A 288358-nucleotide genomic window follows, 5' to 3' on the forward strand; every position below is an offset into this window, starting at 1 on the left:
CATGAAAAATAGGCTTTATAGAACACTAATGATTTCATACAAAGCACACATCCACAACCCCCAGATGACTCACTCATTAGTTTTCTCATTGCTCTGGCCGCCACTGGAGGGGACGGGCACATGAGCTGGTGTGGCGTACCACTGGAATCCTTCATCTGTAGGACACACCAGCTGTGTTCCGAGGATCCTGTCACACACAAATGCCCCAAATAGGTTTAATAACCAGAGACAGGGCTGCATGATAAAAGTTAAACTTTTAAAATCACAATTATTTTCCTCGAAAATTCACCAATCTACTTCTGTTTTTGCTGAAATAGAGCCTGTTTTTCTCTAGCACGCAAAATCATTTTTTCTTTCATCAACCATTTGTAAGTTGAAGAAGTCTTGTTTTATGTCTTAACCACCTGAAAAACTGCCATTAAGACAAGATTTATATCTTCCTCGTAGCCGGGTTAGAACTATTTGTTCAATTCACAGGTAATTTTCACATGCATGAATGATTGTGAAGAGATTATTTCATGCCTGATCCTGATTTCAAGGTTAGAATTGCAACTCGAATTCTGGAAATGTTGGGATGTTTTTTAAATTTGAATAAAATGAAAACTAAAGAAATTTCAAATCACATGAGCCAATATTTTATTCACAATAGAACATAGATGACATAACAAATGTTTAAACTGATTTCACAGATTGGAGAGCCTTTGCCCATCTTTACTTCTAAGAGACTCTGCCTCTCTAAGACATCCCTTTTATAGCTAATCATGTAACAGACCTGTTACATGATTAGTTGCTAGATGTTCTCCCAGCTGAATCTTTTCAAAATTTCTTGCTTTTTCAGCCCTTTGTTGCCCCCGTGCCAAATTTTTTGAGACCCGTAGCAGGCAGGAAATGAGCTCATTTAGTGGATAAAAGTGTAAAATTTCTCAGTTTAAACATTTGTTATGTTATCTATGTTGTATTGTGAATAAAATGTTGGCTCATGTGATTTGAAAATCTTTTAGTTTTCATTTAATTCAAATTTAAAAAACGTCCCAACATTTCCGGAATTCGGGTTGTATAGCCCATTGACAGAAGAAAATGCAAACATGACCCAAATGTTTTCTGTGACATCTGTGGGTGTTTCACTACATTCATACTAAAGATTTTGTGGAAAAAAAGCTTGAAAAACACTTGTGTTTATACAAAGTTCTTTGACATTTATTGGAGTATTTGAACATATTTTTCCACTCATTTGCAGATTGTAAGTTTAATGAAACTTTTGACATTTTAATGTTTTTGTTATTTTAATAAATATATTTAACTGATGCATATATAATTTTAATTAGTAATTAAAATTCTTAATTCTTATCCTGTGAAAAAACTATCCAAATATTTGTATTGATATTTTTGAACTCAGCACCTTCAAATGGCAGTTAATATTTAGCCTTTTTATGCAAGTCAGAAGATTTTTTTTTAAGATGCAGGACTTTAATATCGATGCGATTATTAAATCATGAATGTTCTCACTTGAGAAATTTCTTTTAACACTTCATCAGAATTATTGCATTTTCCCTTAAATTATGTTAGCTTATACACAAGGCTTTTTTCACCTCATCTAATTTCTTGATTTATCATATAAAATAAGACATTATCTAAATTAATTTCTCATTCAATAAAAATGTTATCTTGTAAAAGCTTAAGAAGCTTATCTCTAATACAAATTCCAAAAATTCCAAATTATGTTAACATTTTTCTAATAAAACAACAAAAGACTTTGTATTGTCGCACAAAGTGCATTTTTCAGCAACCATTCTCCAACAATAAACCTGAGATTGAAGTTTGGATTTATTACAGTCTGTCAATGAGAAGGTTTCCTTGAAGATTTAGCACAAACAGCACCATGAAGGACTGTATAGCACTTTCAGTATTGCAATGGGAGATTGGAAATGTCAAATGAAAATATATTTTCAGGGTAAATAATTAGCGGGCAAATATTGCAGATGATTATATACAATTAAATGAGACGTGCAGAAATCATGATCGTGGTTAAAACAAGATTAATTCTGCAGACCTAACCAGAGACTACGAAGGCGTCACTGATGTTCACAGATCTGAGTGTGTGCGAGTGCGTACCGTAGATGAGGGAATCGCGAAGCCCACTCTTGACACTCTTCCTGCAGGCCTTTGAGCTGTGTTTCACACTTCCTCTCATACAACAGTTCTTCAATCTCTTCAAACATCTGCTGGACCTGCCTGGAGGCAGCTTTATCAAATTCCTACAGGGTAAAGAAAGAAAGAAAGACGGAAAAACAAAGGAATTTGAACTTGTCAGCAGCCCATTTTGAACACGCTGTGTAAAGTTAATAAGAAGAACGCATCTTGTGTTAACAGCCCCTTAGAATTCAAGTCATCACTCACATCATAGCCCCACGAGAAGACAGAGCTGCGTTCTGTAGAGATGCCAGTTCCTGTGTAACTATGGATACCAGACCAAGACTGAGCTGTGTCATCTGTGGTGAGTGTCTGACATCCTGATCTGACGGATGATGCAGAGGACTCCTCAGACCTAGAAAGAGAGAGAGTGTGAGTGTGATTATGTGATTATTCAAACGTCAGATTGGAAAGAGTGAATATTATGCGACAATTCACATGATATACTCAGCGATGAAAGCCTGTCCCTTTAATAGATACCTGTACAGACACACATTGTACCTGTCACTCACCTGCTGTATGAGGACATGTCCTCCTGTAGATCATGCAGGAGTCTGGAAGGATGCACAGAACCATCATCTGCCTCCTCTGGAAGAGGATGCTGGTCCAGACAGCTGCGGGACAAACCACGACTACCAAAACCAGCAGGGAGAGAAAGAGAGATACTGATCGATCAATCAATCAATCAATCAATCAATAGATCTGTCCTTCTATCCATCTAAGGTTTTCTATCTATCTATAGATCAATCCAAAGATCTTTCAATATGAGTATTTATCTATCTACCAAATAACTGGATTGATAACCTGACTATCTATCTATCTATCTATCTATCTATCTGTGTGCCTGTCTAAGGAGGATCAATACAAAGATCTTTCTATTTGATTATTTATCTATCTACCAAATAACTGGATTGATAACCTATCTATCTATCTATCTATCTATCTTTACACCAATCCATAGTAACCTAGTGAGCTGCCTACATACGAAACAAAGACAACAAAAATGCAGTCTATGTAGGGAGCTTGAGATCGTGTCTGTGTGATTTATACGTACATTTCTAGGCTGTGAGATACAGGCCGGCGGCTGTATCGGGAAATCATCCTCCTGAAGCGGTTACAGGCGCATCTCCTCCGTCAAGCCTGTGATCCGACTCCGAGCCTCCTGTGTCCGGACCGGGCCGCTGCACCACCGCTGCCCTCTCATGCTTCACAAACAGTCGGACCCACCAGGAACCACACAGACTGGATCACAGCTATGCTGTGAGGAAAAAGGTGTAGCATCCAGCACTGAGCTGGGCCGAACCTGATCTATCGAACCTTGTGTGGAGGAGTAAAGAGTCCGCGAACATATAACGAAAATCCGATTATTTCACCATATCGTCGACTGATTTATTAGGAAATGTTTAATGGCGAGAAAAGCAGTTGTATTCTTTATCCATCCATGATTATCTACTGAACAACAATAACAAGACTGTCATGGAGACCAAGGTGCTCGCGCCCACTGATTTGTGGGAAGTGAAGTTTTGAACGTGGTTTGCCATCATGACGTGTACACTGCTCTCTAGTGCATGGGAGTGTTATATTATATTATTATATCACATTATTTTGAATAATTATAGGAGTACACATGGGGGTAATTATTTGTGCTTAACAGGTCAGTATATATATATACATAAAATTCTAATAATTAAATGCACTATATTGTCTACACTTCAAAACGAAAGCAATAGCATCATAAAAGTATCAAAATTTGCCAGTACAGTTCAGCCATTATTTAGGGTGAATCCCAATTCTCTCTTACCCCTTCCCCTTAGTTTTGCACGTTCACGTGAGAGTAAGGGCTATCCCAATTCTCGTTTTGATCGAGGGGTATTGTAAGTGCTTGCAAACAAAATGCTTGGTTTTAAGGGGTATCTACCACTTCCCCTTAGCCCTACCCCTCGATCAAAACGAGAATTGGGATAGCCCTTACTCTCACGTGAACATGCAAAACTAAGGGGAAGGGGTAAGAGAGAATTGGGATTCACCCTTAGTAATATTACTAAGTAATATTTATTAATACAAATTAATGTTATAATCTGTGGCATGTTCATGAGAGAAAAAACAATGTCTGATTTATGAATGAATTATATAGTAAATCTGATTTATTGAAAATATCTAATCGAAAGAGTGCCCAGTTTATTCACCCAGATTTTTTTTGGTGTTGTTACTTTTGACAGACAAATTTGTTTGGAATTGACTTGGAATTTAATTTACCATATTAAAATAGAATTTACAGTTAAGGCTACATTATGAATCAAAAAAGAAGAAGAGTCAAATGTGATGATTAGAAGTTTATAAACACAGCACATATCACATACAGATGCACAATGCAAAAAATATCAAATCAAACACAAAGTCCTAGGTTTTCATCATTTTCCTCTCTCCAAACTCTGAGATCCATCAGTCTTTGATGTTCTGGTTAGCTGGGCCAGGTCTTGGTGATTTTCAGGTGGTTTAGCTGGTCTGCAATGTACTTGTGTTCAGGAAACTTGACTTGCCGTGTAGCTTTGATTTGTTGCCACATCCACTCCCGTCTCTGTGCTGCATGGCCTTGCTCCTGTTCCTGCGTCATGAATGGCCGGCTGATCCAGTATTCATTTTCTGCTTCCTGTTCCAGGCGTTTAATCACATTGCGTTTTATCTGCCAGGTGACTACCCGCGGTCGACGGTACTTCCCGATCCACTGCTTTCCTGGGATTCCCTTCCGCAAAAGCACCAAAGTCAAGAACATCCTTCTGTCAGTGACGGGTTACAAAAGTAAATCTGAAATAAATCACAATGCAGTTCAGCTACAAATGTCACATCAGAAAACTCAAAGAAGAATAGTACAAATTATGAGAAAATATGAGAAAATAATAAATTATTGATAAAAAAAAATTCTTGATTAAAACAAATCAAACAAGATGACAAGATGACATACTCATGTAAACAATACAAGACTGTACAATAAATGTACATTGTTTGGGGCTATTCAGCCTTGAATAAAGAGTTCATTATTATCACGTATCACGTAAGTATCTGATATAGATTTATTTCTGAACTCTCTTAAGTTTAAAAAAACCCATCTGACCTTGACTTGAAATGGCACTGAAATCAAATCAACAACATTTTAAATGGAAACAAGCAAAGTCAAATAATTATATATTGTATAAAGCGATATGTCCACCTTAATATCTAAACACTTCAAATACGCTTTTTAACACATTTTAATGTCTCCTACATCACATCATATACTTGCATGCAGGCTGTAACGTTACGCGAGTAATATACAATACCGTTCGTACAACAACGACGAAAATCAAATTTACTCAGAAATGTAAAAGCATGGCGATAAAAATCAGTCAATTTCATACAACAATAATGATTAAAACGTTTAATAACTTACACAATCTTCTGTCCAGATCCCCGGCCAGCATGCCGCAAACACTGTGCTGCTGAATGTCAGAAGTGCGATTACTGCAGCGCCACCTACAGCTCTGGAGGCTGCAGTACAGCGCGCTCTGCTGACTGATGAACTACAAAAATCTGGAAGGGCAACTTCATTCAATCAGGATTACCAGAGGAACATAGCTGTAGCTATAAAACCCGACAGAGACTTCGCATTATTCTGCTTATTATGCGACTTGTTACCAAATAAATAAGAGACATGGAATACTGATTTGAGTTAATTATTTTATTACAGGATAAAGAAAAACTGCAGAGAGTAGAGCACTGAACTCACTCCCTGATTTTCTGATTTCCTCATCCAGTCCTGATCAATTTGATAAATGTATTTATTTAGCCAGCCTATGTTTTTCTTTTTTAATGTATGCTGCTTAGATTTATTGCGGGTCTGTTCAACTGGATAATGCCAGCAAACAATGATAATGTTTGTTATTTGAAGAAGTTTAATGGTTTAATGAAGCATGTTCAAAAAACTTGCCAGTGTTTTTTTTTTTTTTTTTTTGCAAAAATGTCAACGTAAAAATTATCCAACGTATTACTAAGTATGGAAATGAAGTATTTATTTAAGTTTTTTTCTTTCAATTGGTTTATTGGTATATTAAATAAAAAAAAAAAAAAAATTTTAAATAGGCAAAAAAATAGACAAAATAATAGTCACGTGACAGGAATCTGACCAATGAGAGTTCAGTACAATGGCCCGGAAGCGTAATCCGGTTCATGTTTTTATGCTCCTCTCCAGGTCTTTGATGTTTCTGTGCTGCGGCTCCGGTCGTGTTTTGGTCAGGACTCAGGAGGAGGCAGAAAGATGACAGCCAGAAAGTCCGGGTCGCGATTAGAGACTGAAATAGAGCGCTGTCGGTCAGAGGGACAATGGGACAAGATACCAGAACTCGTGCGGCAGCTGTCTGCGAAACTCATCTCAAACGGTGTGTGTGATTTCTGTCTTCTGTACTCATGGCTAACGCGTTAGCTCGGACAGTGTGTGTGAGTCTCAGGCCTGGTGGCAAAATTCGTATCACATTCATTCCTGTACGTTTAACTACATATTTTCAAATCATTGAGAGAATGTTTTCTTTTCAGGGTGTCTAAAATGTGATATTAATGCCTTTTTGGTGTTACTCTGCTTGTCTGCCCAGTACACTTCCTGATTGCCCATACAGTTGTGTCCATTCATATTCATAGTTTCTATAATTCATATTTGTATTAAGTCTAGTAATTTATTGGGAGTATTTATTTGACTTATTGTCAATGTCAAAATATAGGATTCACTTGAATGGTGCATATTTAAACATTTTCAAATTAAATCACACCGATAAAGAAAACTACAAAGTAATTAATAAAAGAAAATATATAATAAAAGATTTATAATCTTAGAAAAGAACTGTACACATATTACTAGATATCAGTTAAAGTCAGAGGAAATTTCAAAAAGGTTTTGAATGCTTTATTAATGACAGATTTCAAAATAATTTCTTAAAAAAGTTTATTTGCAGTGGTTATAAGTAAAAATGAAATTAAACAATTGTTTATAATAATTAAAAATATACAACAATAACAAAGTTATACTTAAAAGTCTCTTAATAATAATATTAATTAATACTATTATAATTATTAATTAGTAAATATGTATTTAGTCAGTATTATTTTTATTTTCCGAATTTTTTAAAATATTTTAAGTGAAATGATTCCACAAAAAGAATATTTTACATCAATATCATTCGAGAACATCTGGAAGATGATGTATTTGACTGGGTAAAGTTTATGAATTACAAAAGCCTGTCCTAAAGGTTGGTTTAATGTCTATAATGAACACAGTTGTGGATTAAATTGCTTGTTTCCATCTTTGCATTTTGCCCTGTTCATTAAAAGCTACATATTAATAAAAGCATTATTTTTTGCCTCTTATGAGATGATGAAAGATTTAAGATGTGCATGTAAGGCAGCAGATTAAACCACACGTGGTTGTTCTCAAAGCTGTGCGTGTGTTAAGACCTGTAAGAATGTGTTCAGGTGCAACACTAGATTTTATCTGGGCTTTATGTAATGCTGTTTTCACAGTCAGCACTTCTCTCTTGCACTGCAAATGTGTTTGTGCGTTGACTTTACAGTTCAGATATGCAGGTGGCGACTCTCCATGATTACTTTTTCAGTCAGAAGAGAAAGATGAAAGGGATACTAGTTCACCCAGTAATAAAAATTTTGCCATCATTTGCAGTGGTACATTTAGGAATGTGTGTGTGCATGAGCTGACTGTCATTATGATGAAATTATCCTAGTGTATGATTTGCTTTCCATCTATGTGTGCGCTTATTTGAGTAATTTTAAGTGCCCAGTTCAACCTCTGCTTCTCCTGTAGATGATCTCGGGGAGCTTCTGCTGGGGGAGGCCAAACTCCAGCAGTACCTCAAGGAAAACCCTATCAAGCAGGGAGCCAGTCCCCGCGGGCCCCGGCCACGCCTCCAGGAGGTACGGAAACACTTGACGGCTGCACTTGATCGGGGAAACTTAAAGGTAAGCCTAAACTGTCAGGATCATCACTTCTGTTTGCTGCATCAGTGCTACAAAGAACCATTTAAAAAATATTTATTGAAATAAAAGAAATGTTTAACTGAAATAAAATCAAATATAAAATATATTTAAATTAGTTGCCAAAGCAACATTTCTCATTTTCATTTAGTTTAGCATTATGTACTAAAACAACTGAAACTAAATAAAATGAATGAAAACTATATATACACATATAAAAAAAATTATTATAAATTGACACAAAAATAATAAAACTGTAAGTAATAAATAATAATGTAACAACTAATAAAATAGTATGATAACTAAAAGTATAATAAAATAATAACTAGTAAAAACTAGTGCTGTCAAACGATTTATCGCATCCAAAATAAATATTTTTGTTTACATAATATGTGTGTGTACTGTGTACATTTATTATGTATATATAAATATACACATATACAGTATATATTTAGAAAATATTTACATGTATTTATTTATATTCATAGAATTTGTTATATATAAATATATTTAATATATAAACATAATATATTTATCTTAAATATATACATGCATTTGTGTGTGTGTATTTATATATACATAATAAATATACACACACACACAAAATATAGTAGTATTTTAATGATACTAAAATGTATCTGATCCATCATAAATAATATATACTTTATATTTAAAAATGCTTTGTAAATTATTAAGGGTTAGTGTAAAGGAATTCTAAGGGGTGATTTACACAGTATGCATTTTTGAGCAAAAGATGCATGTCAGTGGAATGGGGAAAAAAATGCAAAGTGTAGAGATGCTTTTTTTAAAAAGTTGAACTTATTTTAAGAACACTGTGTCAGAGATGCTGCAAAAGACGTGAACGTAAGCACAACTGTCAAACACGTCAGTCTACTGCATGTTTACTACAATGGAAAAGCAGTGCAAAAGAATGGCCCCTAAGTCTGGAATAATATCTTAACATCAAGATTTAAATGTAATAATTTATCAGACTTTTATTTAAAGATTTTTAAATGAGACAAACCAAAAGCAATTTATCATATCCAACAATATTAGCAATACCGCATTACTATGTTTTGGGAGTCAGCGACAACCAGATTAGTAGTGGAATAAAAAGTTTATGATTATGGATAATTCAGTGCTAGGTGAATCTAAAATTGACTTTAAACCAAACATGGTTGGAGCCTTTCCAGTGTCATTGGTGTTTATCTGTATTTTAGCAATGTGTTTAAATTATTAGAGTTTTGTGTCTGAAAATGTGAGGTGATTGTGGTGCTATATTTGATTTACTACAGTATACTATAGTGTGATGGTGTGTGTCTTGTCTTTCTCTCCCAGCCTGAATATATGCAGGAGGCCAGTCTGATCATGGCTAAGCTGTGTTATGTGGAGGGTGATTACAGGGAAGCACTGAATCAGTACAGTCGTGTGAATCTGGATGAGATGCAGCTGGTAGGGGCTCCAGTGTACAGACTGTCCATGATCGCTGAGGCCTACGCCACCAAAGGTAAATAATCAGTGTAGTAGCTCAGAAATTAGAGCTGCTGCTCTGTCACATAGCAGAAATGCTGTCTTTGTGAAAGCATAAACCCCAGCCTGCTGTTGCAGTTACACTGTTTATGTATGCGCTGTGAAACTGTGTAACTTGCTTTGGTAAGGAAGTTTTGCCTAACTAGAACTGAAACATCATGTTTCTGCAATCGGGTACAAATTTGTGTCCTTATTGACTGCAAAATGCTGCGCAAAGCAACAAAATCACAGCAGGAGGATATTTAATATTCAATATATTATACAGCAATGTTAAGTGTTTTTTTTTTAACCACTGGGATTTTACTTTTCATGCAGTATAAATTCTATATATTACATTACTGTCAACGTTTTAAAGAAATTAATACTCCTACTTAGCAATGATGCATTCAATTGATGAGAAGTGACAGTAAGAACATTTTAAATGTTAAAATAAATCTAGCTTTTGTTAACTTTCCATTCATCAAAGAATACTGAAAAAAATGTATCAATGTTTCCAAAAATATTAACAGTGTCTCGTAACAGTTTTCTAGAATACTACTAATAACATGTGACACTGAAGCTGGAGTAATCGCTGCTGAAAATTCAGCCTTGTCATAACAGGAATAAATTACATTTAGAAATATATTAAAAATAGAATTTATTGAAAAAAATACAGTATCATTATTTTATTTATTTATTTATTGTGTGTGTGTTTGATCATGTACTGTAAATGAGGCCTAGTTCAGTATAAGAGACTTCTTTCAAAAACATTTAAAAAATCTTACCAACCCCAAATGTCTATGGGTGGTGTATATTTAATTATATTAACAGTTATGTAATTGCAAAATATATTGTTTAATTTAAAATGTAAAAAAGAGGCTATTTTTATTTTATTTCAATTTATTTAATTTTAATGCCATTTTTAGTTTCGTATTTTTTTAAGCTCACCCTGTCAGAGCAGTGCAGAGATACTTCACGGATCCCTGCAGTTCATATTTTGTCCTTTGGGTGGCAGCATTGCTTTTTAGTACTGTATGTGATGCTCTGCAGAGAAAAGTGTTTGCTACTAAATCCTCTGCACTGAACACACACACACTTTTAATTCCGAGCACAGTGAATGTGTTTGCCAGGACCGCAGCATGAGGTCTTTGATCAGAGTTCTGACAGATCGGCAGTACTGTGGGGCTCTGGGGAAAAACTGCAGGGTGGCACAGAGCCTGTCTCATCCAATCGCCTCATAGCATCTCTGTGACTGACAACTGCTTTTACAGGGGGGCATCTTCCTCCCTCGGCCCCAATCATCCATCACGCTCCAGCTACCACACACAAACACACGTGTGTGTCATCTCACTGCCGCTTCCTGCCTCATCTCCTGTGTATATCAAACCCTCGTCCTAAATTATAAAAATCTCCCTCTTGCTGCCGTGAGCTGCTTGTCACTGCCTGTCCTGAGGCTTCAGATTTACTGCAGCCGTTATGCAGGTCATTAAAGAGCCCGGTCACGGTAATGGGGCTTGTCTTAGATCTGGCTAGTATAACGGGCTTTTAAACCTGTAAGTCGAGGGACATGCGTGTGTTTAGAGGAACGCAGCAGTCGAGAGGAACTAATTTCTGATGAGTATGTTATCTGTATCCAAACAGAAGTGAATGTGCCTTTTTCAGACCTTCTAGATTAAGTTTAGGCCTCCAGTGTAGCAGGTCTATATAAGGTAAAGGGATTTACAGCGTGTACACACTCTCTCTCTCTCTCTCTCTCTCTCTCATTCAGTTTTTTTACCCCCTTATTCTCTTAGGGCTTTGGTGTGGAACAAGAAGACCGTAGAAAATCCCTATGCCTTCCTTTGTCGCAGAATTGAACTTTTTAAAGCTAGAGTGTGTCATTTCTGAGCCCATATGACCGTGGAGCTCAACTGTTTTAAGTCCAAGGCTTATTTTGTAACAATGTTTATAGTTTCAAAACTTATTTTAATCTTTGGCCACTTCTGGTTTCTTTAAGGTTTCCTGAAGTTTTTTTTTTTTTTTTTACTCATCATTTCTACGTTATAAAATATTTTAGAGCCTTGCATAACGAGTAACATGTATATTCATTGTAAAATGCCCATGGCATTTTAAGGTTTTATTAATTCACATGACTTTTCCTGGACTATAAATCACACTTTTAAAATTAGGCTGCCTCACATATCCAGGTTTTTCAAGTCAGTTCACAAGAAAAAACAGTTGTTGGGGGGGTTAAATTAATAGATGAAAACAAATTGATTGTTAGTTGTTTTAAATCATTTTAATATCTGTTTTGTCTTATTTTAAGTTATTTTAAGGTGTCATGTGGCCCCTTGGAAGTTTGCTGAATCTCCCCTGATTGAGAACCACTGCTGTTGCAGCACCAGATTATATAAAATAATGGTCTGAACTCTTATTCTTCTGACAAACTAGTCAGTTTATCACTAAACAACCGCCACCAGCTGACAGTATTGGATTTGAAAGTACTTTAAAAACCTTATGGAGTTGCTTGTACATTTCTTCCCTTTGTTGACAATATTGCTATTAAATTAGGAAGGTGGGCAGGAAATATTTTACATTTTAATATTTTAAATGTTATTTTAGGTTTATTTAGATTTAGTTACTAAATTTATTAACTTGGTTTTAGGGGTGTGCGATATTGACAAAAAATAATATCTCAATTCTTTCGGGGATTTTTATCGATAACGGTAATTAGACAATATTTTGATGTTTTATTAACAAAGTTCGGGAGGAGCACGTTCAGATAATTAACCTAATTAACACGAGAGGAGAACAAGCAGTAATCAACCCAGTTAACAAGATAAGAGGTGTGTGTGTGTATATATATATATATATATATATATATATATATATACACAGCAGACTTACCTCTGTTCATTGGCGGTTTTCTAAAAGTGTCCATTATCGTTTGAGTCAAATTCTTACATTTAATCAGTGAATTAGAATAATAAGACTTTTGGGCTGTTACCAAGCAAATGAAACCAGTATCAACAAAATTCATCTTTGCAATGCAGAGAAAACATAGAAGCTGCATCTGAAGTGGCATTTAGATGCATTTACAATTACAAATGCATAAATCATGCTTTGATATATTAAACACAAAACGTTAAATACCGATATTTTAAATTATTTAAATAATAAAAGATACTTTGAATGTGAAATTAAAATCGCCAGCAGGTGGCAGCAAGTCACTGTTAATAAGTGAGTCATAGCGATTGAACCGAATCATTCAAACGGTTGATTCATTCAGGAACGAAAACGCCCTCATGTTGCTCAGAGACGCAAAACAGTGCCGTGGCTGTGTTTGGAGTGATTTTTGTTGTCGAAATAAAGCAAAAACAGGAAATACAGTGTCTCTTAATTAACATCTTGTTTATTGAACTGTTGTAAAAAATCAATATCACATTTGTAATCATGGTCATTTTTGGAGCGATATCTTTCGTTATTCTTCGTGTGAAATTGATTAACTAGGTTATATGAAGTGGTACAAAATAGCCTATATAAATTTTCTGCCCCCATGTCTTTAATATTGTGTTCATTTCAAATGTAGTGAAAGAACACACTCTACGCACGCGCACTAGTCTAGTCTAGACCACTCTGTAGGTGTTTTGAATGGTTTTTGCAAAATACTCGATAATGTCAAATCGCACATCGTTTAAACAACAATTTTGATATTATCGCAGACGATATATATCGCACACCCCTACTTAGCTTACATTACAGCCATTGCTATATACTACTACGGGGTGGGTTTGGGGCATTAATTTTTAGAGCATTTAACGTTAATTTAACAAAAATTGACGAATCATTTAGTGCAAGATAAATCATAAATTTTGGTTGGTATTCTCACAGAAGAGAAAAACTGTACATTTTAAATGTGTATATCTGCTGAAAATAATTTTGTCAATATTTAATAGTACATACACCACTGTTCAAAACTTTGGGGTTTGTAATAGTATAAAGTAAAGCAAATGTTGTGAAATTATTGATATATTTTTATTTTATTTTATTCCCGTGGAGGTAAGCTGAATTTTCAGCTGTCATTACTGCAGTGGTCAGTGTTACATGAACATTCATAAATAATATGCTGATTTAGTGCTGAAGAAACATTTCTTATTACTACCGATGGGTGAGCTGCTTAATATTTTTGTGGAAACCATGATTTTTACAGGATTCATTTGAAATGATTTGACAGAATTTCTTTTGTAACTATGTTAAAGTCTTTGCTATTAATTTAATGCATCCTTGCTGAAATAGAAGTCTTACTGACCCCATAGCTTTAAACAATAGTGTAGGTGACTTAAAACCGTTCACTAATATTTTATGCCAATCAGTCCACTCTCGTTCTCCTCCTGTCTTACTGAGACTTCACAGGGCACTTTTAATCAGGGCCTCGTCATTACCTTCTTGCTTGTGATGGATTATTCGGCTCCGTTTTCATTTCGGAATCATTTTGTGACTCTGTAACAGACTGTTTTCTTCATCCTGAGATATCTGCTTATAAGCCATTATCTATTATTGAAGCAGTTTGAAAAGTAGTTAGGAGGGCTACAGTTTCTGTTTCCTGTCACATTGCCATTCTGTCATGAAAACTTTATCTGCATGGAGAACCCAATACTAACGGTAGCCAAACAAACAACTCTCATCATGTTTACCAGCCACCTGAGCACTGAGTCTGGCCTGTTTTCCTAATGCTATGAGGGATTTAAGATGTGACTTAGGACGCTGAAGCCAGTAGACAGAGATTGGCCACAGATTGTGTGACATCTCTTAAGGAACCGTGCTTGTATCTTCACCGCATTACTTGGCTCTCAGCTGACCCAGACGAGGCAAGGAGATACGGCAGTGGAACAGACATCAGCTCGTGCTAAAACATTTAAAGCTTTTCTGGTTTGTCTGAGGTCTTTGATTTTCTCACACATGTATATTTCAGTGTCTCACTTCCTCTGTCCAGCCAGAACAAAGGAAACAAACTCGAATTATATGAACGAAGCGTATCGTGTTCAGTTTGACCCTTTAAGAATAAACATAATATCCTCAAAGTAAGGATCAAACCACAACAGTGTATTTCATTAGTGAATTGAATTAGAACTGACAGAAGAGCTGTGTGCTGAATACTGTAGCTCAGTAGAAATTAATGAAACTATGATTTTAAAAGAAATATGTTTTGATTGATGGCAGAATTTTGGCTTTGGTATGACAGCAGCCATGTGGTACCTACATATCAATACTAAATTGATTCCTCAAGCAACAAATAAACAGCCTTGGGTGACTTGTGAAATGTAAGTGCTGTCAGTCGATTCAGCAATTCAAATGTCAGTTTTTTTTTTTTTTTTTTTTTTTTTATTAATGTCAATTTCTTTTCTAGTTAACACAAGGTTCTGTAGTTCATTTGGACAACGTGCATATAAATGAAATATAATTTGTAATTTTATAGAATTGTTGATTTCATTTTTAAAAAATTTTTCAAACTTCTTTTAATGCTTTTTTATGTTTTTTTCATGTTCACATGATTAGAATACTGCAAAGATGCTTGATGTTATATATTTACATTTGTTTTATTTGAATAAAAAATATATATTATAATTGGGCTTAAATCCAATTGAGATGCTGTGGCATGACCTTAAACAGTCCTTTCATGCTTGAAAACAATTCTGCAAAGAACAGTGGGCCAAAATTCCTCCACAGCGATGTGAAAGACTCATTGCCAGTTATCGCAAACGCTTGATTGCAGTTGTTGCTGCTGCTAAGGGTGGCACAACCAGTTATTAGATTTAGGGGGCAATTACTTTTTTATATAGGGCCAGGCAGGTTTGGACAGCTTTTTTCCCTTAATAAATGAAATCATTATTTCAAAGCATTTCGTATTTACTCGGGTTATCTTTGTGTAATATTAAAATTTGTAAAATTATATATATATATCTGTATGTGTGTGTGTGTGTGTGTGTGTGTGTGTGTGTGTATGAAGAGTTCAGATGCGAAAGCCTCTAAGTGCCATTTGAAATTTTCAGTAGATTCTTTTCATTGCCATTAAAGTGAAACTGAACTGAACATAAACATATGAGCCTGAGAAAAATGCTAAATTTTAGAAGAAAATTTCAAATGGCACTTAGAGACTTTTGCTTTCTTTACTCTTTTTATATATATATATATATATATATATATATATATATATATATACACTTTTTTGTTTTTGTTTTACAATTTACAGTTATGTCTTGGATTATTATATTCTATATCACAGTAATGCCCTGATGGTACTTCTTCACAATGATTCTTTTATTGTACTGCTATTCCACATCTCTAAAAGGCAACAAGTCAGGTCGTTTTTCACACTTCAGATTATCTTGATTAAAATGATCTTTCTGAATGTGGCAGAGCACTAGGACAACTTTGTGTGCCTTTCTAGCTCTTGGCATGTGTAAGTCATCTCTTCTCTCTTCTGTTTGTTCATAGGCCTCTGTCTGGAGAAAGTGCCCTTGGCATCTCCATCATTGTCCAATCGTAATGCAGACACAGACCAGGAGATAATCACTTGTTATGAGAAGTCTGGAGACATCGCTCTTCTCTATCTTCAGGAGGTAGAAAAGGTATTTCCAAATGTTCATTCACTACAGTTGTTTTCCTCCCCCATTTTCACATTTTTAGTCACATTCTCATAGACATTAAAATATACATTGATTTTGTAGCAGCAAGACATATTTGCACAGTACTGCTGCAGAGAGTCAGCCATCCGTGAGACTAATTTCTTCCTGTCCCACCCGTGAACTTTAAATCACAATTAAAGCTTTTTACAGGTCAAAGTTAATTTTCTTGCAGAGTAAGATGAGTCTCTGTTTCTTTTAGATGGTTCTCACACCACTAATTCTCTTTGTTGGAATAGTAGTGCCCAGATTCATTCCCCTGCACAATGTTCAGTATTTACTGCTTGTGATTTAGCGTTGGTGGAGAAGGGAGGGAGCATAGAGAGAGACGGAGAGAGAGAGCGAGCGAGAGAGAATGAATGATGGCAAGAGAGGAGAACGGCAGAGCTTGTGTTCTGCTGCAGTGTTGACGCTGCATTTTTTATGTGAAGCCGAAGTTTTACGTTTGACCTTCATGCTAGAATTCTTGTACCCTCCTAACCGCCGTCCTCTCTAAAGTGTTCCCCGGGTAAATATAGTAAACAGTCTGACTCTGGGTTTCTTTTGAAGACATTTGGTCTGTATTTGCTGAATAACTAACAGGAAGTGTCCAGGAAAGAGTTTGAGCTAGTTTCAGTTATGATTGACAGTAATATTTGATGACTTGTGTCCTCTCTTCAGGCTCTTAGTGCTGGCATTCAGAACCGCAGTCCAAAGCCCGGTCCAGTCACACAGGAACAGGAACTTGGCTACTTCCTGGAGACAGGACTTCAGAGGGCTCATGTTATTCATTTCAAAAATGGGTGAGTATTTGTGTGTTTATATTCTCAGGAACTAGGGCTGGGCGATATAGCTGAAAAATATATATTTCTATATTTGTCTTGACAATATTTGCTGTATGTTTAAAAAAATATTTTTTTTTTTACAACAGCCAATGTTGCAAATTAGATTTAAATTGATTAATGCAAGAAATTCGGCATATAATAACCATTTCTGCTGGAAAGTCAGCTTTGCTATAACATGAATAAATTACGTTTTAAAACAGTTATTTTAAATGGTAATTAACTTTCACAATGGTCAAGTTTCCATCCAGTTTTTGCTCTGTTTTGTTATTGACAAAGAGAATTTGCGAAATTTGCTGTCTACAGCCTATTTCCATCCAACTGGCCTTTTACCGATAAAATGGTGTGCGTGATGACGTCATCCCTAAAAAAAAAAAAAAAAGAATTGTCGCATAAGTTTTGGTGTGTCGCAAAAAAAAATTGCCCTTGAGCTGTTTCCTTACATAATTTCTCCTATTGCGTAAATTATAGGCTATAGGCTAGTAGCCTGTTCTTCATCCATTTGAAACAAAACAGCCTATTATTAAATTGTACAGGCCTACATAAAATTATTTTTATTAACAAGTGTCATGAGTTTTTTTTTTTTTTGTACTTTGTTATAGACTATTAGATAGATAGGCTACTTAATCAAGCAATAATCATAAACAGGTGCAGTTGTATTATTATTATTTTTCTGATTAAACTTTATAGGAAATAGGAATGTTCATTTTGGTTGTTTTATTTCTCCTAACCGACGGTCGTTAAGCCATACCGTTAACTGACAGGATTATGTTAAATTATAATTAAATTAAATTTAAATTGATAGGTGGCTGTGACCCATTAAAAATACCTAAATTTGTTTTCCCTAAATTTTAATCCATTCACATGCACATGCAGCGCTTCTGCGAACAAAGAAAAACATAAGCTATTTTATCTAAAAGAAATAGGTCCATATGCAAAATATATTTTTCTAAATAATTAATGAATTAACAAAACGAAAGGAAAAAAAAAACTGTTCAACAATTAGCTGCCTATATGCAGAATTTTGGTTAATTTTTGCGATGCGCTCTTGAGAAAGCAGCATCCTGTTTGTTTCCTTTATTTCACAAAAGCACGTTTTGTTTTTATTGTGAATGTACACAAATAAAATAAATATTTTGAACAGTTTTTAATAATGTCTTACTCTTATATGGCCACAAATGAAGGAGTAGGCTATTGTAAGTTGTTTCCACTTTTATAAGGAGAAAAACTAAAAAAAATCATCAAGTGATCGTGCCGATGTTGTGCCGAATTCTGCACCCTGCCAGATTATGCACCCTCTAGTATTGGTAGGTTTAGGAGTAGGTGTGGGGGAGGGGTTAGGATTAGGGGTGGGGTTAGGATTAGGCAATAAAGTAGTGACTTCAACGAGGGGGTGCATAATCTGGCAGGGGTGCAGAATTCGGCACAACACCGGTGCCTCACGCACGCAGTTAAGTATACTCGACAACGCAGCCTGTTCATTGTCATAATAAAATACAGTCAGCCAAACATATTGAAAAATCATGCTATTTTATTTCCCCTCCCCTTTCAATTTAATGGTAGAAAGAACTCAGAACAAAACAAGAATAAAAATATAAGAATCTAACAAGTCAAAACGAATTAATTTAAACTTTTGTACTTCGTGTTCCAATATCCATGTAAAAAAAAATGCGCTTGGCATAATATCACTGGGGTATGTATGGTGGTCAAGATGAAAGGCACAGACTACAGGCTATTTAAACTGAACAGTGCACTGTAAAAAAAAAAATAATGTAAACATACTAAAGGGACATCAAATTAAGATTGAGATGTTTGAGAGGTAACTCGTCTTTTTCTTACCAAGTATAAAATAATTTCAGATGCAACTGAATAATATGAATATGATTTAATGCGCTTTTGAACTGGGAAACAGTGCTTTAACGTGATGAACACGGACGCTGCCTATAGGCTAATTCTGTCATGTGACACCACATTTATTTGCGTTAAAGCCCCTTTTCTCGACAGAAAGTGTTTCCAAACAAATTTTTTCAACATTTGAAGTACCGATATGGAATTTATGCACTAAAGTTAAACGGAAAAAGATTGTGTCGACACGTGAAATTTTATCGATAATTGGCATTTTCATCGGCTATATCATAAATATTTTAAAGCGCTAAATAGTTTTTCGCAAAAAAATTCCTTGGATGGAAACCTGGTTAATGTTTCTGGTTTTACTGTATTTTTGATAAAAGAAATGAATCCATGAGCATAAGAGACTTCTTTCAAAAATATGAAAAAAAATTATTTTGGAATACTGATTCCAAAAAAAAAAACACCCACTTTAACAAGGTTTTGCAAAACTAGATTAGTGACACACTCTAACTTTCTATTTGACAAAATTAAATAGTCAAAAAAATTCAAAATGTGTAGCTTTATATCACCAGCAAAATCATCTCAAATATGTTGCATATATAATTTTCAATATACCGTTCAGCCCTATCCGTAACACTCAATTATGATTGACAGCCCAAACAGGCTTCCTTTAGAAACACCTGAGACAACGGTGTCCATTCATTTATCATTCCCTCTGTTCGTACATCTATTGTTTTCTCTCATCACTCCTCTTTCCCTCAGACACGTGCTTCAGTGAGTGGTCTAGGAAACTGCTGAGCTTTCTGTCTGCCCACTAATTCTCCGTCTGTCTTTGTGCCTTTATTTTTTTCCAAATGCTTAATTGATCCTCTGTAGTTCTCAGTCTGTGCGTTTCATGTTATTTATGTGTGTTCTGATGCCACACTCTCCCCCTGCACCGTGGCCTCTGCAACACGGAGCTGTGTGTTTGACGACTACTCGTACGTATCTCTACACTCTCTTCATGTAGAGTAGTGCCATGCTTTTACTGTAGCAGCTTCACGCAGAAGCCAAGACATAGCTAGCCGCCTATGTAAGAAGCCTTTAAAGCACCGTGGGCACACTCTCAACATGAAGGCTGCATTCAATTTTATATAAGGTACTTCTTTCCAAAAAATGTAAAAATCTTACTGAAACCAAACTTTTGCTTTTGTCAACTGTATTCAATGCAGCTTAAGGTACACATTTGATCAGTTTATGCATTTTCCAGGAATCTCGTAGGCAGACAAATCTCCAGTCAGCTGAAATTTGACTTTGTTTACTCTGACAGACCTGCTGATTGTAGAGAGATAGAGTAATCATACTGTTGTAGTAGGGAAAGGGAAGACATAGGAAGGTTGAAGAATTAAGAGACAAGTTGTCCATCTTATGTCCCATTCATTTACTCATCTCTATGTTGTTGTCATCTTTTTTTTTTGCGATTTGCAGTACTTGCGTGAAACGTGTGGTGGCCTTGCACATGCCAGTATGAGACCCTCCATCATTGTTTATTTGTGCATTGAGTGTGTGGTTGGGGAGGGATCTTCCATACGGATGCAGGTGGAGCATCTGTCAGTGCTTGAAATGCATCTGTGTGAAATATGACCGTTGCAGTGGTGCATTGTGGGTAATGTATCTGTTAGGCTCATGAAAGCAATGTCTTTAAACCTCACACAACATGCATTTCCTACAGGATAACAAATGGTCAGTCCTCAGCCTGAACTATGTAGAGTCATTTTAAAGGTATTAAAATTGCAGCTGAAATTCTCTTTCATATGGCTGATAGTAAAAGTCAATACAAATAAAAAAAAGTGAATTTAGGCATCACAACATTATAATACACTGTATGAAACAGATATTAATTTTGAGATTTGGATTGTTATTAAATTATTAGTGTTTTAAAGTAACTTTAAGTGAGTGTTTGATAACAATGAAGAAAATAGAGGAAACTGTGTTTGATGAAAGCAGTTCCACACTTTAACTTTACGTTTAAGGGCACACAGTTGTGAAGAGTGAAACTGTGATTTTAGTAAAATGGACTAATGTGATTGTTCCATGTGGATCCATGTGATCGTTTCAACTGATGGTTGAATTGACGGTTTTATTTTTTAGCTCTGTTTCTCTCTGTCATGATCGCTGTCATCCCTGTTTCGACACTTCTGTCTCTCTCAACACAACTACTGTACTGCTTCTCCCTGCATTCACGTGCATCTCTCAACGCTTCACACCTCCACAGCCCGAAGCTATGTTCTCTGGTCTTTTACGCACGTGTCCATTCATGGTGTGTGTGTGTGTGTGTGTGTGTGTGTGTGTGTTTTGTGTGCTGTCAGTTTGTAAAAAGGCTGTGGGATTATCGCAGTCTGAGAATAATGACCACAGACGCTGACAGGTGCTAACACATTCACAGGTGCAGCGTTCATATAGGTGCTAATTGTGACTTGCACTGTATCCAGAACTCCTGTAATCAATGTCCCCTACAGGCCCTGATAACTTCCTGTCCACTGATAAGTAACTGCTTTAGTTTGACTGCTTGATGCTAGAGCTAATTAAATCATGGCAGAGGTCTGACCAGTCCTGAGGGTGTGTGCATGTGTTTTCCATGTGTTTGTGTAAGAAAGTTTGTACGGAGTTGATGAGAAATTTGTTGATGTCAGCCATCAGGCTTTTTTCTGCTCTCTGGAGGTGATTAATGGATCTCTTTACTCTCCCTTTCCCGGTGCTGCAGTAACCTGACCCGTGGTGTCGGCCGCTTCCGAGAGATTCTCCGAGCTGTTGAGACCAGAACCACTCAGAACCTGCGTATGGTGCGTTGTGTGTGTTTATGGCTTTGTGTTGTCTCTGTCTAGAACAGTGGTTCTCAACCTTTTTGACTCCAAGGTCCCCTTATCCAAGACAAAATTCAAAATCCCTCCATGAAGATTTCTGCAGATTTACTTCTGCTATAATGACAAAGCTTCTTTTTTTTTAATATTATTATTAATGGTTTTTCCACTTGTTTGTGATTTGTAGGAGAAGGTTTTTAACATTCATTTTTAACTCACAAATATAGCAATTCTCTGCAGTTTATACTATTTTAAAATATTTTAGAGCTTGACAGGTATTCAGTATATATATATATGTGTGTGTGTTTTATAATTTTATATATATATATATATATATATATATATATATATATATATATATATATATATATAAATTCCTTGTATATCTAAGTTTTCCATGACTATAATCCTGGTTCTTAAACAAAAAAGACAAAGATTTAAGAAATTTTTACATAAATTTTAATCTTAATTTTTAGAGGTTTTTTTTTTTTTTTTTTTTTTTTTTTTCATTTAAAGGATTTTATGTATTGGGCAGTTTGTGCCCCTGGTTGAGAACCACAGGTCTAGAACATGGAGGTATACGGTCTGTTTGTGTATGTGTGTGTGTGTGTGTGTGTGTTTAGACTATCGCCAGGCAGCTTGCAGAGATCCTGCTCAGGGGCATGTGTGAACAGAGTTACTGGAACCCACTAGAAGACCCCCCTCACCACTCCCCCCTGGATGACCCACTCAGACACACCCCTCACACTAAGGACTACGCCCTCAGCCGCCGCCCACGCATCTACTCAGGGGAAAAGTAGCACATCTAATTCAAAATAATAATAAATGCTGTAAAAGTATATATATAAAAGGCACAGTTGTTTCATGTATATTGTTCAAAAATTGTTCATTTATTTTTATGATGTAGTATGAAAATTAAAAAAAGAGGGAAAACTTAATTGATCAGAATCCTGGAAGTTTGTTTCATGTCTCTGTATTCGTCATGGATGGAAAAATTCCTGATGGCCTTTCTCTCTTTTTTTTTTTTTAGTTTGTTTTGTCCACAGGAAAACACAGAGGAGGCCTTACTCCTGTTGTTAATCAGCGAGTCCATGGTGAGTAGCAGTAAAGATTCGGTGACCCTCTGAACTGCTGTGGTTTAACCATCAAAACAGGAGAACGTGTAAATGAAGTCAGCATGGTCTGACGCTGCAGGGTTTTTGGCATGAAAGGCCGATCATAATGGTACTGAAAGCAGAGCTAGAGAATCAGAGATGCCTTTAGCTTGAACTCAGCAGAAAGTCTCAATAGATCTCTTGCTCATGTGGCTTTTTACTGTAGTTTTCTTTAAACTTGACATTCAACATCTCTAGGAGTGAGTATGTTCAATCATAATGGGTTTATACTTATGCACAGTGTGATTAAACAGTGTTTTATTTCATAGAAATAGGTTTTTCCTCTGCAAAGTGATCTAAAATGAAGCTGTCTAATGTTAGTTGTGTCTGTTATTGATAGCCCTAGCATACTACACTGTTCGATTTTTGTTTGAAAATGAATAATTTTATGGATCAAGGACACATTAAATTAATCAAAAGTGCCAGTAAAGATATTTATAATGTTACAAAAGATTTATATTTTAAATAAATGCTGTTTGAACTTTCTAAACCTCAAAGAATCCTGTAAAAAAAAAAAATTATAACTCTTTCCAAAAAAATTATGACAAAAATAACTCTCTTCAACTTTGATAATAATAAGAGATTTTTTCTTGAGCAACAAATCAGTATATTAGAATGATTTCTGAAGGATCACGTGAGACTGAGGACAAAATTCAGCTTTTCCATCACATGAATAAATTACTTTTTAAATTGTATTAAAATAGAAAACCGTTATTTTAATTATATTATAAATATGTTTCACAATTTAGCTTTTTTTTTTTTTTTACTTTGTTTTTGATCAAATAAGGAGATTTATTTCAAAAATATTTTTAAAAAATCCAATACTTTTGAACAGTAGTGTAGTAGTGTAATCTTGTCTGTTTTGGGGAATGTGTGTATTAATATCTGTATTTATGATAGGCTAACAGAGATGCCGTGTTGAGTCGAATCCCAGAACACAATAACGACCGAATCATCAGCCTCCAGAGCGCCTCGCTGGTGTACGACCTGCTGACCATTGCGCTCGGCCGACGCGGACAGTATGAGATGCTCTCAGAGGTGAGGTCTTGCCCACACTCATGGGAACATTCAGAAATACCCCCTGTTGTAACAAGACCAGACCTGCACTCTAGACTGCACTCCCTCTGTGTGAATGTCTTTGTCTGGAGGTTAAATAGTGTGCATGCGAGTTTGTGGACATACTGCTTCAATTATTTATAATATACAATTTCATGTTATTATATTATGTAGATTTTTTGTATTCAGCACTAACCCAGATTCAATATTAGAGCTCAAGTCTGCATGTCACAAATTTGTCCAAATTAAATTAAAAAATTTGTCCATTATTAATAACTTTCTACTTAACGTTTTATTTTTTCCATGGACGAGCCTCAGTGTTTGTTTTCAGAAGCCTGGCCTATTTAGGACAGAACAGGCAGGCAAAGAAAAAAGCATTTTTAGTGTGTGTGTGTTGGTTTGTAGTGTGATGTTTTCATTAGTGTACCTGGGCAGATTTTTCTCTTCCGTCTCCATCTGTTGATCATGCTGTTGTTGCTAATGTTGGACTCCGCATAACTTTTGCTGTGTCTTTTATATTCAAGGATTTTATGGTTGTGCAATCACAGGGCCCCAGGAGCCTGTCATATTTATTGTGTGTGCCCTCTGCAGGATCGTGTGTGTGTTTGTGTAGCTGTTTGTTATATAGATCTAATTGTTCAATGAATTGCTCTCTGCTAAGCTGCTAGTGTGATTAACTGTAAAGCCTCAGAGACACACTGAATGCCTGTGGCACTCTGGGTAATCTTAAGCAGGAGACATGGCCTGGCTCTGTGTTTGACCTTTGTGTGTGTGTCTGTTGGGGGTCATAATTAATGTTCTCAATTCTTATCTGAGGTTATCTTAATGTCTCCTCTCCACAGTGTCTCGAAAGAGCCATGAAGTTTGCCTTTGAGGAGTTTCATCTCTGGTTCCAGCTCGCTCTTTCCCTAATGGCTGCTGGGAAGGTTAGTGTTCCATTTTCTGCATTCAGTGTACCTCAGAGTTCCCATAGTAATAGAAAACCTAGAAATATCAGGCAATTTTAAAGTTGTGATTTTAGTGAAATGAAAATTAATAATGTTAAAGTCTTTTTATATAATTTATTTTATATACATTTAAAATAAAATCTCTTATGTTTAATACTCACTTATATTCTCTTATTTATATATTGGGGTCTATAAAATGTTTGAAGATTTTGAAAAAGGTTTCTTATGCTTACGAGGCTACATTTGCTTGATCAAAAATACAGTAAAAACGAATATTGCAAAATATTATTACAATTAAAAATAACTGGTTTGTACTTTTAATGTATTTTAAGAAATGTAATTTATTCCTGTGACGAAAGGAATGTGTGCATAAAATAAAGTGTGTGTGTGTGTGTGTGTGTGTGTGTGTATATACATACACACACACACACACACACACACACACAGTGGTGTGAAAAAGTGTTGGCCCCTTCCTGATTTTTAATTTTTTTGCATGTTTGTCACACTTTAATGTTTCAGATCATCAAACAAATTTCAATATTAATCAAAGATAACACAAGTAAACACAACATGCAGTTTTTAAATGAAGTTTTTTTATTATGAAGGGAAAACAAAATCCAAACCCACATGGCCCTGTGTGAAAAAGTGCTTGCCCCCTCCTATTAAATCATGAAAGAACTGTGATTAACCACATTATTTTAGAAAGCTGAGTTAAATTTCACTAGCCAAACCCAGGCCTGATTACTGCCAGACCTGTTGAATCAAGAAATCACTTAAATAGAACCTGTCTGACAAAGTGAAGCATGTTTAAAGAGCAACACGTCATTCCGCGATCTTAAGAAATTCATAAACAGATGAGAAACAAAATAGTTTACATGTATCAGTCTGGAAAGGGTTATAAAGCCATTTCTAAGGCTTTGGGACTCCAGCAAACCATGGTCAGACCCATTATCCACAAATGGAGAAAACCTGGAACAGCGGTGAACCTTCCCAGGAGTGGCCGGCCTACCAAAATTACTCCAAGAGCACGAAGACGACTCATCCAGGAGCTCATAAAAGAACCCAGAACAACATCTAAAGAACTGCAGGCCTCACTTACCTCAATTAATGTCAGTGTTCATGATTCAACAATAAGAAAGAGACTGGGCAAAAACAGCATCCATGGGAGAGTTCCAAGGCAAAAGCCATTGCTGACCAAAAAGAACACAAAGGCTCGTCTCATATTTGCCAAAAAATATCTTGATTATCCCCAAGACTTTTGGGCAAATATTCTGTGGACTGATGCGACAAAAGTTGAACTTTTTGGAAGGTGTGTGTCCCGTTACATCTGGCGTAAAACCAACACAGCATTTCATAAAAAGAACATAATACCAACAGTCAAACATGGTGGTGGTAGTGTGATGGTCTGAGGCTGCTTTGCAGCTTCAGAACCTGGATGACTTGCCATAATTGATGGAACCATGAATTCTGCACTCTATCAGAAAATCCTGAAGGAGAATGTCCGGCCATCAGTTTGTGACCTCAAGCTCAAGCGCACTTGGGTTCTGCAGCAGGACAATGATTCCAAACACAGCAGCAAGTCCACCTCTGAATGTCTCAAGAAAAACAAAATTAAGGTTTTGGAGTGGCCAAATCAAAGTCTGGACTTAAATCCAATTGAAATGCTGTGGCATGACCTTAAACAGTCCATTCATGCTCAAACCCTCCAATGTGGCTGAATTAAAACAATTCTGCAAAGAAGAGTGGGCCAAAATTCCTCTACAGTGATGTGAAAGACTCATTGTCAGTTATCGCAAACGCTTGATTGCAGTTGTTGCTGCAAAGGGTGGCACAAACAGTTATTCGGTTTAGGGGGCAAGCACTTTTTCACACAGGGCCATGTGGGTTTGGATTTTGTTTTCGCTTCATAATAAGAAAAACTGCATGTTGTGCTTACTTGTGTTATCTTTGATTAATATTTAAATTTGTTTGATGATCTGAAACATTAAAGTGTGACAAACATGCAAAAAAAAAAAAAAAAAAAATCAGGAAGGGGCCAACACTTTTCACACCAAAAAAATATACATCTAAAGTGTATATGTGTGTGTGTGTGTGTATATATATTAATAAAAATAATAATAATATTATATATATATATATATATATATATATATATATATATATATATATATATATATATATATATATATATATATAATATTATTATTATTTTTATTAATCTACTAGTAATACTCTGGTAGTAATGACTCTTATTGTTTGTGTGTGTAGTCAGCTCGAGCAGTGAAGGTATTGAAGGAGTGTATAAGACTAAAGCCAGATGATCCCACCATACCTCTGCTGGCCGTCAAACTGTGTATTGGAAACCTGCACTGGGTAATAAAAGAGGAATCATGGGAAATATGCACAGGCTCAACCAGAGAGCTGACCCTGACCTGTTTACAACTCTGTAAATCCATTACTGATAGACTGTCCACGAACAGTGAGATGGTGATTACATGGGTGTGTATTTGTGTGTTTTAGCTGGAAGAAGGCGAGCGCTTTGCTAAAATAGTGATTGATATGGGTGAGAAGGCGGCTGAATTCAGGGCCAAAGGCTATCTAGCTATCGGTCTCGTCTACAGCCTGAGAGCCACAGATGGTAAGCATACCTTCAGTAGAACGCACCATTTCAATACCCATAATCTTTACTGTATCTTCTGTAACACACTCTACAGTATACCTTCTCTATAATAATACTTTATACCCTGTTTTTGTCTTCTATAATACACTCTGTACCTCTCTATAACAGTCTACAGTGGGCAAAATAATTATTTGATCCCCTGCTGATTTTGTAAGTTTGCCCACTTAAAAAAAGAAGGGTTTATCAGTTTTATGGTAGGTTTATTTTAACTGATAGATACAGAATATCAAACAACAAAAGCAGCATACAAATGTTAAAAAAAGGTTTACATTTTATTAATAAGTATTTGATCCCCTACCAACCAGCAGGAATTTTGGCTCCCACAGATTGGTTATGTGCACATTTGGAACACAGATTAGTCCTGCCACTTTAAGAAGATACTCCTAATTTCAGCTGTGTGTATAAAAGACTCCTGTCCATAGAATCTGTATCTTCCATTCCAACCTCTCCACTACCATGGCAAAGACCAAAGAGCTGTCAAAGGACATCAGGGACAAGATTGTAGACCTGCACAAGGCTGGAATGGGCTACAAGAAGCAAGAAGCTTGGTGAGAAGGAGACAACTGTTGGTGCGATTATTCGGAAATGGAAGAAATACAAAACAACCATCAATCGGCCTTGGTCTGGAGCTCCGTGCAAGATCTTGCCTCATGGGGTAAGGATGATCATGAGAAAGGTGAGAGATCAGCCCCAAACTACATGGGAGGAGCTTGTAAATGATCTCAAGGCAGTTGGGACAACAATCACCAAGCAAAACATTGGTAACCCACTACGCCGCAATGGATTGAAATCCTGCAGCACCCGCAAGTCCCTCTGCTCAAGAAGTCACATGTACAGGCCCGTCTGAAGTTTGCCAATGAACTTCTGATTCAGAGAAGGCTTGGGAGAATGTGCTGTGGTCAGATGAGACCAAAATTGAGCTCTTTGGCATCAACTCGACTCGCCGTATTTGGAGTAAGAGAAATGCTGACTATCACCCCAAGAACACCATCCCTACAGTCAAGCACGGTGGTGGAAACATTATGCTTTGGGGCTGTTTTCTGCTAAGGGTACAGGACGACTTTACCACATCGAGGGGCAAATGGACAGGGCCATGTACTGTAAAATCTTGGACGAGAAGCCAGAATACTGAAGATGGGTCATGGATGGGTCTTCCAGCATGACAGCGACCCGAAACACACAGCCAAGGCAACAAAGGAGTAGCTCAGGCAGAAGCACATTAAGGTCCTGGAGTGGCCTAGCCAGTCTCCAGACCTTAATCCCTTAGAAAATCTGTGGAGGGAGCTGAAACTTCGAGTTTCCAAGAAACAGCTAAGAAACCTTAATGATTTAGAGAGAATCTGTAAAAAGAGGTGGACCAAAATCCCTTCTGAGATGTGTGCAAACCTAGTGACCAGCTACAAGAAACGTCTGACCTCTGTGCTTGCCAACAAGGGTTTCTGCACCAAGTACTAAATCATATTTTGCTTTGTGATCAAATACTTATTTGACTTACTAAAATGTAAATCTTTTTTTAACATTTGATGCTGCTTTTTTTCTGGATTTTTTGTTTGATATTCTGTCTCTATCAGTTAAAATAAACCTATTTATTTTTTAAGTGGGCAAACTTACAAAATCAGCAGGGGATCAAATAATTATTTTCCCCACTGTATATTGTCTTCATAATTCCTTTATAGTGCTGTATACCCTTTCTCTACCCTCTAACACACTCTGTACCCTCCCAATATTCTTTTATCTTATTTTTTTCCCCCATACCTTATATAATGCACTTAATGAACAACTCCATATTCCCTATATCATATAGTATACCCTTTTTTGTCCTCTCTAACACACTCTATACCCTTTCTGTAATCCATTTATATTTTATACACTGTCTATTCTGGATCACTCACTCTGTACCTCTCTGTATATCTATATTATTTCTTTACCCTTAAAATTTGCTCAGTACCTCTGTATATTTGTTATAATTGTGTAAAATACTCTTTACCCATCTTCTGTCCTTTATAACAAAATATACTATTTCTTTAATCCAAGAATATAATTTTCCATGTTTTGTCCACCCTCTATAACACACCATATACTTTTCAGAGATATGCTTTTAATCTTTTATAATGCTTTATTTGTTCCTCCATATTTTATGATGGTGGATAAACATTATTTCAGTTTTTTTTAATTAACGGGGGAGAATTTTATTAAGTTTTCATAGATTTTTACAAATATAATTTTAATCATCCTATGGCCCACGTGGAAGATTTTCCCCTGCCCCCTTGTGAGGAACCACACTGTTCTGTATCGTTTCTGTAATTTATTTGTCCTTTTCCCTTCCTCTGCTCTTATATAACACACTGCAATGCAATGCCTTTGTAATGCTTTATATGCTTTCTCTGCATTCTATAACATGCTCTATAACTCTTTTCTTATATTACACACTCTGTTCCACTCTGTAATGACAATTATATAATTTAATGATTATTCTTTAATGCTCTATACATTGTCTTCCCTCTGTTACACACTCTATAATCCTGTGATGCCCTTTCTCTAACATTAAGGTATCTGAAATCTTGCTATATTGTGTCCATACCATCTTCTCACATCTGTCGTCTGTCTTTACAGCATCTCTTCGAGGAATGCAAGAAGAGTATCAGAAAAAAGCACTGAGCGCTTTCCAGAGGTGATTTTCTGACTGTCCTAAATTTCTCTCTCACTCACATACTGTGCACACTGATGAAACACACTGTTTCTCTCTCTCTCAGGGCACAGAGTCTGTCCCCCACTGATCACCTAGCTGTTTTCTACCTGGCGCTGCAGCTGGCTGTATCTCGACAGGTAGGAGAATCAACATCTGCTGCTTACGCACACTCTCTCAGATGATGGTCTTCTCCCAGGTTGCTCTTAGGTGATGCCTATAAGCATTTGCGTGTGGCTAATTTCATCTGCTTCAAGCCACATCTAGGGTGGGCAATATGGCCAGAAATGTCATCACAATATTTTTTCTGTATCAGTTGATATTGATATTTATCACAATCTTTATTTTATACTATTTATGAGGAAGGATATGCACTCCTCATGTTTCTTAGACCTCAACAATGAATGTAATCAAAGCTTCTTGTAATCAAAGATTCTTCTTGTTTACTACTAAATTCCACATTTATACCACTTTTTCATTTAGGACCCCCATTTTAATTTTCCCTAAATTTTTTTCTTTTTTTTCCGGAGTTCTGTTTTATAATTTCATGCGAATGTATAATTAAATGAATTCTAATAAAACTTAAACAATTTATTTACTTTTAAAATGTAATCAAATTAAAATATAACAATCAAATACAAATATAACAATTAATTTAAAGCAAACAGAACGGAATTTGTATATTGTAAGAATTAAAACCTGGATGAAAAAAATATCTTGGTTGTATGATATTAATTAATTAATAGTATGCTTTAATAAACTTATTATCAATAAATATTTGTTCAATAAATATCGATATTGATTTATCACCCAACCCTAGCCACATCTCACTCTTCTTACTAAAGTATGGGAACTTTATTTTGTCTTTATCTCCCTCTCAGTCTGTCTCTCTCCCCAGATGTCAGTCTGTTATTTTTCCTTCTCATTTCTTTCTCGGTCCGTTTGAACAATCATCTAATAAAAGCGTCTTGTGTGTGTGTGTGTGTGTGTGTCAGATTCCAGAGGCTCTCGGTTATGTACGACAGGCGTTACAGCTGCAGGGCGATGATGTTCATTCGCTGCACCTGCTGGCCCTGCTGCTGTCAGCTCAAAAACACTACCACGATGCTCTCAACATCATCGAGATGGCCCTCAGCGAATACCCAGAGAACTTCATGTGAGTCTAACACACAGTCACTGTCACACTTTATCTAACCTCTCGAGCATGTAGTTAGATGTAGCTTTGTTTTTTGACTACACTAAGTTGATATAGTCGTCAGCAGCCAATCAGAGAATGACAAGGAGCCTATTCTTGGATCAGACAACCAGTCAGATGATTCCATGTTCTTTTGCACAGCATTCACACACACATGCACACACACACACAAACAGTGGCAGGCAGTGTTTAGACATTTAGAGGCATGCCACAGTGCCCACTCTAATGAGAATGTTTGTGTTTGCTGTAGCAGCTGGGATAGATGGGTACATATCTGCTGCTGGCATCTTCAATTAGACGAGTTAGAAGTATTTGTGTGTGTGTGTTGGATGTTTGAAGCACTGGGCAGTCCCCACGCAAATTCCCTTCTCATTTGATTTGATCAGAGTCCCCTCCATCTCTGTATTTGTGTGTGTTGTCGCCTTCTGGCTGTGTGCTTCAGCCACTTACATAATAGAAAAAAAACAACAGCTTTCTTTTTCCTCCAATCCTATGGCCCTCTTTTTCACCCTGATTTTCCCCGCAGGGTTTTGTGTGTTTGTCCAGTTTGTGTGCGTGTTTCCATGCATTTTGCTTCATTGCCTTGAAAGGAAATGCACCAGAACATCCAGCCCTCCTTATTCCACACACAGACACACGCGACAGGATTAATTCAGTGGTTGTGTGGGCGTCCTAGCGTTGTAGCGTACAAATACAGCAGAGATGAAAGCGCAGCTGATGAGAATGTGCCATCAGCACTCTGAATTGGCTGAGCTCGGATCAGTGTAGCCTTCAGAGACCACAGCGCGTGTTTAAAGCTCTGACCGATCTCAGTTCAGCTCGAGTCGAGCAACTGCAACGACAGCGAGCTGTTGGCAGTCTCTATATATGGTATCTGCTTCACACGCACACACACACACACCGGCTGGATCTCTTCACATGCTGCCATATCTGATTATAGAAATGCCCATCTGCACTCTCGATGGTGGGACTTTCACTCAGCATGAGCAGATCTGCTGTCTGTAGAAATGTGTGTGAAATACAGGTGTTAATAAGGGATTCTGTGTGCACTCATTAACAACACTGAACAAGATACAATACACAACAAAACATCCATCCACACATGCAAAATATACAAAATCACTCAATATAACACAAAACATAATTTGTATGATTGTACATATATTAGTTAATATTTGATATTTAATTGTGCATTTTACCTATATTTCCATTTAAATTACATTTTGATTCTGTGCTCATTTCAAGTTGAGCTTCTTGAAAGTAGTGTGTTATGCTCACCAAGGCTGCATTTATTTGATAAAAAATACAGTAAAAACAGTAATGTTGTGAAATATAATTGCAGTTTATGATCAATTATTTTTGTTTATAAATATTATTTATTCCTGTAATGACAAAACAGACGATTTTCAGCAGCCAATACTCCGGTCTTCACTGTCACATGATCCTTCAGAAATCTTTCTAAAAGGTTATGTGTTTCTTCTCAAGAAAATAGTGATATATTTTTTTTAGGAGTTTTTTGATGAATAGAAAGTTCTAAATGACAGTACATATTTGAAATAGAAGTCTTATAACATTATAATTGTCTTTACTGTCACTTTTGATCAATTTAATTATGGGGCAGTCGTGGCCTAATGGATAGAGAGTCGGACTTGTAACCTGAAGGTAGTGTTCACGGTAGGGCTGTCGCGGTTAAGGAGTCTCAAAAGAAGAAGACAAACTCACTCAAAGAAGACTGTCTTTGAGTGAGTCTTTAAACCGTTCATTCATCTACACGTTCAAAAGCGCTGATTCATTCAGAGATTTGTAATGAAACACGCTGTTTAAATCATTTTAACTTTGAGCGCCACTTTTAAAGGCTCCGCTGACCAGCAGAGCATCGATGCTAAGACAGATTTCGCTTTCCTTGGACATGACAACCTGTTTTCACAAATATACATGACTCGGCCTGAAGGACAGACGCAGGTAATCACATGCGATCAGTCGATCTCTCTCTCATTCGCTGTCTGTTTAGGCTTGTTAAGTGCAAATTTACTGAGCCTCTGTGCAAATCAGCATGATACACATTGTTATCATTACTAATATTCAGTACACATGCACGAAGTGTAAAACGACAAGGGCGTAACCTTACGAAAACGAAAACACTGAAATATCGCGGTTGTTGCATTCCTCTGCGATTATGCTCGTCAATAGCGCGACAGCCCTTGTTCACGGTTTGTGTGTGTGTGTGTGTGTGTGTGTTTGTTTGTTCACTTCTTGCTGTGTGCACTTGGATGGGTTAAATGCAGAGTACAAATTCCGAGTATGGGTCACCATACTTGGCCACTCTTTCCTTTTCCTTTTTTTTTTTTTTTCCCTTTCCTTTAATGCATCCTTGCTGAATAAAAGTATTTCTTTTAAAAAAAAGTCTTCCTGACCCCAAAGGTAAGGTAGCATTTGATGCTTATAGCATTTAAATGATTGATTTTAATTGTAATATTTCATTTTCGGCTATTTATGGGTTAATGGTCATTACATGAAAAGAATTATTGGCTTATCAGTATTGACCAGAATTTATTATATTTCTCAACACACATGCACCATATACAACACAACACTCAATATAACGCAAATACATAACACAATATACAATACATTCAATATAGACCAGGGTTGTCCAAAGGTTTTTTTAAAGGAATCTATTGATCTGCTCTGTTGATGTTTATTTGAAGTTATTCCAGCTGAAAGGGCTGAATCGTTTTGACTTTGGTTTAAAGTTTTGCTTGCAGAAGAGACTTAGACTTATTCATCTCTATCGGTGTTCAATAATCGCTCCTCTCTGTTTATTAAACAGTTCATTAGACATTCTGATGAATGGAAAGTGATTCTAAACACTTTTTTTGTCTCTAGTCTATTATTCACAAAGGTGAAGTTGGAGACGTTGTGTCGAGGTCCAGAGGAGGCGTTACTCTCCTGTAAACGTATGCTGCAGATTTGGAAGTCCTGTTACAACCTCACCAACCCCAGGTATATACATACACACGCACTCCAGCTGTTGACACATAAATGCTAGAAGCTCAAGTGTCGGCACTCACCATCACACATAAGACAGCACAGCATGTCTCTCTGACTGCGAGGAGCTCACCACACCTTCATTAAAAATAAATAAAAGCACGGCTCCTACCACTGCTGCATACTATGATTCAGTCCTGCTTTCTTTCGCTCGCTCTCTCGTTCTAATGGCTGAAATACCAGTCCCCTGCTGTCAGAATACTCCAGCTCTTCCTGTCAAACTGTCCTGAACTCGGTACCTGGTGACAATCCACCAGAGACCAATTAGTGCCTGGACACTGTAACCATACTCTGCCACTGCCACATATTCGGAGTCCCTCCCTCCAAACCCAGGGTAGCGCCGCTGCGTCAGGATCACTGGAGCTCGTCCTCCCTAAACCCCACCGCAAAGTCATCCTCGAACACTTAACAGTTGCCACTCTGTCAGAGGTTTTGGGGCACCCTCCAGAGACAGTATGAGGACACTGAGACAGAACACATCTGGAAATATAAATGTGAAAAAATCATGCAGTCACATTAGAGAAATTTATTTCAGTAATGTAGCGATATTTGAAGCACAGTTCACACAGAGGTCGCTTTCAAACTAAGCAGCCTTCTGTTGGCCAACACGGTGAATTTGTGTTGAACCGTTGCAAAATCTGCATTGAGAAATCTTGTGCCTTCATGCATGCTCACTGATCGTGTGGATTTCTTTTGAAATTACTGGATTTCTCAGAAATTTGCTGAACAGCAGAAAATGTGGCCACACCTTAATGCTCGGTATGTTTCAATTCAGCTTTTAATTTACTCAAAAATGTCATTGCATCAGCCCTTTTTGTATGATTTGAACTGATTCTTATTTCATTTAAATGACATTGGAACGTAAATAGATAAAAACTGTATTCCTACATAGAAGATATTAGGGATGCACAATGTATCAGTACCATATTGATTATCAGAGGATATTTGGGTTTTATTTTATAATTAATGTATTAATTTGTATTAATATTAGATATTTAATTGTGCATCCTCTTTCATATTTTGTCATTTAGATTATCTTTGCTATCATCTAACGCTGAAGTTAATCTGTAAAAACACAAATAATATATGTAACCCGTACTATAACCTTTTCTGTTCTTTGTTCTGTTTATTTTTTTCGTCGTCTTTGAATCTTGTTAAATTGTAAATGTAAATTTAAAAAACAAAAATGTGATGCTTCAATTTACTTGTAGCATTTAAAATATTTGATTTTGTTTTTTATTTTTATTTTTAATTTATTTGGACTAAATAGTACAGCCATTTATCGGTTCTCAGCAATAACATGAAAATAATTATTGGCTTATCTGTAATGAACAGAATTCCAGTTGTTTCCAAGGTGGCCACTGAGTGAAGTGACTTGTATTAAAGCAACTTTGGTTCCCCTCTTTTGTCAACTCTTTTGAAGAGATTATTAACAGAGTTAAGCCAAATACAGTTTTTAGCGAAAATAAATTCTAAAAATCTGATATAATTTAGTCATAAATTTTCTCGCCATGAAAATAGCCACAGAAGCTGGTGTGGCAACAAACATCAACTTTTCGGTCTCCATAGAAGTGTTTTATTTTTGTTTGTTTGTTTGTTTTTTCACAACATGCATGCAACCACCTAGAAATGTCCTGATAACCCCCCGTAACACCCTAGCATCCGGGCACCAAGTCTCCTCACATTTTCTTCTAAATTTCTCTCTTGCATACTTGCAGTTATTTCTATGCTCCTTTTCAGATGAATAGTGTTGCAGAAGCATTGTGGTTGTGTGTGCAATAGCAGTGTGCTATGAGATGCTGAGTGAAATTTCTGAGGGTTTCATCATTCTGTGTGTATTGATGCGCAAGTATCACGTCGCCTGTCTGAGTGCTTGACTCGTTCTCTAATTTTAACGTCTTAATTGCCTCTTGCTTCTGGTCTTCTCTCTGTGTGTGTAGTGATTCTGGGAGGGGGAGCAGTCTGTTAGACAGAGCTGTTGCTGACCGTCGCCAGCTGAACGCCATGACACTACCTGACTTCAGTGATCCAGAGACAGGTGAGCGCACGCGCACACACACACACACACAAATTAATCTCCACATATCTATATCTGTGTAGTTATGGCGGTAACCGCTTTTTTGCCCTACTCTTTTTGTTGAGTTTGCATCACAGTGACAATGGACATCAGCTTTGCTGTCAATTTATCTGTATTTCCTGCATATGTATCTCTCTCTTTCTCTCTCAAACACAGGTTTGATTTGGAGTGAATGGCCTAATGAGATGATGGGTTAATGAACTTTATAATATACTTTTATTTGTTGTATTTCTAATGCTGTAATTCTTGTAAAAGGGTCATATCATGAAAATGTTCTCTTTTTTTAAGTTCTAGGAATAGATACTTTATTTATACTTTAGAGCTGTTCTTTTGCAGTCCAAAAAGACCATTAGTTGAAACTAAGCTGCAAAAGCTTGGGTTTCTGACGCCAAAACCCTATTCAGTGTTAAGCAACTGCCAAATCGTGGTAAGGTGATTAGATGGGAATAGGCTGGATGCTATTCCTCAACGTAAGAAAAAATGTAATTCCTAAAAGAACAATGGGCTTTTATTCAGAGTGAAAAACTGCTTTCTCATTTCAGTTTCAGCTAAATTTACAAGAATTTTCCCAGTATCTTGTGCAGCGAATAGAGTAATTAGCTAAGATGAGTGCAGGTGTTGATTTGCTGTGTTTGCACAGCAGTGATGGCGGAGGGTTTCTGTGCTGTGCATGCAGACAGTAAACATGTCATCTTGCCTCTGTGATTCAGCAGTTACCCATTTTCTTTACAACCTTATCTTTCTGTTCCAGCTGTGGTTATTTTTTATTTATTCTTTTGTTTTTTACTTTTTCCATTATTCCTATGGCTATCAATCTGTTACAATTTTTATTTACTTTGTAATTGAATTGAATTTAAATTTATAAAAATTACATACAGGTCAGGAGTTAAAAATTCATTATTTTTAACATTTTTCATGTTAAATTAACACTTCCCTGTGACATCCCTAATTATTATGTGTTTTTTATTATGTATTCACTGGGATTGATTTTATTTTTATTTTTTTTATTTTTTTATATCACATCCTTTTCACTCTAATTTTTTTTTCCTAGCCTCTCATGCCTCTTCCTCCTTCTCGGGGTCAGAACCTGTATCTCCTCTTTTTCCTCTTTCATCCTTCTATTCTTCACCTCCACCCAAGGCCGAATCCACCCAGAGGCGCAGCAGCCATGCTTTCTGTGACCACGCCCCCCACCGACGCTTCTCCTCCGCCAGTAATTCACTGTGCACCTTGTGTGTGTTTTTCAGCCAATAGCCTGGCATGAGTCTCCTCTCACTAGCCAATCCCCTGCCTCTAACCTCAGTGCTCTGCCTGCATAACCCCACCTACCAGCCCAGTTCATTTGGGGGTTGGTTAAGTGTGTTTGGTGACTTGTTTGCTGCTGCAGTTTGGATTGGTACTGAAGCTGTGTTTGGGTTTTGGAGGGCTCTTTTTGCAGACTTCCGTCTCAGGACCGTCTGGCACTAATGGGTTTGTAATGTGGTGAATTTAACCTGCTCAAGAAGCAATTTTCAGGCCACATTTACTTTTTTTTTTTTTTTCCTTGTTTGTAGTACAGTGAAGATAAAAATCTTAAATGCAGAAATTCTGTGAATAAGCGATTTAAGTATTTTTGTTTCAAGTGTAGAGGAGTTCGACCTACTTTTTTTTTTGTATGTCCAGTCATGGCTTGTATCAGCTGTAAAAGGACATTAATTGTAAGACTGTGAATGCTGCTGGCAGGATGATGTGATAGTGTGGGTTCAGAGATCCAGTGGCCCGTGAGACTGACGCTAAGCTCTTAATCTCCACTGAGAGGCTCCTGGGGAAACGAAAGACAGAGAAGCAGTGACACTTGCTATCAGCTGTTTAAGACCTGGGATCATATCCACACTCGTATCTTCAGAGAGAGAGAGAGAGAGTTCATCAGTAGATATCCTGTGTTACTGAAACTCACTCATACTGCAGTTTTGTCACCTTTCGCTTCATCTAAGGTACTTTCTCCCTCTGGCCCTGTTTACACATTGAACAAACATCTGTCTCGGGTGATTCGGTTGGGTGAGACAGATTGTCTAGTATTTATGTGCATTTCCTGTGGCCATTTGTGATTCGATTTTGATGGGAGAGCCTCTGGTTTTGTGACGTATACACTACCGTTCAGTGGGTGTGGTAATTATTTTATTCAGCAAGGATGCATTAAATTGATCAAAAGGCAATAAATGATTTATTGGCAATAAAGACATTTATAATGTTACAAAAGATTTGTATCTCAGATATTGTCAACTTTCTATTCATCAAAAAAAAATCATCCTGAAAAAAAAAAAAGTATCAACCATTTTAAGATTGATAATAAGAAGAAATGTTTCTTGAGCACCAAATCATCAAATTAGAAAGATTTCTGAAGTTCATGTGACACTGAAGACTGGAGTAATGGCTGCTTAAAATTTGTCTTTGCCATCACAGGAATAAATTACATTTTAAAATATATTAAAATAGAAAACTGTTTTTAAATTGTAATAGTTTTTCACAATATTGATGTTTTTACTGTATTGATTTGCAGTTTTGATCCAGTAATGATGCAGAAAATGCGGACGGAATCGAGTAAGCCTGTCATAAAAATGGAATTTACTGTATATCGCAGAATGTTACAGAATTTGGCAAATTTTGGATTAATAAACCAAATGTAGGTCTACATTTATATCAAAATGTGATATGAACTAGTGTCTGTGAATATTAAGCTGCAAAAATACTATTTAAATATGAATACTGTATGTTTTGTGTGAATGAATGGCGCAGACGCGCAGTTTCATTTACTACACACATACTGAAGCACACGTGACGCTCAGTGTTTTCAGCATCTGCAGCCTCAATATATGAACACATGAAAATAATCTCTAGAGGCTACTATGAGAGTCACTTCATGAGCATTTTACGTTTTCTTTTGAGAAAAACTATTGTCACATCATGTACAAACAGAAAATTAAAGGTTTCCACAGCAGCCTGTCAAAATATAAGTTCGGTTTAACTTCAAGAAACAGTGACAGAAATATTACTTAATGTAATGATAACACTACTAATAATAAAATTATTATTAAAACCTTATTTTATTTAAGAAATATTTACCAGAAAAATTATTTATTAGAATTTATTTACCAAAGGAATATTTTTACCTAGGCATAAAATGTATTAAATACAAAGTATTTATGAAAAAATAAGTAAATAAAATATATTTTTTAATGAAATCAATTAATTAGAGATGCTTTTGATTATTCAAATTTAATGAAACCATTAAAATAGAATCCAGAAAATTAATCGAAAACAGAATTTGGTAAAAAATAAAACTGAATTTGAGAAGGAAAAAAAACATATTTCATAGGGCCCCAAAATGTAATTTTTGTTAAATTATGTAAGTTTCATGATTTTAATTAATTAGACATGCTTATTAATATTGGTTTTATTTAATCATTAAAACAGAGTCTAGAAAAATTAAAAACTTAATATGGAAAAAATAAAACAGATTTCATAGGGCCCTATATAAGGCGTCTTTCAAAAACTTATAACCTCATAATTAGCCCCAACTTTTTGAACACTAACTGACATAGTAAGTGATGTCCACTAAAGTCTGTCAAACTGGAAAAATAGACAGTGGAGTCAGACATAACTGCCAACAATTGGCTATTTCATAGTCAAAGTTATTCAGCAAAGTTTAAATGTTGTAGCCCAGCAGATGACTGGTCAGGTGAGTAGGCGGTTCTTCCCTGTTGTCTGACACACATCAGGATGCATTAATGCTTCCACTGCAAACGGGATCACAAAACTTTCAGTTTTGGACTCCATTTGAATCTTAATTTATCACTGTACTGTCCACATACGATCAGACCACCCGAGATGGATATTAACACCAGGTGTAAACAGCGTCTGTCTTCCTCTCTGTCTGTCTTCTGTAATGCTATGCCTGTGATTCACAGTTTCTGCTGTTACTCTTCTCACTGTGTAGTGTTTGTGCATCCAGACCATTGCATTTACACACTTACAGCCCCAAACACAGTGTCACACACCTGTGCACCTGCCAGTCTGTGTCCGCAGAGCGTGAGAATCACAGATACAGGGTTTACAGGGCCTAAGGAGGACTCCTGACACTTTGGTTTGTGGTATTACAGAAAGTCAGACAGAGTCAGTTTCTTTTTTTTTCTTTTTTTTTTATATATTTCTGTTTTTGTAAACTTTCTGTTGTTGTGGTTGTTGTTGTTGTTGTTGTTGTTATTTTAGTTCCAATTTTTTATAAGTAATTTCCCCCTTTTTGTTGTTCTTTTTGGTTTCCAAGGCAACCTTCCAGATGCTTTCTTTCATGGTTTTGACTCATTTATTGGGGTTTGTAAGTAGCTCTTGCTGTCACTGCTCTGCCTCTATACACACACACACACACACACCTGCTTCATTGCCTCGCTGGCCTTCTCCCCTTGGCAGAGTGCACCTACAACCTGTCTGTTAAGACACTCCGACACACTCCAGCATAATGTGTTCAATGAACTCGTTGCCTCTCACCTTTTGTTTTGCCCTCTTATTGTGTGTCCTCTCCTGGCATTTTGTGTCCCAGGCCTCTTTGTGCTGGAGAGAGACGTAAATGCACTCATTTGGCCTTGGTTCTTAATAATTAAAGAGACAGTATTGTTCCTCCAGGCCTTTCAAACAGGGTTTAATTCATACTGCTGCTTAAAGCCAAATATTTATGGGTACTTTTAGCTGTGTTTGGATTTTGACGACTTATTAGTTTTAATGATACAATTAATTATTATTATTAATAGTATGGCAAGTTTGTTTGTTTGTTTTTTCATTTAAAAAAAGTTTGGGGTCAGTAAGATTTTTGTGGAAGCTGTGACACATTGTTTTCAGGATTCTTTGATGAACATGAAGTCTTAATAAATGTGTTCACTGTCACTTTTTGATTAATTTAATGCATCCTTTCTGAACAAAACAATTTCTTCATAAAAAAAAATCTTACTGACCCCAAACTTATGAACAGTAGTGTGTATGTAAATATACATGCTACCTGTTTCTTGTTACCACAAAAACCTTATAAAAGTGTTCTGTGATTTAAAAATTAATCTAAATCATTTGGTGCCTCAGGAGAGCAATGACCTTGTCTAAAATGTGCTCTAATTTTTTAACCATTAATCCAAAATTAGTCTTAAGCTCTTTTAATTCCATTTGACAGTCCACAGTTTAATCCCAGTTTAAGATTATTGTTTCATTTTATTTGAAACCTGAGTGAAATCAGGCACATTTAGATGGACTTTTACTGATCCTGTAATTATTTTAAAAGTTTTTATTTAAATATTGATTATTTGTCATTAGGGTCACTTGATATAAATTGGGTGTGTGGTATCTGATGGAATAGCACCCAGGTCTCTGGACCGTAGATCACAAGCTCTAATTTCCTTTAGTGTCTCACATTTAGCAGCTGTTTCTAAAGTCCAGGCTCTGTTAACAGAGCGATGAAACGTTTAAGAGGACGGGATCGCTGGTGTCATGATCGTGCTGAGAGGTTCTCATTTACGGCCAATTGCAATGGACACAGTATCTGGAAACGGTCACAGCTTGTAAAAATTCAATGGAAAATGGAAAGTAACTGGGAAATTATGTCCCCTGTATTTAACAGAAATAAATTAATAATGTTAAATGATTCTGAACTTAATTATGAACTCAAATGTGCCTGTTTGCAGAAAAAAACTGACATGTGCTGTTATCGCAAGCTTCTAGGAATGCCTAAAAGGGGAGTTGCATTACAAACAACAGACTTTCTTTATATTTACAGCAGGTTCTGGTCAAGAAAGTACTGTCTCTTTAAAAACATATTGCTTTTTATGTGTGTGTGTGTGTGTGTGATTGCGTGTGATGATGCTTTCCCACTCCTAGCATGGAGCTCCATGGTCACGCTCTTTCTCCAGGCTGGTCTGATGCATCATGGGAGTTTTTTTTTAGTTTGCGTGTGCACACGCATGTGCTTAAGAGATTTGAAGCTGTTGACACTTTAGAAAGTTCTTGTCATCAACCTTAACCCTAGTCAGGGCAGCTCTTTGACCCCTCAGTGGCCTGATGGCTTCCCCTACTTCAGTAGTTTGTATAAAATAAAATAAAAATTAAATAGAGAATAGGGCTGGACAATTAGTCGAAAAGTAATTCGAAACCGAAATTCACAACAAGACCAAACCCAGCCCAGTCACATTTTTTTCCCAGAGTTTCCCCCCTTCTTTTTTTTACATTTAAACTGAAATGTGACTGTTTTCATGAGACGTTTTCATTTCAAGAGATGTGTGCTTTGATTTCAATTGTTCGAAATATTCAATAAATAACCATAAATCGTTTGTTTTCACATCACAAAGAAATGCACTCTTTCATTGGAAAAAATATCCCACCTTTAATAGTTAATATTTACAGTACAAACCTTGTCATTGAACTAGAGGGCAAATAAATAAAACAATCGTTCATTAATCATAATTGAGGTAAAATGCTCAATTAATCGAGATTTTGATTTTGGGTCATATCGTCCAGCCCTAATAGAGACTTACGGATAGTTCACACTTAAATGAATAATTTAGGATCTTTTGCTCATGTTGTTCCAATCTGTATGACATTCTTTTTGTGTAAAACACAAATTGAGAAGTTGAGCACCATGTCCAAGCTGCTCTTCCACACAGGGAAAATGCAGACAGATGTTGCCAAGTTCCAATATTACAAAACCGCACCATAAAAGTCATTTGTTTGACTTTTGAGCTTAAATCCAAGTTTTCTAAAGTCATATAATACAACAAAATACAATAAAAACATATTGTGAAATACTAATATAATTTAATACATTTTAGTCCAAAAGAACACTATTTATTTGAAATAAAAATCTTTTGTATTATGTTTATTTACTCTCACTTTTGATCAGTATGATGCATCATTGCTGAATAAGTGTGTTAATTTCTTTCAAAAAGCATAATTCTTACTGACCCCAAACTTTTAAACGGTGGTATATTAATGCATGCGGCAACATGTTGTCTCAGGAAGTGAGATTAAAATGAGAACTGAAGTCATAAAGGTTCGAAAAAACATGAGAATAAGAAACATGACCAAATTTTCATTTTTGGATGAACTGTCCACATTTAAATGGAGATTATTGTTATGTTGGTAAAACCTAGAACAGCCATAAAAACTGTTTACTTGTGTATTAAATGTTCTGTTTCACGGTTTAACGTTGTTCATTCTTGTGGCCTCCATGAGTGTTTCCTTTTAAATGCTTGGTATAGGACATTCATGAAGAGATCCCCTGGAAGCCTTTTAAACTCAGTACAGATAAGGGTCAGATTCTCAGTGTTTGGTCCTGTGATCCATGGCTTTGTTCACTGTCACCATAGAAACGCTAAACATAGGAGCAGCAGCTATGGATACTCAACAGGCTCATTGCTAAAGAGAAAGAAACTGAGATGTACAGCGATCGATTTCAGTCCGAATGTGTTTTATGTCCCGCTGGTCTGGTCGATAAAGTCCAGCCTATGACTCATAGAGGCTCTTGAGGATCCTAATATGTTCCTCTGAACCCCGACAGAGACTTTAATGACCACACTGATGCCCCGACCACAGCTCTGCCGGGCAGCCGCGCGTCCAGACAAATAGGGACTCTGTGATCGCTGAACTGCAGGGGGTAATTTCATTTCAGTTCACCCAGCTCAGGAAACTGATGTGGTGTCTTCAGTTCATTCTCTGCAGTTCATCTCCTGAGTCTAGCAAACTGAAAACGAACTGAGGCCAAATCTGGAATTTATTGGTATAACTGGTAACGGAATAGCCTGAAGGTTCGGTCATTTCCATTTACAAACCCAAATTATTTCCACTACAGGACGTCAAAATTCAGAATTGTCATTACAGGAGTAAATTACATTTTAAAGTATATTCAAATGGATAACTCTTATTTTAAATGGTAATAAAACTTTACAGTATTACTGTTTTTACTGTATTTTTGACTTTTAAAAAATCTTACCGACCCCAGACATTTGAATGGTAGTGTAGTTTCTTCTGTGGAACACAAAAGGAGAGATTTTGAAGATTGTACAAATCACCTTTTGCATGCAGTTACAAAGAATGGAGGTTAAAGCACTGAAGCTTCAAAAAGGATGCAAAAATCTATAAAACAATATCATAAAAGTGGTCCATATGACTTATGGACTATGTTCAGATTGCTTATAATGCCTACGTGTGAAGAACAGACCTAAATAATTGTTATTCACTGAAAATTATGAATATTCACTTTGTGAATGAAATGTTCTTTCAAGTCTGATCTTTTTAGTGAATTACTTGAAAAGATTTGTGAATTTAAAATGATTGTAAATGAGAACCAGAATGTAATTTTGGGTGAACTATCCATTTAATTGAACGCACTCTTATTCAAGCTGAGCAGACAGGAAAACACAGCCTCATTTGTGTTGATCAGTTGCTCTGATATGAAATGTGATCTACATGTTGCAGCCAGCACTTTTAAAATGCAAGATTTGGTAAATTTGTGTAAAGTAGCAGCAAATGTGCAGAGCTTCATTTATTCACTATTAATAATCTTATGCTGTTTGTGTTTAAGTGGTGTGTGTGTGTGTGTGTGTGTGTGTGTGTGTGTGTGTGTGTGTGTGTGTGTGTGTGTGTGTGTGTGTAAGTGCCCTTGTTAAAGTTTTGTCCACATTTTGGAAATTCTAAGACTTGACTGCAGATTGTTGAATCTTGTCATGGTGTTTCTTTACCCTTGCATTTCCTAAAATTCCCTCACTTTAAATTGTCTAGAGATTAGAAATGACTAGTGTTTTTTTTTCTTTAAATTTGTACGTTACAATAGAAAAACTGTAACACTCTTATGTGTTAAATATATAAGAACGAGTGTTTAATAATATTTAGAATTTTTGTAGTTTTAGCATTTTTTTTTATTTATTTTATTTTATTTTTTCAGTTTTCATTTTTCAGTATTTTTTTTATATATTTTTTTAGATTTATTTTTGCCATTTTTGCCTTTTATGATAGGAAAGATCAAAGCTGACAGGAAGCCAAGTGGGAGAGAGAGAGGGGGGCGAGATTGGGAAAGGTCCTCAAGACATAATTCAAACTCGGGACGCCCGCAGCGCAAGGGCGCTGTATGTTGGTGCACTGCCCACAAAACTATCGACGCTGCCTTTTTTGTAATTTTGTTATGCTTGATATTTTTTTATTAGTTTTGATTTTTTAGCTTTAAATTATTTTTATTTCAGTTTCTGTTTTAGTCATTTTAGTATGTTAAGGCAACAGTTAATTCTTTAAAAAATTTTATCAAATATTTATACAGGGATTAGCTGGGATCAACTGCTATTTGGCCTTCATATGTATATGAACAAAATTCTAGATCAAAGTTTTCACTGCTAATATCTGCAGTGTTGTGGATATATGTAGAGAAGCTCCTATGTACGTGTCGTTGCCGACTGTCTATGTTTCCACCACAGGTTCTGTCCACGCTACGTCCATAGCAGCGTCACGGGTGGAGCAGGCGCTCTCTGAGGTGGCCTCTTCCCTTCAGAGCAGTGCTCCGAAACAGGGACCCCTCCACCCTTGGATGACCCTTGCCCAGATCTGGCTGCATGCAGGTACAAACCTCACCCACAGCCCTAATTTGCATCCATTTAACATGAGTCAAGCCCACATTCTGTTGTTACATTTTTGGGGTCTGGGTTTAATAAATGGCATATTCTGCGATCTTGCAATAAAATATAACTTCAGTTCTAAACAAACTGTAATAGAACACCATGTTTAAATATGGACAGCTTACTTCTCACTGCTTTGTAAACCCAGGTTGTTATTAATAGCTTCCTTTGTCTAAGCAAATACATTAGGAAAACCATATCCAGCAGGATCATATTTCCCATCTGGAGGCTTTTGCTCAGTCTACAGTCAGCATTTACGAATAGACAAGCAATTGTGGTTACTTGTGAATGTGGCTGAATTAAATGCAGTGAAGTTTAGGAAAGTTCTGCTAGCAGCTCCAAGGTCATGGGTCTGATTTCCAGGCAAAATAAGTACTGATAAGAACAGCATCAATGCACAGTAATTAGGGGTGTGTGAGCGTTTTTCTGCTGGTACCATGGTTGGTTTAGGCCTCTCGTGGATAGCTGACTCCACAAGTTTTCAAATGCAGTGTTGGTTAGATCATAGCAGTGACAGAAATTATCTTTTTCATCAAGAGATTTCCAGGGGTATTTTCTACCTTTTATAAGGGCAATTTTTTTAATTGTATGCGTCTTTTATGTCAAATTAATTTCAAAGACTAAGGTTAATTAGAATAATAAGACGTAGGGCTGTTAGTAATCAAATGAAACCAGAATCAACAAAAGTCATCTGTGCTCTGCCAGTGTGACACAGAAGCTGCATCTTGTATTTATACTGTTTAATGCAGTTCAGAGGTGGCCTGAATGCATTTACACTGCAGTTACAATTACTGTGTTAAAATACAATTTTGAATATTTAAATATTAAAAGTTTTTGAAAAATTATACTTTAAATATAAAACTTGAACTGTCTTAATGAATAAGGCACTGAATCATTCACTCAAACGATTTGTTCAAAACGGCTAATTTGTTCAGTAACAGTAACTGTGTTACTATTGTTAGCTAAAACTATTAAAAATATAGCAGGTCTCTTTATGAATTGATCATTGAATCATTTATTCAAACAGTTAGTTTAGAAATGCAGATTAGTTCAATAACAAATGTTATTGTTAACTAATACTAACACTTTTAAAAATTGTTTTTGTCAATTAAAATAAATACCTGAAATATGTAAATATTAGATGGAAAACTTTGAAATGTTAGAAATGATTGAAATTAGAAATAAACTAAAATAAAAGTGAACTGAATTAACTGTAATAAAAGTTAAAGTTGAAGTACTAAATTACTAAACCTAAAATAAAAAAGTTAACTAAAATTAAAAATTAACTAAAAAAATCGAAAACTAAAATTTAAATAATCTGAGAATATGAAAAAAAAAATCAAAATATTAATAAACACTATAATGGTATATAAATGATGATAAAACTGCACTGAAACTAAAATTAGCAAAGCATTTGCCAAAAATCCTTTCATTTGTTGTCTCAGGCCCGTTTACACTAGTGCGTTTTCGTTTTAAAACGGCGTTTTAGGATGAAAACGATCCCCGTTTACACTGGCGTTTCTGCTGCGTTTGAGAAACGATCTCCGTTTACACTACACAACCGAAAACGCATGCCACGTGACCATTCATACAGGTACAACCATAGATTTGTATAGGTAGATCCCTATTATTTAGATGGCGGACACGCCTGCGTGCTTGGAGCGGTCGAATGGGGTATCTACCCATACATATCTATGGGTACAACAACGAGCATGATATTATTGTTTACCCGGTCATCAAGGATACGCAGAGCGAATGTGGGCAGCCACGTCATCGTTTTCAAAAGTCTCTGTTTTGGTCCGTTTACACTGAAACGCTACCCCAAAGTTTTTAAACTAAAACGAGGTCTGCTGCGTTTTCAAAAGTCTCCATTTTTGACCTCGAAAACGCCGGAGTAGTGTAAACGATAGGCGTAACCGTAGCAAAAGTTATGTGTTTTAAAACGAAAACGCACTAGTGTAAACGGGGCCACAGAAAAAGACAATCAACTCGGTTACTAAGACTAATTATTCTTTAACCAGCTTGACTGTCACTGAGCCAAGTGAGGGAAGCTTAGCAGGACTTGGCAGGGTGAGAAAGGTGTCAAGAGTAAACATGCTTAGTAGTCACTTTCCCTGGATTTTGTTGGCTGAAGAGGGAGGACACCCCTCCAACGTTAATCTTCCATCAGTCTCTCCGTCTCCTCACTGTTTGTGAGCTATGAAACGGTTTGAATGCTGGTGAGATGTAGCTGACAGCCTGTCTGAGAATCACATTTTCTGTGTGACTCCAGATAAGAAATAAACCCCAGCAATGCTTCTTCCACTGTTTTCTCTTTATCGCTTATTTTCTCTCTCTCTGTCTTTCCACAGCGGAGGTGTATATTGGAATGGGAAAGGCGGCGGAGGCAACAGCGTGTACGCAGGAAGCAGCCAACCTGTTCCCCATGTCCCATAACGTGTTGTTTATGAAGGGTCAGGTGGCGGAGCTGCGGGGGAACGTGGATGAGGCCAAGCGCTGGTACGAGGAGGCGCTGTCCATCAGCCCCACCCACGTCAAGACCATGCAGAGACTGGTGAGCACATGCTGTTTATCCGCTAACTGAAACCCTTTTGCAGTTTTACACTTTCATGTTTATTGCTCCCCGCAATGCAGTTGATTTCAGCTTTTACTCTTCTTGTGGGAACGTTTGGTTGTGTGTTTGTGTGATCGTCACGCTGAGCTGGAGGAGAGAGATCTCATCCCATGTCAGTATTTAGCAGACAATGAGTCCAGGATGTGGAAACTTGTCAGAGGAAGCGTGTGTGTGTGTGTGTGTGTGCTGCTGTCTCCAGCTGTGTGTGTCTTAATAGTAAGCAGAAATGTCATGTCTTATAAAGGAACTCCCCTGTAGCAGGAGGAAGTATTGCCCGTCTCTGTCAAATCTCTCCCTCTCTGACCTTCTGTGTGTGTGTGTGTGTGTGTGTGTGTGTGTGTGTCTGTTTATGTGTCTGACACTGTTCTAACAGCAGGACAGTGGACTGCATCTGAACTCTCAGAGCTATTCACACTACATTAATCCTTTGGTTGATGTCGGCTCGTTTTTGATCTGTGTAGTATAAAGAGCATGTTAGAAATACCACGTTGTGCATTCAGACCAGATTTTATGACATTGTCAAAACAAACGCAACAGATAACTGTATTCTTATAGAATTGTTTTATGGAAATACAGAGGTCTGTGATCATTTTGACACATATTTGACAAACCGAATATGAAGAACATTACGTATTTGCAGCACAGAAACTGTGTAAAAAATATCAGAATTTATCATTAAAGTAAAATATTAAATAAAATGTTTTAATTAAATTAAGTTAAATTAAAAATACATTAAGCATTTGAATAATACAATAAAAACAACAATATAGTGATTTTATTCAAATTTATTTAATAATGATAGTAATTTATTCCTGTGATAGCAAAACTGAATTTTCAGCAGTCAATACCCATTACACTAGTCTTCAGTGTTACATGATCCTTCAGGGATCATTCTAATAATATATAAAATAAGCAGTTATTAGAAATATATATATAATATATAAAAAATACATAAAATATTTTTCACAAACTGCTTTTTCAACCAATTTCCATTTTCAAAAACCACTGGTTATATAAACTATAATTAATAATATAATATTATATTATTATTATTGTAATATATAAATAATATAACTAATTATAGTACATTTGTATCAAAATCAACAGACCAAACACTTTTTTTTTGTTTAGTTTTTTTCAGTTTTTCTATACAAATTGTTACCAAACACTGATCTATATAAATGACTCTATCATATTATATATCTATTATTTAGTTGTCTATTATAGATCAGTGTTTACTGATAAATATTTTGATCATTCTTTTACAACTATGCAATATAATTATACCATTTCTTAAAGGGCCATGTTGTACCCTAATTAATGAACTTAAAATGATTTTTAATTTGAGTCCGATTTGAAGCTAAAAGATGTGCAATTTTTTTTTTTTTTAATCAGTAGGAAGATTAAAATGAATCTAGAACTCTGTCTTATTTTTCCTGGCGTCTGTATTTTATTTCTCTTTTGATTTGTCTCTCTCTGTCTGTTTTTTTTGCAGGGTCTGATATTGCATCAGCTGCAAAGGTACAGTCTTGCGGAGAAGATCTTGCGTGACGCGGTGCAGGTGAACAGCACGGCCCATGACGTGTGGAACAGTCTGGGAGAAGTGCTGCAAGCGCAGGGCAACGACGCCGCCGCGACCGAATGCTTCCTTACTGCCCTGGAGCTGGAGGCCAGCTGTCCCATCTTACCTTTCACCATCATTCCCCGCGCCCTCTGAGACACTCCGAGTGTTCACCACTGACAAAACCTCTGTCCGAGAGTCATGCATGAACCACAGCCCTTAAACACACACACCGAAACTCGTCTTCTGTCCTGGAATGCCTTTCCCACACCCTCCGACCTTTTTATCAGTTCTCAGACGTGGATCTGCCAAACTCTAATCGACACGGTTATCAGTGTGAACTTTTCCACACTGCTTCACTCTCATTGTTTTTCCCTTCCTATTCCTTCCTTCTTTTTGTGCTAGAATTCCCACCAGCTTCTGTACAGTAGTGGTGCTGCTCACCCTAAAACCCCGCCCCCTCCTGCACTCCCATTGGTCAGTTTCATACCACAGTACAAGTGGACCAATGAGAAACCTTTTCAAGCTGCTGTCACAGGGTGATTGACGCAGCGGTTTCATCAAACCACGGTGCTTCCCGAAACATGTCCCAAAAACATACAATCTTGAGATTCTAGTAGCTGTGTGTCATACGAACCAGTAATAACTCTCATGCAGAGACGGTCAAAAGTGTGTATATGTGTGCCGTGTGTGTTTTTGAGTTAAATGGACGGTCAGAGTGCGTGTGTCCTTTACATGTGCTGCTATCCAGGATATCCCTTCCTATGTGGCGCGTGTTTATTTTGAATGGAATACTTGTTACACAAACACACGTAATAAAGGTTGTGTTTCCATGCTGTTGTTCCTGAGGGCAGGTGCGTCACCCGTGTTACGACTCCTAGAGAAACATTACATCCCCCTCTGATCAAACACTGTATTGTTTATATTCTGTATGTACAAAAGAATCGCCTAGAGCAAATAGAACGGATGCCAAAAGAACAACTACTCTAAAAGCAAATATTTTATCTTGGTTCTCATTAAAAGAGAAGATAATCTAGTTTTGGACATTTTGTTTTGTTCGTTGGTTTATTTTCAGAGGTCAAGATTTATATTGTTGATTTATCAGAGACGTGTTATATTAGATGTTTATTTATCTGTGTCCCAGTGGCCGTGTGTTGGAAGGGTGAAGACATATATGTATTCCATGTGTGTGTGTGTGTGTGTGGTGTGTGAACATGAGGGACTGTTACAGATAGACATGTTCAAATCTCAGATACGCAAACTATATTCATAACGGTCACAGTGATTTCATTTATGTACGAGAAAGAGGAAGATTGTGTGTATTTGAAGTCTTAGCAGTGTCAATCACAGGGCCAAACACAACTGGAAATGCTGTTTTATGATGTCAATAAATGATCGATTGTGAAAAATCTGTTTTTGTTTGTTATTCCTTATTTTGTCGTGTTTCAAGTCATTTTTGAGGACAGCTAATATTGCTAATGGATCTAATATAGCTGTATATAGTATAGTAATATAGCTAATTTAGAATTTTTTATAGTTACGACGTCACTATTTCTTAGTTTAGGTGGGTGAAAATGAGCTTCGATACAAACCTCAGTCTGTTCTCAAGGGGGCGATACAGATCATTTCATGTCTGTAACAAGGTAACAAGTTTTAAAAATATCAACTCTTAACTTTTTTTTTTTTTTCAGGCAAAAAACTTTAAAGCCAAACAAGTCTGTTTGTCAAAGTAACAAATTTGTTTGGCCAAGTGAACCCGATGCGAAATCTGTTGGGAAATCTCACACCTTAACTCTAGCGCTGTCATAACTTACTTTATCTTAACTTAAAAATCACCCAACAAAAATACCATTTGTCCTAATTTTCCTATAGCATTACTTGTGGCAGTTTTTGGAGAATGTATAGTGCAAACTTCTGTGCATTATGAATTGCACTTTAAAACAATTCATTTCAAACCACGATGAATGAAATCAAGCTAAATTATGAGTTATAGTATGTTTTGGCCAAACTTTTTCCCATTTAATTTCTTTTCCTGTCACTCGCGCATGTTTCCTTACATGCCCTGCTCACCTCAGCTCATGTATGTTAGATGAGCCCAGTTTCCCTGACTCGTGGTATGGTTGAATACCTTTAAAAAGCTCTCAAGCTTACAAGCAGAGAAAAATAAGAAAGGACGAAGGCAGCCGCCTCTGAAAAGCAAATGAATGACATGACCTAATAAAAAGGAGTCAGGGAGAAAAAAGGATGTGAGGTGGGAAATGTAGAAGGTGAATTATTTAATGCACTTACAGGCCTGCCTTAAACTAATGAGCGCTTGCTGCTTGCTGCTTTACGGGACAGGCTGCACTCCCTGGAGGATTCTGGGATGTACAAAAAGCTGCAGCAAGAGTTTGGTCGTTATTAAAGAGGTGCATTTTAGTGTCTGGCAGAGTGTTTACGCCTCTTGAGACCTCTTCTTCGACTCATTTCTGCTGTAAAGAGCCGAAGATCGTAAACAGCCCAGTACAGCCACACGCTGGGTCTTTGATCTGGGTCAGGAACATGTTGAACCCTAATGAGCCCTCAGTGACGGCATTATTCCTCTGGCTTCTGTAAACACTACAGGCTAGTATCTCTGAGGGGATTCCTTTGATCATCTTTGCTTGTAGAGCATCAGCGAGGTCTAAAAGATGGCTGGGAGGTGATAGCTGGATTTCACTGACCATTGTACAATGCGGTACCTGATTGTACATCAGACCCCCAAACAAGACACTGGATTCGTAATGCTTACTAAGGCAACCGTCTCTATTATTAGTGCACATACTTGTGGTTAGGGGTTTATTCACACCCCTAACCCTAAATATTAAACTTCAGTGTATGACTCATCTCTAACAACCACTTAGCAAAATACCCTAACCAACGTAATGCCCTGAAACCACCCACAACACCCTAACAAACACGTAGCAACATCCTAGCAATTATTCAAAATACACTAACACTTGGCAACACCCTAGCAACCACACACAAGACCCTAACAAACACATAGCATAACCCTAGCAATCATTCAAAATACCATAACACTTATCAACACTATGGCATCCACCAATGACATCCTATCTAACACTTAGCAACACCCTAGCAATCATTTAAAATACACTAACACTTAGCAACCACACACAAGACCCTAACAAACACTTAGCAATGCCTAAGTAACCAGACAGAACACCTTAGCAAATACCCCCCCCCCCCCCAATCATTCAAAATCCACAATGCTTAGCAACACTCTAGCAACCACCCACAATACCTTAACTCTTGGCAACACCCTAGCAACCACCCAAAACATCATAGCCACACAGAACATCCTATCAAACACTTAGCAATTTCCTACCAAGTATTAAAATACCCTCATGCTTAACAACACCTTGGCAACCACCTACAATACCCTAACAAACACTTAGCAACATCCTAGCAATCATTCAAAACACCCTAACACTCAGAAACACCTTAGCAATACCCAAATAAATACTTAGCATAGCCCTAGAAATCATTCAAAATATCATAACACTTAGCAACACCCCAGCAACCACACATAATACCCAAAAAAACACTTAGCATAGCCTTAGAAATCATTCAAAATACCTTAACACTTAGCAACACCCTAGCAACCACTCAAAATACCATAGTCAACATTTAGGAATGACTTAGGAACCACACAGAACATCCTATCAAACACTTAGCAATGCCCTACAAATTATTCACAATACCTGAACACTTAGCAAGACCCTGTCAACTACCCAAAACATCCTGACAAACACTTATCAAACACTTTAGTTAAAATCCTCTCAGAAGACATTAGCAGCTGCATAGCAACACCCTGGTGACCACCCAGAACATTCTAGCACTGATGAGGCAAGTTTTGCACGGGCAAGAATCAGTCACGTTTGTGATGTAAATGTCAGTAATGTCATTGATTTAACAGCATGTAAAAAGCAATGGAAATGTTCAGTGAAAGCGATCATAAAATATGATCATAAATAAATGTATGTAATATGGAATAAGCTTTCTCTGTTGTGGTCTCTCTCTCTGGACATTGGCTCATGTTTCATTGGTATTATGACTCTGATCCTGTCATTGATTGGCAGCCTAGCTCAATTCTCACATCAGAGAGCAGCGAATCAATACGAGAGACTCCAGGGAGTTTGATTTTGTAGGGTGAGCTCAGATTCTCACACAGCCATGGGAAAGTTTGTCTGATGTCCTGTCAAAACCTATACAGAACCATTAGAGACATTAAAGGATAGTTCATCAAAAAAAAAAAAAAAAAATTCTGCCATGTTTCAAACCCCACTGAATTAACACCACCTCATTTTATTGTAAATTCTTCTGATACATTGAGTTATTTCTCCAGAAAATCTGCTATAGTGATTGCCCATGGATCCATATGCCCTTTCCTCACATGCCCATCCACATGTTCTCTGGCGATTATCCCAGTGAGGGGTGTTGACATTGCTCAAGGATATTTGCTGTCATTTGTCCAGACAGCATTAGCTGAGAATATAATGCACCCATGGTTTACGCTGGCTTTGGGACATGTAGAGAAAGCATGTCTTAATGAAAGTTTGTGAGCCAGTGAAACAAGGTAAGGTGACTCCTCTAGCCGTGACCCCTACATAGAGTGTTGATAGCAATGTGTCATCTATCACCAGCAGATTAGTGAGCATGTGAGAGAGAGAGACATAGAAATGTTGTTCATTGTTTTGGAGCGTGACAGTCTTGGTGTCAGTGTCACACACTGGACATTCTCAGGGGTCATGATGACCCTTCACTTCACCCTTCATGGGATCTGCAGTCTATACTGTCTCGCATTACCGTTTGGATCAGTATTGTGCCCTTTATCCAACTTATAGATGACACCAAAGAGAAAATCAGCAGGGTTGAGTCTGGTCAGTTACCTGGATGGGAGACCTCCTGGGAAAACTAGGTTGCTGCTGGAAGAGGTGCACTGTAAAAAATCCAATTAACAACATGTTGGAAGGGCAAATATATTTAAGTTGAACTAATTTTATTGCTTGGGCTTAGTTGAGAAGACATATTATATTAAGTCTGCACAAATATATTTAAAAAAACATTAAATGAATGGTTATTTTCAAATCCAGTCAGCATTCAGAATGCCAATGTTTGACTGAACTGATAAAAACAACTCTAGCCAACACTGAGATCATTCTGCACGTGCACGCGCCTGAGTGACTTCGCGGGAGAAACAGCGCCGCCATATTTTTTTTTTACAGTCTATGGCAGTCGCGTAGCTAAGTTTGTAATTTTCCAAATGGGTGTAATTTATTAAATGATACTAATAAACGTCTTATTTCACTGTAACTTTATTTATTAACAATATTAAACGCTTGTTTTCATGGTCAATTACAGGTCGTTTCTTAGGTGCAAAATGATGATTCGTCCGTTTATGTTAGTCCCACCCACAATGTTATGTTTACGACCTAAGGATATAGTAAAATGCGGGCGTTTGTGAAGTTAAATTTGAAATTAGCCGAGTTAAGCAAACATAAATCAGATCAATTAAAAGTAAAAAAAAAAAAAAAAAGTAAAAGTATTAGCAATAAATCCGGACCGTCTACAAATGAAACCCGACAGACCACCTGAGGGTGCTGGATTTATCGATCAGAAACTTCTGAACCAAGTGTGTTTGAAGCATCATATTAGCATAACATTACAGTGTTTGATCCGCTAAACAGATGCGTCCTTTGTGGAAAGAAACACAGAAACATTGTGCTAGATCCTATTCAAACTGAATAATTTGCACATTATCTGCGCACATTTCTGCGGTCCTCGATGTGTGAACTGACAGAGACGTTTGATTATGAAATCATCAACGAAGCCCAGTTGTTTCACACTGAGGTAATGCTTTTTAATAAACTTCATTTAGTTAACGTTGGTTAATGCATTAACTAACATTAGCAATACATTTGTTACCGTGTTTATTCATCTTTGTTAACCAGCTCAGGCAAATGTTAACAGATACAACTTTTAATTTTAATAATGTCCTATTAGTAAATTTTGAAATGAACATTAACATAACTTACTAATGTTAATGCATGCTTTAAGTACGTGTAATTAACCTTGGTGCTGTATTTTTTGTTGGCAATTTGACATGCAGTTTTCATATGCTGCACACCTGGCCCACCCACTTAAACATTTCTGGCTACGCTAGTGGTCTATGGTAAGTTACAGTAAATAAATGTTATTTTTTTAGACTAAATTTAACGAGAAAATCATGCAACATATTCTATTTTTTTTTTTTTTTTGAGTGGACATTTAGAAAGTGTTTTATGAGTTGTAACGTTATATCCGAAGAAAAGTGGGTATAAGACAGTGTATGTCAAATTCAGGCGTCAGGTACTTAACGTTAAGTCAAGGGTTTCACTGAATAAATATTTGTACTTAACCTTAGACTTATCAAAACGTATATTTAAAAGGTGTAAATGTTTTATTTAAAACGTATATATTTATACACAAACTTACAACATATATAAAAACATCGAATACGCGTTGTATGATATGTCTGAGGGAAATTTAAGTGAAGAGAATGTGGTCTATCACCTTGTTTAATCCATAAAACACTTAATGTCAAAAGCTATGTTACTATAATGAATTTTAGCACATTTTGGCGTGTTGTATGATATTTTTTGTTTCCGTGACGTGAAAAGATATGAAGAGATCGCGCGGTCTTTCTCTCTTTTATAAGCCATTATGTTCAACCGAAATCTATTAAACGTGTAACGTAACTTAATGTAAACCACAGTAATGTGCTTATTTGAAGTTAACATGGGCGTGTTGAATGGGTAAACGTTTGCAAGTGTCCCGTGAAGTAAAAAGACGACATTAAACGTGACTAACAACAAGGTGAAATGTCGCTCTTTTCAAGCGAGGCAGATTAACGTTACACGGCGTTTCTGGTCTCGTGCAGGCGCTTCGGAAGAGAAATTCGTCGTTCCGAACGAAAATTAACAACTGAATCGTTTCACAAGGCCGTTCAAAGCCTCTCAGTCAGTTCCCTAGGTAGTGAAGCATTAGATGGTGTACACGAGTCACTGGGAAAGACGTGATCAGTAGTGATGGGTCGTTCTTGAACGATTCGTTCTTTTGAACGAATCTTTAATGTGACTCGGGAAGAACGAATCGTCTCAGGGAATGATTCGTTCAGTCGCGCATGTATGAAGGTAGATTTGGTGCAAAACAACTGAGCGTCTGTGACAGCGGAATTTGTAGTTGTAGAGAATAGTCACACATGTGTATCAGTAAATTTGAGGCCACAGACAAAAGTTGCAAACTTGTAGATTTTTTTCTCTCTCCCACAAACACAACACTACAGTTACACCTTCTCGAATCCTTCATTGCAGATACACAAATCCTATTCTACGAATCACAAATCAAGAAACTCGTACGCTCACATGTTTTGCTACTATTGCTGCAGTGAATATGGTGCAAAACACACTCACACACCTGCATCAAAAATGTGAAGTCATGACTAATTTTGTACATCCGCAATTAGTATTTGAATCCTTGCAATGTGATTTGCACACTTGTAGAATGTTTTCTTACATATATATATATTTTATTGGATGCTTTTTCTAGCACAAACACAAGTACATAAAGATAACGGCTTGAATCTGCTGCTACGAGTCTCAGATGCTGTTTTTCACTTGCAAATTACAAGTTTCTGTGTGACAAATGGTGCAAAAGTGATTTGTGCATCTGTAGAGGCAGCGGTGGCCAATCTGCAGAGATCAGAGAATTTCGGCCAATCAGAAGAGCTTTGAGCGCCTATCAGCGAGAAAAAAAAAAAAAACTTTCGCGAGCTTGAGCATCTTCCGGAGCGGAGAGTTACACAATAAAGGTGTGTTTCTTTCTTGCTTTTTCTGAAATCACTCACCGTTATTGTCACGAATCTGGTCTGCACTCCCGTTCATTCACCACTAGAGGTCACCCGCTCACCACATGGACTGCATTTCCCATCAGCCATCTCACCAATCACATGCACACAGCTGTCACCAATCACTCATTTCACTAATCACACGCACACCTGATCACACAGCATCACTGATCACACACACTATTTCAACCCTGGACATTCTCTCCCTCGTTGCCGAGTATTGTACGCATTATTGCTGCCCTACAGAGCCCTATTAGTTTTCCTAGCCTTGCCTTGCCTAGCCTTTGTCGGATTGTGTTTTCCCCTGCCTGGACTATCGCTCACGTTTTTGATTACCTCTCTTGTCTAGCCCTCTTGATACTGTTCGCTGTCGCCTGACCCACGCCTGTTTCAGTTTACTCTTTGCATTGCCTTTATATACCTGTTTGCCATTGTTTGACCCTGCCTGTTTGACCACGTCTCTGTTGCCAATAAAGTCTGCAAAGGGATCCGCACGCCTCTCGTCTCGTCAGCCCTGTAACAGTTATACTGTACAGTATATTTGTTTATAGTTTAAATATTAAATGAGTTTAGCTCCAACCCTGATAAAACTCACTTACCTGTAGCCTTCTAGAGAAGTGTCGCGCCCCGCAGTTCGAAGAATGAAACAAAGACTTGGAGTTTTGATTCTAGAAAAATTAGATTTTATTCGGCCGATATAAAACCGAAGCTCTCTCTTCAGAAAAGCTTCTCGACTGTTCTTTGTCTCTGGTTTATATACAAGCCATTTAAGGCGGATTCTAAGGTTAAGTCATATGCATACATTTCACTTGTGTATGTAACTCTATCTGTCCCAGAGGAGAAGAGACCCTCTAGAATTTGTTATGGGGGAGAAAGCCCCCTCCTCATTTCTTCCAGATGTGCTTTGCCACGTACGCACTTTGACACAAAGGCCTTCAGAATATATTGGAAGATTCAACAGATACCTTATAAGCAAAATTCACCTTGATTATGTCTAAATAATTCTGATTAATATCCATAAAAATCTTCTACACTAGTAGTCCTAATCAGTGTTGGGCAGTAACTAGTTGCTAGTAACTTAGTTACTGTAATAATATTACTTTTTGCAGTAACTAGTAGTGTAACTAATTACTAATAAGATGTCAGTAATAATATTACAGGTACCATCCATAAAACAGCTTAGTTACTTAGCTAAACTAAATTAAATTAGGGTTAAAGCTAAACACTGCAGGACAGTGGCCCACGTACCAAGTTTGCCCATCCCTGCTTCAACTCACAAAGAGGCTTCATAAAAGATAAACCCGTTAATTAAATAGATTATTATGAGAGTGTCATATACAAGAAAATGCACCTTTATTGGTATTTGCTGCTGTCCGCTCCGGAAGATGCTCGCAGCTTTTATTATTTTATTATTACCCCCTGCTCTTTCGGGTGCCAACGGATATGCACCTAAACTACACTGTAAAGAGTTTGCTGTAAATTTTACAGTAGCTGGATGTATCATTACTGTATTCTCATTTAAAATATTATTCCTGTATTGTCAATATTAGTACTGTTCAGTTTATTTAAATGCTTTACCTGTATAAAACAATGTAATTGCAGTACAACACTATATACCATATTATTTTACAACCCCAATCCCATAAAGATCACAATAACTCATTAGCATTTGTCTTTATAATATTCTTTTTAATTGTTGAACATGTTCTTTTTAAAAATACAAATGACAAATCTTCATCTCTAGCATGCACTAGCTGAAAAAGGACATCACCACAGTCCCCATGGGGTAGCATGGCAAAACAGACTTCACAGAAATAAAAATACAGTAAAAATTTGTTTGTGTTGTTGTGTTAAATTTCAGTAATTTTGGCAAAGTTGACAAGCTCTCTGATGAGAAACACCATGAGGGGATTCAGGCTGATGCTTTGTCTTTGCACCCTCTTTCCAGAACTCCATCTGGTCTGTGACTCTGAATGGTATGCCACCAGGGTTGATTCTCGGAATGAACCTGCAAGCACAAGAAAAAACAATATTTCAAACAAGTGTTTACAGAATTTGCCCTAACTGCCAGATTTTATGCTGTATGCACTTCGAGATTAATAAAAACAATATATACTCTCTGAATGCACCTACAAGGAAGGTGCATAATTAGTTGATAATCCATCACAAATCATTAAATTTATAATCCATTCCTTATACTGCATTCCTGTAGATCAAACAGTAGATCAAAGTCAAGTCAAGTCATCATTATGTTATATAGCGCTTTTTACAATGTAGATGCTGGAGAAGAGTCAGATTGTACAGATTGCTCATCTGGTTCCTGAGGTCTTGTCCCGATGGCCGTCTAGGGGACAGGGTCTTCACTGGGGATCAGTCTCTGGGGTTCATCTAGGTGTCCTGGTCTCCGCTGACGTTCAGGGCTGTAGAGGTCATCTCTAGGTGCTGATCCACCATCTGATCTGGATACAGTCTGGATCTGGTGGCTACGGTGATCTCGGAATAAGAAAGAAACCGACTAATATTAGCGTAGATGCCATTCTTCTTACGATGTAACAAGTACCTCGGGTGTTATGGGAAGTGTTTCCGGTTCTGGTTGACCTAATTAATGCAGCCTAACAATCCTTTAACAGATTTGAATATTAAAAGCGTATTAGTGTCTTATGTATACGCCAGGTTAAAGAGATGTGTCTTTAATCTAGATTTAAACTGAGTGTGTCTGCCTCCCGAACAGTGATAGGTAGATTGTTCCAGAGTTTGGGCGCTAAATAGGAAAAGGATGATTTTGATATTCTAGGTATTATCAAGTTTTGAGAACGCAGTGGACGTGAAGTACTATAGTGTGATAAGAGCCCGCTCAAGTACTGAGGCGTTAAACCATTCAGGGCCTTATAAGTAATTAGCAAGATTTTAAAATCTATACGATGTTTAATAGGGAGCCAGTGCAGTGTTGACAGAACCAGGCTAATGTGGTCATACTGTCACGGGTCAGGGTGCCTTCCAGGCTCCTCTTGCTGTCTGTGTTGTCCTGTCATGTTCGGCAGCTCGTGGTCTGGGCAATCAGCGCTGATGGTGCAGCGGGAGTGCTCGGATCACGAGCTGACTCTTCCCCACCTGTCGCTTATTCCCCCCCGCTTATTAAACGTGCAGAACAACCACCCAATAAAGCATTACAATAATCTAACCTCGAGGTCATGAACGCATGAATTAACGACATAACCACAAACTAGAAAATAATAATAATAAAAAAGCAGTAATTGAAAATACTGTTTGGGTAACTTAACTCAATAATATGTGTACATAATGCAGCACAATTTGCTTTGGATTAAAGCATCTGGCAATGTAAATATAATGTAAAATCAAATGTATTTTGGGTTACCTAATTTCAATAAAAGCTGGCCATATTGTGATTCTAAGTTAAGTTAAGTCGTGACGTATTGTCAATTATGGTGACCCATACTCAAAATGGTGCTCTGCATTTAACCCATCCAAGTGCACACACACAGCACACACACACCGAAATGGGCAGTGGGCAGCCTTACTCCAGTGCCCAGGGAGCAATTAGGGGTTCGGTGCCTTGCTCAAGGGCACCTTAGTCATGGTATCAAAGGTGGAGAGAGTGCTGTTCATTCACAATCTTTCAATTCCTGCAGGTGCTGGAATCGAACCAGCAACCTTCAGGTTACGAGCCCAACTCCCTAACCATTAGGCCACGATTACCCCATAGTAGCATCCCATGTAACAGAGTCACAATCCTGTTAGTGTTATTTTAGTTTATGGTCAGAAAAAAAAGGGGAAAAAACTACCATACAATAACAGAACTTACAGGTTATAATAAAATAAACAACATTCATAATATTTCTTAGCCAAACTTCCCATATATTGCTAGTCCGTTCCTATACAACCCGTTCTGTGTGTTAGTGAGCAGCAGCCAGTGTCTAATTCAGCTAATATAGTAGTTGATGGCAGTTTACTCACCTGTTGTTACCACCTCTATGATTCAATCACAGGAAAACACTCCAATACACCTCCGTTGCAAGTGACATACCAATAGATTAAAACCTGAAAATAAAATACAAAAGATGTACATAACAGCGATGTGTCTTAGCTCATTTTTCTTTACTATTTTCACGTTAGCTCGCTGTTATGTAACATCTGACATAACCTGCGATAAAAAGGCAGTGTAGAGTTATTATGCTTCCCTGATTAAAAATTTACTTGGAATTTAACTAACTTACCAGCTGATGTAATCACTGTTGCGATGATGGCTCCGAAATACACCCTCGACGTTGCAGACGATAAGATCCACAAACTTGAACATAAAAAAACGAAGAACTATAAAGAATAACAAAAACCTGATACAGTGTAGCTCTTCTGATTCGTCGAAATTCTCTGATCTCTGCAGATTGGCCGCCGCTGCCTCTACAGATGCACAAATCACTTTTGCACCATTTGTCACACAGATATGTGGTGCAAAAGGGAGAGTGCGCGAAACTTGTAATTTGCAAGTGAAAAACAGCATCTGAGACTCGTAGCAGCAGATTCAAGCCGTTATCTTTATGTACTTGTGTTTGTGCTAGAAAAAGCATCCAAGAAAATATATATATATATGTAAGAAAACATTCTACAAGTGTGCAAATCACATTGCAAGGATTCAAATACTAATTCGCGGATGTACAAAATTCATCCGCGACTTCACATTTTTGATGCAGGTGTGTGAGTGTGTTTTGCACCATATTCACTGCAGCAATAGTAGCAAAACATGTGAGCGTACGAGTTTCTTGATTTGTGATTCGTAGAATAGGATTTGTGTATCTGCAATGAAGGATTCGAGAAGGTGTAACTGTAGTGTTGTGTTTGTGGGAGAGAGAAAAAAATCTACAAGTTTGCAACTTTTGTCTGTGGCCTCAAATTTACTGATACACATGTGTGACTATTCTCTACAACTACAAATTCCGCTGTCACAGACGCTCAGTTGTTTTGCACCAAATCTACCTTCATACCGCATGCGCAACATCCTATAGGGTCTGCACTGAATTAGTTCATCTCTCGAGTCTTCGGGTTTGAGTCGTTCATTCACGTTACAGCCTCATAAGCTAAACCTATGCAGTCTGAGGGAAAAAAGACTTAATAATAATAATAATAACCAACTCTTTAGTTTATTACATTTGTTACCACATTCAGTGTTATGGAAAAGAACCATCATGACAGAAATTCACACATTTGTAAACTGTAATAAATAAAAAGCTACAATTTGAGACCAGAAACACATCACGTAACTGTAAGAGTAAATAATAATAATAATAAAAACTGTGCACCTGTTTGTAAGGAAGGTTGTAAATGAATTCATGTATCTGTCCAATGCTGTCATGTCACGTGACAAAAGAACTAAAGACTCGAAAGACTCGAGATGAACTAATCAATTCTCTTTCCGGCTCTGACTGCATAGGTTTAGCTTATGAGACTGTCACGTGATGAACGAACGACTCAAACCCGAAGACTTGTCAGATAAGAGGTGAGGTGACCTATTCGTAGACTAAAGACCCAGGTAAACAATGAATTAATCTTTTCTGTTTCTTATACATTATAGTTTTGTATTGTTTGTAGTGTGATCAACGTTTGCATACATAGTAGATGTGTTAGGGAAGTAGCACGTAACATTTGAATTATATTTTGCTAAAATGAACGAAATGACTCGAAAAAAGATTCGTTCATTTTGCTGAACGAGACTCAAAGGTCAGAGTCAGTAAAATGATCCGAACTTCCCATCACTAGTGATCAGTAAACACTGGGACAACTGATCAATCAATTTGTAAAACGTCACCATTTATCAACAATAGGCAGGACCGTTATATTTTGATATTATTTTATGCTATTTGAGGTAACTTAGCCCTATAATATGAAATGTACATGTTCTATTACAAATCCAGTCAACATCAATGGTCCCTGTTGTGCAATGGATTGTGGAATGAATTTGTGCCAAAAAAAAAAAAAAAAAGGTTGCAACTTCTGTTTAATCAAATATTTAATTAACTGATATTGATACATTGTAAATTATTTAAAAGCCATCATTTCATTTTTTTTAACTTAAAATGTACTTTTCTTTCTCCATCAGGGTGTGGCCAAAGGTTTAAGTGGTGCTTTGTTATTGTTGCAAGATTACAGATGCAACCCAGTCAGTTCTTCCAAGGCACCAAACACTAGCTCTTGACCAGACCGCTCCACTGCAACTACATACTGTGTGTACCGTCAAAACTAGGAGTTTATTGTTTTCATTCCAGGTAATATGTGTAAATGTTTAGAGTTTTTACTACAATTATAATGTGCTTTACTGTTCTCAGTGGCATCTACGCTAATATTAGTCTGTTTCATTCTTATTCCAAGGTGAATGTAGCCACCCAGATCCAGTACGTATCCAGATCAGATGGTGGATCAACACCTAGAGATGACCTCTACAGCCCTGAATGTCAGCGGAGACCATGTCAGCTAGATGAGCCCCAGAGACTGATCCCCTCCAAAGACCTTGTTGGCCATCGGGACAAGACCACGAGAACCAGATAAGTCCTCTGCTCAGTCTGACCTGTGTTGCAGCCTAGAATTAAACTACGCCATGCTGGTTTCGTCTGGCCAGAGGAGAACTGCCCCCCCTCGGCTGAGCCTGGTTTCTCCCAAGGTTTTCTACTCGATCTCTGTCACCGATGGAGTTTTGGGTCCTTGCCGCTGTCACCTTTGGCTTGCTTATTTGGGGACACTTGGCTGATTGCACAGACATTATTAGAAGAGAACTAAACTGGATGATGTTGACACTGAATCACCAATGAACTGACTTTAACTGGAAAAATGACTTGTTAATGTCCTCTTGCATTATTGACAAACTATTTTCCTCTTTGACTCTGTAAAGCTGCTTTGACACAAATCAGTATTGTATAAAGCGCTATGTAAATAAAGGTGACTTGATTTGATTTTATATACTGTAACACCTGGTTCATTATATTATTTATTTATTTCTTTTTTACTTCTGCCTCATTTTAAAGATATAATTGCAAACAGTAATAATATTTGTAAAAGTTTGTTTGCTAACATTTAGTTTAGCTTGTTTAGTTTTTTCTTAGTTCTTAGTTCACACAAAGTTTAAACTGAATTTTGCAGTTGTATTACAGATGTAATGTGTGTCAACTGGAGCTTTAAAGGGATAGTTCACCCAAAAATGAAAATTTGCTGTTAATTTACTGACCCTTAGGCCAGTACATCTTAAGATGTAGGTGACTTTTTTTTTCTTTCATTCCTGTATGTTTAGTTTGTATGAAAAATTGTATAAATGGAGATTGTTATTAAATAAAGGCTATTATGTGTTGTAAAGTGTGTGTTTTTAGTGATTGATAAACACCAGTTAATCATTTTTAATATTATTTTTAAAACTATAAAAATATATGTTTATGTGGTGCCCCAGCAATTTCTTATGATGCCCAAATAATAAATCTTAGTTGAGGTAACATATAAAACTAGTTCACTAAAAGTTGAGCCAACTAAAAAATAGCAATTCAGATACCACATTGAAGTCAGAAATTGACCGAACGTAAAATGTCTGTGGAACTTTTTACTAAATAATAACTAATTGAAACCACTTGAAATGTTTTACAGTGTGTTAGTGAGGCCAGCAGGGGGCTGCTCACCATGTGGTCTGTGTGGGTCCTAACGCCTCAGTGACGGGGACACATTCTGTAAAAGGCACCGTCCTTCGGATGAGACTTTAAACCAAGGTCCTGACTCTCTGTGGTCATTAAAAATCCCAGGACGCTCTTCGAAAAAGAGTAGGGGTGTAACCCTGGCATCCTGGCCAAATTTGCCCATTGGCCTCTGACCATCATGGCCTCCTAATTATCCCCATACACTGATTGGCTTCATCACTCTTTCTCCTCTCCACCAATTAGCTGGTGTATGGTGGGCGTTGCATCATCCAGGTGGCTGCTGCACATTGGTGGTGGTTGAGGAGATTCCCCCCTTCTATGTAAAGCGATTTGAGTACCCAGAAAAGTGCTATATAAATGTAACGAATTATTATTACCGTGTTATTATATATATATATATATATATATATATATACACACACACATGCACACACATACACACAGAACAGTTTTATTTATATTAAATTATTCATTTTTATTAATATTTAATGATTAATCTTCGGCACTTTATTGCTGCTTTTGCATATAATTAAAAAATAATCATTTTAAGTTTTGATTTACATAATTTAAAACTGCATTATATATATATATATATATATTGACCCATACAATTATATATACCTATATAATAATTAAAAATGACCAAACAAACTGCATATGTATATACATAAACACATTATATTCAATTACTATTTTACTATTTTATGTAAATGTAATTCTAAGTACATATTGTATACATAGCCATCACATTACGTAATATAAATATTTCATATTTAATTAATCACATGCTTCAATGAGTTAACTTTTCCTCTAAGGAATATTTGTAAATGCTAACAAACAAAATAATGAATGCATCTGTTGTCCTCTAAAAGTTCTTCTACCCTCTAAGAATTGTGTAACTTCTCTAATTAATACGAATCAACAAACACAAGACACACACACGCACACTAATTCTTACAGCTGTTCCGCTCTGAAGCTACTCAAGACTGCTGACACAAGGTGGTACAAATTATGCATTTCCCACAGGGGTGTCCAGTCAGTAGCAAACTGTTACAGCAGATGACTGTCCTATCAGCACCTCCCTCCTACACACAACACAAACATACACATATCAAAACCCTCACAATCTCCTCATCCATCCATCCATCCATCCCTCAGATGGAAGCGTGGGAGGAGAAGGAACAGATGGAGACTGGAAAAAGAGACGGACATAGCAGGAACACCCAGTGAGAGAGAGAGGAAGAGGGGATTACGGGAAGGACTCACTGTACTCTGTTAAAAAAAAAAGAAAATTCAATTCAAGTTAATTAACTTTATTTATAGCACGCATAACAGTGGCGATTGTCTCCAAGCAGCTTTACAAAGTGGCAGAACTAAAGGCCCAAGTGAGCAACCAAGCAAAGAAATGCACTTAGACTGACACGAGAATACATCCTGGCAAGGGCCGCTTGAGCTGAAAATGGAGAGAATAGATCAAAGAGACACTCTGCTGTAGTCCTGAAGGATAGACTCCAGGGAAAACTGGTCATCTGACCGATCTTTGCTAGAGTTTTCACTGAATTTCAGGGAGGTGAGAGCAGCAGAGAGGTGAATAATCAATAAACTTTCTAATTAGCAAAATAAATTTGAAAATACGAGGGAGTATTGGGATTGGTTAGCTGAGTAAATAAATGCACAAAATAGTGTGTGGCTATAGAAAATGAATCATATTAAGCTTTGTAGTAAAAAAAATCTGACAAATGTGATTTAAGTGGTGTTATTTAAGGTATAAAATAAACATCTCTGTCATGTTATATAATAATCATTTTGTGTGACACTGAATTTGTCAGTATTTATTTGTGACCGTGGACCACAAAATCAGTCATAAGGGTAAATGTTTTGAAAATGAGATGTATACATCTTCTGAATAAATAAGCTTTCCATTGATGTATGGTTTGTTAGGATCAGACAATATTTGGCCGGGATACAACTATTTGAAAACCTGGCATCTGAGGGTGCAAAAAAATCAAAATATTGAGAAAATCGCCTTTAAAGTTGTCCAAATGAAGTTCTTAGCAATGCATATTACTAATCAAAAATGAAGTTTTGATATATTTACATTATTATCTTTATATATTTACAGTATTATCAGTTTTATCTTTACTTAATAACCTAATGATTGGCATAAAAGACAAATCGATAATTTTGACCCATACAATGAATTGTTGGCTATTGCTACAAATATACCCATGCGACTTATGACTGGTTTTGTGGCCCAGGGTCACATTTATTTATTTATTTATTTATTTGCCCAAGACCACTTTTATTTGCACACAGTTGTGCAATCTTAATATTTGTCAGATTAAATTAAATTAAATATACATTGATAGAAAATGCGGATGGGGACTCCATAAATTATGTCAAACGCCAAAAAAACCTGGCACGATCAAACACAGTGCGAATGACGATTTTCAGTTTTACTAATTAGTAAATATTTGGCTTATATGGCTTCAGAAGCTTAAAACTGTAGTACACAAATAATTTTAAATAGTTCTGTGGTATTTTTATGGTATTTTTTTGTCATTTCTGGAGCTCGACAGCAGTCGCGCCCATTCCCTTTTCACTCAGTACACCATGATGGTGAGTAAATATTGACAGAACGTTAGTTTTTGTGTGAATTATGAAAACGATCTCTTCAAAGGCTGAATAAGGATTGGAGCAATAGGTCAATCATGGCATAGCCTATGTCTCACCCCACCCAAGTTATTTTGAGATCTTAAAACAATGCTGTTCAATGTGACCTGTTCTAAATGTGGATACGTTTTTCAATATCAATCAACAACACAGCCTTTACTCTCCATATGTGTGTGTATGTGAGTGTGTGTGAAGCGTGAACTGCAAACTCCCCTTTGAGCTTCTTGATAGAGTGTGTTTACGTGGATGTTTTCGGTTTCTCGTGTTACTGTAATGCAAGCCTGTTATCTTTCAGTGGCCAGTGTGTTGCTGCCCCGCAGCGTGTATGTGTGTGTGCTGTGAAATATTAATGCAGCGTTTCACTTCAGCTTCATTTAACCCCACAGAGCAGCCTGTCAATCAGTAAGCCCCGCCTCTTCTGTAGAATGACCTCACTCTGTTCCACTGCAGCAGGGACTCCCTCACAAACACAGACAGTTCAAATGCTGATTGCTGCATTCTTAAACAGTCCACTCGTTATGCACTCATATCTCATTGCCCCTGCTGTGCATTTTTCTTCCGACCATATGGGCTTCCCCACCTCTCTCTCACACACACACAGCTTTGAGTCTTTCCCAGACCACTCTGGAGTTGTGCCAAACTGCGCACTGACTGATCATTCAACTCCAGTGATGCTCCGTGGAAATTCGACCGATGAGAGACAGTTAAAGAAAAGCAAACGTAGCGGACACAGAAAAAATAAATGATCATAAATTATGGGTTTGGGAGATTGTTGAAAACATGAGCGACATGGATGGATTTTCATAAAGGTTTAAAATAAAGAGATAAGCCCAAAAATGAAAATCTACTCAACCTCAGACCATCCAAGCTGTGGATGAGTTTGTTTTATTACATTACTTACTCGCCGATGGATGGATCCTTTCTGGCAAAAAAGAGTCTTCTCTAAATAATATTGCTTTCTCCGTTAAAATTAAAATTATGGATTTGTTTCTTACAAACACAGCTTTTCACTTCACAATATGTTAATTGATGGACTGGAGTTGTATGAATTACTTGTGGACTATTGTGTTGGTTTTATCATTCTGACGGCACCCATTCACTGCAGAGGATCCATTGGTGAGCAAGTGATGTAATGCAAAATATTTCCAAATACGTTCCAATGAAGAAGTAAACTCATCTACATCTTGGATGGTCTGAGGGTGAGTTTTTTCAAAGCAAATTTTCAAAGTCTGACAAGGTGATTAAGGACTCTTACGTGAAGCAGAGGCATCTTGCATCAAATGGTTTATTTTGATAATGACCAGCTGACATTGTCCCACTTATTACATTGTGAATAAACAAAATAGATAAATAAATTGACAGGATATATAGATTTTGAGTTAAAATCATTTTATTGCATGAGAAGAAAAAAAACCTGAGGAGATCATAAACCACGTTTTGTAGAAAATCAGTTGCTTGGAATAGTTTTATGGTATTTTACACAAATATATGTTTGCGCAGTATGATAATTGACCAGTCGGAATAAATTTTTTCATCTGTTTTCTAAATATATATCTTAATCATCTAATTTTGAAATATTTTATCCATGCATGTGCTTTATTTTTTTACAAAGATGTTCTGTACACCTCTTTTTTTAAATATTTCCTTTAAAGTTGGCATGAAATTGAAAATTCATCTGTTTTCTTAATGCATATTGATGATATTATTGTGAAGAATTCATCCATGCATATGTTTTATTTGTAAAAAAAAAAAAAGCTCACCTCTTAAATTTAACGTCATAACTTTTGGTGAAATGACAGACGCCTCTCTGGTGATACTGTATGTAAGTCAGATCTGCCTCCATCCAATCAACAACTAATGAATTGAACTAACTCTCTGCCTATCTTGTTATATAAATTAACACCCTGCGGTACCTCCATGTACCCCTGGTTGAGATCCCTTTCTTTTCATCTGAGCAGGTCAGGGTGTTAACAGATGACAAAAGCTCCTAATACACTACATGCCTTGTTGCAATAGGAGCTGTTCTATACAAGCGCATGACACACAGTCTGGTATCTCTCAAGCCCATCCCTCTGCCCAGCTGGAGGGCCGCAGGAACGCTGCATGTGCTTTTAATGTTGTAGAGGAGGTGCCGAACCCTGGGTCAGGTATAAATTAAAAATACTCTGCCGGATGATTTGCCAGCTCAGGGGTCGGGAGGAAGCCATTGGGATAAGATGACCTTATTGGCATTGTGTGAATACAGAGTAAATGAGTGAATGACAGGCCTTTACAGTGTCGTCCATGTGTGTGCTTTGAAGCAGCACACTAGATAGAGGCCGTATATTCAGCACTGCTGAGGAGGAGGGGCCTGGATCCTAAGAGGTAAAAAGCATTTGACGGAATCTGTTCGACCAAGCATGAGTAACCTTGTGTTTGGAATAGAATATGCCACACGACTAGACCCCTGGAGCAGTAAAGCTGCAGTGTGTCATTTCAGCATTACTGCGGATTTTGAATCTATAACTTCTCAGATCTACATAGATCTGCATTATATGTCCTAATTAAGTATATATGTGTGTCTCACTGTCTGTGCTCAGTTGAGGTCACAGCAGGCCACTGAAGCTCACTGATTCTGCAGGCAACTGCATTCGAGGATAGGGAATCAATGGGATGTGTTGGAGTATTACCTTTCATCCGTTTCCACAAACAAGTTCTTTATAAATGTTTTGCACTTCCATGAATGTCTATACATGGATTCTGTGTCCAGTATTAACATTTTTATATGCATAAAACACTTGTTACACTATTATCAGCTCACTATATCCTACAATGTAAAGGACTTAAAGGGGTCATATGATGCGCAATTTCAAGTTTTCCTTTCTCTTTGGAGTGTTACAAGCTGTTTGTGCAAAGATAAGATCTCTGAAGTTGCAAAGACTAAAGTCTCAAAACCAAAGAGATATTCTTTATAAAAGTTAAGACTTGACCATGCCCCCCTAAAACGGCTCATTAAAACACGCCCCCACATGTCTACGTCACGGTGTGGGGAGATTTGCAAAACACCTCCCAAACGCATACGCAAAAAAAGAGCCATGTCCTGGAGACGCTGTGTTTTGTCGTGAAAGCAAAACTACTTTGTTTGGGCTTCCAAAAGAGGACACAACTAGAAATCAGTGGTTAAGTTGTATTTACAACACTGTTCCAGAACAGTTCAACCCAAAGATTCGAGTGTGTGCAGCATATTTTATGGAGGACTATTTCCTGAACCTGGGAGTAGCCTGCCAGCTGTGCTCAAAGACTGTTTCTATAAAGTGGGGCAATTCCATCTTTGCAAGGACAGTCTGGTGCTTCTGACTCACAGCCTGTAAGTATGTTTTCATATTTAAAGAATTTGCCACTGACTATTCAAACGCGAGTTTTGAGCTGTGTAGAGTAGTGCTTGTTGTTTGTCATTTCTCCAATCACAAATGCAGACATGGTAATGAAAGACAGTATAAGTCATTATAGCCAGTAATTATGTCCCCACTGGATGCAACAAATGTTTTGTATATAATGGGTTTTATTGTTTTTGAGTTGTCGCGCCGGGACATGGCATAACGGTAAGGGGCGTAACATTTCCGTCTCACGCTTGAGGTATTCGGCCAATCACAACGCACTGGATAGCTGGCCAATCAGAGCATGCCTCGCTTCTCAGAATGTTGAGCTTTGTAAAAATCGGCGCGTTTCAGAAAGGAGGAGCATAGAGTAGCAACAATAATGTACAGTATGTGGAAAATAATGTGTTTTTTTTAACCTTAAACCGCATAAACACATTGCATTACACCAAATACACAAAATAATGTTCTTTTTAGCAATGTCATGTGACCCCTTTAATTTGACATCCCATTTTGTAATGGATGAACAAAGAAGTAATCAGCTACAATTTTTAAAATATCTTTTTTAACTTATGTGATTGAACTGCCAATGTTTGACTTTGAATTGAGAAAAATGGTTAGATTAAACAAACAAAACAAAAAAAGCTAAAAACCACTACTGAACAAGCTTATCTTATGATTTGTTTATATCAGCATAACAATTGAATTTTAAATATATTCTTAAGTTTTAAATATTTTTCAATCAATTTTTTTAACTAAAGATTTGATTGAACTGCTTGACTTTCACAGAAAAAAGTTTGGTTAGATTAAAAATGCAAATTAAGCAAGCTTATCTTTTAAGTATTTCTAATTTTAAAATAAATCTTACAAATTAACAATAACAATTGGAGTGCACGTTTAAAAAAAAAATTAACATTTCGTTAGTGACCTAGAAATAGTGTAGAATATTAAATATTTAAGAATATTAATATTCAAGATATTCTGAAGTGTTAAATATGAAATATTTTTAAATACACTTTTTTAAAAATGGAAACCAACATATTTCTATGGTTTATTAAAAAAATCCCAGATTTGCAATGTGGTCTCAGGCTTTATGAACACATATGTGAGTTACATCTATGTGGTGCCATTCAGCCATGATAAACATGCTATATTTATGTGAGACATTTTGTCTGTTCTATCTCTGAGATTCTTCCCATAAAGCCTGAGAGGACAGAGAGAGTGTGACCAACCAGTGCCTGCAACCAAACCATGAAAAGACATTCTGCCATATCTCAAAGGCACCGAACGACCAGAATATTCTACACATTCAACCAAACATTTTCTGAAGCCTTCAGCCATTCTCTGATTATTCTTCTTGGATGAAGTAATGCATTTAATACACAGACACACACACGCGCTTGGCCACGTGCAGCTCATCAGTCAGAAGGGCAGAGAGACGTGGGCTGTTAGCACTCTCTCTCTCCTCCCACACGCCTGTCACTGTATCCTGTTTCTCACTGCTGAGCACATAGTAGACGCACAATCATCTCCACACCCCCCGAGCACACTGTCACTGAGCTCAAGCTTTAAATAGCTGTAAATTAAGAGCGAGTCTGAAAATTGAGTGCAAAAGTCTCACGTTAAATCGGATGGTAAAGCTTCAACTGGAGAAATGCAAATGAATAATTCCAGTAAAAAAGGAACATACTAGAGATAAACTCTGCCTGACTACAGGAGGTGGGTCTAATCAGCTGTAGATTTTCACACACACACACACACACACACACGCTCTCCATCTCTCCAGAGTCTCTTCTCCAGCTCCCACATGATTTTTGATATCCCCCTCATCCACCAGAGCCATAGATCCAGGTTGCCAGGCAACCCCTAAAATCCCCAAAGACAGACGCGCTCAAGTCTGCGCTCGGATAGATCAGCGCTCATGCAACATGACACATATATACCGAGACTTACAGAAAGAGAGCGGTTGCCATGGTGATTTCTGTAGGTTGGCTGCAAAAGCATCCCTAAATGTTTGTTTCAGTAGAGGATGACAAAAAGGACAAACAAGGTTGAGAGCTTCGAGTTCATGTTCTTTTATTGGAAAAAAAATCAAAAGACGAGCATGTACAACTTGGAATGAACATAAACAGAACTGAAGGTGGGCAGTCGAAACAAACCCCTGGCGGCCAAAGCCCTCGTTTGCACTCTCCAGAGAAAATCGACATGCTCACGGTCAGAGCCCAGAGAAGAACTAAAGATAAAAACATTTATGGTTACAGTCACCATTGCCCTCACCCGAAAAACGCTTCCACGTAAGGTGAAAGGTCACGCCCTGAAACTCCCAAGCCACTCCCTCCCGCTAAACGCCCCTACTATCGGGCACAATGCACAAAGAAACAAAACTCTGAATATCCTGACATGCCAAACATAGTTTAAAATCTCTTAACTGCTCATTTTTCTTAAAAATATCTCTTTATTTAGTTATTGAAGCAAACTGCAAAGGTCCCATTCATTCGTCCTCTATGCAGATTCCGAAATCCCGATCCCACCGCCCCCCAAACCATTTTCAAACCTCTTTTAGATTCACCCCCAGAACTCTCCGACAGACATCGCTGAGGTTTCCGCCCCGATAGCGGCTCTGAACTCAAGCTGCATGCATGTAGAACAGAAACAGGAAGTAGAAGACGATTGGCCAGCCCAAACATCGCCACTAGCAAATGGAACCAGTTAAGCAGTTCACCAGATGCTTTTACTTTAGTTTCTGAAGGTTTGATATCAGGATTAATTGATTGATCTTTTTGTAGATGTCTAAGCAGTTCTTTGGGAACAGGACCACTAACCAGTACATGCAGGTCATTTATGTTTATGTCTTTTTTGTTTGTTTTATTTTTTTTTTTAGATATTTTTTCTATATATGGACATTTTCCTTTTTTAACATTCAGTTTTTTTCTATACAGAAACAGTATGAATAAATGAATATTTTTGCGTAAGAGGTAAGTAAAACATTTGACTGATTTTTTTTGTCTTCTAAAGAGGTCAGGAGAGAACAGAAGAGCTTCACTTTGCCGTCATCATTTGTACAAATTCTGTGGACAGAAAGAGAGATGGACACATCAGACATGACGGTCAAGATCACAACAAAGCACAAAACCTACTAGTTTCCAGACTGCTCCTTTAAATTAATCTCCATTTTTGTATGTACACGCAAATAACCTTGCATTATCCAAATCCAAACTACATTATTGTAATTGAAGTGGCAATTTATAAAAGTAATGTTTAATCTGCATAAAACGGTGACCCTTTCTGGGAAATCTCAGCACACAGCTGCATCGTACCTTCGTAATTGACCTGACCGTCGCCGTCGATGTCAGCTTCTCTGATCATTTCGTCCACCTCTTCATCCGTTAGCTTCTCACCCAGGTTTGTCATGACGTGGCGAAGCTCTGCTGCGCTGATGTAGCCGTTCCCATCCTGCCACAGACAGACAGACAGACAGGATCAATAAGTCAGCTGTGTCATGCTGTTAAAATATTAAACTGCTAAATCCAAAGTAGGTGACTTTGAAAACAGCGATGACGTATTGTGGAAGCGTAATGCAGATAAAAGGGGCGGCAGCAGAGTTCAATGATGATTTTTCCTAAACATTTGACAATCAAATGTCCCAGAAAACCTGCAGGGAGAGATGTCTGACTGTGGAAATGATTGTGCCATCAATCCCTTCAAACCAGCTGCAGCTTTACGTGGAACAAGGGCTTGTTATTTAGTTTTCCAAGGGTTGGTTTGTTTTTTCCTGCCTCCTCACTCTTTCCATGGAAGCAAAAAAAAAAAAAAAAAAGAAAAATCATCTTCCCACAATGCTCTCTTTTCAGCACTGACCTTGTCAAACACTCTGAAAGCCTCGCGGATCTCCTCCTCACTGTCGGTGTCTTTCATTTTCCGGGCCATCATTGTCAGAAACTCGGGAAAGTCAATGGTTCCATTACCTGAAAGAAATGGAGAAAGAATAAACAGATCTTGCCCAGGATGTTCGGACAACTCTGATAAACTATCCAGGACATAGAATGCAGGACAAAAGCAGGGCAGTCAATACGACATAATGAGGAGTAATGAGGTCTAATAACACATATTTAGTGTGTCTGAGCGTCATCTAATTGAACTGAATTAGTCCTAGTTGAGAGAGTCACAGCAAACACGCTCCAGGATGCACTGTAAACACTGTACAGGAAAGGTCACAGGAATGAACGTCATGTTTATTTTCTTATATTGAATTAGGGACACATAACATATCAATAATAGAGTTTTTGAATTACTGGATATGGGATGTAATTGTTTAGTTTTTAAAAAAGCTAGTAATATAATAAAAGTTAAATGTAATCTTTAGGAATCTCAAAATGAATCTGCATTTTTCATGCTGTAAATGTTTGAAATTTACTCATAGCATTTAAAATGATTCATTTTAGCTTTTAAACTTTCATATTTAATTCATTAAGACAAAACAGTGCAGAATTTAATAGCAGCCATTTTTTCCATATCTAATTTGATTCCAAACAAGGAATGTTGACAGTTCTGGCTTTTTCAGGCTATTTCTCATTCCCTTGAGGTTTAACCAAGCTGAGGTGGGATATTTCCATTACACGGGACAAATATGATGTCCTCCTGTGTGCATGCGTGTGTGAAAATGATCACTACAGCCATTCCCACAAGGCTCACACTGCGTGTGTAATCTGACAATGTGGGTGTAGACACATGCTTGCGTATGTGTGTGTGTGTTTTCTTCACGTCGCATGTTCTTCTCGCTGGAGCTCTTCACAATCACTCTCTCGATTCCATCGCCACCACTGCCAAAGTGGATTATGTTAAGGATTCCATGGGGTCTTTATTACCTGCTGTTATTCAACGGGCTTTACTGCTGTCTGACCTACAAAAATGACTCCATACCACACCACACAATCCCATCTGTAAATAATCAGTATATTAGAAACCCAGCGCGCTCTGCATGACCCAACAACATGTTAAAATGACACTAACGTTAAAGGACACTCTGTAAAGACACCAATGCATACTGGAACACTAATTACATCAGCTCTGTAATAGGAGAAGCAATACAGGCGTATTACATTTTGGTGTTATCTGAAAGCTTGCTTGTTTGCGCACAAGCTAATTACAAAACAAGATAACTGTTTAATCACAGAGAACAACAGGACGGTGTCCCTAGCATAATGACAATAGTCAAAAATAAAAAGAACATAATATTTAATAAAAAAAAAAGGAGAATGTCAGTTATGTCTTAAGGGATATACAAGCAGGTATGGAAAAAAATGTCATTGGTCATTTGAATCACAGTGTTTACTGCCTACACTACACTGAAACAAATACTAAGTCCTAACCCTAACCTTAAAGTTAGTATAGTGTAGGTAGCATATCACGATATTACATTACATTACTGTTTGTCGCATTTCTGAAGTCTGAACTGAATCCAACTCACCATCAGCATCCACCTCGTTGATCATGTCCTGCAGTTCAGCCTCCGTGGGGTTCTGCCCAAGTGAGCGCATCACTGTGCCCAGCTCTTTGGTTGTGATGGTACCGTCACCATCCTTATCAAACAAGGAGAAAGCCTCCTTAAACTCTGTGAGGAAACAGATGAAAAATAGCATTAGAACCTCACATATATAAAACTTAATTTTCCCGAATCATCTGGCTGAATGAAGGGCAGGTGTACTGATTGTTAGTAGTTAATATGTGACATTCATCCTTGACAATGAAGTTAATTCAGGGCATGTTTACACCACAAACACACCCAGATTGGCTTACCAGCAATTTGCTCCTCGGTGAGTTGGTCAGCCTGGAAATGGAGATGGAAAAAAAGTGATGAGTAAATGAGTGTCATAAACATATATAACTCATAGTTTTATTGTGCAAAGCACTTTACAAACTGAGCAAACCATAATAGCACAGATGTCCTGTCAGGAAGAAAACAATAACCACAAAATCAAGATCAAACCACTGCACACCGAGAGTCTAAAACGTACAAAATATGAACAGAAGAGCTTAACCATGAAATTAATATACAAAATAAACTAAATGCTCTTCATAAAGCTTTCTTAAAAAGCAAAAACGTCTACTTTATCTTCCCCATTCATCACTTCCACTCAAAGAAAACTCAAGAAGCCTGATTAACCAATCAATGCCAGCAAACAAGACAAAATAGCACTTTGACCTCCAATTCATAAACTAATGGTGAAGGAACATCCCTTTAAAGGCCACAACGAAAACAGCTAAATGTATTCAAAGTTCTTGATAACGCAACCTTTATCCCATCAAAGTGAATGTCAGTCAGATCAGCCACCAGCCTCTTCGCCTTGGGTTCATTGTCCCAGCATTCAGTCTTCTTTACATCTTGCCTGTCCATTTTAACTGGTGCTTTCCTGGGTTTGACCTCAGCGGTGGGGCTTTTCAATGAGGTCAGGCCATCCACCGCTCCTCGGACAATCACCAGACCTTCTGCCAGGCACTCGGCCCGCTTGGTGTTTTGCACGCCTTGCCGCCTGACATCCCCGAGCTCAGTCCGGCAGTGCTGCAGACAGTTTTTCAAATCCTGGACATCTCGCACCACGCTGTCAATGCGGCTGTTGGTGGAGTCCACCAGCATCTGCAGGAAGGACTTGTAGTTTCTCTCCTGTAGCTCGATCAGCTCTTTATAAAAGAACTGCTGCTGGTCGAGGAGATCGTAGACCATGGATAATGACACAGAGTCCTCCTCAGGGTAGATGACAGGTCTCTTTGGAGGCATTCTGGGGTCTTTGTGAATAGACGTTACCTGAAGCATGTAGAGGCGAGTCTGGCTGATCAGGCTGATGAACAACGGACCCCGAGAGAGCTCACCTGACCCTTGAGGCCAGTGTTACTGTACCAACCTCCCAGGCCGCATTGGGTATCGCTCAGCAAGATATTAGGCCGATTTTTGAGAAGCTTAACGTCAGCAGCTCACTACGGTTACAAAGCCGAGGGTCAGGGATCGTTTCCATTATTTGAAATTAGTCAAATGGGCGTCCCATCAGGTCACTCAAGCAAAGTAGGATGTATTCGGAGGTAGATCGGCAGGTACACAGAATGACAGCTAAATCAAAGGAAGGTATTACGGTCTGTCTGTCTAAATCAAATGACCCATCATTTTACCTGCTCCTGTGGTCAACTCAGTTTACAGCCAGCCGTGGGTTTGCGTTTATATCTCGTCTCTGCTAATTGTGTAAACACCTCTCTCCTTCTGCGAACACAATGGCAGGTATTAACTTTCCCTGCACGGATGCATTATCTCACCTGTCTCACTGTTCTTGCGATCAAGTAGATTTTTTTCTGCCTATCCCTCCCTAGGGGTCCTGTTAGCCTGAGGTTAAAGATCCGGGCCGCTAGCATAAAGATTGTGAGTTCAAATCCAGGTAGGGACAAAATATGACCTGGAGAGTTACAACGGTCCCTTCCTGCCCAATTATGACTATGCTGTTGTGTAAGGCATCTCGGCACATGTTGTTCCAATTAGCATGCTGTCCATAACTCCCTTGAAATGTAACCTAAATATGAAGATATGTCCCTTTACCCTTATTCAAGTCCCTGGTTATTAAAGCCGGAAGTAGCTACAGATCACATCTTCCATATTGTCACGTACATCAGAGTAAAACATATTATTGAAAAGAAAGTATACAAGTGTGGAGATTTGGTTCAATTCCTCAATGGCTGATTGGAAGGAGGCAGACCTGAATGTGAACTTGCGGTCAAGTATAAGAAAGGGGAAGGGTGTATGAAGACGAAATGTCCCGCATATGTCACCGGAGGAGTCTGTTGTTTCACTGAAAGACTTATGACATTCTGATTAAAAAAAAATTAGGTAAAAAGAAAAAAATGCATTCATGCATGAATCGTTCATAGTAAGATCAATAACATGCATGTAGAACATAGATACGGTGAAATTCCATTTTATGATGACATCAACATTAAACTTTGTTGTCTAAAGTGTTTACATGATATACAAGAGTGATGACGCATCTATCCACTATTGCACCAGCAGTATCCCATATGTGCCCGCAGAGCTCTGCAAAAAAAAAAAAGCTCTGGTAGCTTACTTCCCAAAATTAATTACTCTTAAGAGGTAATTCCTTTAAAAGTCAGCATGAAAGGGAAAAATGGAATTGTCTTTTCTTCTTTATTGTGACATATATCTGACTGAAATTATTCTTGAATGAGAAAAAAAATGTAGGGCAGAACTTCATTTTGTCCATTCGGAATTTATTTGTCATTTGCTAATTGCTGAAATAGCTTCATGTAGTCACAGGTTGCTGGAGGGGAGGGATTAAAACTCACCTGGTTGGACACGTTAATGTTTCTGATTAAAGTTTACTTTTTGAAATAATATGCATATATAATAATGTGCGTGTCTAAATCATTTGCAATAACCAATGCAAGATTTCATAAGAAATTAGAATTGTCAATTTGGGTTTTATGGTGACTTTAATAATTACTGAATAGTTGCTGGTCTGAATCACTTTGAAACACTACCCTGTATAATTTACAGCATTGTTAGAGAGAGAATGGACATTATATTTGAAATCAGAATCAAAATGAATCAGAAATGGAATCATGTTGAAGCAAATCTAATAAAAGTGAATCAAAAACCTGTAACAATATCCAAATGTCTGTTCATTTCATAAACATTTCAGTTTCTTTCCCCCAAAAAAATCAATGTGGAAAATGCACCGTCCGCAGATTCCCCACGGACCCCGTCCATAAAGGATAATTTCTTCTCTCCAGCTGATGGGGGAGAACAGGATCCTGCACCTCTACTGGAAGCCTTCCAGGCTATTTGCCATCCAGCGAAGCTTCAAACATCGCGCACCACTGCCAGGAATTTGGCCTGGATCTGAAAACGCTGCGCAATGTTGCCTGGAATCTGGCCTTGATTTAGGACTCACCAAGCGGCATGAGCAGCTGAGAGAAGGCTGGCCTGGCGCTCGGACGCCCAGTGTACGATAATGAGTGTGGCATTGCCACTTTCACACCATGTTAACAGGGAGTCCCCAAGGCCCTTAACCATCATGCTGACAGATGCAAACACTCTACTGAGTCTAGTTCCAGTAACTGTCTCTCTTCACAAAATGAACACCAATATACCCACAACTTAGCACCTAAGACAGGAAGATGGCTGAATATAAACTCATGACCACAACTGTGAAAGCAGCTTCCTTGTTATTAATCAAACCAACTGTGCACCTTGAAGACAGCAAGCCCTGAAATAGCCATTGGTTGATGGCTAATCTGGCCAATTTAGCTACCAGGTTACCCAATAAATTCTCTCTTATATATGTGTGTAGTTACTGTTGTAGCAGTTTACCATGACTGTCATTTCAGAGAAGTTTCCAGAGTTTGTTCCAGAGACTGTTTCTAGACCGTACTACTTGATGGGTGAAAAAAAAACAGTTATTTTCCTCACTGAATCCGATGGCACAACTACCTGTAGAGCTGGATCATGGCCAGGAAGATCCTGAAGACACAACTCGAGGGAGGAAATAGACACCTCACACAGCAACTAGCCATTCATAGTTGATCACGGAACTGAGACAATTCTCACCAAACAGCACAGGCTTAAATAACATCCATAAAAAAAAATGATGAGCCTTCTGGCATTGTGCTGTGGAAAAGCTGAAGCAGAAGCGTTTGTATGGACTCATTGAGTCGGCATTGACTTTGTTGAACTCACTCAGGACATTCTTTCCATGCTTCACGAACAATGTTTGCTTTCTTGAGCTAAAATGCACCATTTAAACAAAGGTTTGTTTATTTTCTCATTGGGTGTCCAGCTGTATGATTTATGAACTCTTTCGTTCTCTTACGAGGGGAAGCATTCAAGCCTGGAGCCCAGATAACAAACAGACCTGTTACTTTCACAAGTCAGTAGAGCCCAAAATGAATCAAATATGTTTGTAACCTAAACCAATAAATAAAGCCAATTTATGGTCCTAATCCTGCTTACTTTTGACAGATTTGACAATTACGCAAATTATCATTTTAAAAAGCCTAATAAAAGAGCAGTGAAGATAAATAACATGGTGGTCATAAATACATGTAATAACGTTTTTTTCTTCAAAAATTAAACAATGGTCAACCACAGCCAACACAACCCACATGACAGCTGCTTAAACATCTCAGTCTGAACATTTCAATATTTCAATCAAATATTGAACTTCTGTCATCTTTCTTTTGTGATTCACAAAAGGGGACTGACAGCCCCAGTCACCGTTCACTTTCATTGCATCTTTTTACATACAATTAAAGTAAATGGTGACTGAGGCTGTCACTCTGTCTAACATCTCAATTGGTTCTTCAGGTAAAAAAAAAAAAAAGTCCTACAGGTTTGTAACGACGCAGGGGTGAATAAATGATGACAGAATTTACATTTTTCTGGGTGAATTCTTTATTTAAGGTCTTTCTTTACTCTTTATTCAGACTGGCCTGATTTTCTACAGTTGCTGTCAGTGATGTCTATAGCAAAATCATTCGCTAAAGCAACGCAAATATTGTCTCAAACATATCAATTACAAAGGCAAGCACAATGTTTTCTTATTAAACAGAACGTGAGCACTGATCATCTGTCTGCTGCTATCCAACACATCACACCATAATAAAACGCGTATGTCACATTTCCTGCCGCACTATGACATCAATAATACTGCAACACGTTCAAAATGATAATCAGACGCAACCATCGTTTGCGAAGTGCAATGAAATGCAGAACCGAGCCTACTGTATATGAAATAAAATTTGCTGTTGCACGAGCGCAAATGCAGAAGAAGCAGGCAGGTGGTTACTCATGTCTATATATGAACCGCAATGCTTTCAATACATAACAATACATAACACATGTTCATGAATGAGTAGTGCACGATAAAAGCTTATACGTACCATGTCTGAGGGTGGAGAGTGGACTAGGTTAGTTAATCTACGCTAGACTGCAGCGATGCTCCGCTCTCAGTTAAAGCTCCACCGTGCGACTGTCGCTCGCAGAGTGTTGAAGGTGATCCGGTACTATATACTATGGTGTATTCCTCCGCCGTACGGACTCCTATCACTCACTTCCGCATAGAGCAGTCAGATGCCCTGCCCACCTACTTATCATAACCACCTCAGTCCCGAGAAGGAAAAGTGTTTATCAATGAAAAGTATAGGCTAATAAAGAAATATTATTTACAATATGTAGAATGGAATATGCATATGTAACATGTACAAGTATATATAATATGTACTCTGACATTTTCTGGTAGGTTTATATAGTTTTTTCATCACTGTTGCAACAAACACAGCATATTTACAGTATACTGCATGTAAATGTTTTATATGTAAACTAACAGGTTCAATGTTATTTATTAATAGTAATATTATTTATTAATAATGCAAGTTTAGTTCCCTAATTAGTATTTTCTTATTAAATAATTTCAATATATGAGTAAGCAGTGCAGATTACAATGTGTATTTAATATGTAACTTTTCCTGGATCAATTCACACACTGTTATTGTTAGCCCTATTGTACTAATTATATTAATATGTAGTATATACGTAATACTGTGATAAAAAAAAAAATGCATATAAATCACTAAAATTCATGTGTCCGTCATGTGTAATTTTCACTTTATTTTTGTAAGAAAAACATACAAACGTGTTTTACAGATAAAAACATGGGATAATTTAAAAAACATACTTTTACTTCTTCCCACAAATTACCAATTAATATATTCTGCAAAAAGTTGTAGAAACACAGTTGGCCTGACTAAAATCTAAAGTAAATTCATCCAATATACATTTAGGGGCAAATACTGTTGTGCATGTGACAATGCAATGAAAATATGTACAGAAAGAAGAGTATTATAATTAAAACATTTAAAATTCGCATTCAAGTCATTCGTCAAAAATCCAATCCATTGGTCTCTTAATTAACCAAATAATGAAAGCTCACTAACAAATAAATAAAACATGAAAATAATTATGTTTTAATATAATATTATAAATTAAGTTTATTTCTGTTCTTTATCACACCAATTTGAGAGAACATGTTTTGAATACATTTTAGGAATATAAAATACAAATTTAAAAGTCAGTTATTAATTAAAAAATAACAGAATCGATATATAAAAATTAAGGACAAATCGACATCCAGTATAATAATTTTTAGGGTCGCAGTACTAAAAATAGTCTAAGAACACTTTACATCTTGAGGGACTACTTCTCTAAAAGGCACTAGTTTCTTTCGTCGGAATATTACTTATTGCATCAAGTCCTCTGTCTTTGTTGACGCTAGAGAGATTTCGGCTCAGCATGTCACAGCTTTTATGATTGGCCAGCTGAGACCTGCAATCCGCTCGTGATTGTAACAGCGTCTCTGATTGGTTACGTTAGACCTGCAATGCGTCAAGCCATTGCGCTCAGTGTGTCCCGGATCACGCAGCACTGGAACCGGCGGGCCAACAAGCCCTTCGGTTAGACAGGACAGGACAGGGCTGATTAAATTTCTCTCCTGGGATCAGATCTCATATTATAGACTCACCGTGAGACTCCTTCACATCCAGAAAGTTAAGGTTAAAATGAGTTTTCTAGAAAGTAATGGTAAGCACAAAGTGCTGCGCTCTTTGTCTAACATAAAGCCAACTGGACACACTCGCAGATTTCAAAATAAATAACACTTCAAACAGTGTGAAATGAAGGTTGCGGCATCGGAAATAAATAAATACTGTATATCGGTGTTATGATAATAATAAAAGATTTTCACTTACTATGACAAATCCTTTGTTAAATATGTGCAGTATACTTTTGCAAAACTATTACAATAATATATTAACTTTTGAGCTTCTTTGTTCTCAATCTACTATAACGTTACAATAAAACTTCTTAAAATGTCTTAATCGCCATGGAAAATATTTCCCCCCGCTATTCCTAAAATCCTTTAAATAAATCGGCTGAACAGTTTTGAAAAGTTTAACGATTCCTTCACGCAGTGGACTGAACCAGTTCGAGCGATTATCGAATCAAATTGATTCACCTGAGAACCGATGAATGAGTTCATGATCCCAGTTTTTAGATTTGGATGATTTAATGGGGTGAAATGCAAGTTTATCATAATAGCAGGAAAATGACAAATTAAACGAACTGGGAAATATATGACTTGGCCTGTGTGATATTTTATCAACACGCATAAGAAATAGAGTTGGTTTAAAGATGCTAAAACTTTTTTGAGGTAAGTTAACTTTAGTTCAACTTTAGTACTGTTTGCAAATTGTTTTATTATAAATTATAATTAGGTTCTAAATGACTCTTTTTGTGAGCCCACATCTATGTTGTAATTATGTCATAGCATAAATGAATTGCTGAATCATTTTTGGAACTGGTTCTTTAAAACAGACCGTTCAAAAGATCCGATTCGCGGAAACGAGTCTTTTCATCACTGCATGCTTTCCTTCCAGGTCGCAGGCGGATGACGTAACCGGCGCGCGTCTGTTTTGATCTGTGTGAACTGAAGAAACATGGCTCTTTTCCCGTCCTTCTGTGGACTGTCAGCCAATAACAGCTCTACTGGGGATACAGGTAAACTCTTTCTAATCTGCGCTCAGAGCTTCATACAGGATCAGGTCAGGTGCACTTAATATTGCATTAACGAAAGATAAACTGTTAAGAAAGCTTAACAGTTGTGTTGATTATTACTGTGAACGCTGCACGATTTACTGTAACTGAGCGCAGGTACATTACACGTTGATTAGCAGTAATAATATGTGCGTAACAGGCTTTATATTTAAGTTTAATTTTAGCGTCAGTTTTAATTTTATGGTAATTTTCGCTCATCTGTAGTATTATGCTTATTTATCAGTGATTTGTGATGAATCTTTTGGAAAGTACTGCATTGAACTAAATCCTTTCTGAAGCATCTCTGCTCCTCAGTTCTCTTAAAATATAAAGACAGTGCCTCATGGATTATTATAAAATGTAAGTAATTCAAAGTACAAAAACATTGTTAATCTTGTTAGGAACTTTTTCCTGTTTTTATTGTAGCAGTGTTATAATGCACTAGATTTTGTCCATATGCAAATATTTGTGACCAGTTACACTGCAAAGTTTAATACTAGGGTTTGTTCAAAGTGAGCAGTAGTTGGAGTGATGATTATACCCACCACTAACTAGCACATATTCTGCAATCACAAATGATCTTGTATGCCAAATACTGAACCTTTATGGATTTGGCTGCAGTTCAACGCACTGTAATCAGTCAGCCGTTCTGTTTGAGTGGATCCCATCTTTGAGCACTTAATAAGCTAGATGAAGACACACATCCCAACTAATCAATATCAAATTATTGGAAAAGGACCGTTTTCACATTGAGTACAGTAGAAAAGAACAAACTGCTCTTTCATGCAGATAACCTCTGCTGCCGTGGGGTATTTGTGCAGAATATCGGCCAGGTCAGCAATGCATCTGGCTCCTTCCCAGGCTGTCCACAGAATAATAGATAGCATCACGCTTCTGTCCTTCTCACTGCTTAAGGGAATCAGCCCTCTTTAACGTACAGTTTTTTTGCGTGCGAATCACATTAGATGCGCTCTTCTGAGGTTTTGCTTCATTTGTCGTGACTGACTGATTTATTCACTTCTTAAGAGGCCAGCAGAGCTAATTTGGTTTGACTGAATGTTTCTTCTCTCAGCTCCAGCAGATCTGGAATGGCTGAGTAATCAGAGCTTCAGCACAGAAGATGCTTTGAAGACTCACCAGCGGGCCACAGAGAGAGTGCAAGCAGAGGCAGAAGAACCAGCAGGCACAAGGTCATCTGATCCTTAAAGCGCAGTGCAGTTAATCACTGAATAAATTAACTTTATCACCTGTGTGATTGAAGAACAAAAGGGGATCTTCTTATTTGATTCCAAGCTTAATCTGGTGAAAAATAAATAAATAAATAAAATATGCATGAAAAAAAACAAGGCTGAAGCTGAGCTAGATGTTTCATTGGCTTCCAACATTAAAGTGTATTAAGGAAAATGAAAACGTCATATACAATTAAATCGTAAATTATTTTTCTTTTCTTTTTTTTTTTTTTGTTGCCTTTTATAGACCAGGCTTGAAATGCAGTACCCAGTTTTGCAAATATTTACACGTATACATAATTAAACACATTAAATTATTAACTTGACTGAAAAAAAGGTGTACTTCTGCAGTGTGTCTGTTTATCAGAGGACATAGTGAACTTCCTTTTCTTTGTCTATGCAGAGAGCAGAAGCATAAAGAGAGAGAAGATAGCCATGGCAGATCGAAGAAGAGAAAGAAAGAAAAGAAGAAAAAGCACAAGAAGAAGAAGAACAGAGACAACTCGGAGAGCAGTGGATCTGAATCAGACACAGTTTACCCCAGCGACCTGTTAAAAAAGGAGAACGCTGACAGGTTTGTTCATAGAAAAATCCCGCAGTACATTGATCCACAGTCAGTCTCTGATCTTTGTACCCACTTACATCTATATCAGGCTTAAAAGGCTTCACACATTTAATCTCTTAAAGGGACAGTTCACCCAAAAGTGAAAATCCTGTCATTATATACTCATCCTCATGCTGTTTCAAACTGTATGACTCCCTTTCTTCCACTAAACATTAAAGTAGAAATGTAGCAAAAAGATAATGCAGATATTTCCTTTTGGGGGAATCCGAAAGATTTGCAAGTGCCTTACAAAGATTGTTCTTTGGATTCTTTTAGAACATTTAAATGCACAAAACGTCAACCATAATTCTGCACTGTCTATTTAAGACACTTTTAACCCTGGATTTTTGGATGATGGTGTGTGTTGTTTTTAATGTCCTTGTCTTTCATCTTCTTGGCTACAGAGAGGAAGCTCAAGTTCGGGTGAGCGAGACCTTTATGTGGCTGGATGACCTCCAGACCCCCACTGACTCCCCCTTCTGTATTGACAGAAGAGCTGACCGTGCCAACTGGGAATACAAATCCCTCTATAGGGGAGACATAGCCAGGTAACTTTACTCACTATCTCTGTGTGTGTGTCTGTCTCACACACAGATGCTCTCCTCTTTCATTCTTTCTGTTTGGCTCTCTGAAGGTCAGCCAGTCTCAGCAGCAGCAGGTGCCAGACGCTCCATAATGCAGGGGAGTACTGTGACCGTGTGCGTACGAGAGAGCTGCAGTGTGTATTGTGCTCATGTGTCTCTTTCAACTGCTTTTATAACCCCAGCTTCTGTTTGCAGAAATCCACATGAAATTTTCTGCATTCCAACTCCAGAAGCACTTTTAGTCCTCCCTTTGAGACACACACACACACACTCTTTTTACTTCAAAATTAATGCAGTTAATTTAATGATTAACATGCAGACTCCATTTAAACTTTTTTTCTCAGAAAAAAGTGTGACATTTGCAAAAAGGGATGTGTGGGACTAGTCAACTAAATAATACTGCTGCTGCTAGTTGAGAATGGAAATACTTGTTTATGCTATTTAATTCCATTAATTTTGGCACATTTATGATTATGATTTGCTTTATATTCTTAAAAAAGCCATGTTTAAATTAATGTAATGTTCATGTTGCGTTTTAAAAATAATACATTGTTTTACTGTATCTGTCCACTTAGAAGATGAGCAAGGTGAGGGAGTATTTTTACCTACCTACACAAACCTTTTTAGTTTTATTTTATGTCAAACTGGTATATAACAGTTAAGCTTGCTTATAGGTAGGGCTGTGTAATTAATCGTATTCGATTATCATGCGCATCTCGTCAGTAAAGCCGGTTTCGTGATTAGCAGTAAATCGCCATCACCTGCTTTCAGATGGAGCGGCAGTTAATACACAGAGCTGTAGTTTGCTGACAAGCTAGGCAATATGCGGTTTAGCGTAGCTTGTCAGTGAACACTTCTGTATGAATACCCTAATGAATAGAATACCCTTAAATAATATGTGACCCTGGACCACAAAACCAGTCTTAAGTGTCCATCAGAGGAAAGCTGAATAAATGAGCTTTCCATTGATGTATGGTTTGTTAGGATCGGACAATATTTGGCCGAGATACAACTATTTGAAAATCTGGGATCTGAGTGTGCAAAAAAATCAAAATATTGAGAAATTGCCTTTAAAGTTGTCCAAATGAAGTTCTTAGTAAAGCATATTACTAATCAAAAATGAAGTTTTGATATATTTACGGTAAGAAATTTACTAAATATCTTCATGGAACATGATCTTTACTTAATATCCTAATGATTTTTGGCATAAAAGAAAAAACGATAATTTTGACCCATGCAATGTATTTTTGGCTATTGCTACAAATACACCCCAGCGACGTAAAACTGGTTTTGTGGTCCAGGGTCACATATATAGTTGCCAGTACACATCAAGCTTTTCTTGCGATTATGTGTACAGATACATTTCATACATGAGAAGTGTGTTCAAAAACAGATGTGCAAAGCTCCTGCTATGAATAAACAGAACCTTGATGTGTTAACTAACTTTTATTTGAGGGATTCTGTTTGTAATAGGCTACTGAGTTTTTTTTGTTTGTTTTTTTTTAGTTTTTTTTTTGGTCACTGCCTATTGAGTGAGTTAATTTTAATAAATATGTCTATATTGGCTAACTTTATTAAGTGTATGCTTACAATGATTAGAATGCAAGGCAAGCACATTGCATGCATATATAATATGACCTATTTTTCAGCGACATTCCTTAGAATTTGACTGTTTCATTCATAGATTCAGTGAGTGATTTCAAATGGATTGCTTATACAGACTGTTTTTTTTTTTTGTGTGTGTGTGTGTGCCTTCTCTGGGATTTAATTAAGATTACAGTGTGAGTACATGTAGTATGTTTACATGCATATCTTGCACCAATTATGCTTAATAACTTGACAACGTGTAATTTATTTATGTAAATACCTTTAATGGCATTTTTCTAATGGTTTGATTAAAACCATGTCAGGGAATAAGATTTTACCTGTTCCCCCAGTTTTGCTTTATATGGAAACACCTTTACCAGTAATTTGTTAATGTGCACATGTCTGTTTATGTTTTAATAGTTATCAGTTTAAACACACTCACTTTTAAAATGTTTGCCTTTTAAAATCTTTGTGATATTGCATACTGCAGAGGTGTCCAAACCTGAGAGTTTAGTTCCAACCCTAATTAAACACCTAAACCAAAGTAATCAAGGTCTTCAGACTCATTAGAAACTTCCAGGCAAGTGTGTAGGACCTGGTTAGAGCAACTTGGCAGGATACAGCCCTCCAGAAGCAGGATTGGACAACACTGGCATACTGGATAGTTATTAGTCTTCTCTGTCTTGCATCTATTCAAACTTCTATAGCCACATTTTTACTGAAAATGTGTTGTCAATTTATGTGTTTATTTTCATGCTCAGCCGTAAAAAAAAAATCCAAGATGCGTACTGAGAGCCATGACAATGGCAGAGCGGTTCTAATAGCTCATTTCATTTATGCAAAACCAAAGCCTTAAGCGTCTTTTGCTGCCTTGCAAGCACTGATGTCTCCTTCTGGAAATGTAAATCTACTTTATTTTGATGTCAGCATGCAGCTGTAGTTAAAGTTCTGTGCCTGTGCTTTCCATAAGCGTCGTTCTGGGTCTTATTTACTCCAATGTTCTGGCACTGCAGGCTATAGTGAAGGGTTTATTAGCTGCTCAGAGGCAACAAATCTCACACCTGGCTGTTCTCCAGCTCCTATCAGCTTTAATCTGGTGTCAGAGCTGCCATCTGTAACTTAAGAGACCACAATCAATACTTACATTCTCTCTCACTGTCCCTCTCCCTGACATCCCCCTCTCACACAGATGCCCCATACACACTCCTCTAAAGCTGATCGGTATCATGTGTGAAGAGTGTGTACAGAATGAGTGCACAGAGATGCATCACAGCACTCTTTTCTTGAGAAGGTCAAGTGCTGCTCCAAAGAGGATACAAATCCCTCGTCTTCGATCTCTTTCCTTCACTTTCTCCAGTCATCTCATCCTCACTCAGACACCTGCCAACTTCTGTTTTTACTTTGTCCTTCATCTGTCAGTTTGCCCAGATGGAATCTAAAAAGTTTCTTCATATTTTCTGCACTGTTTTTGAGGAAAAAGTTCAGTGGTTCTTCACCAGTTAAGCATTTGTTTTGCTTTTCAGGTATAAGAGGAAGGGAGGCTCATGCCTGGGGTTAGACATCAGGATGCAGGCTGTGAACTGGAACGATGGTGGCCCAGAGAAGAAGCGAGTGGACAAGAAACACGAACGCTATTTCTGTCCCTCCACCCGTCGGCTGCTCCGGTCAGATGGTCTGCCTGCTTTACCCGTACTCTCTGAGGGCATTGCCGTCAGCTCTGATACTTACATCAAGCTCTCAGCCTGCACTGAAGAGCAGGGCTCTTCCACCCAGGCACCCGTATCGTGGGTAAATCCGCTGGGCATCTATGACTGTGGAACCTCTCTTTGGCTGGAGGGCAAGGGTCAACCAGAGGTCAAGAGAGATCAGCAGGACGTTGAGGCTCAAGGGAGCAGCAGCACCCTTCTGAGTGCACGGGTGGAGGAGTTTAACAGGAAGCTACGGGAGAATCCTACGGACACCCAGCTGTGGCTGGACTTTGTACACTTCCAGGTAAGCCTCCAGATAGGAAAGGTGCCTGTTTCGTTGTTTCCTTGCCTAACTTAAATTTCTCTCTCTCTTTGTCTCTGATCAGGATGAACTGGCCTTTGGTTCTAGTTCATTCTCAGTTGCCACTGACACTGACAATGATGGTGAGATGAAGAAGATGTCTCTTCGTGCCGTGCTGGAGAAGAAGCTGTCCATTGTGGACAGGGCAGTGGAAAGTAACCCTGCCAACGTGGACCTGAAACTGGAGAAACTCCATCTGTGCAAAGAACTATGGGAGCCTGCCACCCTGCAGAAAGAGTGGAAGAAACTAGTGTTCATCCATCCAAACAGCGCGCCTTTATGGAGGAAGTATCTTCTCTTCACACAGAGTCATTTCAGCACGTTCTCTGTGTCAAAAGTCAACAGCATGTTCGGAAAGTGTTTAAGCACGCTCAGTGCAGTCCAAGATGGCAGTATGGTGTCTCACCCTCCGCTTCCAGGCACTCAGGAAGACCTCTTAGGTATAGCGATATTTTATACTTGTAAAATGTAAATACTTACCAAATTTGCTGTGTGTTGAGCAACTTTTAGACTTTCCAGATAGATTTTCCATCATGTTCCTGTTAATGTCTCTGAGTGTCCTCAGGTCATTTTTGCATTGTCATAGTTTTGCGTTTCACTAGTTTAGATGTGAATTTGCAGCCGTGGGTATTTTTCTTCTCTCCCTCCCCTCATGTTGCTGTGATAGCAGTTGGTGGAAACTGTAAACCTGTTTTGATTACACGCATAAATATTTGTGGAGTTAAGCACCTCATGTACAATTTGTGCAATGTTTCGGGCTGTCCAACCTTTGTGTGTGTGTGTGTGTGCGGCAGGGATCGACTGGCAGGCAACAGTAAAAGGTGATGATGTGGTGTTTTTAAGTAGATTGGCATGTTGTTTGTCAGCTAGTTTAGAGGGTGTATTGTGTGGGTCTGTTTAGAGAGAGTCAGAACACAAACATCACTGTCCTGGGCTTCCCCGTACTGGGATTTGCCGAAATGAACAGGCGTTAAAATCTCTGTGACGTGTGTGTGTGGATGAATGATCAGATTTTGAGCCAGGCCCCTTGCTGTTCTGTGCTCTCTATCACTGGCTTCTCAATTAGCCTGATTAAACAATTACCTCGAAAGATCTGGTCAGTGTGCACCGTGTATCTGGATCAGCACTCCCTGGGCCCAAATTTGCTAAAATTTACACACAAACATACAATTATTTTTACACAGATTGGACCAGACTGATTATGAGGTGATGGGTCAATGTTGAATGCACGTCTGAGGTTCTGAAATGAGTTGAAAGGAATATAGTTAATGTAGAAAATAAAATCTGTTCATTTACTGACCCTCGTGTTGTTCTAAACCTTTTTTATGTTTCTTGGGTCAAAAGTCATACAGGTATGGAACAACATGTGGGTGAGTAAAGGATCGTTTTTGAGGAAAATGTTCCTTGAACAGCTCTGTGACTCTGTGCTGCTCTCTTGTGCTCAGAGGTGGCACTGCAGTATTACCTATATCTATGTCTGTATTGGTAAAACTTTTATTTCAATCATATTTATTCTCATTTCACAAATATCTGTGATCATAAATGTAATAAAGTGTTCTCTCTTGTCTGGCAGATATCTTTCTACAGCAGTGCCATTTCCTGCGGCAGGCGGGTCACACCGAGAAAGCTACGTGTCTCTTCCAAGCCCTTCTGGACTTCACTTTCTTCAAGCCAGACAGTGTGAAAGACCTTCCCACTAGACAACAGGTACAGTACACACACAAACGCATCAAAACCCTTTTGTAAAAGTTATGTCCTTTAATTATTTCTCTTTGCAGCAACACCACATAACTTCAGATGAACATCTTTTCCATTCGGTTTCACTCTGACTCATTGTTTTTGAATGTGTCTAATGTCAGTACCGCAATGTGTCCAACTCGGGTCCTAACCTGCCTAATTATATTGTGCTTCTTTAAGGCAGAATAATCCAACTAATTATTCAACTAATTATAAACATGGAATGTGTAGTAAAAAAATGTTACATTTTAGAAAGTGTATAGAACTGAGAGATAACAATGTACAGCAAGATGTGTTTGCGTGTTCACGTGAAACGTGGTTGCTCTGCCCTCTTTGTTTTGGTCACAGGATTTGCTGAAGAGGCATATTCACATGCACTGTTGGTTTTTAAAACAAACTTTTTCTTCAACAGCAGAAATATCTGTCCTGTCAACAGCCGCATACACGTTCTGCTGAGCAAGACCTAAAGAGTCCTAGAGAGTCAAAACGCTCCCTGTCCTAAATGCTTTCAACATGAACTTGATATGATTGGAAACTGTTGGTTATTATTAAAAACATGATTCGCATTTCAGTCTGTGATAGACTGCTCATATTATACCCACCCCACATTCTTACTCACGGTAAATAACTGCGAACCTGCGTTTCTTTTGCATTTCATACCCTTGAAATTTAGGGGACATCAATCAGTGAAATGGCCTGGTGGGTAGTGCACATCACTGCTGAATTAATCATCAAGTCAGCATGTGATTGGCTGACCACTCCTGGTGTCTTTCTGTGATTGGTTGAACAGGTTTTCAGTGCTGGTTGGGTTTGATGCTGCAGTATGAGGTAGTTTTGGCGCTTGGTGTTGAGTGATAACTGCAAAATAAATGACCAGCTTCAACGTTCAGCTGAGTACACACTTTACAGCACTTTTATGTGAATGGGAGTGTTGCTGCTAGTGATTCTACAAATGCATCTTTTATTGAAAACCTGGAAATACCAGTTTTTTAAAATCCAAGACTGGAAAAGTTCTGGAAAATGATAAAATCACAAAAAGGCATGAAAGTTTAAATATTTCATGAAGACAGGGTAGAAATTCTATTAAAACATTTATTATCCAGTGATCATGAATGAATGGACTAATTATGAAAATCCATTGGTCAAAACGTGAGAGAACTGTGTATTATTTGCCGTACTTGTGTTTTTAGGCTATTTATTATCTTTGTATTTCTTTGTTTGTTTGTCCAGGTGGATTTTTTTGAGCCATTTTGGGACAGTGGAGAGCCCAGGATTGGGGAACGGGGAGCTCGGGGATGGAAGGCTTGGATGCTTCAGCAGGAGAGAGGAGGATGGGTGATTCCACCTGAGCCAGGTGTTCAAATCAAACATACATGCACAAAGATGTAGATCTTTGCCAATTCAATGTAGTATAGCTAGTGGTATTGTGATGTTTGGTATTTCTGATTATTGTACATGGACATGAGTAATAGGGAGTACTTGTGACAAAGAGTTGACCAACACAGTTTTTGATGCTCAATTCCAAAACATCAAAGCTTTCAATCACCCCCAAATCAAAGTCTTTTGTTATCGATTGTGAGAGCTAACATTACAGTAAACTCTGTGGCCTGCAGATGAGGATGACGAAGAAGAGCAGGACGACTCCGAGATCAAAGACAAGACCTGGCCTAAGTGGAAGATCTGGTTAGATGTAGAGGCATCACGAGAGGCAAACCACTGGTTGCCATGGAGACCAGATAAAACCAAGGGCCAATCAGAAGAGGACTGTGAGGACCCCGACAGGCAGGTGCGATGTTTGTTGACAACCTGATGAGTAAGCCCAAATGAAATATGCAGATGATTTGGCATTTTTGTTCAAAATGGATTTAAACTAATTTATAGTTTAATGCATAGTCAAATTAACTAAAATATTTGTAAGATGTTATCAATGTTGCATTTATGCTTAAATCGCTTTTTTGTCTCCATGCAGGTCTTGTTTGATGATATTGGCCCATCTATGATTCGTGTGGACAGAGTAGATCTCCAGCTGCAGTTGATCCTGTCATTCCTGCAGTTCCTAGGTCTGCCTGGACCTTCAGGAAGGTTCTCTACAACCTCTTCCTCAAACATTCTATTGGATGATCTCGCCTTCCTTGAAGAGGGCCCAGACCCGGAGCGACCACTGACCTCTCATGACCTCCCATTGGCTGGGACCTGTGCAGTGGGTCACATGACATTTCTGAGTGACTGCAGGAGACAGGCAGGGTTGTGTAAAGCAGGGGAGGAGTTTCTCCAGAACGTTTTACAGCAAACTCTCCCACTCGTGTCTGTACAGGATCAAGCTACCATTACCCTCTGCTGGCTGCAGTATGAGAAACTAAAGGTTTGAGCAAAACTATAAATCGAACTGAACAGGTCATATTTTGCCAGGCAGTTATTGAAAATAAGAACTTATTCTTAATTAACTTGCCTGGTTAAATAATGGTTAAATAAATAAATAAAGGTTAAATATTTCATGCAAAAAAAAAAAAAAAAGCAATAAATTGTGGCATTATTTTCATAATAATAATTTAAAAAATGTCATTACTATTAGTCATATACTCCAATTATAATATTAAATACAAAATAAATTATATAATATTATATAAATTTATATAATTGTATAATATAATATTTAATATTACTATATATTATATTTGTGTATGTTACATTGTAATTATAATCTTATGATTCATATGAATTATATAAATATAAATTCTAATTTTACAGCCATGAGATTTGTTTGAAGTTATTGTCAGAGCCACTATTTTTTATTTACTTCTTTACTTTCATGTTTGTGTTAGTCTACAACCTTCTTCATTGCTTTTCTATTGTAGGTGCTGAGATGTCTACGCAGTGGAAATAAAAGGCGACTGAAGTCTCAGGGGAAGCGTAGTAAACGGCTAGCAAAACGACTGCTAAAAGAGCCAGATAACAGGGGCAGCCTGGCACTTTGGAGAGAGTATGCCCATCTGGAGTGGCTTCTGGGTAATCTGGAGGAGGCACGCAAAGTATTTGACACTGCCTTGGGCATGGGCGTGACTAGAGGCCTTAATGATCCTGTTCTCTGTAACCTCTGCTTTCTCTATGCCCAGTTAGAGGTAGAGCAGGCCTTAAACAGTGGGACAGTCCCTACTTCCAAAGCTGTCTACATTCTTACTAAATTAGCCGAGGGTGCTGCCTACACACCTTTCGCTGGTCAGATCAACCCAGTGGCCATATTAAAGGCCAGAAAGACCTATGAGCAGGCCCTCTTGAGCTTTTTACCTGAGCAGAGCACAGGCAGCAATGCTGCAGCTTCAAAGAAATTCCACAGGATGTCCAGCCTGGTAGGATGTTTTGGGCTTTTTCAGTACCTCACAGTGGGGATAGATGCAGCTGATGCTGTGTACAGTCAGGCCATCCAAAAACTGATTTCCAGCAACTTGAATTTAGAAGTAACACATGGATCTCTGAGGAGACCCAAGGCCTTTTCAGACTGGGAGTCTGTTGCTGTCCAGCATGTAGCACTGCTGCGCCACCACGCCAGCACCAGTGTGTTTCCTCTCTCTCGGCTAAGATTGGCACTTACAGATGCCCTCTCCTTACTGCCCTTCAGCGCCTCATTATGGCAACTCTACCTTCAAACAGAGAACCGATATCACAGCGCTGGCCGTGCCCGCAGGTTTTTCCACAGTGTGGCAAAGAAAACTAACAGTGTTGTGCCGTATCTTTTCGCCGTTACTGCAGAGCAACGACTGAGACAGATGCTGGACTCTGTTCAGAGGTGAGGAAAAAAAAGAGTTCTTGTAAGCTTTACTGGACTTTTGTTTGTTTCATTTTTTTCTTTATTCTTTTTCTTAATTCTTTTTCTCTCTCGATTGACCCTTCGCAAAGAGCTTGACTGATAGGCGCTCTGACCAATCATAACGCCAAATCCGCCATTTTGCCCAACAAAAAAATTCAGACTGGAGAGTAGATTAACTTTGGTGGACTTAAACTTGAAAATTGTGTGTATTGACATCTTTGCACGGTTGAAATAAATAGTTCTGATGTTCATTCATGTTTATTTCGTGTTTCAAGTGAATATGAAAAGACGATTGGTTCACGTGCCGCTTGAAGGTTATTTCTGGTATGAAAGGCCTCAGCTTTCAAATTTTGACTTTTTAAAAAAAATAATTCAAACAATAAATACCATTTTGTGGCTTTTTAATGTGTCATGACAGATCAGTGTATTGCCTCAGACAATGTGTATTGCGAGTACAGCATGGCTTGTCGGACATAGCAACAGTAACTAAGGAGGGTGGGTTTCTGCGAAGGCTCAATTTTGTTTCGTTTCCTTTTTGTTTGTTTTCTTGTCATTTCATTTTGTCACCTTTCGTTTCATTTGCTTTGTGAACAAAACACTTCTGGCAAAGCTCAGTCTAACACTTTGTAGCTAATGTGTCAAAGCACATTTCAAAATGTGACAAAAGTGTGCTGCATTCTCAGCGTTCCAGCAAAGGTCACTATAGCAGCAGTGAGTAATAACACTAATCTGATTTAGTAACTGATGTCATCTTTGTCCAGGTCTCATCTTCCTGGAGAAGCCCTGCCCACCATACCAAATAATGGTCTTAGCAACCGTATCCGCTGTCTGTTTGAAAATGCTACAGCAACAGAACATGGGGCCCACTGTCCTCTGCTCTGGAGAATGTATCTGAACTTCATGGTAAAGTTGTAAATGCATGACAGTTGAGAGATGTTCAGAAATAGCTACAGGTATGGGGGTATGAGCTGCTTCCTTGTGTGTTTTCTACAGGTATGTGATGGGAATGCAGAGAGGGGCAGTGGAATCTTCTACAAGGCCCTACAGGCAGTGCCCTGGGTAAAGGTAAGATAAGCTATACTTACACAAGGTACTGAGAAGCATGTTACTGTGAACATGTCTGCACACTTAACACTTTACTTTCAGACTCTTAATGTGAGTTACAGTTTGTACATGTGTGTGTATTTGCAGGGCTTGTACATGGACGCAGTGCAGCTGTTCCCTGAACGTGTGCAAGAGTTTTTAGATCTTATGACTGAGAAGGAGTTGCGTCTCAGAGTGCCCATGGAGGAGGTGGAAATCTTGCTGGAGGACTAACCATCAAAACCCTTCCCATAACAACAGCAAAAAAAAAAAAGAAAAGAAAAAGGTTTTATTTATTTTTATTTTGGAAATAAATGATATATTGAGTATTAAGATGTGTCTCTTTTTTTAATATAATGTTTGTGAGAATTCATCATAGTTTCATGTTTCAGTTAGTTGAGTGACTTTTCATTATGAATGAGTTTAAAGCCAGTTACAATCAGCAAATATTTTCTTTTGGCCAGCAGAGGGCATCAGTACCTTCTCTCAGTGTCCTGGATTTGACCCACAAATTTACAACCTCAGATTAGGATTATCTTCAAATACCCAGAGGTCCTTGCAGTGCTTTATATTGATCTTTAGACTGCAGTTTAGTCTTTTCATCTCCCCAATGCTGACTTTTCTGCTAAACTGAGTGGCAGGAGGTGCAGAACCTGAGATTTAAGACATGCATTTGAACTGATATGAAGTAGTTGGTAAGAGGAGGATTGGGTTTTTCATGCTTATTGCATTCAGTTCTTCATCCAAACTGTCTAAATGTATTCATTATGGCAGTTTGAGTGTGCCATAGTGAAAGGGGGGATTTGTTTGGACCTTTATCACAGTAATGTTTGGGTTTGCTCTGTGTTTTAAAAAGTAGGAGATGGAACTGATGTCATTGTCTTGTGAAATGTTACCCAACAACACTTCTGGGGTAGGTGTGACAAAGATAGCATAAATTTCTTCACAGCTAATTCTTTTCATTTTACAGTGTAAGGTCACGAGGAACTGTCTAAAGGGCTCTGGAAGAACATGGTGTATCACTTTTACATAAACAGAAGATCCACAGAGCTGTCATCTGCTAGCTGATCAAATTAAATTAGAATTTTCGTAAACAGCAATTTGAACATCTTTGAAGACATTACTTTATATCCAGTATATAGTAGTCAACATTTGAAGTGGATCAAAACCTTTCATCAAAGTTGTCCTAAAATCAAAACAATACCCGTTCTTGTTTTAGGACAAATTTGATGAACTTTTTGATCCATCCACTTCAAATGTTGACTACTATAAGTATAGCTCCTTAATATACTTCTTAATTAAATACATGATTGTACATGTAGTGTATTTAAAAGATTATGCTTCATGTAATTTATTTGAAAAGCAGTGCATTAAAACAATGAAACGAACATTTTGTTGCAAAATTGGACTGCAGTTGCAAAGTGTGGCAGCAGGAGGCGAACTGAAAAGCCTGACATTTTGTCACACCAGTCACTTGAGGATATTAAACAAGCATTATCCCTGCACTGCTTTTCTTTGACAAATTTAGGGAAGACATCTTATGACGACTATGCTCTTTGGCCAGTGTTGGAGCAGAAACGGGATTACAAATTCAATTTATTTTCAATGTTATTTATCACGTGATTTCTTTTAATAATAAATAAAAGGAGTGTCACAATTTTGTGAAAGAACTCCATCTGGTGGTGTATTTAAAAAATTTCATTACCATTTTCTTCCAAAACATCTTGAGTTACATCCACAGTAACTGTTACTTTCATCTGTCTTCTTTCATTAACAGCACAATTTCTGATAAATAGTAGCTTTAGTGGTTGTTTTGCTCTCGGTGTGATGCTCAACCAAACTCAGTTCGCGTGCTACTTATAACGTCTATCTGTAAACGGATTAATATTTGTAATTTGACAAACAGTCTAAACCAGCTGATGAAATTTGTATGATATCTCGTTTGATGTTTTTTCGGTTTTTGTAACAGTCTGTGACCGTGTGTGTTTACTCGGGGAAAGGCCACGTCAGACTGCCTCTGATCAGTGTTGCCAGATCGCGTTAGAAAAACAAGCCCAAACAAACATTAAACCTCTTAACGGGAATTACAAAGCAAATTACTTGATGTGATATAGGGTTCAATGAACTTACATAAATCAAACAAGGTAAATCTGCATGTTATACTGACCATCAGAATAAAGGATAAATCAAACTACCTATGAAAAGGGGGAAAGTGAATACTTATAATTTGAGGTGAGACTGAAGCAAAATATGAAACAAATTACAGTAACTGGATGCCATATATTAGTTATCATTGATTATTATTATTATAAATTATATTAATTTGCAAATTAAAACTATTATGTGAGGTATAGACATAGTCTGTGATTTTTTAAAAATATATAGTTTAGATTATAAGACATTAAACGCAAAACAAGCACAAAAAAAAAATGATGTTATTAATGGTCAGTCATACTTTGTTGTGTTATGGAACCAAGCACTACCAAGTCCTAATATATACTGGAAATAAGCAAAATGCAACCTGCTAACTTTAAAAATAAAACAAGCCTCTTGGAAAAAAAAAAAAAAAAAAGTGGACATGGCAACACTGCCTTTGATCAAACCACGTTCCTCAGTTCTGCAGTACCGCCGCGTGACCGCGAGGGGACACACACTCGTCCAATGACTCGTGGCCGTTCGTAGTATTTCCTTTTATTTAGGTGAGTTGCAGATCAGCCAAATCGTGAAGTGGGTTGAAAACACTGGCAAAGTTTTTGTTCTCTTCGTTTGGCTTACTGTAGTGTGATCGCACAACATGGCTTCTTTAAGGGATCGAGCATTTTGACATTAAGAAGACGAAAAAGTCCGATGCAGCTCTCCGCCGTGTTTCAAGCTGCTGGCTGTCAACTTGTGCTCTAGCTGCAACAGCTTTGACCGAGTCTTTTTCTTCATTTGCGCTGGAAAATAACTATTGCTGGATAGTGAGAATATAACAACGCGTGGGCGTTTGCGCTTTTGAACCATGACCACTGAAGTTGCGAGTGACTTGGACGTGACAGTCTGTTGTTTGGGCGAAGGGAACCAAAACAAGTCGGACACGGATCGACCCAAGAAACCTGATCGAGCGAGCCACGAGGAGGGGCAGCAGGATCCTCCTCAGGTCGACTCTAAACATCAAAAACAGGGGGTCATGGAAAGCAAAGCGGATGGGTTAAGTACGGACAACACGAACGACAAGGAGAACGAGCAGAATGCATCAAGCCACAATGCAGAAACTGCCAAGAAAGTGATCGAGGCTCCTCCGCCAAAAGTGAACCCATGGACGAAGAAGAACGCGTGCCCTCCTCATAATGCCACCAACAGCTCGCTACAAACAGGTAGGGAGTTTATGCTCACACCATACACGTTTATGCCTCCAACAGCATTTATTCTCATGCACACATGTGCTCTGTTAGCTCGCATGTGCTACTGCAAACAGGAGCGGCCATTAAACTCCTGTCATTTCACTTTTATACCCTTTTTCGCGTGCTCGTGCACCTTGTGCTTTGAAACGTATGATAACTGAGGCTATTCTCTCAATTTATGATAATTCATAAACTTTGTGCCCATATCCGTAAAGAGTGTTTTTCATACATGGCCAAAGAAACGGACCAATCAGTGTTGGGGGCGTGGCCTGTTAGCTTTAGCACTAGTGATGGGACAGCGAGTCGGTTCGTTTGAACAGTTCGTTTTATTGACTGATTCAGCCATTGTTGTACGTTATCACGTCGTCCTTGGCAACAACCTGGTGTGACATCGTGCCCTAAAACCTTTTAATAAAAAAGTATTTGGACACGTATTGCTATTTATTGATGTTTATTATCAAGAGTGTTTATTGTAATTTGATTGATCAAAGTTTAGGTCGTTCTTATGAACTGGGTTCAAACACTAAACTATAATTAGAATTTACATGAATAGGTTCTAGAGTTTATATTTGCTCATTTTAATTGAATAAAACACAATTTATTGAAACCAACTGTGTTAGATAAAACTGGCACTAGATAAAGTCGTAAACATATTTCCAATACGTTTTATTTGTAACATCACTATTCGTAAACAATTCATGGTTCTCATTGAAAAGATCCGACTCTTAAGAACGATTCGTTCACGAATCGGACATCACTATTTAGCAACGCGCTAACACCACAGATCGCTTAATCCTCTAATACGGTATAAAGCAATGAAAGTCTCACTACTCTGCTTTATTCACACATTTGACAGAGTCTATAAGTGGTTGTGACTGCCGTGTTTTAGGCTTTTAGTCTCGGAGTTTCGTTTGTGGTTTGGCTGACATGCTGTGCTGTCCTGCCTCGCCTGATTAAAAACACTGCTGTTGTTAAAGTGAGATAATACGTAGAACACATTTAAGACACGTATGAGAACCGGTCCGTGTTATGTTACTCATATGCTCTTGTAGAGGTTATTTTAATAGGTTTTGGACTAGTTTAAGTAGTCAAACGCACTGCATGTTTTTTGTCAGGAAGCCCGTAGCTTTTTTTTTTTTTTTTTTTTTTGCCATTTGTGATGTGACCAAATATGGTGGCAGTGGGAATAAACGCCCATCAAAAACGTCCACATAAGTCTGCCGACAGACCCGTGTGTGCCTCGATCATTTGGGTGTATTTGGACAGACTTGCTGATGTGGGCAGATTTAACCCCTCTCCCCACCCCATCTGATCGAGTTGCACGGGAGCACGTGGAGTGCTGAGCACTGCAACTCCAGCAGGAGCTCATGAGAGGCCTTTACACCCTCACCGCTCCACACTGAGCTTCAACCCCACTTACACAGCTGCTAAATACTTCATAAGTACTTGAACACTTGGTTTTTGGATCCTCATAGTGTTTGTGGTAGTGTGCAGCTCACCTTTTGAGCTGACCTTAGGACAATATGGTAGTTTTAAAGGAATGTTCATATTAGACCACTCCCTCAACTGAACATTACTGTGTGTACATAGATAAGACCATCTGATGGGTTTTGTTCACATGAGTGTAAGGAACGTGCTTATGTATGTACATTGTTGTTTAGGGTGAAGAGTGACTTTTTTTTAGATGTTAAGAATAAACTGAGACAACTATAATTTAGCTATTTGTAGTTTAGTTTCCCTGATGAAGTGTAAACACTGAGGCACATTTTTCTGTTTAATTTAAAATAGATTGGCTCCAGCAATGGATCAATGCTCAAACAATGGCAATGGTTTTGGGTGACACCATCTGTTTGTCTGACTATGGTTGACGGGGGAAGTGTGTAGGAAACCTGTTTAAAAACAGGTAATGTTAATGCAATAAAAGAAGGCACTTCACCTTTAAATAACTTGGTTTGCATATCTAGACTTTACAGTAGTAAGAAGATCACAAACCAGAAGAGCAAGTTATTTTCAGATGAACAGTTTTGTTCATTAGCTTGTTGTTGAGAATCTCATTTAAGGGGCTGATTGAAAAAACTTTAAGAAAGTTTGTGCATCTCAGAAAAAAAAAAAGATCTGATTGCTTGAAGTCATCATTCAACTTTGCAGTCTTTTTCCAAAAATACCATAAATATATAGTTTTGACAATTAAGGTGCGATCCCGTTTGCAAAATTTTGTGGATAAAAAAGATCCATTGTCTGTTTTCAATAGCATATAAAAAGAAAGCTCACATAGACGTCGCTTAACTTGTTGGCCATCTTGGAAAATTATATGACCAACTTGAAAATGAGCAAAATCTACGTGGAAAACCTTTTTTTCCACACGTGAAACATGGATTTCGTCCACAAATTTCACAGAGAAACTGTAAATATGGCTGACCTTTATATATCTTTGGATACCTGTTAGACTAGTATTAGTTTGATTGGATGGGTTCCCACCTGATACCTAAAGTACACAGTTTATTAGTGATGCATTAAAAGTGAAATTTTACTGAAATTAAGGTTTTCGCTTAGCTGGAAACTGAAAAGTTTTTGTAATTCAGTTTGGGTGATTGTGTAACTGAACTCTATGTGCTGTTCAGGGCATCATGTTCTCAGGTGATGAACTAAACCAATCATAGTAAAGTTCTTCGGTCTCATTTAAATTTTTCAGCTGAACGGATTTACATATTGCTTCTCTAGCATCATTTTTGGTCACAGTGTATCCACACTGCCAACTTGTTTATCTTTTGTCACCTTTTCATGTTGTGGGCATGCAATAGATGCTAACAACCAATTTTGGTCTTGTTTTTTAATTTATTTATTTATTTTTCTGATTATTTTCGGTTGCTGAACTTTTGGTGCATCACTGCCCATTTTTTTTTTTTTTTTTTTGTTTGTTTGTTTTCTTCTTTGTATCCAGTATTGAGTGATAGACATCTTGTCAAATAGAGATGATGTTTTCAAGCCACTCCTGGGCAATCAGTGTTTTGTATGGTGATTAAATTCCTCTGTGTCAGTCTTTGAATGATTAAACCCCTCAGCTGAACATTCAGTTGAGTATCTGAATTACATGGCTAATTTCCTGTTTTTCCTTATGAAGAAAAAGTTGTTTTCAGTTTGAATGGAGATGTGTCGCAAATTGGCGCTTCTCCTTTGTGGTTTGACCAAACCAATACAGTCTGTTGTGTGAATTATGTCAATCCATATGCATTGTTCGTGTCATTATTCTGGTGAATAAACAGAGCTGTAGATCTCACTGACCTTGTTAAGCCAAAGGTCTTTGTGCTTTCTGTAATGTGGGATTCATGTCACGATTCCAAGTATTTGCAAATGGGACTGTGATGTGAAAGAAGCTCTCAGGTTGATCCTCAGGGATCTGTGTTGAAAATCAGAAATGTGTGCTTTGCTTTGAATGATCAGAATGCTGTCAGATGATGTATGGACTGGTAGCAGTGTTTTAACAACCATTACTCTGGTCTTAGAGGCTGTACACATGTTAGCTGACATTTGAGAATAGACTGCCCCCCTGTCAAATAACCATAGGGTTTGTTGTAAGCAGCTTTGTGTGTTTTTATAGTGATACTTGTATGTGGTCATTTTTGAGGTTATAAACTTACGTGGCTTAATGTGAATGTCACATTTCAAACTCTTTCTAGTTGTTGGTGGTGCAGTGTTTGTATTACACTACCTTTCAGACATTTATGGATGGTAAGATGTTTTTGAAAGAAGCCTGTTATGGTTATTAAGGCTGCTTTTATTTAAGAAAAAATACAATAAATACAGTAATATTGTGAATTTATTACAATTTGAAAATAAGTTTTCTATTTTAAAGTATTTTATGAATACATAATTTGTTCTTGTGATGGCAATTTTTAGTAGCCATTACTCCAGTCTTAAGTGTCACATGACCCTAGATAGAACCTAGATCATTCTGTCTAGATAGAAATCATTCTAATATGCTGATATTCTAATATGCTGTTCAAAAAATATTTCTTAGAATGATCAATGTTGAAAACTTTAAATGGAATATTTTACTTAATAGTTACACCACTTGACATTTGTAAACAAATACAGTTTAAACTTTTCTTGAAAATGTCATATATGAAAACAACATGAATACAAAGAGTACATCTTAAATTTCTTTAGAATTTAAAAAACATTTTCCTGTCTCTTTAGCATGTTATTGACCCTAGTTCCTTGACAAACTTTTGCAAAGCTTTCATTCATTGGCATAGCAACAGGAAGCCAACTGGCTTTATGTGATGTTTTCTGGCTTGACATTTTAGTGATTTAAATGATCGTTTGCATTAGATTAAGTTATTAAGCCTCAGGCGGTATTTACTGACAGAAAGGTGTTGTCGGGACAGTATCAGTAAGTTTGTATGTATGGTCACACCCCACACTGTCAGCAAGCGCCCAGTGCCTTATCATACAGGCCATCCTTTCAGTAATGATAAAGGACCCCGGACACTCCCAGAAATGGGCGTCCCTCTCTATTGCCTGTTTAATCCTGGCAGCTTCTTTTTTTTTTTTTTTTTTTTTAAAGTAAAGAAATTTAAACCGGTTTTGTTGGCAATTCCAACAAAGTAGTGTTTGATTCTCCCACAGGGAAAAAGCTTTGAATGCTGCTGTATTTCTGAAGAATAAAGCTGATTTGATGTGATCATTTAAGGTCAGAATGTTAATCTTAGAGCGTTCATGATTGTTTCTCCACAACCACAAAGAATTTAAACTCCTCCGTGCAATTATAAAGCCCCCGATGTTGCAATGAAAGGATAGACGTTCTTCAAAAGTCAGGCATACGGTTGTGTCACATACATTGTGCTAACTTCATTAGCGAGATCATTCTTGTCTTTTAAATAGGTTAGGCTAAACTACACCAGAATTAACACTGTTAGCATTAGCATCATATTCTTTCTGCTGTTTTAAAAAAATGCTGTTTATATCTGCTGGTGTGACTCTGTTATTATGGTGGGGGCAGTTTGTCAGGACGTAGATGCTTTGGTGGTTGTGTGAACAGCGACACAAATACCCATAGGGGCAGTGTCATTGTGTTGGGGGGGATTTGAATACCACAGATGACTCCACTTTCACTGGCCCTCATAGAAATGTTGTTTGCTGCTTCATCTCGCAAAGGAAGTTAATGTTTTACGCGTGTGGATGCGTGACCTTGCTGTGCAGGTGCTGGCGTGTGCCTTTACAATCTAAGTGAAGCTGTTTCCAGATAATTGACTACAGCACTTTGTCCGTATTGACCTGCCATACTGTACACCGAGAGAAAGAGACGTTTGTAGATTTTAAGTGCAGATCTTGGCTACCCGGAGGATGAAAATCCAGTATTCATTCATGAGTCACGTGAATAAAGAAATGCAGTATTTATGGTCATACTTTGAGCTATTAATTAACTAAGCATTGTAGCCTGGAGGTGTTTTATAGATAATCCAGACACTGTGATTGTGTATTTAACAGCTGTTTTGAAATAGTGTGTTGTGTGCCCTGTAAAGCCTGGAGAGGTGTTATAACAAGGCATTGCTATGACATTGCACAGATACTGTACCAGATTACTGTACAGATGCAAGTGTAATATGTAGGAATTGGTTTAATGAGTAAATGCCCTCAAAGAGTCATTATCACTTTAGTTAAACTTAGAAGGTTTAGGTCAAACTGCACGTGTCCACAGGCAAAGACAAAACAAGAACAGAGTTCTTCCTCTGTGGAGGTGTGTACAATGTTGGTGACTGACTGTCTTCAGTATTTTCTATGAATGAATGATCAATAAAGTCATTGTGTAAATGCACAAGTATAGTCAGGCTAACTTCATTTCTGATCGTCTGACGTGTTCACGCAGTGTCGGTTGAAGTCAGTGAAAGCATCCAAACTGCCTTTGAAAGCTGAATTAAATATAGTATTATGTAAAAGTGTGGTTTTTAGTGTGGCTCTTTTTTTTTTTTTGTGGTGGCATTTATGACAGGTCTCACACTCAGTGGTTGACTGACATAGTTCTGCACTTGTAGTTTCTTAACTTTGCAAACGTCAGTTCTGCCAGTTATGGTATAAGAATAACAACAATGGCAATATAAAATAAAACATTTTTCTTTCTTGTTTTCTTGCTTTCTCTAATGAACTATGTCAAACATAATCTCTCTCTTCTTGATTTTGTTCTGTGTCCACAGAACCCCAGAGTCCTACCAAAGTTGTCCGTGCCAGCAAACCCAGATCCAGGAAGACCAGTAAGGTAAGTCATTTTTATGCAGTGAATCGTCAACAGTGGAGGGCATTTGACCTGCATTCATTTGTTTAATGGAGATGAAATAATAAACTGTAATTCCTGTCGTTAATTATAGATAATATATAAATCTATTTGTGTGAAAAAAGTGGCAGTTTTTTCCTCCAGTCTGTTTGTGTAACGGTCTAGTTTCTGGATGTCCTGGTCTGGATCAGGGGTCAGCAGCAGCCAGTCATTTAGTGGCTTGTGTTTGTATTTAAGTGGATATTTGTTCACTCTGTTCAGTCTTTTGTGTGGGTGATAGTCAACAGAGAGTCAGCACATGAGTTTTTGACTTTTACCTCAGCGGGACATTCCAGAGAGAGCACATAGAGGGCTCAGATTTAGTCCTAACAGGCCAGGGGCAGTAGAGCTGTCCCCATGACTGACCCCTAGCATGTTATTCTGTGTTGATCCCTCATGTGTTTTAGTTTTTTTAAAGGACTGTGACACGTTTGGTTTGTTATGACTAGCCTTGTTAGTTCACACCGGTTATACCATTTTAAATTCAAGGTGCTGCCTTACAAATTCAGTTTCTACCGTCTAGCTGTAGCGTCTGGGACACCCAGGACCCATTTTGGGACGATAGTGGAATCCGATATGCCACTTGGAATTCTGGGTTGCTTCGCGGCTTGAGGAATGATTGACGTTCCTCCGGTAATAGAAGGTCAAATGATCTCTGAGAAAGGAAAAGCCACACTTCCCCCACAGTGTCAAAATTATGTTTTGTGTGTTAAATACTGACAAAGTTGTCATGTAGGGTGGAAACTCGACTTGAGGAGTATGTCAGTGGAGTGGAGCAGCTGCCTTTTCATAAATCATTCAACCTGGACGTTGAGATGGCATGCATCTGTTCATTGCCTTTTAGTTGACAATCATTAGGGAATGGTCCTGTTTTTAATTTTTATGTTTGTTCAAATCAAATAGTTTTTTGCGTTTCCTGTTTATGTACTAACACAGGAGTAGGCTGTTGTAGTAATAGATCATGATGAAGGATGGGAACTTTCAGTACAGACGTAACTTTTTTTTTTTTTCTCTCTCTTTCTTTCGTTCTCGTGTGCAGTCGAGTGACTTCAGTGACATCACAAACTGGCCGACCCCTGGAGAAATCGCCAATAAGGAGGTGAGGAAGACACTGTATTTCAATTTAAATCTAGCTGTTTTGTATGCAATTTTTTTCAGTTCCAGGCCTTTATTATTTGATTTACATAATGAAGACAGTGACACATTATTTTGATGTTGGGACATTATAATAATTACAAATTTTTCAGTATGTCCAACTTGAAACTAATGAAGAGCAGCTGTGTATAGTTTCTGCTGTTACAAATGTTGCAAATTTGAATTTGTTACTTTATTCTTGCAAAACTTGGATGCTGTGAATTTTAAAAAATAATGGCAATTTCTATAATGAATATAAATTTTTGTTATGTCAAGTTAAAAAATATTTTACATTTTAAAGTAGAAATTGCTATTTGTGAAAAAATAATGTAAAAATGGTAATCAAGAAACATTATATAAATTCATTGGTTGTACAAAAAGTGAACCCTGAAATTTAGTTCGTGAAACGTGCAAAAGTATGGAATTTAATTTATTTCAGATATTCAGATGTCAGCTTGGAAGCTGGGTGTCTACAAGTTAAAAAGGTTTTGAAAATAGTTTGTCAAGAAAATATAACATAAAATAAAAAAGGTTTATACATGTATAAAAAGAAATAAATCTTAGCATTCTTAACCCTCTTGTCTTTCCAGAAGCTCATCTTTCTTTGTTTTTTTTTTCTTCTGTGAAAGACAAAAGGAGATTTAGAAGAAAATCTAAGCTGCTCTTTACCATACAACAAAATTGGACTGTGACAAGTAACGCTACTTATGTAATCAGATTACTCTTTCAAGTAACTAGTAAAGTAACGCATTACTTTTAAATTTACAATGAAATATCTGAGTTACTTTGTTTTCCCACTTATTCACTGACACTTTGCCTGTCCCCATTTTGAGAGAAATTGGGAGTGGGCTGCAGATAGTGTTGGGCGATAAGCTCAATTTTCATATCGTCCTATCATCAGCCTGTGAGATCGCCGATACACGATATTATTGTGCTAATTTATTTAATTATTTATTTACTTTCATTGCCGGAATGTGAACCAACTCCAGCGTAAGGCTAAAAGCAGCCCAATGTTTTTAATATGACTGAATTTGTATTTAACAAATTAAGGCTTCAATGATCATCGCTTCACGCTCTTCACCGAGCGCTTCATTGATCATTGAAGCCAATCACAGATGTATCTGTTGAGCGCGTGAACACAATGACCAATCAGTGCTGTTTAAGAATCCACTCAACAGCGCTCAAATCTTAGCGGGAAATGGACGTTTTTAAAATTTCAGCACCGAATGGTATCGCGGTCGGTACTTTTGACAACACTACGACTGACTATCGTTGATACAAGATACAATCGTCTATCGGCACAACCCTAGGTGCAGAGTCATTTCCTTTAGCCTGAGGCTTATTCATTTAATTTTTTTGTTATTAAAAAAACAAGTAAGCAAGCCAACAATGCATTACTTTCCATAAAAAGTAACTAAATGACAATTAGTTACTTTTGTATGGAGTAACAATATTGTAGTGCATTACTTTTAAAAGTAACTTTCCCCAGCACAGTTGTGTGCATTCAAAGTTCTTCAGAAGATTATATGTGACCCTGGACCACAAAACCAATCTTAAGTGTCAATTTTTCGAAATTGAGATTTATACATCATCTGAAAGCTGAATAAATAAGCTTTCCATTGTATGGTTTGTTAGGATCGGACAATAGTCGGCCGAGATACAACTATTTGAATATCTGGAATCTGAGATATTCAATATCTGGAATATTGAGAAAATCGCCTTTAAAGTTGTCCAAATGAATTCTTAGCAATGCATATTACTAATCAAAAACGAAGTTTTGATATTTACAGTAGTAAATTTACAAAATATCTTCATGGACTATGATCTTTACTTAATATACTAATGATTTTTGGCATAAAAGAAAAATCTATAATTTTGACCCATACAGTGTATTTTTGGCTATTGCTATAAATATATCCCAGCAACTTGAGACTGGTTTTGTGGTCCAGGGTCACATATGGGTTATAGCGCACAAATAATATGGACCACTTTTGACCATGATTGTATTCACTTTCATTGAATGGGAAAGAGCAGCCTGGACGTTCAGATAAACGTCATCTTTAGTGTTCCATGGAAGAATCTTTTACAATTTTGTTCCATGAAATGTCTTGTGACGTCTCTCTGCATGTTTTTGTCAGTTTTTATGTCATGGATCTATGAAATGAAACCTTTATGCACTGTCATGGAGTGTTTATTCCATATCACGTGCCTTCAGACCTGTGGAAGAAATGTATCCGTGTTGGTTTTCACTGACTGGACTGCTGGCTTCATTCTGCTAAGTTCAGGTTTAATTTACTGAGAGATTGATTTGATTGTGCTCCTTAGCAGCAGCATAATGTGATAAACGTGCAGGGAAGGAAAGGGACGTCCGGACGGCGGGAGAGGAAGAAGGATCGCGGGGGAGAGAAGAGAGAGAAGGAGAGCGGAAGTGATGGGAGTGACAGTAAGGAGAACAGGGAGGCACAGTCGGATCCAATCACAGGACTTTCGAACGAACAGGAGACCGAGGATGGAGAGGATACGCACAACAGTGCCCCCCGTAGGAGAGGAGGTGAGCCAGACCACAACATTAAAAGTGCCATAGAATGGAAAACTGTATTTACCTTGGCATAGTTGAATATTAAGAGTTCTATACATGGAAATGACATACCGTGAGCCTCAAAAACCATTGTTTCCTCCTTATGTAAATCTCGTGCATGCAAAAGACCACTGAAAAATAGGCGAATCAGAACATAACACTGACTGTGACGCAACAGTCGGGATCACTAATAGTTACGCCCCAAAATTTGCATAAACCCGCCCATTTTCTAGGCCAGCTGAACCTACACAGCCGTATCATCAGAAGTTCTGCAGGTATTGTGAAGAAACAAGCGAGGACAACAGCGAAAAATGGCAGATCATGTAAATAAATGTTGTGTTTCAGGCTGTGCAGGGGATGTGAAGTGCAGAGATGGGTTGGTGTCTATATTCAGAAAGGCATGGAAAACAAATAACGCGTTTTAATGAAATAATGCGAGCCACTAAAGGGACATGGTTAACTGCTTGCTAGCAATAGCCTGTTACATTACAGTACATAAGATTTCACTTACCACATAAACAGAGTAAGGAGAGATGACTGAGGATGATTGCGAATGATTTACAGATCTTGAGCACCACTGACAAGCATCTGATCTTGTAAAATGTGTGGTAAGTAGTACTGCCGCTGTAGTTTACACGGAGCACGTGCGATCACAATTTCGAAAATCTCGAAAATGAAACGAAAATGCGATCGTGAATTTGAAATGAGCCGCAGTGTGAAACAGCCAATCAGAGCAGAGCTCAACATTATTATTCATGACCCTTCCAAATAAGGTAATAACAGACCATTTAATTCTAGGGAGAAATCCTAGGGTTGTAAATAGACATGTAAAACCGTTTCTGGAGAATTTTTGCCCTTACCTAAGCCACATACCTTCTATGTAGATGTCAGAGAACAATTTAAAATATTGTATCAATGCATTCTATGGTACCTTTAACGCACATAAACAGGCATTCACGCTCACATTTTATATCCTTATTTGAGGTTCATGTTTACTGTTTGCTGCATTCTGTGCAGTATACACTATATGCTGCCTCCAAATCAGGGAGTAGTATGCTTCACTGTGGACATATGACCTCTTCATTTTTCACATTGCATGTTCAGAGCTGCTTGAACAGTTTTTTTTTTTTTTTATTCTATTTTCTGTAAAAATGGCTTTGAGTTTTGGCAGTCTGATCAAATAATACACTATTTCCAGTACTTTATGCTGTATGCAATGTGTATACAACTCCATTCACAGTCCTTGAAAGTGTACAAATGACAGTGGCCGTTGAGCTTTATACTAATTCCTGTTGGCACGAATTCAGCATTATGCAAAATTGATTGTTGAAGCCATTTTAAAAATGTCCTATTCGCAGGTGCATTTATTACCCATGATTAATTTATTCTGAAAGAGAACACATCCAATAAAAGGGGGTTACCCAGCATTTGTCATCATGATAGGGAACCACCTTTATGTGGAATAAATCTAGGACTTATGTAATTAGTTCCTTCGTCTCATCAGTGATCAGTACACACTCACTGAAGTGATTGTTTTATCCTGTAGATGGATTAATTTTTAAAAAGGAAACATCTTTTCATTAAACGAGATAATCATTCAGATTTGTTTGCAAAATAATGTATTTTGCTAAAGAAAAAACAACAGCAATGGCATGTAAAATGAACAGTCATGTAGAGTTATGGGTAAGGGTCAAAGGTAATTACCCTTGCAACTTAAACCCCTGAATGGTTAAAAATGGCTTTTAAACATCTGTCCACTTTAGTGAATGTCATGTATCAAATGGTTTAACAAACTTGTCAAAAGTGATACCCATTTCTTTAGATTTAAAAAAAAAAAAAGGTTTGGAAAGTGGAAGTGGGGAACAAAATTACTCGGCACACCTTCACTTGAACATGATCACACGTGTACCAGCTAAAAAAAGAGAGAGAAAAGACAGACGTTGAAAGAATTAAGTGCTTAGAAATTCTCATGATTCTCATAACGCGGCTTTTAGACGTGTTAATGCTTTAAATCACACCCGCATGTCTTAACACATTCACACATGTGCCCATAGTCACACACTCAGACACTCAATATTCTTGAAGTATTACACAATACTGATTACTTAATTAAATGGTTACTTCATGTCTTCATAAATCTCAGATTATGTTTGTCTTTTTAGATGTTAGTGTGGGGTAATTTGCTATGAATTATTGTCTAAATGTTATGACAAGACATATGCAGGACAATATAAGGCATTACTAAAAGCCTCTAGGCTGGTTTTGCAAAGCTTCTTTCACTTTCTGTTTTTTTGCATTGTCTGTGTCTTAAAACATATAGATATGGTGCTTTATATTCCTATATTCTAATCTGAATTTATTATGAATATAGTGGGGTGCAAATGTCCAGTGTGGACATTGAATTATTTATTATTGCTTGATTTTAAACTAATTATATGTTGACATAAATAAATACTAAATATTAAAAGTTTTCTAGGTCACAAATCAAATAAGTAAATATATGTCATATGAATTCATATGAACTTCTTTATACAGGCAGTCATTTGTTTGCCTTCATTGAATCTCAAGACTTTCAAATCATGCTGGAAAACATGATTATCAGGTTTTACGCAAACTTGAGGTGTTTGTGCAGCTCAAGAGTTGTGTCATTAAAACAATAGAGGAACAAACTAAACTGAGACTTCAGTGTTAATTTTTCAAATCAAGATGACTGTAAATATTTGAAACTGTTAATTTGAGTTCTTATTTTGTCCTTTTCTTTTGTGTGTTCCTCAGGCTGGCGGAGAGAGAGAGATTTCTTTGATGACACAGCGAGCGTTCGCAGCGAGGGCAGCAATGTCCGCGGAGGCCCCAGGGGCAGGGGCAAAGGTCGCGGCCGAGGCAGAGGTCGTGGACGAGGTAACCAATAAACATCCCTAAACAACCTAAACATCAATTCTCAGTCAGACTTTTCAAATGACTTATTAAAGACATTTTTTATATTTGAAGTGTTTGTTTGCGTCTTTGACATTCTAGTAAATAAAATGCACTGAATTTCCTTTCCTTGAAATTTCTTCCAGTTAATTTTTTTTTGTTAAGGCAACATAAGGGTTTTGCCAGGGCTTGATATTATGCTTGTCCAGGCACTTGTCTTTCAGACAAGTAAAAGTGAATTAAAAAAACTAAAAGCGATTAGGATCAGAGTCACCTTAAAGGAATAGTTGAAAATTACACAATGATTTACTCACCCACAAGCCATCCTAGGTGTATATGACTTTCTGCTTTTAGAAGAATACAATCGGAGTTATATTAAAAAATGTCCTGTCTCTTCCAAGCTTTATGGAATAGGTTTAAGATTTTGAAGTCCAATAAAAGTGCATAAGTCCATCATAAAAGTGCTCCACACGACTCCGAGGGGTTATTAAAGGCCTTCTGAAGATAATCTATGAGTTTTGTCCATTATCCAATATCCATATTTAAAACTTTATAAAACATAATCTCTAGATTCAGCTCACTGACGTACGTGTGTTCATGAGAGAGAGGCGTTCCAGCGGCTGACGTCAGACTTAGCAAAATAAAACACCGGTCACAAATTAGAAGTACAAAACAAGGATTTGTAAAGAAAAATGAGGAATTCGATATAAGCCAAGAGCCTTTGCTGTAAACAAAACTTGGTTTCATGAGACTAGAATATACTCATGATATGCCAGCGTCCTACGTCATCTCTCGTGAACACGCAAGACAGTCAGTGGAAGCTGGGTATTACGTTTTATAAAGTTTTAAATATGGATATTTTTCTAACAAAAAAAAAACAACTATTGTTTCGCTTCAGAAGGCCGTTATTAACCCCCCCCCAATCCACTGGCATTATAAAGTTTGGAAGAGTAAGGACATTTTTTATATTACTCTGATTGAAAGTCATATATACCTAGGATGGTTTGAGGTTGAGTAAATCATGCGGTAATTATCATTTTTGGTGAACTATCCCTTTAAACTTTAAAATCCTTCTTCACTGTAAAGGTAAAAATAGTTTAGTCATACAACTTCATTTTAGGGTTTAGGTTTCACGTATTCAGTGTCAAGTTAATGTATAGAAATATACATCATGTATTAACTCCTTTTTTTTTTTTTCAGGTCGTTATGACTACTCCCACAGTTACCGGGACTCGTACCTGGATGGGTCCTCAGTTCCATCCGAGTTTGGCACTAACATGGTCTATTACTATGACGACGGTAATCGCGTGCAGATGTACACGATTGAGGAGAATTTACTTAAAGAATACATCAAACGCCAAATGTAAGTTCAGTGTCTCTCTTCTCTTTGAATTTATACAAAATACAGCACTTGGTTTGCTTTTCCAGCTCACCAGCTTTCAGTTTACCTCATGGTTTCTTTTTATTGGTCATATCACAACAAATTTTGTACTTAACTGTAGTTTAGTAAATGAAACTAAACCATGCACATATGGCTGTATTATATTCACTGTGTTTCACACTTTACTGCCAGTAGGGGGAGCAGTTGCAGCATTGGGCGGCCTGGCTCGGTCTGTGTGTGCCCTTAATTTAGCTCGTCTGCCTTATGGACGATGGGGAAGGGTCAGATGATCTGGGTCAGAGAGATTAGGACAGAGGACACTGGGAGCATTGTGTGTGTGTGGGAGCATCTCCTAGTTATTCAGAAAGAATGACTTTTGCATTTCATGTGGAAATGAAAATGTGTATCAGTGTGCATAGTCTAAGTGTGTGTTTTCTGTCTACTACCCAGCATGAGGTTATTGTGTGTGTGTGTGTGTGTGTGTGTGTGTTCTTGCCCATGTAATCTTATTCACCGAGTTCAGCCAAGCTTACTTCACTCAACCCTGTGATCATAACGAGCCGTGAGTCCACAGGGAGCACACACACACACACACACACACACACACTGGCTGTTTAACACTGATATGAAACCTGTCTTTCAAAAAGAGTTTAGATCAATGCTTACTGATGAAAACCTGTTCACAGATCAGTAAAAAATATCCTTCCTATGCAGAGATTTTGATAAGGCTGAAAATAGTTTGGTTGAGTCTTCACTTTGTGAAAAAGAGGAATACGAACAGAGAGAGAGAGCAAATTTCTCAAATCAGAATAGATTTTGCGATATAAAGCAGCAGTTCCATCCCAACAACATCATTGCTTCAATGGAATAAATATCTCTGCACACTCTAAACCACAAACAATTTTTTATATTTAATAAAAGAGCCACAGTCGCTTCCCCGGTGACTTCAACTTTCACTTCATCTCAACTTTGTTAATTTATGTTGCTTCATGATAGTCTCTATTGCATAACACTGTGATGATAAATAGCAGAAAACATGTTGAAAAAGCACTATAATGCTAAGTTCAGCATGTGCTGTGTGGTAAAAATAGGCTCATCGCCGAAAGTCTACATTTAGGGGTGTGTCTTGGATGTTTTTAGGCCATCTTACAGTGCATTATTTATCTATCTAATTCTGTATCTCTGTATTTTTTTTATATTTTTGGTTTATTTGAAAAGAGGATATAAGTGTCTCCATTTGGCACGTTTCTAAATTCCTTGTCCTGCATGTTCTCGAAGCCCAGTTTCTCTTCTATACATACCAGTGAGTGAAACTTGCAAAACACCACTGCTGAAACTCCCCAGAATCATTTGCAGTATTGCACATGGGGCATCTCGACCTCTGCTGACTAAAGCCGCAGGAATGTGAGGTGTGTTCTGGGTGGAGGCCACAGCGTTCCACCCAGAGCACTACTTATGCTTTTTACAGGAGTTTTAGCAAATGTTCTTGTATGTTACACATTGAGGAGGCGTTTGATTGGTTGATGTATATCATCGGTCATGTCTCTCAAGTTCCACCTGCAGGTGCCTCATCAGGGTACTGTGTAGGAACTTGAATGTGTTAGGAGAAACGTAATCAACTTTTTTCCTAACTGCTTGTCCACAAAGGCTCTATAAGATTACTATACAATATTTAAATATGAAATTCAGCAGTGATAGAGGAGGTCTGGTCTGCAGTTTTGGTCTCACTGCACCTGGTCTCACTGGAATCTTGCCAGAGGCTCTGTGTCGTCTGCTGTGGGACTCTGCTGTGTTCCTCACCTCACAAAATACACAATACCCAGAGGACAGAGATGGAAAGTGAAGCGGTGCTGATCTGTGAATGCAAATGTTGCTGGAAAAAAAGAGGGAAGAATGGATAGATAACTAAAGGGATGTGAGATTTCTGTCTTTATTCCCAAGACATCCAGTCAGTTCTGTCTTTGCACATATAACAGTTAGTTTGTTTATTGCAGCAGTTATAGAACGAGACTGTAATACCATGCTGCTCTTGGATTTGTTTACATGTGTTTTGCACTACATTGAATATTGTTAAATATTAATGCACTGTTGCAATAAATTTCATTAATGGACATTTTTAAAAAGACTTCTTTATATTATAGCTGTATTCTTTTATATTGGTGGAAAAACATGTTGTTAAATGCATATAATTGCATTTATTTATTGAAATTTTATCAAAAGTTATGATGATGATTGTTTATTATTAATTTCTACTGCAAGTTTCTACTACAATACATTGTAAGACTTTGCCTTACAGATAAATTGTGGTCTAAAAGTCTGAGATTGTTCTTTCAATCTAGACTTTTAGGATTTTGAAAAATTACATGAATTAAAAATATTGAATTCTGTTCATGTAGCTTACGTGCTACTGTCATTAAAAGAGAGGCATGAAATACTAAGATACTCAGAAATATTATATTTTCAATTTAGTATTTCACTTGATTTGTTTGTAATATAATTAATAATAATAATAATATATGTATTAGAAAAATTCACAATTTGCTCTAATGTTCTCAGAACTTTAGTACTCACTTTATTGACTTTTTAAAATCTGTTTTCTTGTCTTTTTATAGTTTTATACACATTAAAGGTGAATTGTATAAAAAAAAACATTTCATTGCCATTATACCAGATGGGCATGCAACAAATAAAACTATTAAATGAGCCTCTACAAATATATATTTGTATGCTCTTCAGAGGTATTATAGTTGTTTTTATTTGCATTTATTTGTATTTTTTGTGTGTTAAGTACAAAGCTTAAAATATGAGATGTGTATGTAATTACATCTTAATTGTGCACATACGTGACATGCAGTAGTTATTTTTGTAGTTAGTATTTAAATATACAGTAATTAGAGGCAGCAGATGTAAAACTGTGCTGTTTAATTATTATTTTGGAGTTTATAGATGGCTGTTTGTTTGTTTTTAGTGAATACTACTTCAGTCTTCCAAACCTGGAGCGTGACTTCTTCCTGCGGAGAAAGATGGATTCAAAAGGCTTTTTGCCCATCTCTCTGATCGCCAGTTTCCACAGAGTCCAGGCCCTCACCACTGATATCAACCTCATTAAGGAGGTGACTGTTGACCCTTTACCTCTGCTCTGTCAGCGTTTATTATCTTTAGACTGTGTTATATCTGGTTTTTGTGTATATGTCCAGGCGCTGAAGAACAGTGAAGTCGTAGAGCTTGTTGATGAACAGATCCGTAGGAAAGAGAAGCCTGAGCATTGGCCCATCCCAGGTCCCCCTCTGGACTCCCCGCGCACAGATTTTTCCCAGCTCATTCACTGCCCCGAGTTCGTCCCAGGACAGACATTCACTTCCCTCAGCACAGGTTCTGACGTGTTCCACTGTTATCATTGTTTTGCGGTATTGTTTTGCAATTATACTGTTATTTTGCCTGATTCTGAAAATAGTAGCCCTCATCACGCTCACGTATTTGCTGACAATCTCTCTCTCTCTGCATGTGCCACAGTGTCATCCTCCCCAGTCAGTCAGCACATAGTTGAACCTGCTCTGGTAAATGGCCAAACTAGTGATGACACAGATGCAGCCAAACCTCAGTCCAACGAATCCTCTCCTTCAGACTCAAGAAGCAGCTCTAGTGAAGACAGGAATACACCTAAAGAGCGGTTCAGCCGTCTCTCTGATCCAGACGCCCAGTCGTGGATACAGGTGGAAAAACGACATAGAAACTCCTCTGGAAAAAATAAGGTACTTTCAGATCCTAGTCTAGTGATGCATGCCACAGTGTTTTGTAGTGATGCACTAAATTCTGATCATTGTGCCAACAATTGTTTTTATGTAACAGCATTAAAATTAAATGTTATTTTGTCTAAAACAAAAAAAAAGTAAAATGAAGCACAACAAAATAATTACAAGTGAATTTAGCCGTCACAACATTATAGTCTACAGATTTACATTTAACATAGTTGCTGTTTTTTTTAAAGAATAACTTTAAAAGATTGTTAGTTGACCGTAGAGGTAATCTAAATGAAAATCTATGGAAAATGAGCATGAACAGTTACATTTACAGTACTGTTCAAAAGTTTGAGGTCGGTAAGATTTTTTTTTAATGTTTTTGAAGACGTTTCTTATGCTGTAAAGAAATACAGTATACAGTAGTAATGTGAACAACTGTTTTCTATTTTAATATATTTTTTAAAGTATTTTATTCATGTGATCCTGCAGAAATCATTCTAATATGCTGACTTGGTGCTCAAGAAGCATTTCTTCTTACTAATGTTGAAAACGGTTGTTCTGCTTAATATTTTTGTGATAACCATGATGTATTTTTCAGGATTTTTTTAATAGAAAGTTCAAAAGAACAGCATTTATTTGAAATAGAATTTTTTTTTTTAACATTATAAATATCTTGACTGTCAATTTTCATCAGTTTAATACACGCTTGCTGAATAAAAGTATAAATCTCTTTTTAAAAAATATAACAGTTTACAAAATCAATAAATTAAAATATTGTCCAGTTACTGATATGCAGTGCATGAAGCAAAGTAATAGGGTTACACAATAAACGGGGACCAAAATCAATTTGGAGAATATAAAAAAAAAAAAAAACTTTTTAATTTTTGGCCAATTCTCATTTTTTTAAGTTCTTTTACAACTCTGGAGTCTGCTTAAGCATTTTGATCACACACTTCTTTCCTTTTCCCTCCTCCATATCTCTTCATCCATCATTTCCTCTCCATTATTCCATCTCCTGTCCTGTGGTGTGCAGACCTCAGTAACTCCTCTTCCTCCTAGCCCTCCTCCTCCTTCTCCTCCTCCTCTTCTTCCTTCTCCTCCTCCTCCTCCTCCTCCTCCCCTTCTCGAGTTGTCCCCATCTGCAGTTGAGTATCCTCCCCGCTTTCTGTGTTTCCTGCTTTCATGACTTTTGTTTTTTTTGTTTTCATATTTATTAAAAGTAAATAAGAGATGCTTCGTATTTGCTTCAGGAGCGCACAGAATTGGTTCAGTCCAGCCCAAAGCAGCAGCCTGAGGCAGACCAGGAGGAGCTGGACTTCCTGTTTGATGAAGAAATGGAAAGACTCGCAGCACCTCGCAAGAACACCTTCACTGATTGGTCAGATGACGATTCTGATGATGAACTTGACGACCGAGACGTAAACAAGATCCTGATTGTTACTCAGACCCCCCCTCACCTGCGGAAACATCCTGGGGGTGATCGGACGGGGAACCATGTGTCACGTGCCAAAATTACAACTGACCTTGCTAAAGCCATTAACGATGGATTGTTCTACTATGAACAGGATCTTTGGACAAAGGAAGAAGGGCAGCAAGAGTGTGCCAATGCCAAGGTGAGAATGGTTGTGCTTTTTAAATTATGTATTAACATTAGAAAAATAATTCACCATTTACATGTTGCAATAAAGAGTTCAGTAGAATTTCCAAACTTCTCACCTCCATATAGTAAAAGTGAATAGTGGCCACTGCTGGCACTGGTCAGCATCCACATTTATTGTATGGAAGAGAACAGCTTGGACATTATGCTAAGTATCTTTGTATTACAATTTAAAACAGCTGTTTTCTATTTCTAATATATTTTTAAATGTAATTTCATCCTGTGATTGCATTGCTGAATTTTCAGCATCATTATTCCAGTATTTAGTGTCACACGATCCTTCAGAAATCATTTTAATATGCTGATTTACTACTCAGAAAAAAATTCTTATCATCAGTGTTGAAAACGTTATGTTGCTTAATATTTATGTGGAAAATATGATCATTTTTAAGTATTCTTTGATGGATAGAAAGCATTTATTTGAAATAAAATCATTTTGTAATAATAATATAAAAGTCTTTACAGTAACTTTTGATCAATTGAATGCATTCTTGCTAAATAAAAGTATTAATTTAATTAAAAGAAATCTTATTGAACCCAAACTTTTGAGCCATATTGTAAACAAAAAGATTAGTTTTAATCCAAATTGAGTGTGTAATAGAGACACAGAGAAGTTTATGCCGACTGTGGTGTTAGTTTAGCAGTTGTTGAGTTCAGATAAATGTCCACGCTCAGCAGAAACATGGGAATTTTCCTGAATGTTGGAATTGCTCTGTAGTAACCAAAAATATGCTGAAATATTTGCTTAAGATCTCATATCTCACATCAGGCAGCACATTGTGTCTTCGCTGATTTATTTCTCAACCAACCTGTGCACTCTAGGATTTGGCATGTGATCACAGACCTCTTTAGGGTTTTATATGTGCTAATATCTTTCAATATCATGTTATGATTCAGTTTTATTAGGATTTTACAATGTCTGGTTTAAATTGTTTGGTTAATCCAGCAGTGTTATCATTTGTTTTCAACAGAACAGTGACAAATACCTGTATGTACCCTCCACAGTTAGCCAATCAGACGAGAGCTCTGTGATAGCATATGGTCTAGGATGTGTGCCTTCTTTTAGAGGAAAAGTTCTTGTCTTGATCCTCCAGGATAAAAACTCATTTATTGGTGTTGTATGAGCCAGTCATTTGCAATTTGCAAATGTCAAAAACCCTGAAAGAATGTGACTGTAATTTAACTCAAGTAGGTCATATCAAGTTTACAGTTTACACACATATGTGTTTGAACTGTACAGTGGTGTCGGGGGTAGCCACCTGTTTCCTCTCATGGGAGTCGTAACACCTGTGTTAGCTGTGCCAAGGTCTCTTTGGACTGAAGTTCAAAGTACAGACACCTGATAAACAGCAGCACAAAATGACAGAAAAGAGCACACGTGCATTTGTTTGTTCAGATCATTTAGAGTTTATGATATTACTATGATAGTGTGGCTTTTTTACATTAATATGTTCTGTGTACTATTGTGACCAGTGTGTATCAATGTCTGATTTACTGCCTCTGATAGACCTAAAAGCTTCACTTTCAGTGGCCAAATGGGTTTGAGTCTTTATGATGGACTATAAGGATGTCATTGCAAGTAATGACCGCTGGTAAACCTGATCAAGTGCACTGCCTGCAGTCAAATACAGAGCACTTATGACTTCATTGTTCATACAGGCAGAAACTGGAAGCCCATCAGGGCACTTTGTCTTCCTCTTCTCCTCTTTGTTTTTAAGGAGTGTGATGCTCTACTTGTAGTTTTAATGCTTTTAGCCCTCTTTTAGCTGTTTGTTTGTACTCTTTATAATGTTTCAATATGTTCAACATTTTTAGGATGTGGAGAACTTCAAAAAGATCAACATAATCAGCCAAGATGAGTTTGATACTCTGACCCCTAAACTTCCCATTGACCCCAACCAGGAGGTCCCGCCCCCTCCACCATGTCAGACAGGTGATTCTCTATCTCTCTATCTATCTATCTATTTTATGAATAAACAAGCAAACAATTAAGTAATTATAAAAAAATAATTAATTTATTTAAAAGTAATTTTTTTGTCTGTTCTTTTTTTAGATGATTCTAGCATGGCTCATTCTCTCCCCACGGATGTCCCAGAATCCTCCAGTGTGCCTCGCACCCCACGTACACCACGCACCCCTGGAAGACAGGACCCCACCAAAACCCCACGCTTCTACCCTGTCATCAAAGACAGCGGCAACCTTGACGGAAAAGTATGTTTGTACTAGGAAAACATATTCTGGGATTATAAGGATGACCTTTTATGTGTATTTTTGTAACTATATTTATGTATTACCTGAGATTATTACCTGTTTTGTCATCATTTATTCACCCTCATGTCGTTCCAAACCTGTGTAAGATTCTTTCTTATGTTGAACACAAAAGAAGATCTTTTGAAGAACCAGTCAGTTATTGGTCCCCATTGACTTCCATAGTAGGGAAGGAAATAATATGAAAGTCAACTGTTTGATTACCAGCATTCTTCAAAATATCTTTTTATGTTCAGCATAAGTAAGAAACTCATACAGGTTTGGAATGACATGAGGGTGAGTAAATGATGACAAAATTTTGGGTGAACTATGCCTTTAACGTTTTTGCTTAATGCCTGAGTTCTTCCATTTATCCTAACCAGGTGCATATTTCTGATTTTTCTTTTCTCCCCCTCACTCTTTTAGACCCCGAGAAAGAGGAAAACCCGTCACAGCTCTAACCCTCCTCTGGAGTGCCATGTAGGCTGGGTGATGGACTCTCGAGAGCACAGACCCCGCACTTCCTCCATCAGGTTTGTGGCTTTTTTATGTCATGCCCTCAACACTGAGGTGCAAATCTTTCTGTAACTTGAAACACGTCAGCTAATAGTTTCAGATAGTTGGCTCTACTTAACAGTCTTTCTTTCTCTCCCATTATCCTCCTCATCCTCTGTACAGCAGCTCGAATGCATCTCCGTCAGAAGGAGCTCCTGCGCTGTCAGGCAGTTACGGCTGCACCCCGCAGTCCCTGCCTAAGTTCTGGCATCCATCCCATGAGCTTTTGAGAGAAAACGGCTTCACCCAGCAAGTTTACCACAAATATCGCCGACGATGCCTCAATGGTGCAGTGATTGTTTGTTTTTTACACAACAGCTGTTCTGTATGTATGTGTGTGTGTGTATGTATGTATATATATGTATGTGTATGTATGTATGTGTGCATATAATAAATATATATATATATATATATATATATATATATATATATATATATATATATATATATATATATATATATACATACATACATATACATACATACATATACACACACACACACACACATACAGAACAGCTGTTGTTCGTTACGGATTGTTTGTTAAATACTTAACTTAAATTTCTCATTTTGTGTATTTTCTTTCCTCAGAGAGGAAGCGATTAGGTGTGGGTCAGTCTCAGGAGATGAACACCCTCTTCAGATTCTGGTCCTTCTTCCTCAGAGACAACTTCAACAGGAAGATGTATGAGGAGTTCAAGCAGTTTGCCGTAGAGGATGCCAAGGAGAACTACAGGTAAGAGTAATAGTCCTGAATTCGGTATTTTATCTGCAGAACCTTGTCTGGAGAAGTTATCAGCGTTTGAGAATTTAGGCAGCGAATTCCAGAATAACCAGGCAGTAAGTCAACCAAGTTCATTTGACCCCTTCTCAAGTGCCCCCAGTTTGGCAAGAGGGTACATAAATGACATACCAAAACTAAAAAGGTTCCTGCTCATGAGTCCCTCTGACTATATGCATAAGCAGTAGTATAAACCATTGGTATTACAGATGCTTCAAAATTCTCCTGATTTTGATTTGTTTTACAGAAGACTTGAAAAATGGTCTATTCTTAAAAATAATGAAATATAAATGAAATATCATAGCAATTAGAATGTTGAGAGAATGTTGAAGTTGGCATTCATGTTTGACCTGCATAACACAACATACAAACACACCCACATTAAAATGGCTGCCAAGTCTGAACATTGTTCTTTCTGGTCTGTCTGGTTCTTATACAGTGACGCATGAACTCTTCTGGTTGTTTACTCGCAGATTGTTTGTATTAGTTGTTGTTTGGCAAGTGTGTATATTACAGTGCTATATCCTGAGTGCTGAGGGCTTGGACTCCTATTTAACTTGTTTTTTGAATCAACAAAACTCATAATGCAATATTAAAATCATGTACAGTATCGAAAGGATCTTGAACTTCAAATGCTATCAACATCACAAATCTTGCAGATTCTTAAACATTAAAGACATTGTTCACCCAAAAATGAAAATTAGCCTGTGTTTTACTCACCCTCGAGGCATCCTAGGTGTATATGACTTTCTTCTTTCAGACAAATACATTCAGAATTATATAAAAAATTGTCCTGCATCTTCAAAGCTCTATCATTGCAGTCAGTGGGTGTTCCTGTTTAACAGTCCAAAAGACGTCAAAAAAAGTACACGCATCCGTAATAAAACATGCATCACACGGCTCCGGGGGGTAAATAAAGGCCTCCTGTAGCGAATCCATGTGTTCTTATAAGAAAAATATCCATATTTCAAACGTAATAAACTTTTCTCTCTCACTTCATCTAACTGTGGTACGCAAAAGCCTTTCCAGCGGATGACGTAGAACGTATGTATTGCATGATTAGTGACGAACGCAGAGAGAGACCAAAACAAAACGCCAGTAATGAATTAGAAGTACAAACCGAGGATTTGTAAAGAAAAATGTCGAAGGATTTCAATATAAGCCAAGAGGAGACTGGTTTTCCTTTTCTAAAGTAAGGAAACTTTGCTTCCTTTGTTCCTGTAAACAAACTCACGAGACTAACATATCTCAGAGACGCGCACGCTGCACATACGTTCAACGTCATCCGTCCAGAATGACTTCCATGTACAACAGATAGCGGAAGTGAGAGAAAAGTGTTTATGATGTTTGAAATATGGATATTTTTCTTACAAAAACGCATAGATTCGCCCCGGAGCCGTGTGAGGCACGTTTTACTATGGATTTGCACTTTATTTGACGTCTTTTGGACTGTTAAACAAACATCCACCCGCTGCAATGATAGAGCTTAGAAGAGCAAGGACAATTTTTAATATAACTCTGATTGGATTCATCTGAAAGAAGAAAGTCATATACAGCTAGGATGGCTCGAAGGTGAGTAAAACAGTCTCATTTTCATTTTTGGGTGAACTAAACCTTTAAATCTTGTTTCATGCACCAATATAAAAATAAAAAGTATTTGCCAACAATTTTTGGTAACAAAATCAGTTACCAACAAAATAATTATAACAAAAGCATGATTTTTTTTTTTTTTTTTGGGAACCCAGATCATTGCAGTATATTTCAGAATTTTGTGCTTGTTTTTTGGACAAGTGCAAATATTACTAGCTCTGACTTTCTGCATGTATAGTATTTGCAATGTTGATAGTCATGCAAATGATTACACTGGTAAAGGATGCATAAGGTTTTCGTATACAACCTGCTGTGCTACCTGGGAAGGCCAACACTGGTTTCCTAATGTGTGTTCAAATGTTTAAACAGGTACGGACTGGAGTGTCTGTTCCGGTTCTACAGTTATGGACTAGAGCGGAGGTTCAGACAAGACATCTTTAAGGACTTCCAGGAGGAGACCATCCAGGACTATGAGAAAGGTCAGGCAATCATAATTTGGCAAAACAAATAAAAAAAAAAAAAAACATGCAAAGGCAGAAATGTTTATTTTGCCTTTTTAACTTTGCTGCGTATCACCAGTCATATCAGTGTCTGGTGTTTTGTGGGTGAAATTTACTTACTCAGTACATTGGCGGAAACTTGTTAGTAAACCACCATTTTTTTGGCTGAAAGATGTGTCACCATGTGCTTGCATCTGATGTTTGAGGGTTTGTGTATACGTGTAGGTCAACTATATGGACTGGAGAAATTCTGGGCTTTCCTGAAATACGCAAAGGTGAAGAATCAGCCCATTGACCCCAAACTCCAGGAATACCTCAGAAAATTCAAGAGCATTGACGATTTCAGAGTAGATGTGAGTATAAGCGTCAGTCTTACCTGTGAATGTGATCCCAGAATAACACATTAACCCTGTAAAGCCTAACGTATGAAATAGTAGTTAAAAAATACAAATTCTGAAATTATAAACCATTAGACAAAATCGAAAATAAAAAGGTTTACATGTGTGTTTTATTATTTATTATAATTTTTATGCATATTAGGTTTTTATGCCTCATATAATAATAAAAATTAACATGGAGCTCATTCTAAAGGGGTAAAAAAGCTTTTATTTTAAGGCCCAAATAGAGCAAAAATATGCAATTTGGTGCAGTTATTGATATTTACATGGCCAAAAAGTATAATGAAATTCTGATAGCTTGTCATCTGATGAGATTTACAGTATAACAGACTACTTGCATACTTTTATATCAGTAAGATGATATGTAAATGCTTAGTTTTATGGCCAAAGCTCTGTAGTTTTTATTGTGGGGGACAAAACATGTAATGCAGTGCAATACATTGATGAAAAATATTACTAACAATATAAAGATAATTCTTAGGTTTACTTTTTGCTTTTAAAATCTTTGATTTTATTTATAAAGACAAATCTGTGTGTGTATATATATATATATATATATATATATTAGTATAAACTATTGATCAGAAGCTAGTAGATTTATTAGAAATTTGTGTATCATATATTATTCAGTATGCTTTATAGGATAAATGCGATTAGTCAATATACATTTAATCACTTTCTAACTGTTAATATTAGTCTGTTGAACTCTAAACCAAATCTACTTTCCCTTCTCTTAGCCACCAATGGCAGAGGAAGGAGTAAGGAGGAAAGCACACTCGTCCTCCGCAGGAGACGAAGTGAAACGTAGGCGACACAACTCGACATCATCATCGAAACAGACCCCAGTTGCCAAGACGTCTTCAGACAATCAACCAACTGCTGGAGGGATGGCAAAAACTACCACAATGGATCAAACCGCTGCCCCAACGACAGGGAAAACCACCACTCAACCATCAACCAAGCCAGTCACAGCCAATCAGAAACCAGCACCACTGACCGCCAAAAGCAGCGTGGCTAATGACCCGTCTACAAAAGCTCCACCCAAAGAGAATGTGAAGAAGAATACCTCATCAGATGCTCGCAAAGGAGAGGTGGCGATGAGCAAAAACAAAGATGTCCAACAGCCAAAGAAATGAAGCCCTTGCTACACTATATACAGTATTTGAGCGTGATTCTAGCTGTGAAAAGATTTTCAGTGCTGGTGCAGGCTTACGTTTTACATCGTAACCTCAGAAGTGAGCCGTCAAACCGTTAGAGCAAAGACCAACTGTCAGACTGTTGAGTTCACAAACCGAAGAGTAAACCAGAATATCTTTGTGTTGTACAAGGTGCTTTTTCTGGACGGGTTAACTTCCATAAGATCTCATGTTTTCTTTTTTTTTTTCTTACATTTTTTTTTTTTTTTTTTTTCCCGCAGTTAGTGGTTTCAGAATCAAGTACGCATGATGAACTTGTTTTGCTGTAAAGTTTACAGAAGATGCATTCCTACATCGAATGCAGTTTTATCTCTTTTTAAAATTAGTTTTACCTTTACCTTACATGCCTTACATTTCAAAAGCAACAAAAATATATATATATATATTTTACAGCTCTGTCAGCATAAATAATTAATCTCTTGGTTTTTAAGTGTTTTTCATTTGTGCGACATGCACAGTACACATATAGTTCATTTATTTTAAAAATGTAAAAAAGCTCATCAAACAAAAAAAAAAAACTTGAACTGAGTTTGACACAAGATAACACACTATATAGCTTATTGAATTTTTTGCTCTTTTAGCTTGTGTAGGAAATATGACAGTGATGGAATACTAAGTTCTTTATGCTTTTGTGATTAGCTGAGTGTCTGAGCTGAATATCGGAGAAGTACGTAGATATCAGTGGCGAGGGATTGTAAAAAGTGTTAACATCATCAGGAACTACAGGATGCTCCTGCTTTTAAACAAATATTGTGCCGTTCACATTGCGGAGGTGGTGATCTCAAAGATGCCATGTCTCCAGTTTAGCTGCAGAGTAGAGGAGAAAACATCTTTGACCTTTTGATAATTTTGACTTAATTTGGTAAACATCTATGTACTTGAAGTTTCTAAGAAATGTTATCATTTTGAGAGGAATTATGCTTCCTTTTAAATTTTGAATCCTATTGGAGTTGAGTTTGAGATAATTTATTGTTTTACTCTCTTTTGAAAGCTAATTGATTATAATCTTTTTTTATTGATATTACTGAGAGAGATGAATGCAAACATGGTGGCCCAGAGAATACTTTTATTTGCATTATATTTTTATTTTGCAGTTTGGATCTTTGCTGATAACATTAAATCAGTGTTTTATTTCTCACTTATGATCATTAATCAGACACTGAATTGATGTCCCGATTGTATCATATTTGCTTATGAAAACTGTACATAAAAAAAAATATTAGAAGCAGCTCTCTAATTTCAATCAATTCATTTTTATTGATTCATTTTATTGTGATATTTTTGTTTGTGTGCGCTTGTGTGTTGGTATGCATGTCGGTTTAATTTTTTTCTTTCCTCATAAATTGTAAAATGTAAAAAAAATTTAAAATATATTAAAATCTGTTTATAAAACCCCAAAATAATGTGTGTTGTATTTCTTGTTGAGTTCAAGTCAGGTCAGCGTGTGTTGCGTAATGTTGTTTTACTGGATCTTACACAGGGATCCACATTTTGAGCAAAACGATTTACATTACCTTTCCAGTTACTTGGATTCCTGGATTATGATTTTTAAAAAGTAATAAATAGTTTGCGCTTGCGTAAAAACAATATGTAGTCAATATTTTAGAGCCCGAGCACAATCTGAAGCATGTGTGTTCACTATAAACATTTTCATGAGTTTCCAGGGCTTAAAATGCCCTAATATTTCCAGGTTTACCAAGACTACAGGAACCCTCTTACAGACATGATAAACACACTGAGAGCAATGCAGCTGCTCTGTTGTAAACAAAACCTTTAGTTTACACTTTAAACAATTACTTTAGACATTGTAAAGAATAGACACTTTTTAAACCATAACAAATATGTATAACCTACAGAAATTGTTGGGGGTGACGGGACTTGAATGCATATTTTGCACTTTAGCAAAAGTAAAGATTGTAAATTCTGAGTTGTGAAGATAACGGGCTCACAAGGGATACTGTTATCTTTGTTACATTCTGATTAGTTTTTAAGTTATTGCCTGCCATATAATATTTATCACATCATATATTTATCATAATAATATAATTCAGTTTTGTATTTAATACACATTCATTGTAATGTCTGTGTGATAGATAAAAATAGAACATACTTTTGAGTTGCAGGTTAATTAAAAAGCAGATTTTCTGCATACTTCAGTATTTTATCGCGGTTGGCTACTGATAAATATAATCATAACAGTTAGCGCCTTTTCATTATCTCAAGCCTTTGTCTGGTCGCGTGCGCTCGGTGATCTTGTAGGCGCCACTCTGACAGAAAACTACAAATCCCAGGAGCCAACGCGGCGTTCCGGTGACAGACAGCCAATCAGAAGCGCCTCTGAGTGGCAGCTGGGCGGGCGCGCGCGGTGGGAAGGCGCTATCGTTGCAGTATGGCGGACGATGGGGACGGTAGGAGTGCAGCGGCGGACACTAGCGGCGGGCAGGGCACGACGGAGGAGTTGGATCCGGGGGCCGGTCTCGGTATAAGCGGCATGCTGCTCGATCTCAGCGTTCTGGTGCTCCTGCTGGCCGCGTGTTACGTGGTTTACGCGCGGTGGTGGCGGAGGGCGGGCGCGGACGCGGGCCGGGGCAGCGAGGCCTCGCCGCTTCCCAAGATGAGGAGACGCGACTTCACCCTGCAGCAGCTGCGCGAGTACGACGGCGTGCAGAACCCGCGTATCCTCATGGCAGTCAATACCAAGGTCTTCGACGTGACCAGCGGCAAAAAGTTTTACGGACGCGGTAAGGAGAGCGCAGGGCTCAGGCTCACACCCACATTCAGCGGGGTTTTTTAACTTCAGCAGTGGAGAAGGTACTAGTATCCAGTAAGCAAAGTCTACTAAAGCTGGAATACGTACTAGTAACTACTGGATAGTTACTAGTGACTAATCAACACATTATTAATATTCTCGGTAGCACTTTATTTCACAGTTTGCCTGTTACACGTTACTATAGCAGCAACTGTGCTTCATGCTTAATTACAAGCGACTAACCATAACCATATAGTAAGTTAAGTGTATGCGGTTATTAATATTACTCAGTAGGCCTACTTGTTTATGTGACTACACTATAACAAGGAGATCTTAAAATAAAGTAACCGTTTTTTTTTTGTTTTTTTAAATAAAACTGGAAGTGTCAGCAACAATTGGAATACATTACTGGTCTGAAGTGAATATTTCAGATTTGGCCATCTTTAATTAGTAATAATGGAGTAGTTACAAGTCACAACTGGATACTAGTGATTTATTCCAGCAGTGACTAGTATCTGTTTAATAAGTACTAGTGGCTAATTGTATAGATATTAATCAATAATAAAGTACTAACATCTAACGAGTAGTTACTCATGAAATAATGAAGGATACAGTTAAGATTACTAACAGCTCTTTGTTTTGTTGTCCTTTTTACGCGTTATATGTACTTGCTGTAGTAATAATAAACTATGCATACTTTTAAACCGCTAAACCTATAGCAAGTTAATGTTTATCAACATCACTCATAATGGTTAGTTTAAAAAAAAAAAAAGCAACAGCTTGTCATAGAAGAATAGCTTTTGTGGCAACCAGTTTATACTCTGGTTAGAGGAAAGCTAATACTGGTAAACACTGGTCAGGGTAAAGTCACACAAAGCCTCTTTCTCCCATAAACCCCTGCTGTGATGATGCACAGGGTGGTCTGATGTCTTATCAGAGTTTGTCAGCCTCTTGACAGGCCCTTTCTGTCTCATTCATAACTGCGGTCACCTTTCTGCCTCTCTGTTTTGCATTGGTGAACTCTTTCCCAGGCTTTAACCTGTCATGTTAGTGCGTTTTTGAATGAGAGCCATGTGTGACGTGGACATATGGGGTGAGAGCCATGTGCTGGCACACCCATCAGGTATGCACTGTACAGGTAGAACTGTACCATGCAATAATCAATATTCTTATTTTAAACATGTAAAGCTACCAGCTTGATTTGCTATGATGAATATTAGGTCAGCTAAGTTTAGCAGTGGCCTTGGTTAAGAAATCAAGCACCGAGCCTCGTTCCTTCCTCCCTCCCCTGCATGGAAACGCTTGTTTCTTTCCCCTGTACTTTAAGAGCGGTTTACAGACTGTGCAAAACAGCTGTTTGCTACACAGAATACTTGAAATATTTGCTCTCAAAGCCAGAACAGTAGCCCTTTGTCTGTCTGGAGTCTATATTTGGAGACCCAGGTCAGAAGTGAAACCAAGAATGCACATAAAACTGTACCAGGATCATCGCAGTTGATTGCATTTACCAAGTTTTGATTCACAGTTCAAACTAGAGCCTCTGATTGGGCCTCTCATCTCCCTCAGCTATATTTGTATATGAGATATGTTATCTGACCATCTGTAGCGTTGATGGGGGAGTGCGGGGCGTTCAAGGTGTGGTGTCAGCAGTAGACCAGACTCTGACCAGTGCGTCATTCGTTTAGACACCTGTAGTCCCGTGTGGCATCTTGCACCATTTCACCTGGACAGAATATGAGATGAGCTTTATTTACCTGTTGCTGCATTCATTTATAACCTGATGAGACTATAGCAGAGGTTTGTACTTTGTAGGCAGACGTGGTCTTATCACTCGACCATAGGGCAGCTTGTTCTTTTTGGTCAATGTTTGGCTGGAACTGCTTGTTTCTTCTAAGACTATATTGCTCAATCGCTGAAAAAAGATTGTGCGTGTGTGTGAGCTAACTGGCCTTTGCACATGGAGATCAGATGATGAACCAAAAAAAGAAGTATCAAAAGATGGCTTCTGATTGCCTCCTCTTTTGCCTTCTTTTCTCAATAAACAATGACTAAAGCTCAGTCTCTCTGTCAAGAAAGAGAACAGAAGAAACTACACATACCAGAGCAGCCTAGTCATCATCAGGCCTGATCTGGAAGGCTTTTGGCAGTCATATTATTTATGAATCATGGATTCTAGTTCCTGCTCAAGAGGTTATGAAGTAAAACTCGGAATCCAGCAAGTATCAGAGACATGTCTGTCCTCTTATCGTCTCCTTTCATCACATCAGTTCACTTGTTTGTTTTGATTGTTTCTGAAGTTCATCAGCCTGTTGTGCTCATCTGTCACGTTTCAGATTTGGGAGGAAAGGTGTGGCCTGAGCGGTTTGTTCACAGCTGGAGTTGGTGCTTGTTGGTGTGGTATAGACCTTTTCCACACTAATACGTTTGAAAACGCATCTTTTTCTCTCCATTTTGGCCTTCTGTTCATGCCAACACAGCATTTTTGTCAGGAAAAACAGAGCTCTCCAAAGTGGATAAATTTCACGTTTTTACGCTGTTGTCTGGACTGTGAATACAGAGGGTTTTGAAAATAATATCACATGTTTAGTCATGTGATCCATATTGTACCAATAGATATCTATATTTATACGGGCATTGTGCCTGTTATGTGCTATTCACTTTCACACTGTTGCTACAGATGTTACTTTGTACACTCTTCATATTACAGTCCTGCAAAGATGACAGGAAATTTACTCACATTGCTGTCCTGCGGCAAAACATGAGAATGAAATGTTTGAGCTGTCTCAACTGAAAATATGTTCCTCTGAGTCTGACACATCTTAAAATATGTCAGTGCCATTCTACTGTCTCAGGATGCAATGCAACGTTTTCTTCTAAGGAGTTTTTATAAAAGCTGCTTAAATATCAAAATTATGTACAGACGGTACCATCGGATGAGGTTTTTCACATGCACAGTAAGGCGTATTTAACGTTTTCTGATGTTTCAGTGTGGATGAGAAACTTTGAGAAAACACTTGAAAACGCTTGTGTGGACAGAGAGCATTTTAAAATGAAAACACTGTTTTCAAATGTTTCCGGATTAATGTAGCCGTAGCCATAGTGTATTGTAATGACACCTCACATTCATTTCCTTACTTGATGAGGTGTGTTGTTCACAGAATCTGTCACTGCTGTTTTGGAGTACCTGCTTGTTTACCTGCATTCCTCTGGTTTGCGTGAGCGGCTCCATTCATCTCAGCTGTTTGGTTGTTTTTGAGACGACACTCCGCTTTGGTTTCAGCTTGTCTGGGATTGTCTGACCCACTGACTCTACAACCGTTTTCTTTTAGTAGGTTCATAGCAGAGTTTTGTTTTGATTGGATTTCATTTGGGCTCTTAACAACTGCTAGTAGTAGTAGTAAAAAATAATACTAATTTATACTAATTATTGTTTGTAGTAATTCTTAATTGTTATTTATTGTTCATTATTAATAATAATACATAAGTACTGTTATTTTAAATACTTTACCTTAATTATTTTACTTTTCACTTATTTTCGAACAGTACAATAATTATTAAAAGTTTTTTTTTTTTTACATTTTGGGAGGGCCAATTAGCTTAGTTTTAACTTCAGTTAAAGTTTAATTATTTTTTGCTTAATGCATAGTTATTTTAAAATTCATTTCAGATCAGACAATAATTAATGAATCCCTGGCAATATTGCATTTTCTGTTCTGGATACTGTATCTATAATGTGCAGAAGTTCCTAAATTTGTCTTGCTGACCTTTATGCTCACAGTATGTCTGTTGTTCCAGAGGGCCCCTACGGGATCTTTGCGGGACGTGATGCTTCTCGGGGTTTGGCAACATTCTGCCTGGAGAAGGATGCATTACGAGACGAGTACGATGATCTTTCAGACCTGAATGCTGTACAGATGGAAAGCGTTCGAGAATGGGAGATGCAATTCATGGGTAAGCAGGAGAATTCCACTGGGAATTCAGAAAGAAAACATATAATTTGCCCAAAAATCTAATCATGTCTGAAAGGATTTATTGGCCTTTAGGGTAATTGGAGGTAGGAAAGTTGTGCATGTTAGGTAGGTAGTTAGTTTTCACTCCTCCTGGTCCACAAGCTCTGCATGTTGTTCCTGTTGTGCTGGTTAGGACTGATCTGTACATTTACTGTAATCACAGCTGATGCAGGAAAGGGGTGCTGGGCAAATTCTCTAGATGATGAGTGACGGTAATCTTTAATTGTCCTGTTCCCTCTAGATCATAGAGCTATAAAAAATGTATGCCCATATATCAGTGTTTCCTGCACCATTATTCAGTGGTGATGTGTCAGATGGTCTCAGTTGAATGAGATAAGATAAAAAGGCTGGGTAGTTGGTACCATGAAATAAAGTCAAGAAAAGACTTCTTTTTATTGCTTTGTCTTCAATAGCTGCACTCAAAAACGAATATCACTTATGAATCACACAAATGATTCTTGGATGAGATGAGGTGGTCCCCTTAATGTACTTGTATATGTTTTTATATATATATGTATGTGTGTGTGTGTGTGTTGGGGAGAGTGACTCGTGTTCTATAGCCATATACAATAAGGTTTATACTTGACTGATCTAGATTGATTGATTCAGTGTAGAACAGTCTCTCATCTGTTTGTGTTGCTGTGTGCGATGAGGAAATGTGAGAGAAACAGCTTGACTTCCCTGTCACCGCCTGTGGGGAAAATCAGGCATGTAATATAACAGATTAATGCTGCTTGACAAATAAGTTACTCTGGTGATAAAGCACAAAATGTTTTCACTCTGCTTGTTTGCATTGTTGCTACCAGAGTTGAATTCATGGTGAATGCCTTACAAGAACCCTCAAAAAAATAACCGGTCAAACATTTAGTATAAAATTTGCTAAAATATATATATTTTTTACTGGCTGTCAAAGGAAACTTTTTTTTTTTTTTTTTTTATAAGATATTTTTAGTTTTTTGTTTTAATTTATGTTTGAATAATTTTATGTGCTCAATTACTTGAGTACTTTAACTTAAACTTACTTCAGTTAGTTACCAAAGCTGCATTTTTTTTATTTTATTTACATTTTTTTCATTTAATATTTATATTTTAATTTATTTATGCTTTATTTCAAATAACAGATGATTTTTAATAGTTTTAGTCTTGTTGTAGTAAACAATAACACTGATGGAGAAAGATGGTCTGTGTAGCAAGATGATGTTTTACAGCCAACAGAAGCTAACAGGTCCATGCTAACTTCTCCCCAGCTGTTACTACCAAAGTTCAATGTCCAAATAAGAGTCCTTCCAAAAGTTTATGCACAAGATAAATATGCACGCAATCTGCATGAACAAGAAATAACATAAATGCAATTTTATATTAAAATTGTTTTATTAATTCTTTTCCACTTGTTCCTCCTCTCTCTCAGAGAAATATGACTACGTTGGCCGTTTGTTGAAGCCAGGAGATGAGCCGTCTGAGTACACAGATGAAGAGGACATGAAGGATCATCAAAAACATGAATGATCTGCTGAAACGTCACAGCAGCTGAAGCCCAGGACTGAGAAGGCCACCATCCAGAATAGTTAAACCCCAGCAAGAAAACCCCTCAGAATCTGCCCTTTACCTTGATCGTACTGTGTCCCCACTACTGCTCCACCACAGAGATAAACGCATCTGTCTGAAGCCCCCTGCTGTTCTGACTGTTCTTCTACCAAAACAGACCAATAGCCTGTCAGAGTTTCCTGTACTCTTCTTGTCTGTTCTTGATACCTTCTCCTTAATCCAGCTCCTTGCTCCTCAATCTTCCTGTCCCACCTAAACACTCAATTTATACCATCAAACACTATACCATAATCCACCAGTCCTAAATCGTCAGTCATACAGTCTAAACCCCTAAACCTTTCGTCATTTACCCTACAGTCCAATGGAAAGTGGAGCGCACCTGAGGCTTTTATAGCATCCTGCACATTTGCGCATTCAGACTTGGACTGACAATGTGAAGAGATGAATAAAAAGGAAGGAAGGAGGAAACACTGAATACACATACATTTTTTTTCACTTAATTTTCTTTGGGGACTTCACCGTTCGTGACCTCAAAGGTCACGTACATAGAGCGGGGCAGATGCCTGGAGTTCAGTACACAACAGGTTAAAAATCGCAACTGGGGTCTCTTTTAGTTATTTTTGTTTCCATTTAAGTTAGTTTTTGTTGTTGTTGTTGTGTGTAATTATTGTACCACAACACACGTCTCAAACACTTCTCAAGCATTTAAATCTCATGCTTATTCGTCGACTGTGAGAACGGTGTCGTTTTAAATCAAAGTAGATGTCGAGTGGATATGGTAACCAATCCAAAAGCCTGCCATCAGCCAATCAATCCAATGGTTGGGAGGGTCTGGGGTGGGTGGGTGCTCTTAGCAATTTTTGTATTGTGTGCACCACTAGTGTGTAGCGATTTTTGTCACAATGTGATTGTAAAACATTCGGGATGGGAAATGCTTGTGGGGGGGAGGGTATCCGTTAGCATTCTCGCCATAAAACTTATTTTATTTGAACTGTAAATCTGAACAGCTGGTTGGGATGCAAAGGGAAGATCAGTACGGTAGTTTAATTGGATCAACTTGTCTGCTCATTGGTCAACAGAACTCTCCCTTCCCCTGTTAATGAAACAGTCAGCGTAGTTATTGTGCCTTATTTCCATTTAATTTACTACAGAATAGTCAAGAGATGTAGAAGGATACAGGTATGAGAAAACGCAAAGATAAAACATGTTCTGCTCTGCCCTTTCCACAATACATACTCTTAGGAGGTTTTTCGAAAGCCAAGGCATCTTTCCCCTCCATTTCCTCACAGTTTGTACGATGAGGCGTGCTCACGTTTGTGAGAGAATCCGACACGAGAGGCTCGACCGCCATTATCGTGACCTTGTACATAGACTTTATGAGCTATTTCAGTGTTACTGCCATATCTGCGCTGTTATTAAACTCCACGCACTGCTGTGTTGTACTGGCCAAAAATCCATTGCTCTTTCTCTGTTTCCATCTCTTTTTCCCCTCTTTTTTTTTTTGTTTTTGTTTTGTTTTTTCTGCTGAATTTATTTTTAATTGTGGGTAATTTTCAAATCCACCCTTAAGTGTTATATTTTGTTTTTCTTCTGGAGAGGGGAACTATGAGTTTGGAAGAATACTTTGTCTTTGCTGAGGGGAGGGGGATGAGGCGCAATTCAAAAATTGTGGATTCTGTAAATATGTGTATCATTTTATTAAAGCATGTGCAGCAAACAGTGAGGTAATGCTGGCTCTCACGTCATGTATTTAAATGGAGTTTGCAAGAATGTGTGTGCGTGTGCGCTCGGGGGGAGGAGGACGAGAACGTGTTGTTGCAGAATAAATACATTTGGTTAATAACTACTGTTATCCTCTCTGCCCCTCTGTTGTGTCATCTTAAGTGCAAAAATAGGCTTTGTTTTTCACAAAGGGCATTATTTCAAATAAAAGAACTACGAAAGTGGCAGCCGAGACTGTAAACACTGAAATGTAAAATGTGTTGAGAAACCACTCGTTGATTTGTTTACTAAATGTACTTCAATGGATTGTGTCATTCTACTACAATATTTATTGGGAGTTTTGGACTAGTTAAAAGATTTTGCACTTCCATAGTAAAGCATTTAGCTTGTGTGAAGGAATATTGGAGGAAATTTGCGGTTGGTTGAGGTATTTGCTATGTTCCAGTTATAATTACCGAGAGTGCATATGCAAAAATTACATAGAGTAATAGCAATAGTTTGTCCAGATCATTTTTATGGATTTGCAAACTTAAACTTATATTTTCAAGCATGATATAGCAGTGTGAAATGTCACACAATCGTGTTAGAGCTGAAAACAATTTACTCAATGCTTCTCGCACCCCAGTTTACACAATCAGCAATGAAACAACCATTGTTTCAAATTACTGCAGTTGTGAATTTAGTTTCACAGTACAGATTGAGATGATATGGAGATAGTTTTGTTGCATAATTCCAAATAAATAGATTATAATCCACAAAATGTGCAGGAATTTCACAAATATGAGACGTGCAAGTAATAAAATATCCACAAAGGTGTCTGTAATTTAGCCATCCTGGTTTGTTACATTAAATCTTTTTATGCAGTACTTTTTGAACTTTGTATCTTAAATATGTCTTATGTTTTTTATATATATATAAGAGGGTACATCAGACTTCGCTGTGTCAGTCTCAGATTTTTGATAGCCATTGCTAATTTTGTCTTCCCACTAAAAATAATCACTTCCTGGAACATGATTTCATTAAGGACTTTATTTTTTGTTCATTAAACAAAAATTACAAAACACCTATAGCATAGTGATTGAAATCGTTCGGCATTAACCGCCAGATGTCACTGAAACCCCAATGGTTCTCTGACAGAGGTATGTACCAGTGATGGGATGTCCGAGTCAATTCCGCGAATCGGTTCTTTCCAACAATTTGTTCTGACCGGTTCAAAATTCCAGCGATAGCGCCGTTCGTGACATATAACGGCGATTCGGCGTGTCATAGTACATGCTCTAAAAACGTTTCAGTAAACCCCTATATAAGCACTTATGTATCTTATGTGTATTTTGGTTTTCAGTCAAACGGCCCAGTCGGAGCCGCTCTGACCGATTCAATCGGGATTGAATCGTTCGAACTGTAAACTGGGTTCAGAAATCGGACATCGCTATAGAACATGCACACAGTGTGATTCTTTCGAATATCATTTCGCGAACGGTGCTTTATTCTGCATGCAATGACTGTTGGTGTAGAGTCGAATTTGGAGTAGAATTGTCTAGAACAGAATTGTATATCAAACCGGTGAGTTTTTGTTGGGTAAGTTTGGTTTTCTTATAAACACTACAGTGCTTAAGCATAGAGTTGTGCAAGCAGGTTTTAGACTCTGCATATGTCGATATCTTACAGCTTTAATCAAAATACCTGCGATCGATCGTATTATTTTCACAACATTGTGGTCAATGCATCATTATCGTGTATATCTGTACATGTTTTCGTGAGAAGATCACATGAATGATTTTGTGGTTGGTTACACAATACATTGTTTCACTGTGACCGGAAGGCGTGAGGACCACAGATTCAGATGAACCTCATTTGAGAGGGAAAATGTATACAGACAGGTCATGTAAATATAAAATGCAGAATTGCTTAAAATGTTCTTTTTGGGTTAGTCTGGACAAGTAGCTGATAATGACTACATATTTTTTTAATGCGTTAATAGAGTTGAGGCAAAGAATTCAAAACAGAACATAGGACTTTTTATAGCATTTTCTGTATATGCCTTTATGATTTTTTTTTCTTTGAAAAGGTTCTGCACAGGGTAAGTGCAAGTGTAATATCAAGACTTTTTGGATCTTCCAACACTAACTTATACTGACTGACTGCTTTGATATTTGACATTCACTTGTCAAGAGGGTCTGACAGTTGAGTTCCAATATAAGTTGGAGCTGATGGTGAGCTTGACTTTTACAGGAGGGACGTCTCTCATCATGGCTGAGCATTTATCCCAGAGTGAACTGGACTATCCTTTTAAGCTTTTGGAATATTTCAATGGATTCAGGATCTCCAAGGTGTGTGTTTTATGAGAGACTCATACTGAATTCCTTAACGTCTCTATAATAGAGTTTTTATCAAAATGAGTGCATGAATATCAATCAGTCAGTTGATATAAATCAGTACTTCTGTGGTACATCCTTTGTGATGTGGAATCACCTGAGGCATCTTTAGCAGACCGTTTTAATAATGTGTTTACCACACCTGATATTTATTGTTGGATTATGAGTAAATGTTTTATGTGAGAACATCTATCATTTATGGCATGTCCCCCCCATTGTGTCTTTTTTATCTCTGTGGCCACCATGGCTGATTTTGCCTCTAGAAGGACAGGCCTATAACTTATTAAAAGCCACTGAGTCAAACACCGAGATGACTCAGGACTTTTGTTATCCCACAAAAAACCCAGAAAGGATTCTGCATAAACTGAATTAGATAATAGAATAGAATAGAGTTCACAAGAATAATTTTACAATTATTATGCACAGAGTTTTGCACAGTCAATTTACTAACCACAGGAGACAAAAAAAGTCATATCACCTAAAATATTACATTCCTTTGTGCATTCCTTTATACTTTTCAGCCTACTTGAACATTAATATGAATTTGAACCCAAAATCATGTTCATGGGCTGATGTAGGCCTAATTTATACTACTGTTGTTTACTTTGGGTTTCTCCTGGAGAAATATATTGAATGTAGTTTTAGTCCAAAAAAATATCAGATATTTGTCTTGATTTCCAGATTTTTTTTTTTTTAAAGAAACAAAGATTCTTTCATTCAGCAAGGATGCATTAAATTGGTCAAATGCGACAATAAAGAAATGTATAATGTTATAAAAGATTTCTATTTAAAATAAATACGTTTTTTTTTTTACTTTCTATTTGTCAAAAAATCCTTTAAAAAAGTGTATCACTATTTCCGCAAAAATATTAAGCATTATTAAATATTAAATATTATGCAGTTTTCAACACTGATAATTAGAAATGTTTATTGAGCACCAAATTAGCATATTAGAATGATTTCTAAAGGATCATGTGACACTGAAGACCAGAGTAATGATGCTGAAAATCCAGCTTTGCCATCACAGAAATAAATTACATTTAACTGTAATAATATTTTACAATTTTACTTTACCTTTGGGTTTCTCCTGAAGAAATATAGTGGCTGTAGCGTTAGTCCAAAAAAAATCACACTGCAAAAGTCTTAATTAGTCATAGTATATCAGTAATAAAAATGTAGTCTTGTTGTCTAATTAAAATATCCTAACAAGAAGGAAAACAAGACATTATTTTTGTGAAAATAGCTTCAGGTAGAAAAGCAAGCATATTTATTCAGTTACAAGTTCCATTAAGTTAATTTGACCCTTTAAAAGAAATGACAAACACACAGATAACATAAGTTCTCACTAACATGATTTTAATTAAATATCCTGAATCCCTGCTCTCCTCCAGGCAATATTTTCAGCTTGTGAGTTAGGGCTGTTTGACCTCCTCCTCCAATCCCAAAAGCCCATGAATGCAGTTGAAGTGGCACAGAAGCTTTGCACCAGTGAAGATGGTATAGAGCGTTTACTGGATGTTCTGGTCGCCATTGAGATTGTGGATGTGGAAGTGGTACAGGGAACAGGTGAGCTGCTTAACTATTTTATATTCCTCCACAAATAGCTGGAAGTTACATTGATTGCTCTAAGGTGATAAATGTAAATATCTGTTTGTTCATAACATCATCCATCTCATGTGTCTAGATTATTATTAAAATATTCACCAAGTCTCCATATTTGAACTCTTGTCTTCTCTCATAGCTTTTTACAGCAGTACAGATGTTGCTAATTTATATCTGGCCAAGACCAGCCCCAAATCTCTACATGATTTGATCATTTATAACTCTCAGACCATCTACCCACTCTGGAACAATCTGGTAGATGCTGTCAGGTAGGTATCGCCGTTTTCATCTTCCATTAACAACTGAGAAACACTTGGTCCCTGGCCACTTTAAAATCCTGTTTCTATGACAAAAGTTTCATTGTGGTGATTTTTAGATACATCAGGATTTGTGATCATTGAAAAAGAAAAGCCTGACTGACCTTTCTAAAACTAAACAGTTAAGAAATAACATGTTTTATTGAGTAAGAAAAATGGCATAATCAAAATATCTGAAAACCTTTCAGAGAAGGAAAGAACCAGAATGAGAAAACTTTTGGCCTCCCATCTGAAGAGATCTTCTCTGCCATATACAGGTTTGTGTGATCAGTTTTATATAATATTAGCAGTACCGTTTGGGTGAATGTTATTGTTGTCCCTAGACATCACTAGATTAAAAGTGCTTTCTTTGACTCCAGTGATGCAGTCTTAAGCGCTTAGCTTCTGGTGCAGCGTAATTCTAGGTCAGGGACTTTAAACCAACACAAATGTAAGGCTTTATGACAGGCTGTTCCCATGTCTGGAGAGGTGGTGTGTGTGTGTGTGTGTGTGTGTGTGTGTGTGTGTGTGTGTGTGTGCTATATGTGAGCCGACCATTATGTGTGTATGTGAAAGAATGGCTTGTGTTATTGTATGTATGTTTTGGAATTGTTGGGGTTTTTGTGATGGTGTGTGTGTGTGTGTGTGTGTGTGTGTGTGTGTGTGTGTGTGTGTGTGTGTGTGTGTGTGTGTGTGTGTGTGTGTGTGAGTGAACACATCTCACGCTCTAGTAATTTGAGTGCATGGGATTATGTGGAGATGTGTATTCATTTTTATCATTTTTTATTGTTTATTCATTTTACCCATAACTATGTTACATTTAATTTTATACCCATAATGTTTTTCATTTTTAAGATTATGCTTCTGTTTAAAGTCAGTTCATCTGAATCCATGTGGAAAAGATCCATATGTTGATGATTTTTTTTTTAACAAAAATCTGTTCTGATGTTATTTATAACATATTTATACCAGTGGGTTTCTCCTTGAGAAATGTAGTGGATGTAGTTTTAGCCACAGAAATTCTACTCAGTCGCAGATATCGGCAATCAAAATCTTTCTATTGTTTTCCAGTTTATATTGTAAATAAATTAATACTTTTATTCAGCAAAGATGCATTAAATGGATCAAAAGTGACCATACATCATTCAAACTCAAATCTATCTATTGACACCGGTGCCAATGTTTTGTTTCAGGTCAGAAGAGGAGATGCTGAAGTTCATGGGACTGATGAACTCTACATGGGTCATTGACGGTCATGACATAGTGACAGCATTCGATCTTTCCGGCTTCAAGACCGTCATAGATCTGGGAGGTGAGTATAAATGTTGTTTTGACTCTTTGCTTATTTATGAAAGTTATTTGAGCTAAAAATAAAAAGCTCACAATTGTAGAAAAACTTTTTTTTTTTTTTTTATGAAATATGCAAGAAGTAGTAGATTTGCAAGTCATGTTATTTTGAGATGCTTTGCAGGCTGCTCTGGTGCATTAGCGCGAGAGCTGGCTAAAGAGTATCCTTCCTCCACTGTCACGGTTCTGGATCTCCCGGCTGTGGTCCAGACTGCTCAGCGGCATTTCGCCCAGCAAGATGATACCATCTGTTTTCAAGAGGGTGCGTAATGACGCATTGTAACATTGTTAATGGTTCGCATTTGAACGATTCTCTGTCCTTCTGAACTTGTCAAAAACAACAATCAATCTAATGGCTGCCCAGACCAGAGTACATTTTAAGCTTTTTGTGTTAATATGGTTAATGAAAACTGAAATAGAAACTTAATTTAAAAAAAATAAAAACATTTTTCTTAACTAAAATATAAGTAAAAACTAAAATAACTAAAATTCAGCTTTGCCATTACAGGAATAAATTAAATTTTAAAATTTTATTTTAAATTGTAATAATATTTCAAAATATCACTGTTTTACTGTATTTTTGATCAAATAAATGCAGTCTTAGTGAGCATAAGAGTCTTTTTTCAAAAATATTCAAAAATCTTACCAACCCCAAACATTTCAATGGCAGTGTTGATGATGTGAAAACTAAACTAAATAAGATAATTCATAACTCTAGTATGGCATTTTTCATCTCTAAAACAATTAGGTATATGTTGTTTTGTATTTGTAGGAGACTTTTTTGAAGGAGAAATCCCTCCTGCAGATTTATACATTCTGGCCCGGATCATTCATGACTGGAAGGAGGACAAAAATCTCAAACTACTGAAGAAAATTCGTACAGCATGTCATCCAGGTGAGAAAAGATGTCATTTCCTGGTCAATAGGATTAATAAGTGGCCCTAAAATGATAGTTTTCAAAGCATTTACAATCTCTGTCTAGGTGGAGGTGTTCTGATCACAGAGGCACTGTTATTTGAGAACCGCCGGGGTCCAACTATGGTTCAGATGTTTTCTCTGAACATGCTGGTCCAGACAGAAGGGAAGGAGCATCCACCCTCTCATTATACACGTCTGCTCACCGAAGCAGGATTCAGAGACGTGCAAGTCTGTCGGACCGGAAAATCATACGATGCTATTTTGGCTCTCAAATGAATATGCACAAGTGTATTGTAAGCGTCATCAGTAATCAGACCCCTTCTGCCTTATCTGCAGACACGTCAGTAATCATGTTCATGCACATGTCAGGCATCTGTTGTTCCACCTTGGCTTGTTTTGTAAAGCTTTTTCCAACACAGAGTGAGCACAGAGTGATCCTTATGATTCCTTCAAAAGACAGTTTTAGCACCAATTAGGTTTAGTTATTTGTGAATTTGACTCTTGAGGCCTACCAGATGTAGTCTGAGAAGGGGTGGGATGAGGAGCTGTTTTGGATTGGCCAGTGATATGTCAAAATAAGCTCCTCCCTCTATCCTGTCTTGTGTATCTTTGCACTGTGGTGTTGACACATGGTTAAGTGTGACCCCTAGTGGTTATTATAACTAACACAGTCAAAAAAAAAAAAAAAAAAAAAACCAATTAGTTGATTTTTCTTTAACTAAAGAAAGTCTAAATATCGATTCGATTTCAGTTTAATTACATGATTTTTGTGTCATATAGGCTAGTCCTAATACGATTAATTTACCATCCTTCTACAGAAAAAAAATCTTTTTTAAATGTATTGTTTGCATATTTATTTTCTAGTGAAAACCTTGCACCACCCTTGACCTTGTGCCACATATTTATACTTGTCCACTGAGAAAGAAAAATAAAAGGAAACAATGAACCAAGTATTTTGTTGTGCATTGATCCCATGTGATTTGCAACTTTTGTATTATGTACCTTTCCTGAAAGGTTCAGTTATTTTCGTAACTGGACTGATGTTTAAAATATTACATATGTGACCCTGGACCACAAAACCAGTCATAAGTCGCATGGGTATATTTGTAGCAATAGCCAACAATACACTGTATGGGTCAAAATGATTGATTTTTAATTTATGCCAAAAATCATTAGGATATTAAGTAAAGATCATGTTCCATGAAGATATTTTGTAAATTTCCTACCGTAAATATATAGCATAGTAATATGCATTGCTAAGAACTTCATTTGGACAACTTTAAATGTGATTTTCTCAATATTTAGATTTTTTTGCACCCTAATAGTTGTATATTTTGCCAAATATTGTCTGATCCTAACAAACCAAACATCAAAGGAAACCTTATTTATTCAGCTTTCAGATGATGTATAAATCTCAATTTCAAAAAAATAAACCCTTATGACTGGTTTGTGGTCCAGGGTCACATATTTGAACCTACTTCTGATTTAGTAGTGATGACGTAACATTAAATCTTTCTTTATTTACAGAGGTTTCCTATTGATTCATAATATTAAATAATGAGTAGGTTTAAACCTGAGGTTTACAAAAAATAAATCCCTGTCATCATCTCCAAAACAGATGTGGATATTATGAAACAGCTGAAATGGAAGTCATGATGCTACTCCTGTGTTTGTGGGTGAGCACTAGCTCCTCCTGCAGGCGGACGCGGAGTACAGCAGCGCATACGTAACCTGCATGTGTTTGTGTGTGTGTGGGGTGGAGGAGAGGAGAGGAGAGGAGAGGAGAGGACTCAAACTCTGAGCAAGCGCCACATAGAAACGCCAGCGCAGGATCAGCAAGACCTTGTAATGTAGGTACACTACATTTTCTTGCTGTGCTGTAGCATACGTGTTTAACAGGCAGGGTCGTACAAGTGTTTTCTAGGATTTCCGCGAGCTCTTCATGCAGATGTAGCACGTCATTAAAATGGCGCCAAAAGATTAAGTTGAGCAGCAGCAGACGCTGCCCTAAATAAATGTTTACATGCAGTTGGCCTCTGTAGTAATTTCTATAAGCTCCTGGCGTGGTTTGCTGTGATATTTGGTAGTTACTTTCAATCGCCTAAGCTGCTGGCTGTGCGCGCGCATGTGTGTCCAAGCGTCATATCGCAAGTTAGGCGCGCGCGTCCTGGCCTGACTCTGCGGTTTATCTTATTTTACCTAAAAGTTCTGGTGTTGAACCAGCAAACGGCATCAAACGCATGACCATGTCTTGCAGTTTTATTGTATATATATATGAATTTTGGTTATGGTTCAGAGGGGTGTTAGAAATTTTTCCTCGTGCCACGGTCTGGGTTGGTCCGGATTCAGCTCTGCCATGATGTTGGGAAAATAACGGTGGAAAATATTACATTTTTCTTTGGGGTTTGCGTTAGAAGTTAAATCTGCAATATATATACGTTTAATTGCGATAAAATTAGTTTTCCGATCGACGAATGTAGCAACATACTTGTATGTTCTTGGTACTTAAAGTTGGTGTTTAAACATACGAGAGTGCAGCGGAGGTTTTGTATTAAAACACTGTGAAATTAATTTGGATTCAGTGGGAAAAATAATAATAGTTTTGTTTTCAATTTCGAACTGGCATTGAAATGGACAGCTGTGTGACGTCAAGGGGCGTGGTCTGTCAGTAGCGTCACATGGAGAGCTGTTGTTTACATGGAGTGAGACGTGTTTGGGCAGAATTATCGGTTTGTTTTTTATTGTAATGCAGTTGAAATTAGCGGATAGTTGTGAGATTTTGAAGTTGTGTCTGTAATATATATATATATATATATATATATATATATATAAATTGAGTTTGCTTTTCTTATTTAGTCACATAAATACTAATATTTAAGAAATGCAAACTCGTGTGGTTTGTATTTCTGTTGTTCCTTAAATAAAAACTTTACCCACTTTACCCGTGTTAAATATTCGATATGTGATCAAAAATATTAATTAAGCTTAAAACTGCTAAGTGCATTATACAAGAATTGTTTGTTCATAGGTTTTATGACTTTTCAGGCATGTGTGCATTGCTCAGAAATTTGACAGCTTGCTATTTTGCGGCACGATGGATTGGATAGTTTAAAAATCGATTTTTAATTGTATATATTTTAATTGAATATTAATGGTGTGTACACGTGACACATATTTAGTATCTAGAGCAAAATAACCTACTTAAAGGTGAAGTTTGTACGTTTCACGAACATTTCAGTCTGCCATTGGTCGATTCAACAGAGTCCCGCCTCAAATCCACGGGATTGGTTGCACCGTTGTTACGTTGCGGTGCTCAACCAAACAGCAGCTGTTGGCTAGCGCCACTTTTTGGAGGAATCGGCGTACGAATTACTTATAAATTGATTCTGCATATTAAGCTCAAATTGAATTATGTACAGTGTAATATAAAGTACCTTAACGTAGCATTTAAGTACGTTAGGCTTGTAAAGTCTGAGCATCTGTCAAGTTGTGGCTGGCTGCGGGAAAGCGCTCTCAGCAGGCATCTCTGCAGGATCAGTTTTCAGGAATGTTCTGCTAATGTTTGATAAACCTCTGCAGATTTCTGCATCACTTGAAGGCCACGGCAGTTGACGATGAAGCGAAGCCGTGTCCCGAGCACCAGTGAGGACTCGGATAATGGAAGTAAGTAGACAAACACTTTCTAGTACCAACTTGCCTCGAGTCGTCTATATTTACCTTCTGGTAATACTGAAGTTGCACATTACTAAAGTCACCATGAAATGAAAATGGACTATAGTATTACTATTTTGGAATATTGCAATGTTTATTATAAATTATGCGTCCAAATCATTATTTTTCTTATTCATGTGCCCTTGTAATATTTGATCAAAAACCTCCTCTCGTTCTTGAAACAACATAATTTTTCTGATGCTGTGTGCAAAGGCGGGACAATAATCTGTCACACACATGAAATCACAGTAATTAAAAAACTTTAGACAGTTAAACTTTTTTTTTCATTCTAGATGCCGTTTCACTCAATACAATAGAGGAGAAAAGGCGCTCACAATTCCTGTTATGCTGCTTTTAATATTCAGCCCTTAATAGCAGCAAAACAAGCCCTCTCCCTATGCAAAACTAATAGTGCCATTTTTTCAAGCTAATATGACTACTGTTGCTGCTAAAAACACGAATTATCCCTCTTTCTCAGAATCTTCAGCACAAGACATTACATGCATGTTTTTCTGTCTCTTTGAGGTAACTCCACGTCTTGGTCTCAGCACTCCAACTCCAAGCACAGGAAACAGAATGGAAAAAGACCCTCAGAGGTACACAGAACTGCCTCACACTCAATACTGCCTCACATACGACCCTAACAGACAGAGATGAGAATGCTGTATATATTTGTCGCAAATATTTTCATGCATATTCTGATTGTCACATCCCCTCTTTTCTATCTCCTCCAGGTGTTCAGGACAGACCTGATCACTGCTATGAAGCTGCATGATTCATACCAGCTGAATCCAGAGGATTATTATGAGCTGGCCGATCCCTGGCGGCAGGAGTGGGAGAAAGGGGTTCAAGTCCCTGTTAGTCCTGACTCCATACCGCAGTGTACAGTGTATGAGGCTTTTTTTTTTGTCAGACTATTCTTTTTAAATGGTTGCACTTGATTCATTCCTGTTTTCTTTTTTCCTGCAGCACTGTAGCTGAGAAATGCCCCACTCCTCTGTTCATCAGGCCGAAGAAGCTGATTCGCTCATCTGAGTCATCGATGCTGGGGTACGTGGGTATTCAGACGCTGGCTGATGGCATGTGTCGTTATGACCTGAATGAGGAGGACGTGGCTTGGCTTCAGATCGCTAACGAGGAGTTCAGCAAGATGGGTGAGTCTGGAGTAGGGCTGCCACTAACGACTATTTTTATTTCGTTTAATCTATTGACTAATTAATCGATTAATCTCAACTATTAATTTCCCACAAAAAATCAACAATTTTACTTAAGAATATTTTATTAAACTATAGACGGTTTCATCGTGCTCACGCGCCTGGACCGAAGTTAACTTTCGGTCTGTGTTTGTTTATCGGTCTGGTTAGTGGCGCCTGCTACAAACGCAGTTAAAGTTAAAGTGATGAGTAATAAAGTTGGGCTCAGGTTGTTGTGCTGTGGGATGTGTTTCACATACGTTTATTTATTTGTGGCGACTCGCCACGATATCAAAACTGATTTTATGAAATCCTTTTTTTAAAGCAAAAGTAAAGTGCAACATAGAGTGCAAGAAGCAAGTGTCCATCTCATAGTCCAAATCACTGAAATCAAAGTTCAGTATTATAGTGTAAGAATGACAACATATCCACGTGTTCTAGTCTACTAATAAAAAAATTATAATCAAAAAACACTTTTTAAAGGAGTACTTACCAGAATTTATTTAGGAGAAAAAATATAAATGTGCAGTATTTCTGAAAAAATAAAGAAAGAAAGTTCTTGTTTTTTTTGTTTTGTTTTTTTAAATAAAATAAATTAATTGGAGATGCTTTTGGTTATTAAAATTTAATGGAACCATTAAAATGGAATCCAGAAAATAATGGAAAAATGGAAAACAGAATTTGGTAAAGAGAAAACTGTAAAACTCAATTAATTAGACAGGCTTTTTGATTAATAAAAATTAAATTTAACCATTAAAACAGTATAGAAAAATGAAAATGGAAAAAACTGAATTTGGAAATAAAACGGATTTCATACGGCCCTATAATTATAATTATTATTTTTTTTGTGGTAATAAAAATAGATGTAAGTGAACAATAGCCTTTAAAATGACTTAAAATACATATGTAATAGCAATGAGGCAATAATAACTAGTTCAAATAAAGTACCAAAAGCAAGAAATCATATGGTTTTATTTAGGGTTGTTCCGATTCCAATACTAGTATCGGAAATTCAACTGATACAAAAAATTCTGGCATCAGTATCGGCGAGTACTTGAGCCCATGTACCGATCCGATACCATTTTCTTAAACAAGACCTATAGTTATGCCCGCTAGCTTTGCTTAACACTGCAAATCGGAAATCAATTCTTCTTCACTGCTCAGAATGCAAACACAGGAAGTAGTGCTGTGTTGCCACAAGCAACCACTATTTAGAAATACAAACGTGCAAGCACATTACCAGTAAATCACTCGCATATGCAACTAAATCTTCACCCTGGGTGACAAAATAATGTATAATATTAGCCACTGGCTAATAAATGCTCAGATTTTACTCGCCAGTGTGTGAGTTGGAGGCTATGTATAAGTTTAGCACAGATATATTTTCACTCGCTGAACACTCTGATTGAGCGCTTCAGAGTTTCACTCTCCGTCGAGCGATCTGTGCTATTTTTCAGTTCATCTGAATGGATGCGCAGCGCACCTGAATTTGACGCACCATAAACTCGGTGTGAAGGCTCATGACTCACCGTCGCTTTGCTTATTTCTCGCATGCAAAGAGAGAGCGAGAGAGTCTTACATACCATGCAGAATTGACACGTTACATGTAAATGATATTCTTTGTTGTATTTTCCTGTCAAAACAACAGTTTCTTTTGGAATTTTTCAGCTTTTAAGAACTGCTGGGTTCTCCGGTAGTAGGTGGAGCTAATGCGCAAACGACCTCGTTGGCTGGCGCTCACCTATTATCGTCCCTGTTTTGATTTCAGCAAATCAGTTCGAGCGAACGCACACAACGTGATTAATATTCATGAATCCAGCAGCTCGTTAATCCTTAGTGCGTTTTATATTGTTCTTGGTAGAACTCATTGTATGATTATTATCTTATCAGTATTATTGATAGTTTCCCCCATTTTTAACAGAAACACTGAATGACCAAAAAAGCACCACCACCAGTCCTAAGTTCAGTTAAAATGACTAACATGCATTCATACATGGTTACCAAGTTTTAATTCTAATTACTAAAGTTCTGTAATTAAATAATACTTGATTATCATAATATATTTATAATGCTTGACTGATTGAGTGTAATTTTAGATATTTAAAAAGCTGTGCCATTTTGCAAACATTATATATTATATTTTTTTGTTTACTTGCCAGACTATCTATATATATATGGTGAAGCACACCATAAAATAATTGTATCAATTCATACAGGGCTAGTAGTACATACAGCTGTATAACCAGATGCACACCCAGATATCGGATCAGTACTTGGTATCGGCCAATACCCTGAGCCTAGGTATCGGAATCGGTATCGGGAAGGGAAAGGAAAAAGGGTATCGGAACATCTCTAGTTTTATTGAACAAAAATGTTAAAATACATAATGTATTATAAACAATAGAGCTAATGTACATTACAACAAAAGCCTGCAGGGGGCTCCAACGGCCTGATGATTGTTTTTACACATGACTGTGCAATCGAATTCTTGTTTAATATTGACAAAGCACCATTTAATATTTGGCCATTTCTTTAGGACAGAAATGCTATAGCCACTGTAATTAAATTTATATGTGGACATCAAAACGTGTAAACTCAGAGTGAGGGTTTGAGCTTTTATTTTGAAACCGCAATGTATTCTCCTATGTTTGCGTAGATTTATAAATGATTTACCTTACAAATCTGATGAAATGGTGCACGTTGCGTTCCCAGATGAACGTTATAATAAACCCAAACTCACAACAACATGCAGAGATGGGAGTTTGAGACGCTCCACACATGTAAATAAGTTTCTGTGGAACTACTGTGAACGGAGCCGCTGTGTGATGCACGCACGTAAATAATTAAAGCGCATATACTCTATTAGAACTGCATCGCGTATAATAATTTAAGTCGTAGCGTTCGTGAATTCACAATTATGCTTAATTATGATTTTTAAATGGGTTTAATATATCATGAAGGCTTGGAAAATAGTCTAATAATGTGTTTTATGGATTCTCGTCCGTGAAATGCATCACTTCCAGTATTTTGCCGGTTAGTCAATGTGAGCAAAATGAAGTCGACGATTTTTAAAAATCGCTTAGTCGGCTAAAATCGACAAATCGTGACAGCCCTAGTCTGGAGTTTTTATTTTACCCATTATGCACTCTTTCACACGGTTGAAACAAATGTCATGTGATGCTAACTGATTTGCTTGTAGGCATGCAACTTCTGGATGAGCTGACAATGGAGCGGGTAATGGAGGAGTTTGAGCGCCGTTGCTATGACAACATGAGCCACGCTATGGAAACGGAAGAGGGGCTTGGCATCGAGTACGATGAGGACGTGGTGTGTGACGTCTGTCAGTCCCCTGATGGCGAGGACGGCAACGAAATGGTGTTCTGTGACAAGTGCAACATCTGTGTGCATCAGGTGTGTGTGTGTGTTTGTGAGTCTCTGAATGCATGCGTGAGCTCATATAAATGATATAACAATGTATCTCCCCACAGGCGTGTTACGGTATACTGAAGGTTCCTGAGGGCAGCTGGCTTTGTCGTACCTGTGCACTGGGCATCTTTCCCAAATGCCATCTGTGTCCTAAAAAAGGCGGGGCTATGAAACCCACTCGAAGTGGCACCAAGTGGGTCCATGTCAGCTGCGCCCTCTGGATACCAGAAGTAAGGATGCATGCACAAATTAAGACTTATAAAGAGATTTTGTTAAGAGTAGTATGTAAGCTTTGTTGTGTGCTCTTTATCTCTAGGTAAGCATTGGTAACCCTGAGAAGATGGAGCCTATCACTAATGTGTCTCATATACCCAGCAACAGATGGGCTCTAATATGCTGCCTGTGTAAAGAGAAAACGGGAGCTTGTATTCAGGTACACAGCGCTGATGTTTATCATTGTTTTATTATGATATTCATACAGATATTCAAAATCTTTCAAAGGGTCCAAAGTGCATTTTAAACCTCAATTTAAGCTCTGGAGAATAAAATAATATTATTTGATGGCATCAGTAATTCAAAGTTAAAGCACTTTGTCTCTTAATGAAAAAGTTACATATACAAAAAGAATAGTATTTCTGAAAAATGTTTGAAATAATGTACATTCACATAGGTTGAGGTTATATCAGTATTCTGATAAAAGCGGTTCAGTTTTCTATGGAGTGAGTCACCTCATGGGGGCCAGCAAGTTGAGATCACATGACTTCCGTTTATTTCAGTAATCGCCCTCAGCTATTGAACACTTTCACTTGTGGAATAAATTAATAATTGCTGACTGCAAAAGCAGTGTTATTTATTCAGTGTTTTTATAAATGTAGTTCATATTTTGAGTTTCCATATATTTTTATTTATTCCATACATTTTTAGTGTTATTTTAATTTAAGTTTTAATATTTTTGTTTTTGCTAGTCATTTTAATTAGGTTTTGTTTCTTAAAGTTCTATTGAGCTTTGATTTACTCTTGCATTTTTAGTTTTAGTAATTTTAGTTCAGTTTATTTCAGTTAGCTGCCAAGTATACAATATTTATATTTTATTGTAGATTTGTATCAGTTAACAAAAATAGTTTTTAGGTAAAAATACTAACATTGTTCATTCTTTAGTGGCTTCGATGACTGAACTTCTTTTTTTTTTTGCAAGATGCTGCATCCATGCTACTTTGTTTAAATGTAGAATTTTATTAATAATCAGAAAAAAGCTTCACTTCACATTTTCCCTATGTTCAGTGCTTTAATCCTGAGATCCTCTTTCTACATCCCCCTAGTGTTCTGCCAAAAGTTGCCGTGTGGCGTTCCATGTGACTTGCGGTCTGCAGTGTGGGTTGAAGATGAACACAATCCTCACAGAGGCGGATGAAGTCAAGTTTAAGTCTTTTTGTCCCAAGCACTCAGGCATGGACTGGAATGAGGAAGAGGGAGATGATGACAGGCCAGTGAAGGTCCAGACCAGCGAAGAGAGAGGGAGAAATAGGGGAGTGGACATCTCATCCTCTTCACAGCCCAGACTTGCACAAAACCCTGAAGAGACCAGACTCAGCGAGCGCAAACTTCGAGTTCAGCAGCTGGAGGACGAGTTCTATCGCTTCGTCGCTGCTGATGAAGTTGCAGAGCACCTGCAGTTGCCCCTGGAAACTGTGGACTTCCTGTTACAATACTGGAAATTGAAAAGAAAGGTGAATTTTAACCAGCCGCTCATCATGCCGAAGAAAGAGGAAGAGGACAGCCTTGCCCGGCGGGAACAGGAAGTGCTTTTGCGGCGACTCCGTCTCTTCACGCATTTACGACAGGATCTAGAGAGGGTAAGTTTTGCAAAACCCTTCTGTAGCCACATTACCTCACATTACCGCTTGAATCAATATAAGGGAAGACAGCACCAGCCAATCACAGCTCAGGACTGTTAGACAGCAGGATCCCTCTGCCTTTTCTTCATGATTTCAACAGTTAGTGATTTGCACATAGTTCAGTGTGGGTTTTTGTGGTTAAGTATGAAAATAACCATGGCCCAGTATTCAGATATTGGATTCTATGTCCTTTTTTATTCAATATTGCAGGTGTAATCTGTTTTTTCAAGGTGTCATCACTAACATTTGTCATCATTTCTGTGTTGCTTTGTCACGCCACAGTCATTACAACACCTGTATCTTTACCATTACCATAAAATATGTTTCTAGGCCAACCCCAAATAGATAACACACAAAAATACACCCTTTTTTTCAAATAACAGGCTATGAGTGAAGACGCCCCTAGTGGAGGAATTTAAATTATTTTATGGTAACAAGATACCAGATGGAAATTATCTGTGAATTCCAGCTACAAGAATTTTAGACTGGTAACCTGAACACTATTCCCTCTGCAAACAGAAAGTTGTAGACAAATAATAAACAATTTTTACAGAGTAGTTAAGCCTCTAGATTATTATGTGCTGTGTTGCCACTGCTGATAAGAGCATGTCTTCCATGTGTTGAAACTGACGTTTGGCCAAAAATGAAAATTATTTATTAATCCTCATATGGTTTTAACCTGTTCATCTTCAGTGCACAAATGAAGGTATTTTTAATATTTTCTCATAATATTTAAAGATGATTTAAATGATGAACAGATTTCATTTAGGCCTTTGTTCATATATTAACATTGTACATGCATAGAGCAAATCAAATATGGTAAACGAAAGCTCAGTTGTGTGTGCTTGTAATGCAAGAACAAGCCCCATTGGGTTTTCGCCTTGTCAAGAAGGATGAGAAAATATTAGGAGTATGTTCACTTGTGTTCTCGAGATGAATGAATGAGGTTGATTATTGGGTTTTTTTGTTTGTTTGTTTGTTTTTGATTTAGTGTGTCTCACCTACATATATGTGTGTTCAGGTGCGTAATTTGACGTACATGGTCAGCCGTCGGGAGAGAATTAAACGAACCTTGTGCCGAGTGCAGGAGCAGATCTTTCATCACCACGTCAGGCTGCTCGAGCAGGGACGCGTCGCTGGTTAGTATGAAGCTTATTGCACTCACTTGATGAATATTTGATCCGTCTAGTCTGTTTTTATCTTTTTTTTAACTGCTGTTCTCTCCTGGTCAGGTATATCTTCTACTAGACGTTTAGAGGAGGCTATGTTTTACTTTCGGATGGCACCTCCTGTACCTACATCCCCCCAGCCTCTGAAGGGTCACTGTGGCCAGAACAGCGCCCTGAGCACCACTGTTCAAAATCACGAGAAAGGGAGCAACGCTTACAGAGTCTCAAAGCATATCGAAGCAGACAAGCCTGCAAAGATGCCCAGACTGGAAAGCCTGGTCATGGACGGTGTGCCCAGTTCTGGGGTTGTCGATTCTGGATCTGGAGCTTGTAAGAGTGCGGCATCAGCTACAGCGAAACGGTCGGAGGGCAGGCTGAGGGGAGGTGAGTCTCACAGAAGAGATGAGGAAAGCGAGCGCCCCCTGGAGGACAGGAGGAGGAGGAGCAAGCTGTGGGAACAGGTGTCTATAAAAGACAAACTGAGACAGTCGAAGTCTATGGAGGACACGGTGAAGAACGAGACGGAGCATGACAACATGGACGACAGATTACTGCTGTCTCACAGCAGAACCACTGCTAGTTCTGTAGTCACTGCCTCGAACACATATAACGGATCGCTGAGGAAGACAAACGCAAGCCAACATCAGAGAAAAATAGTGCCAAATGGGCGGCATCTGAAAAACTGGGGCAGTTTCAGAATCCCTAAACGGAGTGAAAGAACATCAGCGGGGAAAGATGGGCAGGACGGAAATGACGAGGCGGACCAAAATTCTTCCTTAAAAACTTTTAACTCCTCCCCACAAATTAGGACCCGGCTGCGGACAGGAAGTGAGAACCAAAGCCATGTGGAAGAGTCTGATCTTGGCCAGTCAGAACAGGGCAAGAGGTGTCACGCCCAAAGACTTCGAAGCCCAATGACTAGACGTTACGGTTCGGACGTGATTCAGCGTGGAGTTCTTGCATCATGAAATGTGTCCAAAAATATTATATTTCTCATTTTCATTTGCTCTTCAGTGAAAGGCGAACATATTTATTTTTCTATTCTGTAATTTTCTGCTGTTGCTGAAACTATTTTTTTGAGTGTACGTTAAAAATTGGCTGATGAAGAAGAAAAATATCTTCTTAATGAATGAAACTTCAGATCAGGTGAAACTAACTGGCACAATTTTTCGATGTTATGAGCACTTACCAGCGTGAAACCAAGCCAGTACGGCCCAACTGTCTTAAGTCCCACAGAATTACTGCACTTAACTGAGCACTTAAAAATATCTGACCACAGCAGTCTAACCAGTGTCCAAAACTTAGAGAAGACTTTTAAATTGGTTTCTCAGTATTCTGCTAACTTCAAAGGCCATCATGTTGTGTGTGTGTATGTGACGTGTGCCATACTTATGTTGTGGCGCCTTTTCCTTCTCAGGTAAAATCTGCTTATATTTGTACTTAATTTATAGTGTTATGTCTTGTTTTTCTTTCAAACAAACTGAGTGTTTAACAGGTCAATGCCTTATATGTACTCTCTTCGGTCTCGAAGTTATTCCTTTCCAGAAAACTACAAATAATAAAAAAATTATTCTTTCATTTAACCATATTCTTCAGCAATAGATGGACTCTGTAGATCCAAGACAGACAGTTCCAAACTCAGAATGATGAAACCATGTACGCCATTCGCAGCTCTGTTCAGGAAGCTTTTAATAATCATTTACATTCAGTATCCATTACTTTGAATTCACTTTTGCACTTGATATTAAACAATAAGACAAGACACTATCATAGGTCTAATAAAGACACTGTTGCATTGAAAAGACTGATCTTCTCGACATGGTTGCCTTGGAGTAGTACTCAAGTATGTGTTCTTGCATCTTTTCTTTCTAGCTGTAAATGTCTTTTCTCATGCAAAATGTGAGTTGATCTCCTCGAGAAAAAGTTTCTTGTGCCTGAGTGTTTTTGTTGAGATGTTGCACTAGAACATTAGCCAGAGAGCTTGGTATAACTGTGTTCACAGAAAAAAATGTTTCTACATGTTTATATAATCAAGCGCTGCTGTATTTTTCTTCTTTCTTTTTCTTGTATTCTTATGCAATACTTTAGTTTTGTTGCAGATTGTGAATAAATTTTCTTGAGGTTACTTCTGGAGATGTCTGGATTGCTTGAGAGGAAAGTAGATGTTTTTTGCATTATTTTAAACAAAGTTTCAGACTAAGAATTGACAAATGATAGACATTGGCTCCTACAATTAAGCCATCTTTGGAAATCAAATCACTTTTTTTGGTTGACAAATTACAAAAGTAGTTTAGTAGTTCTCATTTGATGGTCATTGTAGTGATTCTAATTGTATATGTGCCGGTCAATGTGATTACAATGGAGTCATCGGGTCAAAACAGTTCATTGTAATGAGTCAACATTACAGTTCATCTTATCTTGACCTATATTTTATTTTATATATATTTGAAAATCTTTTAGAATAATATTTATTAGAATAAAACTGTTTAAAAAAAAAAAAAAACACTGGTTCCTGGTTTATTTTACTTTTGACTGATAAATGATTCATTATTCAGTGATGTAATCAGCTTCAAACTCTGTAGTATTTCTGAAAGATTCACTGACTGAGTCTGATTCAAACCTCAACTCTCAAGCAAGTTCAGTGAGAATGAAATCTTTTCAACTGACTCCTTTAAAAAGAGCATTTACTAGTGCATTGTGGTTGTTTCATGCAGGAAATGCCTGGACATCTAAAGATGTAATTAACACCAGCTCACAATGTAACACCTCAGAGTCTGTTCCCAGCTCACCCAATAGCATTTTAGGCTGGACCTCTAAAATCACTAGGAATGTCAAGGGCATAGGTTTGAGCCCCAGGGACTGTATAAACAAAATCTATACTTTTAATGAATCAGCGTCTGTCAAATGCATAAATGTAAAATATATATAGAGTATATTGTTTGAACAATCTTTTCTGATGTACCTCACTATTAGAGTGCAAATGTCAAGGTAATACACAAGTTAAATTGACGGACATCTCTAACTGAATTCTGGCTCCCACCAACAGTTTTCAGCTCAAGGCAGTAAAATACGTTTTAACCTACATTTCATCACCAAATCCAGTGCTAAAAATAAAACTATAATCATGTCAAGTGATAGGACACTTGTTTGAATTGTTCCTCGGGTACTTCAATATCATATACAGGTTTTTTAAAGTGGACTTATATCAAAGTTCCATAAAATCCCAAACGGGCAGTGAATGTTCGGTTAATGGCGGGTGCTCAGGCATGACCGGGCCTCTTCCACTGGTTCTTTGTTCATGTTGGTATGTTAATATCTTTGCACGTGTGAGTCCAATGTCTTCTATGTGTTATCTACTGATGGCATGTCATGTATCGTCACAATAGTTGAGCTGCTGTTGGTGCTTAAATGCTCCCCATTACTCCGATCCACATTTGCCAGGTCGACCCGAGGGATGCGGTACCCGTTCTCTGAGGATGCATTAATCTGCACAAAGCTTCCAGAGACTGAGTTCGCACCCACGTTGCTCATGGCCAGGTTTGTGTTTGTGGTAGTTGAGGACACCTTCTTTCGTGGTTTGCTGGAGCCTACAGCCAGCATCCGTTTCGTATGAGTCCTCCTGTCAAATAAATAATTGTAAAAATGGATTGATAAATAAAAAATTTTGGTAGCATATTGATTAACAGAATTTAGTGGTATAGCTATTGGATATTCAATTGTTCATGCTCATCTACTCTATGGGGAAAAAAAATTAATTGCATTGCAAAACACTCATTTAAGTAATTAGCAAATCTGAAAAATACATATTGATTTTTCATACTGTACTTTATAATGTTTTGATGCATATTTGAAATTGCAGCTTTTAAAACAATATTGTGATTTTCACTCAGAAATTACAAGTAAATTTCACAAATATTCACAAAGAAATGACAAGTAACATTGAATTAAACGTACTTGTAAAACATGCTCCAATAATCTGTATTTACAACTTTGAAAAATCTTTTTTTTACACTGTAGACCATTGGCCATTTGTTTATTTACTGGCCATAACATAGAAAAAATGATCTGCCTGGTTTTAATACTCGTGCATCCTTTAAATGATAAACAACATAAATCAACTCAGTTCTCATAATGAAACAGCTATGAAGTCTTTGAAAACATGTTCCTTTCAGCCCTGAGAACATTTTTAGGTGTTCTTGTGCTCTATTAGATTTGGAGAATGTAGTATGAGCCTGGTTGAAATGAATAGGTCTTTATCTATTTTTAGGCCTCATTACAAGGTCTGTCTAAAATTGTTCTGCTGTTGTGAGGAGACAGACAAGGTATTAACCTCATGGTATGTAACTCATTCATTATGGTTCACATCAAAATGTTGCCATACCTGTTGTATGTCTTGAGGATTATCAGCAAAAATGTGAGAATGATGATTATACCAATGACGATTACAGCTATCATGGCTCCTGAGCCTGTGAACACGACAAATATTGAATGTTTTATTAGACATATTAGGGGTTGGGAAAACCACACATTCCCTATTAATCATTCAGTGAAAACATAAACATGAATAAAGCCAAAACTGCAAGAAAAAAATATTTGTAAGCAAAATTCTATATGAAGAAATCTAACATAGTAAAACATCAAAAAAGACAAATTTAAAGAAGTTAATTTGATTAGAAAATGTGGAAAACGATAGTAGAATACGCCATACAAAATTGAATGTGAATTATTTAAAATATGCTGTAGAACAAGTTCCAGGAAGTAATGCTCATGTTTCTGGTTTTCTCACTCTCACACAGTGTCAGCTTGAGACTGTCAACACTGGACAAAATGTCAAAATAAGCTTTCCGAATCCATTTGTCCTTCATCCAGTGTAGACAGAATCACTGATTAGAATTACTTTCGACGTGTGGTGTCTCAGTAAACAGGGTTTCAGACTTTATCTGCATGAAGCGCTGATCTGAAACGTACTCTGCGTGAGGATTTGTTCTCTAGACTTGGTGACGACTGTGGTGTTCTGTGTGGTTGTGGACTGGGTCACGGATGTTGTAGCAGCCCTTTGCATCTTTAGATTTGTCCTGAAAAGAAAAAAAAACAAGGAAAATAGTTTAAACATACAATACCACTTTGGTTTACAGATTTGAAAGGGATAGTTCACCTAAAAATGAAAATTCTGTTATTACTCACTCTCATGTTGTTCCAAACCCGTAAAACCTTCGTTCATCCTTGGAACACAAATTAAGATATTTTTGATTAAATCCGAGAGCTCTCTGACCGTCATTTTTATGAAGCTACATTCTAAAAAATGCTGGGTTATTTATTTTTTTCCCCAAATGCTAGGTTCAGCTTGTTGAGTCATTTTATTGGGTTATTTTTAAATATTTTTTTACCCAGATGCTGGGTAGTTTTTCTGTAACTAAGTTGCTGGATCGTTTATAATGTTGGGTTTTTTTCCTACCCAGCCGCTGGGTTATCCCAGGTGAAAAACAAATGCACTTCCATAATGTACTTAAAGTGCTCTATTTTCGCTCACTAATTTTGTACTTAATATACTAAAAATGATCCTTTAGTGCTTCTTAAGGTCAACTTAAGATCATCTAAGTGTACTCAACTGTGCTATTTTGAGACACCATGAATATGAACTAAAATGTACTTTTAACATACTATCTTTGTATTTAAAAAATGTATTTAGTTACCACTTGCAGTACACTTGAGTGTACTAGTGTATGAAAGATGGGTTCAAGTGTACTACAAGTGGTAACTAAATACATTTTTTAAATACAAAGATAGTATGTTAAAAGTGCATTTTAGTTCATACTTTAAGTACATTATGGAAGTGTACTTGTTTTACAAAACTTTTGTTTTAAGCCTGTCTCCAAAGAAATAACCCAGCTGCTGAGTTACAGTCAGAACGCAGGCTTTTTGCGTAATCTACAGGACGGAGCAGTTCTCAGCACCGCCGATTTTATTATTTTACCCAACCCAATATAAGGATGACATGTCAGTCAGCTGCGTCAGCAGCGGTCGTTTCGCATGATGGAAACGCCTTTTGCCTTGCTTAACATAAATGGATTTTATTCGTTATAACCCTGCTAAAAAAAAACAATAGAAGCCCACTAGAAACCATCACAGAAATTCCAATGGTTTCCATTAAAATACCATTATAAACCATTAGCTTTTTCCAGTAAAACCATTACAAAATTCCTTTTTGTAGTGTGTTTTGGGCATTTTTCCAATGGGATTTAACATCCCACCAATAGAATCCATCACATACCAGACACCATTATAGTTTCCATTAAAATCAATACAATTCCCATTATAACCATTAAAACCATTACATTTTCTATTGTGTTTTGGGCAGGGTTCTATTGTTTTTTTTCAGCAGGGAATACTGAGTTTAAATTAATTTGATGTTAAAATATGTTCTCTGATCTCAGTTCTGTTTGTTTATGGGCAGGTTATGGAGTTAGTCACGGCACCTTTCAGTAACTTTCAGCTAATAACACAGCATGTGTTCTGTCCAATATTAACCCAGCGCCGGGTTGCCAAATAACCCAAGTTGGGTTGTTTTTAACCCAAGATTTTTTAGAGTGTACAAGAATATTTTTTGTGCGCAAGACAACAACAATAAGACTTCATTCAACAATTCTTCTCCTCTGCGTCACTCTGGCTCCATTTTGTAGTAGGCTAGGTATTCTGGCATAGCTTCAAATAATTATGGTCAGAGAGCTCTCGGATTTCATCAAAAATATCTTAATTTGTGTTCTGAAGATGAACGAAGGTCTTACAAGTTTGGAACGACATGAGGGTGAGTAATTAATAACAGATTTTTTTTTTTGGGGGGTGAACTATCCCTTTAATTTAAAATTCATAAAAAAGGAGTGACTTAATATTATGGCTTTACTCAATAACATTTCATAATGTTTTCTTCCTTTTGTGCTGTGCCTTTAGATCAAATGATTTTGAAATAGCTATTTGCCTTGTACAAAACAAGATGTTAATTAGGCCAAATGGCTGTTTTGGGGAATGTAACCACATTGAATACATGATTCATTATGTTTACCGAACTACTAATTAGTTAAGAGACACAGTTGTGTATTGTAATCCCAAAACGGTTGTATTGTTTTATGGCTTTTGAGCTGTTCTGCTAATTCTACATGGTTTATCTGGCACCAATTTAAAGATTTCATTCTATGTCAGGTCCCTATTTATGTAGGCTACATTAGTTACTTGACAGAGTGATTATGCGTTTAAGTCAATCGGTTAAAGAAAGCCTGAGAAGAGTAGGCCTATATAATTCTCCCATATATCTGTCACCAATAAATCTCACACCCATCAACTTCCCTTTTTTAATCGCTTATCTGTCATAATTTCAGCACAGTCAAAACACAGCACAGTCTGTCCAGCGTTTTTCTGGGGATGAATTAGAGGCATGGTTCAATCCAGGAGAAATTTTTGTACTCGGTGAACTCTCAGCCATGGTGCATCACTGACGTACCGAACTGCAGCGGCTAACCGCAGCCTCAAAATTATACAGCTGCTGTTGGCTTTAGATTTAATTGACTGTGGAGTATCCTCGACGATACAATCAGAGCTGCTTCAAAACAAAATGGCATTGGCTATAAAAAGCTTAACAACCCAGCACACACATGAATCCATCCATTTCCCCCCAAATCACTCAACCAAATGGATTCATACAGTGTAAGTCCTGCAGACTTGCTCACTCCTACGTGCTGACAGACTTTTAAGCAAGGTGAAGTCTATTCTTCACCTGCTGATTATATTCAAATAGACCGGCAACTACAAAACATGCAAAACCTTCAGTTTCATAACAGCTATTACCCATTCTGACAGCGTGGGCTTCACAGCAGCAGAAGACAAGAAGAACAAGATCTTCTCAGGCTGAAAGAGCAAATCTGTGAAAAATATGTTTACCAGTTGTCAGATTTTGTGAAACTGTGATGGATTTTGGAGTGAATTACAACCCAAAATGTTGAGCTCATTTGCCTGGTCCGATTAAGATTACGGAAAATTAGAGATTTAATGATATCAGGTGATATTTGATATTTAATTTGTTTTCATTTCCTCTACTTTTACATTTAGATGAATGATTTTAAAGAGTGTTAATATAATACTTTTTTTGGCTTCAGTCAGAATTTTAATATAGGAAATTCTTAAAACATTTTTTTGTGCCTAACAATCCATGAGCAGGTGTTCCATATTTGCTATATGACATGTTATTATCAACAGATGTCCATCTATTATTTATCACCTCAAGGAAGCAGAAGTAAACAGAATAATCTAGATCTGACACAAGAATAGAAAACTTTACTTTTGAGACAAAATTTAGACCATAATAATCTGCAATTATTTATTTTTCAGCACGAGTTCCAGAAAGGCCATAATGTCCGAGGCTGGCTCTTATGAGTATTTCTGACAGAAGCAATCAGCGCTGATGGAAAGAAAAATACAGCGCCTGTACCACTAAAGAACAGCAAATAGTTGTAAATTCTGTTGCCTGAGCTACAAGGTGAATCACAGGACATCAGTATGGAGCTCAGTTTCACACCACCATAAAACAGACCATAATACACTCTGAGGGTTCAAGTGTCAGCCTGTGCCACTTGATTTAATTTACAGCCACTTTAAACTGAACAGATGAACAGAGCAGCTGGGACAGAACAAGACAAACCTTGAATCCTGCCAGAGCCACAATTCAGCTAACTTCAACTCAACAGTTTAATTCTTGGCTGAAGAAAAAAAAAAAAAAAAAAATATATATATATATATATATATATATATATATATATATGTATATATATATACACACACAATAAAAGTGATAAGTTGACTTAACTTAAAAATTGAGAAACCCGTTGCCTTAAAATTATTAAGTAAATAATAATAATAAAAAAGTTAAGTGAACTTGACAATTCACTTAACTTAATTTTTTAATTATCATTTACTTAAAAATTTTAAGGCAACAGGTTTCCTCAATTTTTTTAACTTATCACTTTTTACAGTATATATATATATATATATATATATATATATATATATATATTAATTGTTTTTAATTAACATAAAAATTAAACAAGCTTATTTAAAAAAAAAAAAAAAAAAAGAAGAAGAAAAAAGTAATAAATGCCACAGTGTGAAAAAGCTTGTGTTAAGTATTGGTTTATAAAATTTCAAATAAATAAATGCTAAAATAAACTTATATTCATCAAAAACTTGTTTGGCTCTTATTAATATAAACATCTCACTGCACACCATATTATCATATTAATAGCATATTAATAAAATTAAAAAAAGTATTTAGGCCTCTGCATGTATAAATCTGAATACCTCTTCATGAAAGATGTCAAAAAGACAAAAATACTATAGAGAAAGCCGCAACTCTAGAAAGCACTCATTGTGATCTTTCACAATTTCTCAATCTCTCTACCTTCCCTCGAAGTACTTTTTAATCACTTGTTGCCAGCAAAATAAAGGTGTGGTTATAACTTGTTGCAAAATTTCTGTTAAGTTTCTACTTCATCCATTTCTAACAATTGGCTTATAATTATATATTTATTCATTCAATCATTTTAAATAAGCTGTCATGATTGCTTCTGACTAAAACTTAACCACCCGTCTAATGTAATGTAAATCCACCATTCTATTTTTAACTAAATGAGATAAACCATAGGTCAAATTCATAAACGTATGTGTGTCACTGTCGGTCAATTTGGTGAAACAATAAATTACACACACACACACACACACACACACACACACAGTAGAATATAAATCTGATCGATTTGGGTTAAGAACATGGGCAAATATTTAACCAGAGAAAAAATGATTAGATCACAGGTGCGCTCACGTATGTCTGGCCTCCAGTGCACGTCACAGCCCTGACTACAGCCTTTCTATACACACCAGATCAGTCCTCAGTTCCCCTGACTCAAACAATGGCCCATTCATCACGTTCTGTTACAGGTATGTGTCCGTCTGAAGCCGCAATCTTAAATGTGTCTCCCACTTCTTACACACTTGCTAAAAATAAAAACAACAACTTCAAAATACACCATCGAAAATTTCAACTTAAACTAAAAGAAATCAACCTGACTGTTTACAGGAACCTCCTGTATTGTTCCTGAATGCCAGAACACAATACACATTCACTGCCCTGCCAGAGCTTTGTGTGCAATGTCAGTCTAAAATCACATCAAAAGCAAGTGAAAAGGAAAGTACAAAACAGAACATCCTCTTGGGTCCTCTCAATAAAGGGAAAAACTATTCTGCGATAGTTCCTACCAGGAACTTATTAGATCAGTATCTTCATCATATGATCAGACATTAGTCAGAAACACAAAGGAAGCGGAAGGAAGCTAACATCGAGGCTTGCCATCAAATATTACAAATCATAACATCATATACTGCTTATTGTTTCTCATAGTATCAGGACTAAAATCTCAGGTGTTTCATGTGGTATCTTCATTTAGAGACTTGGAAAAAGTCACTTTTAAGGGTCTGATCGGATATGAATTTCACCTCAAGATCACTTTTTACAGTGTTTCTGACAAAAAACACAATCCAAGCCTAATGAGATGAGTTTGTTTACTTCAGGTGAATGTACTTAAAAAAACATGTAGAAACAATTTTCATTCAGAAATTGCTAGTAAATTTCACAAATAATTTCACAAATAATCAATGTTATTTAACTGCAAATAACATTGATGAAATAGTATTTTATTGTAAAACATAATATTTTCTTTACAACTTCGAAAAATCATTTGGTCACACTTTATATTAGGTGGCTTTAACTACTATGTACTTACACCAACGAATAAGTACAATGTACTTTTTGTGTTCCTACTGTATTGCAAAACACATTTGCTGCTATTGAGGTGGGATACGGGTAAGGTTAGGGACAGGTTTGGTGGTCTGGGTAGATTTAAGGGTGGGTTAAGGTGTAAGGGATGGGTCAACAGTGTAATTATAAATGTAAGTACAAAAAATAATTACAGATGTAATTACATATAGCTATTTTTTTAATATAAGTACAATGTAAAAACATGTATGTACACAATAAGTGCATTGTACCAAATGATTAATTTAAATTTAAGTACATAGTAGTTAAGGCCACCTAATATAAAGTGGAACCAATCATTTTTTACAGCGTGGTTTGCACCAGTTTGGCTCTACAACAGAGACCATGAGTTGAATAATAGCTACTTATTCAACTCGCTTTAAAAATACACACCTGGAGGCATGCAGCCAGGGACCCTCAGGGGTCCTAAGATGACAGGTGACAAATCACACACAAAATTGAAGGTGCAAAGTGATAATAAAATAAAGTTTGGTTGCATATTGGCTTACCTGTACGATCAGTTCCCCGTCGTGGAGTTCTCTCTCCACAGTATCAATTCCTCCACTCCCCCTCCTTCAGTTGACTGAAGCGAGCATAGTCCACGCTCCTTCCCTCACACACACGCTGCCGCTAGCAGAGCTGGGATTTACAAACACAATGGAAACCCGTCTGAAATGAGTCTGAACAGGTGAAATGACTGGATGTCCACTTCAGGCGTGATTATCAACTGAAGAAGTTGAAAGCGAGGGATGGTTTCAGCCCTTGGCAGAGAGATAGACACGACATGCAATATCAGAGCTCTCTGGACTGAAAGCGGTAGCTGGTTTTTCAGGTCTAGCCTGGCCCCCAAGGCGTGCCACATTCACAACACAGTTCACACACTCCATTCTCGGTCAGTACTCACCTTTAATTAAACACACACACATACACATGCACTGCATTTCTCATTGACTTTCTCTGTGTGACATAATGTAGAATAGTAGAAAATCATTACATGATTAGCACTCGTGCTGTACACATGCAAATCAAGGGCCACAGAGAGAGCTGATGTGGTTTACAGATGATGTCTTATCAGCCACATTTAAATATTTAATCAGATTCCCTTCAAATACATCCTTAACACTCACTCAATTGCAAATAGATTTGAGCAGATACCAGAACATCAGAGTTGTTGTGATTCATTTGGTTGATGAATTTAAGTCAATTAACCTATTCTAATCTAATTATCAGACATTATTAACCAATTCACTTTTTATTTTGAAATAAAGTTGTTTTGTGTAATGAATTATTTAGCATTTAATTTACATGTATATTACTGGAACAGCATAATCAAGATGAGTCATACCTTGGTGATTTCTGCAATTCTTCCTTTTCAAAAGCAACTTCCTTCAGAAAAGGGTATGTTTCATCCCTCCACCCCGACACACACACACACGCACACCTGTTTTGTAACAGAAATGCGTCAATAAAAGAAAGGGGACATTTGTTCTTTTTAAGGGATTCCTTCCTCTAAGGGATCTCATGATAGAGTTTCCCTCATGGGTTTTCCAGTCAACCAGCCAGTGCAATATGCCTCAGCGGGAATCAAGTTACCTGTAAAGCGCAAAAGTGTTTTCTTTCTTTCTTTATTATTTCTATTTATTTCTTTTTGTGAGACAGCCACTTTATGTTTTAGATATGTTCGAAATGAAATAACAGATATTGCCATACTTTTTCTACACTTTTTTTGGCCTCGTTTGTGAGTTCATGGTCCCTGATACAGCTTGTTCCAGAGGGAAATTTTGTGGTTCTTGCGTTTGGCAGTTTGCACTCTTTTTCAGATGGCATCGTTATATAACAAGAACACGTTTAAATGTCCTGCTCAGCTTTCACAAACAACTGGAGGAGAGTGGAGACTTACAGAAAGGACTCTATTGTCCTCTGCCTCAATCTAGTTCAAACAAAACCACAGAACAAAACTGATGATGGTCACCGCTGCCAGTCTTGCATCATCTAGTTTGATTGATTAATTGGAATTTTACAAAGCCACGGAATGGGCCGTTCTTCATTTGGCTACTATTCTGCATCTTTGCAGAAATGTCAGCTTTTAAAGGATATTTTAACTTATCCTTACTTGTGAAACATTTCAATGTAGGCGAGATGCAGTCTCGCCATACAAACTAATTTGACACCATTAGCAGTTGGCCTCAAGTCAATTTTCTAAAAGACTTAAAGAAAACACTAACATTTTTGTGACATATTTGTCATTTGTACTTATGTAATAAAATGATATTCTATATAATAGTTACTTGTTGTGCTTTATCGACGCACTACCCAAAAATGTTTGCAATTAACATCGCGTGAGCAGTGTTGTCTGGTGTGTGCAACTTCCTTAAAGTTCGTTTCAGAGATTTTTGGCGACATAATATAGTTATGCACTCTAACTTTTATTATTACCACAGAGTTTTAAATTCCTGCTGAAAACTAGATATTTGTGTATATAGTAAAAATATCCCGCAAACCTTTAGTTTTGACATCATGTTATTTCAATATACTAAGCACCATTATTCTCACCCTGAGGTATCTTCAATAGACATGCATGCTTAAAACAATAATTAATAATTCAGTCAATTAACTTAACTCGCTCTTCCAAGTATGTTGCATCTGCTCTACACGTACACAAGATAAGAGCTGAAGTCAAGCTGTTTCCATGGGTCATCAGCAAACACATGGCGAGCGCAGGTACACACTGCACTGCAATCAGTCACCCATCGCAGGGCATTACAAATCCGGCCCAAAGATTACACTGTTTACATAGTTTAAGCTGCTTTCATTTGTCCATATATCACACTGTGGCTACCTTTTTTTTCTCCCTCAAAGAGAGACTGCAAAAACTTGGCATTATATAGCCTACTACTACAATACAGCGGCCCCAAGAGTCCGGTCACTTAAAATTTCATGATTTACATTGGAGTCAATAACAAAATAAAAGTAGGCTAGATAAAATTATTTAAGTAATGTTTAATTTATCAGCATTAGTCGATATTGGATATTGATAGCATTGCCTATTTGCTGACATCTGATGTTCACTTAAAAAAAAATCTTTAGGAAAATTATTTTGAGTTTGTATTAATTAGATAAAATAGCCTAGTGTATAATTTACATCGGCAATTTATCGGTTATCACCTATAATATTTGCTTATTGGTATCTGCCGGAATTTTAATATGCACCCATAGCAAACCTCTTATTAAATATTTTGCTTATGTGTGTGCTTTATTTATTTTTTTATTTTTTTATTGTTTAGTTTGATATTTTTTTTAGATTGTACAATGACATTTGTGACCATGGACCACAAAATCAGTCTTAAGTCGCTGGGGTATATTTGTAGCAATAGCCAAAAATATATTGTATGGGTCAAAATTGTCAATTTTTCTTTTATGCCAAAAATCATTAGGATATTAAGTAAAGATCACGTTCCAAGAAGATAATTTGTAAATTTCTTACCGTAAATGTATCAAAACCTAATTTTTGATTAGTAATATGCATTGCTAAGAACTTCATTTGGACAAATTTAAAGGCGATTTTCTCAATATTTAGATTTTTTTGCACCCTCAGATTCCAGATCTTCAAATAGTTGTATCTCGGCCAAATATTGTTCAATCCTAACATACATCAATGGAAAGCTTATTTATTCAGCTTTCAGATGATGTATAAATCTCAATTTTGAAAAATTGACACTTAAGACTGGTTTTGGGTCCGTATATCATCTGATCATTCGTTTTTTGATTTAATATTGATAGTAGAAAAACGAGAAAATGGCGCCTATTTTCGTTTTTTCATTTGTTCAAACAAAGGAGAAAACGAGAATTCAGCTTAATTTTTCGTTTTTCGTTCAGGCATAGAAAAATTAATAAACAGCTTAAATATTCGATGTCTACACGTGGGGGGGGGAATTAAACGCCCCTTTCTGCTGATTGGTCAGCCAAAGATCAACCGTGCAGTCATCAGTAGGCCTACTTCTGCAGTTCCGCGCTGCAGAATAGTAGTCCTCCGCTGCTGCAGCTGTAGGGATTTATAACCGTTTTATTGCAACTACATTTACTCCTTTTATCATCAAACAAGCAGACTAATGAATAGCTCGACACAACTCGTGCCGAGGCAGTCTCTAGACAAGACTTTTTTCTGTATATACCAGTGGTTCTTAAAGTGATCCGCGAAATAATTTGCCATAGCCTACCATATTTTTCAGACTGTAAAGGCACTTTTTTTTTATCATGATACATACAGTGATTTTTTTCCAAAGTGACTTATATGATGCATTTAAGGCCAAATAATCTAAATGTAGACTTTTAAAAGTAGGCGAGTCAAGTATCACTGTGGATTGGTTCGTGTGGTGGCGTGCGACAGAAAGATGTTCAGAGAGACCAAGACGCGCCAAAAGTGTTGCATGCTGTTGTTTTCTTTATTTTTCAAAGGCATGACATTTTGTAGTTATTTTGAATGTACACAAAAAAAAAAAACAATAGAGTATTAGTTATTTCCCCTGTTGAGGAAAACAAAAATACAAGTGAACATAAATTAATACTCAATATTAATTAAATAAACTGCTTTAAAATGACTGCTGCATATTTCCTGTGCACTGCAGTACTGGTCTGTGCTGGACTGTAGTCCCGTGTGTCTGCTTATTGATTTAACCCATCGCAGTGTATTGGAACTGTGTGAACTAGGGCAACTCACCTGTTCTAAAGGCTATAGCTACCTTCTTTTTTCGAAACAAACACAAACACACACACACACACACACACACAAACATATCCCGCTCGCACTTGCCCATTTAATGGCAGAGAATGCTCTCTTTTTTTCCCCTTTCTTTTTGAAGCGGGTGCAAATCTGTCGTAAAATAACTTGTGGTGTATATTCCAAGCGTTCTGAGGGTATATCATATGGGTTTGGTGAGAAACAACCAAAATGGCAAGTTTTTACTTTTCTTAAAATCTCACATTCCTACGCATTCCGCAGCTTGCGCCGCGCACGAGCGCATATTTTGAGATACAAATTCTAATCGATTTTAATAAAATACAAGACTACATTATAAAACTCAGGAGAGTATGTATTTTAATATCTCTGTTCTCCGGTTGTCAGTCATAATGACAGTTTCTTGCGTGAACGTTATAGGCCTATTATACCCAATTGTATTCGTTCCTTTTTGTATTAGTTTTTAAAATATTTATTTTGAAATGAATTAAGTAATTATTTACTTAATTAAACAAACAATTAAGCAGGGTAGGGTATAACAGCTGTCATATCATACCCAGCCATGCCCAGCTGATGCAAAGAATAGAATTTATATCTACACAGAAGCAAGCCCAGTCTATAGACAACCAAGAACGAATACGTTTGTTGGGAAGCTTTGAGGTCGTTACCATTAAAGAGAAGTGATGAGAGTTCACATGATCCATCTGGCATGTAAACAAAAGTTTTGTATAGATTTATAAATAGATTTATAAAACTTTTTGGAATGGCATTTATAACGTGCTTAAATTGTTTACGTTCAGTAGCTATTTAGAACACAAGTCACTGAAGGATAACAAACTCCTCATTCAATAAATGAAGAACTAGCCTAACCAAACACCCCTTTCAAGCCAACCAAGAGTACATAGATATATAGCCTAAATAGCCTGTTGTTCTATATTGGGGTTCTGTGTGGAATGAAGGTGTGATTATATAATATTTTCCAATACAGCAAAACCTGTTGGTGTCTTTGTTTTTTTTCTATCTTTTCTTATCTGTGCTTCTCATCCACTCTGCACAGTGCAGCTTCACACTGATTTAACTCTGCACAGCTAAATAAAACAGGCTGGGTGCTGATTAAAATTTCTGAAATAAATATTTCTGTAAAACGCTTAGTTTGCACAGAAGAAAGCCGATCTAGGACCTGCCCCGTACAGTTTAAGAATCGGTATACTGATACAGCAGCAGAGGACTATTATTTTGTTGAATGGAACAGAGGAAAGACTGATGACGTCACGGGTTCAGATTTGGTTGACCAATCGGCAGCAAAGGGCGTCTCATGACCGCCCACAAAGGGAAAACGAATTTAGAAGTCCTCATCCGTTTTCTACCCCGTGAACCAAAAAATGAGAATCGAGCCAAAATCTTGTTTTTGGCTTCTCTGAACAAACGAAAAAACGAAAATAGGCGCCGTTTTCTCATTTTTCTACTATAAATATTAAATAAAAAAACGAATGATCAGATGATACACGGACCGTTTTGTCGTCCAGGGTCGCATTTATACATTTTAAGTGTGACTTACAATTAAGTGTCCAAATACTTTTTGGGGCCACTTTATGCGATATTTATAAATGAATAAGTCGATAATATTATACCGTATAAGTGATACGTGATCCAATCTTCAGTATATTATCAGATTCCTTGTATTGCTACTTTTAAGTGATTATAAACAGGTTTTCAGTATACACATCGATTTGCATTATGCAAGGAGAAAAACGTTACAAATTCAGGCAGATCTAGTTCTAGTAGTACATCTTGTTCGATGCTACTGGATGTGATTCACAAGCTCCTTACTATTTCCGTCAAAGAATAATTCCCAATAGGACATGTGAGAGCCTGTATAATTAGTATCTTTGTATCAGTATTTGTATCCCAGGAGACTGGGCTGGGATCTCCTCATTGACAGGTAAAAACAAAAATCAGGTGTGTCCCAGGGAGGTGAACCTCCTTTTATTATCAGATAAAGAAAAAATGGAAAGTAGGATAATTGTGTGACAGTTAAACCTACTTTTGGTTTTTAAAAAAGGCAAAAACAGACAATAAGCACAACTGAGATAATTATAAACCCTGGCATGATCTGAATTTGATATTGTTTTTGCATTAATGAGGTAAAAAAAAAAACAACAACAAAAAAACTGTAAAATTTCACATGGACAATGTCTATTCAGAATTGAAGTTTTTGCCCACGCATGACCGCTCCTTCAAACACGGATGGAATGAGAAGGACACACACACACGATTTTGTAAATCCTTCCCGGTGGTGACATCCTATTAATCTATGATTAATAAAATATGGTGCCAAAAAACATTATTCACACCCTTAAACAATTTTGAATCATAATGGACTTTAATCTAGATGCACACTTTTCTGTCACCTTGGGAGGTACTTGACTACTTGGGTGAAATAAACACATCACAACATATTTTTTTTAAGAATCAGTTTTTTATATATTTATTTATATATTTATATGCCAATGAGAAACAAATAACAATCATATTTACACAAACAAAAGCAAGCCAGAGACAGAGAAGAGCTCTGCAAAAAAAAAAAAAAAAAAAAAAAGAATTTCCATACCATACGGGACACAGACATATAACTGTAAATTATTGCTTTATGTTCACGGGTTATGAACTACAGTTAAAGTACTAGACAGTATCTATATCCAAACAGAACAGCAACGGTGATAGAACTGACTATCTGTAGACTTCCTTATAAAAAGAAAAGAAAGAACAAGATCATTTTACTGATACGAAGCAACTGCAACAACAGCCTTAAAGACAGTAAAAAATATCAATACATTATGCTGCCAATGATAGGATTATCTTACAACTCAGTACAAATTTGCTTCTTGTGTTCATATACTTGACTTCTTCCTTTTGTCTTAAAGGTTAACACACACACAACTCAAAGAGTCCAAAACATTTGTTCATGCTGGTTATCAATAACTCAAAGAGCTTTGTTCACCATGTTTCTCACCCCTGTATTGACTGAAACACAACAGGATGAAACAGGCAGGAGAAAAGGGCTGCATTCAGAGTGGAAAGACTGCATCTATGGAAAAGTCACAGCATGCAGAAGTATAAAATAACAAAAAAAGTTAAATTCTGATAGATTTATTTCTTTATTAAGTTGTTTGCTAAAGGAGTCATTCGTCACTGAAGGATTGGCTTTTAAACAAAACACTTGAAAGCAAGGGAGCAAGGCAATTTTAAAGTCACATGAATTTCACAGTTATTTGTTTGCATTATTTCTTTTTCATTGCATTTCAAAATATGACTGAATATCACTCAATACTTCACTGAATTTTCTTTCTTTTTTTGACTAAAATGTGACTTTTTATAAGGCTAATTTAACCGCCATCTTTACAAGCCTCTCTGAAATCCTCAATCGTGACATTCTACTTCACTGACTGTACATTATTACTAAAACAAATATCTTAAAATGACATTTTCATCCATCCATTTTCATCTATTTTTACCTTTTTGGTATGAATTACCACAGTGGAGGTTTATAAACTGGAAAAAAAAAAGATGAGACACAAAAGAACTGGGATAGTTCCATAGAAGCAAGAAAGTCATACGGCTTTGGAGTAAATGATGACAGAATTTTCATGATTTGACCTGTCATTGCAAAATGCACAACTTAACAATTAACATTGATATGACAGTATCATTATCAGTACTCAGTTCTGGCACATTGATTTTCATTTTGAAACTTGAGCATGTCAATGTATATTCAATAAATCTATGAAGATATGAAAAACCAAACATTGTCAGTGCTAAACAATGCAAGTGGTACAGAATCACGGTGTAAAAGTAAGACCCAAACCATGTGCTTTTTCCTAATTGTTTATCTGGCCTGCAAGTGAATGATGCGCTATACAAATACAAAATATGGAACTTTACACCTGGCAACTGTTTCTTCGCTTTCCAAGGCCAATGACTCTGAAAGACAGCGATCAGATATGCTTAAGGTTGCTTTAACATAGAGTATAAAATACGCCAGTCAGCATGCAAAAATGTGTGGTATCAAATACACAGTAAGAATAATACACATCTAACTTAGTAAACACCCTCTCATCATAACCGACATGACAGAAGCACTTCAATCGACACCTTCGTTCTTGCCAATTGCATTAAACAACTTGTCATCTCATTCTAGCATGGTATGAACAGGCATAAATACACACATGGGTCACAATCCCAGCGAGCCGCGCCACCTCTGCAGGTGTGCCAACCTGACTGATATGGAGATGAACGCGGACACGGCTGTCGAGAGAGAAACGGAGAAAGCAGAATGGGTCTGCTTCCTTTTTTTTAAAGCGTTATTTTCTTTGATGATCAATCAAAGTGACAAACAGTAACAAAGTTTACATGTAACCTACTTCTACGACTGTTAAATACAATTACTGCTCTTCAATGCTACAGTACAAAGACTCTAAATGAGGGAATGAGAGTGCTATGATTGTGAGAGGGGGGTCGCAAGCTCATCGCCCCCTGGCTGTCCCGTGAGGCAGCAGTGAGACAGTGTGTTCAGTCCACGAGTCCAGTTCAGAACACCACACGTCACCTGTGCACGGAGCACCCCTCCACACATCCATCCGATTCTTAGTTCAGCTTTTTTTGTTATTGAAATAAAGCGTGCCTTTCCCTGGATGAGAGAAAGAGACACAGAGAGAGAGAAAAACGTGTGAAGTGTGCCAAAGGTTTTAGTTGAAGACTTTCGGGGCACCGTCGGGGCGTCTGGTCTGGACAATCTTGGCTTTTGGCCGGGCTTCTTCCTCTTCCTCAGTATCGCTCTCACACACGTGGACCACCACGCTAGGAGTGGACTCTGTACCTGCGTGCAGCTCGTACTTCTCACCTACAGAGACAGATAAAAGATGAACACCTTTTGAAATAAATGGACATCATAAAAAACATGAAGTTAGCTATGAATGTCTTGATCGCTGAAGAAAGCCATTCTGTGGGTAGGACATTTTTAACTTTCATGAAAAGTCTAGTGCAAATACATTCCCGGACATTCTACAGCTGTCATGTTTGCATTGTCTATTGAACCAAATGTTGACCTATGATAGATATACAGACAACAATCGCAAAAACTTTCTTTGCATGGCTTGGACAAACTGTACAGTTAATGTAAATTATGAGGTAAATTAAACCGTAAAACCACAGGTGCCTATAAATTAACAAAATGGTGTGTGATTAATAATAATAATGTAATACAAAATTATTTTTGTCTCTAGTTCAACATGGTGCTCTTCTCAGGCTATATAATACTAATGAATGTATTATTAATAAGTTTCATCTAGTTCAACATGGCGCTCCTCTAAGAACAGCTACTGGAACAGACTTTCACCTCCTTAGTGATCTGATCCTGTTTACATTAAATAAACAGCCTAATTACTAAGCATCTTTGATTTTATGGGCTTGTTGCTATAACAACAACTCTTACTAAAGAGCAGAGTAAGAGTATTATGTCATATCATCAACAATTAAAATTAGAAAACTCAGTAATCCAGATATGAAGAATGGAGCTCAAAACATTTTGTGTTAACAAATTAATTTTTGCCATCTTTTCCGCATCGGGTGGACATTTTATAGATAAACGTCCAGATAAATGTCTTCTCACTAACTAATTATGAGATTTGAAAGCCATTAAAAGATTACAATTGTTAGTAAAAAGATATATTTTACCTCCCCAAGATTAAGTACTAGAAGCACCACCATTGAGAACTGCACAAACACCAAGAAACAGAATGAGGGTTGCTATAGTAATGAGCCAACCAATAAGAGGTGATAAGAGGTTTGTCTGGCAGGAAGGTGTGTGTGTGTGTGGTGATCTGTACCAGCAGGGGGCGCAGACACAGCACACATGAAGAGGAACATCTAACTAACAATCCATTTCTGTTTACTGCTGCCAGCTATTACAATTCAGTTTTTAAACACAATATTTGATCACCAACCACACATTAACACATTAGTTGATAACATACATTTTGTCTTTTACAATACAGCATCCTTGTAATATAATTTTAGCCTTCTTGCCATTTTAATTCATAATACAGTAGAGGGATATCAGGAGATGGTGAAGAAGATGGAGGAATGGGATCTGGAAATGTGGCACCAAAAATTATTTGAACACTAAAGTCTGCCGGAATTAATAGTTAATTATGGAAAGAATTTGACTGGCAAGTAAAAAGTAGATATTTTAATACACCTTATGTGATTTCTACATATGCAAAAGAACCATCTTTAGCATTGTGTTGGAGAAAATGTGGTAAAATAGGAGACCGTAGGAGACATTTTTTGGGATTGCCCAAAGATTCAAGAATTTTGGAATTTTTTTTTAAAAAGAAATAGACTAGATACTAGAGGTAGAAATACCTCTAGATCCAGTGGTGTGTTTATTGGGAGCATTGCCTGAAAATGATAACAGTACATTGGAAGAAAGAAGGTTCTCCAAGTTTGATTCAATGGACTCAGAGACTGAAACAGGTTTATATAATGGAAAAAATGACTGCATGTCTACAAATGAAGATGGATATTTTTTGCAAAGGTGGAAAAGTATTACAAATGATTTAGATATGTAATTTAGGGTTGGCCAACTAATGTATAATGTTAATGTAACATTGATGTAACTTGCTCTTGTGATTTGATGTACAAATGTTTCCTCCACAAAGAAAAAGTATGACAGGTCCCCGTCCCCGTCCCCCCCACCCATTTATAAGGGGTTTGAATGTTGGGGATGGGGATGGGGATGTTCTGTAAAAATCATAAATAAAAAAGTCAGTGAGGACACAGACATTTGGTCCAGTTGGTTACACACACTTACACTCAGCACAGCTTGTTTGTATGTGTGGGAGTAAGTGACATATGCTTGTATGCTGACTGTGTGTGTGTTTTGTACCTGGTCCCAGTTTGGCCACTGCACACAGCAGGTCGTAGTTGATCACAGGTGTGGCATCTTCACTCTGGCTCCATCCCACAGGTGGGGACGCAGGTGGAGAGATGAGGAACTGCTTGACAGGTTGAGGTGGGGCAAGGTATGTCTTGTCCACGTCATCCCCTGTATTCTGCACCTGTGGCCAGAGAGAAAAAAGACGGGGTGGTAAAGCGCAAAACAAGGCTAAACAGTACAAGAAAAAACTACTCTGGCTCTCCTTTTAAATTTAATACATCCTCTAAGCTAAATATAGCACAGTTCAGGCCCAGATCTAATTGATTTGAAGGAATACTCTCACCATAGTTACATCTCTCTTAATAAAACAGGCTATTCTTTCACTGTTCAAAAGACACACGGTGTCCTAGATCATATCCACACTCCCACACAGCAGCACACAAATACACCGAATCATTTTGAGGAGTGCTTCCACTCTTTCTGTGTTCTGAATAAAACACGTGGAGCACATTTACCACATAATGATTCTAGAAATATAATTGCGTCTGTCTGATTTCACACAATTAATAGCAATAATGATTAGTCACACACAAAAGTCTCCAGTGTGAGTGTGTTACAGTGCTGAGAACTGTGTGTTCTTTGACTATCCCCAGCTGACAGACCTCTGAGAGGAGAAATGAAGAACTAAACTCTCCTGTTCTCTCCTCTGGTCTCCTGCTAATGTTACACTGAGAGTCTTGAGATCTCAGCTCATGTTGCTTCCGATAATTGCCAAAGACAATGTGTTAAATGAATCAAACGCCTTATGAACCTTGCTTGATTCATAATGTTACCGTGGGAATAAACTTGCTATGCCCTTCTTCCTTTACATCTGGTGTAGCAGCAAACTAAATTTAAGTAAAAGAACATGGTATAATTATCTTTTTTTTCTTTTTGTATGTGTTTGTTTTTGGGTATTTTTAAATGTTAAATTTGAAAATGCTCCAATAAACATAACATTTAAAAAAAAATCTACCTTTGCAGTAAATTAAATAAATGAATAAGAATGAATAAAGACTTGCATTGCCGTTTATAAGTTTCGTGTAATTTTTTTTAAAGAAATACTTTTATTTAGATTGTATGCATTAAATCTATCAAAAGTGACATTAAAGACATTTACAATATGTACAATATGTTATGTTTCCGCATAAACAATAACTGTTTTCAACACTGATGAGAAGAAATGTTTCTTGAGCATCAAATCAGCATGTTCGTAATTCAAACAGCATATTGTAATTTCTGAAGGATCCTGTTACACTGAAGACTGCAGTAATAAATAACATTTTAAAATATATTAACGAAGAAATTTAAGAAAAATTTTAATTTCACAGTATCACTTTTCTTGCTGTATTTTTGATCAAATACATTCAACCTTCTTTCAAAAATTCAACTTTTGAACAGAATTGCATATTTCAGTCTGTTTGGAAATATATCTTTATAGCATTTGAATATAGTGTCTAAGTCACATGAACTCATTTTATGACGTTCTTTTGTGCCGTTTTGGAGTTTGACAGCTCTTGCATACAGGTTTGGAACAACATGAGGGTGAATAAATGATGACAGAATTTTCATTTCTGTATGAACTATTCCTTTAATAAAGAATGAAACAGTATGAACTATTCCTTTAATAAAGAATGAAACATAATAAAGATTAAAGCACTGACCTGTGCGAAGTACAGTTTTAGTTTCGTGCCGTTGAAATCGGATTCATGGAGCTCGATGCGTGCGCGTGCAGCAGCCTCTGGAGTGCTAAAGCTGATCCGAACTCTTCTGAAACTCTTGAACATCTGGAAGGACGTCTGATCATCATAGATCCTGAACAGAGCCTCAAACCGCTCCTGAGGAGAATTCAAACAAAACACAATTCAGAACCGTTCTCAATTACATAACTTCATGTCTACTGTAAACCTTTGCAGTGTGTAATTTCACGATTCTGCTGATGTTTTTAGCTTTTGCCTTATTATAAAACTAGCATCGTGCTCTCCTGTGCCCTAGAAGTACAGTACAGGACCCATCAGTGCTGATTTGGACGGTTTTGAACAGAAGGGGGCAGGTGAAATATGAAGAGTGACCTTTATTGTGCTGATGGAGCAAGTATAGAGAGAATGGTGACAGGAAGAAAATAAAACAAAAGGTTCATTCAAGGACACTAGAACAACTTCTAGATTTAGCCCACACAATGTCCATATTCACAATACTGACTAGGTCAATTAACTGTTGTTTTAGATATAAGCATGCTGTTTGACATGTTTTGATATAAATTTGTATCATTGCTCTATACCTTTTAATTTCTATGAATAAAACTATAATTTGAATAAATTTAATATTTAAATTATAAGAATAATAATCATTTTTGCTGTCCATATGCAGCATGTTTGTGTTTGCATTTAAGTGTTTCTGTTCCCACACATAGAGAGGGTTTGTTTTGAACTCAGACACTGTGTAACAAGAGGGGATGTGCCAATCACTAATTCATGTGCAGCGCTGAGTGTTTCCTGCAAGCGGTGTAGACTTACACACTACCCGGGTGGAAGGAGTGGACATCCGCCTTCATGACACGCCAGCTCTTTGTGTGTTTGTGTGTGTAAGGGAGAGTGTGTGTGGTATGTAAAATAAACCATGATTTTAATGCTAGTATCGCCATGCTGTTCACCAGTAAATCTCATCTGATTAAGCTTGTCAATCTGCATAAAATGTAGTGAAACTTGTTTATTATGGATATTTCATTGGTTAAGCTAGCTAAGAAGGCAGAATGTAGTGTATGGATTAATGTTATTGTGTCCTTTTATACCTTTTTAGAGCTTGGCAGCCCCTTTAGGTCACTAAAGATGCCAGTATACAGGTTTGGAACAACATGAGGGTGAATAAATGACTTCGTTTCTGGATGAACTATTCCTTTAATGAAGAATGAAACATATTAAAGATTAACACGCTGACCTGTGCAAAGTAGTTTTAGTTTAGTGACACTAAAATCAGATACATAGACATAAGGATACATACCATGATGACCTGCTTCTACATTGTATGAACTGTAAAATATGAATGCATACATGCATAAATGAATTGAAATAAACAAAATGAATCGTATCGGTGCATAATATTACAATTCTGGCCAATACATTTAAGAAGATACTTATTTTCATACGATGGTTGATATTAAAATTATATACTACTTTGACAAAAGAAATGAAAAATAATCAGTAAAAGCTACAGTATGAACAATAGATAATTATTTTGAATTTTACAACAACAAAAAATTATATTTAGCAGAATTGATTAAATAATTAATCGATTTAATTACGAATTAATTAACTACTTGTTTTTAAAGATTTTACTTCTTTTGTATGGTATTGATATGTTGTGCATCCCTAATGCAATTTCTTTAAGAAATTATGTATAAAATACATAAATATACATGACTGAATCTATTACGATGGCCCAGCATCAAAAGAGAAGAGCTGAGGTTTTCTCTCTCAATGTGTTGCTGGACAGACACTACAGCGAAACTTCAAAGATCACATCAGCATCCAGTAAACAAAAGCTGGTTATTTAACCTGATACCAACATTTCACAGGCAGGAAACAGGCCCCTTTTCAAAGCAGCATCGCAGATAAGTGTTCAGGACACTGGTGTGATGTAAGGCCTGTGTAACTCCATTATGCAACAGCACAGGTGTGTGTGTTGGCTCACTTCACACCTCTGCCAATCACATGTATTATACACCTTTTACCTGCCTGGAAAGCATAAACAGGTGGCGACACATGAGATCATTGTGGTCAGCTTTAATGGAGGGCAGAGAGAAATATTTACAACTACTGATGGAAAACCATGCACAATCTGGAAAAAACCTTGCAGACATTCAGACCCCTACAGAGCAGAAAACGCGAGAGTTACATATTAAAAAAAGTACTTCATTAGGTTGATTTTTTTTATCACTATCCTGTAGACATTGTTGATGAAATATTTGGAGAGTCTTCTTTTCCTCTGTGGAAACACGATTGGCTAGTGAGGTCAAGCATTAAAATTCTTCAGTCAAGCATTAGTCCAGGACTGTCCATCTATGAACTCTGTAAAAAGTACTTCAGAAAGATGGAATGCACATGATTATGGGATTTAAACAGACTTGGGACAGAAATTCCCAAAACAAAAAGAATCAGACAAAGAGTCATGGAGAGGTAGAGAGATTCACAGAGAGATTTAGAGAGGTAACACTCTAAATAAAAAGCCTCTAAAAGCCTCTTAGAAGTAAAAAGCCTCTAAAAAGAAGTGCCAGAGAAACTCACAGAGAATTAGACTGAGAGAATCGTTTGAGACAGAGTACAATACGTGTGGTGCATCTGACTGTAATCTATTGAATTGTTTCCAAAACACATTACATTTTTTTCTGTCTGTCAAACGCGAAGTACAGTTGTGTCTAGATGACTGCATTCACTTATTTCTGCTTGTGTTGCATTCACTAATGAATGGTGAAACAGTGAACAATTGAGTAGTTTCAGATACAACATATGCGTGAAAAACTGTAATGCAACTGACGTGTATTGTCCGATGTACCAATGAGTTCAGTCCTACTATCTTTATAATTCTCAAAACCTTTATAAATATATTATGAAGTGTTGTACTCAAGTATAGTTTTAGCACTGAATATTAATAATGTAACTACTGAGATGGTAACTGTGATTTCTGTTCTAAACAGAGAAAGCATTTTTTTTCAGCCAAACAGCCACTGTTGCAAAGTGGATTCAAAAATTAGGCCATGTTTTCCATACTGTTTTATACTAAATGAACAAGAATAATTATATTTTCACCCATATAGTAGTACATAATGATAAACAGTAACATTTTATAAAGATTTTACTACAAATACATAATATTTTCACCCATATAGTAATACATAATGATAAACAGCAACATTTTATAAAGATTTTAATACAAATACATAATATTTTCACCCATATAGTAATACATGATGATAAGCAGCAACATTTTATTAAGATTTTATTACAAATACTAGTTAAAAGACTGCACATTTGCAATGCTGTCCAAATAAATATCGTCAGGTAAATTATTGTGAATATATCATGAGTATTTGATCACCAGTCCCATACACTACACGGCTCAGAGTATACTTATCTTCTTGTCCTCATACTATAGTCTCCTCAGAAAGTGACTTTAGGACAAGCTCCACACAAGTACTCAATACAGAAAGCCATTAAAAAGCGAGTATGACCCAAGAATCTGGGGCATATGGTGCACTGGGACGCTAGCATGATTTTGGGCTGAGAATAGAACCATAAATAATTAAGAAGATTAATCCGTTAAACGAGTGGGAGATGTTTTTAATTACCGTGCTGATGTTACACAACCCTGACGAATAGCCGCCAATCAAGAAGCCCTTGGGTGATACAGACTGGAGAAGATTCAAAGAAACACTGTATTACAACTACAAATTCCTAAATATAGACAAAAACATATTCTCAAAACTCACAAATTTTATTACATGTCCCCATAAAGACCATATCACATCTGGTTTCCTGTAATTCAGTTGCTCATTGTTCGGCCTGTCAGTAAATAATGAGTGAACGTTTGCTGCCTTAAATCAAGTCTTTGTCCAAAACTGAGGCTGAAAACAGGAGGACCAACCCAGAACACAAAATCTAAATGTTATCATAATGTCACACATGAGTCATTCATCCAAGCAGCCTAGGTGCCAACTCGCCAGGCACAAAACAGTTTTGCACAAAAGAAGCTGATCCCTGACCTTCTGTGAAAGGAAATCTCTGTAAATGGCAGAAGCGATTCATCACAAGTGCTGTATATGCAGAGGGCCCTGTTTTCCCTCAGCGTTATCAGATTCAGCACAGAGTTAAACCACAACAACAAATGCTGTCACCCTGATTGGCTCTGGTGGAATTGGTGCCATCACTCAAGTCTGTTGTGGTTTTTATACTAGAATCAATGGTAGGGAACAAATCCAATTGACAGACCTGATGAAAAAGCCCCGGGGGATTTTCCAGAGCTCAGAGATGGCCCAGTAATATCCATTCCAGAATTCCATGCCGTTATGGGAATTTCTGATATCTGGAAAAGCCTCTGTTGACTAAACAGACAGATTTCTTACTATGTTCAGTGCATACTTCAGTATGGAATTCAATTAAGATATTTATAGAATGGTATCTGATAGGGGTGCTCTGACATGAAAAGCTCGTCAAGCCCTTATTTTTGTGGTGATCGTCCTTGCGCTGCCAAAACAGCACTGACATGCCAAGTCATGGACTCTACAAGCCCCCTAAAGGTGTCTTGTGGTATCTGACGTTAACAGCATATCCTTCATGTTCTTAAAGGGATAGTTCACCCAAAAATGAAAATTCTGTCAATAATTACTCACCCTCATGTCGTTCCAAACCCGTAAGATCTTTGTTCATCTTCAGAACACAAATTAAAATATTTTGATGAAATCCAAGAGCTTTCTGACAAGACAGTAATGCAACTGAAATGTTCCCAGGCACAGAACAGTACTAAGGACATCGATAAAACAGTCCATGTGACATCAGTGGTTCGACCGTAATTTTACAAAGCTACGAAAATACTTTTTGCGTGCAAAAAAAACAAAAATAATGCCTTTATTCATCAATTCTTCTCTTCCACGTCACCGTCCTCCGCCATTATCTGTCTATGCAGGGTCAGAAAGCTCTTGGATTTCATCAAAAACATCTTAATTTGTGTTCCGAAGATGAATGAAGGTCTTACAGGTTTGGAACAACATGAGGGTGAGTAATTAATGATAGTGAACTATCCCTTTAAACCTGCAGTCCGTAACTTTTGGCGCTCTAGCGGTTAATAGACAGAACTGCGTGCGCTGGAGCTACTTCTCTTTGTTTATGTCTATGATGAATCATGAAGGTACTGGGCTACTCCGCAGCAGTACCTACCTGAACCAGTCTAAAATAGTCAGAATATAAACACTTATTATAGGTGTACTGTAGTGATTCAGGACAAGCCAAAAACACGGTTTGGAAAATGGATTAATGGTGTACTCGCTTATTATATAAATTTTGAACACAAAAAGTTACGGACTGCAGCTTTAAGCTGGGAGGTTGAGCCACCATGGATTGGACTGGTTGGTCCAGCACATCAGACAACAGCAGATCAGGACAACACCTTGAACTCCTCACTATGTTTCTTTAAACTATTCCTGAAAAATTACTGAAAGAGACTACTGCCATCAGGGAATACCATTGTAATAAACGGTGTACCTGGTCTGTGATGAAGATGAGGTAGGTGGCTTGTGTCAATCTGATGTCCACATGAATGGCCAGAAACAGGGTTTCCAATTAGAACATGGGCCAGATCATCACAATCCCTTCACCAGCTTGTCATCTTCCTGTAGTGTATCCTGGTGCCATTACATCCAAGTATACACAATGTAAAAGAAAAGGGGACTCATCAGACCAGACATCCTTCTTCCACTGCTCCAGTTCTGTTGCTTGTGTGCCCATTCTAGGAGCTTCTGTCTGTGGACAGAGGCCATCGTGGGCATTCTGACCAGTCTGCACCTTCACAGGTCCACCATTAAAAGTGTCTCCATAGACCTTCTACTATCGATGAGCCCTACACATGCTGTTGGTAGGTTCTCACAAATGCTGACCAGGAGCATCTTACAAGCCTCACTGTTTCAGAGATGCTATGATGCTAAAATGCATTTTAATATAAAATGTATATCTAAATAATTTATTATATTTATTACATTTATAAAATGTATGTTTTCACAGTATTGTTTATATATATATATATATATATATATATATATATACATTTTATAAATATTATTAATTTTATGTTAAATATTATACCATTTTTATTCATTTTATAGTTGACAACAGTTGTGGTGCTATTTTTTAAGGATTCTTGATAAATATTAGATTCAGAAGAACAGCATTTACTTGAATTTTTTTTTTTGTAAAATTATTAATGTTTTTTAAATGGATATCAGGATATCCTGATCTAAGCAACACTTAGAACAAAACTTAAAGACTCTGGTACAAGATTCAATTACACTGTGTGCCACCCTACAGAATGTAGCTTTAATTCTCTAACCAAAAAGTTACATAATTCAACGCGGTTGTCACATCAGTAGATGTTTATTCCTGGTTCTATCATCCACAAGCTCTGAGGATTCAGGAAGGTTGTTTGAAGTGCTGGTAACCCGACTCACAGGAAAACAGACACAAGTGGGTGGCCAGCAGCCTTTTGTCTAACGTCATCATTACCTACGAATGCCTTTAACCTTTCAGAGTGACATCTGAGCTCTGCCTATGCTCTTGGGTTACAGATGTATCTAACCTCCCTCCTCCATCCATCTTTCTGTTTCATCCATCTATCAGTCCATCTAAGATGAGTGAAGAGAGAGAGAAAGAGTGAGAGAGAGACATACAGTCCTAGCATGGCTGTTGCAGGCCTATATCTCAGGCTGCAGGCTTTAGCCTCCTCGCCTGCCAAAGCTCAGATCCTGTTACTTACCTGAGTAGAACCTGATCCAGGTATGCTTCAGTCCTATGCTGCCTTCAGTTTTACCTGTCACTCACTGTTGTAGCTAATGTGCCATTTGTTGTGACATCTACTCTAGACAGAGATATCTGCAGTGTCGATAAATCGGCATTTATCCAGCATATGAGAATATTAGCATTTGACTATAGTTTGTCCAAAATCAAAATCTCTGAAAAATGTTCCTATTTCCTATCCCTTGAATAAACTCATTTGAGTGTATGCATCTTAATCATTATTTTCAAAATTTTCAGTGTTGATTTTTTTTTTTTTTTTTACAGTTATCATGAATTATTCATTCATAAATACTGGTCAATTTTTGGAGGGTCACACATGACGTCACAACCTGAATTAACCTTGCCTTCTTATAAAAATATAAAAAGGTCAAATTATCTGATAAATTAAAACCTATAATATAATATAAAAACATATTGACCTAGTTTTATGTTTTTACGTTTCAAATATTTTAACTGTTTTAATTGTTTTACAGTTCCTTTTATTATTTCTACACATACACACACATACAAAAAATATACCAAACTACTTATCCTAGTAAAGATAATCTAAATAAAACACATTTATTTCATACCAAGTATAGTTCAAATCTACTAACATATCGCTTGAGACTTACTGATAAAAAAAATTATAATTAAACTTTATTTGGAGTACTACTTGTGCACAATGCACATTTCTTAATATTAAGCCTAAAATGTGGTTTAATGTCACTATTAATGAGGATTGTATGATCTCTGAATAATAGTGTTTTTTAAATGCGATATATTTGAAGTGTACTTTAAGTATACTTGCAATAGTTCCACTTTAGCACAATCAAATATACTTAAGTATATCTTTATTTGGACTTCAGCACTACTTCTGCACGAGTAAAGTGCATTGAAAATTAGTTGTTCCAATTTAGCAGACTTTAAGTACACCAGTTTAGTATACTAATAGTACAATTACAGGGTATTTTTAAACATAAATATGTAAATGTATTGTAGTACACTTATTATGCAATAAATGTGTATTTATTTTTCATAACCATTTCTTTTCAAGAATTTCATTCTTTAATCAGTCAATTTTTTTCTTCATTATGATATCAGGATAGCTGTATCCCCGCCTTTTCTCTAGGTATTAGAGAGATCTCTCTTTCTAGATCTTCTGCTTGTGACTGGACCAATTATTCCAGCTAATATAAACATTTTTATTCAAAGCTGAAAAGGCTCATCAGCTGAAAGACTGACCATCACTAACTGTTCTTTGACTTTCTTGCAAAGGGATTTACAGCACACTAATTGTAAGAAAAGTCTCTCAAAGGCAAGTGGAGTAGAACTGTCACTCCACAACTCTTAAATTCCTGTGTCATAAGATCCTGTGTAACCTAGATCACGGACCATCACATAACCACCATTCAATAACAAACAGATCAATTAAAAAGCCAGTATAAACAAATAAAGTGCACTGAATGGTGGCAAGATCTGACAGCTGCTATGGACATTGAGCCTACTGATCATGCCTGATGGACATTCACTCCGTCTTATGAGAATCAGTGCGAAGTAAAATACAAACACACCAAAATCCAGTCAAACTTTAAAAGTCATGTGTTTATGGCCTCAACAAACATGCCATCAATGTGTTAACCATTTAGAGGGGATGTGCATGTGTGTGCTTATGCGTGAACGCTGAGAGTCCTGCCCATAACCTTCAGATTGAATGTGCTGATGTCTGCATATTTTCCATAGCACATCATTTTCCATTGAACACACACGCACACTGTAGGCCACACCTGTTCCAGTGAGTGCGCTCGGATCCCAGTTGCTCCACTAACAAATCTGACAAATGTTGATGAAAAGTTCCTATCTATCTACATAATACATAATATCTAATGTAAACGCAACATGAACTCTATCAGAAAATAATTTCTAATTCCTTAATTCATCCATTAATGAAACCAGTTAAAACTTCAGATGACTCATTATGCGCTGCCTTATCGATTTATTAATACAGACACACACAACTAGTGAATTTTCAGTGCTCCCTGCAGTGAGAAAATCAGAGCAGAGAGTAAATGAATAAACCCTTAAGCGGCGGATAAAAAAGAAAAAGTAAAAAACAAAACCAAGCTGTTGTGCAGAGATCAGTGTAATCAGTGACTGTAGCCCACGTGCTGCATTTTATAATCTCCTGTGTCCTCAAACCGAGCCAAAAACCCAGATTAGAAGCAATACACACACATACTGACATTTTCAGACACTGACTTCCTTCATAAATCTTAAATTGTCTTTCTTTCTCTCCTGTCAATCCTCGCTCAGAGCAGGACACTGCAGGCAAAGCAGAGCCACTGCAGTCTGCAGTAGCCACACAGAAAACACCTGTCTGTCGGACAGCCTGCCTCTCTATTTGCAGTTTACGGCACAGAAACACTGACCAAACATGGAAAACACATAAACTACATTGACACTTTGACACCACATGCTTATTGGCACTTTTTTCTTTTAATTTTAGTATCACCTGTTTCTTGTGACACTCGTTTGAGCAACTGTCACAAACATCATTTCCATGCAAAAACTTGTGTATTTTTTAGCTTGTTTAAGTGAGGCAAATGTTTAAAGGTGTAACAGAAAAACTGTTTTATTGCTAGAAATATATAATAATATAATTCTAAATATTAAATCTATGAATCCCGACATAAAAATGCATCTGTGCATGTTCAACACTGCATCACTGCAGAAAACTGCACTGGCTCATGCTAGAACGCATAAAGTGTGTGTCTGGGTGCCCTACTTTTGGACTAATTTCAAATGAGGAATTCTAACAAATATTCAACGCAATTTAAAATAAAGCGGCATCACCAATTACAAGGTAAAATAAGCTTTATCATTGATTATCGCAGTATGACTGGTGGATGCGTGCAGTTCTACCTGACATACCTGCAAAAGGCAAAGGTGAGTATGTGTATGCAGGGGCAATTGCGTCTACAACAGATCTCAGCAGATTATAAAATAATCGTTTTTAAGGGTATAGATCACACAAAAATGAAAAGGCAAATGTTAAGAATAATGTCATGGGCTAATAGTTTTTCGGCACACAATGAAAGTGGCTCTCATTCTGCTCCACAGAAATAAAAAGAAAGTCATACAGGGTTTGGAACAACATGAAGGTGATTAAATGAATACAGAACTGTAATTTATGGTTTTAACTATCCCTTAATGTAATGCAACTTAAGTGTGCACACCAACTGCCTCATCCCATTCAAACGGGTGGCGCAGCCCGTCTGGAGCTGCTCCGCATCGAGGTCGTTCAGAGCATTGACGCCATCGGTGCGCATGCAGCAGAATGTTAATGTGAACTGCGGATTCATTGAGAAAATTCCAGCGATGAGAAACAATGAACTGGCGGCGTGCAACGTCACACAGACCGCGCGCATGCAGTGAAAGCGCTCCTCGCGCACAGACACAGACCGTTCATAAGCACCGCATGCATTTACTATTTATTTTTTTTAATTTGTTTATAGATAAACTTGCAGTACCTGCATTTTGTCGGACGTAAACACCTCCGTGTCTACATCGCAGGCGATGAGCGTCAACATCTCCAATTTCATGTTTATCGATGGCATTCCCTCTTTTGCAGCTTGTAAACAGATAAATAAAGAAATTTGGTCTTTTATTCCCTATGCTTCTTTTCTTGCTTGCTCGTCTCTCTGTATCTGTGCGGCTCTCTGAGACCGAAAGTCTTTTGTGTGTTGGTGAGGTGACTGACTCAAACTCTCCGGCTGTCTCTGACTGAGATGCTGCTCTGTGAGCGCTTGAAGGCTTCATCCGCATTGACCAATCAGAGCGCTCAGCCGCCACATTGACGTCACCGCCTTCTTCGTTTGATTGTCTATTCTGATGTGCACGCGCTCCTCAGAGAAGTGAGCGCAGAACGCCGCAGAACGGTTCGGTTCTGCCAACAAACGATGCCGTCATTGTTGTCCTGTTCCTCTGATTTACTAACAGTACAGGAAACAGTTCCAGGTGACAACTAAACTTGTAGTAAAAGAGGGGAAGCATATGTCATAAATTCCCAATTTATAAAATTACCTCAGAATGCTGCCAGAAGGACCACATAGAACTTAAATAAATAAATAAATGAATTACGGGTGGGGAACTGATACACCTATTCATGGCATGATCTCTTAAGGAAGTCAAAACAAAAGGCTGGGGATTCTTGAACATTGTAAATCAGTTAATTCTGTGATAATATCTCTAATAGCGTTTCAAAGGTTTAAGTTACCACAAAAGTAAGTTTTGTTCATATGCTTGTGAAGTTGCATCCTTTCAGAGGGAATAATTGCAACAGTACGCCTGCTTGTTAATTATGCTAAGAAAATGCAAACGTTGTGTAATGACGGAGCAATTTCAATTTACTTTAGGAGTTTATATCATAAAAAAAGGTGTGTGCATGCACCGTGCAGCTTTTATATACTAGTATTCCCTCAGCTTGTGGAAATGCTATTTGTGATTAACTTTGATTCAATTATAAACGGATTTTATAGGTATTCTTTCATTACTTCATGTTAATTGTATACTTTTTTTTTCTTTTACAGTAAGCTGTTTCCAATGGAATGTCCACTCTAGAAAAGTCAGTAAAAATAAGGCCCAGTGTATGTTATTTTATGCATTAATTTTTGACATTGCATTGTTTTGTGTTTTAAAAGAAATATCCAAAACAGATAATGGCCTGGCAGAAAATTACTAGTACCTTTTCCCTTTTCTATAGATTTTTTTTTTACAGTGTCCCTTTAAATTTGTGCACCATAATTTGCATTCAGACACAAAACACTATTTCAACCATTGTTATTATTCAATCACACCAATCAAAATAAAGTCACACTTGTATTTCAAACAAAACATGATGAAAGTACAGTGAAGAAGGATTCTGGAGGACAATCTGTGCAAGAGACAATGCTTAACAGGGTCAGTTTCATTACACACAGATACACATGCACACAGCACTGCAGAGACACTGCACCATCACCATGACTTACAAATGTGCATGTGTACAGACTGCCAGTCTACCTCGCTCATGTACGTACCAACCATGCCGTACCAGCCCCTGGCACCACTGCAGCTATCACAAACTAGGGCAAGCTATTTATATCACAAAGAGAAGAAAGAGAGAGAGAGATTCAGAAAGACATGAGAGAGAGAGAGTTCAGGTGCAGGAGAGTGCAGGCAACTACAGAGGAGTAGAAGGTGATGCAGCAGATATGGGATACAGAAGAGACAGAGATAAAGGAAAGCCGCAAGTCAGGTAGTTAATATGACAGACAAGCTGAGATATCAAGTGAAAAAGATAATTGAAAAGAATAATAATAATAATTTTAAAAAACAGCATGTAGAAAATAAAGGTAAAAAAGGATACAAAACAAATCAGTTTACAGTATTTCCAGTGCACTGCAGAGCTATGGTATTGCGCATTTCTAGCAATCACTGAGTTAGATCTATTGCAGTTTCTGTTTTTCCCTGTGGAACTTGTTTATACACAACACCAAAATGTCACCTATGTAAATGAGCTACATCCTGTCCTGAATAACAACAGCATAATATTCTCATTATCCTCTTTGCGATTCTTTTTCATCCACGGGTCAGCAGCAGGTCTATGGACTGCTCACCACAGCACTGAAATGAGCAATGCAGTATATCTATTTATGACCTTATTATATAATAAATAATGCGTGGATGTGTCATTTAAGGAAGTGGCTTTGCTTCAGGACCTAGATTTTACATTGGACATCAAGTACTGACCCAAAACTGTTTATTGTACAAAATTAACAAAAATGTTGTTAAAATCAAAGTGAAGTGCAATGGCCCAACAATACGTAAAACTATTAACATGCTAAAAAAAAGAAAAAGACAACATGCATAACAAAAGCAAAAATGTGTTTTCTAACATGAAACAAACACTGGGTCGAATATCGTATTAGTAGCTGTATATTTACAGAAAGAATCCTTAAACAAATGTATCCTGGTTTCCACCAAAAATATTAAGCAGCACAACTGTTTTCAACATTGATAATCATAAGAAATGTTTCCTGAGCAGCAAATCAGAATGATTTCTGAAGATTCATGTGACACCAAAGACTGGAGTAATGCCTGCTGAAAATTCAGTATTGGTAAATTAAATTTTAAAATATATTAAAATAGAAATCAGTTATTTTCAAATGCAATAATATTTTACAATATAATTGCTTTTACTGTATTTTAAATGCAGCCCTGGTGAACATAAGATAATCACAAACCCCAGGGTGATTTTGTATGACTGCTGAATGTAAACTATACTTTACGTATCACACATCAAATCCATCATTCCCAACAGCCTGATCTCTTGGGTGAGTTTATAAAGGGACTATTTATAGACTCTAATCTAAGGATACATGGCTCAGATCCACTGTTTTGACTTCTATTTGAAGAGTCTCAGCGCTGGGGCAGGCAGGCAGGACTTTGACCCTGATACAGCTCAGTGAACAGAGTGGGGAGGAGGGGTCGAGGCACGTGCCACCAAAGCAGGTCAACAGTCTTAATGAAACACCAACGCCAGACTGCCAGACGCAACCAAATGAAAGACTTATGAAGTGTGTATTTGTGTGTGCGTGTGTGTGTGTGTGTGTGTGTGTGTGTGTGTGTGAGAGAGAGCGAAAGGCAAGGAGGGAAAGAGAGATTCTCTCATGCCACTCACACAAAGTAAATGAGATTTTCAGGGTTGGGGGGGTATGGCTGTGAGAGCTATAGTTTCTGAAGCAGAAATAAAGGCCAGCTGTTTGCCCGCAAAGATGCTCCCAGCGCTACCCAAAGACACAAATCACACTCAGTGTATCTCAAGAGCAAAAACTAAAGAGCATTTCTGTGTTTTTCAAACAGAGAGAAACAGAACTCTTTTTAGTCCTCAGGGATGCGTACAATACATTCACTTGAACTCTGTGGTGTTTTGACAGGACAAAATTGTGATTTTTAATAGCCGTCTCAAGATAAATGTTACAAAGTGACTGTCAAAATACCATTTCACTGTCACTCACAGCAGTACATTCATGGCTGCTCTGGAAAACTGCACTCATTAATACAAGACAGGGCAGTACGCAGGGTCACAGAGTGAAAGGCATTATGGGTAACCTCTAGCCCTCACTGTTATATCCATCTTTTTTACCCTCAGGATAATGACCCAAAACACTATTCAAACACACAAATTGCACCAACATTCACACACACAATAACAGAGATGTAAGTCATGCTCTTGTTGGTACTGATAGCAAACACTCGGCAATGTTTTCCAAGCCTCAGCTGTACTCATTAATAGGTCACGAATGCATAGTAGCATGAAGCAATATTACCAGCCCGCTGAACTTACAAAGTGATCATGTCACTCAAAATTGAATTATTCTGGAAAGCAAAAAACTAATCGTATTATGAAAACATATGAACTTAACAAATGTATGGCTGTGAAAAAAGACCATTAAATCTACCTGGAAAACATGTTAGGTATAAGGTTCCTGTTTGGTATATGGAGTAAGTATATGGAATCTATATTTGTAACCTGTACTAACGTTCCAAGAATGTTGCAAGGAGGTTTGTGTGGCAACCTAACAGGAATCTAAACAGAATATATGCTAATGGTCATTTTTAGGTTTTACTTATGCTACCATTTAAAAGTCTGGAGTCAGAGATTAAAAAATTGATCATTTAATTAAAAAAGACCTTTACATTGTTGCAAAAAATGATTTCAAATGTGCCATTTTCGAAGTCTGGATGTGAACATGAGCTAGAAGCAAGCTTCAGCATGGGGCAAGATTATAAGAAAACAGGTTTTAGTTCTACTGCTGAGTGTGTACACGAACAAGATATTCATTTGTGTTCCCAACACAACAATTACGTATTCAGGTCTAATGTTTTCAGAGAAGCACAAGAAGATTTCAGAAGGAAGCAGGTACGCTCTATTTTCAGCCAGTGACCTGAGTAACTGAGTTTCTCTCTCTGCAGAGAAATCACATCTCCGCTTATCTCTTCTAGCACAGGGGAAGTAAAAGCTCTTCTCAATCCATGTGACTCCTCAGGTAAGAGGTTACAGCTTCAACAGCCAGCAAAAATATTCCATGATCGCTGAGGCAATGCAGTGTGAACGTCAGATGTTGTCCTCGAGGCCTTAAAGTGCTGTCTTCAGAATGTAGGTTAAAATGTACTGCTCACAGGACCTCCATTAGGTTTGAACATGCCCGATTTGGAAAACTAGAGTTTGCTGAAAAAGATAAAGAGACCTAGCAAGCACTCAAAGCCTGAGGAACTGAGTGTGTTGTGTGGAAGAGAAAGCCTTTTATCCCACAATGCCTCATCTCAAGCTCAGATAGACCCTTAAAGGAATAGTTCACTCAAAAATGAACATTGTTCCAAACCCGTATGAATTTTCTTCCATTGTAGGGACTGTTTTTGCCTGTACAATTTCAGTGAGGTCCAAAACTACAATAACTTTCAAAGTATGGCCAAAAAACACTTTTCAAGTAAATGGTAATTGTTGTATAAACAGATGTGAGTGCTAATCATTTTTAACTATGCAACTGGGAACAGAAAGAGATTTTTAAAATATTAGTTCTTACCCTCTGCCTGTCCTCCTCGAACACAGCCTCATGCACGCTGCAGGCAAACAGAGCAGTAGGTAGATCACTCAAGTCCATCATCTCTTCAGAGTCTTCCTCAGTCTCGCCGAACGCCATCTCTTCTTCATCATCCTCTTCAGGATCACTGCTGTGACCCTCTGAGCTATTGCTCCACAATTTCCCACCCTCGCGCATCATTCCACTGACCCACCAGAAGACAGCATTAGAACAAATGACACAATCCAGTTGAAATGTTAAGGCAATCAAGGATATACAGTTAAAAACAAACTAGTCCCCCCCCCAGAAAAAGTAAAAAAAATAGCCCCCAGATATTTTTATTTCAGTAAAGATAACAAAGACAAATCTGATTCAATTCACGCAGTTAGGATAACGTATACGGATACGGTTGTGAATAAATTGTTATTTATGTGAAACAAAAGGGTTGTTCATTGCTCAGAAAGGCTGGAACTGTGACATCTGTGAAATCTGACATTCACAGCCTTTAGTTTGGAGTCCATCTGATTATCTTCTACTGTTTTTTTTAATTTTTTTATTTATACATCCATCAATTCTATCTACTGTTCCCGATCAACACAAAAGCCTTTTGTTTTATGTATGCATGTTTTAATAAATGGTATATGGATATTATGATCAAATGAATATAATTTTTTCTTATTAGAAATATATAAAAGGTGGGGATCCCCCATAAGACTTGATTCAATTCGAGCACTGGGTAAAACTTAAAAAAGAGAAAATGCCATAAAAACACCATAAAAGTATTCCATGTGACTTGTGTGCTATTGTTCATGACCTGAAACATCAATACACTAGCAGTGTTTACTAAAGATCTGATGACTAATAATCTGACAGGAAGATGATTATTAATAGCAATATGAGCCAAACAACAGTTTGTGGTAATAAATTAACTATATACAAAAATATGACTACATTATTGTCTTATTTTCTAAAGAAATGCATTTTGAAAATAGGCATAGGAAAATAATAACAAATAATACATAATCTAATAAAAAATATTACAGTATCGTTTACTTGTTGATAGTGGAAAAGACTGTTCTATATCTTTTAATTTCAAGCACACAAGTCACATGTGGGTTGAAGACCCACAAAATAAATTTTATAATATTTTCAATGATTAAAAACTTCTTGCTGACAAATGGGTAAAACCTAGTGGTTTGGAGGATAATGGAAAATTAAAATTAATTAGATTTGAGGGGCTGCACTGTGATCATTAAATACAGTCTTTTAATGCCATCTAAAGCTTCTTGGTCTACTATGTCTGACAATATGAACTATTGTTACTCTGAATGACATTTTAGTGGGTGTTTCCGATAAATCATGGTAAAAATGTATGATAGTCATTATTTTTTTATTTTTTAAAGAGTGGACACAATCTAACGTATGAAAAAAAAAAAAAAAAAAAAACTTTATTAAACTTCCAAGCTTTGACCAATGTACTATTTTTCCTTTTAAGGTGCTTAACATCTGGTCATTATTCACTTTCATTTATAAAACTAGCAGCGTGAATATCTTGCCTCATGTTGTTTTCAACAGAGAAAGAAAGAAAGTCATAATGTTTGAGAACGACATGAGAGTGACTTGATGCACAATCTCTTTAACATCTGAACATGTGCTTGAACTTTCACACTCATATCTCTCGCTGTGTGTTACAGCGCCATCTAGTGGCTGTTACACGAGTACAGTGTGTGTACATTATGGGTGTAATCTCATTATAAGCGTGTCTCTAAAATAGAAAGTGTTGTGTTCGCTAACCTGGAGCGAATGCAAACATGCGTGGTGCTGAATGTATATTCATAGCGATAAAAGTGAATAATGTACATATAACTGATATTTTCTGGGAAAAAACATCGCTGCTGCTATATTTCATAACAAACCGTAAGCATTAGCATGCTTAAACTATCAAGATGACATTGGCAACATAATTGTAGCAAACATCTATGCTAGCCTATTAATTCTGCCACTTCTATTTGACGTAGATTTCAAAGCAAGTCCATCAGAGTCAAATATAATCGCATGCATGATAGTGTAAGTTTTATAGATGACTTACCAGTTATCTTTGCAACTGATTCGAAATCGATGCCTGGGCAAGAGGCCATCCACTTTTAAATCCGAGGCACATACACTTTAATACAATAATGGAATACTGTTAATCTCAATTAGAAATGCGTTTTTCATATAAACAGTAAATTCGTCGTATGCTATCAAAAAGACAAGTGACAGTGTGGAATGACCAATGATAGTCAGGTTAACTCATAATCAGCCAATGGCATTCGAGCTCGCGGAAGATTGACAGCAGGGATGGTTGACGTGTGACCTGGTGTATCACATCAGAATGCATTATGGATTATCTTTGACACATTCATTTTTACCTCATGAATTGACTCGTTTTGTACGTTTGTAACTAGAAACATCTGTCTAACTCAAACATTTTATTGGATGCAACTGCTATCCTTCATATAGCAGTATCAAAATTACTGTCAAAATGGTCATTATAATATCCGTGTTCAATATGAGGATATGTTTTCACCGGCTGTCGAGACCACTAATAATTAATTTGACCGCCTGTTGTTATCGTGACTTGCACAAGCAGACGCTGAGTCTGTACTGTACATATATAGCTCCTAAATAATACAGATATGGTCCTTGACACATGATACACAGACAACAATAAGTGAAATACCAATATTCTTAAATTACAAAAAGGTTGTTTTGCAAACTCAATATTAAGCCAGTTCTTGTGATACTAAAATTAATTCAATACTCTATTATACAGCAGTCCACAGCAATATGACTGAGATTCAAGGCTCTAAAACTTTGGTCAGCTTTAAACTACCTGTATACTCCAATTTTAAGTACAGATCAAATAAGTTATTATAAGGTGTGTATTATTGGTTCAACAGGATTTGTACCACTGTGCTAACTAACACAGAACGCTGACTGAAGCTTTTTACGTTATTTATTTTGATTAAAGGCATACTGATTGTCCTTGTGGAATGGATGTAATATCATGAACAACATTAAGTTTCTTAACATTAACTGACAACACAGTAGTAATTGCACTTAAACATAACTAGTCAAGTTACCCATTATCTTTCAACAATGGCGTCTCTGTCAATGGCATAACAAAATACAGCATTAAATAATGTTTGTGTTAAAAGACACCAAAACAACAACATATTTTATCACATTATTCTAAGCAATAGTATTTATGATAAAATATCAGCCAGTTTTTCTTAACGTTTTACAGAAGGCATCTGTACATTTCAACCACCAGCAGTGTTCCGATATCCAATGTAATACCTACAAACATGCAGATTTGCTTCAGACAAGCACAGAGAATAAATAACAGGCACAGCAGACATTCAGGCCTGAAGACTTCAAAATGGAAAATGAGAGAACAGTGCATATGAACTTGAGAATACAGTAATTTGTATATAACTAGCTGGGAATTGTGCAATCTACATTAGTCTTTAGCATTTGGTTGATAAAGCTGGACTGGCTGTAGTATCTCTGGTACAAAGCAGTAGCAGAATCCAAATTTTCTGAGGTATTTTTTTTTGACACTCAGGTTATTATCATTAGCTTTTTGCAACTTTGACAGGAGAGTGATCATAATGTCAGTCAGAACATTTAAGGTATGATTACAGATATGGGTATCATACAAAGATAACATGCCAATACCTCAGGTTAAAATCAACGCCACCAATGAAAGACCTCATTTGCATTCTACCATACTGTAAGTCTGTTATAGCTTGGTTTCCCGGCTCAGGATCCGATGAGAGAAAGTTCTAGAATGATCCAATATTCTGGAACTGTGCTCTAGAAGTGCTGTGAATAAGCAAATCAGTAATGCTTCAACACACAGTAGCATTTCTCAAGTAAAATCAGTCTTAATTGCACTTCAGACACATTTCCGCTCAGTCTTTTTTCAGTTCTGATGGTTGGTACGGGCTAACAGGACTGGGAGAGACAGACAGCTCTTGGTCCACCGGAAGCGTCACAGGAGCCACACTATCGTTGTTCTCCAGCGCTCCATATGAAAAAGAGCCATTATAATCGGGCTGCACAGCCCAGCCTTTGTTGTGAATGGTCGGAATGCCTGTGTTGACAGAAAAGACAAGAAGTGTTTAATCTAAGAGGATGATTAATTGTTTGGCTTGATGATAGAAATTCCAAGTCATACCTTTTGCCATGTCCATAGTGACATATGGCTCAAAAGCTTTGGCCTTCCTCTTGTTTTTAGTGATCAGGAACACTCCAAGAAAGCATATAGCACACCTGCAGGAATATTAAAAAGACGCAAGTTAACAAATCCTACATTCCAAGGGCCTCACCGCTAGTCTGTTAGTCACTGCTACTGCTAAGAAAACAAACTTGTGTGGAATTTCGTGGCCAAATAGATCTCTTCCTCACACAGATGTGTTACAGAGTATATCACATAGTATTATATAATAGTCACATAGTAGTAGTACAGTGAGCATTTTCCATCTTGATAAATTGAATGTAAAATTTAGAGCCGTCAATGAATATAAACATTTAGTTTTTTCATAGTTCAAAATTTGTGAAAATGCTAATTAATTATTATATTCAGCAATTTTGTAGATGACATACTACCATTCAAAAGTACACTATAAAAAAACCCTAAGGTTTTAAAATTCTAAGAATTGCAGAAAAAGAATTGCAGAAAACAATGTATAGTTTTTTCTACAAAAATATTAAGCAGCATGTGTTTTTTTTTAAGATTGGCAACAGTAAGAAATGTTTCTTGAGCACCAAATCAGCATATTAGAATAATTTCTGAAGGATCATGTGACACTGAAGACTTTCAGCTTTCCCATCACAGGAATAAATTACATTTAAAAATATATTTAAAACATTAAAATATTATGGTTTTGCTGTATTTTTGATCAAATAAATGCAGTCTCAGTGAACATGAGCGACATCTTTAAACAACAATTTTTTTTTTTTTTTACCTCATCTCACCCAAACTGTTTAACGGTAGTGTATGTACTTAGATAAAACCTACCCCAAAAGAAACATGCATATGTGCAGAACATCTTCGTGGTTAAACTCCTGATAAAATATGGCCCCTGTTTTAAAAGAAACAGAATGAGAATGAGACCGCTAAAACAAAATGAAGACAACCCTGTCGTCTTAATCGAGACAGAGATAAAGAAAGGAATTTCTGAGTCCTACCTGCCACAATTGCAAATGTTGTGCAGAAAATATAATTCACACAGGCGATGAGAGAGGAATCATACAGGTGAGATGCCTGAGCTAAAAATCTAATAAAGAAAGTCAGGTCAGATAAAAACATACAGTATTCCACTCCAAGCTCACTAAAACATTAAAACAACAAACAGCAGAACTTACGATGCTTGAAAGACGATAGTTGCCACCATGCAGACGAACATGACATAGAAAATGGGATAGGACAGCTGTAGAGGACCCAAGATGCTGAGCACAATCATTCCTGAAACTGCCTTCACTGTGATTACAGTCACTGAACCTGAAAGGGCAAAGGTCAAGGGAAAGGTCAACTCCATTATTTTGGTCTCTGGTACATTCATGAGGGCAAAATAGACAATGACTTGTTTATCTGTGCATTCCTTCCTTGTCAAGAGAGCTACTTTGCTAAACAAGTACTCTGAGTAATGTTGCATGCACACAATGGGCTCTACAAACAACAAATGTTGTGTTATTGTCTTACCAAGTAGTGCCACCAGCAGCAGAATCAGGACGAGGTAGTTAGCATTCCGCTGTTTATAGAAATACAGCACCAGACAGAAAGTAATGATCCCCAGAAGCTGGAAAAAACAATACAAAATTAATTGTTCAAATAAAGTGCCTTCAGACATCAAAACAAATTATATTTCTACATATCAAAAATAATGTGCACTGTAAATCAAAACGATATCCTTTGATATTTGCCATTTAAAATTTAGAAGCACACAATAACTTTCTAAAACATGAGGGTGTGTGTTACCAAGTATAAGAGGAAGGGCCAGCCGATAACATGTTTTACTATGTTCTCCGCATTCAACTTCTCGTGAGAGTTTGGTCCAAACGTCACAAAGAGGTAAGTACCGCCTGCCGTCAAGACACAGCCCAGGAAAGTAAAGATGTAGCGCTCTACAAAGACAAGCACAGGGATGTTATACTGCTCTGCATTTAATTTATTATATTCCTAATACAATATATTAACAAGTAGTTACTTGTTGCTTAGCAACTCATGGCCTCAATCTTTTGAATAAATAGCTGAGAAAATACAGCTGGCACATCAAAGCTAGCATTATGTTGTGAGTTATGCAACTTAAGGCAATCAGTATGATTTATTAGAATTTTGTTTCTTTTATGCACTGAGAAAGATGAGCAGAACTCACTCAAGAATTCCTGTGCCTTCCACTTTTCCCGCAAAAACAGGAAACCCAAGATGGAGCTTGCTGTGAAAATCAACATAACCATTGGTTGTTACTTGAAATAAAATAAAATATAACTAAAAATGTATTTCAGCTAGTTGTTAAAGAAACATTTCTAATTTTCATGAAATTTAACTTCATATACTAAAACTAAACTAAAAATTCATTTAATACACATAATTTTAACTAAAATTAAAATGGTAATTCAAAATATTAATAAAACTATACTAGCATCATGATACTAAAATAACACTCTGTATTACATATAAAATTAACATGAATATTTTAATAATATCATATGTGAAACAGTAAAATGGAAGTGAACGGTAAGTGTGTCTGTTATATGAATACCTACATATAACAGACACAGCATTAAGTGGTGCTATGAGAGAGAGCGGTGCAAATGCGTAAGACACAAACAGGGCGCCCTCCCCCAGAACCATCAGCATTAGGCCAAACCACCAGGTCTTAGTGTGGTAGTATTGCCTCAGGTCTTTATTTCCTGCCAACATCACATGACTTTGTTTCTGCAAGAGAAAACATCATGACGTGTGTTTGTCTTTTACACCTTCTTATTAAACCCACTCCCTTAGATACTGCAACAAATAACAGCTGGGTTATAGAACAAGATGTTGAGAAGCAAATAAAAGCATCTGACTTTCACCTGACAGGGCGTAACCAGAACACACCCTGACCCTGAATCACAATGCAATTAGAAACTGAGGCTGCAAATACACACTTACCTGAATGCTGACTGAGATGCTGACCAACAGGTTTCCAAAGATAGCTAACAATGTTCCAATGAGGTTTTCCTGTGTATAAATCACAAAGATAAGTCTTTGAAGTGTCAACCATGGACAGGATAATTGTTTACAACATTTAGTGTGCATAAAAACAAAACACAGGACACGTAAACCATCCGGAAAGTCATGCTAAAATGCATAACGTTAGATGTTTACTTTAACAAGACCTTCCGATAAAACTATTTAGAACAGGAACTAAATTGGATTACAGCGAACTTAATGATTGCCTTACTCTAAAACAGCCAGTTTAGAAAAACATACTAGTTATTTCAAGACCAGCTTAAAAAAGTGTTTTGTATTTCTAGTTTGATTTTATTGCAACCATCGCGTTATAGACTCACGGTGTAAGAGTCTGCCGTCACACCGTCCTCTCGCGCCATCCTCACGCCGTTCATCCTTAAATCAGATGACATTCCCGTTATATACGCATCACCGAGCCCGTCTCACAGCTCGGTCCAGTCGGGACTTGGACGGAAGTCAGCTCTACTTTCCTCTGTTTTGGCAGCGACTTACGCGGATCGCCATTTTCGAAAAGCCGTTCCTTCCGGGTGCACCTGTCAGGTGACCTGTGACGTTGTACACAGATTCTGTGTGACTTCGAATTTGAGGGATGTGATGAAGCACGCATTATTTGCCAAAAAAATAAAAAAATAAATAAAATAATAAAATAAATAAGTATGCTGGAGAACAAGTGTAACCACAATAACATTGTTACTGCTTTGACGAGTTTTATTTTGATGGTGAAGGCTGTAAAAGCAGCTTTGTTGTAATGTAATGCATTGTGAAAAGCACTTTTAAAAATAAACTGAAAATTGGAATTTATAATGTTCTAATACTCTAATCCCACATGAAAAAATACTATAGTAATTTATAGTAAATACTATAGTGTTTTTGAACCATACTATAGTAAAGTGTATTATACTGTAGTATTTACAACACTTTGTTAATGAATGGTACAGCGTACTTTAGTATTAACTATAGTGAACTGATAAACTGAAATAATTACCTAGTATACTTCGGTTTTTACTACAGTAAACTGTAGTGTACTGTAGTAAAATATACACTATAGTTGTAGAAAACACAGTACAGTACAGTATTGGGTAAAGTAATTTGTTTATATTATAATAGTTGTTATATTACCACAGCAACAATAGAATTACCACAACAAATGAATTCAAGTCCTTTACTATAGTATGGTTCAAAAACACTACAGTATTTACTATAAATTACTATAATATTTTTTCATGTGGGTCTGGCAAAGAACTAATATTTTGTGGAAATTTGCTGTTTACTTACTTAATACAAGGTTAATATCCAATTATTTAATTTAGGAAACAACATCTTACCTTTATAATATCATGCTTACTATTTTCATACACAGTAGCCTATAAAGTGGTCTGGTCAACACTTGAAATCAGTTTTGGACAGCAGGTGGCACAAGTGCACCTTCGTAAAAATAAAAATGTTTCAAAGCCTGGTCATGGTTTGACACTGCTGTTGTAGCCTACCACACACCATGGCAGAAAACTAATATTTTTGGGTACAAAGTTTTATGTGAGCGTAGTTACCTCTAGAAAGCACAGATGGAGTTAAGATCCGACTTTCTCAAGACCTACACTCAGACCAAACTAATAACACATCTGGGCCATGACCACCACAGACAAGAGTGGGTCATCAATATATCTTTTAATAAAGTTTCACTTTTAGGGAATGTTAGTTACATCCTTATACCAGACCCCCGAGATCCAGACTAAGATCTGATTTAGTGAACTGAAATGCTAGCCAATGAGTAGCCAAGTAGTTTAAAGCCATAGAGGTCTTGTAAATTGCCTGCAGTGGCAAGTATGTTGTGTCAGCCTGTGCTTGAGGTAATTATCTTCTGTAGTTTGTTGGAAATGATTTAGTTATTTAAGAGTAATGACCCACATACCCACAACAAGATGTTTATATGAGACCAAGACCACAAGATTCTGCCTGAAAGCAGTTGTGACTTCACCTTGAGTAATACAGTATTCCAACACTGATATTTTGCAATTTTCCATTATCATATCTCAGAGCTATGAGGCTCTGACTAGGAACAATGATTATGACATTCATCAATTATATCTTGGCAAAGCTGAAATGACACACAAACCATTCCTGTTGTTTTAGGGTCCACTAATTCCTGTTGGCGAAACAGGTGTATTCCTGGTGTTAACCTTTTTTTTCACCTGCCAGTGACAGATAAAACACTGTGACAGTGAGTAAATGTAAATGGGTTATGGTGTGACTGACATGAAACAAATCGGTGACCTTTCACCATTTCGTTAAGGATAAAAGAAACTATAGTCATTTCATTTTTTTTGTAGAGAAGAGGTACACCCATGTTGTAATAGTTACTGATGTTATTAGAAATGTGTCATCACTCTACGCATGTTCAGATGTCATGGGTGTGAAAGACCTGTGGAAAGCGAAACCTTCAGATCATCCAGTGTAAGTACCAGGACTATTTTGAACTCCTGATCAGTATGCAAAATGTCCAGAAACATTTGATCGATCAGTCTGGATATCAGCTCAGATGGATTGGAAATAAACAGGAAGACATTTTACCTCTTAATTTTTTTTTTTTTTTTTTTTTGCACAACAATAAAAATAAATAAATAAATCAGTAGGTTTTTCATTTATTTATTATTATTTAGCAATAAAAATAAAATAAAACATCTCTGACAAACAGCAAGGTATCAGAATTCTTCTCCTAGTTCCATGGGATAAATAAGGAATGATGATTGACTTGAGACAAGATCTAAATATCAAAAGTTTTATAATAAGCACAAGAATTTTACAAAACATTGGAGAGATGCCACAGTAGCCTGTAGGTGCATCAGGCAGTTGCAGAGCATCAGGCATCTCTGCCGTGATGTTTCCAACTCTAATTATAAATGATTAATAATGCTTCTATCTCCGTGGTAAATTACGCTCTTGCACTGACACCCGGAAAAAAGGAACATTCTTTCCCCTAAGGCCTGTCCTCAGGATGGGAACAACACTCCTGATGGAATGGTGTAACTTACTGTGAAGTTTCAGAGTAAAATCTTTAGTATGGTCTCTTTCAATTTCAACTTTCTTAGAGAAAGAAGTACAACAGAAGCTTTAGCTTATGTTTTCAAGGTTTTGCAGTTGAGTTTTGTACAATTTGTCATGTACATACATTTTGTTTTGTGTCGTTATTAAGTACAATATACCAGAAAATTGTTAATGCCTGTCACTGTCAAAAAAATTGTGGTTCAGGAAACGGACTCTAAATATGGAAAAAATAGAAGTTCAAAGAAGGGGAATGAAATCAGCCAAGAATGGAAAATGACTTCCAGGACAATTGTGCAAGGTGTAATTCCTCTTTACCTTTTGATGTATTTGGGAAATAACAGAAAACGATCTTTTCACTTCCTGAAACTCTATTATTCTACCTATAGACATGCTACTACTGTAATTTTAAGCCTTCATAATTATTGTTGACTCATGAATAATTTTATTAAACACACCGTGAGACACACTGCCTGATTAGTGCAATTACTCTTCCGTTATGTATTCATTTGTTTATTAATCATTCCAATTATTACTTGTCTATTGCGTTTATATTTAGTCATTTACCAGAAACTTTTATCCAAAGCAATTTACAAATAAGGAGCATCACAAGCAATTTGTCATAAGAGGCAACAATATTTATAGAATACAATGGAAAGACTAAAGTATAAACTAGACTCAAAAAGCCATATATTCACTAAACAGGTCAAATATGTAATCTTCAGGTGTGGTTTTGTTTCATGTTGCAAGTGTAAAATGTTCCTTTTAACCACAGCATTTTTTCTGTTGTTTGTTTTAGTTTATATGAAGCACATTCAGATCACACCTCAGAAATGAAAACATACTTTACATACGAGTAAGTCGAAAGCTCTCTAAATAATACAAAATTCGCTTGCAGTATGTGACAGCAGCCACCTGTTTTAAAGTATCTTGGTAGTGAAGACCTGTAGTAATGATGATTTTAATTAAGCAATATCAGTGCTTTTGCGTCATGATTTTAAAATTAGGTTTATGTGACAATTATAAGGAACATAAACTCTATTTGAACATATAGTTCATCCACAAATGGAAACATGACTGACTCAGAATGAGATATTCTGAAGACTGTGCAGTGTCATTTCTCTCCATGAATTTACAATTAATAGAGACTGCAACTCCAAAGCTTCACAAAGGATGCAAAAGCACAGAATACAGTAATTAAAGTGGCCAATATAATTTCTGCGCTGTAATTAAAGGCTTCTGAAATTATATGATATTAATAGTTTTCAGCAAGTAACAACTTCAGTTTCTTGGAAACAAACAAAGAACAGTACAAATCTTCATAATTTTCTTTTTGTGTTACACATGTAGAAAGAAACTGAGTTTGGAACAAAACAAGGGTGAGTTACTTTAGTGCATTTCATAGGGAAGACAAAAAACAAACAAACAAAACAAAACAAAAATTCATCAGTTAGATTAAATGGAGTTTAGGTCTCCTGCTTCTTTGATTTTTCTCCTAAAAAAAAAGATCTCACATGTGTCTCTTTAGCAATGTCACAATCTGTGCTCAGATTATAAAAGACCAATCTTTAAATATTAACACATTTCTCATCCAGCATTTCCAGGACCATTTTTTCTTGATATATTTTTTTTATAGCAAATTCTGAAAAACATTTATTTTATTAAACATATCTCATAACCCCATAAAGTCTCCTGAGAGTCTTTGAAAGTTTGAGTAAAATGTATTCCTCTGGTCTGGTATATAATACTTAACCATTTATCAGTCAGTTCTTTCTTTGTTGTATTGAAACAAGCTAGAATACATGCAATTGCTAATCTTAATGTTAATACTAAATTAACCGTTCTCCAACCTACTTTAACAACAGAAAATATCATATTTCATTATGCAAACATTTTGTAACAGGTTTTCCTGATTGTTGCTATTGAATTTCTCAGAGACTCATTATCAGTGAGAATTTCCACAGCACAGATAGCCTACAGCAGATAAGCATCAAGCAGCAGTGTAAACATAGCATAAACAAAACATAACTTGAATTTCACTAAACTAGACATATTTTTAAGGGCACAGTGTCTTATGATTCTTCGTATGCTTTCATGGCCCTATGATCCTTCTTATACATTTATGATACTGTGTGTGTGTGTGTGTGTGTGCGCGCACACTCTCAGGGGGTTATTCAGACTAGCTGACAGCATCAGCTAGAATCCCTCGAATAAGTCAGGCATTTCTACACCTGTATTCATGCTACCGGCAGGCTCACACTTCAATGGCACTTTAGTCTTTCCTTACACCCTCTGTCATTTGAAATTCAGCAAGACAACAACTTAAATGTAATGTTTTCTTCATGTTATGCTGGCTGATATGACTCCAATTTCACTTAAATTTACAACTGAAAAGCTTTTACAAAAAAACTACAACTGAAATCTTTATAAATAATTTAAAAGTTAATAATTTGAGAAATGAATAATTTTAACCTTAATTTTTCCCTTCTTTGTTAAGAATTTAATAATTAAAAAATAATTTTCTTATAATAAGTTTCTTTATTTTCTGTATTTCTGTTATACTTTATTTGATTCTGGAAACATCAAGGAATAATTCACCCAAAAATGCAAATTTGCTGAAATGAGTTTGTATCTTCATCAGAACAACTTGCTCACCGAATGGATCCTCTGCAGTGAATGGGTGCCATCAGAATGAGAGTCCAAACAGCTGATAAAAGCATCACAAAACCCCATCTACACAACACCAGTCCATCAGTTAACATCTTGTGAAAAGTTGCATAAGAACCAAGTCCATCATTAAGATATTTTTAACTTTAAATCACTGCTTCTAGTCAAAATACCAGAGTCCATAATCCGTAATAATCCTTCCTGCAGTGAAAATGTCCATCCTCTGTTGTCCTCTCACATTACAATCCACCAACATATTTGTTTAGAACCGTCCTAGACTGTTTTTGCTTTTAAATGGAGCAGCTTTTCACTTCACAAGGTGTTAATTGATGGACTGGAGTTGTGTAGATTATTTGTGGATTATTGTGATATTTTTATCAGCTCTCATTCTGACGGCACCCATTCACTGCAGAGGATCCATTGGTGAACAAGTGATGTAATGCTAAATTTCTCCAAATTTGTTCAGATGAAGAAAAAACTCATCTTTACTTTACTTTTAGTCATTTAGCAGACGCTTTTATCCAAAGCGACTTACAAATAAGAAAAAGTAACTAAAACTAAAAGTAAAAACTCTATAAATACTATACATACACACACACACATTTAAGAAAATAAAGAAATTAAATAAAAATTATAAATGCATACAACAACATTTCAAAACTAAACATTTAAATGAAAACAAAAAATAAAGCTAAAAACAATTCAAAATATTAAAACAACAAAAGGTATGAGTATAATAATGATTCTAACATAACACGAAGCCAAACACCAAAAAATAACTAAAAAAATGTACAGCCACACACATATACAACGCGCTAATTTTGACACCACTAATTTATATATATATATAAATTAGTGGTGTCAAAATTATATATATATATATATATAAATCAGTGGTGTCAAAATTAGCGCGTTAACGCAGGCGATTAATTTTTTCAGTTTAACGCGTTAAAAATATTTAATGCAATTAACGCAGGGGCGGGGCTACGGTTGGCCACCCCACTCAAAACTGCTGCTTCTGTCACTTTTTCTCTTGACAAGAAGTGCATTTATTCAGTCGCAGAACGTCTTTACGACCACATCAAACGGGAGACGTTTCAGACGCGCGCTCCACTTCACTTCAGCGCCAGGCGCGAGCCAAACGAGTGCGGAAACGGTACTGGGCTCGCGCTCTTCCATTGCACGCACAAAGACGCTGGCTGTAGCCTGTATTCTTTCATATCAAAGCGCGAAATAAACTACGTGCATGCAATGTCGTGGTCAGTTAAGTCATGAAGTTACCAAAAAGGCGATTAAAGCTGCCTTAAAACTGCGCATGCATGTAATATATTTTATATGAGTCACATTTATGAACATGTCTCTAAAATGGTTTTCAAAAGTGTCCTGGAGCAGCCCAGCACGGTCTCCTTCATCTAACACACCCGATTCAACTCGTCAGCTCATTAAGAGAGACTTTAAGACCTGAAGTGGGCCAGAAAGGTGAAGAGAGTTGAGAGAAAATATGATGCGTGTCAGATCCGCATCATGATCAGCAGCGACAGCTCTTAAAGAAGTAACAGCCAAATACCCTAGTAACCAGCTGCTATGATGTCTGTTCGTTACAGGACAAAAGAAAAAAAGAGGAAATCAATAACTTTTATAGCTTTGAGGATTCATCTGTATTTAATTTAGAATTTAGTGTTTGATAACTTCAATTTCAATTTCTGTATATTTCTGCTGAAGGGCACAGGTAAATATGCCATTTATTATAATGGGTTTATGTGAAGATTGTTCACTTAAATTAGAAGTTATTTTTTTTAAAGTCTAATAAATGTTCAAATTGATAGCTCTCAATTATACTGTAATGTTGAATGGCTATAGATCATAGTCTATATATAGCTATAGGCTACAGTCTGAAGGGCAGTTTTATAGAGAAATCAGCAGTATTGGTGTCAGTGATACTGTCCTTCAGTCATAAAAAAAAGATGCCATTAAACAAATATTAAAAAATATACTGTCTTTGTTGTTTGTACATTAATTTGAAGATTGAATGTGAAATTATTGCAATATAAAAGTATATTTTAAAACGTTAATGTTAGGTGGGATTCATCGCGATTAATTTCAGAAAAATGTGCGATTAATTAGTTAATTTTTTTTAATCGATTGACAGCACTAATATAAATTCAATATATATATTATTTCATTTCCATTTAGTATGTTGAAGTACTAAAATAACTCAAATTAAATAAAACTAAAACTCAATTAAAAAAAACCTATACAGATATAATTTAAAAACAAAAAATCATAAAATGACAACATTACTACAACTGTAACTAAAACAGATAACATGTAATAATGATGAATAATTAATTAATAATCATCTACATCTTGGATGGCCTGAGGATGAGTAAATCGTCAGCAAACTTGCAATTTTTGTGTGAACTATTCCTTTCAGTCTCTCTGTATGACACCTTGATTTCAACACCCACATGAAACAAGACTTTAGCAGGCCATCAGTATGCTTTATATACACTGAACAAAATTATAAATGCAACACTTTTGTTTTTGCCCCCATTTTTCATGAGCTGAACTCAATGATCTAAGACTTTAGGAGACACTTCTCCTTTGCTGAGATACTCCACCCACCTCACAGGTGTGGCATATCAAGATGCTGATTAGACAGCATGATTATTGCACAGGTGTGCCTTAGGCTGGCCACAATAAAAGGCCACTCTAAAATGTACAGTTTTACTGTATTTTGGGGGGGTCCGAAAACCAGTCAGTATCTGGTGTGACCACCATTTGCCTCACGCAGTGCAACACATCTCCTTCGCATAGAGTTGATCAGGTTGTTGATTGTGGCCTGTGGAATGTTGGTCCACTCCTCTTCAATGGCTGTGCGAAGTTGCTGGATATTGGAAGGAACTGGAACACGCTGTCATACACGCCGATCCAGAGCATCCCAAACATGCTCAATGGGTGACATGTCCGGTGAGTATGCTGGCCATGCAAGAACTGGGATGTTTTCAGCTTCCAGGAATTGTATACAGATCCTTGCAACATGGGGCCGTGCATTATCATGCTGCAACATGAGGTGATGGTCGTGGATGAATGGCACAACAATGGGCCTCAGGATCTCATCACGGTACCTCTGTGCATTCAAAATGCCATCAATAAAATGCACCTGTGTTCGTTGTCCATAACATACGCCTGCCCATACCATAACCCCACCGCCACCATGAACCACTCGATCCACAACATTGACATCAGCAAACCGCTCACCCACACGACGCCATACATGTCTGCCATCTGCCCCGTACAGTGAAAAACCAGGATTCATCCGTGAAGAGAACACCTCTCCAAAGTGCCAGACGCCATCAAATGTGAGCATTTGCCCACTTAAGTCGGTTATGACGGCAAACTGCAGTCAGGTCGAGACCCCGATGAGGACGACGAGCATGCAGATGAGCTTCCCTGAGACGGTTTCTGACAGCTTGTGCAGAAATTCTTTGGTTACGCAAACCGATTGTTGCAGCAGCTGTCTGAGTGGCTGGTCTCAGACGATCTTGGAGATGAAGATGCTGGATGTGGAGGTCCTGGGCTGGTGTGGTTACACATGGTCTGTGGTTGTGAGGCCGGTTAGATGTACTGCCAAGTTCTCTGAAACGCCTTTGGAGACGGCTTATGGTAGAGAAATGAACATTCAATTCACAGGCAACAGCTCTGGTGGACATTCCTGCAGTCAGCATGCCAATTGCACGCTCCCTCAAAACTTGCGACATCTGTGGCATTGTGCTGTGTGACAACTGCACATTTTAGAGTGGCCTTTTATTGTGGCCAGCCTAATGAGCATCTTGATATGCCACACCTGTGAGGTGGACGGATTATCTCGGCAAAGGAGAAGTGCTCACTAACACAGATTTAGACAGATTTGTGAACAATATTTGAGAGAAATAGGCCTTTTGTGTACATAGAAAAAGACTTAGATCTTTGAGTTCAGCTCATGAAAAATAGGGGCAAAAACAAAAGTGTTGCGTTTTATAATTTTGTCCAGTGTAATTATAATATTTAATTTTAATGTTTTTATTATTTACTTTTATTTATTTGTTTGTTTAAATATAAATTATTTGAAATAGATAATTATTCGTCATAGACCTTACGGGGCCATGCAGATGACTTAGTCACAGTTGAGCGGTTCTACACAGACTCTCACCTCCAGACTTAAAATTTATTTTCTCTTTTCATGTCACTTCTTCTGCCTTGTCATATGTGGGTGGCTTTCTTTAAAATCCCCTCCAGCATGAAAATGTTAGTTACAGACCAAAGGTAATGAAAACTTCTCTGACAAATGGGTTTTTGAAATAGCAAATAAATTCAGTCCTGTTTCATTAGTCAAGAATGCATGAACGTTAGCGTTTGCAGCAGCGATGATGAAAACGAAGCTAGCCGCTCCATCTCACTCTATTTTTGGCCTTCACATTTTACTCCGGAAGCGAGTTTCTGGCGATACCTGATTTTTTTGTGATGGAATGAAGGTTCGTTAGAGGGTTGTGGTAAGGCAGGCTTTTCCTAAAACCTCCACAGGTTTAGACTTGCCTTGGTACGCACTCAAAGGTATTTAAACATTGATCCAAGAGACAACAATGACAATGACACCTCAGTCCAAATGTGAGCGCAGCCATGAGGGAGAAATGAAGCATAACGCGGCCGTGACTCGTTTAATCAGAATGACAGTCATTAGACGATAACAGGGCGTAACCATACCTTCATCGTGTGTCATAACATTTGCCTTAGAAACGCTAATTAAAATGTTCTCATGGCAAGAATGTAAAGGTTTTGTAAAGCCTTATGTATTCAAATAATTAGGTGATAGATACACAAAGGTAATGTTGTAATTGAGCACAGTATGACTGTATAAGACCCTGTGACCCATTCATTCATGGATAGCACAGTGCAGCACTTCAAATTAATTTGCTTTTTCTTTGGTAGAAGTATGCTGCATGCCAACGCAGATATCAAATATAATAATGTCTGCTGAAATATAATGTGCATAATAATCCCACTACAGAGCTGGGTAGATTACTTACAAATTGTAATCCGTTACTGATTCCAGATTACATGACAAAAATTGTAGTCAGTAACGTAATCCGGTACATTACACATTTTAGGTAATATTATTAGATTACTTTTGGATTACTTTTAGATTACTTTTGACTTAACTTGTTTATCACATTAATTTTGTTTATCACATAGGATTATCTTGTACCATAATGAAAATGTGTTCCATTGTATTTTACAATATGAAGTGCATTAAACATATTACATCAAGGTTTCCCAAACTAGGGTTAGTAAAGGAACTGCAGGGGGCTTGTGAGTTTAATGAAAAGCTTTATTTTTAAATCATTTTAAAACAAAGTCCCTTTCAAGGAAAGTCTCTTCACTCGGCGGCCATATTTGCAATGCCTCCGGGCAGCTCATACAAGTCCTATCTTAATGAATGGGGGAATCCTAAATCTCAAAAACTGCTTGCTGAATTCGTAATTAAATTACATCAAATCAGCAACAAAAATCTGAAATTAATTGCCCCATGAATGTTGTTTCTTAAAAAGCTTATTTTTCAGGCTAGACCAGCCAATGCGCATGCAGTCATAACGCACTTATGACTGCGCATGCACATCGGCTGGTCTAGCCTCAGGTTTCTATGGGAACCGGAGATTCTAACGGGCGCTGCAGTGATGCAATGATTTTTCCAATCAGCGATTGCCGCTTTCATTTAGAAGGTGGGACTATTCCTCCATACTGCGTGTTGCAGTTTCTCCCATTCATAAGTGAACAGTCTTGGTATTTCTATAGACATTCCCTGCGTCCCAATGTGCATACTATCCACCCTATCTGCCCTAAATAGTATTGAAAATTACTTCTATCACACAGAATTTAGGATGGATATGCACATTGGGACGCAGGCACTGTTTTAAAATAGAAATTAAAATAAAACACTTACTAAAAAAATTGCCATGCAACAATTAATCAATATCAAAGAAACTGTGAACATGCAATTGTGATACTTAATTATTGAAATATTTATTTGAAAATTGTAAAGGTTTAGATGACAAAAAGTTTTGGAATGCCTGCATTACATGTAAATAAGAAATAATGTGAAGTGAAAGTGACATGTGACCAAGTATGGTAACCCATACTCTGAATTAGTGCTCTGCATTTATGAGTCCGACTCTCTAACCATTAGGTCATGACTTCTGCACACGATTTGTATGCATTTTAATGAATTTGTATGCATTTTAATGAATTTGTATGCATTTTAAGAATATATGCATTTTAATGAATTTGAAAGACAAAAGCCTTCCAAAGACATAACATAAACCTGAAATGATTTTCATAAATCCAGTGGTCAAATGCTGTATCGCCACCTGACTAATGACTGTGTGAATGTACACAAAACTGGACTTTCTGAATGTATATAATCGGTAGGCTATTTTAGAAAGGAAAATTTAAAAGATGAAAAAGAGAAATTACGGAGAAATTATGAATAATTTATTGCTATTGTGTGAATATGTAATCATGTAATCCATAAAAAAGTAACTGTAGTCTGATTACGAGTATTTTAAAATGTAATTTACTCATTACTATAATTGGAATCTGATTACGTAATCCAGATTACATGTAATCAGTTACTACCAAGCTCATTATTTTTTGCACATTATGTGTGTGTGGATAGATTTTTGAAGTGCAAAGACTAAAAGAGTATTTTGCAAAGACTGAAAATGTAATCTAATAATCTTTTTCTTCAATCTAATCTTTTAATTTGAAAAGGGTCATTTTTACAGTGTAACCAGTGTTGGGGGTAACACATCACAAATAACGCAAATTACATAATCAGATTAATTTTTTATTACATTTTTGTTATTGCTGAATAGTGTAGAACTTTCTTCTCCTGCATCATATTCTTAATGCAATTTGTTTGAGCTGCACCCTCTACTGTACAGACATGAATTTACACTTCCTTCAGCCTGAGGCGTATTCAGTTCACCTTTGGTGTGTAAGGGCTTTACATTTGTAAAGTAACTTTTTATATTAAAACAAACAAGCAAGCAAGTTAAAATGTAACTCAAAAGTAACTTGACAGATTACTTTCCATAAAAAGTAAGTAACGTTATTAGTTACCTTTTTAGGGAGTAACGCAATATTGTAATGCATTACTTTTAAAAGTAAATTTTATTACTGGTATTAGGTATTACTATTTTGTTTTGGTAAGAGAATTTATTTAGCATTTCATTATTTCAGCATCCCATAAAGCACTAAATAACAATTTAGAATTTCATGCATGGTTTTACCCTCCATATTTGCAAGATTACATGTCATATGTGCATGTAAAAGTGTGTTTACGTGCATATGATGATTTCCAGCAGGTTTTATATATATATATATATATATAATAAATTAAATGCATAATTTATTTTTATTCTAAAGTTGTAAAAATGTTTTTTTTTTCTTTTTTTTTTAGGAGTAGGATTTAGGTCTGTAATAGATATCTATGGGATGTCCTAACTGGGTAGCTAAGCAAGTGTGTGTGAGTGTGTTTGATGACTTTTCGAGTGAATTGTCACCTGTCTAGGTCAGTGTTAATGCAATAATGGTTTGTTTGTGCAGACTTGGTGTTAACCGTCTTGTGTGTGTGGTGAAGAGAGGTTAATCCAGATGGAGAGATGGACATACAGACAGACACACACACATAGGCGCAGGGGAATCGGAGCTTTCCACGATGAGCCCTGACTTTTCAAAAGCCATCACATTGGAACAAAAGGCCCTGTTTCATTTTCTTTCTGTTTGTTTGTCTCTTCCTTCATTTTTTCAGCACCTTGTAATCACAGCCTTTGTTAGCATTCAGTTCAGGTTGAACCTGTTGTGTTACTGTGGGCACAAACCAGCACCTTTTACTTCTACCTCCTCCGCTTTACACGTTGGCCCCTTTCTCTCCTTAGCCCCATCCTTTCATTTACAGGCGTGTTTTACGGTGTACTAAAGCCATAATGACATGTGGCATTTGTCTTAGCCGAGTCTCTTCTGTTCTTAAGCAGGTGTCTGAGCAGGTGCATTCTGCATTCTTTCACTGCACCTTCACTGGTTAATCCACAGAGCTTCACTAGATTATAATCCTCTTCCTAGCCCATTATTCCTTGGGATTAAATACAGTGATATACACAGGAAGTCATTAATTAGAATGCATGAAAAGAAACAGTTAAAAAACATCTAAAGCTAACAGTCCACATTGAATCAACTGAAATCAAATTTATAAATTAATTTAAATATACAGTTTGGGGATTTTTGGTGGGATAAAAAGGAGTAATGAAACATAAAAGGAACAAGAAATATTTAGGATTTTTCACTATATCTAGGTTACTGATAAAATGAACAAATCTGTGACATTCAAAGCAAAAGGAGGAAATACCAAATATTACAAAATTCTGGAATTCTGATAAATATATATATATATACTTATTTTTTTTCAGATCATAATTTCACTAAAATGGTTAAGATAATAATTTGAAATAAATTACATATTATAATGACATATTATTTATGAATAAATAAAATGTGAAATACAGACATTTTCAGTTTGGACTCCACTGTGTATAGAAAAAATATAGTAACAGGAAATTTGAAAGGATTTAAAAATCAACATTTAATGTCTAAAATTTGACAGAACTGTAAAAATGACTAAAAGCAAACACAAACTATTATGTTTATAAAATATATCAGCCATTGTTGTATGTATTTGTTCAGTGTTTTTCTAACATGTTTGCCATTTTAGAATTTTTAAAAAGTTTTTTTTGGAATGAAATGGGTTGATAGAGGATGGCATATTTGTTAGATAACATTTTTATTTAAACCATTAAGATACTATTGTAGTTTTTTTATTATTATTAAGTTTTTGGATTTTAATTTTTAGTTAAACTTCTAGGAATTTGGTATGTTTTTATCTTTATCAGTTATTATTTTGTTTTGTTTTGTTTTAAATATGACTATATAGTTTTTAATAATTTTTTATTTCCGATATTTTAGTTCATCAAGTTAAACTAAATAAAAGTGAGAAATATTGCTTTGGCAACTAGCTAAAATAAATAAGTTCTTTAATTTTTAATTATATTTAATTTTCTGTTAATATTTATTTTATTTTTATTTTATTAACAAAAGTATCATTAATAGAAAATAATAATTGAAAAAAAAAGTTTTTATGGTTTTAGTTTTTGTTATGTGTAACAACCCTGCTTTGTATTTGACATTAACATGGCATAGAGATAAGTTGTTGATTTTGATTGGTATCTTTCATTCGTAGTAGATAACTGAATATTATTTAAAATTTTATATAAATGGCAGTGTAATGGCAAAATAAAGGTTAAAGCAATGTTACAACTTTCTCTGGTCTAAATAAAACTTTATTTTATTATCATTTTTATTTTTCTGTTTACAAGGACATCTAACAATATTAAGGATTTCAGTAGTTATCAGAGTTCCATAAATGAATTGAACTGAATTAAAATGCAAATAGAGTTGAGACTTGTGATGAAAATCCAAAAATCTTTTCTGTCTCTCTTCCTCTCACTCTCTATCTCCTGTGTCTTGCATTCTCTCTAACAAGACAGGACTTGTAGAGTGAAACTGGGTGAGAGATTTTGTGTTGCACACGTGAGAGGTGTGTGTGCTCTCCAAAGTTGGAACAAAAGTACTTGCAAATTTTATGTGAGCAGTAGGAGGTGGTGGGGGGATCATTTTCTCTGTGCGAGTAGATTTTAAGGATGCAGTATGTGTGTGTGTTTGTAGGGGGCACATGTGCGTGTTATAGGAGTGTTGAAGGCTAGTAGGGTGATGGTTTGGACTTGTTTCCAAGGTTATTTACAATAAGCATGTGCGCTAGCGTTTGCATGCGGGGTCTCAACATGTTTCGTTTCTATTGCTGTTCCCAATGTGGTAACAAATCCTGGAAAGCACGGAAACCTCACAATCCCACGGGAACATCTTAACCCATCCAGGGAAAGAATGAAAGTGAGAGAGAGGCAGATGCCTATCACACATACTCTCTGCCTCCCTCTTTCATTTGGTCTAATGAGGGATTGTTTCTTATTTATGCCAATTTTGCTGCCAGTTCCCAGTGAGAATCCCACAGACCATCACAAGAGCTTAGCAAATATTATTCCTCTGCTGACAGAAATCAAACACCACACTAGCAAAAACTTTAAATGAGGCGATAATCTGACAAGAGAACAGCATGTGTGTGTGTGCTGCTTTAAACCCACATTCACTCTTTATTCATTTACTCTTTCTTAATTTATATGATTTATGTTTTTCAAAAGATGATGTCAAGAAATAACCAGCTGATAAGCCAGACTTGAAGTGATTCAGAAAATGAAGCTAAACAATTGCATTTCCTGATGTAAAGATTTATTCATGGCTTAAAGTTGAATTTTGTTGAAATGTGTGATGCCATTTTTCTCTTATCAAGAAAAAAAAAGAAGAAAAAAAAGTATATATATATTTATAAGATGATTGCATGCTTCCCGGAAGACAAATTAAGTACAATTTACCTTGATCTTCAAATTCAAAAAGTTTGAATTAAACTTACCCCCCCAAGTAGTTCCAAACCTGTATGAATTTCTTTGTTCTGCTGAACACAAAGGAAGATATTCTGAAGAATGTGGGAAACAGAGAAGTTCTGGGGCACTATTGACTTCCATAGTATTTTTTTTCCTACTATGGAAGTCAATGGTGCCCCAAAACAGCCTGGTTACAAACTTTCTTCAAAATATCTTCCTTTGTGTTGAGCAGAACAAAGAAATTCATACAGGTTTGGAACTACTTGAGGGTGAGTAAATGATGACAGAATTTTCATTTTTGGGTGAACTATCCCTTTAATACATCGTATTTCCTTCTGGGGCATCAGTGAACATTTGAACCTTTTTTAATAGTTGTGTTTGAGTCCCTCTATTGCCCTCAGTGTGAAAAGATGGATCTCAAAATCATAGTCACTACTGGAAAGGGTTCAAATATGCAAAAGATGCTGGAAAACTGAAGATTCCGCAGGACATGGAAGATTTTTCTGAAGAACAGTGCTCAGTTTAACTGTTCAGAACAAACAAGGGACTCATGAACAACCATCACAAAACAAAACAAAACAAACAAACAAACAAAAAAAACAGTCGTAGATCATCCAGGTAACCACACACAGTATTAAGAACCAAGTGTTGCCAAATTTTTGAAGGGGGTTATTTTAATAATTTCAGCAATTTTTTTGTCTTGTGGACTAAATGTAAACATCTTGTATGTAAAATATCTTACTTAGGACAGTACTAAATAAAAAATAACATGCATTTTTTATGATCTCTCTTATTTTATTAAAATTATTAATATTTTCACAGATTCTGCAAGGGGTTCCCAAACTTTCGCATGCCACTGTATACACACACACACACACGCACAGACACAAACATATATATATATTAGGGGTGTCAACGTTAAAGCGTTAACGCATGCAATTAATCAAAAAATCTTAACGCGTTAATATTTTTTTTAACGCAGATTAATCGTTTGATAAGGTTTGACCCCAACTTCTTCCCGTCATCGCAGCGCGGAAGGTTATCTATCATTGTGTGATGAGGGTACAGCGAACCAGTGTTGCCAGGGTAACGGCACAAGTGGGCTATTTTAAAAATACAGTCGTGGGAAAAATTACAGAGCCATGGGTTGCGGTTTTTTGGGCTACTTTTATAATGTACCGCGGCCGCCCAAAGTGTATATAGACAAATAAAAATGAAAATAGATCCTTTTACTAATGTGTATTATACTTGGAATGTATCCCTGCCAACTTAAGAACAGAGAGATGGTTGTAACATCACAAACAAGCAGTGATGGGAATAACGGCGTTATAAATAAACGGCGTTACTAACGGCGTTATTTTTTTCAGTAACGAGTAATCAAACGAATTACTGTTTCCCCCGTTACAACGCCGTTATCGTTACTGACAATAAAATGTGGCGTTACTATATTATATTATTAGAATTAAATGTTTCAGTTCATCTGAATGGATGCGCAGTGTAGCTGTACCATAAACAATGTGAAGGCGCACGACTCGCCGTCGCTTTCTCTCACATACACGCACGCAAAGAAAGATACAGAGCAAGAGAGTCTTTCATAACATGCAGAATTGACGCGCTACATGTAAACGATATTCTTTGTTGTATTTTCCTGTCAAAATAACGGAGTTCCTGTGGAATTCTTCAGCTTTTAAGAACTGCTGGTTTCTCTGGTAGTGGGCGGAACTAATGCGCAAACGACAATCTCATTGGCTGGCGCTCACCTATTATCAGCACTGTTTTGATTTCAGCAAATCAATTCGAGCGAACGTAGACAATGTGATTAATATTCATGAACCCAGCAGCTCATTAATCCTTAGTGCGTTTTATATTGATGACAAATATGCATTCATCCTTGGTTATTCTAATTACTAAAGTTCTATCATCATATAATATTAAATTATCATAATATTATATTATAATGCTTGACTGACTGATACTAAGTGTCAGTAGATAAATAGTGTAGATTAATGTACAATGTTTTATAATAATAATTTATTCTTTTTAGTGTCCATTTCATTAATTTAACATATTTAATATTCGGGGCATCCAAAGTTATTTGACGTTTGAATTTTTTTTTAAAAGTAACACAATAGTTACTTTCCCTGGTAATTAGTTACTTTTATAATGATGTAACTCAGTTACTAACTCAGTTACTATTTGTGAGAAGTAACTAGTAACTATAACTAATTACTTTTTTAAAGTAAAGTGCTCAACACTGCAAACAAGTGAGTTTCAGTATGTGATTTTCTTGAAATGAATGTGTGCATCTGAAATGCTTATTTGTGCAGCGATATAAAAGGCTATAAATAGCATATTTTAACAACAGTAAATGACCGAATTCCACATGCGATCGCAAAAGGAAGTTATTACAAACACTCAATGGTGGTTTAAAGTGAGTTCTGAGGAAAAGTGTACTATTAATCTAATAAATTGTCTTATGAAGCATGATGCTAATATTAGCTCTAATGCAGCTGCAGAACAGGTCCAATTCTTCTTTATAATGCATTTTGTCATAATACTTCACGTAAGGTCGCAAGAAATGTTTTGTTGTATTTATTTAGAAATACTTTTGATAATAGTTGAGTAAATGTATACTGGGATTGAAGCGATGTGGCTTGGTAAACGTTTTATTGCCAGTTTAAGGCTGATAATGGCTGAATAAAAACAAAAGAATAATGATAAAAGAATAATAAGGATTATGTCTCATACCTGGCGGAAGTGTAAAAGGTTCTGTTTCCTTAAACTAGTTTGTCATGCATTTCTTTTTCAACACATTTACAGGTAAATCCTAGTATTTTAAATTTGTGGTTAATCATGATTAATCACAGTCCGTGCAATTTTCATTTACACAATACAATACAATATTTATTTATAAAGCACATTTAAAAAACAACCAAAGTTGACCAAAGTGCTGTACAGAATAAAATAAAAACTCAAAAAATGTATAGTTCATTAATAGTAAAAGTTCAAAAAGTCCCTAATTGTAAACTAAAAACTTACAAATTAACTGCGAAGTAGACCAAAATAGAGAAATTCTGACAAATGTAGCATGTCAACACTCATAAAAACTAGAAAAAGCACACAAAATGTTTAAGGTTATTATAATATATTCTAGAATGATTACTTAGAAAAAGCAAAAATCCCTATTTTTTTCTTTATTTAAAATCATCCTAAAAGTATATGACAGATTTATTAATACCAGTTTCACAATTATTCTATATATAGATTGCTGCTTGAAAGTTTGTGAACCCTTTAGAATTTTCTATATTTCTGCATAAATATGACCCAAAACATCATCAGATTTTCATATGAATACTGAAAGTAGACAAAGAAAACCGAATCAAACAAGTGAGAGAAAAATATTTTCTTTGTCATTTATTTATTGCGAAGAATTATCCAGTGTTACATATATGTGTGTTGCAAAAGTATGTGAATCTTTGCTTTCAGTATCTGTTGTGGCCCCCTTTTACTGCAGTAACTGAAGGTAAAGTTTCTTGCTGATCAGTCCTGCACAATAACATGTAGGAGTTTTAGCCCATTCCTTAGTGCAGAACCGCTTAAACTCTGTGATGTTTGGTGGGTTTCCTCCTATGAACTGCTTGCTTAGGTCCTTCCACAACATTGTAATTGGATTAAGGTCTGGACTTTGACTCAGCCAGTTCAAAACATTAACTTTGTTCATCTTTTACCATTCTTTGGTAGAATGACCCACATTCTCTTGAGACTGTTCTTAAACAGATGTCCTAACGTTTTCCTTTAGAACTTGCTGGTATAAATTCAGAATTCATTGTTCCATCAATGATGGCAGGCTGTCCTGGCCAAGATGCAGCAAAACAGGCCCAAGCCATGATACTACCACCACCACCACGTTTCACAGATGGGATAAGATTCTTAAGCTGGAATGCAGTGTGTTCTTTTCTCCAAACATAATAGCTTCTCATTTAAACCAATATATTCTATTTTGGTTTCATCCATCCATTAAACCTTTCTCCAATACTATTGGACCAATAGTCCTCTGGCTTGTCCACATGATCTTTAGCAAGCAATTTTCTTTTTGGAGAACAGTGGCTTTCTTCTTGCAACTCTGCCATGCACACCATGGTTGCTCAGTGTTCTCCTGATGGTGGGCTCATGAACATTAACATTAGCCAATGTGAGAAAGGCCTTTAGCTGCTCAGAAGTTACCCTGGGAACTTTTGCAACCTCGCAGACTATTACACGTTCTGCTTTGGAGTAATCTTTGTTGGTCGACCACTTCTCAGGAAGTTAACAGTGGTCTTGAATTTCCTCCATTTGTACACAATTTGTCTGACTGTGGATTTCTGGAGTCCAAACTCTTTAGAGATGGTTTCGTAACTTTTTATAGCCTGATGAGCAACATCAACTCTTTTTCCGAGGTTCTCAGTAATCTCCTTTGTTCGTGACATGATTCACTTCCACAAACATGATCAGACTTTGATAGATCCCTGTTCTTTGAATAAAACATTTGATAGTCATTGCACTTACTGAGAACACCTCTGCACAGACGGACTCTAATTTCACCTTTAAATTAACTGCTAATCCAAGAGATTCACATACTTTTGCAACACACAGATATGTAACACTGGGTCATTTTCCTGAATAAATAAATGACAAAGAAAATATTTTTGGCTCATCTGTTTGATTGGGTTCTCTTTGTCTACTTTCAAGGTTAGTGTGAAAATCTGATGATGTTTTGGGTCATATTTATTCAGAAATATCGAAAATTCTAAAGGTTTCTCAAACTTTCCAGCACTGTATATATATATATATATATATATATATATATATATATATATATATATATATATATATATACACACACACACACACACAGTGCTGCTGGAATATATATATATATATATATATATATATATATATATATATATAATGTCAAATATAATACAAATATAATGTATATATAACTTAGTACAAATCAGCTTTTTGATGTAGCTTCATCTTTGTTGGTTTAGGAAACAGCTATTGACACAATGTGTAACATTTCTACTCTTCTGTTACAGCATTAACGGGCAGACAAAATCCCTGGAAGGAAATATGAGACAATTGTATCTTGCAGGTATGTCAGTGTGTGTTTTCATACTCAGTGTCCTTCAGTTACGACAGTCACAGCGTAGCCTGAGGAGAAATGTGAAGACGATTGTAATGAGACTGTAAGAAACCTCAGATTTGGAGATTTGTGTGTGTATGTGTGTGTGAATGAAACTGGGATTAGATCTGACCAATAGGTCACGCCTCTACCACCTGTAATTTTACCATTACAATGTGCATGTGTGTTCTGGTTCCTCATGAATGATTCAGAGTGACCTGGGGTTTTGACCCTAAATCATAAATTTTAAGCACATCTTGAGTAACATCTGGCAGTTTCATTGGATCACACCGCGTTTGAACTCAGAGGATGTTTGAATGTGCAATCACAATTGAGCTGAATCTTTCAGATCATTGAATCATCTCTCTTCTCAAACACACTTCAAATGCTATCTTGTTGTAAAACCCAAATTCCGGAAATGTTGGGACGTTTTTTAAATTTGAATAAAATGAAAACTAAAAGACTTCCAAATCACATGAGCCAATATTTTATTCACAATAGAACATAGAGAACATAACAAATGTTTAAACGGACAAACAAAGGACTGAAAAAGCAAGACATTTTGAAAAGATTCAGCTGGGAGAACATCTAGCAACGAATTAAGTTAATTGACATCAAGTCTGTAACATGATTAGCTATAAAAGGGATGTCTTAGAGAGCAGGGCTCCAAACTGCAACTAAAACGGTCGCATTTGCGACCAAAAATATTAATTTGCGAGTGAAGTTTTTGCTGAGGTCGCCAATGGCGACTATGTTATGACTTGATTTTTTTTCCTGATTGTTTTGCGATCACATCTTTTATGTCCACGTATTAAACTGAGACGATGCGCATCAAAGTTTTAATGGAAAAAAAGAGTTTCAAACAGTCCTCATCTCTGCCGAAATGCCTGCTAAACGCAGCTCAGTTGTGCAGCGCGAGAGATCAAAATGACGGAGACGTGCAAAGTGAAAGTGCAGAAAAGCAGTGTCTATTTCATGCACAACTTGAACAAACTTCAACAGGTAAAGCTGTCAGCTGTGTGGATATTGGCAATATCGTCAACAATTCTCGTTTATAATCATTACTAATATGGCTTCTTGTTATCAAGATCTTTAGTCTATATTCTGTGTTCTGTAAATGTGTGAACTTCATATTAGCCTGTTTGCAGCGCACTTGCTGTCCAGTAATCACAATAAGCTTTGTGCTTTGTTACTTTTTAATGAACAAAGTATCAGCTTTAACATTCTGCCAGTTAAAGCGGCAAGTGAACCCATTATATCTTTCTCTATTATAGTATGCAATTTTATAAGAGAGCCTACTGTGGCGAGGGGGGCGTGGGAAAGCGAAAGGCTGCAACGGGAGAGCGGGTGCGGAGACGAGCGGTAATAAGGAGGTCAAGTGAATAATGACTAACACCTGTATTTAATTCCAGTGATTGGGGGAGAGACGGGTGATAAGCGGCTGGCAGACCTGGAATTGAGAGAGAGACTCAATGTTGTCCAGAGCGAGGGTGCTCTGTGTGTGTTGTGTCCGGAACGAACTGTTGAGGCAGAGAGCCCGACAGCACTTTGTTTTGTTTTTTTGTTGATGGTTTTGTGGAACAATAAACTGGTTACTCGCCACCCCTGCATTCCTCGTCCTTCATCTAATTTGAACCTTGTTACACTGGTGCCGAAACCCAGGACGAGGAAGCCGGCACGCCGCCATGCAGCCAGCACAACCTACGCCACTTGCGGAGCTGGTGAAGTCACTCGCTGGTCTTTACCAAACCCAACATCAGGCGCTACTGGACCTAAAGCTGGAGCAGGAGGATCGGTTACGCTTATTGGTCCAGGGCCAGGATGAAGACCGGCGGGTCCTCCGGAGCTTGCTCAGTCGGGAGGCCGCCCCAGTCGCAGCCCCATCCATCGCCCACGTCCTGCTGATGAAGATGGGTCCACAGGACGACCCAGAGGCATTCGTGGACCTCTTTGAGCGAACAGCGGAGGCGTGCGGCTGGGCACGCACCCAATGGCCGGTGCGCCTGATCCTGCTGCTGACGGGGGAAGCGCAGGTGGCAGCCCAACAGCTACCGGTAGCGAGCTTCCTGGCGTACGACTATCTCAAGTGGGCCATCCTGCAACGAGTTGGCCATACCCCCGAACAACACCGGCAACGCTTCCGATCAGTGGAGCTGGGGGATAACGGTCGGCCATTTGTGATGGCCCAACAGCTCCGTGACGCTTGCCGCAAGTGGTTAATGGCCGAAGAACGCGACGTCGAGGAAGTGGTCGATCTGGTGGTCCTGGAGCAGTTCGTCGCTCGGCTACCCCGTGGGACGGTCGAGTGGGTCCAGTGCCACCGCCCGACGTCGCTGACGCAGGCCATACAGCTGGCTGAGGACCACCTAGTGGCGTGCCCCGGGGTCGGCGAGCTCCTTCATAACCTTTCTCTCTCTCCCTCTGCTCCTTCCCTTCCTGCTCTCTCCCGCCCTATCCCAGCTCCCAGGTCTCGTAGTAATGTGCCCCCTCGAATTCCACCGCGGAGTAGTCTCTTCCAGGGGAACAGACCCGCAACCCGGGGGGGGCGGAGCGGAGAGCGCGGGAGCCGCCGCTCCATCTCCACCTTTCTCTTCTCTCCGCCAATCCCTTGGCCATCCTTCTGCCGCTGGGGATGCGGGGACCCGGGTCATTTTCAGGACCGGTGTCCAATGATGGAGGTGGGAATGTTGATCCGGGTCCCCGACTCCCTGGGGGCTGCCCCCGATCAAGCCGGGCAGTACCAAATACCTGTGAGTATTAAGGGGGGTACATATCAGGCTTTGGTGGATTCAGGTTGTAACCAGACCTCCATTCATCAAAGCCTGATGCAACAAAGGGCATTGGATACGAGCCGCAAGGTGAAGGTGAGGTGTGTGCACGGGGATGTGGTGAACTACCCGTTAGTGCCTGTTTCTATTCAATTTCGGGGGAAAAAGCATAGAATGAAGGTGGCGGTTAATTCCCACCTTAGGCATCCGCTGATTTTGGGGACAGATTGGCCAGCCTTTTCGCAACTATTGGGGGTTTTGTGTGCGGATGCTTCTTGGGAAATGGGGCGGGGGAACCGAGAAGCGGTGGCCCAGACTGGAGATGCGGTTTCGGGGCCTTCACCGACTGCCTCGGAGGAAACGAGAGCGAAGGAGGAGCTAAAGCCCCCTGAGCTGGATGACTTTCCTCTGGAGCAGTCCCGTGATGAGACGCTCAAAAACGCGTACGACCGGGTCTGCACCATCGACGGGCAGCTTCTCCAGCCTGATCAACCGCTCTCCTTCCCCTATTTTTCCCTTATAAAAGATAGGTTGTATCGGGTGACCCAAGATGCCCAGGTAAAAGGAAATACAACCAAACTGTTAGTCCCAAAAAGCCGCCGGGAAATGCTTTTCCAGGCGGCTCATTGTAGTCCCATGGCAGGCCACTTGGGGGAAGCAAAAACACGCGAACGGCTCATGGCCCGATTCTTTTGGCCGGGCATTCACGAGAACGTCCGCCGGTGGTGTGCGGCGTGCCGTGAATGTTAGCTGGTTAATCCGCCGGCCCTCTCAAAAGCGCCCTTGCGCCCATTACCCCTCATAGAGGCCCCCTTCGAGAGAATTGGTATGGACCTCATCGGGCCATTAGAACGTTCGGCACGCGGACATCGTTTTGCATTAGTTCTGGTGGATTATGCAACACGATATCCGGAAGCAGTGGCATTACGCACCATATCTGCAAAGAGTGTGGCGGATGCGCTGTTTCGAATCATCTCCCGAGTGGGAATTCCGAAAGAGATTCTCACTGATCAGGGCACGGCGTTTATGTCACGTATGCTAAGCGAACTATATGAACTGTTGGGCATTAAATCTATCACCCACAAACGGACGGCTTGGTGGAACGATTTAATCGCACCTTGAAATCCATGGTTCGTAAGTTTGTAAAGGAAGACGCCAAAAATTGGGATAGGTGGCTCGAGCCCCTGTTGTTCGCGGTGCGGGAGGTTCCGCAAGCCTCCACTGGGTTTTCCCCATTCGAGCTTCTTTATGGACATCATTAGAGAGGCTTGGGAGGAGGGGCCTTCAGACAGCCGTAGTGAAATTTAGTATGTCATGGACCTCCGAGCAAAACTCCACACGTTGGGGCGGCTCTCTATGGAGAATTTGCTCCAGGCTCAGGACAGACAAAGTCGGCTGTACAACAGGGGTGCGCGAGAGCGTCGATTTACACCGGGAGATAAAGTGCTTGTATTACTTCCAACGTCTAGCTCGAAATTACTGGCAAAGTGGCAAGGACCTTTTGTGGTTACACGGCGAGTTGGGGATCTCGATTATGAGGTAAGGCGAATGGACAGGGGTGATTCATGTCAAGTGTTTCATCTCAATCTTTTAAAACGCTGGAATGAGGTGTCATCGGTAGAGTTAGCAGCGGCCGTTTCGGTAGAGGAAGATCTCGGACCAGAAGCGGCTATCAAAATCAATCCGCTCGCTCTGGTTCCCGGAGGAGATCACCTCTCGCCGCTGCAGCTCATGGATGTAGCCAGGTTGCAAGCAGAATTTACGGATGTGTTTTCACCCCTGCCCAGTTGCACGGACCTCATACAGCACCATATCGAGACGCTCCCCGGGGAAGTGGCACGCAGCCGCCCCTATCGTTTACCTGAACACAAAAAAAAAGTGGTTCAGGAGGAATTAAAGGCCATGCTAGACTTGGGGGTGATAGAAGAATCGCATAGCGACTGGGTGAGCCCGATAGTTTTGGTGCCTAAAACGGACGGCTCAGTCCGGTTCTGTGTCGATTACAGGAAGGTGAATGCCGTGTCGAAATTGAAATTTCCGTGGGAAAAGTGAAAGGCTGCAAAGGGAGAGCGGGTGTGGAGACGAGCGGTAATAAGGAGGTCAAGTGAATAATGACTAACACCTGTATTTAATTCCAGTGATTGGGGGAGAGACGGGTGATAAGCGGCTGGCAGACCTGGAATTGAGAGAGAGACTCAATGTTGTCCAGAGCGAGGGAGCTCTGTCTGTGTTGTGTCCGGAACGAACTGTCGAGGCAGAGAGCCCGACAGCACTTTGTTTAGTTTTTTTGTTGATGGTTTTGTGGAACAATAAACTGGTTACTCGCCACCCCTGCATTCCTCGTCCTTCATCTAATTTGAACCTTGTTACACCTACACTTATTGAAATGTCTCATGTAATCGCTCATTCTGGGTCAAACTGTGGAAATCTTGTAAAGCTTGTAAACAATGCCACGTAACAATACCTAATCACTGGCCATCCATAAGCTCAGATCAGTCAGCTAGAAAAATAATTATAAAGAGGAGCATTTTGCTATATTTATTCGCTCTTGCATATTAATATTTTTACTTAACCTGTTGTCTACATGATAAAAAATGCAAAAACCGACTGGATGTGCGAGAGATTTGACAACATTTCTATATGATGCATTGAGGAGGATCCCAAACTCACACTGTAAAAAGCGATCAGTTGACTTTTCTTTTAAAAATTTAGGAAACCCAGGGTTTGCAAAATCGCAGGGTTATTGCGTTTTCCAGTTGGGCTACCAAAATGTATCACTGCCCTGCCCAGAGGGCTAACTTAAATACTGTGGGTCCTTAAAAACCTCTCAATTTACTTGTATAAAATTTACGGCCATAAAAAGTTTTAAATATGTTAAATGGTATAAGAAAAGTCTTAATTATAATTTCAAGATGTCTTACAGTTGGGGATGGAAAGACAAGAACCGCGATACAGCTGGATTAAACTTCAAAAGGCAATGATGTCATCGAATAAATATGAGTTTGGTGTAGGGAATATTAACAAGTCCCGCCCATTTGGAGCTGGCTCCAACCTCCCTTTATACCTATCTCGGAGAAGCCGCTATATTTGCTCCTAAAGCAATGGCTCCTTACTCGATTTTTTGTCTGGAGCCCTGGAGAGGCAGAGTCTCTCAGAAGTAAAGATGGGCAGAGGCTCTACACTCTGTGAAAGAGTGTGTAAAAAGATTGTGGAATACTTTAAAAACAACGTTCCTCAACGTCAAATTGCAAAGGTTTGGCAAATCTCATCATCTACGGTGCATAACATCATCAAAAGATTCAGCGAAACTGGAGAAATCTCTGTGCGTAAGGGGCAAGCCTGAAGACCTTTGTTGGATGTCCATGGTCTTCGGGCCCTCAGACGACACTGCATCACTCATCGGCATGATTCTGTCATTGACATTACTAAATGGGCCCAGGAATACTTCCAGAAACCACTTTCGGTAAACACAATCTGCCGTGCCATCTGCAGATGCCAACTAAAGCTCTATCATGCAAAAAGGAAGCGCCGTCATGTCCTGTGGGCCAAGACTCATTTAAAATGGACTGTTTCAAAGTGGAAAAGTGTTCTATGGTCAGACGAGTCCAAATTTGACATTCTTGTTGGAAATCAACGTGTGAACGCTGTGTTCTCCGGGCTAAAGAGGAGGGAGAGCATCCAGCATGTCATCAGTGTTCAGTTCAAATGCCAGCATCTCTGATGGTATGGGGGTGCATATGTGCATATGGTATGGGTAGCTTGCATGTTTTGGAAGGCACTATGAATGCTGAAAGGTATATAAAGGTTTTAGAGCAACATACGCTCCCCTCCAGACGACGTGTATTTCAGCAGGACAATGCAAAACCACATACTGCAGCTATTACAACAGCATGGCTTTGTAGTAGAAGAGTCCGGGTGCTGAATTGGCCTGCCTGCAGTCCAGATCTTTCACCTATAGAGAACATTTGGCGCATCATAAAACAAAAAATACATCAAAAACGACCACAAACTCTTCAGCAGCTGGAAACCTATATCAGGCAAGAATGAGATCAAATTCTAATACCAAAACTCCAGAAACGTATAACCTCGATGCCCAGACGTCTTCAAACTGTTTTGAAAAGAAGAGGAGATGCTAAACATGGTAAACATGCCCCCGTCCCAACTATTTTGAGACTTGAGGATTTGAGAGTCTTTTAGCTTTCATTTTATTCAAATTTAAAAACGTCCCAACATTTCCAGAATTCGGGTTGTACATTTTAGACTAAATAAAACACATTTGAAAACTTGACAGCATTTTTCACCAAAACCCAATCAAAGATAAGTGAGATTTCACATTTGCATTACATGCATTTACTTAGAAGATAATTTATGCAAAGTAATTTACAAATGAGAATAATGCAAGCAGAGGTGATTCATCCAAGGAGTAAAACAATAAAAATAGAGCTACTGCTCCAAACTTATAAGGTGTGTTTTTCAAGATTGTTTTATCATTCTTCTCATTTAATAGGTAAACCAAGCAGTATTAGTATAAGTATAGTGCTATATAGTGCAGATGAATGTATGACAGACGCAGTGCATTAACAGGTGCACAAAGTGTTTTGTTCTCACAGCTCTAAATGTCATCAGCTCTGCACACTCTGTAAATACACTGAAACAGACTGTTTAACACTGATTTTGGTTATTATATTCAGCTCTGATGATGAACAGTTCATATGGAAAATTAATCTCTGATGATGTGATGCTTAAATATCACACAATCATACAGAAAACAAAAGCCTTAAATTTAGAAAATCTGGGATTCAAAATCTAATTTAAGCCTGCACCTCAAGAATCTTTTCGAATACTGTAACATTTAAAAAAAAATAAACACACTGACATGAATTGAATAAGACATATTTAAGATTGGAATATTTCTAGTGCTAATTAAGTAATTACGTAAATGTGTGACATTGTTCCTGTGGCTCTTTGTACAGACAGTCAGATGTTCTTTGGATCATCTCAAATCACAATTATCATAATTTGCCATGTAAAATACATTTTCAATGAATAGATGCAAAATTAAAAGCATTTTCAGTAGACTTTTGGGCCTCACTTTATATTTTAATTTATGTGTAGTATAAGTAGTAATTATGAGCTTTGTGACATTCACAATATCCTGAGAAATGAATTATCAGATTACTTGGATTAAGTATTTTAAATAGTGAATAGGAATGGTTCATGTTCGTTCAGAAATGAATTAATTTTAAAATGGATTTAAAGCTGTTATGATTTAGAATTTTTTTTCAGGGATTCTGGGATGGAAGAAGTACAATAGAAACACAAGAGCGTGTGATAGGGACCCTCTCATGGCCTCTTGGATGTGGGAACACTTCTTATATTCATTTCCCATCTTTTTCTTTCTCTATATTTGCTTTCTCTTGCATATACCTCAGCAACGGTGCATTTACTCTGGTTTCTGAGTGTTAAGAATGGTTTCTAGGTGTGAAATGATCCCTTTAGAAAAGCTCATTCCCTGCGTTCTCACTTCCAGCAGAACATGACGGCTCTCAACGAGGCTATTCACACTTGCTGCTTTAAGTCTGATATTAGATCTGCTCATAAGATCAATGTAATTCTGTTAAGTCATATGACAATGATTATTTGAATGCAGGAACCAAAATGGCAAAGTTTTTATTTGAGCATTTAAAAACTCAATCATGAAAAGATAATAGAGATGAGATTGTGTACATTTTTATGGTATGTATGATATGCACTGTATGTAGCATAGTTGGCTTTAAACTGCAAATGCAATGTATAACTACACCCTATAACCACATATCATTAAAGTATATGAAAATTGCATTTGTGTCCAGGAACTCTCGCTCATTTACTGTAAACCACTAAAGTGTTATCAGCATTCCTGACTTCCTTCCTTACTTCTTCTAATCTATTTCTTCTGCACATTTTTTTGGTTCAAGTCCAAAATGCCTGAGGGGTCTAATGTGTGTGCGTGTGTGAAACTGTGTGGGTGTGTGTGAAGGCAGGCCGCAGAGCACGCACCCTTTGTGACACAATGCCAGATACCTTGAGGTCTTAAAACTCAACACATAAACACAAGCATGTCTGCTGTATATTAATGCATAAAGATAATATGCAAAGACTGTGCATATCTTATCCAGCTAATTAAACTAAAAAGTATAGAATAATATACTAAAACTTCATTATTCTCATTAAGATAAAGTAAAAAAACAAAACAAAAAAAAAAACATATTTGATATGCATAATTTTTATCTGCAAATCATGCATGTATCCAACAGGGAACATCCTCAGTATGTTTTGGTGAGGTTCTCTCAAAGTTATGAACAAACATTCTTCCATTTTTAAATAGTCTTTAATAATGTTCTCAAAACATTAGCACAAAAACATTATTTATACATTGTTCATATGTTTTTTTTCTTCCTGAAACTCTTTTTAGTTGAATGGTTATCTAACATTTTTAAGTGTTACAACTTGTTTCAGAATAGAGACCATTCAAAAGTAGCGCTTACATAATGTTTCAAAATTGTTTCCTTACCGTTTGCATAAACAAGATTTTTTTAAAAACATATTAAAATGTTTTGAATGTTCAGAAATATGTTTTTTAAATAACTTAATGGGAACATTAGTAAAATTTTCTGAGAACATATTTTTGTTAGCTATTTAGACCTTGTAATAAATGTTTTGAGGAAAACAATATTAATTTAATTTGCAACTTGCATTAAAAATAAATGATAAAAAAATGAGCATTATACACCTATAAACATATATGTTTTGGAAAAGCATGGTATGATATGCAGTGGGAAAATAATTAAATGCAGGTAAATAATTATGACTTCTTGTTTTGTTGTTTTTCAAAATAAAATAAAAAAGTGGGGGAACACCATAAAAACCATGTAGCCAAAACCTCCCTTTTCATTCTGTTAGAGATTGAGAGAATGACACAATTTCATTTGCATGTTAAATCTTTGTTCTTTCACAAGTGCCTTTGGTTTCTGATCCCAAATAAGATGCATTTCACACCTGTGGCTGGAGACTTTCAGTCTTTTATATGAGGTGTTAATGAGTTAACCTCCCCTCACCACCCCCTTCTCCAAAACACACTCACACACATGCTGATGTTTCTCTCCAGCACCGACAGAGTTAAGGGAGGATACACCTGTACTATTACACACCTGTCTCAGGCTGCCAGCCAATCAGAGCAAAGAAGCCAACCTGCTAGGTGGATAAATAGAGAGACGATGTGGATACAAATCACACCGCTTAATTTATCAGGATACAAACACATTTGAGAGAAGAGACAAGATTACAAACTAAGGATTTTATCATCACTGTCTGTCAGGGGAGTCATGACCAAGGAGATTGAGTAAGTGTCATCAATTTTGCATTTATTTGCATTAATTTATAATGCTCTAATTAGGCTGTGTTGAACACAAATACCATTTTGTTACAAAAACTGAATTGCTATAATCGCTTTTCAAATTCTTTTTTAGATTAAGGGTTTAACTTATGATAATATATATATATATATATATATATATTTTGTATCAGCCACTGTCTAGACATTTTCAAATGAGCTGTTAATGTAGGACTAAAAAAATCCATTTAGTTTCATATGATTCATCTGATTTTGTTGTGGGGTGTGCTATAGTTTGCAGTTTCACCGCTGTGAGCTGTCTGTTCCTCTTGAGTAATGTCTTTCTCCTCTTCTCCCACTCTCCCTCTGCTCATGTGTAAACGGGCCCCCACATGAATGAGTACATGAAGATAATTTCTGCTGAAAATTGACACCAGGACCCAAACACGCACACTCTGGCTCTTATTCTTTACAGACAGCCTGGTGTAACTATCCTAGGGGCCCGAGTGCACAAACACAGAAACACATTAGTCTTGTGTTAATGTGTCAGAGGTCGGGGTCTATGTCAACATACAGGTGCCTAGAATTAGAAAATATGGGTATATCTAGAAAAGTCTGCACAGTTTTAAAAATAAATAAATAAACAGAAAATGCTCATTCATTTAGTGTGCGCACAGGTGTCTAAACTGCTCTGTTTGTATTTTAGCTTACCATAGCAGACCACCTCATTGCTAATCCTAGTAGTTAGGGAAAGTCCCAAAACAAATCCAACTGTTTGAGGAATTAGTGATCCTCTTCAAATCCATGTCTTTTGTTTGTGATGCTTGTGTTTAGATAAATTAAGTTCCTACACTTAGGGTTTGCTTCTGACCGTTGATCCATTACAAGAGTTTCTGCCCTTAGGAGCACAGATGAGAAGCACAGATGTTTCTTGACATTTAGTCCTTTTCTTTTATGTTTTGCTGTTTGCGATTGTGGGATTATATAGTTTGAAATCTGGACGAAGAGCATCAGCTCTTGCACCCTTTATTTATTAAAGGCTGTAATTTTGTCACTGAATGTTTTATGTGCACCAGAGGCACATTTCTGTGGCCTTTCAGCAGTTAATCACTTTGCCATATACGTGCAAAATCACATGTTGCAATTCCAGGGAATGCTTGCTAATATTTCCTTCTTTCGCCTAGAGCTCTCATGGTACAACAGAACGAGAGTTTCAACTACTTACGCTATCCAGACAATTACATTATGGACTCTTGGCCTGGCATGGACAGCGGTGACCTCAGCAAGACTAAACCCAGACTGTCTTCAGATGAAGAACTTGCAACTCTAAGCCTCCTCTATGAAGCCTGCAAGGTAACACAAAGATATATTTTAAAAATATAAATATTTAATTTGTATTATATACAGAAATAATATTATAAATGTATTATTTTTAAGACCCCTAAAGAGCAGAAGTTGACATCATGTGCGCGTGAGAGCAGCATGTACATGGAAAGGTAAGTTTGACCACACACTTTTTATGATTTATGAATCAAAATGCTTTTAAAGTAAACATACAGTACGGGAGCATATATTGCAAGTATATAGTATAAAAGAGAAGGCAAGATGAAAAATATGTCATAACAGCAAGTTATCCAGATGTAAAATGTCACATTTTCTCTATCCAGTATATTGGTAGGTTGAGTAATTTAGCTAAAGATTATCTGAGGTCAGAGCTGGTTCAGCTGTTAATCCTCTTCTTCAACCCATCCCAAAAAGACTGAGTCACTACACAGCACCCTTTTGTGCAAGTGAAAAATAGCTGCTTATAGAGCTTGTTGGTCTCCCCGATGTCAAAACCTGCCGAGAAACTCAAACAGTGAAAGAAAAAAAATCAGTGTTAGGTGGCAAACAGCTCCCGCCCTGTGTTTGGCTTTGCTTTTCATGCAAAGAAAGCTCCATAAACAATGCAGAGATTGAACAAAGCTTCTATTGACTTTAACACTTTTCATCATTGTTTAGGCAGCTAACAGTAACCCTGCATGAATAACATTAATGATGGAATACCATAAAAAAAATTGGTCACAATTTGTGCTGTCATTTATCTCTCAGGACAGCGAATAGCTCTTCCCCTGAGCTGGCCACGCTGGAGAACGCTCACATCATGAAGCTGCTTTCTGAAAGCATTTCTTCCAGTCACTCAAAGCAAGCATTACTGAGCACTGACAGCTACACGGGGGACAACTTGTACCCCCTCCTGCACCAAACACAGAAATCATGGCCATCTGACCAACCCTTTCTGGAGACGACCCCTGAGGTTTGCAGAACATTTTAAAACACATTTAAAATATAAAATATAGAAATGTCATTTTTTTGTTGTTGTAGTTTTTGAGCCATACCAACAGATCCTAAAAAATATGCCATGAATGACCGAAACAGGTGCTTTGTCCTCTATAATTACCATCAATTTATGACACTTCTGTTTGTTTTCTTCAAAAAACAGCCTCTAGCCTACAGCACGTTTGTGGGACAAACAAGCCCCGTATACTCAGAGTCCTACTCCAACTCTCCTCCAGATAGATACAGGTGAGACTGTCTGAGCCTTCACAAATCAGCTACTCTTTTCCCTTTATAAAATATAACTTAGTCATTTGGTGACTTTACACAAGCTATAAAAATCAATAGATGCTAATATGTAAAATACTGAGTAATGCCATTGCACAAAGATTAATTTGACTGTTTTTCACAGGAATGACTTCCAGTTTGTTCTTGGTTCCCCACAAGCTTCCCAGCACAAAACAACAGAAATACCCATGGTGTACCTCAACAAGGGGCAGTTTTACCCCATCACACTGCAGGGAGTGGACAGCACTGCTGGGGTGTCATGCAGCAAAGTAAAAGTAAGTTATACTTTCATAGACCCAAATAATGGAAATAAAGGACAAAATTCATTCTTGCCATATATTTGCTCCAAAGAGAAAAAGTTGCTAGTTACGTCCTTTGAGAAATTTCAACATTTTGTCATTTAGTAACCATGACGTGCAACAACAAAGAAGCTTTGGGGGAAATTTCCTAAAACTTCCAAACTCATGGATATTCTTGCATATTCTAGGTGTGACAGATTGGCTGTTTTGTTAGCGCATACACTGCTATGGTCAGTGACAAAGCAAAGAGAAAGAGCATTAGTGTGGTGACATACAACATCGCATGGTAAACGACAAAAAGACTAGCATTTGTCCGACAGGGAGTCACCACTCTCTAAAAAACACGAAGTAACAGGGTCTGATAATGCTCCTTTTTTCGTCCTTTATTTCTCTCAGACGGTGATCATGGCTGTGTTTGAGAATGACAAGAGTCCTGAGATGCAGCTGAAATACTGGAACCACTGGCACGCTCGACAGCCTACCGTTAAACAGAGAGTCATTGATATCGGTGTGTTCCTCACTATCACTCTATGTTTTTTAAGCATGAACATCAGGTATATAATCATAATTATAATTCATTAATTCTGGAAAACAAGACAACACTGATTATGAAAATGAAGAATGTTTTTATTATATACCGGCAACTATGGCCGCACCCATCATTAGATTTAAAGTCAGATGTCATTTGGTTTTGATTGATGTGTGTTTCATATCATACCATTTATATAAATAAATTCTCCTTTTTGACTCTCTCAGCTGACTACAAGGAAGTTTTCAGTGGAGTGAGTAACGTGGAAGAGGTGGCTTTCAACGCACTGTCCTTTATCTGGAACACCAATGAAGAAGCAAAGGTACAAGCACAAACACACAGACCCACCTGTCACTTGTTTTTGTTAAGTGATGGGTTGAAGGGAGAATCATTTAGAGGAGTGTCAGAGAGCAGTGGTATCTACGGTATGCGGCCTCCTCAGGCACCTGTCATCATAGGGAATAAAAAAGAAAGAAAGAAAGAAAGAAAGAGGGAGGGAAGGAAGCAAGGAAGGAGAGAAAGCGAAATAGGGCATATTTCAGCATGCCCCCAGGGTAGTGATGGGTGGGACAACGAAACTCACAGCAGGTGGAGCAGAGACAGAAAGAAAGAATACAATCACTGTAACGCACTTTTATTGATTCGATAAAATATCAACAACAGCAATGTTACAAGACATATTTAAGAGTTACTTATTTTTTAGCTAATAATCGGAATAAATAATTCTTCCACCAAGTAAAATAATTAATTAGTCTAGCATCTAACAATGTTTGGTTGCCAAGCAATATAGCAACAATACATCTTATAAATCAGAATTTTAATTCAAATATTCTAACTGTTATTCAACCTTGTTGTGCTAAATGAATCAGTAGCTATGAGGAACGAGGAAGAAATGTTTGGAAATCAGCACCTGTTCACTCATTTATTCATTAATCATCATATTATTTAGGTGATTGTTTTTTATTGTTGTTTTACTTCCAGTTCCAACATGTTGGATCTCGCCATGTTGTTCTTCATATGGACACTCCTTTTCTTTTGAAATGATTTGGAATTATTGAACAATCATTTGTACCATATTTGCAGATGACGCATCTAATGTGTCTCATCCCTGACCCTTCCTTTTGTTTGAGACGGTTTTTTTTCTATATGAAATATACTACTGTGTCATCTAGTTAAATAACAAATCCAGCTTTGCTGTTTTCCAAAATGCTTTCTGGAGATTTCATGTATCATGTATTCATGTGTTTCACAGGTGCACATTGGCATCAATTCTCTGAGCACTGACTTCTCCTCGCAGAAGGGGGTCAAAGGTCTTCCTCTAAATCTTCAGATTGACACGTATGATTTCAGCTCAGGGAACAACCGCCTCATTCACAGAGCTGTTTGTCAGATCAAGATCTTCTGCGATAAGGTGAGCCAGTGCCTGACAATTAAAAAAAAAAAAAAAAAGTATATATTTAAAAAATCCATATTAAAATATATATTTAAATAAATATATATATTTTACATTTATAATAATATAATTCTATTTTATTATCTTTATAAATTTGTTGTAAGAAGCAAAACCCAAAAGAGAATCTTATAACAGCATGAAAAGATGCAGACACGCATTTTAAGGCTTAATTAAATCTAAAACATGGATCAGAAACATTAAGTTTCATTATCAGGGTGTGCAGTGGAACTCTGTCGCTAATTTGGCTCATCTTGGACTGCGTCATAAACTGTTAAACAAAACATAGTCCTGACTCACTATTACCATGACCTACTAATTTATTTACTTGAAAAGTGTCTGACCTCCGATCTTTTACTGGCACATTTTCAATTACGTGATAACTGTTTTCACTGAAGCAGAAAAAAATAGACACTGAAGTATTTGTGCATTTTTTCTTTCAGTCTGTCTATCTCTTTTTCGGTGTCACTGTCTGGCACCTCTATCTTCTGATTCCTATTGATCCCTTTTGTTGAGCTGATCAGATAATGATCAGATGTCACCAGACCGCCTTATCTCCCTCATCTCCTTAAAGCCCGTTTGTGTGTTCCACGGTGGCCATAGTTATTAGCTTTTTGACAGTGTGTGGGGGAAATGCATGATGGGAAGGTTAGATTTAACACACGTCTGACTGGTTTAGCAGCAGCAGGTGAACTGAGCGCATTACTGCATTGCTGTGGTTTCTCTTGCTGGATCAAATGCATATTTACTACACAGCTGGCATCTAAACTAGACATGAACTCTGAGTTGTTTACAAGAATGGTTTTCAATAGACAAAAGTTCTAAAGCATAGTTTTAGGAGTTTAAAAACTCTTTTGCACTGTTAATTATTGGTTAATTAAGTGTTTTATAAGCCGTTCTAATATGCCAGAGCAGTTTCTAAATGTTTTATTGTCCTTGAATGCTTGCAGGGAGCAGAGAGGAAGATGAGAGATGAGGAGAGGAAGAGAAGCAAGAGGAGACCCAAGAATGTTGCAGACTCCAGCAACAACAGTGAGTGCCGTTCACACATATAATTACAACCTGAGACTGTCAGATAACACCCATTACCACCTTAACAAAAGCATAAAAAAAACCCAGTACATATCTTCCACATCTGGTGTCCATGTTCTGACCCAACAAGCCACTGAAAAGCTTTACGGCTACTTAGAATTTCCTCCTAATTTGGCACAAGTCAAAACCAAAACTAGCTTTCAAGCACATATTTTCAACAAAGTGTAAAAGAGGGCTCTCAAACTCAAATTACCTGCGGGCCACTAGCCAAACTGTGTTTTCCACCAAAGTCTGGTTTTCGATATAGTCATGCCTTCATTAATTGCTTTGAGTGTTATATTAAAGCTGTTTTTCTTCTCCTCAGGTTGTAAACAGGCCCTAGTTTCCAGCTCTGTTGGAAAGGATTCAACCTACTTTAAAACTCTAGACGATCACGTCACACAACCTGTCTTATTCATCCCAGAGATGCACTTCAGCACCATGCAGCGCTGTGGCCTGGTACGTCTGTCTTTCACACACACACATACACACACGCTCTTCCCTATATCCTAGGATATGCGGCTTACCGCAGCATTGTTGAATCATGTTCACCAACACCCCGAGGGCTGAGTGTATGGGAGCGAGAGAGGAAAAGTGTGGGAAAAAATGCGGTGGGAAAGAAGTGGGCTTGGAAAAGAATAAGAGAACGTGATCTCGAGATCAGACATGCTAACTGGTGCGCTCCTGAGTTTACATGACAGCGAGCGAAACTCACCTGAGGAGGGGACGGCCAGGCTGACTGACACAGGGATTAACCCGTGGGAGCTCAAACACACGCACACACACTTCTGAAGGTGTTGAAGAGATGCTTTTCAGCTGTGTTTACACAGCCTAAGAGAGGAGGGATGGAGGCTGTTCCGACAGGCCTTTTTCCCACAGTCCAGACTAGCGCAATTCTCACTTGTTAGATTTCGACATCATTTCATAACATCAGGCCTTTTTAGTCACAGCCCATATTAGTGACTTTAGCATATTAGTGAAGGATTAAGAAGTCATGCGATCATCCAACGTTTTTTTCTGCATTGTCGCACCTCTTAGTGTTCAAGATGTCACTGTGATAAAGTTGTTATCATCGTAATCATCAGCGTGCGAACACGCAAGAGACAGGAAGCTAAGCAACATTTTAACAACCTTGATTTTATCTGTTTGTTATTGTCCAGGTGCCCCCTGTCAGCCAGGAGGAAAGCGACAGGACACCGCTGAAACGTATCAACTGCTACACAGACGGCGGCGACCAGAACAGCACCCCGCCGAGCAAACAAGCCCGCCGAGATGAGCAACAGAGAGGTATGGAAGATTAATTTAGAAATGTAGAAGCCTGGGAACATATCAATTTCAACAAATCACAGTCGCAGTGTTTTAATGCTATATTCTTTATTCTCAGTTCTCCTGTACGTCAGGCGAGAGACTGAGGAAGTATTCGATGCCCTCATGTTGAACACGCCAACCCTTAAGGGCCTGAGAGAAGCGGTGAGTCTTCAACTTCTCTTTCCGTTACACATATTTGCGAAGATCTCACCTCGAAGAGGAATTGTACCTAAAATGTGACTCATGTCCCCTTTCTGCCTTCTCAGATTTCAGAAAAGTACGGTATGCAAGAAGACACCATTGGGAAAATCTTCAAGAAGTGCAAAAGAGGGTGAGTGAGATATTTCCAAGCTAAACTCCATTGGGTGAAAACGTTTGGGGAGCCATGACGAAGTCACGAACACAGATAGAGGGATGTCGAAATGCTCTTTCACGGAGACGAACGACTGTTAAACCCTTTTCTTATAATCTGAGCTCTATCTCAACAAGCTGCCAGGAAGCAAAGTCGACAGACCGGGTTGACAGGAGATCTATAGTGTTTGGAATGTGATGATTGCTGCTCCCCTTCAAAAAAAAAGAAAAAAAAAGAGAGTGCATTAAAAGCAAAACAAAAGAAGGAAGACAAGATGATTTCAACATTGGTAGACTCATCTGACTGTGCTGTATTTTATTTTATTTTTTTGTGGTTTATGAAGCTCAGATAGAAACAGAATAGATGAGGGCTGTGATAGGAAGTCTGGCGTCTACATGCAACCTAAAGTGCCGGGCTCTAGAAAAACACCATTTATCTCTTTGGTTGGTGATCACCCATGACACCATGTAGACATTTGCGCTTACCTGTTCACTCATCCATTTCAGAACATGTATGGGAATAACTCACCTCAGTCCATCATAAAGTATAAGGCATTAAAGCAAAGCATATAATTGTATGACCATATTTTACATCCTGATGGAGCGTTTAAGGAGCGTTTGACCTACATAGGTCAGAGAAACATGTCCAGAACTCTATTAAAGGCGTTTTATCTTAATCATCCTAGCCTAGAGCTGTGTAACTTGGAGCTCAACTTTCCTCAGGCCGTTAGCTGATGATATGGCTGAGGGATAGGGACAGGTCGGGCCGCATTCTCGCTCATTCTCTCGCCCCAATCTTTAATCAGACTCCCTCCACCCTCAGGGCTGGGAGAGCTGGCATGACCTCGCTGTTAGTCTGTCACCCGCACACCGTATACATGTCGGCCGGTAGAGACGACTGTTGTGCCAAATAATTGTTTGCGTAAGTCATGAGATAAGGATTTGTGTTTTTAAGGATCTAAATCAGGGTCTGCCCTTAGGGAAGGAATGATGAATGCTTTAGAAGATTGTACAGGAATGCTTAAAGTTTCTTTCAGCAGTTGCTAGGGCACAGTTCATCTGTACATCAGTCAGTGTCACTCAACAGCTCAACATAGTCATAATGACTAAAACAAATAATCATGTAGTAATGCGCAAATGTCAATGAGCTGTATTGTTTTTGTGCAGATGAGAAGCAACTTTAGAGTCATGTGTGTTTGGTTCTATAGTTACATGATATAATGTTACTCAATCAGATGTTATTCAATTTTGGAGTTTTTATAATGTTTTGGTGTTTACAAATATGAATATACTTCATTTTGCCTGCTCATTTCCCATACTTTTACATTTAGATTACCTTTGCTGTAATCTTATGCACAATTAAAGTTAATCTTTAATAATAATTTAAAAATGTTTCTTTAATATTTCTCAAAATAAATATCCATTTTTCAATCTGTACATTATACCGTTGTGATGCCTAAATTTACTTATAGAATTTCAAATGCTTTTAATTTTTTTAGAGTTTTATTATTTTTGAATTTATTAAAATAGTTTAGTATTTGAATATAACCAATTTGTTGGTTATCAGAGCAATGTATAAATATAAAGTATGGGCCAGATTTTTAACAAGCATTTCTATAACTCATTCTTTCTCTCTTATGAACAGGATCTTTGTGAACATGGATGACAACATCATCGAGCATTACAGCAACCACTCTGCCTTCCTCATCGAGATCACTGAAGTCATGATCAACCACTTCCAGATCACACTTATGGAGTTATAAATGACAACATCAACTAGTGACACCATACCTGGTAGCTGGTAGCTTCTTTCTGCTCTTTCCATCCAAAAGCATGACTATGAGCCAGATTCTGCAGTCGCTATGGAAACAGCTCACCTGCCACTTCCAACTTTTTCAGTTTTAACAAGACATATCAACAATGAACAGTGTAAATACCATTTTCCACTTTTGTACCTTTTTTATTATTTTATCTACAATAATTTTATAACACGAGCAATTATGATCAACAAGGTACATGTTCTGTAAATATTAACTGTAAATAGACATAATTATCATAATGTTGTGTGTTGACGTGATTTTAAAAGAGTTATATGTTATTATTTCAATGATAAACTTGCCTTTTTGGACGCTGCCTCTTTGCTGCTTATAGTAGGCCCATCATTTCTAGGACAGGATCTGAGGCGTTTGTATCTCTTTATGCTCCGATGGTGGTTCGCATGTTTATTAATCTTGCCGCGTGTTACTTCAGCATACTTCCAGTCAGGGTGCTGTAACTATCAGCCTTTTAGTTTCACATCTGGAACACTCCACAAACACAAACGAGTGTTTCAGACCTTTAAGTCGCACATTTCCACCCTCAAAGAGCCGCGTATCTGCCAGTGTTTCGATCACCACATTTTGAAAACTGGCTCCACACATTTCGAATCTGTGTGGCTGTAATGGTTGTCAGGACAACCAGCCTTTTTGTCCTCTGCCATTTAGACAAGAAAGTTCGGACGAACCACTGCAATGTCGAACTTGCCCAAATGCCAGATTAAATAACAGTGATTTTTCATTTTGTGGATTTTGCATCACAAAACTTGTACATTTCAAATGCTTTGTATTGCTTTCAAACAACATTGACATACTAAAGCTGTGTTTTCCTTTTTTACTGCCTCTGCTTTTATATGGAAAATAAAATCCAAAATCCATAACATTTTCAAGTGTTTTGTCATTGTTTAAAGACATTTCCTTGTGGAAATCATTTGCAGCTGTTAAACTGTGTGGCCCACAACTTAGTAGGTCACACACAAACTGTGATTGATGAAGTCAGAAATATTAAAAATAAAGTGCAATTACTCATATTTAAGTTCATTAATGGGTATAACCCTCACAAAAACATGGATTTATTATAGTAAAATAATAAATGTTTTGTATTGATCACTATTTGAACAACCAGAGTTTTAAACTAGGTTAGTGTAGCAAAACCATGGTTAATTTGTGGTTACCATGTTTTAAATAGGCTATAGTAACCATGTTTTGTTTTTTTATTTGTAGGCTAGTAAAACCATAGTTAATTTTTTGTAAGGGAATTTACACTTTGCCTACCTGTTTCACATGATGTGTGTCGCAGATCACCGAATTTCCCGCGCTGCACGCGAGCTTCTCTGTGTGTTCTGATTCAAGCATTTGATTCTTATGAATCTTTTAACGAATTGCCCCAAAGACATAAGAGTTATCTGTTCGAATCAGTCTGACGAATGCTTCATTGAACTAACACACCGAAACCGCCACTAAACATGCATGCCTCATCGAATTGATTCCGTGGGTCAATATTTTAATAATTAGCTATAGGCTGTTCTTTCTGTACCACCAAGAAAGCAAAAAATATTTTGTTTATAATTAGCGACATTTAATTTTGTCACTTGACTATAAATGGCTCTCATCTCAATACATTTAATGAATGTCTGTTTTCCTTAATTGTCATTCATTTGAATATCAGCATTTGAGAGATTTAGTCAGTCGACACTTTTACAGCTAATTTGCCTGTGTTTCTCTTGAAAATAGAGATCTATGGCATTGTATTAAGCCTGTGTTGAATATCAAAAGTTTCAGTTTCAATGTTTGTAAATGTTTGAAGTAAAAAAAAAGAAAAAAACTTAAAAAATACTAGATGTGCATTTCAGACATCTTCAGTATGTAGCCTACTTCAATCATTTTCAGTCATATCTACAAAATAGGCTATGTCATAAAACATATGACCTTTTAGATAAAATATTTTCAAATAAATATACTTTTTAGATGAATCTCTTTTATTGGGATTCTGCTTTGTCATTGGTTGTTCAATTATTAAACTAAGTTGTCAAAAAAATTTAATGCAATAGTTTATCGAGTATTTTATTTAAATGTAAATAAATAAGAATTATATCAAAAGGCATCAATTCTGTAAAAGTTTTCTTGTCCCAGGTAGGGGACCATATCACTCCACATTTTGTGCTATGACAACTAAATTAGCAAATTAGCATTACCATTATGCCCATGCTAAACTTAAATCTAATTATGTTATTCTTAAGAGGGCATCTTACCCTATACTTCACAGACATGTCTTTCTTCATGTTTATCTTCTTTTTTATAGCACCATATGCCTTGTGGTAATGCAATGAAATTGATCAGTACGCCTAACCAATGTAATTATATGACAAGGACAATAAAAATGAAAACAACAACAACAACAACAACAACAACAAAAACATGCACTTTTTCCTCTATAATACAAAAATCTTGTTCAGTTTTTTTGCCATCACCACGGCACCATTATTTACATTTAGGTTTTAAATGCCATAATAAAGACCGAAGAGTATCAAAGACATAAGTACATATGTCTGTTCAGGAGTGAGTATATTTGTGCAGCTAATGTTTGGAGGTCAATACTCATGTACATCTACTGATTGACTACATGGCCAAGAAGAATACATATGATAGAAGGCAGACTTTTTTAATTCATCTTCTTTTTCTTTCATCAGATCGCCAGGTTCAGCAGGCAGTCTGCATATTGCAGTCAGCACACGTCGGACTTGCTGTTTGTTCTGTGTGTGTGCGTGTGTGTCTCTGTTTGAAAGAAGGACGGGGGTGTATGGAAAGCTCATACACAAGACTAGAGAGAATCAGAGAGTGAGGGAAAGAGAAAGGACAGAAAGCAGAAGGATCCATCTCAGAATTAACAAAGAGAACAACTGAATGATCATTCATTCTTCTGCAGAGAGGTGAGTGCATGACATCTCTGTTATGTGGGATTCAAATAGAGAAGCAGATGACTTTAACATCTCTGGGCGAACGCAAAAACCAGGTCAGGAGAGCAGGTCAGTGCACATGTCTTGCATCTTTGTCTGAGGGGTCAGTGTGGCTAGTTTGCATATGCCACATCCTGTTGATTCTTTTCATGATGGAATGAGCTTTTCGTCTTTTTCAGTCAAAGCTTGACTACTGTGGTTCCAATCTCACTGTAATGCTGTTTTTCCAGATATTTAATAACTAGTGTGGTTTGAAGACAGACGTCAAAATGTCAGTGTGAGGAGCCGCATTTTGTTGGTGTGGCAGATTCTGTTGTTTTCATTAACGTATAGGTGCCAGTGCGCCCTTTTAAATGTTTGTTTTTGGGTTGCCATGCAACAAAAGTGAGTGGAACAGGAAATTGATGTGATGATAAATGCGGCTGTACTTTAAGAGCATGCAGTGATTGACCAAACTGTTGAAACGTATGCCCACACGCCTCTCACAGATACCTTTGAAGGTGATATTGTCAACCAATTAGATGATGAAAACACTCCACAGACTTGTTAAAAAATATTGGGTTCATGCATTAAAAATAGCTGCTTTTTATAGCATCACATCATTCGCAGAGTCTATTTTGTCCTTGTCTCCTGGAACAGACATCAGCTCGCTCTCTCAGCTCCCAGACGTCTGGCTTCCCGTCTACGTATAATATCCGTAGGACTGTTTTAAAACGTATCCCGTTCACACTATCAGCGACAACACAACCACATAATTGCGTCAAAAGATGATGTTCAGAGACTAGCACCTGTGGCTGATAGTGCTAGAACCATTTCAGATGTACCACAAAATATGCAACAGTCCAGGTTACTGTCTCTTAGCAACAGCGGGCCATTCACCTCCACTGTGCTGGTTGCCAGGAATGACGATGTTTCTTAGAGCTCAAAGGAGAGAGTCATCGGCTAACAAGACATGCATATACGCACTCTTCCTCTTTTAGATCTAACACACTGCGAAGGGTGTCTGAGGGGATTTAAATGAAAGAATCTTCTAGAATCTGTGCGAGTGGAATGAGTTTAACTGAAATTTTACTCTTTTCACCAGGTCTTTGCCGGTGGTTTCAAGCATAACGTCGTCCTGAAGAGCTACAAGTCGTGATGCACACTCCAGTGTCCATGCTGATGGGGGTGGTGTTCGCTCCCTTGGGCCTTGTGCTGGTGTTCACTGCAGCGATCACGCCGCAGTGGAGGGAGGGACAGGCACGGTTGGGGCGTGCCGGAGCAACGGAGTTCCTCCTTCTTCGTTCGGATGGCCTATGGGAAAGCTGCCTGCAGGTGGTGCACTCTGAAGTCAAAGAGTGCTGGCCCGTGTCGGGGTCCTACCAGCGGGATGCTCGGGTTCGAATGGTCCAGGGGATGGTGCTGTCGTCGCTTTTCCTGTGCGGCGCTGGAATTGTCCTTGCCAGCGTGGGCGTCCGCTGCTGGACCGATATCCCGCTTAGAAGCGTAGCGGCAGCTGGTGGCCTGTTGGTGGCATTGGCAGGTGTGCTCAGTCTGGCTGCATTAGGAGTGTACACTCATAATCTTTCCAAGCTGGGGATCGAAGTGGATTCAACCCTATCAGAGACGCAAGGACTCAACGTACACAAGCCACCCCGACTAACGTTACACCCGGCCGGGTCACTCTATTTCGGGTGGGTGGGAGCTTGGGTACAGGTGCTGGGAGGGGCTGCGCTGCTTTTTGGGTTCAAAAGCATGAAGTGTTCATCCTGCCATAAGCAGAGACTCAAAGACAGTGCAGAAATGTATGAGGTGAACTGTTAGATTAAGCAAACGTTCCTGGGAGGTAAAGAGACTCTTATGGTGTTTAAACACATTGAGTTGGCACATTACTCAATGTAGTGCAACTGGTAGTGTTTATGAATTGGACAAATAAGAAATGGGAAAACAAACATGTGATGTTTCTAACGAGAAACTGCTAACAGAAGCCTTAAGGCTTGTTCACACCAAGAACTACACTATAAAGATTACTATAACAATAACTCTATATTAGCATACATACCAACAAACCATGACGTTGTTTATTATAGTTGTACACTGCAGTTATGTCGTCTGCCACTTTAAATGCTCAACTTCTTCAAAGCCAGGTTAATTCTGATTGTCAATGTTTTTGTCATCAATCTTTCTGAAAGCAATTTCAATGGCATTGTTATTATCGTTATTGCTGTGGTTAAAACCAGTTTTAAAACTTTATATAGTTATTGTCCTTGGTGTGAACAGGAGGTCAGTTCACACAGAACGCGTTTTTGCTTTCTTCAGTGCTTTATCATTTTTTCTGTATTCTATGATTCTATTTATTTTTTTATTTAATTACTGTTTTGTTTTTGGTTTTGACAACTTTTAAAACCACTACTGTCGCATTCCTTTTTACTCCCATGCCACACGCTTCATTTAAACACAAAGATGTGTTCTGTGTTCTGTCAGCTGATAAGACATAGATTGTATCCTGTGAGTTGTCTGTTTCGTGGCAGATTTTACCGTTGATCATGACAGTACTGTATTATTCTTTCCAAAGCTGTTGTGAAATGAAAGCAATGTACTGGTGTCACAAGGCTGTTGGCATTTGTGGTTTTTACCACTAGTGCATGAAATATTTGTCATATCATTTATTTTAAAGGAGTCATCGGATGCCCATTTTCCACAAGTTGATATCATTCTTTAGGGTCTTAATGAAAAGTCTATAACATACTTTGGTTAAAATTTCTCAATGGTAGTGTAAAAAACATTTTTTTTACCCTGTCAAAATCAGCTCTGTTTTCAGCAAGCCATTCTAGTCCATGTTGCTTTAAATGCTAATGAGCTCTGACCCCGCCTCTCTCTTCCGTGGGGTGACGAGCAGACTGTAAACTTTAGCCCCGAAATTGGCTAACTAGCACGTTATTAGAAAAGGCGATTTGCAAAGATTCATAAAAAACCTTTATACTCACTTCTTCTGTAGATGAAGTTGGATCAAGAATGATTCGCGCGAACATAGACGCATTTAGGCAGATCGGGGAACGTTAATCCTCTGCGTCTTCAGCGGCTCAGATGTCGGGAGTAAATGACGACTGCTATATTCATTACTACATCCAACAACAAAACACGCTTAATCGGAGACATGTTGTCTTCCCCTGCACTGGAGTCGACACAATGGCGGACAGCTCACAGCTCACTCAGGGCGGGTCTAAGGTAAGATGGTCTTGTCAATCAACTATCGTGGGAGCGGCCTGTGCAGAACTACTTCATTCTGACAGGAATCTCAGAACATCCTGATTTGAGAAAGGGGGTTTTAAAAACACTGGGTGGATTTTTATCATTATAGGATAGATGTGTACACACACTTCCAACACACATTTATGTTCAAACAACTTGTAAAGTGAATTTTGCATCCAATGGCCCCTTTAAGCCTATAGCTGGTAAACAGCTATATATTTACTTGTAATATATTGATCTGTAAGTAATTACTGTCTTTACTTGATAAATCTTTACATTGTAAATATGTGTAGTTATTGACTATAATACTATATGTGTTAGACTACTGATTAAATGTTTCAAAGCATTTATTTGCTGCCCATGTCATGTGAAAAGACTCTGTGTAATATTTCAGTCATCACACCTGTAAAAACTATCTATTGGCTTGTCATGCTAACTCATCAGGTCATGAGTTTAAATTTAAAAAAATATATATATTTTTTTTTGAGACAATCAAATATTCTACTTGAAAATCTATTTATTTATTTTTTTTCCAAAAAAATATTTAATAGGTATTTAAACCAAATTCAGTGGAACAGGTGTGGTTAGATTGGCTTTGGCTCTGCATAAACATGCAGTAATTGTACACTTTGTATAAACATGGCAAATGACAAATTTCATTCAAATCTCATGTTTCTATTTCTTCTTTCGTTTTTCATAACTCTGTTTACACCTTGTGTGTATATACCAAAAATTAACAATAACATCAAATAAATGATTACATTTTGGGACTTTTTCCTTTCTCTACAGGAGCATGAAGACACAAAAACACCCAAGTCATTTAACACTCACTGCTCTCTTTCTAGAGATGAGTTTGTCGGTTTAGGACAAAAATGTCTTACTTTATAACCAGTTTTTGTCTTGGATAAAAAAAACAAAAAAAACAAACACTATTTGGCTGGTGCCATTTTAAAATAAAATAAAAAGAGAGTAAAGCTTCAGAAGCAATAATATCTATCTATATATATAAACATAGCCATTTTATGCATGATTATACACTGCTGGTGTAAAAACACTAAAAGACTCAAAGGAACAGGTGACTGGAGTGTGAAACACGTCATGACCAAAACACATGGCGCCACTGTGTGGCAATTCTGGGGAAATGACCATTGCTGGGCATTTAATACAAACTATGCACAATGAGGTATATTTTTTCCCCGTAGGAAATATAGTTATAACTTGTTGTCAGGATCTGAATTTTCTACATAATAAAAAGAATACATTCTTATAAAAGCAATACTCTCTTGTTTATCATGTCTGAACATACCAGAAGCATTCACAAAATATTTCTGACGTATTTAGGGAAACCTTACACACATACCTGACGTAAAAACAAATGTGCATCATATTAATATAATTAATCTAAAATATATATTTTAAAATTACATACATCAGTATATAATCAACATCCTTTAGCAAGTGCCTAAAGTTAGATTTGTTCTTTTGCCAGCATCAGGCAGTTCATCATAAATTCAGTGATAGTTTTTAGTGAATGAACAGCAGAAGTATGAAGTAGTTTTGAAAAGCTCCAGATGATAGATCTTACTTCTGGTAAAACAGCCAGTGCTCTGTCCCAGATGGCTGCAAGTCAGATCCAAATATTTATCCCAGTGTTGCACTTTCATTTCTTTTAACAGAGTACAGGAAAGAAACGGTTGTCATATGTAAAAATAGTTCTCTGTAGTTTGGTCTGTGACTGTGGTATGTGTTTGCATCGGCACCTGTGCCTCTGTAGAAGTGGAGCCTCTGTCATCAGCTGTCTCTGCATCTACCAACTGTTCTCCATCACTCAGATTCAGTGTGCTTGCTTCGTCTTTGGCCTTGGACACCGTGTCCATGCTTGGCGAGTCTGTCTGTTTGTACTGTCTCTCAATGTCCTGCAGCAGCTCTTCATTTAACTTCTTCCACTGACGGAACTTCTCCGGTGAGAACTCAGAGTCCTCCAGCATCTTGTTAATCAGGTGAAGCTCTGCTTCCTTCGCCTGGAAAACACCAGCAGCCAATGAGAAATGAAGAGACCGCTGTGTGCATGACCTACTCTACCTGGCTTCCATACACTACCAGTCAAAAGTTTTAATGTTTTTGATAAAGGTCTCTAATGTTCAGAAAGGCTGCATTTATTTGATTAAAACCACAGTAAAAACATTAATATTCTGAAACTGCATTACAATTTAATCACATGATCCTTCAGAAATCATTCTAATATGCTGATTTGGTGCTCAATTATTAATAAACGTTCTTATTATTAACAATATTGAAAATATTTTTTGGAAAAAGTTTTTTTTTCAGAACAGAATTCTTTTGTAACATTTTAAATGTCTATTTAATGCAGTCTTAATAACAATACAAATTTATTTTCTTTTCAACTTACTTTCAACTATCTGTTTCAACATGAATAAAAATGATTTCTGAAGGATAATGAGATTTTAAAATATATTAAACTAGAAAACAGTAAATTGTACTCATATTTCACTATATAACGGGTTTTACTGTATTTTTGATCAAATTGGTGCAGTCTTGGTGAGCATAAGAGACTTCTTTTAAAAACATTAACAATTAATATTAATTTGCCCAAACTTTTGACTGGTACTATACTTTAAACTGTCCATCTATCATGATTGACATGAGTAGGAAATAATAATAATAATAATTATAATAGTTTATGTTGGGTTGTTAGTGTGTGAAAATGCATGTCTTACCTTAAGTGTGCTCTGGAAGGCACGGAGTGTGTGTATCTTCTCGTTGATAACAGGGTTTTTGTTGCGTTTGATGAAGGATTTACGTAGCTGGTCGTGAGTCGTTGGCTGATTCTGACCAATCAGAGACACTCCTCCTTTCTTTAGGCTATGAAACATTTCATCCATCTCATCTACTTTTCCTGAGAGACATATAGAGATTTTGCTTGTTTAGTGAAAGTATTGTTTTTTTATTAAAGAACTTGTTTTAGCTTTGAAAGGGCTATAAGGATTTAAAGATACAAGATATAAAAGAGGCTGATAAAATTTACAATGATCCTTTACCTGCAATTTTACTGCCCCCTGCTTGTGAAATGGTTATTGGTTCTGACACCCTGTTCTGCTTTCCCTTTGTTCGAGGAAGTGTGTTTGATTGTGTTTGAGTTTTCTATGACAAAATAAAGAAGAAACTCTTAAACATTTTATGCTCAATAGTAAATGTACACAGTCAATTTCCACATTTGCATTTGGATAATGGAAAAAATTATGATTCTGTTTATTGTAAAATTATATATTTATTACAGATGATCCAAGCAGTTCTTTTCCACAAAATAAAGGTGAAGTGGCAATATTCTATACTACATTTGAAACGTTTATTACTTCTATTCAGCAAGGACCCATTAAATTGATCAAAAGTGACAGTGAGGACATTTATAATGTCACATTAAAAAAGTATCACAGTTGTCACAAAAATATTAAACAGCACAACTGTTTACAACACTGATAATATTAAGAAATGTTTCCTGAGCACTAAATCAGCTTATTTAAATGATTTCGGAAGGATCATGTGAAACTAAACACTGGAAAATCCAGATTTGCCAACACAGAATTAAATTACATTTTATAACCCTTACCTTACCTTGGAGCCCTTACTCCAGTTACAATTATTTTAATTATAAAACTTTATATTTCACAAAATGATTGTTTTACTGTATTTTTGATTAAACCTAAAAATAATCAAATCATACAGGTTTGAAATAACATGAGTGTTTGTTTTCCCTCACTGTATTGACTTTCTTCCGATGGGAAAGTGGTGAATGTGACGATTCCTCCTCAGATTCAGTTTCACTGTAACATTCTGACAACAGAAACATTTTACATTGATAAAGTAGTACATAAACAGCATATATACCATGAAAAATGCATTACCACACATAATACAGTAAAGAGGCATAATAAATATATTTCTGTTGGAATCATAATCATATGAAACAAAACATACACTTATAAGCTGACTGCTGATTTTCACAAATGTCCGATGATTGACAAAAATGTAGCATTTTATCAATCAAAACTGATATTGTAGTGCAGATTTCATTTGGCATTGCATATTTCCTTAACATGGCAGTGTAAAGATGCCAGTTGTTAAAAATAACTGAATGTGAATGTGTTGTTTTCCTACCTTCTTCACTGTTTGGCTGACTTTGAACACATTTTTTATGTTTCTGAATGGCTGCGATTAAGCAATTAATCCATCTGTTGAGTCAGAGAGCGAAAGAGAGGTCAGTGATTTAGTTTCCCATTTGCACTTCAGGTGATTTGTATTGTGTTGTATTAGGTGAAGGCCAGTAGGGGGCAGAGGTGACCTGTGAGAAATCCTGAATGTGTAAAACTATGGAATGTGTATGTGTGTACAGAGTACACTGTAGTACAGAGCAATAATAGGCAGGAAAACATGAGGTGGGAGTATTTAAGAGGTTAAATGCCTTGGCGTTCACACAATCTCCAATGCCACAAACCGATCGAACGACACTGTTGCTCAGTATGTCTGACTCTGAGCGTCTGCTGACTCACTGCTCTACTGCAGCTCCTCAAGTGCTACTCAAGAGGTCAAAGCCATTAAGATTCATTCTAAAGTTCAGAGCTTTTCATAACGAGGCTAAGATCGACTAGTGCAACCTGGCAACAGAATATCTGGACAATTGTGCCTGACAAAAATGGACCTAAATGGCATGAAACTCTTTAGAAGAGTCACCTGATATTGGTCTAATATTATCGTTTGTCAAACGAGTCGGGGAATGATACATGATAGTTAACATAACTGCCCAGGGTTCTCTCCTGAAATCATATCATCAGCTCTATTTTTAGAGGTAACAAGCACCTGAGTTCCACTGGTCATGGGACAAATCATGAAATGTAAAAGAGAGCTCCAATCTGTAGTGCTATTACATAACGTGCTCCACTCCAAATTACTGCAGAGGCGCCATGCAGTGGCTGTTGAATTATCTGACCAAACACTAAAAACGTATTTTCACAAAAATATGTTTTTAAATAACAAATACAAGCCTTTACCAACCATTACAATAATGGTTCTCAACTAGTTGTCCAATCCCACTAGGGGCCTTCGTTTTTTAAATAATTAGATGAAGCTGTTTGCTTGCTATCAAAATATTTATTTTGCACATTTTATTCTGAGTAATATAAAGATATTCAAAAGATAGTATAAAAATAAACTCAGCTGTCAGTATATGCAATTTATTCTAAACTCTCCCACACAGTATTTGTGTGTGAATCGCTTATAGTTGTCGATGCACATTAAACTTCAAAAAAGTACTTTCACATCACACACTCCACCTTTAAAAATATAATGTCATTGCATCTAACACATCTATTTAAATTCAAAGGTCAAAGCACAATCATTTGCACATGAAGAGAAACTGCAGGTGCGCAGCAAGATCTAATCATTGTGACATTTCGCTACTCATTGATTTTTACAAAATGCTCTCTAAGCTATGAAGTCATGAATGACTGTCTTTTGGATGCAGTGGTAGAAAATGCTTGTTTATATGCAGCCACACTCACTTGCTCATGTCGGTTACATTATCAGCAGCGAAGAAAAAATTCTGGAAGCGCTGGTGGAACATTTTAAATACACTAGGAGATAAAGAGAAAGAGAGAGAAAGAGATCAGATGATAATACTCATTAATCTTAGGACAGAGGCCATAGCAGCTTAATGAAAAAACAAAAACTCATTTGTCATCATGGTGGCAGGTTGTGCTGTTCAGTGTCTGTGGACTGCGGGGGAAGATCTGAGGCATGTTAAGTGTAATTCTGTTATTCACACATCTCCGGCGAACTGCCCTCCTGCGTCTGATACTCTCACAGCCAACCACAAACACAGAGTCTGAGGAGACCAATGACTTCTGTTTCTTTATGACAGTGTCAACACAAACAATCACGCTGAATGGGGTTTAATGTCTTTCAGTCAACAGATACGCTTCCCTTCAAATTGGACTTGGCTGCAAATAATGAATGGGTAACCAAATCCAGCGTGTTCTGTATGGTGCAGGATATACTCACTACTTCCTCTTGTGTTCTCCTGCGCTCTCTATACTGTAGCTGCCAATCTTGATCAAGCCCTCCGCCTTCTCCTCCTGCACAAATATATGGGTTCAGTAATTATTTTAAATCCATCTACATTACCAGATTTTGTTAAGAGACAGAGATACACTGATATTATAATTCTGGCTGATACTGACATGTTATGGACAAATGGCCGATATTAAAAAATTAACACTTTTGTCTCAGTAAGTTAAAGGAACAGCCCACCCCAAAATAAACATTCTGTCATAATTTCTATTATTTTCTCACCATCATATTGTTCCAAACTTGTATGAATTTCTTTTTTTCTGGGGAACATGAAATTTAATATTTTGAAGAATGCTGGTAAACATACAGTTTTCCTTTGACTTCCATTGTCTGGACAAAAAATACTATGGAAGTCAACAGGTACCAAAACAGTTTTTTTTTTAGGGTTTTCTTTTTATACGAACAACAGAAAATGACAGAATTTACATTTTTGGATGGTAAATTTAGAAAAAAAGAAAGAAAAAAAAAGTACATTTAGGCATCATTATAATGTACAGTATTAAGAATGGATATTCATTTTAAGATTGGTTAGAGATTATATTTTACAGTTATTGTTTTTTAATATATGTGACCCTGGACCACAAAACCAGTCTTAAGTCGCTGGGGTATATTTGTAGCAATAGCCAAAAATACATTGTATGGGTCAAAATTATAGATTTTTCTTTTATGCCAAAAATCATTAGGATATTAAGTAAAGATCATATTCCATGAAGATATTTTGTAAATTTACTACTGTAAAAACGTCATTTTTGATTAGTAATATGCATTGCTAAGAATTCATTTGGACAACTTAAAAGGCGATTTTCTCAATATTTTGATTTTTTTCAAAAATCTCCCTCAGATTCCAGATTTTCAAATAGTTGTATCTCGGCCAAATATATTGTCCTATCATAACAAACCATACATCAATGGAAAGCTTATTTATTCAGCTTTCAGATGATGTATAAATCCCAATTTAAAAAAATTGACACTTAAGTCCAGGGTCACATATTTCTTACAGAAAGAAAAATCTTTTAAAAAAAGATTAACTATAAATGAGCATTAGATGATGAAAAAGGTTCTCTAAACATAAAAATAGGAGAAATAAAACACAATTAAATATCTAATAAATGAAAAAAAACTGTAATATCAACCATCCAATATGTTACCAATACATTGTGCATCTCTAGGACAGACGAAAATGCTTTCAAGAAGGATTTCTTTCAGTTTTACAAAAATTCTTAATATAATAATTATGATACTTGTAATTGGTTACACTTTATAAACATGTATATTTGCATCTACTTTGTACCTCTTTGCAAGTAAACTTGTACTAACCTGTTGGCTAGTATACCAATACAGCGTAGGACCTTTCAGGACGAACCAAAATCTCTGCCATTTCTGAGTCATGAAGACATTTGTTTCTTTTCTCTTCTTCCAGAGCCATCCGTCACAATCTGGGCGGCCAAGTTCACGACAGGACACCCTCCTACGGCTAAGCGCTGTCCGTGTTCCTTAAGTGTTCATATGAATCAGGGTAGTGTCATTATTTTGCAGTGGATGAAATAAGATGTCCTAGAAATAGTAGTGAATGAACAAATCCATGCCTGACCTTTAGTAGAGCTCTTTTTGTTCTCCTTTTCCTCCTGCAGTAAAAAGAAACGTATAATTACTTTGAGATCACAGGGTTTAAAGAAGATCTTCTGCTGATTTCATCAAAGTTGCCACATTAGAAACACTTTATTGTGAGATGCCCCAACAGATGCTTCTCAAGGGTGACAAATCATTATAGTATCTCTCCAAAACGGACCTTGCTTTTTGACTACGAAAAAGTGCAAAGTGTACTGAGTTGTACGTCATACCAAATTATTGCTTATAAATGTAATGAATTTTTTTTGTTCTTACTCTTAGTCCTGCCATGTCAGGACAGGAGCTAGTGCTGGCTCGGTTGAGCTCTGAGCTTTGCGGGGATGGACTCCTTTCTGCAGATGAACCTATTTGCAAATTGTTTCGACTTGCACGCAGAGAATCTACAAAAGTGAAGACCGATTGAAACATTTTTAGAGAGCCTATAAGATGAAATCAGAGCTGTAAATGTCCATAAGCTAAACAACAAATCTATATGCTCAGCAACAAAGAATACTAAAAAAACAATCAAAAGACTAGCTTGACATAAAATCAATTAAAGTGCTGCTCTAGGCTATTTTATGCTGTTTAGTACGAGTTTAGCTGTAAAGCCATGATGTTGACTAATGAACAATATTTCTTCTTTCTTCAGAACATAATTGGGCCAATAATAAATAAATATATATATATATATATATATATATATATATATATATATATATTATATCTTCAATATTTTCTGTAAAGTCTGCTGTGACTCTTACCTGCCCCTGGCTTTAAGGTGCTTTCCTGATGTTCATTAGAGCTTTGTTCACTAGAGAGCGCTGATTTCTCCCGTCTGAAATGATGTGTGCCATCTGATGCTGATCTGTGATACATAAACACACACACATATACACTATATGAAAGCATATAACACTAAAAAATGTATATAAATACACAGTCGGCTAAGTGGCCCTTTGCAGCGCTACATATACAGAAGCAGCTTTAATGCTATGAAAACTAACCCAAACACACACATACTATAGTTCACATTCAAATCCAGTTCAACCATGCTATACACACACACGGACCTGAGATAGCGGATCGCTCGCATGTCCCCACTGTAGCTCACAGAAAACAGTTATGAAACAAGAATTTAGTTTATGAAACACAGGCGGAGAAATGGAGACTTTCACTTATTATACACAGGAAGTTTACTGTAAAAGAGTAAAATTATGGAAAGCACAGAATCAAGGCTAAGCATTATGGTTTATCTCAGAGAGGCAGACAAAACTATCCTATTATATCCTACCATATTGTAAAGCCTCTAACTACTATAATTTCTTCCCCTCGATGTTTTAACAGCAAACATGAAATGAGCGAGAAATGCCTCTACAGAGCCTGAAAATCATACAAATTTAGCATCAGAAAAAGCAATATAGTGTTTATAGGAGCATCTGAGGATATTCAGCAGAGCCGAACTCACCTGAAAGACAGAGAGCGAACTGAAGCTGCCACCCTGCCCAAAAGAGAATGTCTGTTTTTCTCTTCCTCTTCTTCCTCTTCCTCCTCTTTCTGAAAGTAAGGAATTGATGAGATTGAAGAGACGGTTGGAAAAACCTAATGTCACCGCAGAGAGTGACTCATGTGGCAAGTGTGTTTTTTTGTTGCGACACATTTTAGGTGTGTGACAGTGAGTTTATGAGCACATTTTCATGTCTTGTGAATGATCGCGGTAAGTTTGTGGCAAGTTTAAGTAGCTTAATGTGTCTTTTTCCAGTAAGACTGTGTGCTAGTGCCAGTGTTTGTGTTTATTAAGAAATACTTTGGGCTAGTGCCCAAGGCACCATTTCTCATTTTAATTTAGTGTAAGTTGAAGTACTAAAAATAACTAAAAGCTAAATGAACTAAAACTAAAATAATAATAAAAAACTAATAAAACTTACAAAAAAATTTTTTTTTATGAAAATGAAAACAGAATGATCTCTAATTTAAAATATTTTTAAAAAACTAAAAGTCTTGTGTCTGCATTCATCAGTAAGTAATGGGTCTGATAAGGATCTGTGTGTTTGTCACATCCCCGTGGATCAGTCCCTCAGGGTCACCAACAGACCCAATCATTTTAAAAGCCACATGACTGCTACATCACACACTGTCCTACTGAGTGTTTGCAGTCACAGGAGACCGGAGGGAAGGAAGTTGCTGTTGTCATGACGATGCTCTTAATGCACAAGAAGTTCAAACAAAAATTAGATAGTCTCTTTCGTTTGAAAATGTTTATTTTAGTGTGCATGTCTGAGTCTGTTTGTGTGAGAGAATCATTTCAGTGTCACAAAGAGGAAATGTGTGTGTTTCTAATCGAACAAGCACAACCACATGTGACGTGTGAACATGTGACGTCAATAAATCTGTTGCAAAGCAACCACTAAAAGAACCAACACTGAAAAAACGCTTGCAGCACCTCATATGAGACTCATGTGTTCATTTCAATCTGGTTATTAACACTGTGGAAACACTTTGGCTTTGTTCAATCAGGCGGACAGCAAAAATCTTATTTTTTATCTGACTGCAATACCAAAAAAACTCTTTTTAAAGTTTTTACAGACCAGATTCAAGGCACATCTACATTTGGTTAGAAATCTGATATTTTTTGTCATTATTACTACATGAATGTACATTCATTTATGCTCACTCTTTCATCATATAGGGAACTGCATGACATTCATTATATAGTGAAATAGTAAATGAATGAATGTCACTAAAATATATACAATATGTATATATTCAGTATAATTATATAAGTGACAAATTGAAAGTGACCTAAGTCAAATGTATGAGATAAAAAGTCATAATTATTCAAAGTCAAAATTGTCATGACTATGACATTTCACATTATGTCAATTATGATTTACTAAAGCATGATTTTTTTTTACGTATGTGGCAGAAATGGGCTTCCATAGACATAGGCGTAAATCCCGGGGGGGACGGGGGGGACAGGACCCCCCCCTATCTGAGGCTTGTCCCCCCTAAAAATATCATTACAAGTGACTCTGTGTATTGAAAATAATATAATGGACATATACTTAAAATAATTGTGTGATTAGTAAAACAAAATAAACGCAAAAAACCGTTTTAAGTTCAGAAATGTTTTGATTCCCCCCTCCCTTTCCTCACAGTGGTTTGGTCCACTGCCTGCTTTCCTTCTTTACCGATACACACACACACAAGTCTGGTGAGAGAGAGCAAGTTAGTTATGTGTAAGTAGGCTGTCAAGGCTATTTTATTCTCTTTAAATATCGAGTGAAATAATTCTTTATTTTTAATACAGATGATGCTGGATCATTAATAAATTAGTCATGACAAAAAAATTATGACATCCGATGTATTTTCTATGAGCGATTATAAGTTTGACAAGCTTAATACCGTAGCTTGTCACCCACTACAACTAACATGGCGATAAGCCTGTGTGTGAACTGATATTAGGCTAATATTGTAGACCTATGTGTTGGGTTTCGTTCACTATGATGTTAAGTGGCAGATCAGTGGGTTTAATGCGGTTGAATTAATGCGAAAGAGACGAAACCTAAAATACTATGGATGACGCAAAATAATAATTATAATATGACCGCGTGGTGAACAATGAACTCATATTTAAACACGGTCTCCATGCTATGTACACATGCTGTGTACACATATCTATCCTTGCAAGTACAATTTTGGCTGTATTATTTGTGTCCCCTTCAAAAATTGCTCTTGAGAAATTTTACGTTTATTGTCCCCCCCTACTGTCAGATGAAATTTACGCCCCTGTCCATAGATAAGTCATGATGGTGAAAATATAATGTCAACAATTATTTTGAAAATGCTTAAAGTGGCATATGTCGAAGAAAAGGACAAGCCTCTAGTACCTCAGACTTGGCTCGGCTCTCTTTGCGTTTCAGGAACCCCGGAAGCCTCCTCAAAACCAGAGTGACTCCAGTTGGATTTTCCTCAAGTTTTTGAACAAGGTTTTCCCGGCTCCAGCCAACCTGAAATAGGATGTATCGTTTACATTGCATGAAATAAATGTATATTCGCATCCAAAATGGTGTTTCTTTTGCATCTAATGCTTGCTGCTGCACCTATCTTTGAGTCATAAAACTTTCATAAAACTGCTAGATTTTTTTTTTATCGTTTCATTTAAAATGCCTTTTTAATCTCTTTCTCTTTATCTGAAATAACTATTGTTTTTCTTCTGTGCCTATCAGTAATTACAGGACACTGGACCACAAACTATTGATGATCTAAATTAGTGGACAAAAGACATCTGCTCAAATCCAGCGGGATTTCAAATCAAATGGACAGAAGAGTCTTACTGTGCCAACCCGGGGTTCAGCCCCTCTCATTAGAACCCTGGCTAATTTCCTTCCTTACAGCAGTCTTTATGTAAATAACACCAGTATATCACTATTAGTACAGTTAAACATCATTAGCATTGAGCTGTTTTCACTTACCACTATCTGTCCGTTGACCTGAATGACTTCATCTCCCGCTAAAATCTTCTCACAGATCTCTGTAGGAGACTGCAAGACAGGATTTATGGTTATGTACAACACAGTGTTCTAAGACAGTGAGTATAAGAGCACTAAAAACACTTCTACCAATAATACCAAAAGAATGACTGCAATGGCTTAGAAGGAACCGCCATAAGCAGAAACCTCATGCTCATTCAAACTGGCATATGCCCCTTTTTAAATCAGGTGGATTTTGAATGCAACATCAGCATCTTTAAGATTGGATGATTATTATACACTACCATTCAAAACTTAAGGGTCAGATATATTTAAAAATAATAAAATAATACTTTATTCTGCAAAGATATATTATATTGGTCAAAAGCAAAGACTGACAGTAAAGACTTTTATAATATTACAAAATATTTCCAAGTAAAGTAAATGTGGTTCTTTTGAATGAAAGAATGCTTCCACAAAAATATTATGCAGTAAAACTGGTTTCAACATTGAGAATGTTGCATTGATATTAAAGTAATAAACGTTTCTTGAGCACCAAATCAGCATTATAATGATTTCTGAAGGATCGTGTGACACTGAAGACTGGAAAGTTCAGCTTTGCAAGCACATTAATAAATTGCATTTTACAATATATTAAAATAGAAAACAGTTATTTTAAATTGTAATGTCATTTTAAAATATTACATTTTTTTCTGTATTTTTGAACAAATAATTGCAGCCCTGGTGAGCATAAGACACTTCTTTAAAAAAAAAAAAAATCCCGCCCCCAAACTTTTTAATGGTAACGTATGTTAAAATGTTTTTGGTTTTGTGTGCATTAGTGTTTGTGTGTGTGTGTTTGACTAAATATGGGTCTTTTAATAAACTCTTTTTAGATGAAACTAAAGGATATGACATCATAACTCCCTCTTCCCTTATTTCTGACCCTAAAGAAAGCAGTTTACGTGGAAGCATCATTTTATCTCATTCTTACGAGTCATAATAGAAAAGAAAAATGAGCAAAAAAAGATTCTTGTTTTAAGCGAGTCCAGAAACCTTTAAACTAGCCCACTTTTTCCCTAGGAGGAAGTTAACCTTTCGCTCACTCGGGTATTGAGCCAATTCATTCACTACAAACACACCCTCACATATCTCCCAGCAGACAATTTATGGAATGATTTACATCTGTTTATGCCAGAAAAAAAACACTAATTTCCCTCCCTAAATAAATCCATTAAGAAAACAAAATTATGCTTTTCAATCTTGGTAAAGTATATCGAAGCGCTGGGGTACCATCAACCTGTCCTACCTCTGCTGCTGCTCCAGTGACAAAATGATTTCTGGATCCTGTGGTGGTGATCTCAATTCCCTATGTGAAAGAAATAATGTGCATATCAAGCCAAGAATATCTTACACCTCAGCTAAACTACAATTCAGTGGATTTTATTTGATATTGGCTCCTGCAAGCAAGATGAGAATCCGGGCTGGTAATTGGACCATGAACCCTGCTGGTCTGCTTTAATATTCAGCACTCCTTCCAGCATTATGGCAAGAAATACAAAAGGAGAACCGAGGGAGCATGTTCAGACCGGCACTGGTCAATGAATCGACTGCAGTATCAGATGTCAGCTCAAGTTGGATCTAAATAGAATTGATTGTGCTGGAAATGTACTGTAAGCACAGAGACCTCCTGCTTAAAGGACAATAAACCAGTATGGTCCAACCTCAGGCTAACTGAATCCATTAGTATCTGTCAGATCAATAATAATCAATCATGTCCGATTATTATATTCTCTGAATCTTGTTTTCTCCAAAGCATGCCAGCTCATTATGTCCAAATATAAACCTAATGAGTTTTCCCACAACCTCTCTCCAGAAAACAGGAGAGGCAGGTCTCACTTGGCAAGAATGACAAGTATTTTTTATATTTTGACAGACATTCCTTTGTCAATAAACTTCAGCGCGCTGAACAGTGTGAAACCCTGCTATTGGATGACTGCCAATGTAATCATCCATGTTGCATTGTGTGTTTTGGGTCTGATTTGAAGACACAAAATATGAAGGCCCCAAATTAATTTCAAATATGTAAAAAACGATTAAAAAAAGATTTTGTGAGCCTTCAGAGCATGACTGTTCTTAAACAAACCAGGGCAAATTTAAACCAATCATACATTATTTAATTGAATATTTTATCAGTTCACAGACACCTTACAGAAGAACTTCTCTTTTGTGGAGCTACCATCTGTTTGTGTCTAAGGTACGGAAAGGAAGAGCTTTACATAATTAAACTCTCTTTAAATAGCTTCACCCTTAGCAACATATTAGCTGAATACAATACAAAGTGAAAGGACTGTCTGAGTAGAAATGATCTGAGCTGTGTTTAAAGAAGGAGATAAAAGAGACAGAGAGGGAGAAAGATGATGTTAAACTAGAGTGTAAATTTAACATCAGCAAAGTATCCAAATAAATATTGAATACAGAAACCTGAATTAATTGAACCTTAGACATTGTAAAAATGATTTTTCAAAGTTCAAATTAAAACAAGATCACTGGAGTACATTTTATTTCTTTCAACTCCAAAGTTTCATGTTTAATTCAATGCATCACTAGCCTTTTCCTTGTAATTAATTGTGAAATATCTGACTGAAAATTGTTTCAAAGCCAATATTTTCACAGTGCTGCTAAAAACCACAGAAAAATAGGAAACGCAATTGGACAACAAGGAGAGAGGATGAAATAGAAAAAGAATGAATTACTGTAAAGAAATCAAATTATAAATGATAAGATGCATTACCACTTGATCTCCTGGTGAGGTTGGGACCAGGTCAACACTCTCCAGCTGGGCAGTATGGGTAAGAAGAGGCAACGGAGCAACGGTCAAAATCTCATCACACACTGCTACCAACTGACGACACTAGAGAAAGAGAAAGCAAGAAAAAGAAAAAGATTGGTTATCTCTTCTGAACTAATGAATATAATCACATATATTATTGGAATATAGAGGATTATGTAAACTACACTACCATTTAAGTGTTTGGTGTCAGTAAGATGTTATTTGGAAGAAAACTGATCAACAGTGACAGACATTTATACATTTATTTCAAAACCTGGTCATTTGAATTTTGCATTCATGAAAGAATCCTGAATAAAATGTATCACCTTTTCCTTGGTGATAAATCTTAAAAAATCCCGCTGACCACAAACTTTTGAACAGCAAATGTAAGTGTAAATATAATACATTTACATAATATAATATTAATATCATGAATACCATAATATAATATTAAAAGAATGCTCCAGGATCAATACAAGTTCAGCTCTATCAACATCATCTGTGACTCTTGTATAAATACATCTTTAACTACAAGTAAAAATGACATTTACAGCAAATACAGTACTGGAAGTCTATTAAATATTATCCTGGGATAATGTTAAAGTATACACTGCAGTCCCAATGATGAAAGGATGATTCAGAAAACTTCAAATTAAAAGTTAAAATACCACACTTTTAATATTTGATAAAGTACTGTAACAAAAATACAAGCTGCACATTTGCTTACAACCTTATAAGTTTATTACACTAAACTATTTTTGCAAGTGAAAATTACTTTCTGTGGTAATCGACAGCATATCAGTTAGGCCTACCACAGAAAGTTTGTAATTGTGTGTAATTTCTGTCACTGAAATGTATTAATATATTCATATGACCATCATAACTGCAATATGCCTAAGGCTTGAAAATATAATACAATATTATGATATAATACAGTATAATAATAATAATATATGACTATATTAATGTAATTTAAAGAATCAAAAGACATGTAGAAAGTAAGAGTGAAAAGAGAAGACCCACGATCTCTTACTATAGATATGATGTCCTTCTCCTTTTCAAACACAGCGGTTTCCTACAGGGAAGAGAGAGAGAGAAATGAGAACATTAACTAAAAATGCAAGTGCTTCCACCCACTAAGGATTTTAATCCAGAATTCAAAGATCTACAAACACACATGAGGGGAGTTCACCTATAACCCACTCACTCCAGGGCTGATTCAGCTCCTACACACCTCTCAATGAAACACTTCCTCAAAGAGAGTGACACTACACACTGCTAACATACAGCCAGCAACCCGTACAAGACCTAAGAACAAGATTACATACACACAAGCGCACACTCACACACTGATGACTGGAACATGTAGATCATAGTCTAATTAAAGGATTTAGGACGGCCGCTGAGGATCGGTGGCAAGAGAAAAAGTGTTTGAACCAGATTTACTGATGAGCCAGATCTTATGTAACATCCCTAAAGATAAACACTGAATCCCAGACCACCAACAGATTCACTTCAGCCAATACACAACTCGTGAAGTTCAACACAAATAAAACCAAAACAAATAAGGGCTCATATCCAACCTCAGGTCTGTTTGTATTGGCTAAAGGGATTCAGAGTTAGCCCATCTGAGGCATGAAAGTATGTACTTACTGGACTCAGGTATGCAAGAGAGAAGATATGACATGACATACAGCTGAAGAATTTTGCGGGAGGTATGTGTGTGTGACACCGATGGCTCACTTCTCGTTAATCTAAACAGGTGTGTCACTTCCCCTCATGAGAAATCAACACACAAAAACATTTAGGCTCACAAAGAGTTTTATTTGAATGCATTTATTTCCAGTGGTCCATTAAAACCTACCAGGTTCAGAGCAAAGTAAGAGGTAAACCATCAGTAGAGTTTGTTAGGGCAAGAATCACTATTATATATGCTGTATATTCAATTATATACAGCATATATTTTGTTTTATTTTATATTTCATTTGTTTTATTATTTTACTTTATATTTTATTTTACTCTTTACTTTACTATTGTGGTCAGTGAAAATGTGGCCCAACTGGCTAAATAGGAAAATACTACAGTTCAAGGTTATATTGACGTGGGCCAGTAAGCAACCACATTACAGGTAAAAATACTTGTTATGCTAGCAATGTGGTGACAACTTATGCATGGTCAACCACCACTAAGATTTTCTTCAAAAATGTTGTTTGGAAATAAACACCTCAGTTCCCCTATAAATACACACACAGTTTGGAGTAAAACAATGAGATCTGACAGAGAGTCGGCGATTTAACACAGCAGTGACTGCTGGGATTCCACTTTAAACGAGAGCAATTATATGATTTGTTTGAGGTGATTGGATAAGCACATGGTTGTGCTTCCGAGCAGGTGCTTGGAACTAAGATGCGCTGTTGCCATGATGTAAACTAAAAGTGAATGGAGTAACAGGATGGAATGATGTAGGTCAAACAGGACATGTCTTCAGTGTAATTTAGTGTAATATCTTCTACTGTATGTATATTCACACCCTTTCAAAGAAAACCCTGTCTTTTTATAGGTCATTATGGTACAGTTCAAGCACAGGTCAGTCCTTACTGATGATTTGAGAGTCATCTCGCTAATTTACAACAATAAATCTCATCATAATCACATCCAGGAAAAGCAAGGCTAATCTGAATCAAAAACTACACATATTTTGCAGAATCAATTGTTATTTTTGTTAGACACGTCTGCTACCATTTGCATATTTGTGTATTTAATAATTTTTTGAATTCAATTATCCTTTGACCTACAAACAACAGTGCAGCTTTGTCACCACCGGTTAATATATGCCACCGTTTTAAAACCCATTTCACAGGATTTTGCAAATATCCACAAAAATCAGCACCGAAAATGAAAAAAAAAAAAAAAAATCCTTAAAGTTATAAAATATAAAATACTTAAGTTGACATGAAATTAAATTTCACAATATTTTCTACATTTTGAAAAGTTATTGTTCTTATTGTTAATTAAGTACCCATGCATTTCAATTTTTTTCTATTTTATTTTTATGAAAATGTCATAATTACTAACTACAGACTTCTCTGTTCAAGTATACAGGACTTTTCCAATCATTCAGTCTGCTTAAACCCTTTTCTCAACACCAATATCTCAAAACCTGGTCAACAACCAATGTATATAACAAAGTCCTTGGCCTTATTTTTTCTATTTCAATAATCCATTACACCACAATACAGAAGAAAAGATCTGTTGCTACTTCTGTTTCATTGCTACTTTGAATGAGGTAAGAATGAGGGAATCTTTTGTCTTTCGATATTTATTCTGTGCATTGTTTTGCACTCGGGTTCTTTACCCCTCTTTTCTTTGTATACAGCTGAGCAAATGCATAACTAAATGTATAACTGAAAACTAAAACTCAAAACTCAGTTTAAAAAGACACCTGATATTCATTTTCTCTCCAGTCCTGCTGTTTTCCTCATCTTTTAGTTCTATTGAGGCTGACGTCCTCACACAAAGGAGCTTCATTCAGCTCAAAAGCTTTTACCTTGTTATCCTGTAGTTCCCAACAAAGCTCCTCATTTTACACTGATAATGATCATTAACTCTGTTTTCAACACTGCAGAAAGAGAGAGAGCTTTCCTCAGTGATAAAACAGGTCAGATCTTCTCTTTCTATCCTCTATCGTTTTCTCCCTCTCCTTGTCTGTAGCTTATTGACATTGTATGCAGCTGCAAATGCAGTTATTTGTAATGACAAAAATGGAGCAAACCAAAGTATATAAATGTTCTGTCTCTAGGCAGAGACAAACAGCTAAATCAAATGCTCTGTTAAGGGGTCACAGGCCAGCAGACCTGAAGATACTAAAAAAAGATCTGCCTCTCATCCTGCATGGATCCATTTACACTTCTCAAATGCATAAACAACACACTTGCTTGTTTTCCTATCATGGTGGGAACTTTCCTTTGACTTCTATTATTTTTATAGTGATCTGATGATATTTTACATCCCCTAACCCTCACAGAAACCTTTCTACATTTTTACACAGTCAATAAGGCATTTTTAGTATGTTTATTAATCTTGCATCCGATTTTGTACTACCTTCTAGACTGAATTTCCTAGCAAAAAATATAGACATCAAGTCTAGTTTTGTGTAAACTGAGCATTACTGTTTTTAAACCTCTACAAGGTCTTCATATATCATCTAACGTTAACCACATAGTGAGTAAACTGAATTTAGTAACTCTACAGAAGAGACGACTTCCAAAATTCCACGAAACAGACTGTTTATTAAATAAAATAACCATTTCCTCCCAGCAAATATTATACAAAGAAATTCTGAAGCAACTTCAGACATGTAAACATTAAGGGAAAAATATATTCAAGGCAAAAAAGATAAAACAAGCACAAACAGTACCTCTGTCTGATCGACGTGACCTTTTCTGCTTAATCCACTGATGTATTTCAGTACTGTGTGTGTGTGTGTGTGAATTTCCTTTTGCACCCTCTCTCACTCTCCGCCTCTTATCTCTATTTTAATTAATCTATCTTTCACTCCCTCACCTCTCCTTCTTTTTAAGTTCATTACTTCTCTCTCTCTTTCTCGATAAAGTCATCGGCTGACTGCTAATTATTCCACACTGCCCGGGCAGCGCTGCCAATACATACAAACACACCAAAACACTCACAGGTGCAATTATATCTCTGATAAAAAAAAGAGTTTCCCCTTCATATCAGGGTTAACCCTGGAGGCACTGAATATTTGTTAATCTGTTAATTAAAACCTCAGCACCACCAGTCAGCAAGACACAGTCATCCATGTATGACACACTATCACCAGAAAGGTTTGCTTGACATGATGACCTTTGAGTTCAGGTGACGTGGATCAGAGGCCCACCTGTCCCCTAACACCTGTTCTAACACTCACCTTCATGGCTTTAAATGTCAGAAACTTATTAAAACATAAGCAGAATGAACACTTTATTCCCAGAAACCTTTAGACTGAACTGAGTTGAGGGTTCTGACCTCAATCAGATGTGAGCTATTTTGACTTAGGATTTATCAACTGTAATTTAATATAAATTTTCCTAATTTTCTAATTATGTATATATAGACATTATTGTTCAAAAGTTTGGGGTCAGTAAGACTTTTTTAAAGAATTATTTTTTTTTTATACAGCAAGGATTCATTAAATTGTTACAAAAGATTTATATTTCAAATAAATGCTGCAAATGTGAAAAAATCCCATTTCCCACAAAAAAGTGACGGTTTTCGACACTGCTTATAATAAGAATGATTTCTGAAGGATCACGTGACACTGACAAGACTGGAGTAATGGCTGCTGAATATTCAGCTTTACAATCACAGGAAAAAATTACATTTAAAATATATTCAAATAGAAAACTAGTAATAATTAATAATTCACCATATTACTGTATTTTTGATCAGATAAATGCAGTCTTGGTGAGCATAAGGGACTTGTTTCAAATGCATAAAAAAAATTACTGACCCTAAACTTTTGAATGAAAATGTGTAACATTAGTATTTTCACTGGTGGTCTTAGACTTTTGGATCCCATTGTATTTATGAATGATTATGTAAGGATCGGTGATCCAGAACAATTTTCAGTTTGTACATTAACTCTTCTCTTACTCTTAAAAGTTCCTGATTGCTGCACAAGAAAGCATTTGCACTCATGATTCACACACAATATTGTTTGTAGTGCAAACAGGAAGTATACAAACAATGCTTTTAAACTGGAAAAGATGCCATCAGTTTTAGGAACGCGAACTCAGTGACAAAACAGAAAGAGAGAACAACTCTCTAGTGATTTACTCTGTGTTTGTGTGTGACAGCTAACAGAAAGATGCTGATAGCATCAAGTGTCAACATTCTTAGCACGCACATTGCACATTGTTTCTCCATACACACACAGAAACACTTAGCTTCTTTCTCATTTCCACACTTTCCTTCCTCTCTTTAGCAATGCTGTTCTCAGAGTGGACGTCTGAGTCACATCATCAACGATTCAAATCCTTTTTTGGATTATTATTTCCCTCTATGAGTACACAAACAGTACCAAAAAGCCATTGAAACTTTTTAAGCGAACATGAAATCTGCAAGAAACATTGAGCAAATGGTTCAGATGCCTTTCGAATGATAACGCAAACTCAAATCTTGAAATAGATGCTGTCTGATTTCCAACGCCACTGAGTATGTCAACATGTTTTATCATTAGTATGTGTATGTGCATGTGTTTGTGAGTGTTAGTTTGCACCCAAGTAAAGGTGATGGTTAAACTTGCGAAGCTTTCTGGGTTAAAGTATGTCAAATTAATGAATGAATGGTATAGACAGAAAATAAGCAATCAAAACTTATTAAAGTGTAAAATTATCAATGAATTGAAAAACAAACCCTACTGTTCCAGGTCCAGATGAAAGATATTCTTCTGATGAAGTGAATATCATGTGACCGCCTCTCCTGTATGCTTAACACAGGTGAATATCACACGACCAAAGTGTCTTTCAGTTCTCACAGTCTGACTTTTAATGCCCGCCTCTCTCCCTCTCCCTCTCTCCCCCCCTCTCTGTCTCTCTCTCTCTCTCTCTCTCTCTCGGACAGCCTTAGCCCTCTTGAGTCCAGTGAATATGTGTAATGAAAACCATGTGTTTGTCAGCATTATAGTGTGATTGTATCAGACGTAGAACAAACAAACAAAGCAATTTTTCAAAAACCTTTCACCAAAACCTCTATTTGCCCCTGATCACTTCAGCCACTACAGACTCAAACATTTTCCCTCTACTGTTGTACAGTGAGATATGGCAGATATTTCCAATGAAAAATGATTTAAAGGGGTCATGACATGGATTTTTTTATTAATATGTTTCTTGAGGTTTACTTGTAATGTTACATTTTTGGCAGAGAAACCCCAAATGTATATGCAGAAAAATGACTATTTTCAACCCTCATTTTGCCCCTCTGTCTGAAATTATTACAGACAAAGTATTACGAAATTGTTACATACGGTTTGCGATGCAGCTGCTGTCAGATCCAATACAGTTGGCTGCTTCATCTTTCAACAAATTTCTTTGCTAACTCTCCATTACACTGCGCCTCATTTACAAAACAATCTGAGGTAAAATGCTCCGAACAAACATATAACAATTTGACGCGATCAGAGATTCCATTAAAATAAACTATTCACTTGTTCCTGATGCTGGGATCCTTCCGAGGTCTGTACAGAGACGCAAACAAGCTGTTTTAACAGGACGCATCAAAGCGAATGTTCCTTATACTGTTGTTGGCAGACTCAAACATGCGGACTATGTCACAAATTTGAATGGGCATCTGTATACAGTACTGTACTGTACTGTGCAAAAAGCATCAGTGATTATAGTGGGTTCTATTTACTGTTGATGTGACACAACGTTCACATCCAATGTAAACAAGTGTCAGCTATAAAGACTGAACATCAAGGACGGGGCCTATGCTGCAATGATATATAAACTATTTGCTGGTGTCTTCCGCTGAAGGCATTCATATGCATTCATATGCCTGTGTTACATCACAAATCCCACAATATCCAAACGATATTGCAGATTATATCTGTTTTTGGAGCTTAAATAAAATGTTTTGTTTATAATGAGGATGACGTTTAAAGTAGAGTTGTTCCGATTCCGATACTAGTATCGGAAATTCCACCGATACCACAAAAAAATTCTGGCATCGGTATCGGCGAGTACTTCAACCCATGTACCGATCCGATACCATTTTTAAACAAGACCTATAGTTATGCGCGCTAGCTTTGCTTAACGCTGCAAATCGGAAATCAATTCTTCTTCGCTGCTCAGAATGCAAAGACAGGAAGTTGTGCTGTGTTGCCACACAAGCAACCACTATTTAGAGCAGCGAAGAAGAAATACAAAAGTGCTAGCACATTGCCAGTATGTTAAATCACTCGCATATGCGACTAAATCTTCACCCTGGGCGACTAAATGATGTCTAATATTAGCCACTGGCTAATAAATGATCAGATTTTACTGGGAGGCTATGTATAAGTTTAGCACAGATATATTGTCACTCGCTGAACACTGAGCGCTTCAGAGTTTCTCTCTCCGTCAAGCGATATATTTTTCAGTTCATCTGAATGAATGCGCAGCGCAGCTGTATTTGACGTACCGTAAACTCTAGTGTGAAGCGCATGACTCGCCGTCGCTTTGCTTTTTTCCTCACACGCAGAGAGAGAGAGAGGGAGAGGGAGCGAGGGAGTCTTACATGTAGCCTGTCAATTCTGCATGGTATGTAAACGTTATTCTTTGTTGTATTTTTCTGTCAAAATAACGGAGTTCCTTTGCGATTCTTCAGCTTAACTGCCGGGTTCTCCGGTAGTAGGCGGAGCTAATGCGCAAACGACAATCTCATTGGCTGGCGTTGACCTATTATCGTCCCTGTTTTGATTTCAGCAAATCCGTTCGAGCCAATGCAGACAACGTGATTAATATTCATGAATCCAGCAGCTCGTTAATCCTTAGTGCGTTTTATATTGTTCTTAGTAGAATTCATAGTATGATTATTATTTTATCAGTATTATTGACAGTTTTTCCCCATTTTTACAGAAACACTGAATGACCAAAAAAGCACCACCACCGGTCCTAAATTCAGTTAAAATCTATCTATCTATCTATCTATCTATCTATCTATCTATCTATCTATCTATCTATCTATCTATCTATCTATATATGGTGAAGCACACCCTAAAATAATTGTATCAATTCATACAGGGCTAGTAGTACATACAACTGTATAACCAGATACACACCCGGGTATCGGATCAGTACTCGTTATCGGCCGATACCCTTGCCTAGGTATCGGAATCGGTATCGGGAAGGGAAAAAGGGTATCGGAACATCTCTAGTTTAAAGATATGAAACTTGACGCAAACAATGACAATTTGTGGGTGGAAGCACTGTAACCAGAACACACTCACCTTATGCACTGTGATGTCCAGATCTTTACACAGACTGGCAACTTTCTCATTTGCTGTGTATCCAGTCTGCTGTGCAAATTGATACCTATTAAAAAATACATACACATTATGACTGAGAAAGAATGAAACACCAGAACACTACTTCATGTGCAAATTCATGTACTGCCTGTATATTAACACACACAGGTAAACATCGCTCTGTGGTTCAGGTTGTGTGATTCTCACCTATTGAGCAAAGACACAAGTCCATTGGATGCTGTGATCACATCCACCACCGCCTGCAGCACCTGTTGTGACAGCTTGTTGGCACTCTGTCCATCATTGGTATTGACACGCCAATGCCCCTGTATGCTCATCTGCATAGTGTGAGCCACTGCACGCAGTTTCTCTGTCAAACTGCGCAGACTGTCACCCCCAGCACTGTATGTCTGCGCAGACACAAGAAAGAATATGTTAGGTGCCAGAGATGTGTTTTTTAAAAGTTGATCTACTTTTAATTTTACAAGGCAATCTAAAAATGTGACAAAAAATCTGAGCGCAACAGTCAAACACCCATCTAGCATTTACACAGAAAAACAATAGACCCTTTTTACAGACTGTGATGATGACGCATGGTCAACACCTTGAAAGTTTTAGGTTTGCTAAATTTTAAAAAATGTATTCTCTATAGCAAAACAGGAGCAGTTAAGCCTGAATGTGCTGTTACGACACACACAGGGAGTCCTGGCACCAACAGGTCCACATTAATCCTCCCAGTGGGCAAAACATTTACAGCACATGGAGCACATCCACTGTCAGCTCAGGGGAAGCTTCAGTCTACCAGCCAGCAATCAACACATTTATGATCTGAAAATGAAGTGAAATGACTGTACTATTTATTTCTTGAAACCGCACGTAATGTACACTATAAATCCATGATATTGCACAGCTAAGATGACTGAAGACAAGCATGGAACTGAAAACGGTTTAAAAAAATAGGCCAGACACTTGTGGAAGAATGTTCCCTGCGATTTGGCTGGAGTTTTGTTAGTGTTACAGGCCTCTGAGAATACAGCTTAAGTCAGCAGGGTGAGCAACTCTCACAGATGTAATGAAATTCACAGACAGAGAGAGAGAGAGAGAGAGAGAGAGAGAGATGGTATACAGAGCAGTTCAGAGGCTAATGCTGTAAGTGTATAAATAATGATTGTGACTGATTTTAGTCCTACAGCATTCCTCACCTCCATAACAGAGGCTCTAATACGGGTAGCAGACAGGCATGTGAAACACAAACGCTAACAAAAACTCATTCAGAAATACTTAATATCAGGTTATGAAATAACAGAAAGATTATTACAATACAAATACACCCTGAATCCACAAATCACACACTCAAATACAAATTTGATCCTCTTTATAAAACTCCATTCAGAAGTGTTGTTCTAAATAGAGGCTAATAATAAATATGCTAAACTTAGCACTGAACACGCCCCTTGCTATTACGTGGAATTATTTATTCTACTGGAAGAATTTTACATATTTTGTCCTCACAAAGATTAATGCACACACAAACACACACTTAAGGGTCCTACCAAAGCACAGAGTTTTTCCACAGCCTCCAGTATAAGCTCCTGATGTCCGATTTTATGCACTCCAAGTTTCTCCAGTCTGGTAGATGAAAGATGCAGCAGATCTGAGCCAGAGAGGTGCCATTCGGAGATCGAGTACTGCTGTAGAGGAGCATCCAGACCTGAAAAATGCACAAATATATGACACAAAGTTAAATAAGAGTAAACAGCACAGAGAAATTTAAGTTCATGAACAGTTCAAATTAAAGTGAGAATTGAAGTTCATCACAGTACCAAATGTTACTGGAAAAGAATGTACAATTTCAGAATATAAAATTCTGATGATAATATATATATATATATATATATATATATATATATATATATATATATATATATATATATATATACTACTATTAAAAGTGTGGGGTCAATACTATTTTTTGGATGCATTAAATTTATCAAAAACAAAAGTAAAGACTTTTACATCATCACAAAGGTTTTCTATGTACAATAAATAAAGCTCTTTTGAACTTTATATTCAGAATCAGAATCAGAATGAGCTTTATTGCCAGGTGTGTTTACACATACGAGGAATTTGTTTTCGTGACAGAAGCTTCCACAGTGCAACAGAATGACAGCGACAGAACAAAAAACACAGATTAAAAAAAAGAAAAAGAAAAAAGAAGAAGAATTAAAAAATAGAACAAGTAAATAAGGAATAAAAATATACAAATTGACAATTGTATGTACAGGTATATAGAAATAGACAGTTGTATGTACAGGCATATTATGCGCAAATTGAAATGTAGACTAAGTATATTCATTAAAGAATAACTATAAGTATTTTAAGGTTACAGTTATAAACATATTATAAACATATTAAGCAGCACAGCTGTTTTCAACACTGATAAAAATAAGAAATATTTTTTGTGCAAAAAAAAGCATATTATAATAATTTCTGTGACCCTGAATACTGAAAATTCAGCTTTGCCATCACAGGAATAACTTATATTTTAAAATAAATTAAAGCACAAAACAGTTCTTTTAAACTGCAATAATATTTCACATTATTTTTTATTTTTCAGCATTTTTTCAGCCAATAAAAGCAGTCTTAGACAGCATAAGTGACTTCTTTCAAAAACATAAAACATAAAAAAAAAACAAAAAAACTCTAACCAACCCTAAACTTTGGGTGCATTTAAAAATTGCAATTAATGATGAAAATGACCTTTGACCCAAGTAAAATACAGAAAGAAAAAATGATGTCAATAGCTACAAGGAGAGAGACACCAACACATTATGAATGAAAGGAAACAGCTCAAATACTGATCAATCCACACATACACAAAAACTATTTCCATAGATCCATTATAATGGAAGGAAATGAGTGGCCTAGCATGAAGAAGGTGCCCAGGAGGCATCTGGATCATGCACACTGATTTTGTGCAGCCAACTGTTGTTGAAAGTCGTGTTAAAACACACACCTGCTGTGTGTTTACTTTAGTAAAAAGCACTTTAGAACCCCGATGTGACAAGTTTCTGTTGTTAATTTTGTAATGAACAAGGTAAAAGAAATTCAGTTGAAGGTACTAGATGGATTCTCGTCAGCGCATACTTACAGTAAACGACACTCAAGAAGTGAACACTGAGGATTTAAGCTTATTTCTCTGAACTGGTGAAACACAAAGATTTTGGGCCCTGAAGAAAATTCCTTTGTGTAACATTTTTACGCAACTATCCACAGCTGAAAGATTTCATAACTGTCAGAGACTATTCTCTAATTTAGATTCATAACACATGTACAGTATTTTACTATAATTGGTTTAATTAAACCATATAAATGAATAGCAGGCAATATAAAGCTTTGTTATCACATTTTGCTTTAATATTTTTATTCAGGCTTTAGAGATCTCATACACTGAGAACCTAAATGATCGCAAGACATAACAAAATGTCCAACATTTGTAAAACACTTAGACAAACAAACAAGTGAAATAAGGGGCTCTGTGCTTCTGTCACAGTCTAATATGTTTAGGGCTTTAACAGAATCACAGTAAAAGTACAAACACATAATTAGTCTACATTAATAAAGTGCACATTCTGATATTTTCACTATGAGTTCATTATGCTTGAGTATTTTAGAGTATACAAAGTGTTAGAAATAACTCATTGTTTCTTTGGAATCAAAGGCTAGGAAAATTCATGTTAAGATCTGTTTTAGGAAAGAACTTAAGTAACACTATAGAATAGGGAACACTATTCACTTTTAATTAGTTGCTTATTAACATGCATATTACTAGATATTGGCTGTTTATTTATAAGGCACATATTAATGCCTTATTCTGCATGACCATAGACCAGATATCTTACTTACTATCAGCGTGCACTAAATTAGGAGTTTACTGAAGGAAAACACTTAGTTCATGGTGAATATGTGTTACCAAAACGTATTTTAGGAAAAAAGCAAGGAGCTTTAATATTATGAAAGAAGTGTGAATTCCTTTGTTTTGTCCAACTGTGTGAAACTGCTCAATTACAAAATTAGGGTGAAGATCTTAGGATACAGATTCAAAAACACAAATATTTTAGGTGGAGGTGTTTTAAACGCATAATAGGGCTGGTCAGATTTTCAAAGGAGCTGTATCTGAGTCACTATGAGATTTTTAATTAAAGTCCAAACACACTTGTGTTTTCTCTAGTTCTCTATTCATGTCAAAAACATTCATTTTTGTTAATTCTGCCCTGCAAACTAAAATGACAACATTTTAAAATATTGTATATAGCATTAAACATTTAGTTTAATTGTTTTGTATTTCAAAAAAGTCCCGTTTAATTGCATGATGAATTGTGACAACATGCCCCACTGTTGGTGACACTGTCCTAAACAACATCATGTGTTCAATGAACTATATCTTTTTTTATGGGCAATATCATCCAAACCTTTCAGTAGTCATTGCTTTTAGTAGACAAATGAAAAGATAAATATTCACTGGAGTAAAAAGTCAACTATTCTCCTCACAGTATCAAGCCACTGTAAAGATGATAATAATAGAAATATAAAGTAAAAACAAAGTGCGAAAAGAACAGCAGTACTTTACAGAATAAATATAACACTTCAGATTTTTATAGCTATATTAGCTATATATCAATACAAAAGTACTGTAAGACATAATGCATAATGCAGCCGCACAAAATAACCACTAGTCTATTATTACGCAATAATACAGTACTAATGTAACGAAAGTTTAAATAGCCTACAAAGCGACACAAACACTATTATAAAGTAGGCCAATAAAACAAATAACACTGTACGAGTGTTAAAATGAAACCACAGAATATGGGTCAGAAATGAGCGAGAGAAATAGAGACATGCGCATATAGTGAGCGATGTGGGCCAGTCTGGACTCGCACAGAGAATGACAGCAGCAGATTTTATCGCTTTGCATATGAGGAAAGACGTATCAATACAATACAGTTTGCTAAGTTAAATCGCTTTTGTATTCACCAGCTGTGAGTTAATTTCGCGCGAGAGTTTATCAACAAACTAAAAGGCGCTTCCTCATTCCACCAACACCTTCCCGTTCCTTAGGGATTTGTGTTGTTCCTGTTTAATTCGGCCATATCAATCTCTATCGACTGACATAAAGTCACCTGTCGACAAAAATCACAGACACACAAACATAAACACATCCCGTTACCTTTGAGCCACTCGGTGACTCTCTCGTTGCTCCAAGTCGTTACGGGCTCCATGATCTTAGGAGCATGAATCCAAATCCCTGAAGTGGATCAGAGCAAAGAAAAGTTCATCCTGCTGTCTGCTTGGCACACCTTCCTACAGGTAAAGCTTCGCTCTCAGCCAATGGTGTGCGGCGCTGGTGTCCGCGTGCACTGCGCCTGTCTGGGTTTGCAGGGAGGGGTTCACGAAACTTCATAGAGGCAATTCAGTGTCCCGACTCCGGAGACCGAATCAGTTTCCTCTGTTTGCCTGACTCCCACCCTGCAATCTTCAAGTGTTTTGATCAACTTATTTAACTCTTTAAGGTCTTCGTCTTAATCCTTTCTGGTGTTAGTAAAGTGTGGGAAACTATTTTAACCCATTAGATCCCATTTTCCCCAGCTAAATTGTATTGTACATGTATTTCACTGTTACAACCGGATATTTCCTTGCAAAGTAGTGAACGTATGACAATCGTGAATTCATGTTGGTCAACAAGAAACAATGATTTAACATAATGTAATTATTTACCAACAGAGGAATTTTAAGTAGCCTATTAAAAAAATGTAAATAGGCCTAAAGCTTAGCTGGGAGAAATGGTAGGCTATGTAATTAATTAATATAGTTTACAATTAGACCATTGTGAGAGGAAAAAAACAAGCAGCATTCCAGGACTTTTGACTAAAGCACCTTCATTTGCATTCTAGGCTTGAAAAAGTAAGTGCACTTGATGCTGGTATGGACGTAGCTATAATAATAAATATGTAAATTAACGAATTAATTATTCTTATATATATATATATATATATATATATATATATATATATATATAATATATTTTATTTATGTTTTTTATTTTCATATATGAACATGATATCTTAACCAGCCCTTAATTATTATAATAATATCAGCAATCCAGTATATAATTCAGCCTTAAATGGTTTGCTGGTTTTAGCTGGTCTCCCAGCCTGGTCTAGTTTAAGATGGGGTTTGGGTTTTGGGATTTTGGAGACCAGCATTTAAAAAAAAAAAAATATTATTATTTTTTTTTCCAGCAGTGCATTGTACTGCAATCTAGCGCCTCCTACTGTATGTGTGATTGATCCATTAGGTGATGTGTGTGAACGCAAATATATTAAAACAAACAAACAAAAAACATTATCTATTGTTCAAACCTGATAAGACATGTTTAAAAAGCAACATACAGTCTTGGCTTCACTGAGCTCTGCAATTCATTCCTACCATACAGATCCAACATATTGTAAACAGAGTGCGTCTCTCTCTGTAGTTTCAGATGCGTGTGCAATAAGGCAATATTGCAGAAACCATATGATTCAGAACGGAAGTGGAGTAGATGATAAAAGAACAGCCGCTTCAAAAGCAAAGCAAGTGTATGATTTGATTTGCATTCTATTGTAGCGGATAGACGCGGGCAGGCATTGAGTGGCCTTATGAAATGCATCCTTGAAGCTCTTGAACTCTTTGATAATAGTTTTACTGAGTTATGGCGGTACTGAGTTCACAGAGATGACCTGACGTGGAATATATTATTCTAAATCCTTTGTTCTCAACCGGACACTACTAAAGATTCGTGAGCAACACAGTGTTCAAAAAGGTTGCATTTCGCTGTCTCAATGGATGTATTGTCGCCCAGAGCTATATATTAAATTGGATAGCCTATACATACAGTATGTTATATCCAGCTTTATCAGCATACAGTACACTAACGTAAAGTGATAACTTACTAGCAGACCTTAACTGCCTACTTTTTTTTAAATTTTGTTGCAAAATGTAAATATAGCTATTATCGCCTAGCTCTAATCTGCTAAATGCAACTATAAAGGCATTAAGATAAAGTATAAGTATAAATATCAACATCATGATTTTCCGCTAAACTGCTTTTAAAGCGTTTGTTAACAGTGCTATATACTATAGATACACTTGCCTTTTCCAGAGAAAGAATTTGGCTGATATAATGTTTTAATTAAATTAAGCATTTATTGAGTACCACATTCATTAGAAATTTGGCCTAATTTCAAACTGTGTATTGGTTCTCAGATCTCAGTTTAATTTAAGTATAAATCTAGACCTGAGACCCTGAGGCTTTCTTCCTCCCTCTTAAACTGCAAGGAAATAGACAAATACCATTCAATCTTTTGCGTGTCTGAGCACATCAGGCCCTTCATGTTGACAATTGTAAATGTAAGAAATGAGATTCACTGTTTTGCCAGTATACTTACCAAATCTAGATCCAGATAATCTCAGATTATCAAGAATTCCACACCTTTTTATAAAAGAATCATTCTTAAGTATAAAACAACTATACTGTTTACAGATTCAAAATATTTGCATTAATGCCTTTTGCATTATCACTCTGCTTCTCTTGAGTAAACAACGTGATTGATGCACACTTTTATTTAGATGTTGACTTCTAACAGGACCTGATCCAATCTGTGCTTTTCATAATTAGTGTTTGCTGGATATTTTTCTCAAGTTGGCTGCTAAGAAAAGACTAATTATGCAACGCAGAAGCAAATGAATTCATACCTGGCAGAAAGACAGAGTGAAAACACTGATGAACTTCGTGGTGGCACAAGAAATGCATATCTGCAACAAATCAAGCACATGCTCCCTCTTACTCTCTTAGAGAAACTGTGCTGTTTCATTTTAATATACGTTAATGGATTTAAATGGGCTGTAAGGTGGTTTTGCATAACATTTAAAAGCAACTGTATTGTGTGTTTTGCATGCAAAATATGTTTAATGCACAAGATGGCTCAAAATTTTGGAGGATATTTTGTATTTAGGAGACTCATTACGTTTCCAGGACTCCCTTCTGCCTCTCGCTAACATATTTAGAATGGCATTACTTGAAAGAAAGGTATGCAGTTTTATACTGTGCACAGTATGTGCAAAGATTACCCAACTATATTTGCTGATATGTGGAGCATACAACCCCAGCCCAATGCACTGAATACCACAATGCAATGTGCTCAACTTGACATTCCATTTCCAGAGTGATGAATGAACTCAAAACTCGCCATAACATAATATAACCCGATTTTATGAATGTGCGTTTCGACGGCACGATTTTCTGTTTTCAGTTTCTATTTGGCTAACTATTTATATGCAAAAATGGACTTTGGTGTGCATATGATACGCAATTGGCAGGTTTAGGGGTATGGGGTAGGTGCGTATTATATGTATGCCAATATGCATATTATATGCACATCAAACACATGCATATCGTATGCACTCCAAAGTCAGTTTCTGTGTATAAATAGCACGTAAAATAAATAAATAAATTGGGCCATTTATATACGCATTTTCATGAGACTGGGCTCTAGTGAGCACAGTGTCTCATTTTCTGTTTTTGCTTGTTTATCATAATTTTTTATTTTTATTTTTTTACCACTAAAACTGTTTTATTGCTCTTTGTTGTTATTATGCTGCATATTTCTCATGCCAACACATACACAACACTACCAGTAAGCACTGTTGTCAGTTTAGCAATTTTGTAGCTAGATTTAGCGACTTGCACCCCCTTTGAGACTAAACCCTTTTCAAGAGTTTAGGGACAAATTTAGCAACTTTTTGGACAAACCTTATCGAAGTTCTCATCTTGCCCACTGATCTATATTCATCTTTAAATATAGATCAGTGAATTTGCCATTATGATGATGTCATCTAATGACATTTAGCTACCAGTTAGCTACTTTCAATTGAAAGCAGTTGGCAACACTGTCTGCTAGTAAGAGGTAGCTTCAAATATTTTTGATCTCCTATTAAACATACACTTAGTCGACAAAGCCCTTAAAACCTTCAATCTATCCTACGATCAATACCTAAATAAACATATAATGTATAAACATATAATTTTTAGAGTCATTGTTTCATGAATTGGAGTACGCTGATTGTGCTACAATTTTCATTTAAAAAAAAGGTTAAGAGTCATTTTTTTTTAGTGAACTGGACTACACTGCTCTCTATTTGTTTGTGTTTGTTTTTGCGTGCAGCCTGTGAGAACAAATGAATAGAAAGAGTGTTTTCTTACCAGTGTAATTTTTGGTACAAGGTTTTATCTGTTTTATCTAATCACATTCAATTTAGATTGCAAGCTTACAACTAATTAATTCTTTCGCTATTGCACTGTAGTAGATTCAAGCAGTGCAGGAAACATTGATTGAACTTTTGAACTTTTGACTCAGAACTCTTGGGAAGGGAGAGGACAAATGTTTATTTCTGTGGAATGATAGATTTTTTCTGGTCAATGCGAGAGTAGCATTAGGTAAACTAATCTGATTATGAGTAAAAAAAAAAAATGTAACAAGGTGCAAATGCAGATACTTCATTTTTGGATATAACCCAACCCTTAATTCATTATTTAATTGGATTGTCAACAACATTTTTGCACAAAATTGGATTAAAAATGCAGAATAATCACATTTATTTTAGAAATGAAAACTAGGTAGTGCTCACTGAAATGAAAATGCAGCAGTGATATCATGTAGCACATTGTTCTTCTCTATTGTTCAGTATGCAATATAGGCCTACTGGTACTCCATTCTAAGTCACATCATAAAACATGCAAAACTTCATTATATATAATTACATATTTTATGCTGCTTGCATGAGTGTATCCTGCCTGCTACATCCATTGTGTACTAATTTGTCATCTGACTGAATTACACTTTTCTTTATTACAAGAACAGTCACTCTAGAGCAGTCTGAGGAGTGCCTCAGTACACAAGGAATGCTCATATACACAGTGGTGATTGCTCATTAATCTTTAGGGTTTGAACCTAACCTTTATACCACATGTTGCAAACTAGTACTGTATACTGCCTGTTACAACAACCAAGAGACCCACTGCATTGGGGAGAGAGTATGCTAGATAATGAACTGTCTATATAATGCAAATATTGTGTATTAATGCATACAGATTATTTACACACACCACATGCTGAATTTCTTTCGAATGAAGTGGTGTGAGTTAGTGTGCATGTTCAACTGGCATTATGCCATTCAGAACTGCCATTAAGATTTTCATGCAGTCCAGTGATTATTCTGCCCACAGCAGCTCCGTGGCTCCTGCAGTCTGCTGCATGCTTTGTTTCACACCCACACACACCTCCTACTGATTGTCCAACAATTCACATGTGCGTATGGGTGTGTGTGATGTAGTCTGGGTGGGAGGCGGGCGGACATCCTGCTAAATAGTCTGTGTGTGTGTGTGTGTGTGAGTTTGGGAGGGAGGCACATTGTTGTAGTTATTCAAGAAATAATAGTGAGCATATGCAAGGCTATTGTATGTATGTGTGCATGTTGGGTGAGGGGTTTTAATTTTGGCATGTCTTAATGTAATGTGCACCTCTGCAATGTAATGTGTTAAGTATGAGTCATCTTCCCATGATGCTCGAGCGTGATCCAGACAGGGACTCCCTGAGGTCATTGGGGGTGAAATGATGCAGTTCTTTGGCTGGAAATCAGATCACAGCACCAAGTACACACACAATTACTCATGAAGGAATTGCAGGTGATTCCTAGGCAGACTTTTTTTTAGGTCAAATAAATGCTACATAACAGCAATGTGGGCATGTAAAATCCCTTCAGCAAATAGTGTCAAAATTTGTGCTTAATCATTGACACAAATATTGCAAGTTTAATTAAACTAAACTGGAATTCATAATTGAGTCTTATATATATATATATATATATATATACTGTGTGTGTATATATACTGTGTGTATATATGTGTGTATATATATACTGTGTATATATATATATATATATATATATATATACGTGTGTGTGTATACTTACATACATATATATGGTAGTAAAAATTAAGATTAAAATACATTTTGAAAATTCAATTAACATAAATAAAAAATAAAATTAGATTAAAATAAATAAACTAATAACATAGTAAAGAAAGACATGTTTAGACATGTTGCATACATGTTTAAAAAGCTGAGCTGCATTTTAGATTGCTTTTAGCTTGATAATTAATAAGTCAATTAATTCCTGAGCAACAAATTTGATTATTTGAGCAGAGAAAAAAAACAACAATCAACGAGACTGTTAATCATCAAGAGCGATCTGGCTGGCTTTGCATCAACATCAATTACATATACACAAGACTTCCTGTATGAACACATCTATCTGTGTGGGAAGAAATGACACATGAGTTGAGTTAAAGGGTCCACCAAAGGAGTCCAAAGGAAAAATAGGCAAACGGCCATTAGATTTTTTGCACAGCTCTATACAGACAGAGAAACAGGCTCACTGATGCATAGCCAAAACTGTAAACCACTAAAGATCTGCACTGTGTGATATATCACCGGCCTCTAGGTGGCATTATTGAGCACTTATACACTAATGCCATTAGTAATTTAAAAAAAAAAAACCCACAGAGCTAGTTAATTAATAAATAAAAATTATGTTCTTAATGTTCATGGTTCAAACAAAGTCACATTTTTTATGACTTTTCCTACTTTGCAAAATATATGTTTTATATAAATGTTATGTAATGTACCCTATTTTATAGGTGTTACTTAAAAATATTGCTCAGTCTGAATTCATTCAGCTCCTACTGCCTGTATGCATCTACTGTAGTATTTCAGTAATGTTCAGAATGCATTTTAATCTGTCCTTTCTCCACTTCATTCTTTTCAAGGTCAAACTAGATTAATTTTTAAAGCCTTGATGTTGTAAAACACGGGTAACCTCTTTGGTATGGAACAAGAAATACCAAACCAGCCAAATAAAAAGTACAACATCTTGCATTACGTCTTCAGGTTTCAGGGTTGGATATCTGCTGTTGAATTAAGAGTCTTGTGATCTCTCTAGACTAAATAATGTGGAGAGTCACCTTGCACGGAAAGTCATGCTGTTCACACTGCTCTATAGCCGAGTACTTGCTGTTCTAGCGGATGCTTTTGATTCAAAGAGACTTAGAGTACAGTAATTGTAGAGACGGGCTGGCAGGCAGATTGCCAGGTTCTTACTGAAATAGGCCAAGCCAGCAGGACAGAGCAAGGGAATCGAAGCAATGGTACAGCTGAGTATGTGCATTTGATATCTGTGTACATAATAGCTGTTTGTACTGCTGCAGCCTAGTGCTGAACACACACACACATATATACACAACAGAGGGTAACAAGCGTTTGTAATGCCTATGATTTATTTTTGTGAAAAAGATTAATACATAATTGACTTTATGTCCACACTAAGGAATTTTGCACGTCTATCATTGAGGACTTAGTCTTGACGCCTTTTTAAAATGTCACAGTTTAGCCTGACATAGCCCTACATTATCATTAATGTATTTGAGTGCCATTAAAAGCATTTTGCGCTTTGTGCCACCATTTGACTCAATGAAACATGGTCCTCTCTACCATGCACACTCCATATCCACCCACTACCATCTCATAAAGACGACCATTCATACTCTGTTTTACTCTGGCAACAGATTCACCGGCACGCTGGCAGATGGTCTGTGGTTGCCAGTGGTAACCACTCTCAGCGAGAAGCAACAGTTGCTCCCTTTGAGAGAATAAAGAGTCAAGAGGTATTGGCATATCGCTGCCTTGTCACAAAATGGGCAAGCCTACAAGACAATTACAATTGACAACACGAAGAAGCAATCCTGGCATGATGGAAAAGGGGATAGGCTACTTGTGCCAGCACTGTTGGTAGTATTTTAGTAAAACATGCTTGATATGCAATGGAATGATTTGCTTTCCTGTGTCCAGTCAAATGCAACTTTTTTAATGTAATGTTTCCTTATGATAAGCTTGTACCAAACTGATGGTTAAGTTTAGGAAGTTGAACCTGAATTTGATTAGCTACCTACCAGCTGTTTTTTCTTCTTCTTTTTTTTCTCTGTTTTGTGGAAATGTACTAGAATGATATTCTTTGAATTACCATGCAAATACCTTTGCACATTAATATGGAAGTCATTAGCTAT

General features: G+C 37.1%; 15 protein-coding genes and 1 long non-coding RNA gene across 37 annotated transcripts in view; 9 read left to right on the top strand and 7 right to left on the bottom strand.

Annotated features, from left to right (window-relative positions):
* fam149b1 (family with sequence similarity 149 member B1) overlaps positions 1-3708 on the bottom strand; it is a 14748-nt gene extending 11040 nt beyond the window's left edge. The window contains 5 exon segments of the mRNA XM_058750123.1: positions 74-187; positions 2113-2255; positions 2398-2545; positions 2703-2822; positions 3245-3708. Coding sequence (XP_058606106.1) covers positions 74-187; positions 2113-2255; positions 2398-2545; positions 2703-2822; positions 3245-3291 — 572 coding nt within the window. The 5' untranslated portion in view covers positions 3292-3708.
* Positions 3709-4510: 802 nt separating this feature from the next.
* mrpl57 (mitochondrial ribosomal protein L57) lies at positions 4511-5771 on the bottom strand. Of its 2 annotated transcripts, none has more exons than XM_058749672.1 (2): positions 5618-5771; positions 4511-4995 (listed from the first exon to the last, which is right to left on the bottom strand). In XM_058749672.1, the coding sequence occupies exon 2, from the start codon at positions 4961-4963 to the stop codon at positions 4652-4654; it is 312 nt and encodes a 103-aa protein (XP_058605655.1). In that variant the 5' UTR covers positions 4964-4995; positions 5618-5771; the 3' UTR covers positions 4511-4651. The 2 variants fall into 2 exon arrangements, with proteins under 2 accessions (XP_058605655.1, XP_058605656.1); XM_058749673.1 differs by lacking the exon at positions 5618-5771 and adding an exon at positions 5508-5587.
* A 636-nt stretch (positions 5772-6407) lies between these two features.
* Positions 6408-51988, top strand: ttc7b (tetratricopeptide repeat domain 7B). 3 transcript variants are annotated; one of them, XM_058749116.1, is made up of 22 exons: positions 6408-6602; positions 8033-8187; positions 9541-9709; positions 16186-16319; positions 17034-17155; positions 21789-21867; positions 22509-22681; positions 22916-22979; positions 23940-24077; positions 24938-25021; positions 27311-27415; positions 27563-27680; positions 30336-30393; positions 30476-30548; positions 31404-31564; positions 34490-34606; positions 36592-36689; positions 37780-37941; positions 41032-41082; positions 46205-46345; positions 48754-48956; positions 50512-51988. In XM_058749116.1, the coding sequence occupies exons 1-22, from the start codon at positions 6482-6484 to the stop codon at positions 50731-50733; spliced, it is 2748 nt and encodes a 915-aa protein (XP_058605099.1). In that variant the 5' UTR covers positions 6408-6481; the 3' UTR covers positions 50734-51988. The 3 variants fall into 3 exon arrangements, with proteins under 3 accessions (XP_058605099.1, XP_058605100.1, XP_058605101.1); XM_058749117.1 differs by lacking the exon at positions 37780-37941 and having other exon boundaries at positions 6409-6602; XM_058749118.1 differs by lacking the exons at positions 37780-37941; positions 41032-41082 and having other exon boundaries at positions 6411-6602.
* A 3973-nt stretch (positions 51989-55961) lies between these two features.
* On the top strand, positions 55962-65816 carry LOC131523260 (uncharacterized). 2 transcript variants are annotated; one of them, XR_009266734.1, is made up of 4 exons: positions 55962-56469; positions 56729-56791; positions 63951-64782; positions 64886-65816. It is a non-coding gene; the product is annotated as an uncharacterized LOC131523260 (long non-coding RNA). The 2 variants fall into 2 exon arrangements; XR_009266735.1 differs by having other exon boundaries at positions 64617-64782.
* Positions 65817-74273: 8457 nt separating this feature from the next.
* On the bottom strand, positions 74274-83282 carry calm1a (calmodulin 1a). Its single transcript, XM_058748691.1, has 6 exons — positions 83154-83282; positions 78015-78045; positions 77686-77829; positions 76077-76183; positions 75536-75671; positions 74274-75286 (listed from the first exon to the last, which is right to left on the bottom strand). The coding sequence occupies exons 1-6, from the start codon at positions 83154-83156 to the stop codon at positions 75258-75260; spliced, it is 450 nt and encodes a 149-aa protein (XP_058604674.1). The 5' UTR covers positions 83157-83282; the 3' UTR covers positions 74274-75257.
* A 1327-nt stretch (positions 83283-84609) lies between these two features.
* Positions 84610-98860, top strand: nrde2 (NRDE-2, necessary for RNA interference, domain containing). 4 transcript variants are annotated; one of them, XM_058748686.1, is made up of 15 exons: positions 84610-85477; positions 85704-85824; positions 86933-87050; positions 87493-87663; positions 88098-88241; positions 91388-91856; positions 91939-92353; positions 93487-93620; positions 94881-95004; positions 95264-95436; positions 95620-96012; positions 96506-97434; positions 98217-98358; positions 98449-98520; positions 98647-98860. In XM_058748686.1, the coding sequence occupies exons 2-15, from the start codon at positions 85764-85766 to the stop codon at positions 98770-98772; spliced, it is 3471 nt and encodes a 1156-aa protein (XP_058604669.1). In that variant the 5' UTR covers positions 84610-85477; positions 85704-85763; the 3' UTR covers positions 98773-98860. The 4 variants fall into 4 exon arrangements, with proteins under 4 accessions (XP_058604669.1, XP_058604670.1, XP_058604671.1 ...); XM_058748687.1 differs by having other exon boundaries at positions 84610-84849; XM_058748688.1 differs by having other exon boundaries at positions 84610-84821.
* A 2311-nt stretch (positions 98861-101171) lies between these two features.
* Positions 101172-130298, top strand: larp1b (La ribonucleoprotein 1B). Of its 2 annotated transcripts, XM_058749121.1 has the most exons (19): positions 101172-101894; positions 108116-108177; positions 109271-109330; positions 111691-111916; positions 114719-114841; positions 116057-116219; positions 119206-119350; positions 119435-119609; positions 119751-119989; positions 121011-121121; positions 121228-121590; positions 123450-123567; positions 123688-123845; positions 124308-124414; positions 124560-124723; positions 125028-125172; positions 127177-127286; positions 127533-127660; positions 128443-130298. In XM_058749121.1, exons 1-19 carry the CDS (start codon positions 101540-101542, stop codon positions 128839-128841), a joined length of 3351 nt encoding a protein of 1116 aa, XP_058605104.1. In that variant the 5' UTR covers positions 101172-101539; the 3' UTR covers positions 128842-130298. The 2 variants fall into 2 exon arrangements, with proteins under 2 accessions (XP_058605104.1, XP_058605105.1); XM_058749122.1 differs by lacking the exon at positions 121011-121121 and having other exon boundaries at positions 101175-101894.
* A 936-nt stretch (positions 130299-131234) lies between these two features.
* On the top strand, positions 131235-138933 carry pgrmc2 (progesterone receptor membrane component 2). The gene is made up of 3 exons (XM_058748580.1): positions 131235-131642; positions 135446-135601; positions 137069-138933. The coding sequence occupies exons 1-3, from the start codon at positions 131291-131293 to the stop codon at positions 137164-137166; spliced, it is 606 nt and encodes a 201-aa protein (XP_058604563.1). The 5' UTR covers positions 131235-131290; the 3' UTR covers positions 137167-138933.
* A 264-nt stretch (positions 138934-139197) lies between these two features.
* On the top strand, positions 139198-146998 carry asmt2 (acetylserotonin O-methyltransferase 2). Of its 2 annotated transcripts, none has more exons than XM_058748578.1 (9): positions 139198-140505; positions 141160-141257; positions 142694-142868; positions 143044-143173; positions 143410-143478; positions 144394-144512; positions 144672-144809; positions 145320-145442; positions 145530-146998. In XM_058748578.1, exons 2-9 carry the CDS (start codon positions 141177-141179, stop codon positions 145739-145741), a joined length of 1047 nt encoding a protein of 348 aa, XP_058604561.1. In that variant the 5' UTR covers positions 139198-140505; positions 141160-141176; the 3' UTR covers positions 145742-146998. The 2 variants fall into 2 exon arrangements, with proteins under 2 accessions (XP_058604561.1, XP_058604562.1); XM_058748579.1 differs by having other exon boundaries at positions 139198-140490.
* A 174-nt stretch (positions 146999-147172) lies between these two features.
* jade1 (jade family PHD finger 1) lies at positions 147173-158984 on the top strand. Of its 2 annotated transcripts, none has more exons than XM_058748576.1 (11): positions 147173-147315; positions 149045-149128; positions 149702-149772; positions 149911-150065; positions 150146-150330; positions 153569-153780; positions 153858-154025; positions 154112-154228; positions 155115-155648; positions 156712-156829; positions 156923-158984. In XM_058748576.1, exons 2-11 carry the CDS (start codon positions 149080-149082, stop codon positions 157825-157827), a joined length of 2514 nt encoding a protein of 837 aa, XP_058604559.1. In that variant the 5' UTR covers positions 147173-147315; positions 149045-149079; the 3' UTR covers positions 157828-158984. The 2 variants fall into 2 exon arrangements, with proteins under 2 accessions (XP_058604559.1, XP_058604560.1); XM_058748577.1 differs by lacking the exon at positions 147173-147315 and adding an exon at positions 148147-148194.
* ncmap (non-compact myelin associated protein) lies at positions 158532-170626 on the bottom strand. Of its 6 annotated transcripts, none has more exons than XM_058748586.1 (6): positions 170373-170626; positions 169060-169155; positions 168224-168353; positions 161828-161934; positions 161241-161325; positions 158532-160478 (listed from the first exon to the last, which is right to left on the bottom strand). In XM_058748586.1, the coding sequence occupies exons 4-6, from the start codon at positions 161919-161921 to the stop codon at positions 160202-160204; spliced, it is 456 nt and encodes a 151-aa protein (XP_058604569.1). In that variant the 5' UTR covers positions 161922-161934; positions 168224-168353; positions 169060-169155; positions 170373-170626; the 3' UTR covers positions 158532-160201. The 6 variants fall into 6 exon arrangements, with proteins under 6 accessions (XP_058604569.1, XP_058604570.1, XP_058604568.1 ...); XM_058748587.1 differs by having other exon boundaries at positions 168224-168475; XM_058748585.1 differs by having other exon boundaries at positions 170330-170626.
* Positions 170627-175588: 4962 nt separating this feature from the next.
* Positions 175589-198848, bottom strand: rcan3 (regulator of calcineurin 3). 3 transcript variants are annotated; one of them, XM_058749860.1, is made up of 5 exons: positions 198676-198848; positions 196590-196791; positions 181090-181263; positions 179396-179567; positions 175589-177349 (listed from the first exon to the last, which is right to left on the bottom strand). In XM_058749860.1, the coding sequence occupies exons 2-5, from the start codon at positions 196785-196787 to the stop codon at positions 177195-177197; spliced, it is 699 nt and encodes a 232-aa protein (XP_058605843.1). In that variant the 5' UTR covers positions 196788-196791; positions 198676-198848; the 3' UTR covers positions 175589-177194. The 3 variants fall into 3 exon arrangements, with proteins under 3 accessions (XP_058605843.1, XP_058605844.1, XP_058605845.1); XM_058749861.1 differs by lacking the exons at positions 196590-196791; positions 198676-198848 and adding exons at positions 182217-182320; positions 182426-185844; XM_058749862.1 differs by lacking the exons at positions 196590-196791; positions 198676-198848 and adding an exon at positions 191493-191766.
* Positions 198849-199566: 718 nt separating this feature from the next.
* On the bottom strand, positions 199567-204416 carry nipal3 (NIPA like domain containing 3). The gene is made up of 11 exons (XM_058750023.1): positions 204192-204416; positions 203791-203859; positions 203403-203574; positions 203012-203071; positions 202615-202760; positions 202339-202435; positions 202002-202137; positions 201825-201913; positions 201655-201718; positions 200812-200906; positions 199567-200727 (listed from the first exon to the last, which is right to left on the bottom strand). Exons 1-11 carry the CDS (start codon positions 204261-204263, stop codon positions 200546-200548), a joined length of 1182 nt encoding a protein of 393 aa, XP_058606006.1. The 5' UTR covers positions 204264-204416; the 3' UTR covers positions 199567-200545.
* Positions 204417-235375: 30959 nt separating this feature from the next.
* On the top strand, positions 235376-245776 carry grhl3 (grainyhead-like transcription factor 3). Its single transcript, XM_058750021.1, has 15 exons — positions 235376-235476; positions 236652-236820; positions 236905-236963; positions 237559-237763; positions 237950-238032; positions 238196-238346; positions 238767-238878; positions 239127-239221; positions 240152-240310; positions 241300-241381; positions 241746-241879; positions 242581-242707; positions 242805-242890; positions 242995-243059; positions 244725-245776. The coding sequence occupies exons 1-15, from the start codon at positions 235460-235462 to the stop codon at positions 244840-244842; spliced, it is 1662 nt and encodes a 553-aa protein (XP_058606004.1). The 5' UTR covers positions 235376-235459; the 3' UTR covers positions 244843-245776.
* Positions 245777-246973: 1197 nt separating this feature from the next.
* cldn23l (claudin 23-like) lies at positions 246974-251368 on the top strand. Its single transcript, XM_058749710.1, has 2 exons — positions 246974-247823; positions 248935-251368. The coding sequence occupies exon 2, from the start codon at positions 248988-248990 to the stop codon at positions 249651-249653; it is 666 nt and encodes a 221-aa protein (XP_058605693.1). The 5' UTR covers positions 246974-247823; positions 248935-248987; the 3' UTR covers positions 249654-251368.
* Positions 251369-251643: 275 nt separating this feature from the next.
* On the bottom strand, positions 251644-280579 carry cnksr1 (connector enhancer of kinase suppressor of Ras 1). Of its 5 annotated transcripts, XM_058749707.1 has the most exons (23): positions 280370-280579; positions 276693-276850; positions 275347-275549; positions 275122-275206; positions 267169-267210; positions 266097-266216; positions 264612-264671; positions 263306-263374; positions 262721-262840; positions 260299-260387; positions 259904-259933; positions 259595-259698; positions 259110-259234; positions 258817-258850; positions 258543-258718; positions 257157-257230; positions 256658-256729; positions 255258-255331; positions 254860-254933; positions 254141-254243; positions 253820-253998; positions 252842-253102; positions 251644-252747 (listed from the first exon to the last, which is right to left on the bottom strand). In XM_058749707.1, exons 1-23 carry the CDS (start codon positions 280419-280421, stop codon positions 252742-252744), a joined length of 2310 nt encoding a protein of 769 aa, XP_058605690.1. In that variant the 5' UTR covers positions 280422-280579; the 3' UTR covers positions 251644-252741. The 5 variants fall into 5 exon arrangements, with proteins under 5 accessions (XP_058605690.1, XP_058605688.1, XP_058605691.1 ...); XM_058749705.1 differs by having other exon boundaries at positions 251645-253102; positions 280370-280577; XM_058749708.1 differs by lacking the exon at positions 264612-264671 and having other exon boundaries at positions 251645-253102; positions 280370-280577.
* Between the last annotated feature and the right edge of the window lie 7779 nt (positions 280580-288358).

Source organism: Onychostoma macrolepis, chromosome 17, assembly GCF_012432095.1.
Source record: "Onychostoma macrolepis isolate SWU-2019 chromosome 17, ASM1243209v1, whole genome shotgun sequence".
Taxonomy (NCBI): Eukaryota; Metazoa; Chordata; class Actinopteri; order Cypriniformes; family Cyprinidae; genus Onychostoma; species Onychostoma macrolepis.

Excerpts from the sequence above, each read along its gene's own strand:
- calm1a (XM_058748691.1), bottom strand. Across the intron at positions 77,830-78,014 it reads CACCGAGGAGCAAATTGCTG|AGTTTAAGGAGGCTTTCTCC; the intron begins GTAAGCCAATCT and ends GTTTCCTCACAG. Across the intron at positions 75,287-75,535 it reads CGGTCAGGTCAATTACGAAG|AATTTGTACAAATGATGACG; the intron begins GTACGATGCAGC and ends TTCTGTCCACAG.
- cnksr1 (XM_058749705.1), bottom strand. The coding sequence starts at position 280,421 with ATGGAGCCCGTAACGACTTGGAGCAACGAGAGAGTCACCGAGTGGCTC. Across the intron at positions 259,699-259,903 it reads CGAGCGATCCGCTATCTCAG|ATCAGCATCAGATGGCACAC; the intron begins GTCCGTGTGTGT and ends TATGTATCACAG. Across the intron at positions 254,244-254,859 it reads ATCGGAAGAAAGTCAATACA|AAAACTCAAACACAATCAAA; the intron begins GTGAGGGAAAAC and ends ATTTTGTCATAG.
- nipal3 (XM_058750023.1), bottom strand. The coding sequence starts at position 204,263 with ATGTCATCTGATTTAAGGATGAACGGCGTGAGGATGGCGCGAGAGGAC. Across the intron at positions 202,761-203,011 it reads GAAGGCACAGGAATTCTTGA|AGCGCTACATCTTTACTTTC; the intron begins GTGAGTTCTGCT and ends TTGTCTTTGTAG. Across the intron at positions 201,914-202,001 it reads ACTATCGTCTTTCAAGCATC|ATTTTTAGCTCAGGCATCTC; the intron begins GTAAGTTCTGCT and ends TTTCTTTATTAG.
- pgrmc2 (XM_058748580.1), top strand. The coding sequence starts at position 131,291 with ATGGCGGACGATGGGGACGGTAGGAGTGCAGCGGCGGACACTAGCGGC. Across the intron at positions 131,643-135,445 it reads CAAAAAGTTTTACGGACGCG|AGGGCCCCTACGGGATCTTT; the intron begins GTAAGGAGAGCG and ends CTGTTGTTCCAG. Across the intron at positions 135,602-137,068 it reads ATGGGAGATGCAATTCATGG|AGAAATATGACTACGTTGGC; the intron begins GTAAGCAGGAGA and ends CCTCTCTCTCAG.
- mrpl57 (XM_058749672.1), bottom strand. The coding sequence starts at position 4,963 with ATGTTCTTGACTTTGGTGCTTTTGCGGAAGGGAATCCCAGGAAAGCAG.
- ttc7b (XM_058749116.1), top strand. The coding sequence starts at position 6,482 with ATGACAGCCAGAAAGTCCGGGTCGCGATTAGAGACTGAAATAGAGCGC. Across the intron at positions 30,394-30,475 it reads GCACTGAGCGCTTTCCAGAG|GGCACAGAGTCTGTCCCCCA; the intron begins GTGATTTTCTGA and ends TCTCTCTCTCAG. Across the intron at positions 41,083-46,204 it reads TGACTCATTTATTGGGGTTT|GTTCTGTCCACGCTACGTCC; the intron begins GTAAGTAGCTCT and ends TTTCCACCACAG.
- asmt2 (XM_058748578.1), top strand. The coding sequence starts at position 141,177 with ATGGCTGAGCATTTATCCCAGAGTGAACTGGACTATCCTTTTAAGCTT. Across the intron at positions 141,258-142,693 it reads ATGGATTCAGGATCTCCAAG|GCAATATTTTCAGCTTGTGA; the intron begins GTGTGTGTTTTA and ends GCTCTCCTCCAG. Across the intron at positions 144,513-144,671 it reads GACCGTCATAGATCTGGGAG|GCTGCTCTGGTGCATTAGCG; the intron begins GTGAGTATAAAT and ends GATGCTTTGCAG.
- grhl3 (XM_058750021.1), top strand. Across the intron at positions 238,879-239,126 it reads ACAGAGAGTCATTGATATCG|CTGACTACAAGGAAGTTTTC; the intron begins GTGTGTTCCTCA and ends TGACTCTCTCAG. Across the intron at positions 243,060-244,724 it reads TTCAAGAAGTGCAAAAGAGG|GATCTTTGTGAACATGGATG; the intron begins GTGAGTGAGATA and ends TCTTATGAACAG.
- larp1b (XM_058749121.1), top strand. The coding sequence starts at position 101,540 with ATGACCACTGAAGTTGCGAGTGACTTGGACGTGACAGTCTGTTGTTTG. Across the intron at positions 114,842-116,056 it reads AGGCAGAGGTCGTGGACGAG|GTCGTTATGACTACTCCCAC; the intron begins GTAACCAATAAA and ends TTTTTTTTTCAG. Across the intron at positions 125,173-127,176 it reads GATGCCAAGGAGAACTACAG|GTACGGACTGGAGTGTCTGT; the intron begins GTAAGAGTAATA and ends ATGTTTAAACAG.
- cldn23l (XM_058749710.1), top strand. The coding sequence starts at position 248,988 with ATGCACACTCCAGTGTCCATGCTGATGGGGGTGGTGTTCGCTCCCTTG.
- nrde2 (XM_058748686.1), top strand. The coding sequence starts at position 85,764 with ATGGCTCTTTTCCCGTCCTTCTGTGGACTGTCAGCCAATAACAGCTCT. Across the intron at positions 91,857-91,938 it reads TGGACTTTGTACACTTCCAG|GATGAACTGGCCTTTGGTTC; the intron begins GTAAGCCTCCAG and ends GTCTCTGATCAG. Across the intron at positions 95,437-95,619 it reads GTGAGGACCCCGACAGGCAG|GTCTTGTTTGATGATATTGG; the intron begins GTGCGATGTTTG and ends GTCTCCATGCAG.
- ncmap (XM_058748586.1), bottom strand. The coding sequence starts at position 161,921 with ATGCAAAGGGCTGCTACAACATCCGTGACCCAGTCCACAACCACACAG. Across the intron at positions 161,326-161,827 it reads AGAACAAATCCTCACGCAGA|GCTCAGGAGCCATGATAGCT; the intron begins GTACGTTTCAGA and ends TCGTGTTCACAG. Across the intron at positions 160,479-161,240 it reads ATCCTCAAGACATACAACAG|GAGGACTCATACGAAACGGA; the intron begins GTATGGCAACAT and ends TTTATTTGACAG.
- rcan3 (XM_058749860.1), bottom strand. The coding sequence starts at position 196,787 with ATGATGCGCGAGGGTGGGAAATTGTGGAGCAATAGCTCAGAGGGTCAC. Across the intron at positions 181,264-196,589 it reads TCGAGGAGGACAGGCAGAGG|GAGCGGTTTGAGGCTCTGTT; the intron begins GTAAGAACTAAT and ends AATTCTCCTCAG. Across the intron at positions 177,350-179,395 it reads AGTGGCCAAACTGGGACCAG|GTGAGAAGTACGAGCTGCAC; the intron begins GTACAAAACACA and ends CTGTCTCTGTAG.
- jade1 (XM_058748576.1), top strand. The coding sequence starts at position 149,080 with ATGAAGCGAAGCCGTGTCCCGAGCACCAGTGAGGACTCGGATAATGGA. Across the intron at positions 150,331-153,568 it reads CGAGGAGTTCAGCAAGATGG|GCATGCAACTTCTGGATGAG; the intron begins GTGAGTCTGGAG and ends ATTTGCTTGTAG. Across the intron at positions 155,649-156,711 it reads TACGACAGGATCTAGAGAGG|GTGCGTAATTTGACGTACAT; the intron begins GTAAGTTTTGCA and ends ATGTGTGTTCAG.